This window comes from Argiope bruennichi, chromosome 1, assembly GCF_947563725.1.
Source record: "Argiope bruennichi chromosome 1, qqArgBrue1.1, whole genome shotgun sequence".
Classification (NCBI taxonomy): Eukaryota; Metazoa; Arthropoda; class Arachnida; order Araneae; family Araneidae; genus Argiope; species Argiope bruennichi.
The window spans coordinates 37,830,672-38,119,029 of record NC_079151.1 but is presented as its reverse complement, the minus strand read 5'-3'; the positions used below and the strand labels follow the sequence as shown (position 1 = coordinate 38,119,029).

The window sequence follows — 288,358 nt, the reverse complement described above, 5'->3', positions numbered from 1 at the left end:
TCTTCACATTCCTTGTTATGAGAGGCAAACAACATTTGCCATTTTATTCGTGTTCAGTGAGCAATGCAAAAACTCATCGATATCATAATTTCCTGTATTGCAAGTTCTCAGACACAATTTTAAACGAGGTGACCTTAAAATGTATGAGAAATCCGATAATAGTTTAGTAATTGTGAATGTCCTGTTTGAACGAATTCAGACGTCAATTGATTGTATCCAATTGTTCGTTATTAAGGATAACTAACCAAAGGACGAATCGACGTGGACGTTTTTCTGGCCTTTCTTGAGCAATTTTATCAATTTTCTTACTTCATTCGCATTTGTTGCGTTATATTTCAAATCCTTTACTATTATTATAGTCTAATGGAATTGTACTTTGACATGGTATATAACAATTTTATTGCTTTATATTATCGAGTTGGCTACATACATTTTAGCTAAGGTTTTTTTTTCATGTTTAATTTTTTTCTAAATTTTTTTTTGAAAATCGACCATTATAATGCCACTTGAAATTTTGGAATTACATTTTAGGATATTTTTCTTTTCTTATTTCTATCTGTAAATTCAGACAAATAAAAAAGTACTTACAGGCATTTTTCAGCGATTTTTTTTTTCTTTTTTGAATTATTTAATTTTTAAAATGAAATAACTCGAATATCAATATGAAATTTTTACCTGTCTTTCCTTCAATGTAACTCAAATTGTAATTGAATTTCAAAAATTTTGATAAAATTACAAATCAAAAGTAGAAAATACTATTTGCAAATATTCACTTTATTTCCAAGTATATTCTTGATTTATTTAAGTTGTGACAACGTTTGACAACTCATTTTATAGGAGCTTCAATGCCTACAATATTTCATTTGAAAAACATTTTCATGTTAATAAATAACTTTATTTAAATATGAAAAAACTATTGTTTTCAATTCTTCTCTCTTCCATCCTAAATCCGATAATACAACCAGATTTAAACTTAAAGGCTCGTTTTGGATAACCAATTCATTAATTTAAAAGAATAAAATTGTGGTTTTTTTCTAGGATTTCATAACCATTCGATTAGACTAGGAAAAATGTACTTGTGTCAGTGGAGCATGCATATTTATTAAAATAAAGAAAGGGGAAAAAGATATTTTTGCGGTAAGGAAAGATTTATGATAATGATTAAGATTCATAGAAATCTTCATTTTTCTGTATTCAATTTAAATCTTATTTATATATATGAAGTATTCTCACGAATAATTACAGTCACTTGATGAAAGGAAGTATTCAAAAAAAGAATGACTAACATCAAATCATCAAGAACAAATTGCTCTGTAGAGGAATGATATATACTTATATATTTAAACTTGATCATTATTGAGAAGAGATGCATTAAAAATTATAAATTTATTTATCAAAAACATTATAGAATAAAAAATTATTTATAGAAAAACTATCAGAATATTTAATTATTCTATATCATGGTGGACAAAACAAAATAATGACAGAATGGAATTATAAATTTAAAAAAAAGCTTTCTTCTGTTCTAGATCTGATCAAGGATCATGTGGAACAATATCTTCGCACTGAATACATGTTCCAAAAGTTTTTAATGATATACCAATGGAAATTTAATAAACTCTTAAATAACGAAATAAAGTTAATGACTTGAATAAGTAATCGGTAAAAATGATAAGTTTTTTAGAATTTTTTGCATTAATGGTGCTCTTTCTTGTATCTTATATAATAAGTGTGCAAAATTTGGTTGAATTCGAACTAATTGCTTAGGAAGAAACGTGAAGCATATACATAACCATAACGGCTTTTATTTATATCAAGATAATTACCCCTAAGAGGGTTGCTTTTCCCATTATCATTTCCTATTTATTTATTTATTTGAGTGGGGGGGAGTTTACTTATAAAACATTTTACGTTTTAATTATGGATTTTAAAAATCTATAATTTTTAAAAATCCATGTTCAATTCATCTAGGTGAAGTTAAGACATTTTCGATTGGACTATGCTATATGGCATGTATATGCATGCGTTGAATACTACATCTAAATAATTATAAATATATTGTTCCAAACAAAACGCAAATAAAAGCATACCTTAAATTTTGAAGTATAATAAATTAACTTGTTTTTTTAATCACAAGTAGCTCTTTCAGATTAGCTACAGCATTTTCTGAACCTTAGTCTACAGCGAGTTTGCAAATTGTACTGACTAAGTCTATGGCAAAGGACACCGACGTGCTCTGATTGGTTTAAACTTTGGCATCTTTTTGGCAATGTTTTTGCACTCATAATAGTGTAGTTTTCGCTTATTTGGCTCAAACCTTGTACCTTTCATTAGTTTTATGGAAGAAACGAGTGAATATTAACACGATCTAATTTTTATTACTATAATTATTTTCTCTAAATATTACTTGTAATACTACTAATACTAATTATTATTAATAATAATAAATATTACTAATAATACTAGTAATACAAGTAACTAATGTTGTTTATGCACAGAAGTATAAAAACTATATGAAAGTAATTACTCAACATATGATGCAGCAATTAAATAATAATTATTTTTCTATGATTTTCGTGCCTTTATTAGATAATTTATGCAGTCATTGAAACTTGTTGCTGAACGTTTGTTACTTTCCCCGTCAACTGCAAATGGGGAGATGATTACTGAATGTCCAAAATGTATAAATATGTAAGAATTAACGGAATATGTGATTTCGTAGCTAATTTTTTTAGTTATATCATAATAATATTAAGAAGAAACACACAAAAAAATATTTTTAATGAAATTTTTATATTTCCTGAATTTAGGTTTCAGGATTTGATCTTTTCTGCTGTATATGAGTGCCAGATTAATATTACATGTAAACCGTAAAAAATAGAGAGGGGGGGGGATAAATTTACATATTTCATTTATTTTTATAAAAATCTATTTCTGTATGGCATCTTTTTGGCAAAACAATGCCAAAAAGATGCCAGGCTTAAACCAATCAGAGCACGTCGGTATCCTTTGCCATAGACTTAGTCTGTACAATTTGCGAACTCGCTAGTCTACAGTGCACGTAATTATTGTTTATCAATTTGAAACTACCTATTTGGATTATTCATCCATCGATATAAATTCGACATGCACGATAGAGACTCATGGCGAAAAATGATCTTCGATATTATAATTCTTGCTATCTCTACAATGCGCCGTAAACAAAACTATTCAACCTTATATGAACTAAAACTTGGATTAATTTGCATTAAATCCATCTGGCCAAATACCAGGCAACTTCGGCATACTATCTTTAGACCTTGGCGAGAACTGAGAATTCGCTAACCAGTATCCTCTTAATTGTCTGCATTCCATAGTGGGCGAATAGCTGGCGAAAGATAGCTACGTTGGCACGAATGGCAGGGATTTACTGTAATAGGTTATCTTGTCCGACATTAAACAGGATCGAAGCTTCATTATACAGCGGAAATTATGCGGGCGTCGGTAGTTATATTGCAGAGAAATCTCATTTCAATTTGACCGGCATTTTCGGTGCTTAATTGGGCCGTGCCGGAGACACGCCAATAAAAACTATTCGTTTCATCGCATCATGGGAAGTTAGGAATGGAGCCAAAGGGCCAATTGGTTAATTAAGGAGGATGGTGTGATTTAAACACCGGCGATGGCAACGCGGTATTTAGCGTCCGATGTTGTTGCCATAGCGACGAAATGCGTTATCTTGCCAGAAGTGGATGATGCTGTGCGTTAAGTCTGAGATTGAAAATGGAATTAGAGATAGCTGATATATCACTTCTTTATTAGCTCGTTAATGTCCACTTTTAAATTTAATTGAAAACTTTCATTTAAGTAATAAATTTGAATTTACAGTGAAATTAAAATTTTAAAAAGACTATTGATAATTAATATTCCGAATTTCAAATTATCATCATTATCATAAATTTACTTATCAAATCCATTCTGATTTTTGAAATTGTGGCAATTAATTATAAAAATCCAGCACAACTTGAAGTTTTTGATAACATCATGAAAACCGGAATCATTAATTCGAAATGTATCATTTCAACCATTCCATCTTTTGATTTATATCAAATCATCTTAACTTCAATTATGTGTAATGTCATCTTAGTTTTGATCTGGAACGAATATTTTATTTTAAAACATTATAAAATTATATAGTTAGAAAACAACATTAGTCAAAATTAACTCCTGAAAACTCAAAACTTTCAAGTCATATTTTTAATCGATTATATTTAATCCATTATTTTTAATCTATTAAAAATTGCATTGCCAAATTTTAAGAAGGAGTTGAAAAAACAGAGCGAATTATAGTCGTAAAATTGTTATGCACTTGTAATTGAATGATCATGCAATTTAAGACCAGTGCGCCACCTGGCGGCAAAATTATGTATTCGTACTCAGATCTAATTAGATGAGAACTTTAGAAAATAATATGTTTATATGATAAAGTTCAAATATGATATAGTTATTTCAGTAATACCAATTATAAAGAAAATTGAAAAATTTCAATATTTTTAGAATTATTTTAATTTTAAAAAAAGCAGTTAAAAGTAAAGCAGGTCGTAACCAGCGCATTGTGAATTGCACTACAAAAATTTGTTTTCATTGAAAAAATATATAAAATTATACTGCAATTAATAAATATGATGTTCGAAATTCAATATTTTCGGAAATTAAATTAAGTACAGATGTAATAGGGAATGAAATTGCGGCGTAAAATGTTTTCTTTACTTAATCAGACAAACTCCTTTATTGTAAAGTTCTAGAAAGTTCGTCAATGCAATAAAAATACTTTTTCACGAACGATTCTTTTTTTTTTTTTAACCACCTGGGAGAATCACCATTTGTCTGAAAAAAGACATCGTTTTATTAAAAAACAGCATTTAAATCCTATAATAAACAAAACAAGAATATTTTATTTAATTCAATAGTAGTTTTAAAAAGATGTATAGGGCTATTTTTTGGACAAAAAAGTTCTTATATATGGTTTTTCATACGATTTTATTACTTTATATTATTACATGTATTGCATCTATCACTCTCTTTTTTGACAATATAATTATATAATATCAAAGATAAAACATGGAAAAAGTAATATCTATAATGTAATAAAATAAAATGATAAATTATATCCATATATAACCTAGCTATATGGATTATTCTAAATTCTTGATGTCTATTTTAAAAAACGTAAAGCCGTAATTTGTAATAGAAAAGAAAATATTATTTATTCAATGATACTTTATAATACTTTTGAAACAACAAAGAAAATTAAATTAGAAACAAACAAAAAAATGAACTACGATAAGGCAATTCATTTATTTTCTTTTTAAAGTATCTATTGAAATAATATTTTGTGAACAATAATATTTTAAATAGTTATTTTTTTAATCATTATTCTTCCTATAGTAAGCTTCTGGAGCGCATCTCTATCTTGTTGTAATTTATATGAAAAATTAGATTTATAAAGAAAATTTGTATAAGCACAGACTAAGAAAAATATCATACCCATATATTTAAGCTGCATATTCTTCATAGTAGGATTTTCGAAATTTTAACCATCAATTTGTTGTCCTGCTAACAAAGAATAATTTTAGTTTGACTTTAGTATTAATACGAAACAGAGGAATCTTTGTATCTCCCCTCCTTTTAATAATTGATTATTTTTAATTATGATTCACTACGCTATAAATTGATCATTATTTAACACTGAGCAGATCCTTGCTCCGAGAGAATCTAATTAACTAACAAAGGCTTTTCATAAATATCATTTTAATTATTTCGTGGTAAGAAAGGCACAAAAATAATTTCACTGACAACAGCAAAAATATGGAATATTAACTTCTTGTATAGGTAAGATAAGTACAACAGTAAAAATATGAGTAAATTCTCATTTCTTGTAATCAATATTTAGACGTGTTTTTGAAGTGGAATAGATAAAAATTTGCTGATTCTCTTCATGTTTCAAAAATATTTGTTCAGTTACCATTTTGATTTAAGCCATTATATGCAATTTGAATCTGAATGAATGTATATGAAATATAGGAAGGAAAAGTATGATAGTCATTAAAAAAAATTGAACTCGAAATTTTGACATATCTTAAGATTTGACATAATCGGATATAATGAATTAGTTGTTTTTTCCCATGCTATATGCTTATTTTCATAAATAAATGGATATAAAAATTTAAAAAAATAATCTGCTGTTTACAGAATATTTCATGATAAGCTAAAAGTCTTAATATCTTTTTTTTGAAGTTTATAGGGCACAAAAAAAATTGAAAACGATCTAACAATTCTCTGAGTAAATGAGTAGGAAAAATTAAGGTTTTCAAAGCTAAGAAAACTTTGAAATGACATCCCTTTTTTTATTTCCTTTATATTAAATGTAATCAAAGTTTTATTCGTTCTAACTATTAAATAATCTTGAATAAATGAATTTCAAATCAATTTCAATTTTTTTTTTCTGTAAACAGAGATGACCAATTTGATTTGAAATTTTCAAGTGATCTCTACAATTTTAGTAATGAAGCCATATGACAATTTTATCCTTGTACTCTGTCGAACGTGGATTTATAGAGAAGCAGATTTCCGTGAACGAGAATCTATAGACAAGCAAATTTCCGTGAATGAGTATCTACAGAGAAGCAGATTTCCTTGAACGAGTATCTATAGAGAAGCAGATTTCCGTGAACGAGTATCTATAGAGAAGCAGATTTCTGTGAACGAGTATCTACAGAGAAGCAGATTTCTGTGAACGAGTATCTACAGAGAAGCAGATTTCCGTGAACGAGTATCTATAGAGAAGCAGATTTCCGTGAACGAGTATCTATAGAGAAGCAGATTTCCGTGAATGAGTATCTACAGAGAAGCAGATTTCCTTGAACGAGTATCTATAGAGAAGCAGATTTCCGTGAACGAGTATCTATAGAGAAGCAGATTTCCGTGAACGAGTATCTATAGAGAAGCAGATTTCCGTGAATGAGTATCTACAGAGAAGCAGATTTCCTTGAACGAGTATCTATAGAGAAGCAGATTTCCGTGAACGAGTATCTATAGAGAAGCAGATTTCTGTGAACGAGTATCTACAGAGAAGCAGATTTCCGTGAACGAATATCTTCCTAAATTTGATGCATACCTTCAACTTTTGATATAAAAATAGATAATTTATATGTATTTCTAGTTTGATTTGTGTGTGTGTGTGTGTGTGTGTGTGTGTGTGTGTGTGTGTGTGTGTGTGTGTGTGTGTGTGTGTGTGTGTGTGTGTGTGTGTGTGTGTGTGTGTGTGTGTGTGTGCGTGTTCAATTTATCATGTTCACAGACATATAGAAAAAGTCTAAAAAGAATTCTAAGAGGTCAAAAATGCGAAATTATCAAAATCTTGTGATCAAAATTTTTTAAGTAAAAATTAATCAACCTCATAACAATTCAAAATGAATATCAATTTCTTTTTAATTAGTGGATGAATCATTTCTTCATCATATTCTTTGTTGCCACTTAAAATATTTGTTTTGTTAAAAGTGACATTTTAAAATTGCATATAACTGCAACACATTTTACGGCTTTCACCCAAATCTTTTCCCTTTTCAAAAGGAAACCATTTCTTTCAAAACCTGCCATACGATAGCAGCACATCCGTATCCGAGCGAATTTAATAATGTTAAACTACCACATCAATCTTCGTAGCTCCCATATTTTTGGTGGGGATTATTCGCGTTTCCCTCATGCTCTGTCGCTTCATGTGCGCGCCTAACCTTTAAACCTCGAATCTTTTACCAGAACAGAAGCTCTCTCTCTTCATGCAGAAAGTTCTTCTCTTTCCCTCGTTTAGTTATAATAATGATAATAGAACACTTGCGGCGAAAATTGAAGGGGGACCCCGAATTGACGAAACGGTGGGGGACTAAGATTAATTAATATTACGTTTTAAACTCGGAGCCCTAATTAGGGCACGATTAATGCGGGGGAGAAGCCACTTGTAATTATGGTCCTCATTAGGGTCCCGGGCCTATCCACTAATGACCGGAGTAATTACGGATGTAATTAACATAGTCGGCGAGAGGAAGGGGGTTGAGCCTCAGAGTTTTGCGGCCCATGGCGGAAACTGCTCTTCCCACAATCTTCAGGTGCTTCGGTGTCTGTTCCAGAAGGGGTCGGAGGAGTGGAGTTACCTGTTTCCTATCGTCAGGAAGCACTCAACCACGACCTCCAGGACAGATAGAGGTGTGAGTAATTGCGGTGATCCGTGGGTTTGCCTGCCACGGAAATGTCAGGTGGTTTCGGTCACTCTCAATGAGGACTGGATATCGAGATGAAAGTAAGAAGAGACAAGGGTGGGGTAAGGGTGTTAAGACAGGCTTCATTCGAGTGTATTTGCCTTTGAGAATAATAGCAGTTGTAATGAGGATTTTATGATGTAAAGACCAAATTTGGCCGTGTTATAAAGAGAAATTTTGAAGAAATAATGACAGTTTTTTGCATTCTATAGAAATTGTAGAAAATTTTTTATCCTTGACATTTAGTAAAAGGTTCTTAATTTTATTTCTCATTTACTTATCATACACCTTTATTGTGGGCGCAGATTTCTTTGATAAAATAATAAAAATAGAATTAAAATTTTATAAAGTATACCTAATTGACAAAATTTGGAATTCACTTTTCTATCAACGAAAAAATTGTAAGTCTAATAAAATGTGTTATAACAAATACATCTACGTTATAATTAATCGATATACTCCTAAAATATACCATGTATACTCCTAGTGGTACCTATAAATCGATTAGAAGTCATCTAAATATTTAAAATTTTTCATAAGAAACCAAATAACTAATCCCCAGACCAAAATCATTAGTCCGATTTCGCGAATCTTTATTTTATATGAAAGTTCAATATATGTCTTAAATATAGCTTCTCAGCTACAACAACTGTATTAATTTCTCCAGTTTTTAATATACGAAATTGTCGCGCTTACAAGATAGCGCCAACTTTTGGCGCTATCTTGTAAGCGCGAATATTCATCACTAAGATTTAGTCATGAAAGTTCAATATCAGGTTCTTGCTTGGGACTCGGCTAACGAAAAATACTTTAAATAAAGAGAGAAAAAACTGAATGGAAAGGATTTATTTTTATGTTATGCAAGAATACGTAGTGCTTTAATAGAGCATTTTAAACATGTAATTTACAGAACAGATATTACGATTGTAATCATCTTATAGTTCACTTTCCAATTTAAGTAAATTTTCTTTATTAGTTCTTTATTCATTATGCAGAAATTAATATAAAAGAAAAACTGTATTTTATGCCATTATATATTTCTAAACATGTTTTTGCCTGAAATAGTGCGCAATAGTTTAACATTTTCAGAAATCTATTTCAGTTTAAAAATTTAGCATTCTTTTTTCTGAAGTCAAATAATTGATACAAATTTAATAAAAAAAAATCTTAAAATATGGAATAATAATTCATATATACACTCTTATTCAGAAATTATTTTCATTTATTAAAATTAATCAAATTATAAAAGAAATTAAAACTATATTACATTAATCTAAAATTGTGAAATCAGCATGACAGAAATGAGGAGAATCATAAGGTGTTTTGGGATATTTTCAAACTCTTCAAAGAATTTATTTTTCAGTAACATTAATTGTCCATTTTGGAAATTATGGTATAAACTAATAACAATAAACTGATATATGTTTAAATCATATTAAAAAGCAGAATATTTCGATTGAAATATAAAAGTCAACATGAACAAACATCAATTGATTTTCTTGTTGATAACTTTACATTTTAATTTGCATTTGCAACAACATTAAAATATAGATAATCATAAGGTGATTAAAAACCTCTTCGGAAATATTAGGCTCAAATCTAGTTTAAGGTTCTAGTTTTCAGATCTAGCTTTTATCCCTTCACTTTGCCAAGGATATAAACAATACCAAGTAGCCAAAGACAAAAATTAAGATGCTGGCAATAGCTATTTTAAATTATTGTTTATCTGGTCAGCCATGTTGATTGGCGATTGACATTGTTAGCATCCTTGGCGAGGTGAAAGGAACACTAAACTAGATTTCAACCAAACATCGATTGTTCATAATGGATGATGTAAATCAGAGCAAAATTGCTTCTACTTTTTTCTATTCAATTCTCCATTCTGTGAAGCGTATTGCTAGAGATCAAATAATTTTATCGGGAATCCATGTTTGTATGAAGTTTCAAGTAAAAATTTGAGTTTGATCCTTTAAAAAAATGTTATTAAATTATGACTATTCTTTGAAAATTATATTTACATTTAAAAGCTAAGATTTGATTCACTTCTCCTTGGACTCGGCAATGTATCTCTTAAAGGAATAAAATACTGATTCCACGTTTCAAGTGCTGTCTCCTTCACTGGCATGTTTGACAGATACAATAAAGCTGTTCTTGCAGTTTCCCATATACTCAAGCAAGCATCAGTCACAATATATATCAACATACAACAAACGACCACTGTAGATGCATATAGTAGGGATGAAAATATTGCTGTATTGAAGTATTTCGTGTATGCAAACATTATTTGTACTGCTTTTTGATTAATATCTTTACCAACTTTCTCTTTAAAAATTGTGTGCATAAGTCTTGGATAGCAGTATAGACACACGGGTGTTTTGCATTCCTTCAGTAGATCAGAAGGCGATGTTGTACAGAAGCAGACTATGCTAGACGCTGCAAGAAATCCGAAAACCAAACACAAGAAAGATTTGAGTTTGCTTCTTCGTAATCCGGCTCTTGTGGACAAATGCTGCAAACCTTGCCCTGCTCGTCTCCATAATCCTTCGTACCCAAGATACCCAAGTATTTTTCTCACAAACGCCATCTGCAGCATTGCGGCAAACACAGGGAGCAGAAAAAAAGTTAGTTGGATTATTATAGGAGCTAGAAATTTGAAAGTTCTCACAATTATAAGGTAATGCCATTTTGAGAATTTTGATAAATTTACAGCAGAGAAGTAAACATTTTTATCATCCTTGAGAAAAATCGAGTTAATACATTGTTGCTTGGTGAATATACGGAACAAAGAGTCACAGTCTTGCATCTCTTTGTGAAAAAAGGACATCCACTTTCGCCCAGGTCTATTTGGCATGAGGAATCTGTCACAGGTGTCATAAAATGTTCCATTCCACAGGCTTGCAGCAAAATAAAGTACAAACACGAACTTCTGTAAGGCAGTGACTGCTGTGCCGATTAAAAGGAAGTCTATATGTCTCAGAAATAAAAAATCTGGAAGTGGAAACATTTTCTCATAACTTCGATTTCATTTTTACACACGATTGCTCATTGTTACTCAAATGTTCAAATAATTATAAAAAATTGAAATCAAAATAGGTGTTTTTCTATTGATCTTATTTCTCTAATTTCTTCAAAACAACAAAGTGTTTAAAAGTTTAAGGAAACACGTGTTTTTATTTAATCTCGTGAAACTTTTGCTGAATTATATCTACTGTATTTTATTTTTTAATCAAACATTTTTCATTAAAAATACTTTTCGCTAAGTTGGAGGCATTTAGTATTTCAAGCAATTTAAATTTTTAGAATCAGAATTTTAATTTTTTTCCACATTTCTTAAATTATGTGTACTTTATGTAGTATACAAAAAGATAATTCTTCATTGCACAATGTTATCTCTTCAATCATAAATGCATTGAGAGAAAAAATACTCCCCTTTCTTCTATAATTTTTTTACTAAAATCTCAGGGGAAAACCGGAAATGATTATGTGCACAAGTCACATAATGATTGAAATTTTTGTCAGTGTTCTTCAATAACATATTTATTCAATTATTTTGGCACAAAATTTGGATAAAAGCCTTTGTCGCTATATCCCTCACTGTTTATATTCAAGTTCAAAATTTTAACTTGAATATACAAGCCCACAATTGAAACGTTCGCTAAAAGCACAGCTTAGTATCGTTGCTAGGGCTATAAAGCGAAAACAAGGTTACATATTCATTAGAAAATATTGGATCATCTCATGGTGTTTCGCAATTGCATGTACATAAAATTGAAAGGAAAAAGAATAAACTATCTGTATCAACTTGCTATAAAAGCGCCAAGAAAAATTTCGCCAAATTATAAAAATATACTCACATGCATTATTATCTATTATGAAAAAGTTTGAGTGTGTGAATCACACGCAATATAATTTGAAGATTGAAATTACCAAATTGGAGTAATTTTTTTCTTGGCGCTTTTTGTCCGCCGTTACAGCCGACAGGTACAGAAAAGTTTGAAGATTACAATTTTGATGTTAAATTTCTTTTTTATTTTAATAGAAATGACAACCCTTCTAAGGAAAAGTGACCACTCGCCAAATTTATATTTTAAGAACGGTTTCTCGCCAAATGCGGTAATCCTAATAATTTTTGAAGCCCTTCAAAATCGTGATAATCAGTCACGTTTTGGGATAGTTGGCACGATTTTATGCGTGTTGTGGGTAATCGGATATTTCCGAAGTCTTACCGACAAAGGAACATATTCGCCATATGATTAAATAAAAGCAACAATTTTAACAGAAAGGTTGAAAGAATATCAATGTAATATATGCTAATAAAGTGAAGCTACAAAAATAGAGTTTTCAGAAAATTTGAGTCGAAATATGAGTCTCGTTCTGAATGATTTTTAGACATCAATGAGAACATCCTTTAATAATTGGTAGAACAAAATCATATCATAGATGATGAAGAACTAACTAAGAAGCTTGAAATGCAATTTGGAAAAGATCAATTAATTCTTCAGAATTAATTTAATTCATTCTTCCTTATCTAATATGCAGAAAATAAATGTATTTTCTTTTTAGAAATTAAATTTTAGAATTTTTTTAGCCGAACATAGACTGGTGATGAGATACGGTTTTCTACAACAATGTCAAGCAAGTAGACAATTGGTCAGGAAATGTGAAACATTGGTTAGTACTATTAACACTACCAAAGTATAGTTCTAGTTAGACTATAAAAAAAAACCTATAAAAGATATATCGCCAAGTTAACGATACTTTAGTTAAACTTAAGGTAGCTGGCACCATCGAATCTTTACATGTTGAATTTGGTATTTAACTTGATGAATTATCGTTTTTAAAAAAGATAACGTTTAGCATGTTTGTGTTTAAGACTAACAATAGTTTTTAAAAGACTAATTCTGAACATGAGATTAATTTTCGGTTTTAAAATTTATTTATTGCTTCAAAGTCCCTGATATCGCCAAAGGAAGCCGAGAACCAAAAAGACTGTTAATATCCAAGACGTAAGTTCATGTGCAGCTTCCGATAAAGGTAAACAGATTTTCGAGGATAAATAAATGCACATTGTACTGGACAGTGTGCACTTATTTATTTACAAACATGAACTGCTTCCACATTTGACAACCATTACAGTGGTCGTCATCGCATTGTTTAAGAAAATTTAAGCTGAAAGAAAATCTGGCTACGGTACTACGAATTTACAAAAATAAACAATTAGCTATCCTATGAAACTATAGAGAGAGCATATGTATCATAATTTGAAATATAATTAAAGATAGTTTCAAAAGGAATTAGAGTTAATTTGATTAATGGTATCAAATGATCATGTGATTTTTAAAGTAGCACAAACAAAAAGAATTTAGAAAACATTAAGGATTAAAATCTGCAGTAGTTTTTATGAAAACAGAACGAAATAAATTTGATGAAGATTTGTGAGTAGTATTTTCTTGCAAATTGGTAATACCTTTTTGCTTATGGTAGGGTTGTATCACATACAAGATCTTGAAGAAGTTCCCTGGGAATCTGAGATAAAAGTCCAAGCGATTTGGCTCAAATATTTATCATTCAGTAAAAAAAAGGTTTTAATTTTTATATGTCTTATAAAAATTTAGGTTTTGTTTGCAATGAAGCATTTGTTAGGTTGTATATTTTTAAACCCCCTAGCCCCCCTTTTTTCCTATCCTTTATCCTCAAAACACAATAAACCTCAGATATATAATTGTCTACCACTGTCTGTAAAGCTGGGCGAAAAATATCCTTCGCCCATTTGGTCGGCGGCATTATTGAAAGCATAAATCTCAATTTTTGTTTAGGCATCAAGAAATTAAACCAGTTTTTTAAAATACATTATTTGACTGATCTTTTAATGTGCGAATAAAGTTAAGCATGAATAAAAATTAGTTAAAGTATCACGAATTCTGAATTCCATTTACATTTTTATGATGGATTTTTTCAAAGATCTGCAAGTTTATACTGATTTATTATATTTTCCATTTTACGCTAGGCAGAAATTACTGCAAATATTTTTTCAACATTTATTTTTATTTCATATGTGACAATGCATCTTTTTCTGTTGGTGGATCACTATTGATTTTAATTCGATTTTAGTGATTACTTTTGATTTGAATGTTCTTGCATGTTATACATAAGATACCACTGCACGGTAACAAAAGTAGTAAGAGAAAGAGCTATACGATGAAGAACAAGATAAAGCCAAATAACATTTAATCAAATCTTCGATACTGTTATTAGAATAACAATTACGGGGTAAGACGGGCGCATCTTCATAAAAGAGGCAGAGTTTATATTTGAGATTTTTATTGTAAAGCAGTAACAGTTTGTGTACTTTGACAAACAACAAATGATTAAGACGAATATTTGGTAAAGGTCACTGTGTCTGATCATCGGCAAAAATCCTGTGTTCTTGTAGTCAGGAACACAATGAAAACCTTGATAAAATATCATGGTGGGTTTCACTGCTGACTAATGGTCATCCTGATGTACTGGATGTCCATAATTTGAATTATTTTCCTAAATTTGGCAACATGAGGTTCCCGTATAGCGACATCAGACTACTTTGTGCCTTATGGCTGCTCCACTTTTAGTGGCCTGTCATTTTTTGTGAAACTTTTAGCACCCAGCTATGACATTGAAGAAGTGCAATACTGACGTAACAGTGCTAGTTTAGTTTAGTTATATTGACGTCCCGTTTTAAAGCAACACTAGGGCAATTTTGGGACGGACCTCGTCATTTTGAACCGTGGTCAGATGACGAGGACGACACCTGAGCTGGCACCCCTCTCTCCACACCACACCACACTAACTGGAGGATGTTTGGCCCTTACGGATTTATCGTTCAATAGATCCCCTTACACGGCGGTTCTTTGGTGGAATGGGGTCTTGAACCTGAAACCCTATGACTCACATGCCGACCGAGACCTTACCACCAGGCCACCACGGCCCATAACAATGCTAAGCTAAATGAAGAATTGAGGACTGTAGCCATCTACTAAGAAGTCGGAAACAAAACAGATTTTCTTATAAATTTAATAAAGTATTTTTGAAATTATTTATGGCTTTATGGTAGAGTTTCGAGTTCAGACTGGGAAAAACATCTATCCAGAGCCAACTTTATCACTGACATTAAAAATATATTCTTATCTCTTATCAAACAACTTTGTATTTTTGTGATATAGATGGTAAAAAAAGAAATAGTAAATATGCATACGACGCCCTCAAAACATAACTTTGTTGCAGAATTATCAAAATCAGCCTATAATAGTAACTTCAAAATGGCCTTATATCTAACCTAGCAACTAATAAATTTTATTTTCGATTTTATTTACAAATTTTATGGTATTCATTAAGATTAAATCCTAACATTTTAATAATTCCTATATTTTAAGGTATTGCAAAAAATAGAAATAACATGTATTTAAAATTAATTTAGAATACATTATTCTTATCTTATTAATTATTCTTGCCAGCACGCTCTGAAACTTAAGCACTTTTCCTGGAAAGCAACCGACAACGAAATAAGCTAAGAAACAAATTATTTCCCCTTTATAAAATAAAAGTGGATTCAAAAAGTAAGAAAGAAGTGCTCAGCGAATGGCAAGAGACGTGTAAAGAACGCTTCAAAGGGTTGGTGGAATGCAAAACCCAAAGGTGGAGAACAGAATGGGCAAAAAAATATATAGACGTCCCCAAAAACAGAAAGAATTTCAAAAAAGTCGCACGCAGTTTGGAAAGAAAGAAAAAAAAATTATGAAGACAAAGAAAATTCTTTAATTCGGTATTGAAGGAAAAGAGGGTTTAACGAAACTCTCTCACACGATCTAAAAGACGAGGCATAAAAAAAAGAGAGGATCTCGCAAAAATAAAACCATCCTGCGCCGTTCTGTTTAATTAGAAAATTAATTAACTTATTTGAATGTGCGGCAGCAAATAAAAGTTTTTAAATGAGCAAAAGTACAAGCAATCTCTTTTGTGGAGGAACCTAATTAAGATCTTACTTCTTTACAACATATTAGCGCCGGCCAAATTACTCATTAATATTAAAACCCGTTTGTTTTGCTGATATAATTAAAAGAGATTTAAGAAACACAAAACAATGGGAAGGGTAAAAATATATTTTTTCGAAGCCTCAGGAGATCTTTGGTAAATTGGGGGGTGCTTACATCGTAATTGGGTTAGGCCCTGCTAATTAAATAGATAAGCAAATACCCCAAATGGATATTTTCGCTCCGAGTAACGATTGTGAGATGCGAAAGCTTTTAAAGAAATGGATTCCCATGGGCGAGCCCAACATTAAGCGTCTGCTTTATTGTTTGTTAAGCCTTTTTACTAGTTTCGGCTACCCTATTATGAGAAGTGTGCCCTATAGCTCCTTCTTCGCGTTCTTTTTCGAGAAGTCCATCTCCCCCCCCCTCTTTTTTTGCCTCTTCTTAGAAAACATTTCTCTTGTGTTCGCTTCAAAATTAATTTGAAAAGAGTAAGTTTTTAACTTCATACCTTTTTATTATTCTCCCCCTCTCACTTCAACCCCCTCCTTTTACCTCAAGCCTGAAAAAAAGTGTTTTATTTCATCTGAATTTCACAAGAAACGGAGATTATTTGTAAAAGGATTTGGTTTTAAAAATCAACCTCAATAATGAATTTTTGTTTGTGCGATATCATTACGTTTTTTGATTATTCTTTTTCTCTTTCGCTTATTATATTTTATGCATCGGTAGATACAATGTTTCATTCTTTTTGCTCAATAAAAAATTCGTAAGAATTTTAATTTTTCAAATTAATTCAGATTTTATTAAACTGAGTCCTTTAAAATGAAGCAAACAAGCTTAATGTAAGTATAATTCTAATCTGTTCACTAAACTGTTATTTCCTTCTAGGCATTTTACGTTGGACAAAATAATCATTTTATACTAATAATTATCATCTGTCTAGTAAACTATATATTCATTCTAAATCCTTTACTATGAATAAAATGAGTTTGAGTTTGTTTGTCTTTTATGGTACAAAAGCCATCTTTGGCTAAGCTGCACCGCATTGATGGAATTAAAATATTTGTATAAATTTATAATAAAATCGGAAAATGGAATATCTACAAAATTCAGATGTCTAAAAGCGTAAAAATATCAGGCACGAAAAAACGCAACAATGATGTAAGGTAAGGCCCGATACTAAAAAACGTGGCTAATGTTTATAAATGATTTTAGAAACCAATATTTTTTTTAAAAACTAAACAAATTTACATGCTACGTTTTTGAAAACAATTCTTCCAAACAAGGTGAGATTTCTGAAAAAATGTAAGAGTTGTAAAAAAAAAACATGTGGACATTCTACAAGAATTGTAAAACAGACATAGGACTGTTACAAATTGAGCAAATTGGTGTTGGCTACCCCATCAACAAATATGGTGGGTGAATCGAATGTGACCAATCCTCTATTGCTGTTACACATCCCCCTGGTGAAGGAAAGCCTAGACTAGGTCCAGGAGGCCCCGTCACGTCAGTTCCCCATAAATCTGCAGAAAGTCTCGTTCAACCAGCACCTCTATGTCGGGATACATGGCAATGATGCGGCTGATGTGTTTACCAAGAATGACTGTGATCTTCCAATGGGAAAATATCGTTTGCTTTCAGCGTGGCGCCGTACTCCATCTCATCAGTGGTATGCTGCCAACCGCCGTGGCCTATTAATAACATGTTGTGGCCCTCGGCCTTTCCAATCGGCCATGGCTAGATTTCCTAGTGACCATCTTAAGTGTTTAAGGTTTCAGAATGGGGATATCGATCCTCTACCTAGTTAAAATGGTGTCTAGTTTTCTGCTGTGTAAAATAGGCCTGAAGAAACTAAGCACATCATAAGAATAACTTTCTAATAAAATGTTCAAGCATTCTAGGGCTTTTTCAATAGAAAAAAATGAGCATTTCATAAGGATAAGTATAATCTATCAAATAAACTGTTTATTTCCTCTATGTTTTTACAATGGGGGGATAAATTTATTATAAAGATAAGAATAATCTCTCAACCACATTTGTTAATTCATTAACGAAAATCCTTTTCGGATAATTTCGAAGTGAAGAGAATGTGGTATGTACCTTGAACCGCTTGCCTTGATTGGTTGAATACAACTACATTTTCCATAACTGTAACACAAATTTACAGTTTTAATGAAAAAATCAAATACCAAATTTCATTTATTGCTTCTTAGATCTAATTATTATTATGTTCTCTGGCACTCGAAAAAAAACAACAGTCTATTTTGTACAAAATTAAAAATTATTATTATTGTAAAGATAGTCTATATACAGGGTGATTCAAAACTTATCATTCAAATTTCGTGGGGAGGTAAGGAATACATCAGGAGACCGATTTCACATTGGAAAGTATGTCCGCAAACGTCATCTGCATGCACAAAATGGACAAATGAATGGTGATTTTTATTCCAACAAAGTAAAGTACAAGATCACAGTAGGTGCTCAAAATTGCGACCAGTTACACGAACACAGGATTCACATCGCCTTTCCATTGACTGCCGGACATTTTCAAAAACGCCTGGCATAGCATGGACAATGCCTGTGGAGCCACTATTCGTACAACAAGGACCATTTCACTGTCGACAAAGGTCTCGTACACATGGTCATTTTTGGCCTAGAACAAAAAGAAAGCCATGGGCGATAAATGAAGTGACCTTGGTGGCCAGACGATAGGTCCATTTCTGTCGATTCATTGAGCTCCAAATGTTCGGTTCAAGTAATCACGCGCAATAATTGTTTTATATTCTGGAGATCCGTCATGTTGATATTACATATATCGGTGGATATGCCGTAGGCATTGTCCATGATATACCAGGAGTTTTTGGCATATAATGGCCAGTTCAACGGCTATATGAATCATGTGTTCGTGTAACTGGTCGTAATTTTGTGCACCTTCTATGAACTTTACCTTGTTGGAATAAAAGTCACATCCGTGTCCACTTAACTGTACTGTTTCCGTATATTCACTTCATTTGTCTATTTTGTCCATACAAATGAAGTTTGCGGACATACTTTCGTATGTGAAATCAATTTCCTGCGTTATTTTCTATTCCCTACGAAATTTGTGCGATAAGTTTTGAATCACCCTGTATATAAAACGCTAATGTACATCACATTGAAATTGCGCTTTTTCCATATTGTAGAATAGCAACAGTCAAAAATAAATAAATCCCCATACGAATTTCAGACTACTCATTTTTACAGTTGCATTGAATCCAACACTGCTCTTAGCTAATAAATGGAGCTGCAAAATATTATAGAAAAATTCTGGGGAGATTCGAGGAGTCACCAAAAATTATATTCAGTTAGAGGAAAGTACATATAAAATAAATCAAGAAACTTGCTTCAAACTGAAAATTTTATTCAGTGAAGAGAAAAAAATAGACTTAACCGTTCCCAGATGGGTAAAAATCGTGACTTGCTTATCGTGACTTATGGAAGCAGTCTTCTTGTCTTTAATTAAAATGATCGCACAAAATAAGTCTCTATATTAATTTAAGATTTAAAAAATTGCCCTTTTAATGATGTCAGTTTCATTTTCATACAATTTTCTCTTAATTTTAATAATATTTTTCATTCTTTTTATATATAAAAATGATTTTAAATGTTATGATGGAACTAAATTCATCCGTCAAAATATTCAGTTGCGTGTTTTTTAACAATCATTAACTCCGTAGTAGAATTTTCACTTCCACTTTAATTTGTAGTAAAACGTTTCAATTAAATTCATGTTTTATTTGTTACATCGAACATCAAGGTGAAATGTTTTTAATACATTCCATATTAAACATTTAGTAACCTGATTTGAAAAAACAAACTGGTCTTTATCCTGTGTTTTATACTAAAATTCACAAATCTAGTTTATTGTATTTTTTAGCTCTTGCATTAATATCTGTAGAAAAAGACGGATCGATAGACAATTAACCCATTGACGGATTTGGCTGAAAATTTTATTCAAATCTATAAATCTACTAATAAAATTGTATACTAAATCTTATAATTCTACTTTGTCCATATTTGTATTATCGTATTTATGTGCGCACAGACAGACTAATTATAAAAGAAGAATTTTTGACTATAGCTTGATAAAAGTATAAAAATTAAAACTACTAATCACTGTTAGTGCTTAAGTTTTGGGAAAGTGCAAAAGACTAATCGAGTACTCCGCAGAGACTCTTAGAGAGAATAACACATCAGAGATTTCTTTATGCATTCTTTTGGACTACTAAAGCGAGCTGCCGGGTATTTTCCACATTTATCCCTTTTCATAGAGAGGCTTATTTCCAAACAAATCTTTCTCAAATTCAGAGAGATCTAAAATATGTAGACACATAAAAAGCTCGTTCACGATTTGTTTTTAAACATTTACTATTGTTTTCTTCAGACCCTGCTTACGAGAATATAAAAAGTAATAGATGCGTCAAAGCTTCTTAAGTTATTTTTTTCTTTTTGTCGCAAATACTTAACACTAGGTTTACCAAGGAGTCATTTTGACCCCACTGAGAAAACTTTTCTTTAATTTTCTTCAAGAAAATTATTCTGTATTTTATACGAATATTTTAATTAATATTTACTTACATTTATAAGACGTAAAATCGCAAATCTTATCTTTTTCTTTTTTTTTTAAATTTCGGCATGGAATGGTATGGTATAGTTTAGGTTTTGTGGCACAAGGTCCAATTTAGGAAAAGCTTTTTTTAATTTCGGAGGAATGTATATAGTGTACCTACTTTTCCCGAAGGGGTCATTTTGAACCTTCGAATAAATATTGTTCATAATACATGATTTATACTTAAATACGTAACGGCCTGATAGGGGCGCGCATAGATACAGGCATAAATCTAGAAACAAGTATGTGTTTTTAAAATGTGTGTATATAAGAAGCAAGAAGACGAAGCCGAAAGTCAGTCAAATAGAAGTTATTATAGGTTGTTAGAAGACAAGTGAATCAATTTTTTGGGAGAAGAAAATGGTCGAAGAATAGATGGTTTTGAAGACCTAGATTAGAAAATAAACACTTTTTAATAAATAAACACAGAGGAACTGGCTTTTCATCATAACACACCTCAACAAATAATATATTGAAAATATAAAAGTTGTTTTTCTACTTTAACTTCATAATAGATAGGTCAATTTATATTTTTTCTAATTAAGTACCGAAAAGTATCATTTTGACCCCTTTGGTATAAATAGTGTTACAAAATTTTTCTTCTACAAATACCGCTAATCAATCGCAACACATTTAATCGCTAGTTCAGCAGCTTGCTTGCTTGCTGTCTAATCTTCTCCAAATCTGTTACTTGTCGATGACTCCGACTACTCTCACACACCACCTCCGACGATACACACGACTTCTTTTTCGCAGCTTCAGAGTTCCCGCCTTTTATAGTTCCGGGAGGCGGGGCTAGAATCTTCAGACCAATCAGGACGTCTCTGGGTGCATCTCGGTTCCTACTAGATGGATCGTGAAACTTCTCGAACTTTCCAGTATGATCCATTTTGTCCCCAAAGGCGTCAAATTCATCGCCAAGTCGCCAAATGATCGCCAAGTTTGTCGCCAAGCTCTGAGGTCATTAAACGCAGCACCCGCTCAGCATGCACAGGACAGATCGTACATCCAGTCTTTTTTTTTACGATGTCACTAGTCGTACTGGGAAGCAAAATTACAGATTTGTAACAATAGGTATATGTCAACTCATGGTAAACCTAGTGTTAAATATGGCACATAAAAGTGCGGGATGATTTTTTTAAAAAATGTATATAAAATTCTTTTGAATTTTTACACGAAGTGAAGAAATACTGAGGAAACAAAAATATACCTGACAAATCAAAAGTTTTTTTTTAACTTGATTTTTTAATGCTGAAAAGAAGAATAGAGGAAAAACTTTTTAGTTTAAAAAATTATCAGATGATATTCAAAATTTTATCAATAGCGTAAGTAATGTATTACCTAATCTTGGTTTAAGACACATGCTGTATTTCAATCGTATCTTAAAATAATGAGAGTCAACTGATATATTACAAGAAATTTTGAAATTTATTTCCCGCATTTTGAAGGATTAAAACAGTTGTAACTTAATAGATAGGCAAATACTTAAATAAAACACATAAATACGCTGGATGATTTTTTTAAAATTTATATAAAACACTTAGATTTTTGAATTTTTGCACATAGTGAAGAAATACTAAAGAGACAAACCAAAAGAGTTTTTTTTTAATTCGTTTTTTTAAATCCTGTAAAGAAGTATTAATCAAATCCCCTTTAGTGTAAAAATTTATCAGATAATTTTCAAAATTTTGTCAATAGCTTAAGAAATGTATTACCTAATCCTGGTTTAAGATATATACTGTATTTCAATCGAATCTTTAAATATTGGGGTCAACTGATAAAAAGCATGAAATTGTGACATTTTTCTCCTTACATTTTCAAGGATTAAAACAGATGTAAAATTTTTCTAACTGAATAGTTTGCTTATTTTGTTTTTCAAGAATTTTGTGACATACTGAGAGATTATTAGATTTTAATTTATACGATTTTTCTCAAAATTTAGAATTTGTGATAATAACTTTCAACATATCAAATACAAATATAAGCAGAGGATGTGATTTCTCTTTCCCTATGCGAAGAAAATAATGGATATTAGACAAGACTGCGAAAACACCATGATTGCTCAGATTTTTATTTCCACAGTCCCATACGTTAAGAGCTTTGTGTTTCGTAGTAAAAAAGATTGATAATTGTATATTAATCATATGACACTGGTGAACAACAGTTTAGAAATATTGATCTTTAACGTGAATCTAGAGTGCATTCTTTAGCATTTTTTTCGGCAGTTAATCACTGGTATACGATTAATATACCAGCACCAGAAAATCAAACATACATCTTGGACGTTTTTTTGACTGACTGACTGAAGCGAAAAGGTTACACTGACACAACAATTTTATTAATGAGATCACATACTAAATTTCTACAGACAGAACTACAGACTACAGACAGACGTTATTCTCTTGACAAATTTAACACAAAATATAATTAGAATCTACGAATTAGGTATTAAAACTGTGAACCAAATTTATTTTACATAAATTATTACGTTTTTGAATTATCGACTTCAGACCGACAGACGGTCAACTTTTCAACAGGTTGGTCTCCAAATTTGATGCAATACACACTTTGGATACTAAACCTATTTACCAAATTTAATCTACTTAACTCGGGTTTTTTTTGTAGTTGTTATTATTGTTTATTTCACTTCTACTTGGACAGTCAAGCAGGCAGACTTTTTTTGAATGTATTTCCTTCCAAATTAGATAGAAATCTACACATTTATTGTTATGGCCATATACTAAATTTTAACCATCTAGATAGACAAAAATATCAAAGTGATTTTAAGTTATCGTGTTCACAGACAGACAGATAGACATACATAATTCCAAAAATCTATTTTTCAAATTCGAGAAAGTCTGAAATTTGGAGATTCAATAAATTCTCGATTTCGAATTTTTTGACGGTTTTCAATACAATTCCTCCTTACACTTGACCAACTAAAAAGTAACTATCAATGTCATTTCCTAAATGTTGAACTTAAAAACAAAATTCAAACAATTTTACAAAGAAAAGTACAAGGCGATTATAATTAAAGTTCGACTTTGAAATGGTCATAAAAGGAAAATTATTGTACGAAATATTATCAAACTTGATAATTTAAAGGAGGCCATGGGAATTTCTTTAACGCATGGAAAATAAAATAAAGTTTGAATACTCACCACAGGGGGGGGGGGGGATGGCGCTGTATGTATGTTAAACAAAACAAGACATGAAGAATGTGGTTAATCGTTTCTGAAACGAAACTGTTTGTGGGATTGTGTAAAACCGCAATGTTTTGTAATTGGCTTACGGCAGGAAGAAGCAAATGATTTATGCAAATGCACGTTACACGCTATTTGGTTTTCCAGATAAAAGTGAGCGTGTTTGTCAGAGTTCTCATTGTTACGAATCGACAATGTCTCTAACCATGCAAGACCATTATTTTCTCGTTAAATGTTATTATGAATGCGACAGCATTGAACGGAGAGACTTGTAAAGATATCGTTCAGTAAGAGGAATATGCCAAGGGATATGCTAAGAGCTGTTTTTGAGAATGCAATCATGCGATTTAGCTTGCTTTCAGAAAATGATGGATGCCACATTGAACATGCTTTGTAACACATTTCAGAAACGATTAAACACATTTTAAAACAATGTCTTCATGCCTTATTTTGTTTAACAATATTGCTTACATCGCCATTTCCCCTCTGGTGGTGAGTTTTTGAACTTTTTCTTTTTTTGTGCGTGAAAGAAATTCCCATGACCTCTTTTAAACTTACCAAATTTGATAATATATGGTCCAGTAGTTTTCATTTGATGACCATTTCAAAGTGAAACTTTAATTATCACCACCTTGTATTTAGAATTTAAGAATATATTGAATTATAAATGTCTGATATTTTCGCCAAATATCGACATGCGATGTTTTTTTACAACCTGTATAAATATTTTTCTTACAAATATTTCATCGAGAACGAAAGCACACTAGAACCAAGAACACACCAAGAAACGAGCAGCACAAGTTCGGTATTGATCAAAAACCGTCCGCACGGATTGGGAGCTCGGTTGTAAGTAATCAAAATGCGTGTTTTCTCAGTCGTTTGACGGCCGCTTAATCGAAGTAGACAGGTAATCCATCAACTAGGCCACAAACGATGTTTCAGAGCGGACAGGTAGGGAAGGAAAACCTGTCCACGCACTCATAATCTGAGGGATCTACGGGGCTAGGGGGCGACTTCGCAGATAAGCAGCTAACGATTTCTTAATGGGTGTTTGATGGTATCTTTTCAGCTCCTCTGCATGCCGGCCTCCTAAGTCCTCGTAGGTTTCAACAACTCTTGGGCTAGGCTAACTTTTATGATTTTTTTAAATGCCTCGGCAAGGGTGTAAAAAAATATTTCTTTAAAAAATGAGTGGCATTTAAAATATGTTTAAGATTTTAATGACGTCTTGAGTCATTAGCGGGCAAGTTGTCGTTTAGAGTTTCGCGCCCCTGAAATTCAGGCCGTTGAGACAGTAATTAGAGCACTTTCGCCCTCCTCCCCCTTCCCATCTCATAGTAGCTTTTTGCTTGACTTGCAGAAGCAAGAGGCGACTCGATTTGTGACGGCTTTAACTTTGAGGTAATTTTGAAAATTTTGAGTTCATTCTAAAGTAGAAATCATTTATAATATATTAGGTAAGCTAATGATCGAATATAAATATCTCAAGATGAATCACATTATGACTATGGATACGCTATTACATTAAGCATATATCTATATTCTAAAGTTTATATATTTGAATTCATTTAGCTTCCCATGATATAAATTTCGCTTAAGTGAACATGAGGACCAAAATACTTAAAGGTATATTGATGGAGTATAAAATTTACGCTTAACGTTTCGTCTCTAAAATATATGCTTATATGTGGCCAAAATTGAATTATAAAGTATATTGTTAAATGAAATGTATATTTTTAATGATTCTGTGTCAAACCGATGTCCTTTTCAAAGTTAAAAGCCTTTGAAATATTCCAGATGCTATAATTTTCTAGGAAATTATATAAAATTTATTATAAAGTTTCCTGTCAAACATTACAAAAATGGACATGCATTTTATGTTTTAGATAGCTAAAAGTTAATTTTAATTCAGATAAACACAAAATCATTACTAAAATTCAGTTTGTGAATAAAAATATTTCGGACAATCATTTTTCAATGTGTATATAAATTGTAATTTATATTATTCGTAATATGTTTTACATGATAATAAGAAAGAAAATTTTAAAAATTGTCTGTAATATTCATATTTATCATAGAATTATTTTTTAAGTAATAAATGTTTAATTTTTTTTGTAAGGATATTTTGCTTTAAAGTGCTCTTTTTTGTATTTGATGTATTTATATCCTAATATATATGTATGAAAATTGATAACTCTTAAGTCAATACTTTTCAAAAATAGATAATAAAGTCCAATGTCATCTTAAAGTTTTATTTTTTAGAATGCTTAATAATAATAATGGTGCAACAAACGATTCATTAAATAGTGATGATTTGTTTATACTTTTAAATAGAATTGCAACAGTTCGGTGGTAAATCATATCACTGAATCTCCGACCCACCCAAAGGCACAAGGATGAATAAATACTGAATGACCGGACCGCCGCAACAGCAACACAGGCCTGGAAAGTCCTAAGGGTTATCACCGGCCACGGTACAACCCTTCCCTAACAAAGTACGTACCATGATCGATGGGAGGAGCCAGACCTCCACCTTTTCGCGTACCCTCCTGGGTGGCGAGATCCAACCACCATGCTGGGAGCATCTCATCCTCATTTCGAGGTGCCCCCCAGGGGGGATAAGCTAGGCGGTAAGATTTTGGGTTCGAAACGAAAAAGTTAGCTAAATCAAGCTAGGTTTCAAGCAGAAATTCAATCCCCCTCCAAGACAAAAATTGTTCCTATTGAAGTTTTAATGAGTGTCTGTGATATAATAGTTTTAGACATTTTAAATGCAGCAAACTTCCGCTGTTGTGAGCTTAAAATTGTAGGATTTATACTGTGAGTTTCTTCTACATTCTCTCCATACTCCCGATTTGGTTCTTTCAAATTACTACTCGTTCAACAAACATTAAAAAAATGAAATTTGGCTGGCACGGCAGAAATTTTTATCGAAAAGTTAAGGTAACAGAAACAAGTGCCTTTTTTTTTAACCGTACACAAATCGTAATACATGAAAGGAACTAAATGACTCAAATATTGTTGAACTAAGTATATAAAGAGCAAAGGAGATAATGTTGAAAATAAGCGTTACTTATTACGAAAAAAATACTGTCTTTGCATTTTTTGCATAGGCGTAACTAATAATACAACTATGCTGATACAATATTTCTACTTTATACCAAAAAATCTTCTTGAAAATGAACGTTATAAAAAAATCTAATATTACCTGAAACAAAGTATGATAGATATTTTAATCATGATTATTGTAAAATTATCAAAGAATACATATTATGAAAAAGATAACATTGATGTAAGGCGACGTACTTTGATGACAAAAATGTAGTTTATATTTAAAGCAAACATTTTAAAGCTATCTCTATCAAGAGCCGATATCTGAAGATATTTCTAGAAAATTTTATGCTTTGTTTGAAAACTATATAAGCGAAGGAGCTCACAGAAGCATCATTTCTCTCACTGAAATGTGAATCGCGGAGCAAACACTCTAGTTGTATTCTGTGCGGTATAGAGTTATTGTTACTTATTAATTGGAGATTTTGTATCTTCTAGTGTGTTGTTGATTTATGTAAGTGCTGTCTTTGTCCACGCTGCGACTGTGTTCTGTTACCTGCATTTTGTGCCTTTTGAGGGAATAAAGCAATGCAATCGGTTATACAGCATGTTTGATTTTTCAATATTCACACACATAAAGATTTCCGTGTTATACATCTGTATATTTGATTTAAAAATCTGAATGAATTTGAAGATAATAAAGAAATTGAATGAATAAGAAAATCACTTTGTTTGAGAAATCAACTATTTTATATGGTAGAAATAAAAAATATCTGTCTTTTGACATTTCAGTTGCTGTTATCTAAACAACTTGGTTTCTCCTTATTACAGAATAAAATGATAAAAAAGCCACAATTTTTAAAAATATATCAAAAATTAAATTAATACATTCCATTATCATCATTAATTATTTTAATTTTTAATAATTGAAATTAAAACGATTATTTTTGTAAGTATGTGCCATATTATGTTTTTTCAACTTCTAGCAATCATACATTTCATTGGCTACTGTCATAAAAAAGTGCAAAAATTCATTAAAATGTATTTAGATACAAGTAAAAACATTTTAAGTCTTATATTTTTTTCCAGAACCATGCAAATAGAAAAGAGTTTTTTCCTTTAAATAAAAATTGAAGGTTCCAAAGCCGTATTAACCTGATAATTTAATTACGATTTCCTTTATGTGGTTCACCTAAACGACATTTTAGATTTAATTAGTCGAAATCCCTAATTGCAAAATCATTGTTTCAGACAAAAATTTTTTCCTCGCTTTTACGTCCGAAAATTTAACAACGGAAGTAAAGTTTTTCATATCCTTTCACCTTCCTCTACGAAACGAAATTACCAGCGCGAAAAAGAAGAAAAAAATACAAAAAAATTGAAAAAAAAAAAGAGGGTACGAATTCTGAAACTCCATTAAATGTTCTCTTTTTGTTGCATCCACTAATTAAAAGACAAGAAAGCTGTAAAAAGAATTCAAAGATTTGGGGGAAAAGGAAAGCTTTTCTTCTTCTGCTGTCCAAAGAATTTTGGTGCTGCAGGAAAATCCACCTCTTCATAACAAAACACTGGTCCCGTGGTTCGACGCGAGCTGAGTTGTTCCAATTCTTCTAATTACTAAAACTTTAGATACAAGCCCGCACATAAGACACAAAAGGGGGGAGCATGTTGGGGAGAGGAGGGGAGGGAAGACAATGCAAGAGATAAATTGATTTTCTATAATTATGACGAGTTAATTAAGGAAGAATTCGTTAATTTCTTGCATAGGTCATTTATTCAGCGAGGAGGTATGGCATTGTGTGGTCCCTCGCTCGCGAAGGTACTCCAAGAAAGTGGTAAAATTTTGGCGGTTTAGAAGAAGAAAACTTTTGTATCTGTACCAATTAAGTAATTGCTCGCGAATGTTCCTTCGTTAGCGCCGTAAAGAGAACGAATTGGGAATTATTTATTAAGGATTGGATAGGAAATGGCAGCAAGACGTTACGGTTTGTTAAAAATGATAATAATGAAAATCGTTTCGCTGTTTGTTCGTAATTTATGGTTGTTTCGTTCCAAAGGGTGGGCAAGGAAAGAAGAACTCTTTTGTTGGAGGGATTTCTAAAGAATTCATTTTGTTTCGATGAGTTTGACAAGTTGTTATTTGTTGGAGGGCGACTTTGGGAAAGTTCTTATGAGCCAGCATCTTGATTGTGAGGTTATCCGAGCGGATGTGGAATCATTTATTAGAATGGATTTGAATGAAATGGCGAAAATTGAAATTAATTAGTCGTCTGCTTCTCAAAGAGGGGAAATTTCTACAGTAAAATTATTTCGAGAAATCTTTTCATTGTGTAAAATGTTTTTGTTTTAATTTCGTAGCAAATATATAAATTAGATGTCTGATTAAATAAAATATTTCGTCTCTCAAGTAATTAATAATACTGTTGAAAAAATAAGCAAAAGATGAATTAAATTAGTTTCATGTTAGATTTCTTAAAATTTGTAATAGCTTTGAGAACAGCAAAACCAATTTTGGTAATATTTTTGCTGTGAAAAATGTTAATTTTTTCCCAAAGTGTAAATATTTTTATACCGCACCTTAAATTGTCCATTTTTTTCTTTGATGAAACAGAAATAAATAGCTTTGTGAACAACTATAATTGGAACTATAAGCGTTTTTTTATATTTAGAAATCCTTTAAAAAAATCTCTATAACTGTCCGATCCAATATTGTGAATATTGGCCAATAACCAGAAAAAATGCAAATAATGGCATGGACATTAATAATCAGGAAAATAGACTCCATTACACATCTAACGTATAGAACACTTAAGCCTCGTTCCAACAGCCTGTGGCCTTTAAGGATATGATCGTAAATCTTCCAACTGACCCATTGTATGATCATCCTCGCCTGTGGACCTAGGAAAGGAGCTTCCGCAAATTGTCGGTAAAATGAACAGACATCAAAGATCCCCGGAAAACCACAAGAGAGGGAAAAGAGGGGAAAGTGTGCCTGTCTCCAGACGCACACAGGTCGTTGGAACGAGGCTTTACAAGTTGTATGCTCCGTCACCTGCGGTAGGTTTGTTTAACTAATTAACTTCAACGATTGTTCGTCGTTATCGTTTTCAGCAATACTCTGGCAGAGAGACAAACAGTACAAATCTGTCGATACTGCTTCGTTTAGTGTTGTGGCGGTGTGGTCGTCTACACGCAAGAAAAAGACAGATAGACAGACTTCCTGTGAACGGATTTCGTACAAAAGTTTGTAGAAATGTACAAATTTGGAAATAAGGCCATGTATTAAATGGCATACGCACATTTCTTCTTTGCACATTTCTTATACAAGAAAGTAGAAATAGGTAGTAGAATTTTTTGTATATTTATCTTCAAAATAATTTGATGAACTTTTTCATGAAGTATACTTCAGAATAGAGAAAAATGTAGCCTAAAGAATTTTATTATCAGCTAAGTAGGAAATTAGTCTCTCAAATTGGACTGCTGGCTTATCACATTAAACCAGTAATATTTTAAAGCACTCTTAAAGGAAAAATATTTTTTAAACCACGTATCTACACCAATACATATAACATTTTATGCACTGCATTAATTTTTTTTTCTTTCGTTTTTCTTATATACTATCAAAATTAAACAACTAATTTTTTTTTAACGAAGAGGATTTCAATGTCCCTCCACTCCGTCGCACCATTTTTTGTTTGTTGTTCCATTTCCATTTTTTAGGGTTACCAGGATTTGTAACTGCTTTCTGGATTATTCTTCTAGTTTTAGACAATGCTTTTTTTCATTTAAACAGCTTAATTTCAGCAATTGTTTGTGGTCCAACCATAGCAAATTTTAGACAACAAAAAGAAGAAAAACTCCCTAGCCTTATTTTAAAACTATTTTGATAAAATTACCATAGAAAATGAAGTCAAATAAGCATCTTATTTGAGGATATTATAATGTGCTTGGTTTAAGGATTGTCAGTCTTTTATTAAAATATTAAACTGATGATTTCTATTGTTAATATTTGTTCTCTCAATTCATCCATGCTTCGTCTTCTTTGAAGAGATATTCTATAAATCCCCTTAAACATCTTTGCAATATAATGTGCCCATTTTTTCCAAAAAATGATTCTCTATATCACATTTATATCTTTACAATAGGATTTGTCTATTTAATAACGAACTTTTACAATGGTAATTACTTATTTATATTACAATTTACCTAAAAAAAAGCCACATTTACATTGTTATATTTGATGGCCAAAGCATCTAATAGAAAAGAAGCTACGATGTTGGCCATAAACAAGGAACATGTCCAAATTCGCCAATTCCCTTTTTATTCAAGATTCTTACGATTTAACTATCATATGAATTGGGAGAACTGTGAGAGAAGAGTAATGATTGTTAGTTGGATCAATCAACGGGTCTCTTTCAGAGATCTTCACATATTCCAAGTCATTTTATTTAAATCTATATTATATTTTAATTTAAACAACATTTATTAAAATTATTGAGCATTAATTTAATAATAAAATGTTTTTTTTTCAGGTATATAGAGATTGTAGAGCATAGAAAATTCTTATATTTTTTAGTTGAGTATCGTTTATTAAATGTTCTAATTTTTTCTAATGCTTATGATGTTAGATTAGAAAAACATCTTTAAAAATTGCACTAGAAACATTTAGGGAAGGATCAGTTTTGAGCCATTACCAAACGATAATAAGGACATCTGAGCTAGCATGATCCTCTCCAAATCCCAGTTCCCTTTCTTGTTTTCATTTGTATGGTTACTTATAACTAAGCACCACACAAATATAAATGATCAAGAATGGTTAAAAGTACTAATCATAGAAATTTAGCACTTAACTTTGCATAATTGTGAAGAAATGCTCCGACAATCGTTTGAATTTAAGCTCGACATAAGTGCATTTAAATAATACACTAAGTTAAAATATTCATAAGATAAAGAATCGTGTCTACTGTTGATATAAAAGGAGAAGTAAAATGAATTTAAGAAATCATATTACTGTTTGAATTTTAATTGGCAAGCAATTTTGAATTAGAATAACTATAATCATTTTCCGTTAAAAATCATTAAAAAGGTTATTAATAGATATTTTCCAAATCGAGATCTTACAAAGTTAAAACAGTGATCCAATTTATTCAAAAATCTGATAAATGCATATCCAAATGCTTCGTTTCTTTAGACCTTTAATAATGATCTGATATTTTAAGGCTAAAATAATTTTAAGTTCGAGTCTTTAGGGCTATAGTTCTAAACTTCGTTTCTTTCTTTCTTTCTTTTTCTTTCTTTCTTTCTTTTTTTTTTTTTAGATAACGAAATCTTATGAATAAATAATTTGGTGAAAGTAATGTATCATAGCAATTTGCATATTAACTGAAGATAATTTTCAAAGTCTCTGTATTAAAATTCCCTTTTATAGATATCAACTTAATCTTTACATGGAAAGTTTTAAGCTACAAATACTGTGAGAAACGAAAATAATAAATTATTTGATTGCGGACATTTTCATAAGATTTGATTTTAAAATGTCCATATAAAAAATTAAATTCAAAAGTAATTCTGATCAAAATAGTAAAAAAAAAATATTTAACAGTTTTTAATATGGACTGAATATTTTCAAGCAAAATTTATCAGGACGAAGAACTGCTAGTCCATCAGCAAATTACCAAAAAGAGAGAGAGAGAGAGAGAGAGAAGAAAAGAAGAAAAAAGATTTATTGAAATGCAAGCATAAAAAAGCATGTAAAAAAAAAGATCGTAAAAATTATTTTTTTGAAATTTAAACACTTCTTGATTTTATTTCAATTAAGTTTGAATACACGACACTAGCAAAACAAATTCAAGTAGAAAGTAAAACCATCCTCGAATTATAGAAAAAGCCTTTCACCCCCCCATCCCCCCCAAAAAAAAACGTTGTGATTCTCTGAACAATTCCTTGTTTTGTCTCTTTTATAGTCCAGTTTTGACTGTTATGTTTATAAACTGTGAGTGTTATAAGAAAAGTTCCCACTTCTTGAATTAAGTTTCCGCAATTGGCTATCTTTCTCCCAACTTACCAAGAATCCCAGTTAGGCTCGCCGTGCCATCTATCGGTAGAAGATTCATTCTTCTTTAAATGATGCTTTATTCTCTGCACAACAGAAACTTCGTTACTTTAAGACAAACATTTTGCACTGTACTTCCTACAACTTTTTGATTAACTATAACATAAATATAGTCAGTAGTAAAGAATAGAAAATGAGGAAGATCTCCTCTCGACTTCTCAAACACTTGTTACTGTTAATTGATTAATCGTTTATTATTAATAACTAGAAAATATCTCCATCTTGGCAGGCTGTTATATTTCAACAATATCTCAAACCTGATTGTTGAGATTAATCAACGAAAGTTGTACACTGGAAAAGTGTATATATATATATATATATATATATATATATATATATATATATATATATATATATATATATATATATATATATATATATATATATATATATATATATATATATATATATATATATATGAATTTATAACAGGGAGCGCATTTTAGATGTAAATATACAATAAATTAAAAGTAACAAACAGTAAAAGCCCGAAATTTTATGAACTAAAAACTTCATAAACACTCAAATCCTTTATGATCACTAAAAATGGATATCGATGAATGGTAAAAAATCCATTAACACAAAAAAAATGCAATACCAAATATAGTTTAAAAAAAAGCCAAAAGAAAATATTAACAATAATTCTAACTGCTCCATGTAAAGAAAATAAAATGAATCAGTGTAAAGATAATTTAAGATAAACTGTAGACTTCTACGCATTCACCTTTGTTCACATTTATCACAAAATAATGTAAATGAAGTTTTCGTTCCTATTACAAATTTTTATTCATGCTTAGTTTTATTCATATATCGATAAATCATTCACTTTAAATATTTTTAAAAATATCTTTCTGCGGGGGGTCGGGTTTGGACGTTCGATGATGGCGCAAGTAAAAAAAGCGGGGATATTTTACAACTGCTCCCAATTTTATAGACATCCTTGGATTATTCTGTTATAGATTATCGATAAAGGTGATTAATTGATTTGTCACACTGATCAATTATTATTAATAATTATTGAATTTTATTAATAATTACTGATTAATCTTATTAAACTCAACATAATAACGAATTATGCCGAGTTTTTCCTTCATAGTACATTTTTAAAAAGTTTAATGAAATTTCAAATTTATATTTTAACATCCCATATTATTAGTTTAAAAGTCAGAAAAGGAATAGTCCGAATAGCAAGCTGGACAGCAAATGTGATTGGTAAATAATAAACTATAATGTCTAATATAATTGTATATAAGAAAAATTATAAAATGCTTGCGCATTATATATTTTATATAAAAAGAATTAAATTAAAATTAATTTTAAAAAATGAACGATTTTTTAAAATTTAGGACGATAAATTGGCTACCCTTTGTAAACCCATAAATATACTTTATTCTTAAATCTAAAGCTATCAAATTTGAAATTTGACAGATAATTATTGCGCATTTTCACAATTTTTTATGATTTTTTTTCAATTAATTAAAAGCTATCTGAAATCGTAATGCATTATCAAAATAACTTCGAAGCATATTATCACTCAAAAACGTTTTCATAGAACTTTGAATTTTATAAAGTTGGGTTTTCTGTTGATATCATTTTTTCTTCCATTCAATCGTTTCGAAAAAATTATTTATTTTTTTACAGATACTATAAATATAATCTGGTTGATTTATATTTATACAACCTATTTACTACAAAACAGCACTATTATGAAAAACCTTTGTAAATAGTAGTCGTTCAACTAAGAAAAAAAAATGAATATTATTTACTTAGTTAGTTTTTGACTTTATTAATAATGCTTTAATAAATTTTGAAAATATAGTTTTTTTAAAAAAAACATAACATGTTCTAGATTGATGTTCTTTCTTGAAATTGTGTGGCATAAAAATTGCACATGATGCAATTAAATAAGTAGAAGACTATATTTAGGTTTACATGATGGAATCTTGTTTCCAACTTTAAAATGGTATTATCTTTTAACTATTTTTGACTACAAAAGCATCAAAATGTATAGTGAAAAGAAAGCCAAATGGAATTAGCCTTGCCTCAATCTGACCCTTTGAACTTTTTATCTGCGAGTGAAATCAAGTTTGCTTCATTTTTTTTATAACTATTGTGATATCATTTCATATATATTTTTAATTTCCCATACACGAATTATACAGAGGGAAAATATTGTTGATAAATTGACAAATAAATTTTAATTCAACATTTATATTCTAAATTTCTAAAAACTTTTCTTTATAAAATAGTTTGGATTGTGTTTTTCAGTTCATTCTTCGGGAAATTACATTTCGAACTCAAGATTTTATTGAATCACCATGTTTCAAACTTTTTATCGAATCTGTAAAAAAAAAAAAAAAAAAAAAAAAATATATATATATATATATATATATATATTTTTGAATTATTTCTGCCAGTCTATCAAGCACGATAATTCAAAAACACTTTGAACTTGGCGAATGAAATTTGGTATATAGACTTAAGACCCAATTTGTAGATTACAATCAATTTCGATGGAAATCCCTTCAAAAGAAGTCTGGCTATTAGAGTACAAATTAACTCGATAGCTTCAAGACATAAAAATATATATTCTCACAATAGATTCAATATAAAATTTAAGATTTATACCAAAGATCTATCTATATTTCATAATTATTGTTCGCCAAAGACATGCAAAAAATTCATCGAAGGTATACAACTTTAAACGAAAGCAAAGGTATTAGGATTTTATTCGAAATTATACAAGAAATTTTCGGGGAGACCATTGGTAATTATTAATTAACAAATTTCTGGAAATTTATAATTATATAGTTGGCATAGTTGTGTTTTTCCTATTTGTGTTATTTGCTACTATTACAAAAAAATATAGTATGAATATTAAAGTTAACAGTCAAAATTATTAGCATTCAAAAATAAGGAATAAAAAACAAAATTATTTTAATCTACAAAAAAATTAAATTATTTTAATCTATAAATTAATTAAATTATTAAAATCTACAAAAAAAATTAATTTCTTTTCCATTTAATAAAATGTAATTACCAATTCAGGGAAGCTATTGCCACTAGTTATTATAAATTAACAAATTTGGAGAAATCTATAATTGTATAGTGTTTTAACTAGTTATTTTATTAGCTACTCTTTCAAAAATATATAATATGAAAATTAAAGTTAACGGTAAAAATTATTAGCATTCAAAAATATGGAAAACCATTTCAAAATTGATTTTTTAATTGAACAAACTACTACAGGGAAGCAGTCTAAAGAAAAAAAGTAATTGCTTTTCCATTCAATAAAACCTAATTATTTAATCTGAAATTTAATAATATTAATGCCAGGAAACAGAACTCTGAAATTTTTCCAGATACTATCGATTTCCTATTGAAAGATAAATGGCATCATTTGAGTTTTAAAATTCTTTTTGGATGCTTTTATTTTATACTATATTTGTCACAAATATATCACTAATAATCAGAATAAAGAATGTTAATGCCCTTGAGATAATTTTTTACATGGGTTAAAAAACTTTAATCCAACTAATTGAATTCGTGAATTTCATAATTCATCAAATGAATCATAAAAGCTGTAGAAAATTCAAGAGACATGGTTTCACTAAAACCTCTTCCCAACATCCTTCGTAGTATTTGATTAAGAATTTCTACAGCTATATACCATACAATTTGGCGTTTTCTTTTAAATATAAAGATCCCAAAAGTTTTGAAATTCAGATAAAACATAAAATAAAACGCTTTTGATTTACATAAATATTTCCTTCTGTATTGTTTCCAACCTAAAAAAAATAAATAAAAGCAGAAATATTCGAAATTTCGCCTCCAAAACGGAACCCACAACTTTCTGTAGATGCTCATTTTTATTTTTAAAATTCACTTGACTCTTCCAAAATAAACTACTGGATGCGCAATGCAAACAAAAGAGACATTATAGAATCAAAACTCGAACGTCTAATGTCAGTAAGCTCTATTATGTCATAAATTTCTGGTGGCCGTTAGTTCTAATGTTCCAGGATAAAAGCCCTAAAAATGGCGACATTTGAAAGACACACACGTGACAGAGACTTTAAACAGGCTTCTTTGTCTCGGAGGCGCATGCGCATCGCTGAGTTACGGGAGCGGGCCGAAATTTATGGGTGGCGCGTATTGTAAATACTAAGTGACGTATGTGAAGCCTGAGAAAGGCCTTTTTTATAGTTGCCTATTCTTTTTCTCCAAAAAAGAAACAAGAGGGAATAAAATGAAGAGGAGAAACTCGCTTTGCCGTATTCGAATAAGTGCAGATGACAGATAAAATAAAGACACGTCCCAATCTGTTTTGAATCAATTATACGTGAAATTTGTTGTCTTTTGAGATCTCGAATATTTTGCTTTCTTTTCCGCGCTTTTATGCGCAGTGACAGTTTTGGATAGGGTGATATTTATTGCGAAAAGATGCAAGAAATATTTTTGGGCTTATGTTGTATGTTATATGTCAAATTATTCATGAAATAATGTTTTGAATTTGTAATATTCTGAAAATTAAATTAAAACACAGGTTTCTGTGTGAAAAATATAATTATAGTAGCGTCTGTTACCCCAAATTGGGAATTTTGGTGCGTTAAAAGAAATTTGTAAAATAACTGAAACATAAATTCTATTTTCTATGTCTTTTTTTTTAAATTTAATTTCATTATTTTGAAACCTTTCTTGATTTACCAAATAATTTTTTCTGATCCTTGTAATAATTGCATAATCTGAAAAATCTTAAATTATGTTTAATAGTATACATATAAAACATTTTTGATCCGATTTTCTTTTAAAGAAAGATTTATTTTAACAAACAAATGAACCTGAATAAAGTTTTGATAATTCCATAGAGATATAATTTATCTAGCTAAAATACGATGCTTAGGATTGCACATGTGGTCAGAATAATTTCAAAAATACATCTTAAGAAATTTTACAGCAATAAATTTTGATTTACCAATTAATAGAAATCTTAGAATTCTACGATGTAATTCCTTCAAACATCAGTTAGTTAACTATCTACTAATAAGAAGTGTATGTTTATGTATGCGAGTGTGTGTGTGTGTGTGTGTACGTGTGTGTGTGCGTATACATGCGTTCGTAAAACTGAATTTGAGTTGAAACTTTGAATTTTGTGAGTTTCCTTTGCATAGACCAGACCATTTGACTCAGATGACTGAATTTGACACAAATTTATCTTGGAAGGGGAAAATATAAAAAAATTTTGGAGCCTATTTCTGTCTTTTTTTTTTAATTTGAAATTCTATTTATTTAAATATAAGAGGGAGAAATTATCATTATTGGGAGAAATTATCATTATTTGGGCTGTAAAGATTATAACACAAAACAAATTTTTAAAAGATTTTAAAATTAAAAAAAAACATCTTTTTTATTATTATATTTTAATTGCATGTCATTTTTTCCTGATTTTTGATATTTGAAAAAAATATTTTTTTTTGTATAATTTCTAACAATAGATATTGCGGGTATTTGCCATGAAATTTAAATCGTTTTTAATGTTTTCATCAAATATTTAATCGCCTAATTATCCTTCTTTAAATGGAAGCTAGAATTATGTTTTAAAACCTTAGTTACAAATGAATATGAGAAATATGAAAGTTAAACAACAGTACCGTGAAGGTTAGAATATCAATTATTCTGAAAGTTAATAGCAGTATGATGTCATGGGACTTGATTCCATTAGGTTGGCTCGTATACACAATGTATAGAACATGTTTAAGACAACGAACAGAAGGTTGTAATATCTATCACAAATAGATGCTCAAGAATACAGTGTTGAGCAAATCATGAGCATTAATTTACACATAGTAGATTTAATTAAATTGAAACATAACCATTATTCCTATAGAATTAACTGGTCGTCATAGGCGGCTAGTAATAGATAAATAAAATAAAATGGTTGAAATTATTCTAAAATGATATCTTACCTCATTTTTCGTTCTTTTTTATTTTCGTAAACGAGCCGTATAAGAGTGTCATTTCCAAATAGGTCTGTCATATTTTTTTTGTCTAACTATAACATATCTAACCTTTGGAACATTAAGTTAACATTTTCATACAGAGTTAGAATTTCACTCTAAAGAAACCAATTTTATGCGTTGCCAAATTTTATTCATATGTTGAATCTTTAATTTACCGCGTTATCACACTGATGGACAAGCAAGTACGTATACTCGTATTGCTAAAAATGAATTTTAGTCACATATGGAGATATGAAATATAATTAAATCAATATCTTGAGATCAGATTTTATCTTTTCTGGCAATTATAATATTTTGTCGTCACTTACAAAGAAATAAAAACTAAACATTCAGTTTTCGATCTTAAGTTTCATCCATCATTTGAAAATAAATTTTACGACCCTCTGTGTTTGCATGTATTTAATCTTAACTGATAAAAGACGTAAAAACAGCAATCCAGTCTCAATAAGAAGATGAGAAATCCGATGATCCGATTTCAAACCACGCCGTATGTTCAAGTAATAAAATATTTTTTTTCCGTCCTTATGTCATTTTTTGAGATTCTTCCTTGAACTAGTCGCCTTAAAATCAGTTTAGATAGAATGATTGTGGAATTTATTTTCTTCATCAGAGATTTAGAATAAGATCTTGACAGACGAGACATCCGGACAGAATATAAGCAGATGTCAGACGGATTATCCTAAAAGCAATAAACATGTCTCCCATGACGTTGCTTGGCCAGCAAGTAATTAAATCCAGAGACATATTTTTATTCGTTGTCGGCGTAATTTCTTCAACGTTTCGTCATTTGGGAATTCGTGTATATGGGACATACAATTAAGAGTGATAATAGCCAGACATAAAATGTGACCGTAATTGCATGGCAAAACATTCCATTGAATGCAATTATATTTCGAGAGAAGAACAATGCCGGTGCAACTTGGGTAAAATCAGACGATTTTTTTTCCTGCTGGATATCGTTTAATGCAAAAGCGCTGAAAAGTCACGCATAGTTTTCTACCGAAATGTTGCCACTTCTATCAAATAATCTGTAAAAGAACTGACTATGAATTTGCGACTAAACGAGTATTTTTTTTCATTCTTACTATTTGCATGCAAGAAATTATTGTGTATTAATATTAGAAATAGTAATATGTAGTACTTTATGTACGACTATCAACGTGATTTGAATGTCATGGCAGAAATGCTTTTATTTCAGCAATACTCCTGCCAAAAAATGAATTTTATTCCTGACTTTTCATCACTTCATGGTTTCTTTTTTTTTCAGCTCTCAGTAAGCAATGCATTTTCAGACAGACGATAATTCTTAGCTACCACCCAATGAAATCTAATAAACAAATTCAAATTCCTTTTCATTGAAGACAAATAAGCAGACGATATTTTCTAATATCATTTATTCTAGTAAAAAAAATAATTTTTATTAAAATCTTATATAAATATATTTTTTTCCTTTATTAAGGCTAGAAATGAAAAAAAAAATTTTATAACAGATGTTCTTTTTCTAAAATAACAATTTATTCATTTTATTGCTGCATTCATTATTACAAACACTTTTATACAAAGCAATAATTATTTCTATTTTATTGGCAACCAAGTGGGTTTATTAACTAGCTAACTTCTCAGGAATGCTGGTTTTATTTTCATATGAATTTAATCTACTATCTATTTCATCCTTTTTGACGGAATAACGGCCACTGTAATTGCTAAAGTGCATGCTAAGGTATAAAAGTATTGAAAAATTGCAAATCCTATTCTAAATTTTAAAGTAGATTAAAAATTTTTTTGTTTAATCATATACTTCGAAATCATTGCTGAGATACGTAACTATAATACTTATTTTTTAATAAATTAAAATGATGAAACGCTCATTTCAAGACACATAGAAATGAGCAACTTAAAAAATATGAATGTAGTGCAAATGTGTGTACTATTATCGGAAAAAGATTATGCATTTTGCAAAAGTATCTTTTATGACTTAAAGAATTGATTTCAAATATAAAACACACCTTATGGTTTTGACAACATGAAAATTTTTATCTATTTAGATTGTTATATAGGGCTTTGATTGTATTCATAAATAAGTAGAAATTGTTATTATGGTTGTTTCCTTCAGGTCAGAGACTTCGAAATTCTGCAAAATTTCGAAGTCTCCTTGTTTCCTTTTCTGCAAAATTTCGAAGTTAATTTTTTTTTAACAATTGAGGCAATTTATTTATATTTACTTATTTCAAGAAAAAACATTTAAAAAATAGTAAATATGAAGAATGTGAATTGCCATAAGGATAAACTACTAACAGAATATCAGTTCTATATTTCTGCATTTTATCGCAAAACAGATTATATTCAAAAATTGATTCTTCTCTTTTATAGAATAAAAAAATTCTAGGTTACTTATCTGAAATTTCGATGATAGTACTTATTCTTTTATGAATAATTCATAAAAAAATATTCAGGAATTCATCATTTGTTTATATATATATATATATATATATATATATATATATATATATATATAAGTAACCAATCTAAAGTAAGAAATAGTTTGAAAACGAAACTAAAATGAAAACGAAACAAAACAGTTTCGAAATCGCAACTAAAATTTATAACCTATTTAAACTAAAACCAAAAAAGAACTTCATAGTATTTAGAGAGCGCAATTGCAGCTACTTCTAAAACACAGATGAATTGATACAAAAGTATTAGAATCAAGTTAATAGGTAAATCAAAAATCAAATAAAAATCAAACCAAAAAAAAGAATACGGCGTGATAACTTTTTCAAGGGTGAGACCTGAGGGTGACCCTTGAAAAAGTCTTCAGGCCGTATTCTTTTTTTATATTTTTTATAATTTTTTTGGTTTAATTTTTATTTGATTTTTGATTTTCCTATTAACTTGATTCTAATACTTTTGTATATATATATATATATATATATATATATATATATATATATATATATATATATATATATATATAAGAAAAGGAAATAATTAAGTCTGCATAATACTAAAAAATATGACCAGAATATTATTTCTTTGGCATTTTGATGTAAATGAGATGATTTCGAAAGTTCCTTTTAAAATTTAGAAATTTTAAAAATATCTTAGATTTATCTATCTAGAATTTATCTTCTTTAATCAGAATAATATTTCTTTGGCATTTTGATATAAATAAGATGATGAAAGTCGAATTCTTTCCTTTCAGATTTTACCCATGAATATGAGTTATCTATCTAGAATTTAGACTGTGATATGTATTCTTTATCAACAGTATTCATTAAAAATAAATTACCTTTAATGGACCCAACTGACGTATTTCTCACCAAACGACTTTTTGACTTTCAGAAATACCATGAATTTATGGGGGGAAAGAAAAAAACGTCTCATTATTTCGATTTGAAATCTCTCTTTTCCAGATTGCCGGTTGCCATCGCACTCCAGCATATTATACCAAAACAAAGCACACGGAAGCGCATCTTGTTACCCTACCTGATTTACGATTTACTTCCAACGGTGGAGAATCAGCAAGCTCAGCAGAACAGAAATATAAAAATAAACTGAAATTCTAACTACTCGCACTCGGGCCTATCGAATTCGGGGATCAGATTAAGAAGGGGGGGGGGAGTGATATCTGCTTCAGGGTCTTCAGGAACGTCATCATCAATCTCGGTGCATGGCAGCACCTCTCTCCGGTTTCCAAGCAGCCTGCTATCGCCACCATCTCCAACAGGCAGGTTGTATAAAACAAAACAATCTGAGAGTTTGTTGTGTTATCTGAATTGCCAAATCAACGCCGTTGTTCATTAATTTAGAGATGTGATACGCGTCCAAGTTGAAGAAAAAGTGGTCGCAATTTATGCTGTCTTCACGATGAAAAGTCTTTTCGTTTATTTAATTTTAGTGGTATTTTTTTATTCGTCAGCGTCTGTGTGAGTGTTTTCGGATAGACAATTGCATAAGCGTGTATAAAAATGAAGGAGAAAAATGTTGAAGATTGGAAAATCAAAGTGTTTTATAGTGAAAATGAAGGAGAAAAATGTTAGAAGATTAGAAAATCGAGGAGTTTTATCGTAATTATTTAAAAACTTCCTAGTTAATACGAGATTGCTTGTTTGAAAATATTATCGAATAGCGTTTTTACTTAGGGTTGATGATAAGATTATCATATTATGGTTCTTGTAACTTGAAACTAGATAATTGTTTGTTTTGTTTTAAAAAGAAGCATTGAGAAAGGTAATTTATTGCTATAATCTGATAAATTCGTTAAATTTTAAAAATAGTTTCGAAAAACAGTAGTTAATCTTATTATGCTGTCTTTAGTTTCAACTCGCATGAAAAATTTTATTATGGATTTTCGTATCCAAGAAAAGTGAAATTTATACTTTAATCTCTTCCACTGCATATAAAAATTGCCTTTAAAAAGTTCAATTAGTAAATAATATTCATTTCAAAATAATTCATAACAAAACATTTCCAAATAATAATCCGCTTTGTACTTGAATTTGTTATACTAAATATGAAAACTGATATCTAAAAAAAAAGGTTCCAATAATAAATATTATTCATTCCAAAATAATTCATAACAAAATATTTCCAAAAAATATCGTCCGTTTCCTTAATTTCATCATATGGCAAAAGTTTCTAAAGCACTTAAAAATACATAATTTTGGAGGAATTTAATATATTTTTATCAAAGAAATTAGTACACAAAATATATAAAAAAAATGTTTTAACTGCATTTGCTGTTTCTGAAAAAATAAAATGCAAATTTTTTGCAATTTTTTTTTAAATTTTTAATAGTTTTTACTTATGTAATTTCGATTTTAATGAAAATTCAAATCAGACTGACATTTTTCTCCTGTAATCATTGGCAAGACTTCAACTCATATTGTAATATTTAGATTAATATGTTAATTAAAAGCATTTTTAATTAAATAGTTCCCACTAAGTTCATATAATTATAAATTCATCAGAAATATTGTAAAATTTGCTGAATTCACTAACACAGAAAAATAGGTTAACTCAGCTAAATGAAATTATGTTTCTGAATATATTTAAAAATGTATTGATAGCTGTTTAATAATTTGTATATAAGACAGTGTTTCTACTTTTTAAAGTTGTAATTAAACTTTTAACCTATCTGGAAATTTGAATAAAGAAAAAAATATTAAGGCAAATAAAGTAATTTCAGCTAGAAAGTAAATGACAATTATTATCAATTTAAAAAAATATCATTATAAAGAATAATTTCAATCAAAATTATTGAATAATTATTTTAATATTAATTGTGATAATAATAATAAGCACATTGACTGGATAAAAAATAATAACTGATATTTAAAATAAATATCAGTTATTATTACTTAAATAAAATTTCTGCAAAGAAACTTTTTTTAAATTTTGCTATATTTTTCAAAAAATGCAAAATTAATTTTTGTTTTATAATTTATTTACTTTTGTATTTTATATTTTAAATTATATTTCTATTTAACTAATTCATACTTCCTTTAAAAAAAATTTCTTTTAAAACAGTTAACTTTTGTTTTATGCTTACATTTATATTCTAATTAATACCCAACTTTTCTTGGAAACTGTAACTATAAATATGAAACTTTTAAGTGAATAAATTAATTAGGAATTCATCCATAATAAATTATCGTTAAAACAAAAGAAATCCCACTTTCATCACTCAACTCGCCACCGAAATAGTTTTGAATACAAACTTCAACTATTTAAAAATTTAATAAATCCACTCGTGTTTACTAGAAAGATTTATTTATTCTTTTTCCATCCAAATTCCTCTCTTGTTAAAGAAACTGACATTACAAGACAAGGATAATGAATTTATTTCCAAAAAGACGGAATAAAAAAAAAGAATTTCTTAAAAAGATTACACCCCATCCTTGAATTAATTTCTAAATAATTCTTCTTTTATAATGCAGCAGCAACAACGCATACTTTATTTGTCGTTCTTTCTTTTTCGATCTGATTTAATGGGCAGCCCCTTTATTTTTTTTACCAACTTTCCCAGCCCTCAAAGTAATTTTTTCGTTTAATGCTCATAACAAATGACGCAGAACTCTGATTTTCTTAAAGACAAAACTTTACAAAAAAGCGATAAAAAATTTATTTACTACCATGTTAGCAACGCCGATGTCTTCCTGTGTTTCCCAGATAAGCAAAAGCCTCAGCTTAAAAAGAATCGTTAAAGTCTTTTCCATCCTCTTCTATATACATAGTGTTGAGTAAGAAGAAGAGGGAAAAATAAAACAGCTCGAAAAAAAAGTAATTAATTAAATTTGTTTAGATTGAGCTCTTTTTGCGAGCCTGAAGAGAGCCCGGGGAGGGTAATTCTTGTTTGACTAGTGGAGCGTAAGATTTTTGAGCATAAGTGTAATCAACCAAGGTTGTCAGCAAAAGAGATTTGGCGAGAAAACAAAGAGAGAAATTTTGAGAGTTGGCGACGGACGAAGTTGTGAGAAGGAAAACTGTTAATTGAATTGTCTGCGTGAAATGTTTGACTTCGATAAGTTTCTGATAATACAAATATTTTAAATAAAATTGAGTTTTCCATACGCTAGTGTCTAGGGTTTATACAAAAACCGACTTTTTGAAAAACCGTTTTTCGAATCCCATATTTCAAAAAATACCGGTTTCAGCCGGTTTTCGAATTTTTGTCAAAAAAATAGAATAGGGAAAAATATTTTCTCTAAGTTATATAAAATAACAAAAAACGAAATCAATATCAAATTCAATAAAATTAAATATTACATATACATATTAGTTACACATAAAATAAAGAAAACTTAAACAAAAATTTTGAATAATATTTATATTGTTTTCACTAATTTTAATTACTCCTAAGAAAATATAATTTAAAAAAACATAAAATATCCGCTGAACGGTATTTTTGTTCTTATTTTGGGCACAATATTGCCTGAAATTGAAAATACTCGTTCATTGACTACTGAGCTTGGTTTTATAGTTTTCATGACATCAAATAACAAATCTAAGATTTTTGTTCTTTTATTCGTTGTCTCAAATAATGAAAATTCAGCTTTCAGTGTCTTTGGATTTGTAAGTCTTTCTTCAGGGTCTGCAAGAAACTTATGAATTGATTTTTCCATGGCTTCTTTTAAAAAAGCATTACTCTGAGCGAGTAGTTTCTTCGATTTGTTCTTCATCAGAATCGGTTTCCACATAAGAATTGGAAATAATCTAGACTTCCAGATAACTTAATAATTTCGATTTTTGAAACTAAAGAAATTACACTAGATTTCTTCGCGAATACAGCAAAAGAGTCGCTAATTCTAATTCTACTTTCTTAAATTCGTTCTTCTAAAGCATATAATAATTTCAAACTTATTTCAGTGTTCAAATTTTTTAGTTCATTTAACAGAAATTCAAATACATTACATTTGTTAATAAATTCGCATCTTGTCGCCTTCAGCCCCCAGCAGCTAGACAATTTTTTTTTTCGAAGAATTGGAATATCCAGGCGTTCCGGAAAACCGGTTTTCTTACTTTAAAAAACGGTTTTCAAATGTGACAAATTTACTTAAAAAAACCGCTTTTTAAAACCGGGTTTGAAAACCGTTAAACCCTAATTGTGTCGGATAATTACATAAAGTGAAAACATAAGCATTAAGTTAAAATACATTATTGTGATTGTATTTTAATAACGTTGAAAGAAAAATCTTAATTATTAAGCAGCAGAATCACAGACCATATTTGCCTTATATTACAATCTGTAATACTACAGATGACATATTTTTTTAAAGAATTAATAAACCTATATTTAAAAAATTCGAAATTTTTACATTGCCGTATGTATAAGAATACCAAGTTTAATTAAATTAGCTTTACACTCTGGGAAATTTTGTAGCTCAAAATTGTGCTCATTACGAGACCCCATTTCTAACATTAGGTCATTATATCGAATGATATAATGACCTAATTATATCATTGATTGGATATCATATATGATTATGGAATTTTTCTTGAAATATCCTAGGAGAAAAGATTAATATTTGAAGACTTAATCATAATTATTAGTTAAAAATTTCTTAACCTACAAATAAAAACTTTTAATTATTGTAATAAATTAGAATAATAAAATTCTAAAATTCAAATAATGATACGATGAAAAATTATTCTTTTGCAATATATATGAAGTAAAAAAAATAGCGTTAATAATTAAACGAATGATAAATATTTCATTATATTGTAATTATATAGTTAATTATATTTTAATTTATTTAAAAATAATTATAATGATCAAATGTATAGTAATCCGAATATTTTATCATGCACTGAATTTTTTACAAATTTATTTATTTGTTATCAATGCAAATCATTCAACTTCCTTGAGGCCTTGCTCCAATGGATCAAGTTACGTGACTAGTTACTAGTCGGAAATTCGCAATTGAACATGTATTAGAAAAATAAAAAAGCTTTTTTATACATATGAATCAAAAGTATTTAATTTTCCAACAAGATAACTTTCATTAACTGTTATTCAATTTTGCATTTATTTTCTTTATTAACTTGATATTCGTCCTCTAAATAATGTTTCGGTGGTTTAACTAAATCAAGCAGTTCTAACCTTTCGCCAATGTTGGCCAAATCGGGTCAAATATTAGAAAAATCGCCAAACTTAAAACTAAAGAATATAAATGCTTTACTACAATTGGTGAATTATTGCCTTTAAGAAATTATAAATTTGATGTAGATACTCTATGTTTTAGTCAAACTCTATAAAATAAGTTTCCCTCAATTCGGGCGATATCGCCAGATGCTTGTATTAAATTAATCAATTATCTTATCTCTTACAATTTTTCTTTGTTGACTTCAAGTCCATGATCAACTTAACCCATTGTTAAAATCTTCTGAAAATTTTAATATTTCCCAGTAGCAAAATTCTAGTGGCAATAGATGCATAAAGATATGACTCGTTGAACTCCAAACGTTAGACGATCCATATTTTCGTTGTTCATTCTCTAAGATGAATTTATATTCATATTTTGGCAGTATTCTCTGACAATCTGACAGTACAAATCTTGTTCTTACGTACATGACTACTCTTTCACATCTGACTTGAATTTTATAATGGCTTGGAAGTTCGATTTCAAAGCAAGAATAGAAATCAAGGTTATAAATGAATTAATGAAACATACCATTGGATTTTGTATCATCCAAAGCCACTCCCTAACCTTACCAAGCAGATGTTTTTAATGTCCTTTGATTTTTTCTGCTTTCACTTTTTATATTTTTTCCCATCACCCAAATTAATAAAACTCATCATTGGACTCGTGCATCATCCAAAGCCACTCCCTGACCTTAACAAGTAAATTTTTTAATGTGCTTTAAATTTTCTGCCTTATCTTTTTATATTTTCTATCAGCACCCTAAACCCCGAATCAAAAAGGATATTTAATGATTCATAAACATATAAATGGTGCCATATGTTCTTTGTATATCAAATATACCAATTTATATACTAAATATTAACACTGCAACCATATGCTTTAAACGAGCAGCTGGTGTTTTGGAAAGCAGCAGAACTTCGAAACTTCCGGAGTTGACGCAGCAGAATTTTATTTTCTCTGGTATAGTTAGAATTGCATATTCAATTGTTTTAGATCATTCATATCTAAAAAAAAATATACCAGGGGAAGGGGAACTTGATAGGAATGAAACCACTCTTTTATAATAAATTATCCCGTCTGAAACTGTCTCATTTTTATGTAAGTGGATCAATTTAAAACATTTAGAAAAAGTAATGCAAATAACATTTATATCTCAATTTTTATTAGCGAGGAACATAACCTTAAATTACAGAGTAATCCATATTCTATTGTTTTCAATATCAGATATGATAGCAGGTGTGATCTCATGCTATCACTGTTAGAAAGGACTTCTCCTGTTTAAATTTATGCATTCCAAGTTAACATTTTTTTATAAAAAATTGTTCTATTAATATAAGCAGGGAATATTAAAGAATATAAAAACTTTTGAAAGAAATACGATTTCAAAAATCACCTAAAAATGTGCATGAGAAAATGTTTAAGACTACAAATAACAACAGCGTTTCTTTACAAATTCTGTCCTTTTCATACACAGACATTTATTAAGTTCTTCAGCCGGGAAAATATTTTTTATTGCAATTTATGTTATACAAGATGATTTATTTTCATTATTTTCAGAACAAAATTGTTGGCATAATTCACTTCGAATAATCCTTCATTTAGTGATTACTCAGGGCTATTTCAAGGCAGAGTGAGTATGTAATTTTGAACCGTGATCATATGAACTCGACAATCCCTTTCCAAATTAACATTACACACCAACAAAAGTACATTCCTCCATTTATGGACTTATGTACTCGGAAACCAGTGATTGATTTTGACATTTTGTAATGAGCCCCCTCTTTGAATGATTGGTCAATTTAATTTCATATTTTTAACGCAATCAACATTTGTTTTAGTTTATTAGTTACTAGCCGCCTTTGGCGACCAGCCGGTTCACCAATCTTAATGCTCGTTAAAATTTTAATAGTTAAATATTTTATGTGATTCCTACTTTAATAGCTTCTTCATTAAAATATTTCAAAATTTCAAATTTCAATTACCTCATAATATTATAAAGACATTCAGTCATAACGTAATCTATATCTCTCTAATTTTCTGTTAGCTCCCGTAGAATTTATGCTTTACATTAAATTAAAGTGTAAATAATTAATCTGCAATTAATATAATAATATTTTTTACTGAAACAAAGCCTTTTTTTTAATAATATGATTACTGATAATAGAGTCACTGAGCGTTTAAACTTTATGGGCACTAAAGAATATCTTTCTTAATTTATGTATTATCTCAAGAATTTGTCAACAAAATTTTCTCAGATTCATCATGAACAGATCGATTCATTAACAATGTTTAATTTTAAATGCATCAAACACTAAGAAAATAAAATGAATCGTTTAAAATAATCGGTCGAAAACAGGTTTAAAAAAACTACTTAAAACTGTAAGCATATACAAAAAATATATATAACTAACATAAATACAATTTAATTACAAAAGCATGCAACTAACCTAAAAATAATTTAAATCGTCCGTTGATAATGGTTGTCGTGGCAACAGTCGGAACAGAATGCGCATGCGTGAATTTTCTTCGCCAATTACGGTAACGCAAATGCGTGAATTTTTCTACGCCAGTTGGGGTAACGCTATGCAGATTATACATTTTTAATTTCTTTTATTCTGTGTTATTTTAATTCAAAAGTACTTCAGAATGAATCTGAAACATGGATTAATTAACAGCGTTTAATTTTAAATGCATGAAACATTAAGAAAATAAACAGAATCGTTTGAAATAATCGGCCGAAAAATATTAACCCTAGCCTCATTACTATTGGGAGAAAAAAAAACGGAAGCCTTACTCATTTGGCGGTGGGGGAAATGGAAGATTTTTTTGGCGGGAAAGTTAGTTTTTAATTAATAATTAAAATTCTAATTAAAATTTCAAAAAAAGGGACCCCAGGTGCACATTCCCGACCTCTAAGGTATACATATACCAAATTTGATAGCTGTATGTCAAATGACCTTGCCTGTAGAGCGCCAACACACACACACACACACACACACACACACATTGAGCTTTATTATAAGTATAGATTATTATTTATGTTAGAAACCTTGTGAAAATATATGTTTATTTATTTATTTTCATATGTATGCCATGAAAAAAAATGACTAGAATTCTTGAAAAAATGAACCGTAATTATTAGTTAAAGTTATCATTAAACATAAAAACAATAAATTATAATGAAATATTATAAAGTAATAATTAATTTAAATAAATATAGCATTAAAAATTATTGTTTTACAAGTTCTGTTTAAAGAAATATCACATAATCAGTTAATAAATAACTAATATTCTCATTTTTTATAATAATAATTACTTGTACTTTAATTAATGATTTAAATAATTCAATGTGTACATACACTGCAATGTGTACAAATACTGCACTGTTTTGCTAGTATTTTACAAATCCAAAAATTGGTATTATTTGACAACAAGACTAATTTTTTTAATCTACTTGCTTTCACCCTTCCCTTCTGTCCAACAGCCCTCGGTAGCTGTTTATTATGGATCATTTAAAAGAAAAGCTTACAAATTTGAATTTCAGATAGATGATGAAAAGATGTTAGAACCATTATTTCCGTTATTTTCCACTTTTCTCTAATAACATAAAAGAAAAGTTCGATCAGAATAGATTCATCTTACATCATCCAAGCATACCTGTATTTTGCCCAATCTGATTGATAAATTTAATGATGTTATTTCTCTATTTGAAATCTATAGCATTTGTCCGTAACCTAATCTTTGTAATACTTCTTTGTTTCATATAGCAAGTGTTCGAGAACATGGCATTATTTTGGAACCTAATAATCGTGTTACGCGGAGATTACTTGCATAACAAACTTTTCCTTTGATTTTTTTTAATTCTTTTTTTATCAACCCAGAGGCAATTGTGTTCGTTTTGCTAACAGCTCATCAGTAGAATTCGAAAATAATTTTTATTAAAACTAACTTCATTGGTTAATTCAATAAAACTAATATGAAGCTTGTAACAAAATTTTTAAATCCTGATATGATAAAATGTTGAAGGATAACCAAGTTTTAAATTTATGACATTTTAGGATTCTTCCACCATCAAATTTAAAAACATGTGAACAAAGTGCTACGAAGTAGCATTTTGAAACTTCTGCTACATACAGAAGCTTTTTTGAAATGATTGGTTTAAATCAGAAATTCTCAAGTATTCTCAGATCAGCTACCTAAAATTCAAAATTAATTTTCTCTCAGAATCAAAATAATGCTTAATATCTTAATAAGGCGCATTTTACTAACTTAGACAAACTTTTATATTTAACATCCCCCCCCCCTCCCAGCTATAAATAAATTTGCCTTTTTTCTTCAGTTCAAAAAAATAACAGCTAATTTGTATATGGCAAGAGAAGTCATGGGCTGACTACTCCAACTCCCCCGAAAGCACACGGAATGACCGGATCGCCGAGACAGCAACACTGGCTTGAACTGTGGTTGAGTCCTTAAGGCCATCACCGGCCACGGTACCCTTTTCTAAGGAAGTACGTCCCGTTATCGATGGAAGGAGTCAGACCCCACCTTTTCGTATAACCACAGGATGGCGAGAACCAACCACCATGTCGGAAGCTTCTCGTTCTCAATTGCGAAGTGCTCCCTCCAGTGGGATTATATGTCAAGAGAAATAACATTCCGTATAATTTAATGTAGTTGTATAGATAACTGACTTTTTTTTCCGGAATAATATAATTTTTGCTAATGAAGATATTACAAATAATTTATTGCTTTCATTAAATTCTTACCCTTAATTTAGTTTTTTTTTCATACTACTGTTCACATCTACATAAAAAATAAATAGAATCATAACAAAACCATGGAGGTGAAAATAATGCTTTAGTGTAATGAATTATTAATCATATAATAAACGGAAATATTTTTAAAACGGATAAATTAGTTATGAAGTTGAGCTAAGAAAGTTATTTTCATTCTAAATAACTATTTTGTTTATTTTCAATAATAGATCAGTTAATTTTACTGTAAACCATAACCACATAATGTAGTATTGAAAAACCTATAGCGATTTTATTCGCTTGGAGTTTAAAGAGAAAGGAATGTTATTCATGTTGGATAAAAACCAAATAAATAAATAAAAATAAATATTTTCGAAATTTTCCTGTATTTAAAGCTACAATGCTAAGCATTTTTCAATTAAATATATCGTTGCCATTTTAAAATTAAAATGTTGAATATGAGCAAGTTTGTCTATTTGTCAAAAGTTGAATAATGAATAATGATAAGATCACAGGTCAATTTTGAAATTCTGTTTTAAATAAATTTTCTTTTTGTGTATTCTGCATTGTTATTTGAGTCAATAACATATCCAAACATGTCTTTACAATGAAAATAGATAAATCCATGCAGTAAATTCAGTAATTTTTTTGTATATTCTTTAGAATTCATTAAATATATAGATTTTTTCATGTTTGTACAACTAAGCAAACTCTGTACGTATAAAAAAATTTAATCACCATTATTTCAGCTATATGTGTATTTTAGGAATGCATCTTTAAGATAAAAGGGTCTCTACATGATCCCACTTTTCTAGCAATCTAATGCTTTTAGATGGGTGAAAAAATAATCGCTACATATTAATGTCTGTAGTAGGTTGCTGCTTAGGTTTTGAAATATTTATCATATAGAATATAACGTTCAATATAATTTTATACCGTATACATATTTGTGTAAAATGTATTTTTAATATATCAAAATATGTTTTTTTCAAATGAACCATCACTTATCCGTCGCTTTCATGATCCGGCGACATTTTTATAACTAAATGGCAATAAAGGCTTCTACTATTACATTTGTATTTAAAATCCTTATTTAAGATAAAATCATACTAAGCAATTTATTCATAATGCCTTTGTTACTTAATTTTAATATAATAAATAAATGTAGATATAAAGATACCTATTTTTTCACTTTATAAAATAATTGAAAATGTTGTTAATCCACAGTATAATTACTATACTGCTGTGTTTTGTCGTATTATTTATCGTTACTCATGATAAAACTACTATGTGAAAAACAGTATTATAATGATTTTACAAATATTTTAGGCGGGAATTTAAAATTGTTTTAAATTAATATGTAAATGTTTTACAAAATATGTTGTCCTTAATCTGCTAAATGATTTTGTGCTTCATTTTCAGAACTTAGTGAAATAAATCTACACCAAAAAATCATGATTTTAGGAACATTTTTCAGTCATATTTTATTACACATGACCATCAAATATATATACATGTCCACTTCCAAGAGATCTACTTTACAGCATTATTACTTTTTTTTATTTTTCAATATAGCTTTGTACAAATAGACAGAAGTAGCAGAACATTAGAAACATAGTTTAAACAATCATATTCACAAGAATTTTATTAAATACTGTATATAAACCAATGAAAAAACTAATACTGAAAAATGCATAACGTTATTATTTTTAAACATTAAACTGATAATTTTTTGCAGTTTTAAATTTTCACAAAAATATCAATATAATTGGCATAAAAGATCGCAAAGCCACAGGTTTCGAAAGTTATGATAAAATAGGATTAAAGTAACTAAAAATTTTAATTATATTAATTATTTAAGTTTCATAAAAGCCATTTCGTACCTTTTTTTCTGATTTATAATATTTACTGGGAAAACTATTAATGATTCTGCAAGCATTAAAACAATAATCGATCTCTTATCCTGTGTTTAATATTATTTTAAAAGTTAGTAAATTATTGCTGAGCAATTTAACTCAATGAAATCTCATAGAAACATTTTTTAGATCTCGGAGGTCAGGAAAGTAACTTCCAAAAATATCTTTTTTTTTTTTTTTTTTTTTTTTTTAATAAATAATAAAAACAAAGACAGAATCCCTTAAAGCATTCTCCTTTTGTAAAGAGCAAATATATTTTAAATCAATACAAGCCTTCACTTCCCGCATTTTTTGACAGGAAACGTTATATTTTTGTGAATATTTTAATTATTATTCAATTAAATTATAAATTCCTATCCTCACTAAAAAATTTAAGTCATCAAAAGATTTCAATCAGTTGATTAAGAAATATCTTTAATAAATGTTTTCCAATTATCGATACATTTCTATTGGCTTTATTATAAATTAACAACTTATACCAGTAAATTTTCAGTACATTACTAAAAGAAACTTATAATGTAAAAATATAACATACATTTAAAAGCTTAGTATTAACACAAACTTTACTTTAATCCGAACTATGATTTTAATGTCAGCCACTACCACTGTCTTAAAGGCATTAACAACATTACACGAATGCAGTGTCCATTATTTAAAACATTCTTCTCCGTAAATAAATGCACTGATACTGACTAATATATCAGTGTGAAGCTTTCTCCAGCAAGCATTCACAGAAAAAGCAGACTCTAAATGACATAACAGCACTTAATCAGAAAATATCTAACTTAATTATAAGTTTTCGACAACATCATTAAATAAAAAAATATGTATATTGCACAATTTTATTACATTTTCTTACATCTATTGAATTAGTGGAATAAATAAATAAATTCTTCGAGGAAAAAATATCCTTTGAGGTGCAAAAATAAGCTACGTATTTCAAATAACGTAAATCAATTAATAAAATTTTGTAAAAACGAACTGGTTAAACAGGACGATCGTAAACATTTTTCACATTTTAAATCAAGTGAAAAAATAACTTGTATTGACAAAAACGTGGCAATTTTTTAATCATTCAAATGACACAATTATTACAATTGATTCGCAATTCAAACCAACCGATAGTGTGCTTATACTATAAGGAAGGAAAAATTAAAAAAACATATAGTAGACTTATAATTAGCATCCACATCAGTGCCTAACTCCATTGATCATTATTCTGAGATAGATACAAAACGCAGGAATTCAAGAATCAGGTGAAAGACTGAGTGCCAAATGATGCCATGTTTTTATTTGATTTATGCCCATTTTGAAGGCAATTTTGAGACGAAATATGATCAGATTATAAGAAAGGCATATAAATTGGTATTCAGTATTCTAACTTTAAAATTATGCCCACTTTTGAATGTTTGGTTCCCGATAACAGGTACTGTGTGAACCAAACTTATATACACAGGAGACTTTCGGTAAAAATAGGTCGCAAATTCAGGATTTAAAATGTCGCAAATGCCCAGCTTTTGAATGTTTGGTTCTCGAAAACAGGTACACCAAACTTATATAGACAAGGGATTTTCGGTGGAAATAGATCTCAAACTCACGATTCAAAATGTTGCCAAACGCCTATCATTATAAAATGGCATATGGGCATATAGGACATTCCATCATTAAGTGCTGTATGCTGTGGCGTAGAATATTTGATTTTAAATTCCTTGTGGCACTGCAAAGATTATGAAGTGCCACTCCATTTTTTTTAATTCTTAAAATTACAATAATATAATTAAATTCTTTTCTCACACATGACATAGATTTGAAACAAAGAAAGCTGATCTTAATAAAATAATGAATTGTGTCACATATAAACGCTGAGAAGTAAATAATTATAATTATTGCAGCAATAAAATCAATAAATTTATACAAATTTCTTGAAATATTAAAAAAAAAATAGTGCGGAATTATTATATAAAAGAATTTTAATCGATCCCAAGAATGATAAAATTCGATTCCGAAAAAGCTGAATCCGTGTTTCTGCGAAAATACGCCAGGCCTATTTTTTAGTTTTTTCAATCGAATGTAATCTTATTGTTAGATTATCAATAATTTTCATCTTCACTTGTAAATGCACTCATTTACTTTATCGCTATTTTGTCAAACTTAGTTTAAAAGTTTACGATCGCCAATACATTATTATATTATGGAAAACAGCACAAATATAAACTTCATGTTGAAGCGGCCGATACCTTACACTTTTAATAAATATAGTGATACCGAAGGCTTTTCTAGCTAAAAAAAAAATGCCTATGCTTGTGCTAATCCTTATGATAAACCAATTGTGTGGTAATTAAAATAGAAGAACTAAGAATTTTGAAAGAAAATCCACAGCACTATTTCGAAAAAATAATTATTTGTCATCAATATAAGTCAGTGAAATGTTGTAAATAAACAATACTGATAGCAATTAATTTCTTATTAATTTCTAATTAATTAACAATATAATTTCAATACACAAGTTTCTACTTCTTTATATAAAATAGAATGTAAATAGATGATGGTAATTTAGCGAGACTATTTCTATTATTTCGTGGAAATTTTGATCAAGTTGAAAAAAATTTCAATTGTAATAAAATCATCGAATTTTTAATCGATTTTTTATCGATTTTTTTAATCAATTGATTTTAATCAATCTATCAATCAAATTTTTAATCTTTCTCTCGATGACATTAATTTTTAGTCAATAAAATTATTAATCATTAGTGCATTATAAATAGAAATAATAATTTGATTTTATATATAAAAAACAATTAATGACTTTAAAATGTATCTCAAATTAACTCTAAATAAATATAACAAACATTTTACAACCAATTAATATCATCATGAATTAATACAAATAATTATTTTAAATAAACTACGTCGTGATATCTGTCCTTCAAGTAGCCATATCAGAAAGTTCTGTCATTGGTCGAAGCAATGCTTCACATATTTTTTACCAAAGTTTGCACAGTTGAAATTTCTTTTTAGAAATCTGGAAAACAAATTCTTGATGATGAAAGCGGAATTTTATCAAATGATCCTGTATGACTTCTTGAAGGACTTTTTTAACAAAAATATTTTAACAAATATAAATAAATTACAAATAAAGCCACTGCCATCAAAATACTTGAATATGTTATGATTACAGCTTCAATGTAACTTTTAATTGCACGATGTACACGTCATTGCAATTCTACGATTTCTTGCAACTCGTAAATCAACAAATATATAATTGATTTTGAAATTTGCACCATAATCTTCATTTCCACAGTTTTTATTGTCTGTTCATCTCTAAAAAGTAGTTTATGAAATTCAGAGCAGGAACTGACTGTCAGTGAATATTACCTATGTCATCTTTTTTCATCTAAGAAATGCTCTAGGCTTCATCATAGTCCTTCGGGACCGAAGAGTTGAAAATATAAAATGTTCAGTTTTCAAACGATGCTTTGCAGATATATTCTCTATTATTTATTCATCTGTCTATCATTTTATTTATATGATTTTTAAAAAATTAGTTCATGGGAGCATCTTTACGTTGAGACATACTGCCTATACCAAAAGATCTAGAATTCATACATTAAATTTCTGAATCGTTAACTATCACTTTTCAGCTTCCATTAGAACTACATATACTTTTTATGCAGCAAAAGCAAGAATGATTAATGGAAAATTAAAAATACTCTGATGCAACTCCTTTTAGCAATTGGATTACTCACAAATTTTTGACTAGCTACAACTGATTGCTCTAAGGAGTAGTTTAAATGACTTCAAATTCGAAAGACTATTGTATAAAAGGATTGCGCAATTTACTTACTTCGATTTCAAGTCTTAACTCAAAGATTCTTTAATATGGTTGCTAGCTATGAATTAATAGAAAGACGATAAAATAAATATAAAGGAAAGATATTAATAAAAGATGAATTTATTTAATATATTACGAGGATAGAAAGTACAGATTTTGAACTTCAGTGTACTGATATAATTTTTTGATTGTAGTCAATGGCAACCCAAGAAGACAGTATGAAATACATCCTCCAAAGAGTGTATCATTACATTTAGTTCAATAAGTAAGAATTTTGACTTAATATATTTAAAAGTAACTGATATTTTGAGCTAATTTAGTAATTCTTGGTGTTCTATTCAATAAAACTTTTATATTTAGCATAAAAATTTTTAAATAAAGTAACTCTATATTCAAGAGAAATATTCGTCAAATGTACCATAAGTGCGGTTTGATTTAGGAATATAACAGAGAGAAAATAAAGGGCAACGTAAAAATAGATATTAGACGAAATGCTCAATTATTTGTTTCCATGTCACTGTATTTAATAAAGTCTCTTAGATCTTTATATAAATTATAAAAGCCCAAGACAGATAGAAACTAATGTTGCGCCATTCAAAGATTTACGTAATACTGAATCTTCATTGATTCTAACCAATAATCATTGATGGATTTTGTCGTTTATTACTATTCATCAAAAATTTATTATGAAAAATTCTATCGTAGATTATTTATCGTCGTAATCTATGAAAATTTTTTCACTAGTTTTATTCAATAATCTAAAAAACTTTCATCATAGTGAATATTCTATGAAAAAACTATTACACCAAGGGAATGACTCTGTTTTGAAAGAACTGTTTCTTATCATCCTAAGATATGATCTTGTCATTTATTAGTGGTTTCAACATATTATCGACTTGCCATTGATTACAATCAATCATCTATGAAAACTTTGAAATTGATTTTCCAATATTTCTCTTCATAAAGATGCTCCAACGATGCACTTATTTGAAAAATTTAACACAAACAGAGAAAAGTAAAAACTTCGTCTCCTGAAGCATGCCTCAAAGTGGTGCCAAAGAACAAATAGTTTCTCGCCAGTTACTGAACATGTCCATTGTTTTTTTTCAAGTCCGGACATGAAAAGTTTTAACTGACCACCGACTAGTGACCGTCACTGATGAGGGAGCTAGGGCTTCCATAGCCACTGGATGCATCGTCGACGGCAGGTGATAAAGGAATGAGACTGTCCGTCTGTCTTTGTATTTGGTCAAGACTGTTATAGGAGCCGTAAGGTAAAGAGGCGAGTAACACTCGTTCTTCATAGTCTAGTTCACACAAAACTTTGTTTTCGAACAAGTAGAAGCGATCACCGACGCAAAACCTAAAAGAGGGAAAGAGAGATTAATCGATCTGATTAATCAATTTTTAAAACAAGATCTTAAATTATGAGTATTTCTATATATTGAAACAAATAATATTAGTAATATGTGTAAATGAGAAAAAAATGTTTGTGACATTATGATGAAGAGATCTGGATTAAATTCTATAGAGAACCTTAGACAATAAAAATTTCATGTCTAACTTGTCCCTGCTAACTTCTAAAATCAAATTTTTTTTTAATGATTTTCATTTAAAATTTCAATAAGCAGATTTTGAGAAGCAAATGTCAAAGTAAACCGATATAACTAAAACAAATTCACTGGAAATAACCTTCAAGTGTGCTGATTTCAAAATCTCGAGTACAGAAGAAAAAAATATATATAATTTTAAAGAAGTGGTTAAAAAAAAGTGCAATCAATTTTTTTAATTTATTCTAGATACTCAAAAATAATCTGCTCAGTTTCGAAAATCTGGTCTACACTGATGTGTAAATGAACTGGAAACTTGAAAAGAAAATATTCCGAAATTTTAACAAAATTCAAATCCTTTTAAAATTGGGAGAATGTTTGAGAACGTGGCACTTGCAAATAAAATGAAAGTTCAAATTAGACTACCCCTAAAAATACTAAACAGATTACTTCGCCCCCCCCTAAAAAAATGTGCAGTTCCTAGGAAGGTGCCTACGTTGCATATTTGATAACCCGCCTCTGATTATGATTATTTCCCTGTTTGAAGTGTCATGAAAATCTTGGAAGTTCCTATTTTTTATTTTTAATATTAGTTTGGGTTTGAAGGATAACTAATACTAAATTAGATCCTTTTAGAATAATGCTAATTCTTGTGAAAACATACATTGCATTATTTTTATATTTCTTGCGATATTACTATATATATATATATATATATATATATATATTGTTACGAATCTGTGATGCGGCTTCCCAGCATAGTTGGTTCCATGGGAGGTTTCAGAGTTTGGCGACAAACTTGGCGACCATTTGGCGACTTGGAGACGGATTTGGCAACTTTGGCGCCAAAATAGATTATACCCGAAACATCGAGATTTTTCCCGATCCGTCCAGTAGGAACGGAGATACGCCTCGAACGTTCCTGATTGGTTGAGAGGCTTCTAGTCCCGCCTCCTAAAACCTATAAAAGGAGCTGCAGCTGCCGGGGAGTAGTGGTGAATTGAGTCGTAGTCGGAAGCGACAGAGAAGAGAGTCGTGAACCAGATCGGAGAGAGTAGTCGGAAGCGACGGTGAAGAACTGGTCTTCCAGGGATTAGCGGAGCAGTGACTGAGTCAAGCTAGTGCTGAACTAAGCTGTGCGCTACTGTCTGCAGTAGAGTCTGTTGTATGCTGCACGTCTCGGCTGAAGATAATCGTCTTCTGTGCTGTATATAGTTGTCGCCTTTGTGCTGTCCTGTGTGTCTTCGTGTAAATAAACGTCGTGGTTTTATTTTCTACTGCCGCCTGCTGATTGAGCGTTCTCCACACCATATCCAAACGAGCCCCCGGAAATTTCGTAACAATATATTATATGCTATTTAAACAGATTTAGTATCAAAAGGTTTAGTCAAATCTAAATATGTCTAAATTGGACATATCCTTTATCATTTTCAAGAATAAAAATTCTTACCCTTGTACATTCAAATGCCAAAAAAAAAAAAAAAAAAAAAAAATCTAGATAATATTACAGAATTTTCTTCCATCTATGGAGAAAAATAAGTATTAATATTAACTTATTAATTATATAAGCCTACTAACAGCTTTATTAAATACATATTTGTGTTATAATAAACTATTTGTAGTTTTCAGCAACAAAATAATCAGTTAAAATGAAATTAACACTGTAGGTAGTTTATGTAGCTTGAATTAAATTCCAATTTACCTGTGATAGCACTGTTGGCAAGCAAAGCACTCTAAATGGTACACGTTGCCTCTAGCTCGCATCACCATCTCGAAGGCAGGGATGGTTTTGTTACAGGCCGAACACAGTCCTGTCGTACCGAAGAGCCTAAAATAAATAAATAAATAAATATTCATTACTATGTACATATACATGCATATTATGATTTTAAATTCATAAAGTTCAATAGGTGAAATTTTTTTCGAGAAGCTAATAATTTTCAAGCGAACAATATAGTAAAAAGAAAAATTCTGGGGCTATCATTTAAAAAGTTCTTGAATTTTTTCACTAACTTCTAAATTTGAATGAGTTGCGTCATTTTCCTCAAAACAAACAACAGCTATCTTGTGACCGGCTTACAAGGAACAGAATTTATCCAATTAAAAGGCCTACGGAATATGCGTGCAAATCTTGATTATAAGTATTTAAAACTTCCCAAAGTAGGACAGAATCAAGCGATTGCTCACAGATATGTCCTGTTGTCAAAGCATTTATAAAATCCTCCCATTACGATACTTCTTTAATCAGCTTATTATCTTAATCCTGTCAAATTTAATTTCTCTCTTGATGGAAAGAATGCTTTAAAAGCCAACAATTTTTAAGTTCCAATAAAGTATAATAAGGGTGAGGAGTCAATGATAAAAGGAAGGTTGTAATCCAAATTTACTTAATAATTAAACAATAACAAGCATGTTGCCATCACAGTCGTAATGAAAGTACCAAACAGGCGCCATTTCTGAATTCATTCGTCTTTAATAAAATAAATTAAGTTATTGATGGGCTCAATAAAGTCTTGGAATTTTTTTTTCTTGAGATATAAATAATATCGTATCATTTATATTAATATTTTTTGTATTGCCTGTTACAAATTTGAAGTATCTGTTTATAATCATTTGTTGTATCTGTTTATAACAATATAAGAGTTACAAAACTTTATAAAGTTATCAGTATAAGTAAAAATAATTAAAGAAATTTTGATTGACCATTTCAGAATTTATTTTTCTAAATTTTGCCTCTTTAAAATTTACCTTCTGCAGTATTCTGAACATTAGTCAAGAAAAAAACAATCTGTACAATTCTTGCTACAAACAATTGTAGCGTATAAAGATTATGGAAAATAATTGCAAGACAAAAAAAATATATATATATAAATATCATTTATGTCATAAGAAAAAAAAATCCAAACGTCATTGACTTCATTAATACTTGAAAAATATCCACTATGAAACATGAAGAAAATAAAATCTCTAAATTTAACAACAACAAAAAGAAATCCTCAATTACACTTAATATTTCATAATATTTTAGGTATGCCTCAAACGCCCAATGTTGTCTTTGTTCAGGATTTCGGAACAGAATTAAAATTACAAAATTATTTTAATTAGATAATTCCGATATAGTAATAGTATCAGGAAATATATGCCATGGAAGGATCCAAACAGTTATCCTGAATTCTCATCAATAACATTAAGAGTCAGCGAATAGAACTATAAGGTAATGCATCTCCAACTATTTTTTTATCCGAATTTCTGTGATGGAAGCAAAGCAAGATATAAATTTCATTGAAGAATCAGATTTCAAATAAGGTTTACAGAAACTCTATGTTATATCAAAAACGAGCTACTTACCTAAGATAATCTCTTTTGCAGAGTATAAGATTGGCCTTGGTGAAGAGTGTGGACCCCACTTCCCCCAGACGGCAGTCACAGCAGGCACATTTCAAGCAGTCCTCGTGCCAGAACTGGTCCAGAGCTTTCAGGAGATACCTCTCCCTGATGGGTTTCTGGCAAGCGGCACAGTCCACCAGGGTGTCCCTAGTGACAGCGGAAGTGCCCACTATCGATGTCAATGGTCGCTTCCTCTGGTTGACCACTTCCGTTTTTATTTCCATGATCTGTGAAATAAAAATAATAACAATGTCAGGAATAAGAGGTGCTGTAAAAATTTAGTGAAACAAAAAATGTAACTGAATTTTTTTTTATCAAGCAATAAGGATGTTTCTAGCAATATTGAACATATATTATAGATATCTGCATGTGCTCAGAGCCTGACTAACACAGGGGCATACGGGGCAGTTTCCCTGGGCCCCCACATCAGAGGGGGCCCCAAATCAAATAAAAAGTTTGTTTTACGTTCTCTTCTTCTTCAGTAATGAAGTTCGGTTCTTCATTATTAAAGTAGTAAGACAGAGGGGGCCCCCAAAGAGGTTTTTGAACCAGGCCCCAATTAGGCTAAGTCGGGCCCTGTATGTGTTTAGTATTACAACGGAATCTTCTGGGATTAGAACAGATAGAAAATTTAATAGCATATTTTGGCTTTAAAAAATCATATGAAATTAATCCTTAATTCTTTCTTTTATAGAAAGTATTTCTTGCGGTACCGTTTCCGCAAAAATATATGTCAGATATCAAATGTAACCAACATTTAGAAGGGGGGGGGGACACAAAAATTTTATACAGAAAAAACATCAATTAAGCGGTGGACTTTTTAAAAAATGACACAAGTCAATAACTTTTCTGAATCATTTTTGTTTATAAATGCTAAAAAAATAGAATGGTTTGAATAAATGCCTGTAAGAAAAATAACGGGAAGAAAATAATTTCAATACAATCCCGTTTCACCAAGTTTTGAATATTTTAATAAGTGATTTATATAAACATATTTTTTGAAAAAAATGTTGATTACAAAACAACCGATGGACTGAAATTTTTCATGATTCCAGAAATTATGAGTACTCTACGATTCAGGATCCAGATCTTGATTTAAAAACCACTGAACGTGGGTCAGTCAGAAAGATTTGTTCACTCCTTCATAAAAGTTTTCGATAGTAGTTTATTTTGATGAAACTTGTGACAATAATTCTGATTTTATCAAAATCGTGTGAGGATAATAGGCATGACAATTTTGGTTTGTCAACAGTCTTGACAGCTATGAATGACATCCAAACTGAAAACGCTTGCAGTGATTCGAATTTTCGTGGGCAAAAAGGTATAATTGTAAAATTTATCGGTAATTGCATGAAGTGTAGATCAAACAATGCAGTGTTACATCAAATTATCACGAAATGGGGCAACTTGTTTGAGAATGAACGTATATATAATTTCTAAGATCTTTGCAAGAGTCAAAGACATTGGACAGGATTTCTTTCCAAAAAGTATTGAAAAACTTGTGCAAGGCTTCGACAAATACTTAAAAAATAACAAAGATAATTTTGTCAAAAAGTAAATTTTGCATATAAATTTAGCATACAAATAAAGTTATTGTAAAATTTAGTTCCTTTTTATTTTCTTGAGCAGTTTAATGAACTTTTTGCCCTTCAAATATTAAAGAATCATATAGCAAATTTATTAAAATATAAATTGAAATAAAAGTGCAACAAAATAAAATATTTGCCCTTCAAATATTAAAGAATCATATAGCAAATTTATTAAAATATAAATTGAAATAAAAGTGCAACAAAATAAAATATTTGCCCTATAAATATTAAAGAATCATATAGCAAATTTATTAAAATATAAATTGAAATAAAAGTGCAACAAAATAAAATATTTGCCCTTCAAATATTAAAGAATCATATAGCAAATTTATTAAAATATAAATTGAAATAAAAGTGCAACAAAATAAAATAAAGTAAAATAAAGGCATTATTTCCTGAAATAGTATACAATATACCATCCGTCAGTTATCCGTCTATTTTTCAAAGTACTAAAACATTTGTTCTGAAATGTATACAATAATAAAAAAATTATGGAAACAAAAACAAATCTCACTCTCAATAAAAATATCTCCGCGAACACATTTAAATGCTTTTTTCTTTCCTTCCTAACATTCGTTTGCACACAGTCGGAAAACACATCAGTTAAGATTTTTATGCCTTCGCATTCTTGAACGAGGCACACAGCATTAAGAGCGAAAGCTTTTCAAAGAAAAAGAAAGGAAAAGCATATGACAAACAGAAACTATCCACGGACATGAAAGGCTCTTAACGTAATATCTATCTGCCTTCCTCAATATCAATAAAGACCGAATCTTTCCGTCCAAACATCCATTGAAATTAGGAAAAATTGCTGGGACCGATTACTGGGCCCAGCGTTAAAACGTCATTATCTCTTAAAACAGAAACCACGTCAAACGGAAGTGACATATTAGAAGGAATAATTTCGGACGGAAAAAGTTCTTTTTGCTCCCTTTTCCTTCCCTTTTTTTCCCCTTGGCACTTAAGTTTGCTTTCAACAAAAACTCTTTTCTTAATCAAGTATAAAAGTACAGCTCAAAGTTCGAGAAATATTTTAAAGAATGGTTTTGTTGGTCTGTACATTTTGAGATACAGGCGGATACAAAAAGAAATGAGAGATAAAAAAAATAAATTGATATCTGCCACAGTAAATTTTTATTTATCACGGACAAAGACCGAGTTTCTATTTTCAAGAATCGGGCAGATTTGAGATAGAGATTTTAAAATGTCTCGTCCTGGGTTCCTTATATTGATATTTCAGGAATACATGCCGTAACTCAAATATTCGAAAAGTAAACTACTGAAAAATAAAATTACTGCTAAAAACAATGAAATAATAAACGATTTCTTATGTATAAGTGAAATAAGTTATGAAAAATTCATTATTCCATTGTCAATACATATAATAATAATCCAAAAACAATCTGATACAAAATGCATTTTGCATAAAGCTTATCATTTTGAATTTCCATCAGTATAAACCTCTACTTTTTTTAAGATTTAAAAACGTTCGCCACATGAAACTATTAGAAAATGATACATTCAGCAATATTTTAAATTAATCTATTAGACTAGTTAGAATATGAAAATCGGAATTAAGTAATAAAAACACTATAAGAATTAAAACCAAGAAGCATTTCACAAAATGGTGAGGCAGTAAAAAGTAATTGTTATGAATTCAGTGTATTTAGAACCATAGAATTTGGGTATGTTTATATTATCAAAAAGTAGCCATCAAAAATAGCAATAAGTAGTGGATAACACATTTTAAAATTATCTACTTACGAATAAATTCAAAAATACATAATCTAAAGGAAAATACTTTTCACACAACACTTTGATATAAAAAAAAATTACATGATAATAAATCGATGGCATAATTTTATGGTAATTTAATTAAATTTGTAATTTTACTCTAAGAAGTTAAAACAAGCAACGTTGATTGCAAACATTATTACCATCTATCATATAAAAAAATAATTACAAAATATTTTTTTAAAAAATTACGAAACCTGCCTTGAAAGCACTTGGCGACTTCAGAATCCGGCCAAACCTCGTTAACTTTTTATCTCCAAGAATAACAATCAGCATCAATAGAATTACCTTTTTCTAGGATTGCTACGTTTCCACCAATGGCAATCTCAAAATCGCCAAACCACCCAACCAATCCACACTCATAAAAATCCCTCCGATGCCCCGCCTGCCCGAAAAGCGGTCTGCAGCCAAAGTCGGAGAGTGCATTTAGGAAAATTGCTTAATTCCATTGATTGACTAAACCAATTTACTACTTTGGGACATAAAATTATGATGAATGGCTTCGCTAAATTAATAACTGGAAGGAAAGGGAAGAGATAGGAAGAGGGAAGATGGAAATATGCAACGCGGATATATATATCGCCAGGCGTTTTCACCGTCGCCCGTTCGACTAATTGGCGAGAGAGAGGGAGAGCGATCTTTTTTAATCTTGAGTAATTATTATGAGATGAGGTAGTGGCCGAAAGCGGAAGGTTTCAGTTTTTGGAGATACGGAAACAGCCTTCTCCGGGATGATTTGTGATTGAGGAGATGTTGTTTGCAGGTCTGGGACAAGGACGCCTGCCATTAGCTGTGCCAAGATAATGCCTGCCGGAGAGTAATTGCTGTTGAGGCAGGAGGTTTTGAATAATTTAAGACAGCCAACGTGGATAGGAAATGGCACTACTTTTTCGAAAAGTTTGGCTTTATTGTGTGATATTTTCTGGGAAGACAAATCCCGAGCGAATAGACGGAAAGCAATTTCAATAGGCATCTGACCACATTTTTAGGATCTTATTCATCAAAGTTTAAAAGTGGATCATGTAGGATATCTAACAATTTAAATAATTGGTATGGACAGTAGTCGTTTTTTAAAAAGTTTGAATAGGCGTGAGTAGACTGTTTGTTTGATCTAGCCGAAGAAAGAACTGACACTTGTAGCAAATCTGATTAATTAGTCGTTTTAAAAGCGTGAATAGGCGTGAGTAACTATTAGTTTGATCTAGCCGATGAAAAACGGTGGTTGTAGCAAGTCTTATTAGTTAGTCTGCATCGAGAAGTTAAGCTTTGTTTGTGATTTGTTATTGAAGATATGTTTTGTCTGAATTACAGAAAGACTTCGAATTTGTTTGGTCATTGAAAAAAATTTGCAATTCAACTTTTAAAAATGCAAAATAATACTGATGCGATGATAAATGTGTTCTGACCGTACTAAAATATTGAGGAAAATAGTATTTACCCATAATGACCGAGATTAATGAAGCCGTATTTCTGGAGTTCTTGATACCATAAAAGCAAGATGTACAAGTCGATCACCTCAAGAAAGAGACTTCCTTACGCAGGGTTCAAACATGATGCGTTTTGATACATTATGTATAGTGAAATTTAGACTCATGCAAAAGTCGGAATTTGTCACTTTCTAAATATCAATAATAAAAATTAACAAAAGAATTTTAATGATTTATACTTGACAAAGAACAAAAAGAAATTATTCGCCGTAAATATGATTAAATATTTAATTTAATCATATAACAAATATTAAAACTATGGAATATCACATTTGAATCGGTTACGCAATATGCAAGTTATCACAACAATTTTATTAAATTATTTTAAAAAATTGGTAAAAAAAATATAGTATATTTTTTCGATAATCGATCAACTATCTCATGTGTAAATATAATACTATTCTCATCTATATATAAGAGACATTAACCTCAAATAAAATACTTTGCAAATAAAAATATGCTATAAAAATAATACTAACTAATTTATAATTATCATATTAAAAAATATGTCATACTGTAGCGTAAATCTTGCCATAACATTTTTAGTTTATTTATTTATTCTATTACATGTGTAATAGTCTTCAAAGAAATGTACAATCACATGAAAGTAATAACTTCTAAGAATTCTAATTAATTTTATAAATATGTTTTTATATATTTCTTTTATCTTTTAGCAAATGAGTATCTAAGGAAAAAAATTATGTATGTTTCAGAAACTTCACATCATCAGTAACAAGTGCTTTTAAAAGGTCTTATTGGTCGCCATTTTCAGTATCCAAGGCATTAAAAATAAGTCCATAAAAAATGAGAGCAAAAAACTAACTGAGATGCTAGCGAATATTATATGTATCAAAACATTCAGAAGTTTTATCAGTAGAGTCAGTTATAATTTAAATTTTAAAAAAATCAACACTTCAGTAAACTTGTTGAAAAATTCTTTTATTTTCTTAAAGGTATGAGCGATTTCTATTTCTTGTTTGTAATCCAATCTCATTCATAGCTTACAGTAGTTAATTTTTATATTAATTTATAACGTATTATCAAGGACAAAAATATTGATATGTAATTAAAGATTAAAAAGCAATGAGATTATAATTCATTAAAAAATTGATAATGTACTTTTATTTCATAGTAACAAATATTTATCGAATTTACATATTTATCTTAAATAATTATTACATTAGAATGTTACATAATTATTATATTACTTAATATATTAGAATGTTACATAAGCATTTATTCCAGAGAATTTTTTTAATAATGGTTTTTACTGAAAAATAATACGTTTTTAAACTTACAATAATCTTATACACTCTTTTATATATTTAAAAAATACTTAATTTCTAAAAAATATATATATTTGATTTTTCGAAAGGCAATTTTCTTAAAATATTTTGGAAAAATAGAATTTTTTATTAGATTCCATTTATTTTTCCCATCAAATTTTTCTCTAGATATTGTAACTCTTTCAAAATATGTTTGTTCTCAGCAGAAGCAGTTAATCGTTTAAATTACTCTTCAGTCCTTGATAAAAATGAATAAAAGTATTTCAAATTAAAAGTATTTTCAATTAAAGTATTTGCAACTATAATACCACATTTATTTTTATCAACCATCAGTTGATAAATTATTTATTCGCTACAGAAATCTTTCTCGGCTAATTGCTTCTACAAAACACGAAAACTGTTCAAATAATGGATCATAAAATAAATCAATTTCCTTCATTACGAATTAATAATAAATACCCTTTCACTTAACGAAAGTGGCGTAGGAATGAAAGTAGTTACCTGCTGCCATCTAGTGAAAAGAAAAGACACTTTTAATTCCTACGCATGATTTTGCTGAAGAGATAGCAGTTACCGTTAATAAATTTGTGACAGTAAATTGAACAACAAAAGTGTTAGAAAACTAATGTTGACTGAAATAATAATGAATAATGAACATGATTGAAACATGTTTGAGTTTACACAGGGTAAAATTGCAAATGGAAAACATGAAAAGTTAATTTTTAAAGTAAAATTATATATTCCTATTTGACTTCTTAACTGTAATTTTTAGCAATGTGAACTTTCATAAAATAATCTGGAATTCACAATCAAATCATATTTTATATTCGATTTTTAAAGATACTAAAAATAAATTAATTAAATTTCCATAAATTCTATTTATTTCAAATGCTAACTTACATTCTAAGGAAATTGGTAATTTAGATTTTATTCTGTTAAAATTTAGAATAAGTATATCTTTATCATACATTTGTGTTCTGAAGTATATTCTATACATTTGTGGTGATTTAGCTAATAACCTACAATTTCAAAATTAGTGATGGTAAAATAAATCCAAAAGGTCAAAAATATTTAGCTCCATTTTTAAATTGTTCTTGGTTGAATATGCAACGCTTAATCGGTATTCTGATTGTGTTTTGTCATCACCAGTATATTAATGCTTAAAAAAAGCATAATAAGTATTTTATTTGTATTTTTTAAACATGGTTTTAAAACATTACTTTCAAGCATTTTAGATTTACAGCTCTTTTTTTCCCGCTCCCTATTACGAAAACGAATTTTACGCTATGCACTTTTTATGCGAAATTAGATAAAATAGCAATTCAAAAACAAACCACAAATCTGTAAAACTTAGGAGCCAGAATTCTAGTAAACAAAATTTCCAACTGGAAGACGTAAAAATTAAAAATTACTATATTAAACAAATAAACAAAAAGACACGGAATTATTTCTAGCATAGTATGAAAAATATCGCTTGAAATTTCAAAATATGAAATAATTATATAACAATTCGCTTTGAGCAGTGTTTAAATATTTATTATTCGATGCAATTCTAGTAATTATTTTGTTATATGCAAAATATTATGTCCATCAATTAAATAATTCTCGAGAAAAATTTGAAATATATATGTGCACCCACCAATTTCCGCAATATTATTTTAGAGCTAGAAATTACAGGTTTTTTGCTATGACTAAGAATTATAGAAGTCGGTTTAACACGAATTACTAGAATAAATTCCTTTTTCTTGTGAGAATTTTTAAGATGAAAGAAAATTTAAAATCACCCTTTGACCATACGGACATCCTTTTACATAATGAAGCCATTCATAACATGTAATCATAAGAGATTCGTCCATACAAAATGAAAGCAGACTGAAAAAAAAGTTATCTTTACACTTCAAAATTAGTTTTCTATTTCCTGCCGACATTATTAATTCTCTGTTTCCTAAGTTCGCTGTTTACTAAAAATAATAATTTTGAGAATTCTTGTTCAGAAATATAAATTAAATAACCATACAAAAAAAATAAGTTTAGTGACGTGAATTTGTATATCAAACTATTCTACTCTGCTTTCCACAATACTGTAAAAATTACAACTTTAATTACAGCCATTAAGTTTGTTAATAGACAAATTTAAAGCAATAATAATAAATTTAGCGAGCTTAAATTTCTTTCCAAGAATTGATAACAGAGCGAGTGAATTAATAAAATAAATACAGTAGGCTCCCGATTATCCGCGGGCGGGTTATCCGCGCCGGCCGCACTAAGTTTTTTTTTTGCTTCCAAGCAAAGAGAAAATGCTTCCAAAGCAAGAAGCAAACACAAATGACTGATTTCTTCAAAAAGGTGTAGTTTTACAGTTATGCTTTTGTAATTACATAATACATTACAGTATTAAAACAGTACATATGTATTAATTTTTCTGTGCATCCTTGACGCCTCTCGTAAGTACAAAGCACTTTTCTGTTTTCACTAACAAAATGCATTTTAAGTTAGTTTTGAGTGATATACTAAAATATTAAGCGTTAGTTAAACATTTCTTGCTGTTTATTTTACGTTTTATTGTACATAATACGATTTTTCAAAGTTGGAATGACTGTTTTCTCTTTTGCTATACCCGTTTTTAGCTTTTTTCGGATTATCCGCGATTTTTGTTATCCGCGGCGGCCGCGCCACCCAATTCGGGATAATCGGGAGTGTACTGTATGTATACATTTTTCCTTGCACCAGTGGCAACGAGTGTGTTGAAAACCTTTTTGTGAATGTAGCACTTTCGTTGTTTCAGTTTGTAATGCAATAAAAATAATTCAGCGTTTCTTTTCTATCTTGATTTTTATTTAATTTTACTTAATTATTTTTAAAAGGTCCTTCTTCTTGTTGACCGTCCACAGTTTTTATGTAAAAGCAACAGTTTTCAATAATCTACCTCCTTAAGTGTATAATTCCTTGTATTCATATATACAAGGGCAAAGAATCAAACATACGTACACAATTTGAATTAAATCATATAAATAAGTTTAAAAACTTCATGAACATAAAGATAAGGCACGTTTTATTAAGACATTTTTAAAAGACCAACAAACTATCTTTAAACTCCTAAAAATCAATCAATAAAAAAAAGAGATAAAATAAAGTAGAAAAACCTGGTACTATAAAGAACTTATAAACGATAGACGGGAGGATCAACGCTTTCTTTTTCTATAAAATACGTGATATAGATATCATTATGTACAAAATACCACGATAATATCAAGATACAAAAATCGAACATCATTATCATGCCACGATGTTTCGGACTAGAGGTTCAAAATACCCCCGCCCCTTCCTGCAGACACATTTCTTCTTCAACTAGATTGTTATATCAAATCAATTGTTATATCAAATGTTTATTAAATCATGCATTATTAGGTTTTCAACACACATTATCGTTATGCATTCAAGTTATTAAAACATGCATTCAAGTTTATTACATCATTTCTTCCTACAAATAAACTCATTTGAAATTTTAAAAAGAAATCTTTTGCTTTACACATTATATTTGATTTTAATTCAATAATTATAAAAAAAAATTAGCAAAAAAACTTGGTTATTATATATTATGTAAAAGATCTTATTCCAATTTCGATTCGTCAGATTAATTAGAATGAAATTTTTTAAAAAATTGTTTTCCTTTTCAGCGTCTAACTTAAAGCTTTTGAAATTTAAGATAATGTATGAAATTCTCTATCTTTTTATTGCAGAACATTTTGTAGATAATTGAAAATTCTGATATATATTAAAAAGCATTTCATAAAGTCATTCTTTCGTGTTGTTTCTAGGTGTTCAATAAATTATTCATATTTGATCATGTCCCTCCCTTATTATAGCATATATTAATTATTTAAAAACAAATATACCACTTACCTACCGAAAAAGAATATAATACTTCATTACTTCCATAAAACGAATTATAAGTTAAGCACTCTGAATTCTAAAAGGAAATGTATATTTTTTTTTCCTAATATTTTGAAATGAGGAAGAACTTAAATCTATAATTTTAATTAAATAAAGGCCCGTTTGAACTTTTTAATTATAAAATTTTCAAATTTTCGAAAAGTTTCTTATTAAGTAAGAAAAGTTTCTTAAAGTTAAGTATATGCGGAATGAGATATACTTATGCCCAAAGAAATTCGACACCACAATTATTTTAAGACGTTGATACTAAGATACTGTTACGTTTTTTTCCAGTTTAAAAATAATTATCTATTCTGCCTTTGTTATATTAGGTGACAAGAGATCCTTACCGAAATTTACATTTCAGACCTAAGTTCTTACTCTATACTAATAATGCAATGTATTGCGGGCTATGACCAACTGTCTTCAATTTGGACTCGGACCCTCGAGCAAACGCTAACTACCGCACGCAGTGCTTCCTTCAACATTCAAATTAAGTCTTCCCTTCTCTTCCCCCACCTCATCACCGCATCGGAGTAAGCGGGGCGTAAAAATGAAGAAGTGAATGAAAATAAAAGCCCTTCAAATCAGATGGCACAATGACGTTTTAACGCAATGATAGTTTCTCCTCGGCGCCTTTACAGTTTTTTTCTCCTTTCTTCTTTACCCCTTAACTTCGTCTTCTCCTAACAGCCCGAACGATTCACGGGTTTGTTTCCGTGTGCTAATTAAGGGCTTCGCTGCTGTTTAAAAAAATAACTCGAGAAAAGAAATTAGGGAGGGTAAAGCGGTAAAAAAATGTTTTTTAGCATGTTCTTAATGGGCAGGGAGGGTTAATCAACCGCAGGCGTTTTAAGGGGTGGGTAAAGGTGTATTTTTTTTTCCAGCGCTCCCTTCTGACTACCTGCTTCAAATACATTTTGGTTATTTTGTAACTGAAGATCAGGAGCTCATTTTGATACGCCATAATTATCATTATGAATCACAGACAATGCCGGGAAGATGGTCAAAAAGAAAAAGAAGAAAAAAAATGGTAACTAGGAGGATGAAGAAGGGTCCGGGGGAGGGGGGGGGGGTTGAGCAGAAAAAGGGCTGGGTAAGCTTTTGAATTTCATTACAATCGATAATTTGTGAAGATATCGAATGGAGGGCTCCAGGAGTTTTGTATTTTGGTTAATACTTCAGTTTTTGCCTCTGGAGTTATTGATCGTTTCGTTATTAAATGGAATTATTAACTGTGATTGCTGCTTTAAAATTCGAATGAACTCACTGTTCCCATTCAAAAAGAAACTCTATTTTTTTTTTTAAATTTTATATAGACGCAAAGATTTTTTTGCTTGTATATGGATGGTATTGAAGTAGATTATATATTTTTAATTTTAACTTAGAAAAAAGAAGTAAAATTTTTAAAAATTAAATAATAATTGATAATGTACCATACAATAGCAATTTTTTATATTAAATATTACACAAATTTTTCAAGCGTAATGCCAATTGTTCATCAATTTTTTTTAATGCTTCCACTTTTTTTAGTTTTTTCAATAAACAATTCAATTTAAAATTTCCCATTAAAAAAACAACGAAACACATTTATTTTAAACATATCTGTTTAAGACCGTAGACAAACAAAAAACATTTAGAACATCTTTTAAAAAAATTAACCATTGATTATACTGAAGCTCTAATTTAAAAAAAGACAACAGGAAAGAAAGTTCTATTTATTAATATATTAACAGGAATTTAAAGTAAAAACATTTTTTTCCCCTTAAAAGATTAAACACATAGCAAAATCTAAACATTTTCCAGAAAAAAGTAAACAAATGAAAGTCGATCGCTTCAAATATTTGAATTTAACATTGGAAAATACCGTCCCATCTGCCCCTAATGGTAACTATTTCCCTCTTCTCTTAATGGTTATTTGAGCCGCGGACAAATACCATTTCTCGTATCCCCAGGGCAAGATTTCGTAATTTGGAACCAAAAAGCAAGCGGGAAAAGATAAACAGAAAATATCTGGACGCTGGGCAACAGCGCGGAAGAGACAGCAGGAAATTCCATTTTATTATTTATTTATTTAATCTGGAAGCGATCGGAACGGCAGCAACTCGAAACCAACGTCAATTTTCTGTATGGAAAATAGCCCGAGAGCTCTTACTGTCTTTCTATTATTTTAAATGTTTCCCCATGATTTGGTAGCATGACATTTTATTGGAGTGGCCCGAAATGGCCCTGTCCCTTATGTATGCGTGTGTTCCATCAAGAGATGAAGTTTCGCCCTAACGTACGTGGGAAAAAAACAGATGCCTCGAGAGCGCTCCCTGACCACTCGAAAATAGCGGAGGAGGGGAAAAATTCGCCAGATATTGCTATTTGACAGTGGACAGAGGAAGGGGTACCAGAATTGGCGGACTATCGCTCTGCCAGCAATGATTTGTTTCTAGAGTCGATGGATTATTATATTTGCTAAATTCGCAAATGTATAATGATATAAAAATTCATTTCAAAATTGTTTCAATATCTCCAGATAATGGATTATTAAAAGAAGTTTTATTTTTTTTTAAATGCTAATAGAAATGTTATATCAAAGAATAAAATGTTTCTTCCCAAGAAATTTAAAGGAGACGAAAGTCAATTTCTGTTTTTAAAATATGTAATATCTTTAATTACGTAATTAAGTAAGTATACTAAGTTAGTAATTAGAGCATATTATGTTATACTAAGTTATAAATTAGATACACATAAAAAACTTTTAAAGAAATATTTCTTAACAATATTGCCAATTAATTATTGTCTTTAATAATATTGTCAAAAACTTTATAACTGAGCATTGCTGTTTAACAATATAACATTCAGAAAATTAAAACATAAACTCAACTTTTTACAAGTTTTTATATTTATTTTTCAGTTATTAAAATAATGTTATATAAAGTAAATAAATATCAAATCAGAATTTTGACTTAAGAAAGTTAATATGCCAAGCCACAGAAATAGAAAACAATGAAAAAAATTTTAAAAGAAAGTTTACAAATAATTTTTGAAATACCATCAAAAAGAATTCCCATAAGCTGCTTTGCAATTTTTTTTTTTGTTGCTTTTTTAAAGTTGGAAATTATCAAAATAATTATAAATTATTTAAATATTAATTTTTCACTATTTATTATTTGTGTTACGTTTTGAAAAAAAATATATATATATGATAAATGAACACAGAAATATTTTAATTTGTTGCGCTAAAATATGCAGATTCTATAAAATTAAAACTTAAACAAGTAAATTTAATCAAATGTTTCAAAAATTTTCTCAGTAAATCCGAGATTATATTTCAAAATGAAAAATATTATAGAGCACTGCAGAAATTATAATTATTTTACGAATGTTATTAAATGTATCTGCTGAAATATTTCAAATATTCATCAAGTATATATTGATATTTCCATAATGATAAAAAAAAATAGCGGTATTCAAATTTTTTAAAGATAGCAACGAATATTTTTCTGTATTTATTACATCTTATTCAGTTGCAGTTTTGATCACAGAAACTTTTTATTTCCTTTCTATATATATACGAAAAACTGTTCATTCTACGGAAGTTAAATATACTGCCATCTAAAAGAAAACTTTTTTTTTTACTAATTGTTTTTTCCGTTGTATCACAAAAACACAGGCAAAAAAAAAAAAAAAAAAAAACCCTATTCCCTGCCTTTAATTTATCTCCTGACTAATGCAAAATATATAGCGTGGAATTGTTTACGTTTGGAGAGTGAGACTTCCTGATGAAAAGAACTTTACTGCACCCAAGAATGTGCAATATTACTTTCAAATATCTCTGTTTCTTAAACAGTGATGTCTTGGACGAGAGAAAGTTTACATGCAAAATTTTTTAGTCTTTATTTAATGTGTGTTCTTTCCTCAAACTTAAGTGATATTGCAGACATTTGTCTGATGCAAAAGCTCTAGAAAAGAATGTTTCCTATATTTTAAAGTCCGGTATTTCGCAATATAGCAATGCAATCCTGATTCAAGAAGGAATTCTGACTCCTCTCACAGAAACGACTATTCATTCTTTTCGAAATTAGTGTAAATTTTTATGCTTTCATAAGGAAACATTGGATTTAATTTATGCTTCTTTGATGCCACAGCAATCATTGAGTTTAATTTATGCTTCTTTGATGCCACAGCAATCATTGAGTTTAATTTATGCTTCTTTGATGCCACAGCAATCATTGAGTTTAATTTATGCTTCTTTGATGCCACAGCAATCATTGAGTTTAATTTATGCTTCTTTGATGCCACAGCAATCATTGAGTTTAATTTATGCTTCTTTGATGCCACAGCACTGTAGTAAATAATATTATTATGTGCAATGATTAATTCATTATATTCTATAAGAAATTTTCATTTGACACAGATGCAAAATATTTATATACGTTTTTAAAAAAATTTAACCTTAAAAAATTGACAGGCAGTGTTGAATATTAATTATTTAGGTTTATTCTTTAATAATTCATGTATAAATTCTTGTTTTTCTACACTAACAATAATTGCAATTTCTCTTTCCTTTTCGCTTTTTAAAATTACTTGATGACAAACAATTGCCACTTTTTTAACATTCTTTTGCTTCATTAAACAACGGCTGCCTCCTCTTTTTTTTTTATGAATCTTTTGCAGACGATTATAAAAGTTCTGATGCGTTGGTTGTTATTTTTTTTCTCTCTTCTTTTGCTTTTTAATAATTCATTTGCAAAATAATTTTATTTTTTATGTTTTTTTTTTTTTTTGAAATGTTGACTTTCTTTTCTATCTTTTATAATTACCCATTCACAAACTAGCTTACTTTTTTTTGTTGCTTCGCATTTCCTCTTTCTGATGATTCATTTACAAGAGACTGTTATTTCATAATGTCTTTTATGCTATTAAATGTCTTTCAGCTTCTTTTTTTTTAATCCATTTACTGACAACATTTTTTTTTTTCAGAAAATTTCTTTCAAATGTTGATTTATAAATATATATATTGCGACAAAAAATCATTTTATTTATATCAAACAGCATTTATTTTAATGACATTCTAGTCACTTTTTATAAGGCTTTGGTGTTTTTAAAATTTGGAAATATTTTAAGAATGGAAAAGATTACAGTGACAACTTTGCAGAGCAGGCATATTAAAAGAATAAAAATGATAGGTTAAATTTGTGGTAGAATTAGTGTTTCTTCTAATAAACAATTAAAGTAGTATAAAGACAATATTTCAATAAACCGTTATTACTAGCAAAAAATAATTAAAATCTGAAGTAATAACAATAATGAATTATTTTTATTTTAAGAAATTTTGTGTATAAAATTTAATTTTCTACATACAATAGTGTTGCATTTTTAAGGAAAATTTATTTCTCTAATAATTTTTTTTTGTCGTTGTGTTATTTTAATCATTTAAGTTTTTAAAAGGTAAATTGAATATAAAAATATTAAATTTAAAAAAAAACACCATCAATGTGTTGTATAATGTATTAGAAAAACTGACAATTATAAAAGCAAAAAATAAGTTTAAACCTGAAAACTATGAATACAGAAATCATCTATTGTGCTATCTAATTTGATATGCATACATAAAAAATTAAAATGGATAATTTAAATTTAAAATCATATAATCTACAAAAGGTACTAAATCAATTTTTTCACCTCTAAATTCAATTAAAAATACTCCTTTTAAATCACTAAGCGAATATTTTGTTAATATTTTAAATATTTTAAAATCGAAATATATTGAAATAATTTTTTTTTTTTAAAAAAGACAATAAAAAATTCAAAGCAGGGGAAAAAATATCAGGTTGGCGTATATTTTTCCAGGTTTCCAATCATTTGGCGTCCTCTTGGCAACCCTTTACTGGGGCCTGTACCACAATTTATTGCTCCACGTGACCGCTCTCCCGGAAATGAGGGTCGCTACTTCCGTCAGGTTGGTTTCCATCATGCCCACTGCGCCCACCTTCCATACACGAGGGGGAGGGGGGGGCTAAAAATATATCTATATGAAATAAATAAATGGAAAAAGGGTGAAAGTGCTTCTTTTTCACGATCTGAAAATATATGGGACATTTGAGAGTGAAAATGATTTAAGACGTTTCGCAATCGTTCAAGAAGCAAACAGTGTGTGCTTTTTCCATTATCCTGGTTTCAAATAACATATTTTTGCAATTTTCTGAAACATTAGTCTTAGTAATGCTTATGAAAATGCAATATTTTTTAAATCATCCGCTTTTATGTGTATATAAAAAAAGAATATTACATTTTTTTAAAAACATTTCTTTATGTAAAGGCACCACAATTTAGTTAGAAAAAAAGTCAGGTCGCCAAAAAGCTATCCTCTTTCAATATTTTTATCTGCTATTTTATATAGAAATTATTTTGCGGAATTAGAATTAATTTCTATGTAACTTTTCATAGATATTGGTTTTTTATTGCATTTGATAAGGAATGAAAGTAACTACTTTTTTTAACGCATGGATGCAGATATTCCGATAGAAAAAAATTCAAAATGATTTCATAGTTATTTTAAAACATAATAATTTTTAATAGCACAGGTTAAAAATAATAAACAGATTTGATTTCGCAAAAGTAAGTGAAATTTTTCTGTTTACTGTAATATTTTTATCTCCCATAACCTTTTTTTATAAATCAATAGCGCTATGGTAATGAACTCTAGAGTAACTAAGCATTATGGATGTTACATATTAATTTTGCCCATGAAGAGAAAAAAAAATTGAAGGTATTTTTCAGTAATCACAAAATTTAATATTTATGTATAAAAAACATAAGTGGAAAATTGTGAAATAAATAAAAAGATTATTTCCCAATACAGGAAATCATATTTCGGAATACAATACAGAGTAATAAAAGCCCCAGTCAAAATTTTAAATTCCCCCTAAATAACCCTCAAAGGCGCTGAAATTTTCCTGAAACGCCATGTGGTATAATCATGTAGAATGTGTGCTTTAATTCATAATGCAACTACAAAGTAGATAGTAAAGTAATTAAATTGAAGAAAAAAGTTGGAAAATATAAAGAATTTCCATGACAGATTCATTTCACGAATAATTTTACAGTTATTCATTAATGCTGTTAGTGAAGTTATTTACTAATGCTGTTAGTGAAGTTATTTACTAATGCTGTTAGTGAACAGTTATTCACTAATGATGTTAGTATCATTACTTTACTCAGAAAGGTTTAGGAAAATTGCATTAAGAGAAAACTTTTCAATATTTTGTGTAAGGAAATTCGATATATAGAATTAGAGTTATGTAATTTCTTGAAATTTTTTTTGTAGTCTAAAAATGCGTGCTTACATTCAATATATCCTGAATAATGATGCGTCTGCTCATTGTTTTTTCTGTACAATATACGCCAATTGACATTAATTATATTTATTATTTTAATAATTTACTACAAATAATGCTTGAATTTCAGAACATGGTCTATACATTAGATAACAAATCTAGTCACTATTAATAAAAAAAAGAAACTTTATTTAGGATTGCGATTTCTATATGATAAATATTTGGCAGATAGAAATAAAGCAATTAATTAAATTTCTCTTTTATAAACTTGTAATATTCGAATAATTGAACTAAAAATTTAATATTGTTTAAAATTATTTTTTGAATTATCCTCCTATTAAAAAAAAAACGAATATGCTTTAAAAAAATTCAAAGAAATAGTATATTACTTTCTTTTTTTCTGCCCCCCCCTTTTTTTATTTAAATATCTTCAAAATATGGCTCAAGAGTTCACTAATTCAAGCGAACTTCTAATAAAATATTTTAAAGTTAGACATTCTTCACTATAAACTATTCTAATTTTCACTGTTCTTCTCTATAAAATTCACATATTGGTTTTTTGAATAGTTTTAGAAAAGAAAATACTCCACACTTTCCACAGCAGAAATCAAACAAATAAAATTCAAAGGTGCAGCACTTTTAAATACTTAATACATATATAACTTGAATTATCCTCTCACGGAAAAACAAACAAGATTTTAAAAAATTCCAAAACATGGTATTTTACTTTATTTTTCTCCCTCAGCCCTTTCGTTAAAATATCAATCAAAAGTATGGCGTATAAGTTCTTTAATTAAAAAAAAAGTCCTTATAAAAAATTATAATTTAAAATTTAACATTCTTCACTCAAATTTAAAATTCACATATTCTTTTTTTTTTTTTAATAATTTTAAGAAAGAAAATAATCCACAATTTTCAAAACATAAACAACACGACAAAATTCCGAAGCGAAATTCTTTTAAATGCTTAATACATATACAACGTAGAGTACAATATATTGAGTCTAAATTGTGCTAAATGTTGAGGAGCTGACAACACAATTTGTTTTAACCGATACACATCAATATATATATATATATATATATATATATATATATATATATATATATATATATATATATATATATATATATATATATATATATATATATATATATATGAAAAATCTAATAAAAATACATATCAGTTGGCTAGATTACAATTCAATAGTTCATAGCCATGACGCTACTTAGCCTTATAAGCTGCTAATTATTAATATTAGCCAGTAAAATATTTGCACAATTTAAAGATTTATTGAGATGTCTAACTTCAAGAAACACAATTTCCCCTCATTCAATGGTACAATAGCTTGTTATTGGCAGAATCTCGCCTCATTCCATGGTTTTGCAGTTTTGTTGGTAACGCAAGTATTCAATATTGGAAAACAAGATGAGCATTACATACTCCAAGTTACCAAGTGTATGTTGAGTAACCCAATTCCAGCCTGACTTTTCTTCATATTTATCAAATTCTTGTATACTTCTACAGAAAAAAGCTCGTTCTCCACTGCACTTAAGAGGCGAATCCTCGTCGTTTCGCAACACAAATAACGTCAGGAAGGGGGACAATATGAGAAGATAGGGAAACTTTCTTCCCACAGCAGCAGTGAAATCCAAAATCCCCGACAACGCAACAAACAGACAGAGAACGTATTGGTCACGGTGTCTTCTGTCCTCCACGACGATATTGGTCGCATTTATTGGTTCTGGTAGGTGTCACCTTGCTGGAGTAGGGAAATAAGGCGGTATGAGAAGGGTGGGGGAAAAAAGGAAGGTAATATCTGCTGTTGGATGACCGGATTTTATTTTTTTGGGCCCCTCCTGTTTGTAGCGAAGTATATTGGAAAACGCCGGATAAGTCGACACGAAAAATTCAATGAATTTCGGCCCCCTTTTATTGAAATCCATGAAATACAAGGAGGGGGTAAGGTCCCTTACGTGTCCAATACGGAGGAGTATTGCGGAAGTTTTTATTCAATAACCTTGAAGGGGAACCAGATGGAACAGATTGATTCGGTTTCTACAAATTGCGTTGGGAATATTCGATTCATGTGATTTGTCATCCATTTCGTATGCATAACTCATTGGAACAGAGCAGTGTCTCTTAAATTCTAATATCCACACGCCCCGTTTAGTTTTATTTTCAGAACATGCTTTGGATTTAAAGTGACCAGAGGGGTCGCATTTTTCTTCTAAGCTTCGAATTGTAAAATATATGGCGGGTTTGTTTCATTCGGAATAAAATTTTCTGATTTATTAAGATTTTTTTTTCTTCAGAAAACCATTTACTTTAAAGAGAAAAAAATTAATAGAAATCATTCCAAATTAATTTTATTCTCTACATTATTTTTTGCATTCTGCATATAGTTAAAAATCCAATGTGAAAGTGGCAGTTTGTAAGATAGTAATTAATTTCTGTCTTATAAATTTCCGCTGTGAATAATCTCTGCTATTATTAATGTGAATAATAAACAAACAAGGGGTCTTGGATTAATGGGGACAATCAAGGTTTACAATCAGGCTTTCAGTTCTTTGAGTCGGCTCAATTCCTACCTTTCTGCAATGCCAAAAATATGACTAACAAAACTGAAATGCTAGTCTCTCTCTTTGCATATATATCAGAAAATAGTGTCATAAAAAAAAGTAAGGAAACCTGGCTTTTTAATATGTTGTTTTCTTATAAAGATCACATTACAAAAAGAAAATAATCTCATTATTTATATTAAAATTCCTTTATAATCTGTACAAGCGATTCTTTTTTTTTTTTTTTTTTTTTTGCAGAACTTTACTATTGAATTTTGGAGCAGGAGGTTTTTTTTTTTTTTTTTTTTTTTATTCTTAATATGTACATATAAAGGAAAATGATGGAAAAAATAGAGAGGAAAGAAAAAAGACCTGTAAAGCAATTAACGAGATATGAAAAAATAAGTAAAATTTAATTATTAAATTAAGTTAACATAAAATTTCGTTAATAATTTCATTTTTATCGAATTCAGTTATTCTTTTTTTCGTTAATAATTTAATTGTTATCGAATTCAGTTATTTTTTTGTTTCGGTAATAATTTAATTTTTACCGAATTTAGTTATTCGGTAAATTACTTACATTGTTTAAGGAAATTCCATATTCACATAAATGCTGCCGGCATAATTATTTTCATAACAAATATTAACGCCCTTCTTTTGCTTTATGAACTACTCCAATTGAAATAGTAAATGAAATAAAATCTGAATGAAATTTCAAAAAATACTATAGTTTTTATCAATAACACACACACGTACACGCATACACACACACACACGTACGCACACACACACACACACACACACACACACACACACACACACACACACACACACACACACACACACACACACACACACACACAAGAGAATGCAAAAGAAATCCCAACATTATTTGAGAGAAAAAAAATGTATGTATAGTTTCAGGCAGTTATCTACTGAGATAACTAAATAATAGATATTTTTTTGCAGAATTTAATTTTTAAAAAATTTACATTGTTTAAAAAGACTTCTTGAATTATTATTTTTTATTGAAATATTAATTATTTAATCAGTATTATAATAGTTTCTTTTTCTTCTCCTTTTTAATTTCATTTCAGCCGCAATTAACTATTAAATGTCACGAAAAGTTTAGAATAACAAAGAAATAGCTGAGATCTGACTGCTCCTAAAATAAGCACGATTTGAATATTTTAAAACCACCCGTTAATGGCTCCATTTTTTTTTTTTTTCTGAAATTCTTCCCATCAAGTAGAGATAGTCGATTCAGGTTCGCTCCCTCGAAATCCTCCAATCCGGCTAATCTAGATGAATTGCCACCATCCTTACGTTACTCCCATACAGAATCGAATACTTAGCTTCCCTATTAAAAGTTCAAACTTACCCATTTGCAAAGATTATCCGTGCACTTTTTTCCCCTTTTTCTACCCCTCCTTCTTTTCCATGTCAGCCATGACTTAAAGAAATAACGACCTCGCCATAAATATAACTACTCGAGCACAAGCCAGGTCGATGCTGACTTTTCCCCATGCTGTCCTCTGCTCTCTTGCTGTTAGGGCCCCGATCGAAAACTTTTTGACGCATCGAGGCAATAAAGCTTTAATATCTCACCAAATCCCCCATCACTCGATTTCTGAGGAACCAATCGCGTAAGACCTAAACGACTGGGTTACAATTTGCACTTTTCCGTGGCAAAACTTAGTTGCTGTTGTAACGAACAACTGGGTATAAATCCCCCCTGCCCGTGGTAGAAGATAGGCAGGGGGAGGGGAAAGAATCTGAAGATTTACTCAGCTAAAAGAGGAAGGGGGGGGCAAGGCAGTCAGCTATGTTTACATGCCGCAAATAACGAGCCTCATCAATTTCAGGCCCTTAAGCACGGGCCTTAAGGCCCTCGCACGTAACGGCCTGACCAGCGCCCCATGCTTGAAGCACAAAGGAAGAGAGGGGGTCTGCATGAAAATGGGCAGAGATTAAAGGGGGGAAGAGAGAAGCAAATAGTAGCTAGGGGGTCCTGAATTGGAGTGTAAAGGTTTTGGGGTGTTCTTGATAAGAATGATGTATGCAAACTGCCGCTATGCGCCGAATGGCTGTCATCCTTAATACATGGGATTTTGTAAAGACTCCTACGCTTCCGATCTTGCCTGCCGTTTCCACTTAGAGGTCTTCGTCGGAATACCAGAAAGGGGGGTCATCCAGAAAATTATAGGGTCGTTTTCTTAAGCCCTCGCAGTGCCTGATTGGAGCCACCTGGATGGTGGGTTTAGCGGAGTATGGTGATGATAACTTCAGGGAATGGCATCAGTGGATGTAGAAAACAGTTAAGGATAGAAACGACCATTAAAACTCCAGTCGAATGAATTGTAGGGGAGGTTTCAAATGCATTAATGAATTGCGAGAAGAATTCGAGTAACCATTATGAAAGCTGTCCCGTGTTAAGACCTGGAGATACTTGAATATATAGTTGAAAATATATTGTCATAGTGAACATTTTTTAATTTATTTGATATATTCAGTATCCAAGTGAAGTTAATCAAATCTGCCAAGTTGTGTTTACCGCGAAGAAAAAAGTTAATATACTTTTTATTTTTGATTGAATATAATTACAATAGATAACTTAATTTTGCAATCCTTCTAATTAAACAGAAATATAACAAAGAAGTTTAAAAATAAGTTGATTTTATGAATTATTTTCTTAAAAATATGGTTATCTCGTCTTTCAAAATGTCAGTCATGGTATTTATAATTTAAAAGAAATTAAATAGAGAGCAAAAGGTGTTTTTAATAGGAAAGAAAAAAATTTATATTTTAAAATATATATATGCATATTTGGAACTTGTATATATATTAAATATATATATACATTTAAATATATTTGATGAACACAAGTGAGTACTGAAAATGAAATATATTTTACTGTAAATTGTTAGTATTGTCTGATAAGGCTTCCTGCAAAATATACATTTCTCATCGCTTTTGAAGTCTTTCATTAGGTTTTAGAAAAATCGTTGGTTACAGTAAAAAGAAAAAAAAAGTAAGCATTAGAAGCTTAATTGTTTAATTCAATACCGGAATTAATCAATTTTAGCCAATCAAATGATTTGGATTCATTTGGTTTGAGGTTTTATGGCACAAGAACTAATATGAAGGTCACACTGCGCCAAACACGATTACTTCCAGCTCAAAGTTTATCAAAAACAGCCTCTATTAAAATGATACAAAAATAACCATTGATCATATGACATCCACAAAAAAATCATAACAAAACAATGATAGCGAGTTCAAATTTAAAAATAAAACACAAACATTTTAAAAAGACAAAAAGATTCTCAGCTGGGCCCCTGCAACCATCAATCTTTTCCTAGAACTGAAATGACTTAGAAAAGATTAGAAAATACTCAAATGATTTAGAAAAAATACCATTCATATCTTCAAAAGCGTAACATGTTCACTGCTCCGATTTAAGCCCATGATACGGAGGATCATCTATTAACTGATCTCTTCTTCACTATCCTTTAATCATAATCTAGAGAAAAGGTAATCGAAATAGTAAATCACAGGCGAATCAGGGAGCAAATAAGCATTAATACATCAAAGTTAGAATGCAATGCATTTCTTCTGATACAATGCCTTTTTGCCTCAAAGTACAACAGAACTTGACCCTGAATAGTATCGATATTGAATCAAACCATCAAAATGAAAATGTTACCAATTCCATAAGTAAAGCGAGGCGTGGTGACCAAAACTCCCGATTGCGAGGGTGTGGCTCAACAACTCGAACATTCTTGACCTCTTTATTCCTCGGAGTTAACGTATTTGATTATACTCTTTCCAAAAGTTTACCATTTGTTTTGGAAAGTGTCATTCGGGGAGTCAAGATCTAGAAGAATGCAATCGAAACAATTCGTAACTTCTTGATTCACCAAAATTCGTTAGGAGGCCAAAGCAATCGTTTACCGCTAAGAGAGACTTTCTATGAATTTGCAAATCGTTTACCGCTTAGACTTTCTATGAATTTGCAAATCGTTTACCGCTTAGACTTTCTATGAATTTGCAAATGCAATTTGATAAAATGGCACGTTTTAATCATGCATTATTTTATGATGACTGATGATTTCAGGTTGTAAACAATGAAGATAATAAAGATTAAGTTAATAATCAGACTATAATTCAAATAAATAAATTAATTAAATATTTAATATAATTCTTTTTTTTTTTCAGAATTAATTAATTCCTCAGTGCAGAAATGTCACAGCAATCTTCCACTTAAATGTTTTAGCCAAATAAAATGTTTACAAAAAACATTCGACATTCAAATAAAGATCTTACATTCTTTAATCTCTAAAGAAAACGATATTGTTTATTAATAAGCAGCAAATAATGTAATCAATTTACTTTTTGAAATAATCTAGATATTTGACATTAGAATTATGAGCTTAAGAATTAGCAAACTCGCAACTTATCTGATGACAAGTAAGAGTGCATAAATCTATTTATATCGAAAGTAATACAGTTGCGAATATATATACACAAGATACAAGAGCAAAGTGCCAGACATTTTCCTTTTCAATGAATTTTTTAGTGAGATTCTGATAGGGATTTCTTTGCCACGTCTAGACTTAGGAGAGGGAATCTTAGGTATATATAAAAGAATGTTACAAGCATTAGGGATTTTTATCCCTCCGCTCGGAATGAGAAAATGTGCTGAAGTCATCAATACTTTAGACACAAGTTGAAAATAATTAAAGAAAAAATGGAAACTGAATCAAGAAATAAGGAATCATTTTAGAATGAAAATGTTGGGTAGTAAAATGAATATGCTCACAAGAAAAAGAACTATGTTAAGACATAATTATCCGACCAAAGCAATTCTTCTATGTCTACAGCATATAACAATAAGCAAAACCATAGAACAACTCATTCTCCGATCTCCTTCTTGAAAAGAATTTCAAATGAATAAGACTTTGTAACCCTTTTTAAGAAAATTTTGTAAATATACATATAAATATTACATTTTCCATCTATACTTATAAAATGAATATTATGTGTGCTAGCACTTTACAGGATAAACAATTGTACCCTAAGTCACCAAATTTGGCATAGATATAGCTTAAAAGATAGAAATGTGCATTTTGAAGAGTCAATTAATCAAAAATTAAACAAAATTTTGAAGTGTTTGTAACAATAACATCCAAAATTTGCATAGCTTAAAAATAACTTTTATACTTTCTTAATATATATATATATATATATATATATATATATATATATATATATATATATATATATATATATATATATATATATATATATATATATATATATATATATATATATATATATATATATATATATATATAAATTTAGCTGCAATGCAATTTTTTCTTAAATTTTGACATTTTTTAAAAAAATATTTTACATGACTTTCAACAATTCTCATTAATGGAATGAAATTCAAATCATTTTCATTATTTCATAATATATTAAATGTCAGTTTCTGCTATTTATTTGTGTAGTGTTTATAAAGAATCGGAAACAGAAATTACATTATGGGGAAAAATATCGCATAATTTTAATTACACAACCCAGACACTTAAATTTTTTAAAGGCACTATGATGTCAGGAGACTCGACTCCATTAGAAAACTCGTGTACGAAATAGGCAGAACAGGTGTAAGGCTGTTTCTGATACAATTTAATGCTAAAAAATATTTTATTGAAGAAAGAATTATTACTATATATAAGATATATATAATATTATATGCGAGAGAATTAATTGAAATTTAACTCAAATGTTCCCAACAAATCAAATAGTCGACAGAAGCAACTAAGGTTAAATATTTTGATGTCCCCTTTAAATTTTGCAGTGATCTGACTATTTTCTGTTAAACATTTTTCAAATTATCGGTCTTGTGATTATTTTGTCTCACCAGCACGAAACAAATTAAAACAAGGGCCTCCCTTATTCATCCATTAATGCTTTCCTCCCACACAAAGAAACCCCTGATCCGATCTTGGCACGAGCCCGTTAGACGAGTTTTGTTTCAAAAACACAGGCACGCAGTATTTTCTCAGCGGGGACGTTACGCCCTGGCAGCCAACGTCCAATATCGACAGGCGTAACTAGACAATAAATGGACAACATTGACAGCAATATATACCCCGTTGGGATGCAATGCATCAGGACCGCCAAACGCTAAGTGCATTTTGCCGACGTGGATCGAATGCAGCAGGCACAAGAAAAGAGGCAGAGAGGAAAAAAGTATAATAATGGGAGGATAAATAGATTGGATATGCCTGCTAAAGCGGGCATAAGCAGAATTTCAGCCGATCTGGAATTTGGGGAGAGGAATGGGTGGACGAACCGCAGAGGGAAAAAAATAAAAGGGACAAGGCTTTGGCAGCTGTACTGCAGTAGGGAAATCTCATTTGACGCATTATGGCCAGGGCGAAGGGGGATTTAAGGAGATTAAATTAATTATTGGGCAGTTTCAAACTGCGTACGGGCGGGATAATGGAAGTGAGTCCCATTTTGACAATCCAGGAAAACTGAATGAAGAATAATTGCAGGAGATTATTCTGTTTTTATTGTTCGAGGACGAATGTGGAACAGTCACGGATTGGTAACCTTCTTCGGCGGACCTCACAGTAATTACCAAACAGATAAATGCACAACAATGGAACAAGAAAAAGGGGCATTTTATGAATAAAATTTTTTGAATTGCTGATTAGAAATGACTTTATTTTGAATTTCTTAAATTAGGGTACCTATTTTCATGATCAAAAAGAAAAAAAGTTGTTTTGGCAATAATATCTAATTAATGATTTGCTAATGATCATCAAGAAAAATGCTTTTTTATATTTAACACATTCCTTCATCAGCATTTATTACAAGTTGTTTAGAAAATAAATGTAATAAACTAAATAATATAATAGCAAATTAGCTTTTCTAATCGTATCAACACACACACACGTGTGTGCGTGTGAGCGTGCGTGTGTGTGTGTGTGTGTGTGTGTGTAAGCATAATAATTTTTTAAGCAGAAGGCAGTTTCGAAGAGAGAGAGAGAGAGAAATACTTCAAATTTTTAACTTCGTTTTATTTCTATCCCGGGAGGCATGATTTATGAACAAGCAGAAGCGACGAGCACAACACAGAACGACACAAAACGATATGAGGAAAAACTGATGATAATTTTATCCCTGTGAATATATACTATGAGGTTTTAATGGGGATTTCTTACACGCGTCGACCACAGGTAAGGAAATCATAGGAATCTTTCAGAAGAATTTGCTTAAGTCAGCAATGTTTTATTCCTTCACTCGGAGTGTGAGAACGTGTCGGCTTTTAGCCGATTCAGCAACTTTAGAATACGTGCTGAACTAATTAAATATAAAAGGTCTAATGAAATCAGGAAATAAGAGAATATTTTAGAATGAAAATATTTGCTGAATTGCGCTAAAAATTAGGAAATTAAGTTTAAATTAGATTATAAAATATCATTACATATGTATATAATGTGAAACATTTTCAACGCGCTCCTTTCCCCTTTGTACTAATGAATGAGTACAAATTAAGGTAAACAATTGAAAATAAATAAAATCTTAAAAGAGAATAAATAATAAGAATATTTACCTTCATTTATATAGTTTTACGAAATTTTCTGTATGTACATCTTAATTATTTTTCAATGCAGAAAGTAAGCATTTATAGTGGTATAAAAATTATTATGAAACAAAATTCTTATCATCAAATTATGATTAAAACTATTGTCATCTATTGAATGAAAAATTCTGAAACGTAGAATTGCAAAATAATTAGTACTGAATGACAATTACAAGTTCATAATAATTTTAATTCTATTATCCTTCACTGTGTAAATTCCCCATTTTCTTGTTTATATAAAAATTTCACACAAAAGAATATTTCTTCTTATATTTAACCCGTTATAGCATTCTTAACATTTTATATTAGTTTTTATAAGAAGCTAATAATATTATTTGTTAAGTTAAGAAGTTTTTAGAAGTTAATAAGTTTTTATAATATTGTTTATTTAATACTTAAATCTTAGAACAAAATCATTGTATTTTTAGTAAAATAATCCAAATTAAGATTTAAAAGTATTTTTGAGAAACTTGTCGAAGAAATAGATATTCTTTCAGTCGGACAGTTTCTGTAAAAGCTCATGCAAACTATTTGAAATCTATAACTTTCTCAAGAAATTTCAAGAAGGCGCTGAAATACAAAATTCCTGAAAAGACAAAAGATATGGAACACTCTACATAGATCATACAAAATTAAGCAGTGCATCATACTTTCAAATATTTTATTTTATTTTATTAATTTATTTATTGCTAATATTTGTCTCAGATTTCAGTTTCGATTTCTTACAACGTGCTCTGTGAATAATAATCAAATGTAAGCGTTTCCGCAAAATCTAAATATTAATATTATCACCTGCTTCAGAATATCACAGCATAAGTATAGCTTTATCAACAACAGTTAAAACCAACAAGACTTAAATCATTAAAATATAAGAGTTAAAATTTTTAGATTTTACATTATTTTATTTTGGTTTTTTACAATTTCTATTGAAGTTTTCTAGTTTTCATTAGAAAGGGGGGGGGCGAATCAAATTTCAACTCAATGCAGAATTCCAATATTAATAAAAACTAGATTCATGTTTTAATCGCTTAATGTTGACTTAAATTTATTAAGTAAATTTATTTGAAAAATCACTTTTATAAAAACTTTACTGTTTGTAACTTTAACGAATGAAAAAGTAAAAATAAAACATAAATAAACAGTGAAATTATAATATTAACAATTAACAATAAGAATTTAATGCCATAGATTCTTATAATATTAGAAATTTTGAAATGAAGAAGCAAATAATAAATAGCTAAATAATGTGTTAATACAATAAGTTTGAATCTAATCCAAATCTTAGTAATATTACAACTGAAAAATAAATCATTTGATCTATAGCATTTTTATCGATATTATTGAAAAAGAACCATGTAACTATAGTACGCATTCAGTTTGTATACTTTATAAAAATTCAGCTTTTGAAAGTTTTAATTATTCAAAAGTAATATTATCTATTAACTGATCGTTATAATGATTAATATTTCCAGAAATATTATCTACATTAATTTCCATTAATATTTCCAGAAATATTATCTACATTAATTTCCATTAATATTTCCAGAAATATTATCTACTATAACGATTTACATTCATTAATAATTATTAAATAATGCATAATTCAATAAATATTAACAAAATATGATCATTATTAAAAATAACCAGAACTAATGTTACAATAGTTCTGGCTTTTAAACGGGATTAAACATAGAGTTTTTTCTTCCAATTTTTAAAAAATTAAAACAAGTCAAACATACAGGCAGGACATTTTTCGAAACCATGTGACTTAAGCCTTTTCCCTTTTTAATATGTACGCGCGCCCTTTAACGGATTCGTCTCATAAGGGACTTGGACCCGTCATAAACCGCTGCCGCTTTCCTAAATGTGCGTAAAGCACCGCAAATGGGGCAAACGTAATTTGTACCCGTTACGCTTTGCGTCATTAGAAACGACGCCGCATCACGGCCCGTTACCTCGAGTGCAATAAAAACGTTAAGGCGAGAAACGTTAAAAAAAAGTAAATAAAAAAAACGCCCTCTCCCGTTTCTTTTTTACTTTTTGGACTTCTTTTCTTTTACCACAGCATGTTGATACTTCACATAAATGCATAGAATGCATGCGGACTGAGAAAACTCATATTGGAGATAGTAGTTTCTCAGATACCTTGCTTTGTGATAATCATTGCGGATATGAAGAGTAAGTTTTGCTACAAAAAAAGTTGTTAATTTATTTATGAATGGTTTTTTCAGTTTTTACTTTAAAATGAGAAGAATGAAACAGATCATTGAGGAAGGCTTCAGATGGAAACTAAAATAAATTCTGTTGATAGCATATTTTTAATACTTTAAGAAAGACTAGTTTAAGAAAAAGAGATGGTTCACGGTAAACGATTCTTACATGACATCCCTCTATAAAAATTGAAAACTGACAGATCTGGTAGATAGTTATTATATTTTAGTTTTGAAGTGTCAAATTCTTATCCATCCTGCCTAGCAGTGAATTTGTGATTTCTTTGAAAAATTTATATACAATTATTCAATTCTATGTTTGTGAAATACTAAAAAACAATATTGTGATGCTGACATTTTTTTGGTATTTTGTGATAATGAAATGAAAAGATGATATGGAATTATGTTAATAGTTCTACTTTTTATATTGTTAAATATATCCAGCTACGCCCGATTTTATTTTCCAGAAAAAACACTTAATAACAGTTTTCTCATTAAAACTATTATATATATTTTACATAATTAATTTTTATTGTGGACATAATAACAACAATTTTTCTTGGTTTCTTGATCAAATGTATCTTTAATAATGAACTTCAAGGTTGAATTACGTTATACGAAAACTTAAATGTTGTATTACGTGATTTTTTTATGATGAGTAAGTAGTCTTTTATCCTATTTTTCAAAAAAAAAAAATTATTAAAATCTCAACACGAAATAGTTTGAATTCGGTTATCCTGTTCAAAGTATTGTAAAAGACAAAGGAATTGCCATAAGGACACTAAATTTCGATGATATTCACTTGAGAACAAGAGATAACGACTGACAAATGCACGAACACATAAAAACGGAAAAGAAAATATAGTAAAAAAAAAAAAAAGGTTCTATTCCACATGCAAAAACTCTATATTAAACCCATCTGATATTATGGCAAATTGCAAAGTTTTAAGTACACCTATCCCTTAAAATTCATAAGCAATACACAATACAACTGTAAATGAATTTTTATACGAAAACAATTGAATAAAGTTTATACTATGGCACTCATAGCCTACTTTCCTTATCTTTCATTTTGCTGTCATGTCATTCATTAGTCATATATTGAAATATACAAAACCGAAATTTCACAACATATATTAGTCAAACTTTTTTTCTGCAAATCAGCCAAGAAAAGTTATTTAATCATACCCATTCAGAAAACATTCTCTAAAACAGGTATTCCAAACTGAGGGTCACGACCTGCTGGTGGACATGGAGACAATTTATCAGGAGTTTCGACAAGTTAATGAAAGCTTGAGTATATTTCAACAAACAGAAAAAGTTGGGCTTGAAATCTTCACAAGGCCGTGTGGTGTCGTCAACACGACAAAAAATTCTTTTTCTTCATAAAAATTGTTTTAAAGTTGATGAAACTTCTTTAAAAAGAACATGTGCTGTTCATCTCTGAAAAAATTAAGATGAAGTGAGGTCCTGAGGATGAAAAGGATCGCAATGGTTATAATTTCGGAAAATACTGCTCAAAATAAAATTTTCTTTGTAATTCAATAAAATATAAAATACCAGGCATTAAATTACCAACAAAAGATACATTTTAAAGCCCTATTTATTAAATGTGGTTCTCTTATTTATTACAAAGTATTCGCAATTTGTATCTGCTCATTTATTACAAAAAATGTTCTTAAAATTGAATAGGTAAAATAAAATAATTATATTGGAAACAAACTACATTACGTATGGAAATATGTAGCATTTGCGACAATTGCGTACAGTTAATTTAAATTTTGGAATCCTCTGCGCATTTTATAAGAAAAAAAAACATAATACATTTACCGAGTATAATACAACACTTCGATACTAATACGATAATTGTAACGATTGTACGATTGTAATACGATACGTATTACGAAATTAAACTTGTCTTGTGAACCGGGACTTCATTTACATTTACAAAAACGCATGTATTCGTAAATTTGGAAAGGATACAAAAGTCAACTCACCATGAATGCCCAAAATATTTCAAAACTATATCTGCAGGCGGGTCAAAAATTCCTAAATTTTGAAACCACATTAACGAAAGAAAAAAAAAATCTGAAAGACATCTTTCTAATTGAAAGATACACACAAACCCAACCAAAAGGCGGATACACTAGTTCGTCAATCTTAAAATAACACAGTGTAATGGCTGTACTGGAGTCCGACTTGAGGAACACCCATAGTCAATCCGGATACCACACCCAATGTTTAATTAACTAAAGGAAAAGGAAAAAAGCTCTTTTAACTCCTCCACTCCACCCTTGCGGAGGCAGGATAAATATCTATATCGTAATTGTCTCGTTTGATTCTAGGATGATTTCGCTAAATGAACACGAGACAAGAGATGTACAAATTGTAGAGACAGGAGTCGAATGGCTATTTAGTCATTATGTGGAAGATGTGATTGTCGGTGATTTTGGAAGTAATTTCGATTGACTGGCCATTGTCCGAAGGTCTTCGGGAGGAAGGAACAGGAGAAAATTTGTTCTTTCTAAACTATGGAATCTTTATATTCCATGGCACTTAAAGGAGGGGAGTTGTACTTGTTTTGATGAGAATGAGGACTTCAAATTCGGATAAAATAATTTAGTGATTAATTAATGACTATGCTTTCATCATTACGGCTATTGCGTTTACTTTATTATTTGTATTTTTTTTAGATTTTGGTAATGTAAATGGAACAGTAAAAATATGAATAAAAAAACAATTTATTCAAGAGTAGGAAAGAATGAAATAATACATTTTTCGGTACGTTTTTTTAAAAAAATATGTTTGTTGTTTGCTATTACTTTTGCCTTACCACTTTTAAGAATAACAGGTAATGGCATAATATGAAAGAAATGTTTCCTTTTTAGAAAAATATATTTATTAAATTAATATAATATTATTACCTTTTATTAATTTCCTGAAAATTCACTCTTAATACAATTTTCTTTTAATGTTTTATTATAAATATATTATATCAAAGTTTAGATTTAGTGTGATATCATTGTTTTTATTTTAATTTTCTAAAATATAGAGGCAGAACTTGCCTAACACTAAACTGCATAATTATTCATATTTTAATCATAACCATTTTTCGTTAATTAAAAATCGGTATTTAAAATCAATTTTTGTCGATTTAATGATTGATAAATAAAATTATTACAGTTTTTAGATTATGGAAAATAGTTTTTAGTAAAGGGATTTTAATAAGCAATTAATGTATTAGCTAGTAAATTTGAATGTTATATATATTAAAAAAGAATAAAAACTGCTGAAAAAATAACATTTTAATTTCGAATTCAATGCTCCTAATCCAATTTACTAGCTAATACATTAATTATTTATTAAAATTCCTTTATTAATAATAATAATAATAATAATAATAATAATATATATATATATATATATATATATATATATATATATATATATATATATAAACTTGCTTTAAAATAATTTTTTTAAAGTGCATGCGGGGAAAAAAATAGTAGAGTAGTGCCCAATTAATTATTTCACAAATCTTCAAAGTACCCAATACTTATAAACATATTCCTTATGTAATAAATAAATTATTTCCAATCATAGAATAACACAAAAATGAATGATATAATTCCGCTTCATTAATTACTAAGTAAAAAAACAGTGATGAAAACTCGTAGTATATATCCAAGATGACTGCTCTCTAAAACTACTTTCCTTGCAATGGTCTCTATGATGTAAGGAAAGCAGTACCCGATGCCTGTGCAGTAATCGGAGCATGAAATAGCATGATAAACGGTTTTTCTCTCCGCTCTTCTTATTAATCTTGAAAATAAATGTCCTTTATAACAGATTCATTAATCTATCTGACAGCAATAAAAGCAAAAAGGGGCCATGAGCAGGTAAATCAAGATCTTATTTTTTGTTTCACTGTAATAGAATTTTGCTTTAAACTTTTACATTTGTATTCGAATTCACAATAGGAAGGCACTGTACTTTGCAAAGTTAATTGGTTTAAATGAGCAATAGTCTCTCCTTTCGAATTTTATTTTTGTATAAGTATTATGAATTTTATTTTTTATTGTTTTTTTTCAGAGCTTATAAGCAGACTTTATGAATGATAGATTGTTTTTCTCATATTAGCATTTCGTTTTCTCTCTTGTTGTATACAAAACTTTCTCTTAAGTATGATCTCGTAAAAAAGCACGAGTTATTTTTTTTAATATTCATTTATTGCTTATTATTCATTGTTTTTAAATGAAAATATTTATACTAAATTTATGAATCAAACTACAGCCTATATTAGACATTTCTTCCCTTATTTCATAGTTTTTATAATTATGGAATATGTGTTCGGATGCAAATCTTAATGGGATTATATTTGTATTGAAACTCTTTCTACAATTATGTTTATTACGTTTCCTTTGAATTATAATGAGGAGTAGCTATCTACCTTATATGAAAAATTACTAGTACTCAGATTCATAAACTTTAGTTAGATTATATTATCGTCTTTCTAGAGAATTGCACCATGAACGTATGGGAATTTTGTTTTCCAAACATGATCAGATAGTGAAGACGATCGCTGAAGCAGATTTCTTATATTCAGACTTCCATACCATCCAATCAGAAATGTGCTACCCCCCCCCCCCAATTTACGGTGTACTAAATCCTAAAAATCTACAAACTACTCTACGGCTCTGAAGTTTAGATCTTACCTGTAGGCGTTTCTCAGTCATGGAAAAGAAATCTGTTCTACTACTAATAAAGACGAATGCGTATGCGTTATGTGTCTTGGCCCGACTGTTTGATTTCAAGCTACTAAATTTGACCCATATAAATATTGGAAGGTGAGAATATACACCTCGGAGCGAGTTTTTAAAAAAACGTAATTAGAATTTTAATTACTTAAAAATTAAGCTGAGTTTTAGCATTTCTTCACGATAGCCTCAGAAAATATTATAGTACAAAAATGATTTTTACTCCATTCCAAAATTTAAGAAACTATTTTTTAACGATACCAATTAAATAGTCATTAATTTTTTTTTCTGCCGGCGTCCTGGCATAGAGGTAGCGCTTCTTCCCTTGATCTGGTTGTCTCGGGTTCGAGTCCCGGTTCTGGTTTGGTTGTTCTTCTTCTGTGTTTTATCTATGAGGTGTGTAAAAAGGGGTTGTGCATGCGATTGTGACGCATGAAGCAACTAAGTCGTACTCTTAGCCCTAGTTGGCGCTACAGAAAAAATTAGAAACGCTCATTCGGCTTAAATCGCTGACAGATAAATGTCAGCGGGCTTATAAAAAGTGCCATAAGTCACGACAACAATTTTTTTCTTCTGAATTTTGGCAGTTTTTAAAACTATTTTTTACTTGCAACAATAGATTACATTGTTACCATGAAATTCAAAAAAATTCGAAATTCATGAAATCTTCACTATTTTGTCAAATTTTTAAACGCTTGAATTTCTTCCATGGTTGAAAGCTAAAAAATTAAGATCATATTTACAATCTGTGTAATTTGCTATACGAATAAAAATATGAAGTTACAATGCCACGAAATCTAGAAAATAGATTAATCGGATATTTTCATTTTAATAGGGCTCTGATGTTATGGAACTGGTCTCTATAAGAAATGTTCATATATACAATAAATAGAATTTAAGTAAGACAATTAAAATAACAAGATTTTAGTACCTGTCAGTTTGATGGAATCATGGATATGAAGTTACATCCAAACGATTTATCTTAAATTAAATATAACCAATATTTGTAGTAAACAAGCTGAGATGATTAATAAAAAAATAAAGGCGCTCATTAATAAAAATTACACAATCACATATTATGGAATAATACACTTTACAAAGCTTTTCCAATGTTTCCATAAGAAAAATTCATATAATTTTAGAAGATTGAGTAGAGAAACATTTTATTGAATTAGAATATCAAATATTTTCAAAGTTCAATAAAATTAATTGCTTCGAAAAAATAAAAGATATTAAAAATTAGGAGACTTAGTTTCAATCTGGTTTGAATTTGTTAACAATGAATATTTGGGGTTATGGCATATCGCAGCTTTATACCGTGGTTAGATGACAAAGCTGATATTTTTACTTGGTATCCTTCTACCACGTGGCGTTGATGGGTTTGATGTGCACCTATAAATTGAATTTTGACCTTAATATATCCCTGCAAGTTACCAAATTAATATTATGAACAGACATTTAAATGTAATTATAAATGTGTCCGGATATTATAACAATGCCTGATAAAAGTTTCTTAAATTTTCAAACAAATATATGATTGTTAAAAGAACAGTTTTAATTTTGAGTGGATTTCAAGATATGCAAATGAAAACTCTGTAATCAAATAAATGTTGTTACAGATCTTCCATTTGAATATATGTATGACGTGTAATTAGGAAAGCGCTCATCCAAACACTGTTAAAAAGGGCAAACAAGTTTTTTCAGCTCGTTACCATTCTCTCGAATCTTAATAAACTAAATTTTTATTGGCATCGCTATGGATAAATATCCATTAAACAAGTGGCGTCCATAAACAACCCTTAACTTCCACACATGAGACAATGCGAGCGTGGCAGGCAAATCCTTCAAGGGCTTACATCCCTGGAAAAAAATGGTCCTCCCAATGTTTAAACAGCTATCCCTAAGATTTATCATTGCAATTACATTTAGGAAATAACATCTCAGGAAAGTAAGAGTAACTGCCCTGGGCGGCAGGAAAAGCATTAAGGAAAAGCTCTTAGCGGACCCGGGATTAGGAGAAAACGGGAAAGATTTAGGCTTCTGCGACCCTTACATATACGAGCCGATCTTTCTTACTCTGAATGAATTGCCTCATAACGTAGGCGCTGCGATCTTTAAGCCGGAGATACCAGATCCACTGATCTATCGCCCAAATTGGCAACTTGTGGTGGCGTCATTTTCCTCCTGTGGATTTTTGTTGTCGGAGAAGGGGCTTCAAAGGCAAAACGGCGGCAAGTAAATTGCCAATTTTCAAGGAGAAAAAGCTAAACCAGGAAGGGTGTAATTTCCGTCTCCATAAATTTCGTTATGCACCGCTAGTAGTGTAGGAGAATAAAATATTTTAGCACACGGTGTTGCAAGAGCTTGGAGATGGTTTTTAACCGGGGAACATAGGTGGGAGGGGGCTTGAAATTCAGCTGAACTGGAAGTTGGATCATATATTTTTTGGCTAGGTTATTGCACATTTTTTTAAAATCAAGTAATGATATAACTCTCTGCTGCTTTTTCTTGATAGATTTGTGATCTAAGTCGAATATTAAATCAAGAAAAATAGAATATTTAAAAAAAAATTCAAATATGTTCGGAAAATGTAATAGTGAAACTTCATGTATTAAGTGAATAAATTAAATGAATGTTAAGAAAACATCTGGCAAAATTTTACACATAAAGGAAGAAGCCTCCTTCGTAAATTCAGCAGAGTATTATTCTAAATTTAATAAATAAATACAATTTCTTTAAATTTACTGAAATTAAATTGGAAAAATTAATTTTGAAAACTTGCATTTTTATAATAACAAAATGATGTTGTGTTAAATCAAATTATTTTAATTCCTTGTTTATTGAGTTAAACTCTACTATTAATTTTTAAAACAGTAAATATGTAGATGCATATCAAAGCATAAAAACAATTCATTTTAATTTGGTAACTGATAGGCAAAATGATGACATAACGAAATTCTTTTGCCTTGTAACATACACAGAAAAATAAATACTTGAGTGAAACATCAAAAATGTACATTAGCCTTTTATCTATTGAAAATTAATCATTAGACGTTTTTATTTGATTTGAAAATTTCTTGGACACCACATATACTTCACATTTTTTATGGATTCTCAACGGTATTAATAACACATTTCTAAAATTAAAAGTATCATCTCATTAGATAATAAAGTAAGCAAAACATTATTAATGATGATTATGAAAAAAACTCTATTTTCCCGATTTTTGCTACTGGATAAAAAATAAAAAAATTAGTGGCGTAGCACCTCTTTTTCCCCTTGAACAGAGAGCGCCCCCTTGTGGCATTTTGTACAAGACAATCAGTTGAACGGGAGACCTGCATCCTGAGGTCGACTTTTTCCCCTATGAGCAACCCTTGCGCTAACGCCGAATGCTTTCGGTTGGAAACGATGGAATCCCTCCACCATACTGTTTACTTTAACCTAATTGTCTATGTGTGTTGTAAATTTAGTAGTGTAGCTGTGTTTGTGTAGATTAAAAATATTATATTTAAAGCCAAGCAGTTCATTAGAAAATCGCAACACACTCACTATAGTAGAATAAAAATAAAATTTCATCAGAAGGCAGATAATTCTTATGAAACAAAAAATCTAAAATTCCATTATCATTTCTCACTAATAACTTTAAATTGCAACGTCTTTTCTTTTTATTAATATCCATAATTCTTTCCTATCTGTTTTAATAAAAGAAGGATCTTGGTATTTTGAATTCTCTAATTAATTTATCATTCAGATTTAACAGGTAATAAATATGGTTTATCAGATATTAAGTGTGTGTGTATCCGAGCGCGTGTGCCTGTGAGAAAAAAAAGATAATTGTAAAAGTAATATTTACAATTGCTTTTTTGTTCTCGCAAAAATAAAAATTAGAAATTTTGTTCCTAAGTTACACATATTTTCTACAAAATAAATAAATAAAAATGAAATTTGGATTTAAAAAAATATGAAATGTTTAATTTAATATGCATAATTAAAACATTTCACTGCACATTAAAAAAAATCCTTCATTTTCAATTCAATGTCATATTCTCAATAATAAATGTACACTAGTATATATAATAAATTTTAAAATCTTTTTCATCAAATTAATGATCACCCGGTTTACACCTATTAGAAAATAGCAGAAAAAAATAAAATAAAGCCCATTCGAAGCCCATTATGTCGAAGTTTTTCAAATATAAAATATTACAATAAGGAAATGATTCTTTCTTCATATCTGAAAAATATTTTTCTGTCCTCAAGGTAAAAAAACAAAAAAAGTCAATTCACATAATACATGAACTTGATTCACAATTAATTCACATTTACAGCAGAAATGCGTATCAACTACTCGACCTCTGTGACCTGTTTGAACCGGATGTCGTGAAAGCGTATAAATTAAGGGTACGAGGGAAGTATTTAATCCGAGCTCGTTAGCAGCAGAAAAATGAATCACGAGCTAACGAATCACGTGATTTTGTTAGAAAGCGTTTTATTACTCAATTATAGGAAGAAATTAGTTTCGTTGACCCACTTCCCTTTGCCAGTTATAAATATACATCGCACCTGGGAATAAACAAGAAAATATCTCGCGTCTCAGAAAATAATATGCATCTAAATTATAAAATATTCAAAATAAACTATTAAGAAATGATAGTTTGTACCGTTTATTTCTATGAGGATAGATAACTGGCACCAAATTGTTATTTAGTGGTTAAATATTAAATAAATGTTTTTAATCTAAAGAAATTATTAACTGAAAAAAGTTAATAAATTTTCCAATCATAATTTGATTAGATAGATAACTGGCCCGTTTTTAATTTAAAATGATAATGAGTTGAAAAAGGTGAATAAATTTTATAATAATGAAATGAATAATTATGTACAATAATATAATAATTTGATGAAATTTTTTTGAAAATGCTTTAATTAATGTTTTAAAAAGTAAAAAATAAATTTTAAAAAAATGTGGAAATGAAAACAACGCTCGGGTAAAAACATTCGAAGCAAATTTTAATTACTTTTAATATGCATATCATTTCTTAATATATACGCTGCAAAATATAAATTCTTAATATATATGCTATATATACAAAAGCTAATAAGCTAATAAATAAAGCTACGCTTTTCTGAAAAATTTTAATGCATTTAATTATATTTTTAGTTCTTTAATATATATCATGATTTTTATTATAAATATTATGGAATTTTGCAATTATTTTTTGTTCAAATTGAGCTCTAAAAATTGCCATGCATATGGACTATACGGAATCAAAATATAATTAAAATTAATTAATTAATTAATAATTTCTTAAAGTATTAAATTATTATATATAACTTGGAAACGAACGACTACTCAAATTTCGGAATTATACTGCACGAAAATGAGAGAAAAACAATTAAAAAATCCTATCTTTGCAATCATGGAACAAATCAGATTAAATAATAAAAAAAAAATATGTAAACAAAATATATTTTATTAAATAATATTTCTTTTTTAAAGAAAAAGTTGTCAGTCTTCTAAACTTACAAAATTCCATCGTTACAAATATAAAATAAATATATCGTTGAATAGAAATATATAAAAAAAATATACTACACTATACTTATATGAAAATAAAATTCATCCATATCTAAACCAACGGATATTTAAAAACCTCTAAACTTTTTATATCAATTAAAGTCTTTTAAATGCATTTTAAAACAACTACAAACCAAACAATCTCCCCAAAAATATAAAGAGTCTAAATAAACATCTAAAAACTCTGTTCCTTGAAATGATTTAAAAACTTTTCAAAAACTATATCGTAAGTGGAAAATTTTTTTTCTTTTAAAACCAGACTTTCAGAAACCTGCATCCATGCACATCACTACCACTTTAGTGGATGCAACCGACAAACAAGGAAGAAGGGATAGAGTAGTGAGAAAGGGGGACGATGTTGAAAAAAAATGGGAAATCAGATAAATCCTAGCGATTTATTCGAAATAAAAGAGAAACGGAGACTTATTTGACTGTACCTCCGTCCTAAGATGGATTCGGTGTCCTTTTCCGATGGCGAAATAATGATGGTCTCAAAGGCAGAAGTTCTGTGGGAAAAAAATCGAAGGGTCTATTTGCGATTTAGGATAAGGCCTAGGGCAAGTTTAAAATGAAATGAAAAGAAAAGTAAATCACATGGAGCAAAACTTTTTAGTTTTATACCGACTGTTAGCTGAAATCTTTCTGGGATGTTAGTAGAGTCGGATATATAAATTTAGTTCGGATTGTTGCAATAATATTCAATATAAAAGTGAATCTGTAATAAATTATCTGATGTTATTTAATGAAAATAAAAAATAACTGAACAAAATTCTTTTTTTAAACTATTTATTTAAAAAAAATTAAGGAAATTTTTTAAATTGTACTATTAAGAAGAATTAACGGAAAAGATTTAACGAAAAGAAGTAGAAAAAAAAGAAGATAATGGAATGATTTTTTTTAAACTTTTGATCTATTGCTTCCAAACAATTTAATGACATTTTATATGTTTTTGACTTCATATTTAACTCTTATTCTTAACAAATGGACGAGTTAAAATACAGTAATGTAAGTTATTGCTTAAAAAAGGTTTAAAACAATAATCAATATTCAAAATAATTCAGTTCAACATCTATATTAAATTCGAACAACAGAGATGTCTAAAAGGATAACTTTACACCATTCTTGTTCCTGAATGATGCATTTGCCGAACATTAATTTTTGGAGAGCAAAAATAATATGACTTAAACCTCTGTAACTTTAGCCCGTTCAGATATACAAAAAACAATGTAGGAAGCAATAAAGTATCACAGAAATAAAATTCGTGGGTCATTGACAATTGCGGAAAAAAAAACCTTATCGTCGTACCTTCAATAGAAGGCATAGGGCTGCTAATCAGCTCATATTGTTTATATGCAATTAAAGTGACCTAGAACTTGATTACTTATACATCGAATTCTCAATATCGTATATGAAATACACTCCCTCAAAGAAAGAACAATAGAAAAAATAAAAATAGCACCTATATCAGTAAACCAAAAACCTTGGTTCAGCATTGCATTAAAAAAATACACAGAAAAATTACAGAATTTTAATCGCACTTTTTTATTATGTCAGAAGTTCATTTTCTTTAACAGCTCAATTGGATTTATTTTCATAAAACTTTTCTGTTTCTAAAGTAGATCATGGACATTTTGGTATATGATGCAACCAGAGTGATATATATGTGATCCAAAGATTTTTCCGATATAAGTCAACGAATGTTAGTATGATTTTATGGCATGGAAAATCTGACCTAGAGTAATAGAGATACTATGACATTTGATGACAATACTTGACTTCTACTTTAAATCATCATGCATAATTGGAGAATGAACGTTTAATACATAATAGGTGGCACAGCAGATCTGACCTAGGGTAACAGCCAAGCTTGACATCAGATATCATAACAGTACTATTACTCTAGGTCCTTGATTATGATCAGACAACGGACATCAATACGTTTAGGTGGAATGACAGATTTAAATTAATATCGAGACTGTGACATCAGATATTATAGCATGATAAGTATTCAAGGTCATTAAATATGATAGGAGAATGACCTAGAGGATTTAACCTAAGGAAATAGCCAAATTATGACATCAGAAATCAGAGTTATAATTATGATTATGAGGCCCATCTCTAGTGAGTGTAGGTTGTTTTTCCAAAATTAAACATTATGCAAATAAATCAATTACAGCTTAAAAGTTCAACGGCAAAAAAAAAAAAAAAAAAAAAAAAAAATGAAGAAGAAAAGAAAAGTCGTCGAGTTTTTAAATCAGAACAATAAAATTCTGAGCTATACGGTATAAAGAAGACATTTTTGGAATTTTTATATCAGACAGATATGTCTTCATACCATAGAAATGCAAATTTCTATTGATTAATAATTAATTACAACTATACTTGGAGGAAATTTGATTCCTAAATAACATAAATTAAAACCTTCATCAAAACTGCATATTTCAATTAGCACGAAATCAATATAATAATAGAGAAAGTTGTTTTTTTGACCAAATTTAATCTTCATTTGATAATAAAGCGAATGATGCTTCCATTACTTTTATATCACTAATACCCTATCTGTGGTTGTACCTCTCAAATATTATCCTCGACAAGTCATAAAAAATGCTCCCTGCCTCTCATTTTTAATAACCCAGGCCAATAATGGGCATCTGCCCCCAGGCCCAGTCAGCAGGGGTTTATTTAATTACAGTCCCTCACTTCAATATCGGATGTACATCAAGTCGACAGGACCAGGCGCATAAGTCCGCCAGTAATAAGCTAAAGCCAATCTTAAACAGGAAATGCCTGGACCCTGGCATGCCAATATAACCCTTACACGTCAAACGCTGCTCCAACCTATGTGGGACGGAAAGAGGGTATTCAGGTAATAATGTCCTCCCCATATGTCAGAGCGGGTCACAGCCCGATGGCGCAATGCCCGGGTACGTAACAAATCTGTGGCGGAGTGATTGAGCACATATTCTATCCGCTATCCATTGATCCCTTCTACACTACTTCCACGATGATGGAGAACGAATGAAGGTTGCCATATCTGGCGAAGAATCGCATCTTTGGCGTAAAACAATTCTTTATAAGTGAAGTAATTTTTTTATTTTTTTAAAGGGATGGAATAAAAAAAATAAGGGATTTCCTAAAAATGATATAACAAAAATAATAAGACGAAATTATCAAATTTTTCCAGTTAGTTAGATTGATTCAATAGAATTAGCTTTATTGAAGTTTTTTTTAAAAAAATAAAGTATTTTAAGTAATTATTTTTATAATTTTTTATAAAGAATTAAATAAGAGATGTAAGCCGTTTTTTAAATATTATATCATAGTTCAAATTAGTTAATTATCAAATCTTATGATTTCATTAGAAATTGGAAATAAAATTTTGAAAATATCGTGTTTGAACTGATAAAAATTTTACCGCTGTCCATTTTTTATTTTGTTTTATTATTTCAAAGCAATTTCGCAGAATTAATATCAGTCTTGAAATGCAGCTCTAAGAATATATAACACGGGGAAAAAATGCTCTTCTTAGATTGCTCGGTAATTATAAGATTTTCATCAGATTTACTGCTTTGTATTGGTGCCATTTGGTGGTGGTTTCAATCAAGAAATAGAATGACACTTGATTTAATGGAACAAATTTAAAATTTTCGAAATTGTTTAATTAAACAGTTTGCTCATACTTTTGAAAAAAAAATAAAAAAAATCAAAATTCATTATGCCTGGAAAATTAATTTTTGAAAAACATAACTCTCGATACCTACTGTCTTCAATGCTGATTTCAATTTAAATTCTGATATATAAAAAATATAATCCTTTTCCTTAAATTTTTCATATACTAAAAAAATGACAAAGAAGATCAAAAAGTTAAGAAATTTTGTAACTTATCATTTTTTTCCCACACAGTTCGTTAAGAAATGACAAACTTAAATATAAAGTCAACTAGTAAAAAAAAATATCAATTTTAATCAATTAAAAATATTTATAAATAATAAAAAGAATATGTATCTCGAGAATTTGCGCTATAGAATACAGAACAAATGATCTAGAACTACTAAATTTAACTCACATTTACTTTAGAGCGGCACCAAAAAGAGATTCTTTTGAAAAATTTAAGTAGAATTTTAATTCGTTGAAATAATTAAAATTGATTTGAAAAATTTTTAATATTTAAAAAAATTGTCTTTTAAATTGTATCAATTTATTTTCCAGCGAATTTTCACTAAATTTTAAAAATGTTTGAAAAAAATGTTTTTCATAATTTTATTTTACAGACAAATTTAAATAATTTTTAATATTCCATGAAATATTTAATTTAAATTCTTCTAATAAGGCTTCCACGAATAACATTTGTACTATTTATATACGGAATTAGAAATGTAAATCTGTGCACCACGAAAGACAGTGTGCAGTTAGAATAGCCCTGTGAGGGACTTGATTCCATCAGAAAATTTGCGTACACAATAAACAAAACACACAAAAGGCTATTAGAACAATACGTGTTTAATATCTTTACAATTTAATGCCCGAAAATCCTTTCTAGAAAAAAATCATGAGTATCTACTCTTGCGAAAACAATTTAATTGGAATTAAATACAACCAACATTCTCAATAAACCAGTCGTTCGCCAAAGGCGGCTAGACCAGAATAAACCGAAAATAACTATTACATCATAGTCAAAACTAAAGAAAAAGAATATGAAAATACAATACAAAATAATGCATTTCTAATGCAAAGTAGCGGATTACATAAAACATGTCAGGTGTAAACAGAATTCTTAGTCAAGCAATAGATCATGATCGTTAATAAATAGCGCGATTTAATGTAATCTTGATTTCTACACTACACATTTTTTTCGGGATTAGTATTTATCACGAGAAACAGATTACCGTGAGAATAAACATGCATTTGACATGTAGGAAATTGGGAGATTACGCTCTTAATTTATTAAGCTGAAAAGACGCATCAATAAAATATGGGAATCACTGAATTTCCTTGTAGCATATCAAATCAGCAATAATGCGTATCAAGGATTAACCTCCCAACTATCAAACAATTACTCATGCGTGTGTATGTGTACGCATACATGAGGAACAACTCTTAAGTAAGAGTTCGATTAAATTTTTTCTACTTGTAGTGTGTTTATTATTCAGCCCTAAAATAACTAGCGAAACTATCCAAGCCGCATTAATGGTTTCAGTTATTAAAATATTTTAAGAGGATTGCAAAATGTCATTAAGCGAACTCTGTACTGACAAGTAATTGCAAGAGATTAGAATATGTTTTATAAGAGATTAAATCATACGTTCAAGTCTCGGTTTAAAAATCAGCCAGGAAAAATCATTAGGTTTCAAATGCTCTACTAAGTTATAGTTCATTATCAACGCTTCGTTTGCACTAAAGTTAACATTTTATATCAATCAGGTAAAAGCTGCAAATACGTCTTTTTTTTTCAATTTCGAAAATTTTGTTTTCAATTATTTAGATACTAGATTTTCATCAGCCTGAAGGAAAAAGTACGTAATACAAGTAAAAGCATTCAATAAACACAAAGCGTAAAGGAGTATATTTGGAAAAGTTGCAAACATTTTGCGTAGTTTCTTCTCTTTGATATGTAACAACCTGAAAAACAGCTGGAAGGTAACGAAATCAGACAGTATGGTATGAAAGTATCACATGAGTACAAATGAAAAGTGGCCGAATTTAGCAACTAGAATGTTATTTTTAAGTGTCCTTTCATATTTGCTCAGAATTCTGCCACGACCAGCATATACGAAGGCTATTCCGACTCCAAAAAATCTCAAATTAAAAGTAATATTTTATTTTGAAGCTACCAGAGAGCTAGTTTGGGAAGAATCTGGACTTTAATTGTAATAAAATATAGTTCATTATCAACGTTCCACTAGCGCCAAATGGAACATTTTATACCAATCAGGTAAGACCTCCAAATGCGCCATTTTCCCGAATTTGAAGTTTTTGCCTCCTCTTATTTGGTTACTACATCTTCATCTGAAGGAAAGGATCTCTGAAGGAAAATATAAGGAATGTAAATAAAAGAATTAAATGAATTAAAGAAATAAAATTTAAGAGCTATATAAATTTATAACACAGTTTCTATTCTTTGATGAAAAATTCATAACAACCAGAAAAAATAGCTGAAAGGCAATGAATCAGAAAGTATTTATCACATAGTTAGTTAGCAATGAAAAGTGGCCGGATTTTGAAACTAGAATTCTATTTTGATATGTCTTTTCATATTTACCCATAATTCTATTACAATCAACATATTAAAAGGCAATTACGACTCCAAATAATAATAAGAACCGTTGTGTAAGGGGGTCTGGTGAACGCCAAACGCCCTCCGGCTAGTGTGGCGGGGAAGCCCGGAGAGAGAGGCACCAGTCAAGGCGCTGTCCTCGTCATCTGACCGCGTCTCAAAATTACAAGGTATATCCCAAAATATCCCTAGAGTTGCTTTAAAAAACGGGACGATAATATAATTAACTGAACGAAGCCTTTTTGTTGACTGAATGAAACCAAAATTAAACAAAGAGCTACAGTAATCACAAGATAACATACTGATTTCCACAGATTTAAGTCATTGCACTTACGTGTTACTTATATATGCATGTGAAAGAAAGTACAGATAGACAGACAGTCAACCATTTGACAGATTTGCTTCAAAATTCTAAGATAAGAATCTGTATTTTAAACATTCTACATGTGCACCAAATTTTATCCACGTAACTCTTTGCGTTTCGTAGTTACCGAGATCATTTGGACTCGTATACTCGATATGTACTCGAATTCACTTGTACTCGAATAGCCGTACAGACAGACTTCCTTTATTGGATTTCGTTCGAAATTTAAAAGATCTCTACAGATTTGGTCATAATTCTATGTAGTGAATTTCAGCCATACAGCTCAAAATGTTTTCTAGTTATCTTTTTAATAGACAGGCATGCAGACATAGTGCTAAAATTAGTTTTTCGGGCACGGGATGGTCTGAAACATAGAAATTCGTCAAAATCTCGAGTTGGAATTTTTTTAAGATTATAATACTCCCTACATATTTCGTATTCTAGGACGTAAAATATTTGAATTCAAAGAGATCTGAAAGAAAGTAATCTTGATCAAAATCTCGAGAGCAATTTCTTTTTTGAATGATTTCAGTACTTTCTCTAAGTATACTATATAAAAGAGGAAGTAAAATATAATAAGATGAAAAATATATCATGTAGAAACAAACAAAAACATCACTGTGGGAAAAAATCTGTCCACACTTCACAAGTGAATGCGCTTCAGTTTCTTTCAGAAGCAGGTAGATAGATAACAGAAAGCATGTGGTTACAGCTAAGAATCTACCGAAGGCGATTCATTATCATTCAAGACTGCAGCTTGTATCAATTCCCATGCAAATATAATTCTGCAGAATGAATATTTAAAACACGAGCTCGTAATTACGTGCTAAATATTTCAAATACGAGAGCAAAACGTCCTGTCACAATCACAGAGCAGTAATTTCACGGCGTAACAATTTTCCAAAAGTACTTTAGAACCATTAAAAGACTGCACATGTTACGGAGAACATTAAGATTCTAAGAACAGCGTCTCACGTGCAGGAATTAAGTCTTCGAATGGGGAATTGGCCAACACCATTAATAATAATTAGGAAACTCAACCTTAAAAATGATTGCCACAAATGATGACGTGGTTCCTTACTTCATCATTCACACCTTCCCCTTCTTTCATGCGGGTGACTCAAGCTGCTCCCGCGTGGGTGATTATGAAAATTGTAATCTCTCTTTAAATGCATAAATGAACATTTCATTAAGAAAGATGTAATCTAAAGCAAATTTAGGGAGGATGATTCATTCAAAATTTTAAGCGCTACTCACACCGAATGCGTAGGAAATAACACAGAGACATAATTCCTCGCACATCTGACTAGTCACTTAAATAAAGTGGCTTAACTTTTACTATCTCGAAAGTGAAGTATTATAAGTTGAACTTATTCGAACAAAAAATTAGAACTTATTTCAGCAATTGTCTGTGCTTAAAACTTCCCTTTTAGAAAAAACATTTTTGGCATTATTTCTATCAGTCTGTGAACACGATAACTCAATAAAGCTTTTATCTAGATAAATGAAATTTGGCATGTAGTATTTACAACAAATTTGCATATCTCTATTGATTTTTGAATGAAATCCATTTATAGGATTCAATGACATAGAAAATGGAATCTGATATGTGACTTTGTTATAAACATTTTAGCTTTATGTCAAATTTTGATTTCAATCGTTGAAAAAAAAAGACACTCAAATGCACATTTGGTTTCCCTTTTTATATTATGATTCACAAAACTTTTATATCAGGGACTCTGAAAATAAAGATCTGAGTACTCGTGGCGTTCACGGCCATGCCCAATGACGAGGATTTTTATGCAGAGGAGGGAGAATAATACATTTATCAAAGATTATGCGGTAAAGTTTTGGAAAGATCACTTTCGCTTGTTTTATTTTTAAAAAATATAAGAAAAGTTTAAAATTATGAGATGATTACTAAAGTGGTCAAATACCACTTTAGATCACTTTTCGCTTTATGGTACATTAAAAGTATGGAGGTAGAGTATTATTATGGTTTAAAAATTGCAGTTCGAAATTTGGATGAATCTACAAAGTTTAATTTTTAACTCCGGGAAGAATAATCCTTCGAAAAACTTTCCTCTTAGGAAAAGTTCTGTCTATAATATAAACAATCTTTGCAGGTAGGAATACCAATGCATTTGTATATGAACAACTATGCAATTACTTAATATAACATACACAAATAAAACGAATTACGTGCGATTACCAAGTTGTGTGCATAATCCTCTAATGACCTAAATTACTCTTATTGTTTACGTCTGGAATGTAGTCGAAGTTCAACAAATAACCACAAATGCCTCTAACGTCTACTTAACCCTGTGAAGTACTACACTAAGGTGTTATCTTTTTTGTAGTCACACAGCGAGTGTTGCAATTTTCGAAGGTGAGGGGCACAGAGGAAAGATGTTTTAGAAACACATACATGTTTACGTAAATTCATCGACTGCCATAATAAACTCTGGGTCTAGTCAACAGTCATGTTTTTATTTTGAGAGCCGCAACACAAACAAATACCTGCGGAAAATAAAATCCTGCCTTTTTTATTTATGTACTTTAGGCAACCAGCATTCTAGAGCAAAATTTCGAAATATCTTTCCTAAAATAGAATGGAAGTTAAAGTTAATTTAATATGATAAACCGTGGTATGCAATCCTAATAAAAATAGTAACTGAATTGGCGATAAGGAAAATAGTAACAATCCGAAATCTTCAATTGGATAAAATTACGCTTTAAGTCAAAGTAAGTAATGTTTTTCTATACTTATACAAATTAAAGGCAAACTCAGAACCAATGACAGCAAGTTTCAGTATTACTCATGCACTTAATGTTTATATTTACATTTATCGCCTCGATTGTTAAAATAAGAGAAAAAAATAGAATGCGGACTTGCACAGATCTTTTCTTCATTTGTTCCATTCCATCATCCGGAGGATAAAAATGTAATTATCACTATAATACTATTGAATTTAGTTCAATTAGATATTTAAAATTTTAAAATAAACACTGCCAGTCATTTAATAAAATTCGTCACAAAATTGAGTTAATGTAAAAATGTTATAAATATTATCATTATTGCAAATAGTAATAAAATTGAATCTTGTGAACTAAACTAATCTAAAGTTAAACATAATATAATAAAAATAGTACAATTCTATGAAGCATTGCAATGAAAATAAGTATTTTTACATAAACACAATTTAAGGCTATTTTCCTCCAACAATTGTGAAGAGAGTTGAATACGTTTCTTGTTTATTATTATTATCGTATTCAGATTTATTGTCTACATTCTTAGGCTTTAGTAGCGCATCTGAAAAAAATATTTTTTCAATTACATTAATAAGCAGATAAAAATTTATATTATATCGTCGAAACATCAGCATAATAAATAGAGCGGTGAAAGTAATTACCATTAAATGCACTTAAAAATATATTTTTAAATTTTCCTTTATATAAAATAGAAAAAAAAATTGTATGAAATAAAATTATTATTAGTGAACAGATATATATATATTAACTATCAAAGTGTGTAAAAGTAGTTATTGTGAGAAAATGCGCTCCATATTTCGATTAATTTTTAACTAAAACTCTAACCTATTCAAATCTACTCAAGAATTAATTAGTGCCGTACTTGGTAAGTCTAGAACCAATGGTTTACTCTGTAGAATATTTTGTGCAATATTTTCACTATGCATTCCACAATTTAAACATGATAATAAACTTATCAATATTATCATATAACCGGCATTAATCGGATTTAAAATTTTTCATGTACAAGAAGAATTTCTGAGACTTTATTTTTCAATGTAAAAAATATTACAATAAATAAAAATTACTTTTAAGACTTACATATTGGAATAAAAGAGAATTTTTAGCAAAAACAGTAGTAAAGTAGTCAAATTCATAGCCAATCTTCTAGGTAAACCCCCCGCAAAATAGTACCTATAAATTTTCTTATATCAAAATCATCTGCTTTTAATTTTCGAAAGAAATAATAAAAACAGAAAGAAAAATTACGCACAAATAAAATTGGCATCATTGAAAAAATATATAATTTTAATTTCATCTTTTGTAATGTAATGTATATTTAATTAGATGTAATTCTTTTCAGGATAATTTCCACCTAAGTTTCTGTGGAAAAAAAGTGATATATTTATTAATTTCTTATATACAGAAGACGCCGCTGACATCGGAACATTTCTGTTTCATTTGCATGCAAAGGTTTTACATTTCTTGCGTAAACTGGAACGGTAAACATATATTAATTTTTAAATCACTACTTTTGAAACAAATGAAAACCATATAGAAAAGATATTTATAAAAGTAAAACAGAAATTTTAAGAAACAGTAATAGAGTAGTTCAAAGTTAACAATAATTATAATATATTACTTTAAAAAACATTAATAACAATTTAAAGAAATATTGTGCAGAAATGAAATTTATATTATTGAAATGAAAAGTTTTTTGTTATTTAAGATTTTTTAAAAATGGGATAATCTTTTGGGATAACTTTCCTTAAGGTTATTGTGGAAAAAAAAATTGCTTTATTTTCATTTTATTAAAAATTTAATTAATCTGATAAGTTGAACTGTATACTTTCTCTTATCTTACATAAAAAGCGCACAAAATCTAATCGAATTCGGCCTACTTAATGAGAAGATGTGGAAAATATACAGCCACATTGGCTTTGATTTATAATAAGATTTAAAAACTTAAAAGCATCGATAGAATTTTTTCTCACGAAATTTATTTTTAAAAAAAGCAAAACCTTTCATCCGTAAATAGGAAGTAAACCCGAAATTTCTCACCATATATACGACCCCTCAAACTTTCGAAATCAAATTTCCGAGTTTGGCGCATCTTGCTCCTCCGTCTTGGCGAGCGAAAAACTTATTTTCTCTGCGGCAACCCTTTCGCGCTTCCCAATGAATATGATTACTCTGGCAAGTTTTCTCTCGGCTTCGCTCCGGCTGCGCCTCTCCGCTTTTAAAAGCGGGGACCGCTCTTATCTGTCACTACCACCCGCTTGCTGGAGAGGGTGCGCGCTGGCGTTATTGACGCACACCACCCTCATTAAGGGGCTATTTATTTATTTATGAAATTCGCGATCGCGTTTTAATGTCCGCCATGGGCTTTTCAACGGCCGCCTATCCAGTCCTATTTTGATTAAGCCTCGAATTAAGGTTAAATAATGCGCCGTAAGGAGCAGTGAAGGCATGGCGTGAAATTTTTGGACGATGGTTTTCTTTCAAAGTTGTCCGGTAATTAAATGATATTTTTGGTGAACTTTCACCCGCTTTTGGCGAAACGTTTTAATTAAAGCGATTCATCATAACTTGTTGAATTTTGTTTCAGATAAAGTTAAAACAATTTCACAGTGAATATAAATCTTATTTAATTAACTGATCCCGATTATTCAATTTATGAAAATATGAAAGAGAATCTCGCTCTTGCATTTCGTTAAAATCTCGGCATCAAAAGATTCAAGTTTAGTAGCTAAAATAAAGAAGGCTGAAATATATGAAAATCAAAAACAATATGTAAAATTTTAATTGAAAATAATCTGAAATCTGATTAATAATCTGGAACCTAATTTGATATGTACAAACCCTGCATATTAATTTAATTAAGATCGTAATTTTTTTAAATAAAAAGACTTGTGCTATAACAGTAAGATTACTACAATCATTTGATAAAATCAATGATATGAATTTTATTTCTGCAAATAATTCGTTCAAACGTTATTATTCTTATTATTTTAATTATATAAATTTTTTCCTTCAGTGATGGTAATTCAAATTTCTTTCAATTTTCTATTAATTTACAGAAAAATTATTCAAATAAAAATAATTAATAATATGCTCAATAACAATTGAGAAAAGTTTAATCTTAAAATATTACGCAAAGAATATGTTTAAAATGTATAAATAAAATGACTCTTAAATGCAGACGATTTTATAGACAATAAAATGCCGACAAAATTATAAATCCACGTATACTTAAACATGTATACTGCATTAATAATTTTCTTCATTAATAAGAAATTCAGAAGAATGATAATTTAAAAGATGATGAGTATTAAATTTATAAATTAAGATTTAATAAAAACTAATATAATTTTAGAAATTGGTGTTATGTTTTTAAAAAATATTTTTCTAAAGTTTCGATCGACTGGTCAGAAATATTGTAATATGATCATGTTTAGGTTTGAGTCATTATAATTAATTATTACATTTTCTACAGAAAAACGTTTATAAGTTGATATTATAAAAATAATGTTAATCTTAAAACAATGTCATATTAAGAAAAATGAAAGTGATAATTCTGTCTTGGAATTAATCAACGAAGAAAGTATGTTTTTAACATAATGTAAATAAATAAAAGAGCAGATGAAACAATAAAATTAGCTTGAATTTTATTTCAAGGAGAAATATATATATATACTTATTAATTGTTTCAAATTGATTAAAATAAAAGTAAAAAAATTAACAATAAAAATTGATATCACAGAAAAGTTTATTTTTTCTTTAATTTTAAAAAGGTGTAAAAATGGTTTTTGAGTGATAATATACACCGAAATTATTGAAATAACACAATAAAATGTTACGTTTTTTTTTAATTATTTAAAAATCTATTTAAAATTTTGCAAAGAAAACCTGTTTCAGATAGCGTCATACCAAATTTTGAAATTATATTTCCAATGAAATGGTACATTTTATTTTATTCGTAACGATTTTCTTATCACAGAATTTACAGATAATACGTTAACCAAAAATCATAATCATATTAATCATATTCAATTTTAGAAAGCTGAAAAAAAATGATAGATTCAATGCACTATAATTATGTTAAACACTGAAAGAAGAAATTTCTATTAATATAATAAACATAGAATAAATGTCACGTGTACTTCTTTTTGATTCGATTACTAGATTATCATCAAAATCGGTTTCAGCAATGACAAAGACATCGATTTTATAATATTATCTGAATTAACCAACTTAATTTGTTTAATTAAGAAGTTAAGTAAACAAATCAGAATTTATCGAAAATGGAATAGCAATTTGAACAAAAATTTGTTGAACCTCATGTACAAATCTACCTAATAGAAAAATTTAAAAAAATAAAATTTTAATCAGAATATTGTTTATTGGAACAAAAAGTCGCAATTTTAAAACAATTCCAAACAGCAAACTTTAAGGACTACTATGCCATTCCTTTTAGCAGAGTGCCAATATGCTAAATGGACTTTAAATGTGCAAATCACAAAAGGCCCAACACCCAGATCCAATCACTTTCCTATGCGACAGAAAGACATAGTTAGCAACTCCCCCCACCCCTTCCTCTCTTCCAGAACCAACTTCACCATGCCTGTTCCATCGAGATAGGGCCTGCGTCAACCATCATAGAAATGCGCGGGGCGAACAACGCTTAATCTCTCACACTGCTCACTGTGGCGTCTCCAGGGCTTAATATAACATCATACCGTGCTATTCGATTGCATATGACAGAATACCCACTATCTGTGCATGTCATGCCAGCACTAACTCACAATACACAACGCATCATACACATACGCACGCACATATAACTCCACCTATACTATCATAACCAGAATCTACATATCCCAATCAGTGAGGGTGGGGTGCAGGGCTGGCATAGAATAGATCTTCCTCTCATCATCAGCCCCTGCCTACCCCCCACCCCTAGGCCCTCAGGCCCAGTGTGTGCCGTAGCTGATAATGGAGATATGACAAATGTAACGTTAAAGGCAACTGTAAAACGTCATTAATATTGGACACCAACCCATCCTCCCATTTCTGGATTTAGTTTAAATGCATCGTCATTATGTAGAATATTCCAGCAGGGTAATGGAGAGGTCCTAAGCTAACGATTTACACATAGACTATTGACATAGGACTCAGCGCTAACTAAATGGGACGTTTTAGGGTTGCTGCAATTTGATTAGGGGCTTAGTTTTAGAACACGGGAAAGACTTAAATTGGCTGGGCTCTGCAACGCGCGCAGGAGAGGGATCAGTTGATGGCGGCCTCGACGTAATTAACCGCAGGAAGAACTTTTAATTAAAATTAATTACTAAATGTCTCATTGGGTGATGGGATGGCGTAATTAGGTAGCACTATCGAATTCGCATCTCTAATAATATCCAACGTTTGCTTGGTGAAGTTTATTTTTTTTTTATCCGTGCTTCCTTGAATATTTATAGACGCCGTTATTTTTCACCACGCTGGTGATGTAGACGTTTCATTAAAGGGATTGTTTCGTAACTTGATTGGCGAGAAATTGTTCGTGGATTGCTTTCTTGTTTCGTCGCTTCGTTTCTGAGTCCATCAACAAAGAGAATAAAAAAATATATAGATAAAAATATATCAAGCAAAATTTAAAGTTGTAATATCTAATAGGAGAGTGGCAGTTTTCAAAATAAAGTTCAGATAATCTCAAAATGCCTATTGCCAGTTGCATTTTCTGTGGCTTTATTTGTCCCTTGTCTTTTTATACTTAACCTTTATTGTTGCTAGTAATAAATGCAAAGTTTTTTTTTTCATACAACTATATATATAATAAAAAATATAAAGTAACAGAAATTAAATTTATGAGGAGGAATATCTTGTATATGATTATTAAATACATATCTCATCTTCCTTTTTTTAGGTAAAAAATTAATTTTATAAAAAATTTTAATAAATTTTTCAAAAATTTATAATTTTTATAATTTTTTTCAAAATTTATATTTTTTATAATTTTTTCAAAAATTTATATTTTTTATAAATTTTTTTAATAAAACAAGATTAAACAAAATTTTCAAGAACCAATAATATTACGTTTTTTATCTTATTATTGTAATTTAAGATTCAAAAGATTATAGTGATAAAATTCTTTATTATGCATCAGAATATAAAGTAAAACAAAGTACATAATTTATACCATGGAAAGGTTAAACTGATTATGTATTGTTGCGTAGGAACTTCTTTTAAAGTAGAAGATAAAAAGAAATAGTAAAGAAGAGAAATAAAGAATTTTGTTATTAATAATTTATACGAGGTTTCTCTTTCAAAAAAAGGGTTTTACAATTTATTTTATTAGCTCTAAAACAAAATGTCTCACTTCCAGTTTATTCAGTATACGCATTGTTTAAATAGACAGAATAAGAAGATAGAATGACGCAATAAAATGTCACTCATTAAATTAGCGCTATTTTTGTTTAAATTTTGGTCTGAAAAATCATCAGTGGACTGGAAAATAAATGTTTTTTTTTCTGTACAATACACACGATGAAAATGACTTTATTATGTTTAAAATTTAAAGTATACATGATAATTTGGTAATTTTAAACTAAAAGAAAAATTCTGAGCTTTCTTCAAATAATAATAATTTTTAGTTTGAAACAGTGTTGAATGGTTATATTACATAAGGTAACCGACTACGTTCGAAGGAATATTTTTGAAAAATTGGATTTTTTAAAAAAACTATTTATGGTTTTTAGATGTATTGTCAATTATAAACACTATAAATACAAAAAAAAATATTTGAAAATATAATATATTTTGAGAAATAGGAAAATTTGTAGTAAATTTTAATGAAATTTAACCAAAACGGTTAACACTCAACACAAAATCGCAATGCAGCAATCCTATTTTTCTTTGTACACAAGTTATAGAATATAATGATGAATGAAATGAACCAAAATCTAAGAAACATTTTGAGATGCAAAGAAATTATGGGTAAAAATATACGTATATACACATTTTTTCCATAAATTAATTTACAACTTAATTTTTCTAAAAACACCTATAAATGAAAAAGTATTTCACCAACAATAAAACTTTTGGTTCATTTCATTGCCCACAGTATACAAAACACACGCTGAAATTTTTAAGTAAATAGCTCTATTAGTTTTTGAGATAGCTAAAGAAATTGCTAAAAAATTGTTTAAAATAGCTGTTTAAAATAGTTTAATTTAGCTAAAAAATTGTTTTAAATTCTCCCGGATGATAGGTCAGGCCTTCCTTTTCCTAGAAAATACTATTTTGGAAAGAGGAAAGCCTCAACTACAAGAAATGGTAATAAAAAAAAGAATTCGCCAAAGTGGTCGATAACCAGTGTTTTTAACGTATTCGGAACTAAAATACGGATCAAATATAAATTATTCTTTTCCATGACTCATTGTTGATAAGATTCAATAAACGCTATAACTGAAATAGAAATAACGAAATTTTAAAGGCAATTTCAACAAGAATTATTAAAATTATATATATTATTCCTTTGTAACCTTCAGAAAATTAAATATAGTGCTACAACTAAATGGAATAAACTGAGTTCTCTTCCTGTGCTATTCCTTACTCAACGATTTAGCAAAAGTAATAACCCAGTAGATCTAACAGTTATCTACAAATGAACCATCATTGACATCTCTGTAAAACAGAGCTCTGACGGACGGTACGAGTAATATGCCAAACTGAAAGGGGGGGGGGGGATCACACAAACATAAAAAAAACCCTCTCTTTTTTTAATCATAAAGCTGCTTTTATGCGCCAACATCCGACATGAATGGCTTCATCAGGAGCTAGAAGGGTGGGTGCCTCTAATACCTCGGCACAGCAAAGAATGAGAGGCAGATATTCGCAAAACGAGGTTTGTCAATCAAATCCCCAATCCAATTTAACGCTGCCGCCCATTTTTCCGGGCCCCAAAAGAAAGGATTGAAACCTTCCCCAATCAGCCGCGTCAGCTCGACTTCTATTGCCAATTACCTTCGATTCGATTAGGAATCAAAGGCCCTAAATTCCTCCATTGATTGGATACTAGTTGGCAGGGCAACTAGCATTCACCTCTTTTCTATCGCCTCAGGACACGGCTTGGCTTTCCTAGTTAGGGGGTTCATTGTAGACGGAGATATTCGCAGTCGATGTCTCATCAGGAGCGTTATTCTGGAACTAGTCGACAGCAGTTCCCCTGGAACGATCTCAGCTATTTCATGATGATTTCCCCCTTCACTTCCGTTGCTAGGATGCGTGATTAGCGATCAGCCGATTCCAGTTCCCTAATCATCGATTATTAGGTTGCAATCGATAAGATGTCTGCTATTGTGATGATCTGTTCCAGCTTAACGAACCATTTTCGTGTGTGTCAAACTTGGGGAAAAGGGTTGATGAAGACTTCTCTTCTTGATGCGGGGGGTTTGGGACTGTTTTGGGAAAGATGTTCTGATTTAGAACAATTTTCTGTGACAGATCTTTCCTTAAAATTATAATTATAGGAACTTTTTAAAAATATGAATAAAGCAAATCAAAATTGAAAAGAGAAATTCTTAAACTTCATCTCCAATCCGAATCCTCCCTTGCAGTAGATGGGCCCATATTCCTAACCACAAAATTTGATAATACGAAAAAAAAAAAATAGAAGTATAGCTTAATGTTAGTATTAGAAGATAATTTAAACTGAAATGAATATGAGGTACCTTTATCAAAAAAAAATAATAATAATAACTTTCTGAAAGAATAAGGATCTGTAAACATTTCAAAATCTTTACAATTATTTTGTGCAATCACACCTAACATTCTAATCTATATTTTAAATAACCAGTTAGTAGAATATTGGTTCTGAAATTTGCAAACACATCTTAAGTATGAATTGCAGAAGCATACCACAAAATATTTAGTTGAACTAAATTTTATGATAAATTGTATACGAGTTGGAAAAGCTTTTCAGCATAGCTTAGTAATTTCAAACAAGTCAGTAATAAACACAAAATTTTATAGATGAGTATGTTGCGTATAATTATGAAAGAAATAAAATCATTTTCAGTTTTCATAGTTAAGTTTAAATGAAGTTTAGAATCGTTTCTTAAAATCCCCCTCCAGTGATATTTTTTTATTCAGAAAAAAATTAAGTTATCTTATTTTAATACAAAACTTTTTTCGTGACTGCATATCTAAAAAAAAAAAAAAAAAAAAAAAAAACACGAAAACGCCGGTAAATGTATTCATTTGCATATCTGTTAATAATAAGGAGAAAGTATGCATATGTTGGCGCTCTTCATGACAGACCATTTGCTTCGAGCTGCCAAATTTAGCACAAATATGATTTGCAAAATTGGAATGTGCATCCTAGAATGATTTTTAAAAATTTATTTTGGAATTTTAGTCGATTCAAAATTAAGCGAGATTTTGAGGTAAACGCCCGAAAATACCTATGCACAAAAGCTATTTTTACATAATTTTAAAACTTAAATTTATGATTTAAATGTCTTGTTAATGATACCAATTTATTTATCATATTTTTTTTCTTGCATTTGCACAATCTTTTTAAAAATATTTTATAAAAAGCTATTGCGGTTTTTTTTAAAAATATATGACAACAATAACTTTGAATGCTACGTTGCTGAAAAATTTCTTTTGTTTTAACATTAATATAATGGTTCCTAGCTTCTGAACTTAAATTCTAATATTTGAAAAAATTTTAATTCGGAAAACCTGTTAGAGAAATTGATATATTTTCATTGTCCATCAAATGAGTAAATTTATAATTTAAGATCAAATGTTTGCTTTCATTGAATTAAAATTAATAAGCAACTGTGTAAATCTATCAAATTCCAAATACATGCACCTCTTCCATTCTTAATCATATATAAAAATGTAATTAAAAAAATCAAATAAATTATCTGAGAAACAATTCAGATGAAATTACAAACAATCCTATAAAAATAACACGGGAATATGTCTTCGTAGTTATAAATTAGGGTACAGCCTTTATTTTTAATACTAAGACAAAAGGTACTGGTCCATTTTTGTACATGAAAAAAAGAAGAATCGAAAACAAAAAAAGTATGTACCAAATCAATAAGTCACATCTGAAAATACAATACCATCATAAATAATGATGCTGGAAGATGTAAGGCTAGAATCATTTGCTGTGTGACGTGTAGACATAGATTTATGTATTACATTTGATACTCAAAGGTTACATGCCAGCTGCAAAAATAATGCTTTATTCAAAATGTGGATCCGTCGTTGCGCCTATTATTGTTTTTTTGGTTAATCTTTCATGAAAGTATGATGATAAATAATGAAAATGATATCTTACTTTAGATGATGATGCAAATTTTCAAACGAATTAAATGCCTTTTTCAATAACGAAGGATTTGATAGTTCGTTTTGCACTACAATAGTTTAAACTGAATTCCATTTGGTATTTTATATTAAAGATCCTGCTTTATAAAGAATAGCTGATACATTAAATCAGTTGAAAAATAGGTTTTATAAATATTAGACTGTCTAATTAATTTTTTTCAACTATTAATCAAAAAGGCAGTTGATGTAATCCTGATACATATTACTTATAATATATTTATATTAATTTAATTGGTTAAATAATGTATTGAATAAAAGAATATTGTTAAATACTTTCATTTTATCAAACAGTTTTTTCTTACAAAATTCATCAAAGGAATTTTTGTAAAAAAAATTATTTTAAAATAAAATAAGAAAATTATTACTGTAATAAATAAAAAATAATAAATATTGTATCTATAGTAAATCATCAAATAAATTATTTGGGTATATTTGCCTTTTTTTTTTTTTTCATTGAGGTGAAACGAATATGAATGACTAATTCAGAGAAAAGGTTAACAGTGCTTTAAAAATGATAAAATAATGCTGAGAAATATATTAACTTAAAATATTGAGCCTTAATTGAAAAAATAATATTGAAAATATTTAATTAAAAAATAGCATTCATTGAATTAATCGAATTGAAATAAATCACTACTTGTACGTTCCAGTTCATGACTGAAAAATATGTCTAAAAATACTTAAAGAACCTTAGACAGTTCACAACTGAATCCATTCAACAACCAAGACAATAAACTACTTTTAATGCAATAGTTTTAGAAAGTATTAAAAATTTTCTGTAATATTTTGAGAAAACAGCTATATCTCAAAATGTACAATTTAGAAATAATTTTCAATTAAACATTTATATCAAAATGGTGCTTATCTTATTAAGAATTCCTTCATATGCACTTATATGTCATTCTTTATTATAATATATATATATATATATATATATATATGCACAAATAATCAAATATTCATTTCATTTCGGAATTTTAGACAAAAACAACAAACAATATAAATTCTCTAAACTGCATCAAAAGCAATTTAAATAATAAAATATAAGTTTTTATTCAATCCGATAAGTTAGGATATAAAGAAATAGATTCGGTCTAACATGGCCATGTCTTAAGTTCACAAAGCACACCGAAGTTCTGATTTCTTATTTAAAGCAAAAACCAATTAGCAAAAAAACACGTAATTAAGATCAACCACCTCCTGCATCAGAATTAACATTAATACCCACTGGACGACAAAAAACAACATTCTACAAAGGAAAGAAGATGTAATCAAGAGCAAAAATTAATGGAGTGAAAACCTTCTCATTTGCAATTCAGATGCGCGAAGTGCATGAAAAAACAAACCCCACATAATTAAGCGTTACTCATGGATTTATTTATCTAATGTAAATAGTAAAGAACAAAAAGACAGAAAGAAAAAATCGCCAATGCCGACACGGATTTGTACCCTTTCCTTTACGCACAGCCAGCCGGAAATTTTTTGCTTCAAATCATCTGACACACACACAAAGGTTAAGCAGTGTTTCCTCTTGAATAGAAAGAGAAAGGGTAAATACTCAAACGGATATCTTGTCTTCCATAACTAGAGTTTTGCGTGCCATCCATTTCACTGATGCGCTGCATAAACATCGATTACGATTAATTTGTTTAGTTTATCGATCTCAAAATATGTAAAATTATTCTAGTTTTATAAATTTGGTAAAATATAACTTGAATATATTTAAATACACACTGTGTGTGTGTTAAATAATTAATAAATTATTAATTATTTAAATAATTATTGTAATTATTACACACACACACCGACTGAGTCAACATTTTTTCACGCTCTGAATGAAGGTATAAAAATTTCTAATGCTTACAACATTATTTTAAAGATACCTAAGATTCTCTTTCCTAAATCGACATGTAGCAAAGAAATCCCTAACAAAATCTCATGTTAAAATCACTGAAGGGAAAAATTTCTGTCGCTTTTGCTTTTGTGTCGCGATGTAGACTAACGCATCGCTTATTCGTTATATGAAAATTATGCCTCCCGTGATGAAATAAATCGAAGTTAAAATTCCAAAAATTTCTTCTATTCGGCCACTCAATTGCAAAAACATGTTTACATATATATATATATAAGAATCTAAAATTATCATCATTCTAAAAATAATAATTTTTTAATCACCTGAATGCAGGCTTCATTTTAACCTTTGAGTTGCTACGGGCTGTTATTTTTCTACTCTACTCTTTACGTGCTGAAGATAAAAATGCTTTTTCTGCAAAGTTTCATTCTAAAGCTAAAAAAGTTTTTTCACGTGGCCTCTCTTTCTTTTGCTTTCATATTAGAATTGCATTTCCTGTTGATAACCGTTTTTACAAAGAAAATAATTACAATTTTTATACATTGTATAAAAATTGAACTCTTTCCATAATATCATGGAGAAAAAAATATTGTGCTAAATTACTCTACTCCTGCTTCTTCTTAAATCAAAAATTCTTTATATATATTAATATTTAAAATTATGAAATTCATTCTAACTTTCAAGAATCTTTAGATTCATGTTTAAAAACAGATATTTTGCCTATATTTTGCAAATCAATTATTGTGACAAGAGGAGCATCAGACTGTTGTCGAAGTATTAGTAAAAGGAAACCAACTAAGGTATCTTCCTCGTCATCTGAGCACGGAGATGATCGAAACGAAAAATATTAAACCAAATTTACTATTATCCTACAATAATTAAATTTTACAATTAATGTAATAACCATACTAAATATGTTCCTCGATGAGGAGAGCGAAAAATACACCTAAATTCTTTGAAATTGTAATAAACAAAAGATATAATTTTAGAAGTTTATATTCAGAATGCGGGTCCCCCCCCCTTAATAATGAGTTGACATGAAACTTGAAATGATAGAAAAGACCTGAAGTGATCGAAATAAAAAAATGAGAAATATGTGAGAATTTTACTTAAAAAGAAAGAATTCGGAGCATGCGGATTATACAAAAATTAGTTTTCTGCTCAATGCAACAGAAGAAATTCTTCAACAATTAAATATTAAAGATAAAAAAATAATATAAACCTTAAACCAACGATAAAAAGAAAAAAATGGCTAAAAAAAGACCGAGAAAAGGCTGATATTAAAAATCTTAAACGTTTCAACGATTGCTTTATTAAACATTTATTTAGAATTTTATTTAAAATACTATTCAGTTTATGCTAAACATACAACAAAAGTAAAATATAATAGTTAATAACAAAAAAGTAGAAATTTCATTTTAAATCTTTTTATTTTCTCAAAATTATAAGATTTTGATGCTTTTTAATAATTCAGTTATTTTCTAAAAAAAGCATCAAAGAGTTTACTTGATAAAAGGAATTCATTATTTGAAAAAACAAATGGCAGGCAATGTTCATATTTCTTTGTAATAATAATCTGTGTTTTCGATTCAAAATGCTTCCCAAAATTTCGAAAATGTCTTTCAGCGAGAATAATCAAAAACACTATAATGACAAAATTTCGTGCAGTATCTTTTTGAATTTTTTTTTTTTTTTTACTCATTTTTATTTTAAAGATTCAATTTGAATCGAAGCACACTTATTTGAAAAGAATAAACAAACAATTCCAGAATAAGCTTACCACTGAACGTCTTAGAAATATTAATAAACAAATAACGTAACTCCATTTGTCTCTTGTCAGTAAACATTCGTGCATGTTAGTGCACACACTCGCTCGAAAAAACGCAAATAGGCATCTATCTGCTTGTTCGAATTACACGTTTCAAAACTAAAAAGGAATTCCTTTTATGAGAGTATAAAACATTCCAGTCCCTAGTTATTCTCTTTGCATTATTCAGAAGGCTTCGAAAAATATGGAAAAGAAGTGGAAATAAAAAAGAATTATCTAACCCAGCATTGTCAATGCTACTTTTCTGAATGCTCGAAATAAATAAATGACTGAATGAAAAAGTCATAATCTATTGAATATTTCCTTTATTTTCGAGAGTTCGTTCTTTCTTTTTATTTTTTTATTTCAATTTCCTCTCCAAGCGTGTTCCGTGAAGCTATAACAATTTAGTCAATTCAAATAAGAACTCTTAAATATGACCAAAAACGAGAAAGAAAGAAAGAAAAAGAGAAAAAAAAAATACGAGGGAAATGGTATAAAAATGGAATTGCAGCAGCGTATGAGCAAAGCGAAGCATCTGAAATTGAGTTCCATACCGAACAATTCCCTTCTATGCGTGAGTCGGTTGCACAAAGAAGGAAAAAAAGGCGGGAAAGAGAGGCAGGTACACAAAAAGAACTCCATTTAATTCCTCTATTAGTCCATCGTGGGCGCGCCGCCGCTGTATTTCTGCGTGTGTTTTTGCTGTTCGAGCGGCGAAGCATGAACGGCTCACAAGCGATTCGAACGTCATCTTTTCCCGCCAATTCCATTTTTCCTTTGTTCGTCTGCGCGGCCACAGTTGCAGTTAGATGCGTCCATTGCTTGCTGATGGGACATTGAAAAATAAAGGTTGCTTTGGAACAAAAGACGATAAAAATATGAGAGAAAAAAAAGGAAGGCAAACTAGCAGCGTCACATCGTTTCGAGTGGAAAGTGGGCAGTATATAATTTTTGTTTCCTATATTTTCTTTTCCTTGTGAGTGAAACTATCACAAAAGATAATTTGTTGGAGACGAACTTGTCCACAATAAAATAATTTATGACGTGCACAGGTGAATAACGCATGCGATTTCATTTACCGAGTGGACAATGCGCTTTTGTATTTTTTCGATGGGAGGTATGGTATTCAAGCTGTAATTTTTGATCATAATAGGCAGTAAAAGAGATTCTCTCAAGCAATCTTAATAGACCTGATGAACAAAAAGTACATAATAATACTTTATATCTGCTTGTATTTGGTGACTATTTATTCCATAGGAAACAACGGCAAAAATTCTTTCATTTTATTCATTTATTTATGTTGGAATTTGCTTTATTACAATTTCTCAAGGAAATAGGTATAAAATATGTAAGAAAATAAACCGATACCTAGTTATCGTTAACTTTAACTAAATAATGGCATAACCAGTTAATAAGTTTTAAATTAATGCGACAAAAAAAAAAAAAGAAACTATGTTATGTATTTTAAGTAATCTTTCATTAAATGATTAATTCAAAGTTATAGATTAGAAATTTACCATCTGTTTATTTTTATTTCTTTTTTTTTTTCATAAAATTTCTTGATAATATCGAACATCGCCATTCAAAAGTGAGAAAAATGCTTTCCAGACAAATACTTCATGAAAAATAGTCGCACTTAAAAATTTTTTTTTTATTGGAAATTTTCAAAATAAAAAAAACTAACCAAATAATTTTTGACAAATAATTAAAACAAATTTTTACCTTATTTAATTGAAGCTTTATATTATACTAAAAATTATATTATATTATATTTTTAAAAAAACCATAAATTAGCTTTATATTACGATCTTCCTTTATAAGCCCAGATCTTTTCTGGTTCGTATTTTGATGTAACTAAAAATATGCCACGAGAGCAGAATAATACAAACTAGAATTTAAATTTTTAATTATATTTGAGTGAATGTGACATGAAACATTGGATAGCAGTTATCATCATTTGTATGATTACCGTTAATCGGACGAGGTGGTGGTGGTGTGTTGGGGGGGGGGGTAGATTTAAACCAAAAGTGGTGGTCTTTTAATGCTCCTTCGAAAAGAGAATCAAAAAACACATTTCAATATGGTTTTTTGTCAGACGCCCCTCTCCTCTTTATTACTTTAGACTATGTTTATGCTTTATTTAGCATGCCAAACATATCCTTAGCATTAGTAAACCATAATAAATATAAATCCTTCAGATTATATCTAAATGAAATTCAAAATTTCATCTTAAAACTGATATATTAATGGAGAAAACAAAAAAATTGCTTTTCACATTTTCAAGTTGCTGGAAGAAGACATTTGCAATTCCTTTAGATTACCCATGGCTTCATCTATTTATGTTTTCGCATATTAACAATAAACTTATATGTAAATTTGATAGAAAGGATACCATATGATGACAAGAGATTCAACATATTTAACCTACAAAGCAGCGACGTAGCAAAAATAAGTAGCGCCCGGGGCATAAAAAGATATTTTCTCCCTTTGCCGTCATTAATTATATAATGTGTGTAATTGGGGTACAACATGGTATCAATTTTTCGCCCTTTCATTATATTTGGCTTAAAAAAATGACATATTAGCATACTAATACGTGAGACTTGTAAGACTGGTACATGACGCTCCCCGCCTCAATCTTTACGCCACTGCCACGAAGTGAACGAGTTTTTGATGGTTTAACATAACAATGATTCAACATAAGTAAAATATTTGCTGATATTTCATAATTCTGTAGTAAGACAATTTAACAAATCGAATCAGCTCAGAAATATCTTCGCCTGCACGGTTTTTTAATATTTATAAGTGTGTGTAAAGTATCTACATGGAAAAACAATAGTGAATTTATTTTTTCAATACAAGACAAAATCCTTTAAGAGCTTCATCCAATCGATATCAATCCACACTTATAGTTTCTTCACAAGAAAAATTCAAAGCAGAAGGGGAAAAAAAGCAACTGAGTACTTTCACATTCTCCATGCTTCCTCTGAACTAACAGTGACTTCCATTTTGGCCTCCGCCGCGATAATTTAATATAAAAGGTAGCAGGAACTTTGTAACAGCTTTAAGTATTAAAGAAACACTCCGTCTGCAGAGTAAGAAAATTTTAAAGAACTTTTTGCTCCTGCAGCATCTTCTCCAGATGCTATTCGCCAGAAAGAAAATACAAGGGAAAAAAAAACAAGAATGGGGGGACCCTTTCAGGCGCCGTAGGGAGTGTCACTTCAAGTGTGAGGAAAACACATTATCCTACTTTCGGCATTGAAAAACACTTCAACAGCCAAACCAGAAGAACCCGTAAGATTTCTAGCGTCCATCTTAGAAGCCCTTTTTTATATACTTTCTTTTCTTTTCTGCTGCTTCTTTCCATCTACGTGAAGGGAAGAGGTACTCCAAGGCCTAAAACCTCGGACACATTTACTCAAGTGACGGCGGATACAGCCAGCCTAAAAGCATCCTTTCGGCTCTTCGCTATCCACTTGCTTCCAGGATATTTCGGGGTTGCAACATTTTGGCTGGTGATCGCCCTAAATATAAATCAAAAACGCACAATGGTGATGTGAACTTAACCTTCGAATTTTTCTCGCCTTCTGGTATGCCTTGAAAATGTAATTTATTTTGACCTTTTCTCCGATTTAACTAAAAAAAAATATATATTATTTATTTCGTAAAAGAAAAATTATATATTTTTTTATTAATTGATTATTAAATTATTTAAGATTTATTTTGTTTAACAGTTAGTTATTAAATTATTCTTTAAATTACATGACTCATCTCTTTGTAAGCCATACCAGAATTATTGAGCAGGTATAATTAAATTGAGTGAATTGAAAAATTTTCTGATGAGGGTGGAGCATGTACACATGTTTTCATGTACGCATTATTTAAACTGTATTTAAACGAAGGAGAAGGAAGAGAACTGAAACAGAATCAGGCTTTATTTAAATGCTGAGCAGCTCGGCTCGAAAAAGGATTTCTAATATAAAAATATAACTATAAAAAATAGTAATTACAAACTATTTGATGAATTTTATCGCAACTTTACTTTAGCTCGGAATAATAGGTTCAGTTTCACAGTCCAATTCTGGAACTATCCGCACAACAGGTATGTAGTAAGAAATAAGCAAAAATAGGTTGTGGATTTAAAGTAAAATTTATTATACTCATATTTTCTACCAGATTCATGAATAATCTTTAAATTAAAAGTAGAAAAAAAATATTTGAAGTTCAAAATATATAGTTAAATTATATTTCTATGCAGCAGGTATAAGCACATAAAGATAGAATATTCTAATCATTTCCCTCTAAATCATAAAAACAAATGTGAGCATTACTTGAATGTCAGTAAAAGAATTGAAATCCCTCTTTTCCCTTTTAGATCCTAAACGTCAGAAGATATTAAATTCTATTTTCCTAAATATTTCAAATTAAAGAGTTTTGGGATGAGTCCCGATTCCATCACAGATACCTCAAATATGTAAGACTGAGACGTGTTTAAAAATTTCATCAAGTCAGTGCAATATAGAAGAGAGTTTTACCTAATTAGGTGTCGTTCTGGTCATCTGATCGCGGTTCGAAAAAAAGATATTCATTCTGAAACAATGCTTTTAAACCTCAAAACTTGTTTCAAATTAAAAATGGAATCTAATTAAACTTAATCATCTCATAAATCTAAAATAAAAACCTATATTCTTTTTAAGATAAACAATAACAATTAGTAATGTTAATATGCTTTTACTAATATGCTTTTTTTCCACTCTTAAAACTGTATATTCTACACTACAGTTTTAAGAGTGGAAAAAAGAAGTAACAAACTATCCGAACTTTTGCCATCAGGAAGGAAAAGCTGTAACGAATTATCAATTCCAAATTAACGAAATTTTCTCTTCAATTTAGAAAACACTTTTCCAAAATTTATGAATCCAAAAATACACTTTTCTATGCATCCAAAATATTTTAAGTGACTAAAACCACTTTCCTAATTCTATATATAGATCAACCAATATCTACCACGAGGCAAGTATAAAGCAGATGGTCTCTTTTAGGTACCCGCCCAGTCTCTCTTTGGCGATAAGTACACCACTTAAATATTGCAACCCTAGCACCCGTCATTTTTAGTCACATATCCTCCGTCCCAGCATATAACAAGGGGGTAAATTGAATGAAAGAATTTCGTTAATGTGCTCTCTTTCAATGGACAATAATAAGATAAGGATTTGTGTTCCTTAAGAGCAGACGTGGCGCGGCGTCTATCTTGTTAAGATCAAAGAACTTCCAATTGTTTTTTTCTGAAAAATCTGTTCTCTCAAGACGAGCAGGAAATTGGGGCTTACAGAAATAAGATGTGATATATAAAATTAAATATAAAACATAGGATTTTTCGATAGACTTGTTAAAATAAACAGATCTGTTTTTTGTGGCTTGCTAGTTATTTTATGGTAAAAAAAATGAATACAAACAATTACTTTTCATAAATAAATAATTATTTTCATTAATAATATTGGTGAATTTGTTGAACAGAGCAATGCATCCTGAATGAAGAATTAAAGTTTGATTGTTTGTTCGTGTTTTTTGAAACAAAAGCCACTTTAGACTATGCTGTGCCAAATTCATTGGTTTAAAAATTTAAAGAATTTGAAAACAGTTAGAAAGAAGAAATCAAAAAGCTGATATTTTTCTTATATGAATTAAAAAGAAAAACCACCTTAAATATTGTAATAAATTTTTTTTAAAAAAGGAAGAAAGAGAAAGAAAAGAAAAAGAAACTGTCAACCTTCTCATGAATTTTACTTGGCACTTATTACGTTCTAAAAAAACTAAAATATCACATACATGAAATTCTAAAATAATATTAAACGAAATAAAATGATGTCACATTTTAAAAACATATGCTTTTTACATGTATCTCTATTTTTTGACGTATTAAATATGAAAATATATTTAATCTAAAATGTGTCAATTTTTGAACCTTAGCCTTAGAAAGGGCAGACTCTGAGAGCATTTCGGACACTACTAACATGGTAAATTACATAGCAACTTCTAATTCGAAACCCACAATAACTAAAATTCTTTTCATATCGATAAATGTATCGTATTATCTTGTGTTATAAAAAAATTTAGAAAAATAAAACACTGATTCGTAATTTAATTCATCAAATGGAACTAGATTTTAAGCCAGATCCGACAGGACAATAAAAAAAATATATACAGTCAAACTATTAAGATTAATCCGGAATTCTATTCATTATACTTAATCTGGATTTAAATTTTTCTCAATATTTTTCCAATATTTCCAAACTCTAATTAACGGGATTTCAATGAATTTTCACCATTTCAAAAGTCACATAGTTCTCAACTGATCCGTTCTTTTAAGAACTGATTCTGCTTGTTATTGTGAGTTCTTAAGCGTATTCACGCATCCGAGACCACATTTTAAAAAGGCTCAAATTCCTCGAAATCGTGTTTGTAAAACACCCATCGCAAGTCATTCGCAGCTGCCTCGACAATAATAATAATTCCACGGTGGATTTCAACCATTCTCATGGAACAGAAAGCAATTTATGCTGATTCATTACTCGGATCGCTTTTCGTGTAGCCATAACAATCAAAAGTGTGCAGCCAAGGGCGAAACATTGATGGTACTCTTTCAGAAGGGGAATTCATAATTAACAATACTTTATTGTGCTGCCGACCGCTAAGAATGCGAACAAAGTGCACTGGAATGTTACTTCATGATTGCTGCGCTGAATTACCGAAGCATTAACGAGCATGTTGGCGACTGCATGAATGGGGACTTTTAAATGCAATTTTAGGCTTAACAATTACTTTGTTTCTCGAAGCGAGTGCTGTTTTATAAAACGAAATGAAATCACTGAATTAACGTCTGATGGAATCCTCTGCACCGCAAACATTTCATTCGAGTATTTGTTTGTTTTGTCTTGGAGAATTCGTCTTGCGCTTTGATTTTCAATAAATACTTAAAGTAAATTCTGATTTTTCAGTTAGAGAATTAATTAGTTTTCTCTGAACGCTATTTTTATCGAAGCGTTTAAAACTGCAGATTAGATTAAATCAGGCAGAATTTTTCGGACGAATCGTAATAATTATTAAATACAATAAGATTGGTAAAAGTATGTTTTCAGCAATTAAACTTTTGCATATATTTATTTTTTGAAAGAAAAAAAATATCTTTACTAGTTACAACAAAGAGCATTTAATACGGGATTATCAATATTTTTTTTTTTTAATTTTCTAGAATTATTCTGAAAAATATGTTTTCGCAGAACAAATTTTAAACTTTTCCTCGAATCCCTTTAATATTTATTATGAATAAACATCTCCCTAAAGGTAGTACTTATAATAACGCAAATATTAAATAAACAGTACTTAATTACGAATTAAAAGAAGGAAAACAGAAGATAGCAATATGAGTAAACAATGCTTTGCTTTTGCAATGATTATTTTTTAACTTTAACGCATAGGATTTTAATATCTCTGAGATTGTGTGAAAACAAATATCAGAGTTCGTAGTAATTATTCTTGTGTAAAGTAAATATGTATTTAGGGTGTTTGTGTTAGAATAAAAAGTGGGCGCATCTTAACCGTTTGGTTGTTAGGGACTAGTTCTGATAAATTTTGTCCTGTGTTTTAAATAAGAAATGTTAATCTACAATGTTTTAATATCTGTTTAATATCTGTTATCATTTGTGAATAATTGTTATGCAAATTAAATGAAAGCTTGTATTTATCAAAATATTTAAATAGATGTAAGATTGAGTAAATCCTATTTTCCAAAAGCGATTTTTAAGAAAATATATGTAAAATATTTAATTAACAACAGGTTGTTAAAATTTTAATAAAATATTTTTTTATTTATTTATTTAAAGCAGATCTTTTTCAGATTATGATTCATTATGTTTCTGAGGTAGGTATATAGTTTAGGCGCTTATTTAATTGTGTTTTTAAGTAATATATATATATATATATATATATATATATATATATATATATATATATATATATATATATATATATATATATATATATATATATATATATATATATATATACAGGGTGTTTATAAAGTCCCGGACCCATTTTGATGTTTAATAACTCATAAAATAATAAAGATATAAACACACTTATGACATTTATTGATGGAATAACTCATATATTTTCCTTTTCAGGTTTGAATATTTTTACTTTTGTAAATATCGTCTGCGCGTGTGGTTAATTTCAGATAATTTCATTTTCCAGTCTAAATATCTGTACTTTTCTAAATATTGTCTGCTTATTAATTGCATTTTTCTCTCTTTTGTTTTTGTCAACTATTGCAATGTTATGTTTACTTTTGATGTGTTTGTTCTATGTAGTACTTTTGTATGTGATGTTTTATTCGAGAGGATATTAAGGAGAATGCATACACCACAAGAGAAAGCACAGATTTTATGGTGGTTCATAGAAATGAAATAGATAATGCAAGCACAGAGAAATTTCAGAAGAATTTACCAAAAAGATCCTCCATCCAAAAACAGCACCTTGCGGTGGAGAAAGAATTTTCTAGAAATTGGAAGTATCGAAGATAAGAAACGTTCCAGACGACCTTGCACAAGTGATTTTGATGTTGAGCGTGTCAGAGAGACATTTTTACACAATCCTCAGCGGCAACAGAATTGGATATGCCGATTTCGACGGTGTACAAGGTTATTAAGAAAAAATTAAGACTGCATGCATACAAAGTTCAAATTGTTCAAGTTTTGGAACCGAACGATAGACCTAGGAGGATGGCCTTTGCAACAGATATGCTAAGGAGGATAGAAGACGCTGCTGATTTTCTGAAGAGCATAATGTTCTCCGATGAAGCATCCTTTCATGTTTCTGGCATTGTTAATCGCCATAAAGTGCGCAAATGGCTCTGTGGATGCCGACATGCTTGTCGCTACCTGGCGTGAAATTGACTATCGACTTGATATTCTCCGTGCTACGAAGGGGGCACACGTGGAAGTTCATTGACAAGGGTCATGAAACTTTTTGAGTCTATTTAACCATTTATGTTATTAATTTAAATCTATCTTTATTATTTTATGAGTTATTAAACATCAAAATGGGTCCGGGACTTTATAAACACCCTGTATATCTGTGTGTGTGTGTAATGATATTTTAAAATTTAATTTTATCTTAATTAATTTCCTAATTTTTTAGCTTAATTTAGTCCATATCAAATTCACTCTAAAATATTCCCTTATTTCCTGATCCCGTTCCATTTTTTTTCTGTTTAATTAATTCAACACAAGCTTTGTAAAAATGCTTAGGTCGGCGGTTCATATGCTCCGGGTAAAGGGATAAAAAATTGATGACCGAAAAAAAAAACTCTTCTAAAAAAAATCCCCATAATTCCCTTGCCAAAATCGACATGTGTAAAGAAATTCCTATCAAAATCTCACAGCATATAATCACAGGACTTAATCTTTCATTAGCTTTTCCTCATTTCGCTTTTGTGTCGTTCTGTGTTGATGTGCTCGTCGCTTATGCTTGTACATAAATCCTGCCTCCCGGGATGAAATAAAAATTAAAAAGTGTCTTTTCTGTTTTCGGCCACGACTCTGCTTCAAAAATTATATATATATATATATATATATATAAAAGGAAGAAATAGAAATGAATACATTAAAAGACAGATGTTAAATAATTAATATAAAATATAGAATACCATAAAAAAAGGATATTTTAAACATTGATACCAGTTTGATTATTAATTAGAAAAAAAAGTTTTATTACTATCAATATCACTTCAATAACTTATTCTTAGGTAATTCGCATAAACTGAAATACAATCAAATATATATTCTTAAATATACATTTTAATATGAAATGGTCATTAATGAAAGTACATAAAATGAAAAACATTAGCAGATTTATACAATTAATTATCTATACCATCTAAACACTTATTTTTTTATTTACAAAAATTATTTTTAAAAGCGCAATTAAAAAATACTTTAAGGTTACTTTAAGCTCATGTGTGCATTTCATTTGAAAATAATTCTACAATTTTGCCTAATCGCGACCAATAACGCAATTCTATCTGAGGTTTTGTTTTTAATAAAAACCTATTCAAACAAACAAAAAGGAATCTATGAGAACCATTTCTTACCCAATGTTCATAACCGTAAATCTATTTCTTCTCTTTTTTTCCACCCTATAACTGGAAAACAAACACGCGAAACAAGCAGCACTTCTAACACAAAAGAACAAGTAGTAACAACCATCAAATCAACTCTAACGTGACAAACTTACAACTTACCAACAAACAATCGTAAACTTCCTAAGTTTTCAATCAAGTTTCGGATCTAAAAACTATGGTATAAGAACATAAAAGAAAAAGGGGGGGATTCCATTCTCTATGCCACTCTCTATATAACACAAGTGCGTGTCGCGCGTATCGCGCCAATATTCTACACTGCCATCTATTTACTCTCGTGACTTGGCGATTCCAAAAGTACTCTTTTTTTCGCCAAATAAGAGGCACTTCACTTCAAAAGAAAATATATAGATGAGAAATAGAAAGTTGAAATATTTTTTATGGATTCAAACCATCATTTTTCACCGAAAAACTTCTCTCTTTTTTTTTTTTTTTTTTTTTTTTTTTTCTCCCTCTTCCTTTCGCTTTCTTCGTCTAGATTCTCTATAAAAATGATTGGACGTAGCAGATCCAGGATTTTTTTCCCTCCCCTACCTAAAGTTGCTCTTCAAATTTTGTGATTGTGTACTGTTCTTTCGTGAAAGAAGAGTGGGGGAAGGAGGGGTATGGAAGAAGGTAGTGATCGTTGACTTTATTCCAAGCAGTTGCTCGCTTTCTATATAAAATTCATACGTAAGTACGTTCTTAAAGTGTGTGCATTGTAAAGAAGTCGGAAAGGTTTTAGGAATAGGAATATCATAAAAGTGCATAGAAAATAGCGTGCAGGTCATAGTTTATATTCACGATTTTTTTGAGACTTATATAATAGCAGAAAGTTAAAAAAAAATACAAAGGGAAAATATCCTTCAAACAGACGTATAGAAAAGAGGAAAGATGGATTGTAGTTCTCATTGTACATTTTTGCATAGATAAAAAATTTTTTAAAGTTTTATTTTAATAAATATTTTACAATACGAAATTTACAATCATTTTCGAATAGCTACCAAATGACTAAATATCTGCTCTAAAAATTTCCTCTTATTCATAATATCCTATAAATTTTGATTATTTATGATTTAAACTATGTTGAAGCTATGTATCTTCTAAGTGCTATCTATAATGTTATAATATGAATTGCTAAAAAGAAAACCATTTTACTATAATTATAAGTACAACCTACAAAAAAATAATAATACAAATAAATTAAATGTTACTAATTTTATACCTTTAATTATTATTTTTAATATCATTTAATGATCAATAAAAGTATAATATGCCAAATTTTCATTTATAATACGTTATTAAAATCAAATCATTTGGGAATTAAAATTATTAAAAAGAAATATCTTCCCTAGAAAGCTTAAAAATATTTTTAAAACCATGTTCATTTTTATTTCCATTTATATGCATGACTTTCATTTTGATTTTTTTATAAATGAAGAAAAACAAAATGAACATTAATTGTACGAAAAACGCAATGACTAACTCACAGATTATTATATTCAATTATCTTTGGTTTAAGTCGAAGAAAGAAAATTATAATTGATATATTTAAATTTTATTAAAATAAAGAAAGTTATAAAAATAATAATGTGAGGTATTTTTTTATCTATAAGATACAATAAATTAAAATGCTTTCGAGAAAAAAAATTATTCTTTAAATATATTTTAGTTAGTCTAATTATTTCTCCAGTTTTCCATTATTTCATTTACTTAATTAAAATAATGATTGATAAAAATGTTCTAATTAACTTGTCCACGGAGTTTTAAAGAATAAAAAAAAATGAAATGTAATATTTTCTTCGATATTTTCCAATCTAAAGGAACTACTAGAATTTCTTTTTTCAAATTTTTGGATTTGAAGGTCTAAAATTATATATCATCATAAATAATTTTTATGTTCTAAGGTAAAGTGCTGCATATCATAAATTAAAGAAATGTTAATTATATATTTTTACATCTATTTTTGGTTTTTTTAAAGTTTTTTTTTTAAATCTGTGAGCATAAAAAACTTAATTAATTTCTGGAATGAATTTCGTTTTGATTCATATGCAAAACGAATTTATAAGTCTCAAAAGCAAAAAGATAATGTTTAAAAACTCTATATTAAAGACAATAAAAACTTTTAAATCCCTTTTAGATTATTTTCAAAAAAAAATTATAAGAGCTTTTAAATGCATTGCAAACTATTACTTGATTCATTAATAAAGCTTTATGTACCCTTCTGGGTTTTTTTATTTTGTTAAAAAAAAATAACAGAATTCTAAAAAATACTTTTTGGTATTTGTTTTTATACAATCTATCACACAAATTTATTTTATCTAATATGGTCTGTTTAAACATTAAAAAAGGCTTATATCTTCATTGAACATTAAGTAATGTTACGTTAATTAAATTTACTTGCACAGAAGTTATTCTTTTGAATTAATAATATTTTTTGGTAACAGTATAGTATTTAATAGCATGATATTCAGGATATTTAGTCATTCGAGAAAATCGAAGAAATAACAAATTTGAATATCGTATAGCAACAGCGTTTGGAAGTTGATGGTAAAGAAAAAAAAAGAATATCTAAATAGTAAACCTTATTTAATTGATTAAATAAAGAACATTTACAGAAGGATTTTTTTAAGAATAAATAAATTACTAATAATAAACCTTTCGAATTAATTCCAAGACAATTTGCATATTTCAGGTTGAAAATTACATAAATCAGTAACAAATAGCAATACGATATTTAAGTAACATTATTCATTAACATATTATATATATAATGAATCTGCTATTAATAAATATTCTCTTAGACAATAATTAAATTGGAATATTACAAACAAAAATTAATAAAACAATTTTTATTAATTTTTGTTACAGAAATTTGAAATAAAAATGACACAAACTCGGTCTGTCTTACCAAAACCTGAAAAAATAGTAAAAAACAGTGAATATCTAAGAGATTTGGTCATTCTTTCTAACGGTGATGCTGATCATTGGTTAAAGTAAAATAAAACTATCATCTGCTAGCAGACGAGGAAATTATCGTATTGATAAATGAAGAAAATGATGATGGATGAAATGATGAGGAAACAAATGGTAATAATTACGTTGAAAGGATATTCTATGCGAAACTGAAAGCTACTGAGGAATTTTCGGGTTATTTTAAGAGTGTATGTAGCCAGCTATAAATAATACATTCTTCTTTCATTCCTTCAAATTTGTTTCCGAGTGAAATTTTATTTCATATAATTGTTTCTATTTTGACCGGTAATAAAGTCTCGACTAGTGCCTTGATTCTTGGTTCAAAACTTGCTTCGTGCGAAGAATCATCTGCTAAATGGTTTTCTGGTGCATGTTAAATCCGTCGAGCTTAAATATCTGGTTGATGTGAAGAGAACGGTGATTCTAGTGCCGCCCTCGTTATCTGACCAAAGCTAAATATTACTAGATCCGTCCTTACACATTCATGAGATAAAAATATAAAGATGAAAAGCTACTTTGGTCTCCTGCTCATTTTGAGACAAAGCATCGCAAACTATGCATTGTCTAAATAATTTTTAACCAATTCATATCTTTCAGCTCATATTGATTTGAAATATACAGATTATACCGGTATCCTGGCCTAGGGGTATCGCATCTGTCCCGTGATCTGAGTGTCCCGGATTCGTGTCCTGGTTCGGGCATGATTGTTCTTTACCCTGTGTTCTATCTGTGAGGTGTGTGAAAGAGTCCCCCCCCCGCCTCCAGTGAAAAGGGGCTGTGCATGCGAGTGTGTGAGTGCCATCTCCATATGAGCTAAAGTCAGACATTTGTCCTCGGGTGCTCCAGGGGTCCTTACCCTCAGAAGCTACTGCACCCCTTTTTGCGCGATCTCTTGGACCCGGATTGAATTGGAGTTCAATCCAAGGGGGGATAAGCAAATACATAAGTTATACCGTATGCAATAAGAATATGTAAATCTGTAATTTAAAAATGCTTATTATCATTTATAAGATTATAAAACAGTTATATAACATCACAGTATTGTTGGACTCTGTAAGTGTATGCAAATACGAAATCAGGGTACGCCCCCTTTCTTTTCTCCAAAAGATGTTTATAATAATCCTTTTTACTCTTGTTATATAGAATGCACATTCTGATAAATGTTTCAAAACCTGAAACGAAATAATACAAATACTCCTCATCCTTCAGAAAAACCTACAAACATTTTATAAGAGACGATAGGAGGTAGAAAAGAAAAAGAGAGAAAAAAAGACATTTTACAAATATTGCAAACGTAAAGACTAATACTAAGAAGTACTTCGGAAAACAGCTTTTATGGATATAACATTGCATCGGAAAAGAAAACATGAGTGCATTTGCTTTGCAGAAAAAAAGAAGAAAAAGATTTTTTTTTCTTTCTCTTGACCATGCTACATATTTCTGTTTCCGCGATTTGAAAATCTTCGAAAATCGTGTTTCTCAATGCCCGCACGTTTAGAGTCTATTTTCCAGAAGGTTTTATGAGAGTTGTTTCGCTTTTTCATATCTAGATACGCGTGCTTTTTTGGCAATATCGAAAATAGATTGAAAGTTATACGTACTTCCCAAAGAAATGTCTTAGACAGTTCAGAAAAGAGAGTAAAACAATTGTTCCTTTCTCCATAGTTCCAGCTTATTGAGTGGTATTGTTTTCCTGCTTTCAACAGTGGTGGCATTGTTTTGTTTTTTCATTTGAAAGAAGAAAAGGGGAGAAAGTGACTGCAGATGCCTGATGTCTTTTCAAGAAAATGATCCTTTCTAGATTGTTTTTATTGGTCTGTTGACGTTTAGAGAAAGAAACTTTGACTTCATCTCTCTTTATATTTGAAAGGAAATTTGCAGGATAAATTCTTCGTATTGGTAAGTAAAAATAAAAAAAAAGAAGAAGAAGAAAAGAACACCATAAAAATGCTCTGAATTCTATTAGGATGGGATTTCTTTTCTGAAAGAAATTCGTTTTTATTGCTCTCTGTTGAAGATTCGCCGTTGCTTATCGGTAATTAAAGAAAAACTTTCGTCTTTTCAAAATTGGTGAGCTCTATGAATCGATTTCTTTTTATTTGTAAATTGATATTAAGAAAATTTCTTTCAAGAGTTTAAATTATTTTTGCTAGAAAGTTTATAGGTATTAAAGTTAGATAAGACCATTTATGGTATATAGGTATTCTAGTTAGATAAGACCATTCATAATTTATAGGTATTCTAGTTAGATAAGACCCTTCATAATTTATAGGTATTCTAGTTAGATAAGACCATTTATGGTTTATAGGTACTCTAGTTAGATAAGATCATTTATGGTTTATAGGTACTCTAGTTAGATAAGACCATTTATGGTTTATAGGTATTCTAGTTAGATAAGACCATTTATGGTTTATAGGTACTCTAGTTAGATAAGACCATTTATGGTTTATAGGTACTCTAGTTAGATAAGATCATTTATGGTTTATAGGTACTCTAGTTAGATAAAATCATTTATAATTTTTAGTTCTATATGAGGTTTTTAATTTCAATCGAATTAATTTCTATCGGAATTTCCAAGATTACTGAAATATTTAATACTCAACCGATTTGCATCAAATTTTATATTCAGATAAGGTTTTGTTTTTTAAGTTTATTTATATAAATATCTTTCCTGGAAAAAAACGCGATTTTGCACAAAAAACGCACACATTTTTTTACAAATAATTATGGACATGCGGCTATACATAATCAGCGTAAGTTTACAGAGATGGAGTAGTGGTTAGGGCTTCGTACACCATGTTTTTTTCTCATGTTCGATTCCGCCTCTGCAATTCAATTAGATTTCGCTTATAGCTTTAAACGAGTCATAGAATAGGATTTTATTTACGATTTTACAACAAAAAAAATGCCGAGCGAACTTGGTCTCCCAGGTACTATTAATATAATCTAACTAAAGTTCATAAGCATAAGTTATGTCCTAAATTAGCCTTGGTGCCGCTTTGAAACGAAAAGTTAAAATAAATAAATTAAACTCAATGATTTTTTTTTTTCATTATTAAACCACTAGCGAATGCAGCGTCGGTCTGTGACGGCAAAAAAAGCATCACCATCAAAAAGAAAATTTTTTTATCAGAATTATTAAATATTTAGAGTGATAATAAAGTGAGAAGTGAACTTGAGCTTTACTCTTTTTGCTTAAATATGCAAGAATCAAATTTTCGCAAAGCATATCAACATCCCCCCCCCCTCTCCCGCCTTGGAAAACATTAAACTTTCGAGAGTTCAATCTAAACGGAAAGCGTATCTGAAAACATCTTTTAAGAAATTCTGCGAAGGAAACAAATTCAAGAAGATTTAATAAAGATATAACCTCCGATAAAAATGAGGATAATAAAAATATTTCCCCTCATTAAATCGAAGACTGTGAGACAAGTCCATGCATGTAAATAAGCAATTTCCACACTTTTACAGTAGAAGGAAGTAACTCTCTCTCTCTGATAGAAGCATGTCGTTGGCTTTTAAAGATCCTATTAGGAGGATCCTTTTTTAACGAAAATTAAATAACTTTACCTGCAGATTTTAACGTGCAGTTTATTCAGCTTAGTGAATGCTACTTTAGTGCCATTAAAACGACAACGCAGGGCGGCCATTTACATAAACAGGTAGAGGTGTAAGCATGAGCCATTTCGCAAACACCTGCGCATGCATTAAAAGAGAAGACACTCATAACATTTGCAGTGCCTCTTTATCCATTATTTGCTTGATGAATGATAGGGGCGTGAAAATACGGGTTTTCTGAGTAAAGTAGTTCTTTCACTAGACCATTATCAGCGGTGTAACGTAACAGAAAACAAACTACTCATTAATGTTATTTCGTTTACTTTAATGATGTGCCAGTTTCGCTGATACTATGTCACCAAAACGGAAGTGGCATAAAGAAAGAGAGATAATACGATAGAAAATTTCTTATTTAAATAAATCTTCATAGAATAAAGAATTCTTTTAATAAATTAAAGTTATTATATAAAAGGAAACTAAATATAAACTTTTATCCTTTTTCAGGGGCGTTTCTTTAATCGTTATTTTATTTAAAGAACAAAAAATTAATGAAGCAGAAAAAGTGAATAAATGGCAATAAATGAATAAATTATTTTGCACAAAAATTACCATTACTATCCGGTTCAGATTATAGATATCTACAAAGATTAATGACTTTTTAAATTTGTAAGTATTAAAAACACAATTATTTCTATATAATTATTCTATATATTATAACATCGTTAAAAATTTCAAAACACTTATTTTTTAGAAAAGTTTCATTAATTTTAATTTATTAAATGACAAAAATTAACTAAAAAGCGCGTTATCAATCAATTATGTATGCTTTAATTTAATTTAATTACATTAGTGACCCGTTTTAAAGGAACACTAGAGCTATTTTGGGATGGACCTCGTAATTTTGAACCACGGTCAGATGACGAGGACGAACCTGAGCTGGCACCCACTCACCAAATTTCCACCAGCAGGAGGACGTTTGACCCCGACAGATTTGACGAGCATCAGACCCGCTTACACGACGATTCTTCGATGGGATCGGGTCACGAACCTGAAATCCTCCGGTTAGCCGCCGAGAACCTTACCAACGCGTTAAAACAGCCTTCAAATACATGAATCGATTCAGAAAAAAAATTACCCTTAATTATAAACCCAGATTATAGAATATCAGCAGGTAATAAATAACGAATTTTAAATAAAAATTAGAATAATCCTTTCAAACATTCTGTTTTTGTTTAAATTACGGACGGACAAAATCTTAAGAGATATCTCTGAAAATGACCATTTTGGTGAGGAAAAAAAGAAATGCCTTTCTTTTTTCAGAGGAAAATAAGATTTATTGGATTCTTATTGTTATTTTTCCTTAATAAAAGTCAATATATCACAAACATATTTATACATTAGAGATAGGGAATAAATTTACCAATTACTTGATTAGATTTCCCTTCAAATTATTTTCCCTGGACAAAGAAATTAAGAGAATAACTCTACATTTGTGTCATCTCGCAGTTACGAATAAACAAATCTGCTGGTACAACAGCTATATCAAGCTTTAACAAAAGAAAGATTGAATCATTTGGGGTGAAATAAAAAATAAAATAAAAAGGAATTTCCATAGAAAATGAAATAGTAAAAAGGAACCAAGAATCCCAAAGTGCCAAGTGTCCATCCTTCCTTCTATCAGTGAATTAGAGATGGACTTTTGTAAGAACTTTTCAAGGAAACTGGTCAAAATTCGTGTACATTCAGAAGAAAATATCCATGGCTTCAGAGCTAAAAATAATTGCCACAATAATGGTCAAACTTTATATGAGTTATAAATGAAACTATTTAAATCAGCCTCCTGTTTCCTATTTCACATTTCCGTAAAAATTAACCAGCTAGGCAAAATTTACTCTTCCATAAACTCATAAATAATTGAGTTATCCTTTCAATTAAGCAATTAAATTAAACATAAAAGGTTGATTGAACATCAAAATAAAATTTCAATAATTTATTTTTGTACCTTGCTTTACAGTAAATAGCAAAAATTTTGTATCTTTTTCTTTACTTATAATAAAGATCTATAAATAAAAAGGAATGGTAAAGAGAGATACATAGTACAACGGTATAAGGCTTCTATAATAGAGTGAGCTATATAACTATCAAAATTTGGAGCTTTTTATTTAAAATATTTTTCTAGAGAAGCTATTAAGAGACGAACTTACATAAATATTGAATTGAAATTTTTAGCGAGCATTAATCCCGGGGAGCTAACTTCATGGTCGCCAAAGACGGAGAGTCAGAAATAAAAACCGATTTCTAATCAATCTAAAAAAGAAATTCTTGCTTCAAGCTGTTGGCAAATGTTTGAAAAACTTTTTCTTCATAAGTTTGTCTGAAAGATTCCGAAGCAACCAAAATATGTAATGACGCGTATGAAATTTCATTTTTTTTGGCATTATTTCTTTCGTTAACAAATTTATATAGAAAAAGTTTAAACATACATAAGTTTTATTTTCCTTTATTTTAAAAGGAAAATAAATGTAAAATTGATTTCAAAAAAAAAAAATGTATTTTTCCAACTTTTTTTTAAAAAAAGTTGTTGCTCTTTATTTCAGTGCTTCAAATCCATTACAGATTTTTTTTTTTTCGTTTTTAAAAAAATAAAGAATAGAATAAAAAACTATAATGCACTAGATGTGTTCAATTAGCTAATAAAATGATAACAAATCTCATGAATCATATTTATAAAAACCGCAATGTGTAGTTATTTAAAAAAAAACTACTTTATTTAATAGAAGCAATTCGATATTATTAAGCAAATGAAATAAAATTAATAATAGCAACAAAATGGTAAATGTGATTTATTTTTTTAAAAAAAGGTCTTGACTTAAAAAGCACGTGCATGAAAATTTCCAAGAATAAAGCGAATAAAAATCAGATAATCAATATATCATTTTATTATTCCTGATATTTCAAATTATAGAGATGTTAATTTGAGAAATTGGGAAATAAAACTGCAAGAAGCTTTTATTGTGCTTGATTCAACGAAACATAAATAATATATTACGTGGAATAATTTCCGACCCAATAGAATCTGCTGGCAAGATATACCCTGAATCCATTTCAAACATGCTCTAAATTCTAAATTTTGTGCATTGATTCCAGACAAAAAAAGCACACTTACTCGGAATAAACACGTCGGAATAGTTATAGGTCAGATAGACACTATTTCCCAGAAAGAAGTTACGGCATTAATCTGAATTCCGGTGACAAAAAAAAAAAAAAAAAAAAAAATCGTTTGCCTGTCGCAAAAGAATATTTTTTTTTTGAAGCTGTGTAATATTTTTTATTTATAGTTCTAATAATAAAATTTTAAAAAAATCTTAAAAAGAACTGATAGATTTGGGTATTAATACCTGATTTAATATGCATATATGAAACGAATTAAAATTTTTAAAACACTTTAATTATTGATTATTATATATGAAATAATGATTTTAAAAAATCAACTGTCAAAAATAAATTTGTACAAAATGGTTACCTGCAATAGGATCGCAAGTTTAAAATAAGACAAGTGAGCTTATTAAATATAACAAATACGAAAAAAATATTTAAGTCAAAACTTTGGGAAAAAAATATAAATATTTAATTAATAACTGTTAAATTGAAGAAAGTTCAGCAAAAAATTAAAGTAGGATAATTATTATTGATGATATTATTGTTAAATTGCATTAAAATGATATTGTTAAATCCTCGCTAAATTTAGCTCGAAATAATGTTCGACTGCCTAATACGGCGTAATTTTGACCCCATAAGCATTTATAATGCTATGGTCAGAAATTTGATCAAAAACTAAAATATTGATATTACAAATAACACTTATTATAATGAATAATATTATGAATAATTAAAATACCACTAAATAAAAATTTTAAAAAACAATTTTATAAGAATGCTGCTATTATAATAATATATTAGAATTTCATTTCTTCTCTTCATTGCTCTAACACTTAATATTAAAATAATACTAAAAATATGAATTATACAAATAAATTTACGGCACATCTTGCATTTTTGAGATTACTTCATGTCATTAGTTGATCTAGAATACCAAAACAAATATCTTATTTTAATGTATGTCTTTGCATTTAAAAAAAAAAATAGAATTGTGCAGAATTTACTAAATTAGTAAAATTATCAAAAGTTGCATAATAGATAGAACATTACAGAATATTTCCTATAAATTAATTTCAATATAAATTTTTTAAACGGAAAAAATTCATAAAATGTGCAGATGAGATAAATCTGACACCATTTTAGTACTCCAATGGTAATTAGCATTTTGAAAATAAAAACTCAGAGTTGTTTCAATAATTTTGTAATGTCATAAATTGAAAATTGCATTACAGATTATTCTACGAATTAGATATTGCTTATTTTGAAAAATGAGCAACAACTGCATAATAAAAATTAATTATCGTTTTAAAGAATACGTTTGAACATTTTTTTAGGTACATTTTATTTTTCGTACAAATATTAATACCTCCCTGTCATTTCTGCCTTAAGGAAAATATTAAAAATTCACTTTATTAATAATCAGTGCCCAATAACATTGATATTAGAATTCAGATTACGATTAATTATGCACTAAATGACGATATTAAAATTTTAAAATATGGAGTACAAAATGTAGAGTGGCTATAAAATACCATCCCCCCGTTTGAAGGCATCTGCAAATAAGACAAATTAATGGAATTGACCCAAATTTTATACATAAATCGTAGAGAGCACGTGGAAATAAATTCCGAAAAATAAAAATAGGAGAGATTTTGGAACCATCAGAACAAAATATGCCAACAGTTATAATGAAAGCACAGTAAAAATAAGATTATGCAAAATTTAATTAATGGTCGAATGATAGAACATGCAGAGATTATGAAAACCTACAGGAAATAATTTTTTATCAAAATTCTTTGGCCTATGTACAATATTTTTAACGTGTTGAATTGCCCCAATATACAAAATATTGCTTTGGAAATTACTGGTACTTTTTCTCGTAATAATTAATCACCCTATGCCTTCCATAGTATAGTTTTTATGTGAAATTTGTTTTTATTCTGCTTTCTTTAGTTCTAGATGAAGATGCCTTCAGATAGGGAATGTTATTTTATGATAGACTTTTACTTTAAGTCTAGGTATAATAATAAAGATAAAGTCTTGGATTTTTAGATTTATTAATGATATTATTCTAACTAAATAATATTACAATCTTTTTAAAAATATTAATGCCTCAAAATTAATATTCCGAAGATAAAAAGTTAGTCGTTCGGTTGTTTAATATTAGAGGACCAAATTTACTTTGCCGTACTTCATAGTTTTGCCCTAAGTTTTCCTTTACTGAGTTTTGATTTGATACCGAATACACATTCCGGTAACTTAATGCTAGCCCTTTTCTGAATAAATGATTTAAGACCAGACTGTAGTTATCCAATAGAGAATATACAACGTGTTTCGTGCTAGCATTATAAATTTTCCCCATTCTTACATTTAACTCATTTGAAGAGAAAAGCATTTGCTTTTTAACGACTGTTTCGAAGATGGTTCAGCGCTCTAGTGCAGAGAACTCAAAAGTATGAAATATTTATCTAAAATAAAAATCCACGATTGGCACATATCTCAGCAATTTTCCTTTGTTGGGGAAAAGAAAAAAAAAGCAAATAAAGCGTTCCCATGTCATTTCGAAAGCGCCATTCAATAAATGTTTTCCTGAACCCTCAGCGCCAGGCATGACGAGCGAAGGCAAATTTATCAAAATCAACGATTTGTAAGCCAAACAGAAACGAGTGTAAAAGCATTTGGCGCCGCCTGAGCGGACGAAATCACCTGCATAAATTCGCTTTAAATCGAGAAAATCACGAGAAGTTCAGCGATGCGACGGGGAATAACTTCGAATTTACAGTGGGGAGAAATAATAAAATAAAAAAAAGAACAGGCAGCAGCGGCAAGAACTGCAACTGTCACTGTACCCAAGTGAGTTTGTACTTGTGCTTCTTCGAACGTATTATCTGTAAACAGTGAGCGAGCTTGAGCTCTCTTTTGATCGCGTTCGCTCGGGTGTTTGGATTCGAAATATTTGTTTGAGAGGATGGCTCAGTTGAAAGCTCGCTCGAGCAGTTATGCTTCACAGACATAATGAGGATTTTCTCTCCCAACAAAAGAAGATATGCTTATCTAAAATTCGAACGGGAAATAACTCGCCATTTTGTTAACGAATAAATAGTTGAAACAGAACTATATTTGCTACGCGAGATGTCACACGAAGCATGCAATAACACATTCAAAGACTGGGTCGGAATATCTGATTTCAGTACATGCCGTTTTAGAAATAAAGATTAAGGGTTTTATTGTGAATAGGTAGTAAATATGTAGCATATTATCTGCAATCGTTTGAAATGTCGTCTGAAAAATGTATGCTTTGTGCGTTTCAAATAAATTATTTATTATCCAAATTTAGAACCGTATTAAAATTTTTTGAAAAAACACAGTGAAGGAAACAGCACCACTCATTTTGTTTTTGTTTCTCAACAATACCACTCCATGCGTTCTCGAATGTTCGAGCATTTAATACTCGAACAATAAATATTCCATGCGATGAAATATTAACTCAAAACAGTTAAGTGACCAAACTTAAATAGACAGCATTTTTAATTTTTTTAAATGACTAAAGGCTTTTTAAATTTTGTTACAATGCAATTAATAAAAATTTAGTTCGGTTTTATTGTATCATATGAACCTAATTAAATTCATAAAGAAAGAAATCAGATCAATTTGTCTCCACAAATTAATTTATAAGTGTGAATATAAAAATTAAGATTTTTCTATTATTATTATGGGTTTCAAAGACGGAAATTATTTTGTTTTAATTTACAAAGCTCTAATATTAAAAGAAAAAAAAATGCCGGTTCTTGTTAGTATCTTCCACGCTGTTTATTTTCGCATATAAAAGTCTAAGAAAATAAATTTAAATAAGCGAATATATATTTGTTAATATAAATGGGAATAATCTAATGTATATACTAGCATAACCATAAAATTACAGTATTTAATTTTTCTCACTATTATTTTTTATTACTCATAAATCTAGGAATATTTTGATGCCAAATTTATGAGTAAAATATTTTTAAAAATCTTAAACTTTATTTATTTATTTATTTTGCTTATAAAGCCTAGAAAATTTTACATTTCCCAGAAATTGAAAAAAAAACCCCACTAAACTTCGAAAATTTGGTTTATACTTCAGTATCCTGTATTCAAACAAGAGAAAAAAAAAACGAAAAAAAAAAATTCAATTTCAGGAATCTTCGATTTTTATTTTTATGATTCGTATCTCTATTTTCATGTTACTACGATAAGAATTTTCTTTTTTTATGTTGTAGAAGTAGTTTATATAGTATCAAATATATATGAATATGTATACGAATTGGGAATAAAATCTGATATAATACGATATACCAGACTTGGAATAAAGGATTATGCAGGTATTTTCAGTCGATTCAAGCAAATTCTATCATTCATAATACGATATACTAAAAAAAATAACAAAACTATCAAATGAATAACAATATGTCGAATATTTAAAAAATGATCGAACATTTTGAACAATATATGGAATATTTAAAAAATGATTGAACAACATATCGAACATTTTGAACAATATATGGAATATTTTAAAATCTTTCTGATCCAATATTATACAATGATATTGCTCAATTGTATCAATACTGAATGTATAACTACTTATAAATAAAATGGAGAAAAAGGAGAAGTCATTGCGAATTCACATTTTTATGAATTCATATAACCTTACAAATTATAATAAGAAAAATTCGTAAAATCAAAAATAAACGATCTGAAATGTCATTATGTTAGTCTAAAGCTTTTGAGATTATTAAAGTTCGTGACAAACTTAAGCCGACAGTAAGAGCAACGGTATCACAGGTTAATGATGTAATATTCGTTTTTAGCATCTCAGAATTATAAAGAAATTCATTGAAATGACAAAATTTTGTGCTTAAATTTAGAGTTACATTACACATAAAACTAGTTTATAAACCTAATATTAGTACTAGTTCTACTAGTATAAACTAAAACTAAACATAATACTAGTACTAGATCCCCTAGTATAAACTGAAATTAAACATAATACTATTTCTACTAATATTTAAAATTGAATATAATGAATTTTATCGATCAGATTTAATATATCAAGATAATCTTCTGGATATTTAAACAAAAAAATTATATCGCAACTTTTCTAATACTATGAATTAGTATTTTCATAGATAAGATTTATTATAAATCGATGAATTAAAAAAATTAGTATTTCAAAAAAATCATAAACAGATTATTTTAAGAGAGTTGTTAACAATAAAGTTAATACTGAGATTTTCAACATCCGAAACGGTAAAAATTAGCTTTTTTTTAATCTATAAATTGCAGAAATTTTTTGCGAAAGGCTTTCTTAAATTAGCTGAAGAATTGGGACAGTAATTAGAAATTGCATTAAAGCAAAAGCAATAAATCATCGAATAACATATTTAATGCACATTTATTGCTGTGTGCAAGGTCCAAGATAAAAGTTTCCAACGCTAAAAGAAAAAATATTAGTGTATTGTATCCAGAAATCAAAAAATTCCTGGAAAAATAATTTCTAAGGTTAACTGCAAAGTTCAAACAACTAATTTAGAAGATGCATTAAAGCAAAACAAACATCAACAAAAGCAAAACAAATTCATCGTGAATTTTGAAGTGGATAAAGACATTAACATTTTTTCTCTCTGTTTTTCCACTTGATTAAAGCATATCGACTTTCTCACCATAAGAACAATCGTTCATCCGTTCCAGCCTATTTTAAGTGGATTATATGTGAATCATCTTCAGATAAAACAATAAATCCCACCCAAATCCTACCTTGCATAGGAACCAGTGCGTTCTGCCGTCACAGTGTCTGTATGATAATTATTACAAATGAAGCAGTACACTTGTGAATGTTCAACTATCTTGGGCATTGAGGAAATAAAGCCTGTCTTCCCATGACTAAGTTTAGAGGGAAGTCTTTGTTTCGTCTCTATGCGCTTCGGTGGCATTTTCCACAGTTGGTCATGAGGATGGATGTTCAACAATAGCAAACATTTATTTATCCCTGGCTCGTATATTCCGCATGCTTTTGTTGTTAGAATTGATGAAATGCAAAATAAATCCCGAGTATTTATTGCAGGGTGGAAAATTACTTGATAGGACGGAAAGTAAGCTCAGGACGGCAGAAATTTTTATAGCTAAAAATAAAAGAAAGATGAGTTTTATCTGTTACGAAAGATAAATAAATCCATCCAAATGGCGTAATAGCTTCCGCTGAGAATTTCCAGTTGGTGGAGCTCGTTTCATTTTTATACGTCATGATTCGAATATATCAGAATATTTTAGGTAATCTGTGACTGTCAAATATAAGAATATGGGAAATAACCGACAAAGATGATTGATTTATTTTTTAGGATATATATAAATATAAAGTCACATTCAAAATAATATTATCTGATATTTAATTTTTTAGTAGATTATTAAATTTGAAGACAAGAGAGAAATTAGATTGATTTCTAGAAGTGAAGTAGAATAACTAGTGGGAGTGGTCTCTCCGAAATTTTCTCGCATACTCTCTAATAAACTTGTCATGCGCGAGAACTCTTTATATGTATTGGCGTACAATACTTACGAAATATTAAACTTTGGAATGAATTTGGCATTTTACCTGGATCTATCGTGTCATCTTGGTGAATTATTTGGCGATTAATATTTTGTCATGCCAGAGAATTCCTTACATGGCATTGGCATACAATAGTTACGAAATATTAATCTTTGGCATGAATTTGGCATTTTAACTGGATCTGTCATGTCACCCTTGGTGAATTATTTGGTGATTAATAATCTATCATGCCAGAGAATTCCTTACATGGCATTGGCATACAATAGTTATGAAATATTAATCTTTGGCGTGAATTTAGCATTTCTACTAGATTTGTTGTGTCATCCTTGGTAAATTATTTGACGATTAAACTTTGGCATGCGTTAAAAGTATCAAAAAAATCTAATTTATGTTTTAGAAATGTTTTTCGCAACCGACTGAAATAAATATTTGACACAAACCCGCACATGTAATCACAAAAATTCCATAGCGAATTTGATATATTTAAGTCATTGCGTTTTTAATTTATCGCGTTTACATTTTTCTGAAAGTAACCGACAGCCAGTCAACCCTTAGTTGGATTTGGCGCAAAATTTGATAGTGTCTACACTACATATGTTAAATCTGTGCACCCAATTTTATCTATATAGCTCTTTTCGTTTTGTAATTATCGAGTTGCCGGCGGGCTGGCCTAGGGGTAGCGCGTCTTCCCCGTGATCTAGGCGTTCCGGGTTCGAGTCCTGGTTCGGGCATGGTTGTTCTCTTCCCTGTGTTCTCTGTGAGATGCATGAATGAACCCCCCTGTAAAAAAGGGTTGTGCAAGCGAGTGTGTGTGTGTGTGCTATCTTCATTTGAACTAGAAGTCAGACTTCTGCCCTCGGGTGCTCAGGGGTCTTTACCTTCAGGAGCTACTGCGCAAAAATTTGGCTTAAAGTAGTCACAAGGCAAAAAAAAAAAAAATATCGAGTTAGTTTATATTTGAACAACCGGACAGACGAGCTTTTTCTGAATAGATTTGACACAAAATTTGATAGAAATCTGAAAGTTTGGCTTAAAGACCGTGTACCAAATTTCAACTATCTAACTCAAAGCGTTTTTGAGTTACCTTTGTCACGGACAGACACGCAAATTGATGGACATTTTCTACAAATGTGTTTTTCGAACTAAGGGAGGCCTAAAAAAATGAAGATTCGTCAAAATCTTGGGTTCGAATTATTTGACGGATAATATAATTCCTCTATACTACGTATATGGGAAAGTAAAAAAAAAAAATCGTGTTTTCTTATTTATAATCAATTATATTTTAATCTGCCGGCGTCCTGGCATAGGGGTAGCGCGTCTTCCCCGTGATCTGGGCGTCCCGGGTTCGAGTCCCGGTTTGGGCATGGTTGTTCTTCCTGTTCTATCTGTGAGATGAGTGAATGTGCCCTCCTGTAAAAAGGGGTTGTGCAAGCGAATGAGTGATGCGTGAGTAGCAAAGTCGTACTCTTGGCCCTAGTTCGCGCTGCTATAAAAAATAAGAGACACTCCCCTCAGGCTTAAATCGCTGTCTTCGTAACAGCGGGCTTGTCAGTGGCAAGTGCCATAAGAAACAACAACAACAATATTTTAATCTAAATATTTTAAATTGAATTATATTTTTCATAAGTAGAGTAACTCTACGAGCCATTTGCATTAAAATTATACCTTTATTAACTAATTAATTTCATGATGCTGAAAATAAAATCTTTGACTTTTTTTTTTTTGCTGTTTTTTCATTAACATTCTCTAAAGGAAAAAAAATTAAAAACTACTCAAGATCCTAAATAAGAAAGCATTGATCACATAGACTAAGGGTTCTTCTACAATACATTCCTACCATTGCAGATAAAATCACTAATCATTTTTGAGACTTACGAAAACATTAAAGCTTATTTGAATTGTATTAGTAAGCAAAGCAATAAAAAAATTCATATTCACTAACACCATTTCCTTGAAAAAATATTTTAAATGATCAAGTTTAATAATAAGGATTATCATAAAAATATACTTAATTTTCTTCTATAAATATATTTTTTAGAAAACAAAATTTTCGTTTACTGGTTGGAAAACAAAATCCTTTTTGTAGCAAAAATATGCATACCTGTAGCAAAAACCTAAAAGGCCCTCATATTTATGATATATTAACCTCTACACTGTTTTCACAATCAAATTAAATGACACCTCTGTCATATTAATGTTTTAATTTACTGATTCAAGTAATTGTCGAGTCCATAAAATATTTGAGGTTTTCTAGATTATGTGAAATATTTTAAAGGATTATAAAGTCTTTGAATGATTTAATTTCAACTTGTAACTTTGAGAGGCAATATTTAAATGCACGGGCACGACGATTAAGGGGTTAAAGTTTACATATCCCAGGTATCACTAATACATAATAAGAGAACAAATATACTTTCATTATTTCTAAATATACACTAAAGAAATTTTAATGACACTTAACAAGACAAATAAGAAGTTTAATTTGATATTATGATTCTCAATCAAATTACTTAACCAATTACATTTATTTTATCATAAAGGTCATTTCCAATCTTTAATTCAATGACAAACGGTGCTAATTCATTTAGGCAAATTTTGCTAGTGGAATTTAAGATTTATTCAGAGGTTTTCCTTCAATATCATCTGTGCTTTTCTAAGCTCCCCTAATTAACTTGTATTTGTCTAACCGTAAATTTAAGCTAAAATCAAACAGCTGATAAAAATTTGACACGCATGTGTTGAATATAAATTAATTGCTTCATCAACAGATGGGATTCAGCATTTTTCATTTACTAAGCCATTTCAGCATTTATCATTAATACTTCATATGTCTGATTCAGCGAATTTTTTTGAACTTTAGTCCATGATTAAAAGCAAATATTTGAATGAAGCTGACTTTTTATTTATTTAAAACTAATCAGGAAAACAATCTTAGTGTAATAAAAAATGAATGCAATTAATTTTCAAATAGCAATTTCATGCAGATTTTTCCAATTAATACCTGGCTGAATTTGAATTAAGGAAAATATTAAGTAGGTAAATATAAATGTTTTATCAAATTCTACGTCACTTTATAGGGCTGAAATAATTGACTCCGGCGCGTTTTATTGCACAAGAATATTTGTGCAAGAGAGCTATTATTTGTTTTGAATATCGATGCTGCTTTCATAATTTAATCAAAAATAGTGAAAAAAATTCAATGGAAATTTAGCTGCTAAGATTTTTAATAAGAGATAAAGATCATTTAAAGAAATCCAATCTTTCGGCAAATTTAAAGGATTTTCTATTAAAATTGTGCGCTAGCATTTATTGTACAAAATTTATGCATTTTAATAAAAACGAATTTGATAAGCAAATTAAAAATTAAAATAAATCCACAAGTTAATGTAATAATATTGCCATTTGTTTTACTAAAAAAATACTAATTAATATATTTCTTAATGATAAAAAAAAGTTGAAATATTTAAAATTAATGCATTAAAGATTCTTTTTTTGGCAGCAGTCCCTAAAATAAATTAATTATTCAATTTCAGCTACATCGCCAAACGCTATCACTGATCATTTGTCTTCCCTTTCGAGTTTAGAAAACGTTTTTGATTCATCAGATACAAAGTACGAATTTTTAAAAAAAGCTATTTTGGAAAATGTTAACTTTGTGAAAACCGACTTAAATGCAGACAATTAATAAATATCATTAATTTTTCAGCATAATCTTGAATGAAATGACACATTTTTATTTGAGATTATACGTTCTGCTTCCACAATTAAAAATAATTCTTTAATAAAAGAATTCTTAAATTTATTGCTATGTTTTGTCTTTCTGAATGTGTCATAACTTTGTTATGTAATACTGACACATAATGCATGTGAAATAAAGTATATTTTATATCTTTCATCTTATTTGAGGCAATTACAAAATTGATGTTATTTAAAATTAATATATTTAGCGCTTGAATGAGCATGCAAACATTACCTCACTTCATTTTTATGGAAAATATTATTCTGAGTATTGATGTCAACTGATTTGAGACTTAGAATATTTCAATGGTTTCTCTTTGCAAGCTATAGGAAAATAACTCGCAAAACAAATTATTACAAAATATTAGAATTGATAAAATAAGAAGAAACTGTAGAAAATAACAAAATAATTTCATTATCAAATTCAAACAGAAAGAGAACAAAAATATCGTCGTTTATTGCAATCAATTCTGTATAATTCATTTTAAAAATATTCTATCCTAATTTTCATTTCGATCTCACTTGAAAATTTGCCAGTATGGCATTCATATTGATAATAATAAGCTTAGAATAAAGAATAAAAGCACACCAATATTCCTAACAAAAGCTATGTAGAAATAAAAATCGATTAATTAAATTGCTAACCCATTCTGAAACTATTTTGGGGATATTTGAGAAGAGATAATATAATTATTTTGAGCCATGATCGGATGGCATTGCGGTGTCTTAGCTGGCAGAATCATTACTAACGCAACACTAAAAGAAGCACAGTTAGCACAGTTACATTAGACCTTCATAGAAATTGTAGTATAAAAAAATAAATTTATATACACTGAAAATTATATCAAAAGTTTACATATATGTAAAAAAATATATAAAACATTATCGTCTATTTTCACGACTACGTGGTTGAATCGCCTAGTGTTTAATCATGAGTAGTTAAAGAGGCCTCATCATACCTGCAGTAATCAAATTCCAACACCATGCTAACATCAGGTTATTTACCAGCTCATCAACAAACACTTTCTATTTCGATGCAATAAGGTTACGCAAACGTAACCCTCCACATCCCTAACCTCCAACCCTAATGCTCGCCTCAACCACCAAGCCATTCTATAAGCTTTTTCTGCTTCTTTTCAATAAAATGAGGAATTCCAACCAATTTAATCAACTCCAGTTCATCTATAAATTTATTTACCCATTTTCTCACAGAGATGACCCAAAGCGCATTTTGTGGGTGCTCCCCCAGTATCGCAATTACGCTCTCAATCTGTCCTCGGGCGCGGGGGCGGGGGAGTGTTCCCATAACTCAGACGAAGAGTGTGCTCACCTGTGAAAGCCACTCGCCGCCCATTTCCAACACCGATCCCGACTCCGGCGTCGATACTTGGCGACGGAATCCTATCGCCAGGAAAAAGCTCTTCGCTGAATTAGATTCCCGCGCTTTTTCGCGATTCATTTTATTCCACGAACACAAGTTGACGAAATAAATGGAAATGTTGCACTGAAAGAGTTGTGATTTTTCAAGCCACAGAGAAAGTTTTGTTTCTTCAAGAAAAGGGGAACTGAAAGAAGTTTGTAGTTGATTGAATTCGAAATGGAAACCCAGTTTCCTCAAATTGAAATGCGATTTCTGAACGATTAATTTTGCCAATTTAATTAATATTTATTTTTTTATCATCTTTTGACAACACAAACTAAATATGATTGGGAAATTGCCTAGAAATCTTAAGAAACGGTTAAATATTATTTAAAAAAAATAAAATGTAATATTTTTAGGCTTTTATTCAACATCGTTTTCAAAAATTTAAAAAAAAAAAAAAAATCAGCAGCAGATGTCAGTTTTTGAATTGAAGATTTGAAAATAATAAGATCAATAAAACATACAACAAAAAGAAACATAACAATAACTAAATTCTATTATAAAAACAAAGTAAATTTATAATTCTAAATACTTCTGACAGTTCTGTATGTATATTATATATATATATATATATATATATATATATATATATATATATATATATATATATATATATATATATATATATATTGTAACTGCTTTTTTATCCTTATTTGTTACACCCAAAAAATTAATGATATTTCAAGAGTTCAAAATATATTTTATGGTAAAAAAATTAAAATACAAATTTTAAAGATAACAAATGATATATTCGAATATAATTTGTCTCATTTCAGTATTTTATTTTTAAAATTAAATTGCATATTTTCACTAACAATATGTATGAATTTTATTTAAACATTATTATAATATAAAGAAAAAAAATATTCATTTATTATTACCATCGCTTTAATAACAAAAAAATCATTTTACAAATCCATTCATTCACTTTCTTCGCTGAGCAAAAAGTGAAATAGATCCATTATGATTTTTTCAAAATATGTTTAAATTAAAAAATTATTATTCTATAAAATTAAACTATTGATTATTTATTTATTTTTATATAGTATAGCATATTTAAGCTCATGACAAAAGCACGTCACCTTATCTCAAAACGTAAAAATAAAAACACTAAACGCAAAAATAAAAACGAAAGTAAAAATTCCCACTTCAGTTTATCTCTGATAATTAATATGACATTCATATCAGAAAAGATCTAACTGTAAAATTAAAAATCACATCTATTATTTTGTTAGACGTGAAAGTAGCATATTTTTAAAATTAAAAGAAAGCAACAAAATCTCAGATATTAACAAGTATGCCAAAATGTAAATTAAATCCTACATGATTTCAGAACTAAGCATCAAGAAATAATAAAAGAATTAAGATCGAAAGAGGAAAAGAACATGAAAGATAGCGAAATTTGGAATGTAAACAAATAATTCCAAATGTAAACTAAATGATATAGAACATAAAGGCTAAATATTACAAATTAGAATTTGAAACTAAGATATAAATTCTAGAGATAACGAAATTCAGAATATAAACAAATATGCCCAAGTGTAAACTAAACAATGTAAGATCTCAGAGGTCAATGTCACAAAATAAAAAATCTAAATAATAAAAACTCACTTCCGAATTTCAAAGAATCGTTTGGTAAACACGTAAAGAAATGCACAAAACACATCAAAACTTGACATCCAACATTGGAAATGAATCTATAGCAATGCCATACGGCGAACTGCAAGAAAGCAGCCTTACAACAACAGCCGCATCAGCTAGCTCGCCGTAGTGACCAGTGGGTAAGCGGTCAAACATGAAAGGAAACCTTACCTTGCACTCCTCTCTTTCTTTCTCCACAGAATTCTCCTGCTTCTAAATTCTTAGTGACGTCAATAATAATACTCGGGAACTCATGAGTTATTCAGTAGTGGTACAATGCAGTTTCTGAAGCTGTTGTATTGTGGTGTTAGTTAGCACGAAGTTGTGGAACTAATCGAGAGAGATATTAGTAGGTCGCCTGCTTTGGAAAAACAACATCCCAAGCAGTGTTCTTCCGTTCTCTGGTTGGCTGCGATCCGCGTGTTCCGTACAGCGCTACCAGCGGCGGAATACTGCGTTTTTGGAACAGGGTTGCCAAGGAGAAAACGCCACAACTCGCCAATTAGAAAAGCCAAATGTGCGCCAAATGGGAGAAGAGTTTTAGTTTCTCTAGCGAAGTTTATAGTTGGATTACGAATTATTCTGAATTATTGAAAGAGGCTTTTAATTTTTATTGTTGGCCCTATTTCTTCGTCATTTCCGATCCTATTTAGTTTCCGTTTATTTCTATAAGCTCGTTTGTATATTTATTTATTAATTTTTTCTACTAATATTTTGTACTCACTGACCAAATGGAAAATATTTTATAAAAATTGCTGTCCTATGAATTAAAAAGAAATTTATACTTTCTAAAATCATTTTTGTAAATATTTTACTTGGTCGATTATAGATATTTATTTGTATTTTGAAGTTATCTATAATTTTTCAAGAGTATTGCATTAACTGATTCAATAAATCTGATTCAATTTGTTTGATAGCTTTCATCGAAAAATAAACACCTAAATACAACTGTTTAAGTTTCAAATAATTTTTAGCAAGGTATTAGTAATTGTAAGCAATATTATTTTGATTTTGCATATTTAAAAATATTAAATGAAATTTTACAATATCTTTGACATTAATAGCTTATTAATAGTTTGATAAATGTTTATTATTTATATTACTGGAAACTGAAAAGAATAACTATAAGTATATTAAAACATATAATACAATACTATATATAAAATCTAAAAAAATGATTCTATAAATCGTACAATAAACGCACGAAAATAAACCTTAAAATTGAAATTCCAATGCAATTCCGAAGAAAACTCTATCTACATTATATTGTTCATATTTTTGAAAGATAACCTATGGGATTGTGGAGTTACTACATGGTTAACGCTTCAACCCTTTCCATATAGCACCCAACTGCATTTTTTTTTTCACGATGTGTTGAATTGTTACATCTCTTTCTTCCAACAGTAGACTCAAAAATCGAAATTAAACATCTTGATTGATTTATAATTTTCTAATGTAAACATTTTGAATAAAATGAAAGAAAATAAATAAAGTGGAAGAAAGTGAAAAAAGAAGTAAGAAAAGTGATTAACAAAAAATAAGTGATAAAATAAGGAAAGTTTCTAGTGATAATATTTTTAGGTTCAGCGAAAAAGAAAAAAAAATGATGTTTTCTAACTTTGATATTTCAATGTTTATTGCGTGAATTCGCCTTTAATGATATTGTGAAAACTTGCCATTTCAATTTATTCTTTTCGCATCAAATAGCAAGCAAAAGGTTCTTTATTTTTGACGAAATCACACATAATAATTTTAAATTACTAATTATTAAATTGATTATAATATGAATTTTAATTTCATAAACACAATTATAATTTGAATATATGCGAAAAATATATCATTTGCTAATATACTGTGCAAGATATTTAAAAATTCTAAAAACATGTTTCACTGAATTTGGTAACGATATATGATAACCTTTTTTTACCAATCGCAATATTCAAAAATTGTAACTGTTAATCTCATCAATTCTTCTATGCATAGAAGTAATATTTCATTGTTTTATTAAAATCTAATTATATGGGTACTTTCAAATATATGATGTTATAGATAGGTTTAAACGCGCTTGACATTTATGAAAAAATTCAAATATTTAATAATAGTTCGTCTTATTTTTTAAATCGTAACAATATAAATCGATCATTTAATATAATATAATAATTAGATATAGATATCTATAAAGATTTATCAAAAACACAATTACTTGATTATTATATAGCATGGACAAATAACAGTGAAATATTCCATTTATAATAACAAAAAAAATATATAAAATCTTAACAGTAATTCATCTTAATGTTTTACAACATAAAACAACCTTTTTAATTGAACAACTAAAAAGGGTGTCCCAAAATGAAGGTAAGATTTGAATTTGCCACTATTCGTGCAGTAAAGTGTTGACATCACTATTAAAACAACCATTTCACACCGGATAGTTTGTTAGTAAAGATGGAACGTTACAAGATTGAACAACGCGTTTTCATTATTGAATAATATTTCAAAAGTAATTAAAGTCTGGAGGCTATAGTTAGAAAATTTTAGCATTGTCCCTTTATATCTAGCGATTTCTTTTTATGCAGCTATTTGAAGTCAAATGTCTATGCCATGAAGCCCGCATGCATTGAAGGAGAAAATACAACGCTGCATCAATGAAATTCAGCCACATTTATCCAAAATGGCCATGGAAAATTTCGACAAAATAGTGAGTATGTGCCAGTTAAGCAGTGGAGGCCATTTGCCCTGTATGTTATTCCATACATAATTCCATGCTGTGTACTTTACAATTCAATAAAAATATAACAATCGAAAGAAAAAAATGTGGTTTTAATTTAATTTAAATCTTGCGTTAACATGTTGTCCTATTGTGTGACTCTCCATTTTTACTAACCCTAAAAGTATCAGCTGTCAAAGGGTTTTTTTAATAGGGTTGTCAACACTTTACTGCACGAATGGTGGCAAATTCAAACCTTGCGTTAATTTTGAGACGCCCTTTATATATGCACAAATATTTACTATATGCTCAAGTACTGTTTAACCTATGCAAAAAATATTGAAATAAACCCTTTATTAATATTTATCATAAGAATACAAATTTGACCAGTTTATAGAAGCAAGAATTATTGAACAAAATTATAGTCTTCAAAGTTTGAAGTAAAAATATCAAACAATAGAAACCAAAAGCAAGAAGCATAATCGATAACGAATAAAGCTTGAATACAAAAGAATCTAAGAAATCTAATGAAAGCAGGAAAATGTTTATGTAAAGTATAATAATTGCAGAATTAAATAAACATCATAATGAATAACAGAACAGAAAGAATAAAATACAGACTACTGCAAGATAAGCTATAAATATAGCTTATTCAATAATAGAATAACTGCTTCAGAAATTTCCCCCTTTCGGTCACTACTAATATATAGATATTGTATATTAAATCATGAATATATCAGATTAATAGATGGCATACCAATCACGAAAGGTATAAAAATAAAAGGGATGAAAATATTAGCAATGCAAGAAAATACTAAAGTAAATATATCTTCTACGTCTACATTTATGAATTATTCAATGAATTCTGTATTACTGTTATTACATTTAAGAGAGTAAAAAATATTTGCTCAGCGTTTAGAATTATACTGGATTAACACTAATTTACACTAGATCAGTACTCTCCCTGTCTTACGAAATAGGGTTTTAAGATGGCAGAATTTTACTTTGTATCCATATAACCTTGAAATAGGGTATGGAGATTTCCACTATACTTTCCTTTTCGTTATTTAAAAGCTCATTTTTATTAAAAAATGAATTTGAATAAATGATGCTAAATGGCTTCTTCAAGTTAATTTCATTGCTCGTATTCAATATGGCCATAATAATTCATGCAGTTTCAATGGTAAATTAGGCTTAGTTTTAAAAAAAAAACATGTTCTAATTTTCATATAGTAATATTTTTATACACATTAAGAAAATTAAGTGCTTGTTTTAACGTTTTATTTAGTAATAATTCACTTTAAAAAGTTTGAATTGATTTTTCAATAGGCAAAAATATAAAAAAATAGAATAATAGTTTTAATCAAAATTGTTTTTGGTTTCTTTACTTAATTATATGTTTTCAGTTCTAAACAATAATTTATTTCGAAAATTTATAACATCTTATCTCATTTTATTGAAAAATGCTCTTCCAAAATTTCAAAGTATTTATTTTTGAGCATTTATCGCTCGTTTTGTAGTTCCTTTGTCATGAAAAATGGAGAATTTATTTTGAATCAAAAAACGAAAATTAATTAAAGCAATTCAGTGAATGCTTCATTAACACTATTAATCTTTTTTTAAAAACATTCTGGATTACGTATTGATAAATGTGATTTTATTTTTCTGTATTGAATTTCAGATAATGCTGTGAGGTATATGCTAAATTTTTAGAAATTCAATTTAGAAAAATTCAGCTTAATATCTACGCCAATTAAATTATAATATAAATATATACCAATTTGTATTTGCAAAAATTCATCGCATTTTTAACTAAAGCGTCTCAAAATTATGCAACATTTTACAGTTTAAAAATAATTCGAAAATAATTGATACTCTTCTAATAAAGCGAAAATATTGAAATTTTCAGAAGAGATATATCTAAAGCCTCTAACAAAAAAGCAAACTGAACACTATTCTGTGTTTTCTTCAAAATAATGCATAACGGTTAACTGTGATCGTAAAATTAAACTAAGCATTACTTTTTTATTTCAATAATCGCAAGATCATTGTAATTGGTGAAGCTTAACGGTCATGTGTATTGATGATATAATGTAAAAGGAAAATGAACTTTCTCATCCCTATCATCCATGAATACTTTGTAACGTCCATTTCTACCATGGCATTGAACATCAATCTAAATGTTCATAAAGTGCCAAAATTCAAATTAAAAAATTCTCTATCTTTCCAGAAGTTAAAATACTAAAAATGTAATTCATGGCGCATTTAATTCTGAGAATTTAATTCAAATAAAGGATTTTTACTAAGAATTTAACTTGCCAAATGAGCTTCAGTATATATCGCTACATCTTCAACAAAAGCAATTCGAACTAAAGGATTATAATTAGTAAGTTATTTTGGCGGAATGAACTTCAAAACGTAATGCAAAATTTTGCTCTATGTCAGGTCATAATTTCTACTATTTGTCCACTATTGTTTTTTTATCCTCTGAATTTCCTGCATTCTGTTACAGTGTTATAAATGCAATATCTAACAAAACATCAGCAGATTTGTGCATAATCAAAAACGGCTTTTGTTTTCCGTTGTTTTCTAAAAAATGCACTGTTATGACACTCGTCATACAGAATGTGGTCTCTTATCATTGTCCAATAATTAAGTTACAAATAAATAGAAAAATACATATAATTCCAAATGGAAAATTCTGTTAAATGTTGAAAAAATTATACTATCAAATTTTTACGAATTCTAATTATTATATGGCCCCTCAGTCGTACCAGTCATATTCTGTTAAAAACTTATCGATATTCTAAAACATGCAATTATCAAATTACTGTCCTCGGGTGACTAAAATTATCGAATTTGAAATTGTTTAATCTAAATAAAAGTTGTATACTAATTTATTTTAAGGAACCATTTGAAATGTTGCACGATTTCAATTTGCAAAAGATCCCTTAATATCTGCTCTGAGACTCGGAATTTATCTTTAAAATTTTTCATCTAAAATAGTCATTTTCAAAGTTCATAGGTCGATTAGTTTTAGTTACAAAAGAATGAGTTATTTATTTATTGTTTTTGTTGTTTAAAATATCGCAGTATCAGGAATATTTTAATAAATATGTCTGAAAGAACTAAGTGATTGCAGATATTTAATATTTTGAGAAATATATTTATTGACTCAAACAATATAAAATATTATTGTTCCCGTCATTCAAAGCACTTTTCCAAATAGAAATATATGTCTATTCGTATTGATTTAGAAATTAATTGCTGAGAAACAATAAGAGTAGATGTTCTGTAGATTTAAGCATAAATAAATGATATGATTTGCTTTTTTAAGATTACATTCGGGTACTAAGTTGTTTATTTTAGATCAGAGAGATTAAAAAAAATTAAAAGTATGAAAGAAAGAATAATCGCATTATAAAATGAGGACACTGGGGATTTTCCCGTGAACGATAATCTTTGAAGTAAAGATTGAGATATCTCTAGTCAAATATTATGTTTCGGGATTTCTTACATTGTTCCTAGTTTTTGGTTGAAGTCTGATTTTTTATTTCATTATTATTATTATTATTATTATTATTTACAAATTATCAAAAAAAAGTGAGTAGCCACTTTATCAGAATTCTGGAGATGAATTATTTGTACATTTATATCAAAAACTTATTCAACGTATGTTAACAAATACCTCTGATTATAAAAACGGAAAAGATTACTTTATATTATTTCTGAAGAGTTAAGCTCAGTTTATTGAAAAAATTATTGTTCTGAAAAACTAACCCTTAAGTAATCTGGTTGTTATTAAAAACTACATTTCGAAGAATCCATACTGTTATATAACACAAAATATAATTTTTTTCATATCTATCGACAGGTTATTGTATTTAGGCACTTAGTGAAGTTCCGAGGCTGGGGATATTTTTAGAAACAATATGTAAATAAATGTGAAAAAACAGTTGTTGTTGTTTCTTATGGCACTTGCCACGGAAAAGCCCGCTGTTCGAAGACAGCCGATGAAAAAAAAAAACAGTAAATCATCATAATAAAGAAGTACAGATAAAAACCAGCAAGGTGCTATGTTTTAAAGAAAAAATCAGTAAAATTTAAAAAATTTACTACTGCCTGATTTATCGAAATTTTTCATAGTTTAGCCAATCAAATTAGTAAATATTCTTTCATTAATACGGCTTAGTGTTACATCGTACTGGATTGCAGTCGAAGTCCTCCCATTGGTCGCCTAGATACCCATCAAGTTTGTAAAGTAGAAAGCTGAACTGTAAAACAAATTTTCAGTGACATCATGAGCATCTGAAATTAGTTGAAAACTCATTCAATCAGGTATTCTATTTGTAGATGGATTCAATTAAAACTTCCAATAATCTTAATTTTTTATTGTTATATATTTTTATAACTATTTAAGTATACTTTTATCTTTCAGTGACATAAAGATAAATACTACGCACAAAAACTCTTAACAAAAATTTTAAACAAAGGTAATAGTAACAGGAAAGATAGTCATTCACAAATAAATTACAAAATTAAAAATAAATGCAATCTAGTTAATACTAAAGGATAGTAAAATATTAAAGGATATAAAATTTCAAATAAAATTTATATGCGTAAAAATTTTGAAGGGCATGGCTTTGACAGATGTGAAGAAATATTCAAAAATAACATTGTGAATATATACATTATTTATTTAACGACACTGAAGTCTATAAATTACAGGACAAACGCAAAATATCAATTTCCCTACACAAAAGCAAATAGTGAAAGACTGAAAGAAAAAAACTGACTTAATTGCCATGTATGCGAAAAAGGTATTACTCAGAATACTGACTTAGTTGTCATGTATGCGGAAAAGGTGTTACTGACTGATTAATGAATATTGACTTAGTTGCCATGTATGCGGAAAAGATGTTACTGATTGATTAATGGATACGCATCTGATATGAAATCAAAGAGCAAATGAAAATGACTTCATAAATGGAAGAATTGTAAATAAATTAGAAAAAGATATTCATTCAGAAATGTTTCCATTGAATTCGGAACCGTCCAAGACATCATTGGGCGGTCAAGTAAAGGACTTTATTAAACTGGTAATTAAATAATTATAGTTTAGATCAGTCAGCCCAAACTACTCTAAATAACGGACAGTTCAATAACAGCAAAAAAAAAAACATTATCGAACGCTGTCAAACTGGCATGCAATAACATACATGCATGATACTCAAGATTATCACACCAAATGGTGACTAAAATATTCAATCGTATTTGTTTGTTTACTTGTAAACCAGTCAGATGCATTCCGTTGAGAATTTCCTGCAAAAAGAAAAGATACCAGCCGTGTGGTGAACTGTCCAACTAGACTGATCGGCATTAAAAAAGTAGATTTTGTTTATTGTCCAGTTCATAGCATCAGTACATTCGGCTCGAATCTGAAAGAAACTATTCTTCCACAGAAATCTCGGAATTTGATCACTACAAAGGCAATGATGTATAGTCTGAGAATGACTTATATTAACCGGTCATAAACAATGTTTTATCAGAGAAATATTAATGTAAACGTATTTGTGGGATAATATAATATTTTATATACTTAATTTTCTTGGAACTAGGGAAAATTGTTTAAAGTTCATGGTTGATAACCCCCCCCGCAGCCCTTCCGCGCCCTGTGTAAACAATCTTTTCTCAAAATAAAGTGAATAAAGAGAATAAATCAAATAGAATTGGCAACTTTCTGACAGAGTTTTAATTCTATAGAATATATTTAGAATACATTTGGGAAATGCATGACAAAATGCAATCATCCCACCGCTCCAAAAAAATTCTTTACTGTGACACTGAAACAAAAAGAATCCTTTTAAGCATAGAAGATCCGCGAAGATTAAATGAAGAAAAATTATTAAAAAAATAACTCACATTATGGAACTTGCATTATTTCTGGTTAACATAAAAGTACTCATTTTCTCATAAATAATTTAGTAAAAGAAATCTGAAATAAAATTTTTGTGGAGACAAAATTTGATATTTCTTGAATTGTAAGAAACTTTGGACCTTGAAAGATCAACAGAATACAATATAATATTTTTTGATGGAATAAATTCAAGTACAGTAAAAAGAATAAAGCAGAAGACAAATTTTACTTTAATGAAAAGAGCGTGTTTTTTTACCTTACTTGTCTTCTTTTCATTATATTACTTATTCTATAAATATTATTTGTGTGTTTTATATAGATTACTTGTTTGTGCGTATAAATTTATCTTTCAGAAATATTTGAATTCATTCTTTTCATTTCTGAATCTTTATATTAATGTACCTGCGTATTCCTAATATCATCACATCTCCCCTTCCATGTCCTGATATGCTTCTACGACAGTACACATTTCATGTTTAAATTAACAGTATTGTAATAATTGGATTATATAATAACAGTATTATAATATGGATTTTCTTTCCTTATACTAATTTGGCATAAATTTCAAAATAGATATAAATTTTTTTTTATAATTTCAAGACTTTATTAAATATTTCATTTATATTTCTTATTGCATTTTTTATATATTAAGTTCATGCATACATGGGCTGGCAAATAAAGGGCTTATCTATTGAGAAATTTGACCCAAAATTAGATAGAAATATATAATCTTGAAACAAGAATATTATAACAATATCCCCGTCCAGCTCATTGCGTTTTTGAAGGATCGTGTTCACTTAAGCATAAATGTACTTATAGTTAATTTATTGAATTTAAGATAAACCTTGATTCAGATAGACAATTCTAAACACAAAATACTATGATAATTTAGTCTATGTAGATACTTAATTTACAAATTGTCATTTACACATCCATATAGTCGGATATATAAACGTAACTATTTTTTTAACAAGACAGTGTACCCAAATTCATATATCTAGTTTGTTCTTTTTTTCGAGATTTTGTATTATAAAGACAAACAAATACAATTTCAAAAATTATATTTTAGATTCAAACAGATAATTCCATCAACATGTCGAGATCAATTTTTTTGACTATCGCAATAGCGTTTCTTTTATACTTTCTATGATATAAGATAAAAGTGATTTTATAAATGTAATACCAAAAAGTTCGGACAATGGCTAATTTTAAATATCGATTAAAATTCCATTACAAATACCGAAATAATTGTAAAATTGGATTTCGAAATTTTAATAGTATTCTTTAAAAAAAACAATAAAATAGTTGCTATAAGTCTAAAATCCTCCATATGAACTCAAGTTGCCAGATTTTAAAGGACAATTGCAGATACGCAAAGCATCAGAATTCATAATCACGAAATTAAATTGATGAGAACGCGAAATACATCATTTCTCATACAAAATCTATGACCACCGAATCCCAATCAACGAATCCAATCTAATAAATACGTCATTTGACATTATATCTGCAAAATTAAATCATTTGTGTCTTGTTAAATTATTATTATCCTACATATCGGAAGGCAGAGGAAATCTAACGTCTAATTCCTCGAAATCACGATTCGGATCTAAATTGGAGCACTTTTCGAAGCAATAATAATGAGTGCGGTGGTTTAGGTCTATGTTTTAATGTATTCAAATATGAATGGAAGCATAGGAAATTCAAATCCCTTTCGAGATTTATAATCTGGATTTTAGTATGCAAAAGAGTCCTTTCGAATTGAAATGAATTTTAAAGGTAGGATGTTTATGTAAGAGCCGGTTAAATTAAAAGGATCGGAATTGTTCAAATGCCCACGATTAATCGGGAAACGAATATCTAATGCTTCAATATCTAGTCGGAGTTATTCTTAATTCTTGATTAGATGCCTATTTCTGATTTCGAATGCGCTGGTTTGTTTATTGAAATCATAATTATTTGATTAGGTTTGTTTCGATAGAGGACTTTTAAAAACGCTTCTTAGTCATAGACAATGCAAAATTGCTGGTAAATTTCCAAATATTCCTATTTTTCAAAGTGATGTTTCCTTTTATAAAACATTAGTTTGCAGCGAGCATGGATGCTTATACTTAATATAAGCGAGAGATTAATAATGTGCATTTAATTAATATCAAACTTCGAAATGAAATTTACAGTTCGAATTTTACAATTTGAAATTTACAGTTACAGTAACAGTTACCTGGAATTTATCTTTTTCAATAAAAAGAAAACACCCAGATAATAATTTTTAAATGAGAATCTATAGAAGTAACACCATAGGGAATTTAGCAAAAAAATATTACCATATAGTTCTATATCTATATTTCTAGTGATCTAAATTACCCCATTTTCAAATCAGTATATAAATGATACAAAATAAGGCACAAATATTTTCCTCTAGGATTTTTTTTTTTATTTCACTCAGATTCTGATAGTCTGAAGATGTTTTTACCAGTTTTTGTTTCATAACAGAGAGAATTGTTCTGTTTTCTAATTTCACATTCCTCCTCCTATCAGTGTATATTATTGTCCACCAACATCTGTCATGCCGGCTGAATAATATGACCACTTTTTCATTAAAAGTATATCATTAAATCACTTGTCATTAAAAATATCACCACCCTTTCTAATGCGTCATTATCGAACGCGCAAATACTAACTTCTGCTTTGGCATCAAGATTCTCAAAAAGCTTTTTTAATGTTTAAAATTACTTATTTATCTTTCTACAAATAAACCTAAGCATGATTCCAAATTGAAAGTGATTGCTAATAATTTTTCATTATATTTTTATTTGCTATCCGGTATTGCACTTTTTTGTTTGCGAAACATTATTTGTTTCAATCCAATTTCAATTACATTATTTATTAATTTTGATATGAATGTTCACAAACATTGTGGATAGGGAAAATCCCATTGTAAAAAAATAAAACTTTTTATATTACTATATATGTATGTCTAAAGTATGCTAAAAAATTTTAAAAATTTCTTAAGCACTCTGCTCATGCGCATGATATTTTCGATTCCAGCTTCATTAGTTAATTTGTAGATGTTGTTAATAGGATTGCAGCCCGTCTAGACAGGTACATCTGCCAGTTTATTCACAGTCAATCTGTTCATAGGATGTTTCACAAAGGAGGAAGAGCGTTTAATTAGGCTTCTATTGGAATTAAATAAGTATTGTAAATTGCAAAGTTTACAAGATAGACTAAGAAGTTATCTTAATTTATTAAAATAACCGTATTATTAATTTCCGGAAAGTTACATTTTAAAACTTTTATATTTTCCTTTTAGACAAAATCTGGTAGTTGGTAGATTCTGCCTTTGCTCTACTGGATCATCTAAAAACATCTACTTCTGCATTTTTAAATTTGACCGAGTTGTGTTTAATTGAAAAGGACAGCTATTTATATAATAAATTGGCTATAGAGAAACAAAAGTGACAAGATTAAACCTTGAGAATAATGTTTAGACGCATTAAGCATTAGAAAATTTTCTGCGTTGTTATATTGAGAGGAAAACATTTACCACTTTTTCTTATTATTGGGGCATACTCTTTCAAATAACACACTTCTTCTCTTTCCTTTATTTATTATTTTTAACAACTCATCTGAAACACGGTAAGTAGTTATCAGCATTTTTCTCACAGAAGCTTCGTTTCGTTATCAGAGATATGGAGTATCATTCTTACTCTGACAGTGATTGATTACCTTCCGGCGTGCATTGTCAAAGCCCCAAATCTTACATGCAAAGATAAAGGCTATAATGTGGCAACCTTTTTAAAGATTGAGCGCCAATGACACTATTTAATAAGTTAGTGAGCGCATCTGACACACAATCATTACATCTACCATGGCATGTTGCTCAATTAAATGATTCTCCACTTCTGTCAGTCACTGCTGTATGTATTGAGGTTGGATCGTTATATCTTATGCCAGCATTTCAATTATTTATCAGATAATTAAAAACTTCATTACGAATTTATTCGTCTGATTATTCATTACGAATTTATTCGTCCATATACTTATTCAAAAAGCTTCAAACAGTCACTGGTGAATAGATATTAAAAATACATATTCGATTTTTTTTCTCTATAGTACGAAGCGTGATATTCTTATGCTCAAAACACTGAAATCTAAGCACTCGTGGAATTTGCAGACTTGTGCAAAGTCTACAATAATTATACTGGGGTTTAGTTTAGTTTAGTTACATTAACGTCCCGTTTAAAGCAACACTAGGGCTATTTCGGGAAGAGCCTCCTAATTTTGAAATGCGGTCAGATGGCGAGGACGACACCTGAGCTAGCACCCCCCTCCGCACCACACCAGCGAGAGGACGTTTGGTCAGGACGGACGGATTTAACGTGCAACAGGCCCCCTTACACGACGGTTCTTCGGTGGAATCGGGTCTCGAACCTGCAACCCTCCGGTTCCGAAGCCGAGACCTTACCACCAGGCCACCGCGGCCCCAATTATACTGGGGAGAGGCGATTCAGCATATGTTAGTTGGGAGTGTGCGAGAAAGTTTTGAGGAAACAACTCTCATAAGTTTTAACCATCTTTTTTACCTTTAAATTCTGGATTTTTTAGATTATCTAAATTATAGTTTCACACTTTATTTTTCTATCATGTTTCTTTCATTTACCGTATATATATATATATATTACCGTATTACCGCATTTCATTTACCGTAATTTTCAAAAACAGCAATGTAAAACCAATTAAGATATTCACAAGATCTTTAGAAGTCTCAATACTACGTTGTTTTTTGTTAAATTGTTAAATCGTGAAAATTATTATTCTGTGAAGAGCATGCAGACATAAATTTGTATTTGCATCATTTCCTTTTACATCACTGCCGAAACCAACACCACTTAGCAAAATTTACCTTATCTCCGCCGCTGAAAGGCCATTGGTCGGCTGAGAGGCATAAAACACCCTAGAAGAAAGCTCCCGGAATTATTTGACGCACCCGCGCGTCCCCACCATTATAAAAAGTCCATTAAGCTCAAAATAAAGAGAGACATTTAGAAAAGAGAAGAAAAATAAGAAGTAAGAGGCGACTCCACTGGCCAGTTCTTATGCTCGATTTTTTTCCCCTTTGCTTTGAAGAGTGGTGGGCTGAAGTATGGGGGGAGGGTGCTATAATCACAACTTTGAATTCAGAAATCTCGGGGGAGTACTAAAGGTTGGCAGGCCTCTTCTTTAGACCCGGTTGGAACAGCGTCTAAGAAGTTAAGACAGTGCAGGTGGTGCTTAATGACCTAAAAAAGAAATCTCTGGCAGGGGATGCAACAAGATAGTGAGACCTTAACGGTCAAAGAATTCAAATACTAGTTCGCTGCCCATTACTTTTAACAGAAGAAACGGCTCTGACATGTAACTTTTTTACTTTCTCGCCTATGAAGTTTTATAGGAAGAAAGTTCTATAATCGCCAAGGTATTCTACCTTGACTTTCTGATGAATCTCTACATTTCCGAGTCTCTCTATGAATCGGAAGTAAAATAATTTTCGGAATTTCATCAGTATATCTCTGAGCTCAATTTCTCGAGAAAAAAACAAAAAGAAGAAGAAGGTTGAAATTTGATGTGTTCGTTTTTAATGAATAATTGCAGATTCCCATTAAATTTTGATTGAAATTTCATAAAGAGAAACCTGTTTAATATTCATTCGTGTGCAAATTAGCATTGCAATTCAAACCCCGTTGAGTTTGTTGAATGAAATGGGAAAAGAATTTCTTTTTTGTCACTAAGGTTATAGACATGTGCCAAATATTGACTCAAATTTTCATTGGGTTAACTGTTTATAGAAATGTCAGATAATGAGGCTTTAATGGCCAAAGAATTCAAATAATAATTCGCTGCCAATTATTTTAACACAAATAGCTCTAATGCGTTGCTTTTTACATTCAAATATACGCAGTTCAGCAGGAGAAAGTGTTCTTCGAGTTTTAGATGAATGTCTACATTTCAAACCTCCTTCATTAGAGTAAAATATTTTTGAGAATTATGCTGGTCTATCTTTAAGCATAATATCCTAAAAATGCAAATAATAACGCTGAAATTTGATAAGTTCAATTTACGCAAAAAAAAAAAAAAAAAAAAAAAATGAAAAAAAAAACTTTACATTTTTGTAAAATTTTTGGTCGAAATTTGTGGAAACTCTGTCTATATATTTGGATCCAGTTAAAAATTATTATTATTTTTTTTGTATCAGGTATAGTCTGGTACTGATAATCGATTATACCTGATACAATCGGTAATAAATCTTTTTCTCATGCATACTTATTAAACACTTATTAATAAATATCAGTTTGAAATATTGTATTCTCTATCGAAATTCATCATTATCAATGGCTTTGCTTGTTAATTTTAATTTTATAATGAATCAAATTTAAAAGATTTATAGAGGAATTTGATTTTTAAATACTTAATCATATTTTTATATTTAGATTTCAAAATATTGTAAGTGTATTTTTTAAATCGCCATATTTAAAAATTTTTTTTCGTGTTCAACTTTTAGTTTTAGTTTTTGCGCCATTTTTTTATTACTAATTATTCTGTTGCTTGAATTACTTATTTCTTAATAACAAAAAGTTTCAAAATAGGAATATTTATTCATAAAAAATCCCATTATTCTTGTATGCTTTAAAAACATTGCAAAGCAAGATAATAATAAAAAAGGCTTCAGATATTTTTTTATTTCAATTAATTGAGTGAAATAATATACATAAATAATAAAAGGAATATAATAGTTGCTAATAGTGTAGCAGAGGTAGAACAGTGATCAAGGTCAGGGAAATATTGTATATTGTTGTGATAGTTTGTATCAGATTGATACTGCATCACCCAACTGAAAATATTGACATCGAAAACTTATCAATGTTTTCATTTGGTTCAATGTTTCACCTAAAGAGATCGAAGGGATTCAGTGTTTCACCTAACTTAATTATACATTAATTCGTCTGCACAGGAACACTGCCATTCAAAAACGCACTGAACTAAATAGAAGAAATGAAGAAAATGTGTTTAATACTAGAATTGTAGAAGATAATTTAGTTAAAGTTGGTCCTGATCCCTCATTTGGTTATCTGCATCTCTATTAATGAGTATGCACACTTGATAACTCATAAATTCTCCAAGTTAAATGCATGAATTTGATCTTACTCCAAAACTGTTTAAGAATTTGAAACACAAAGGAAGTCAGACAATTCAAATCAAACAAATTGAATCAGACAATTCAAAGCAGACGGCGGTGGGGATGAATATTCAAAATATTCCAAAAGGAATATTCGTTTTTTTCCATAAGATAAATGAAAAAATAACAATAAAAGTAGAATATTTCACTGATTGTAATTGAATATTTTTAATAAATATATCTTGCAACATTTTTTACCGTATTGCAAGCTTTTATGATTAGTTGATTAATCGAAAAGAAGCACCAAAATTATTTTGATTATTTTTTTAATTAATTGAATATTTTTAAAAAAATTATACACGATTGATAAAATGCGTTTGCTTGAAATAAAAGAATATTGCTGAATGCAATAATCTATTCCAGAATCGTTCCAAGTTCAACACCCGATTTCATCAAAGAATGCCGTGTTGGTGGGCCCAATGCGTGTTAAAATTATCGAGATCAAATGTCCTTTCTCTGGCGTTGCGCCGGAGCTGAAGTTCTAAGTCCGATTAGTTGCTTCAAAACTGGAAGAAAATATTGCCGCATTGAAGAAAGGCAGTCGAATATCCGTGGCCGAATGGTCTTGACACTGGTCTCATTATCAAGAGACCTGGGTTCGAATGCTTCTAGAGACAAGGTGAATAATGGTATATGTAAATACTTAATTCCTCGATTTTATGTTTTCCTTTATTTCATGTTAAAGAAGATACTGGACATTTCTTTAATTTACCAGACAAGTGTTCTGGACTTTTCTTACTGTCTCCAGAAGAGTATTCTGGAACTTTCTCTTCTTGTATAAAAGCAGAAGATTTGTCAGTTACTGTATTCTCAGTTCAGAGTTCAGTTAATAAATTGGTTTAGCTCTACCTCTTGTGTGTGTCATTGAGTTCTATACTATAGTTCTACGTGACAATATAACTAATTTAATCCTGGTGCAAACCTTGGTATCGGAGTATGGTAGATTCGAGACTTGAATTCATCGAAACAAGATGAGTTTGTGGATGAGAAAAAAATCGTAATGGGCGTGGATGAATTTTGTTTATATACTTATCCTCTTCTATCATTCATTTACAAAATCTCTAGTATCTTTTTTTCCCTTGCTATCGATAATTGGAATTCTTATGAAGCGCAACGCATTCGCGGAAATTTCTCACTTCGAATTCTTTTATTGTAACTATCCAATTTTATTCTATTCTTGTGTATGTTTGGAAATTTTAGAAGTATTTTCTATAAAATAGATTATTTTTATGTAATAAAACGTAATGAAATGAATTTTTAGATGAAATGATTTAAAACATAAGCAATGATTTTTACATCCCACCTTCATCATTTATTTCATACTAGCCGCCCTTGGAGACCAGCCGGTTCGCCAATCTTAATGTTCGTTTAAATTTTAATAATTAAATAGGTTGAACCGGAATACTCCGGTCGTACCATTAAATATTTTACGCAATTCCAACTTTAATAGATTCTTCAGCAAAATATTTTAAAACTTCAAATTTTGATAGTCATATAATTCACTCATAATATTATAAAGGCCTTCAGTCATAGCGTGGTATGTATCTCTCTAATTTTCTGTTAACCCTCGTAGAAATTATGCTTTAAATTAAAGTGTAAATGATTAATCTGCAATGAATATAATAATATTTTTTACTGAAACAAAGCATTTTTTTTAATAATATGATTACTGATAATAGAGTCACTGAGCGTTTAAACTTTATGGTCACTAAAGAATATCTTTCTTAATTTATGTAATATCTCAAGAATTTGTCAACAAAATTCTCAGATTCATCATGAACAGATCGATTAATTAACAATGTTTCATTTTAAATGCATCAAACACTAAGAAAATAAAATGAATCGTTTAAAATAATCGGTCGAAAACAGGTTTAAAAAAACTACTTAAAAAACGATGTACTTAAAACTATAAGCATATACAAAAAAAATATATATAACTAACATAAATACAATTTAATTACAAAAGCATGCAATTAACCTAAAAATAATTTAAATCATTGAAAACAGGTTAAAAAAAACTACTTAAAAAACGATGTACTTAAAACTATAAGCATATACAAAAAATATATAACTAACATAAATACAATTTTCTTACAAAAGCATGCAACTAACCTAAAAATAATTTAAATCATCCGTTGGTTGCCATGTCAACAATCAGAACACAATGCGCATGCGTGAATTTTCTTCGCCAGTTACGTTAACGCAAATGCGTGAATTTTTCTACGCCAGTTGGGGTAACGCTATGCAGATTATACATTTTTAATTTCCTTTATTCTGTGTTATTTTAATTCAAAAGTACTTCAGAATGAATCTGAAACATGGATTAATTAACAATGTTTAATTTTAAATGCATAAAACATTAAGAAAATAAACAGAATCGTTTAAAATAATCCGCCGAAAAATGTTAACCCTAGCCTTATTACTGTTGGAAGAAAAAAAAACTGAAGCCTTACTCATTTGGCGTTGGGGAAAATGGAAGATTTTTTTGGCGGGAAAGTTAGTTTTTAATTAATAATTAAAATTTCAAAAAAAGGGACCCCAGGTGCACATTCCCGATCTCTAAGGTATACATGTACCAAATTTGATAGCTGTATGTCAAATGACCTGGCCTGTAGAGCGCCAACACACACACACACACATTGAGCTTTATTATAAGTATAGATAAATCTAAAATTCTCCCATTCTAAACTTTACATTGCGATGATTTGTACTGTTTCATTAATTTTGTTTCCGTGATCATCCTCACATAAAATAATTGTTTTATTGCGTAATAATGATTTTATGCTAAGAATGGAAAATAAAAGTAATTTATAACGTCGGGAAACAATGTTTGTTTCTCTCATTACTATTATTATGCACAAATATTGTCATCTTAAAAGTAAACAGCGCCAAAAATAAGTATTCACCACTCAAAGGACAAATGACTCATCCATTTGGTTTTTCTGGCTGATGTAGCTTGACAACCCGATCATTTCTGGATTCCGTTATCGGCTTGTGACGACTATATTTTCTATGGCGAGAACATGGTTATTACCCAAAGTGAAAAATATAACCAAATCCAACAATAATTTAGTTTACAAAAGGATCAACTACTTTCATTTAGAAAATCTTGGTATATCATAACGATATTTAATGCTAATATGTTATAGTGACCTGTTTTAAATACTTACGAAGAAATTTTTATTCACTAATTATATGGAAATGTTTCTCATAAAAAATTCATTTTTTGCAGATAATTTTAAAATTAGTTTTAGATTTATTTGTAATATTATTTGAAGTAAATATTATTGAATAAAAGTGATGATTCACATCAAGTTGAAGTCACACGATAAAACCATTTATGTCATTTGACATGTAATTATTCCTTGACTTATGCTGTGTTATGCAATCCTCTATTCTCTTTCAATTTGAAAAGAGTTCAAAATAAAGTTATATCTAAGTTACATCTTATGAGTAAAATTTGACACTATTAGTATCATTAAGAACTATCTATGAAAATAAAATTACTGCTTCTAAAACTTGGAAATTTGTCAAAAACTCGAATTCAATTTTAAAAAAAACTATTACAATATTTTCTTTTTATTAAAATATGCATGCAAAGAAACAAAAAAATAATAATTCTGAATATTTTTTTACTTGAATTAAAATTTTAATGATAATTTTTACAAAAAAAAATACATAATATGATTTATTTTCATTTATTCTAAGAATTCAGCTTCTAATTAGTGTATAATTATAATTGCGAAATAGGATTAATATATTTTTTTACAATAATCATCTTGACAATATTGTTTCCCTCAATTTCAAAATAGGATACGCGATCAGTGAATCTGTAATGAACGATATTTATACAAAATGACATGATATAAAAAATTTTAAATAATGACAATGAGTATTTACAAGATTTTTCATATTTTTCCTGTATACTATATTATATGTACAAGCGTTTTCTATAGAATAATAAGCCGTCATGCACTGAAGGATTAAAACTATTTTTCATATAATTTACAATGTATAAAGCTTATTCCACGAAAGAAATATTTAAATTTTCATACACGAATCATCTTTTGAATGAACGAGGAATTTCCAACAACGATAAAAAAAATGCTTATTTTCCGAAAACACGAATCGGATTACAAGCATAAATTTTACTACTACAAAAAAAAAAGAAAGATTCTCTTTCAAACTTTGATACATCAAACGATGAACAATGGTACTAGCAAGGGGAAAAAAGCCCATGCAAGCAAAGGATGACAATAGCAGGGAGAAAAAAAAAAGTATAACACAGACCCAAAACTGAAAAGCCCTAGACCACCAGGAAACAAGGCTTAAGGAAAATTACTCTTGCTTTTATATCTCTTCTTTCATACAGAGGGAAACCCTTTTTATATGCTTTCAAAGACAAATTGCGCCTACTTCCTCTGAGTAGGAAATGGTTGGTCATCAAAAACACTTCAAGCGTGTACAGTACTTCACTCAATGGATATTAAAAGAAATTCGAAGCTTTTTAGAGCTCCGATTTGGGCTCGGTTTCAACTACGTTACAGCGTTTGCTGATCGCTTCTTGCGTCAGAGCCTATTGCCTCTTGTGGTAGCTTTACCTTTTTCTTTTTTTTCTTTTTTTTCTTTTTTTTATTTCTTCTGTATTCTGATCTGAGTGAAGGGTTATTATTGTGAAAATGGTTTTACGTCCTTCTGGTTGGATCTGGGAAGATACTCTATACCACCGCTTCACTTTCGAATTAGTCTTGAGTGGATTGGACTAACCCACTTTTTGTCTTGGTCTGTAACAGGCGCTTTTAAGTTAATTGGAAAATTTTAGCTCTTTGCTGCTTTTGCTATCCGGCTGAGGTGGGGGGGGGGAGCATTAGATCCAAAATATGATCGTTAAGTATGGAAGTTATGAGATGAAGCGGAAAGAGGATGTTAAGGTTCATAAAAGATTTAAGGTTTTATTTCATTCAGGCAATGATGGCGTTTTGTGTAATTTCCAGATATCTTCTGTAAGTGTAATGGAAAACGGTATATACTGTTGAAGTATCGCAAACCAAGAACTACACATTGAAGATGGGAAATAAGTTGCATTTTTTTATTATTTTAATCTCTTTCTCATTAATTATAAAATGAATGCGTGTGTATTGATGCTGTACAGGACAAAACTACAAAGAGTTACCAAACTTTTTACATATGCACTTTGATGCATAATAATATTACCCACAGGAAGATTTGTTTGAAGTTTTAATTAGAGATTAAATTAATTAAAAAGTAAGACAAGCTTTGAATTTTTTCTTAAATAACTTCCGAATATTATAGTAAAAAATGAATTTTATGTCAAGTTCAGATTTAAAAAAATTACCTTTTCGACTATTCCAATTTTTTTGCCGAATATTTTTTTTTCTATTTTAAATAAATTTTTAAAAAATGTTTCAATCTTATTTTGCAACAAAAGATTTTATTGTTGAAATGCTATTTGAATAATATTCATTTCGATTTTATCCTGACTTTAATTTCCTTTGTTGATGATTGAAATGGGTAAATTCGGCTTATTTTTCTGTATTAAATAAGTTTCAATATTAGGTACGATTTAAAAAATATTTTTTTTAACTGGGATTGGACATAGAATTAGGGTTTTAACTTCAGAATCAAGTATGAAAAAGTCTTAAATTAGCGTCCATTTTTAAATATCATTGTTGTTTCTTGTGATACAAACGAATATGTAAAGTGTTGCTGGGTGAAAATGTACGTCTTGGGGCTATTTTTTAAAAATTTTAATTAAAAATTAATTAAAAATTAAGTATAATTTTGACCTTTTATCGCGATAACTTTTGGAAATATTATAGTACAAAAATGACTTTTAATTTATCTTTTAATTCAAAAAAAAATTTTTTTTTCAATGATACCAATTACACATAATTAATTTCACCTAATATTACTAAATTAAATTGTTATTTTTAATCAATTTTTCAAAAGAAATATTTTAAGCATATTTTACAGCATTTTAATTCACAAGCTATAAAAATAAAATTTAATCTGCTCTAGCATGAGTTCGCTTCTATCAACGTGTTCACATCATGATGGCAAAAACTCACATTAAATTAACTCTTATTGCAAACTAAATCTAAAAGGGAAAAATGAAATAGACATGAAATATGATACGAAAAAAAAAACTTTCTCCAACTTTTAAAATATCTATATTGTTGGTATAGTAGCAGGCCTGTAGCATTTAAGGCAAATATTGTGTGTGTGTACAAAATATGCACTCTAATCGGGTCCCAACACCTAATTTCTAAATAGTTAGTGTCACGCATGTACATCTGACCGGAAAAAAGGATCTATTTCAATTAGGGATTGCAATACCGATATACCGGGATACCGAATACCGGTATTTTGAGCCATTTGTACAATTTTGTAATACCGGTATTCACAAGTTTAAATACCGGTTTTTCGGTATTTACTAGAAATTTTAAAAATTTCTCCACTATATGTTCATGTATCGCGAACATAGCAAAATATTATGCGTTATTGTTTTTATGTCTCCATAAAAATTAAAATTAATTAACTAATTAACGGCTTAATTAATTGCTTAAATCTAAATTAGTAAAACATGGATTATCCATGAAAGAAAATATTGTATCATTAACGACTTATGGAGTAACAATTATGAAAAAAGTTGGAAAGTTGATTGGTGCAAATCAGCAGTTGTGCTATGCACATGGAATTCAATTAGGAGTAATAGATGTATTATACTAAAAAAATAAAGAACAGAAGAATCCAAATACTGTGGATATAGAAATTTTGGATTCCAAGTTTGAAAAGAGTAAGAGTGAGAGTGATATTGACAATGAAGATAATGACAATGTAATTGTTGAAGAAGATATTGCCAATGAGGATGAAATATTAACCTATCAAGAATTGCTTCCTATAATTTATAAAGTTCGAAAAATTGTTAAGATATTTAAACGTTCCCCTTTAAAAAGGATATTTTACTAAAATATATACTAACTGAAAATAAAGCAGAATATATGTTAATATTAGATTCTAAAACACGTTGGAATAGTTTACTCCTAATGATGGAACGATTTTTGAAACTGAGAAGTCCAATCCAAAAAGCAATAATCGACTTAAACCTGTAAATTAATTTTTCAGGTAGTGAATTCGACTTAATATCCAGAACTATATCAGCTCTACTTCCAATAAAACTGACTATTGAGGCATTGTGCCGGAGAGATTCTAATTTATTAACAGCTAATGCAGCAATAAACTTCATGTTGCAGTCACTGAAAGAACAGCACACATCACTATCCGAAGAATTATATATTACATTGAAAAATCGCACAGAAGAAAGGCATACCGAAATAGAAAATGTCTTACGGTATTTACATAATTATAATGATTTTAAAAATGAAAATGAAAAAGAAGAAAAGAAAAAGAACCAATTCAAATCTGATTAAGTTTAGAGTAAAGTTTCGTAAAAGTTTTTACCCACAGCCCTATCCACATTCAGAAGAATTCGGTTCAATTATCGAAGATTATGACGTCACTACTGTCGATAGTGAAAAGGAATTGTCTCTTGAACAAAAATTAGAATTAGCAATAAATAAATAAAATTTCAACGAACCAAAATACAATACAGAAATCAGCTATATCCAAAACCATCCGACGAGAAATCGATTTATTTGAAGATGAGGGATTTAGAGGTAAATACTTGGAAAAAGTATATTGCGCATTGCTAACGGTACCACCAACTAGCGTAGATGCCGAAAGAGCGTTTTCGACAACTGGTAATTTTTACACAAAATTACTTTTCAGGCTTAATGACAGTGCAATTGATGCATTATGTTTTTTAAGATCACATTTCAAAAAGTTGTAATATTACCCCAGACTGAATAGTGATATTTACACTTTTTTGTGATTTAAATAAATAAGATGTTTCTTTACTTTTTTATGATTATATACTGTTATAATTTATAAGTTATAAATTATTTTTTGTGACATTTGCACTCTCTAACAAAACTGGCAAATAAAACAAAGAAACACCTGTATTTTCTTTCTTTTTCTAAAATTTCTAATACCGGTATTAAAACCGTTATCCCGGTATTAAGATTTAAAAAATACCGAATACCGGTATTGAACTTTTGGTCCGGTATTGCAATCCCTAATTTCAATTAAAGAATTGTATTTTAGGTATTAAGTTATTCAATTTAATTTTCAATTCAGTTATTCAATTGCATTTTATTCAGATAATTTATTTATTTCAGTTAATAAATGTTCTGATGAATTACATATTTTATATTTTTATCCTATGCTTAATGTTTAGTAAAATATTCCTGGCTTGCTAAAATTTTAAATAAAGAGAAACATTCATTCTATTGCTACTAAAACTAAATTAATTGTGAAAATGTGATTTTTTAAAATTTTTCTTTGGCGCAAAAGCCATTTTTGGCCATGCTGCGACAAGCAAATGGTAAGAAGACAGGGCAGACAATAAAAGCACACATATTAAAATATAAATCGAAAAAAAAATTTAATTTAAAAATGTTTGGGTGGAATTTTTCTTCCGCCAGGTCTTGTAAAGTTAATGACGATGACTTAAAAGAAGTGTAAACGGTAGGAATTAAAAGATGGGCATTAAGTTAAAAGGTGATTTATTGTAAAATCTACACGACACGTGGGGCACTTTGACCCCGTCTCGCTAAAAATGAGGTGCCTGTGCGTGTAACGAGTATGTCCTATATGGAGACGAGTCAATTTGATATCAACCTCTCCTACAGTGTTAACTGGCCACAAATTAATTTTAGGTTTGATTAAATATAATTTACTGTGGATCTGTAGATCCCATGACTTTTGCCAGGTAGATAAAATGCGGTAGTTACGAGACAGTTTAAAGTCGCAAAATGGAAGTCCTTTGGTCATAAATGTCGAAGCAGATTTTGCAGCTGAATCTGCTTTCTCATTGCCTAAAATGCAAACGTGACTGGGAACCCAACAAAATAAAATGTTAACACCTGAAAATTTGAATATTACCGTCTTATAAAAACGGATTGTTTTAGATCATTCCATTGACCATCTCAAGAAAGTTAATCCAATGAGCACCCTGAGTTTCCCAAAGGCTGATTAACTTAAAATTATAAAATTGTTGATTGTTTTAAAAATAGTTATATTTATAAATTCATAACTCCGTCAGATTTGTTTCACAGAAGATAGAAACCTTTTCTTTATTTAAAAAGTTGGTGTGTCAAAAATATTTTACTGCATATGATTCCTTAAAATCAAAAGACTGTAAAAAATTTAGACTTCATAAATTTTTAAGAAGTACATTTATTGACTAAAACAAAATAAAGCATTATTATTTACCACATTTAAATCCTCTTGAGTGTAAAACTGAAAACTGATTTCCATGATGAATTAGAGAAATTTTTATTGAATTATTATATGCGATATTGCATAAATTATATAAAAAATATTCTATAATGCCCATAAGACTTGAATTCTATTGTGTCATAACACTTGAATTCTATAATACCATAAGACTTGAATGTTGAATGATTCTACTTTCTGTACTCACAATTTAAATATGTTTGGTTTTAGCAAAAGACGTTTAATATTAATTGAAGTTTAATCACTTCAACTTCAGTTTGATAATTAAAGGCAATTCGATTTAAATTTTACATGAGATAACCGAGAATTAAAGAGATATATAGTCCAACGAACAGATTGCCTTAGGTTTCAATTATATTGTAACTTTTATGACAGCCAAAATGTGAAGATTTAAAATATTTTTCTGAAGAAGCTATTAAGAGGCAAGTTACATAAACTAGTGAATTGAAAATTTTAGCAAACATTAATCCCTGGTTGAGAGCTGGTTGTCAAAGGTGGCTAGTACTATATAAAAGAAATTATTACAGCAAGAGAATAACTTCCTTCAAAAATTGTCAGGTTTTTGTGTTAATATTTAAGATAATTGGTGTTGCCAATTGATGCAATCATCACTATTACAATTGTTCTTATCATGTTTTCTTATTAATTCTTATAATTTTTGCACAATTTTTTTTAATCCTAAAGCTAACAAACACAGTGTTTATTACCAAAAAGAAAAAAATGAAAAGCAATCAAATTATTTGAAAGGAAAATCCTTGCCTTTATGATAAAAAAGGATTATTTTCTAGTTCAATCAACAAATTTAATTTTCTCCCAAATAATAATTGACTGTTTTTAATCTTGCGCCTATATAATGTGAGGGCAATTCCATTTCGCAGTAAATCGATTCAATCGATAAAGAATATATCTATATTCATTTTTGTAAAGTATTTTAATCAAAGAATGGAAATTAATCTTCATAAACTCGTCTGTTTAATATTTCGAGTAAGAAAATCTCTTCCCGTTTTTCCATCAATTCTTATAATTGGAATATGCTCTTTTACTATTACCATGCCTTTATTAATCAAATTCAGAAAAAAAAATCATAATCTTCCTTGCACATTACATTCAAATGAAAAACTCGCTTTTAAAATACTTTTTTAATTAAGATCTCAAAATAATTTATAGAAACTACGTTAGAAAATGAGCTGCACAGCTATTGGATTTCAATTAATTCTAGTTTCAGATTTAATAACTTCATATACTTAATTCGGCCGAAATAACCTCGAAATTATTTCGCTCCAGTGTTAAAATAAAAAAAAAAGAATTCCTTTATAACATCACACGCGTAGAGCGTAACAAAAGAAATAATAATTTGCTTTTAAAATTCCTTCTTACTGCCTAACGGAATTAAATAACTTAATGGTTTGCTCGCCTAAGATTAAATTAAACATTTGAGCGCAGCTGAAAAAAAGAATGTAGGGAAAAAAAGACTCAACAAAAGGGATTTTTTTTTTCTGTTCTTTATTTTGTGCTACTAACGACAGATATCTAACTTGGCATGCAGTTTTTAACGCCAAAAAAGACACAAAAATCGTTGGTTTTGTCGCCAGTGGCTTGTCGTGTCCCGCCTTAGGAGTAGATTTGTCTCTTTTTATCCTAATTCGCCATCATAAAATTTGGCTATATTTTTTCTCCCTAAATTTAGTTTTGATGTTTACTAAGCAAATCGACAGTAAGGGATTAAACTATTTTTGGGATTTTTTTAAGGGATTAAACTATTTTTGTTTCTTAACTATTTCTTCTAAAAATGTTTGTGTACACTTTGAATAATAACGATCTTATGATTTAACTTAAGTAAACTAATTATGTTTTATAGATTAACTAGCAGCAGTCACACCAAATCTTTCTCACATCCTCCCTAATAAACTCAAACCAGAGGACGCTTTGCATGATGTTGGCGTACAATAGTTACGAAATATTATCTTCTGGCGTGGATTTAGATTTTTATTGAATCTATCGTGCCATCTTTGGCGATTAAACCACGATATGTGGTTAAAACTATCCGAAAATCTAATATGTGCTTTAGACATCGATTCTAATCGATTCTCACTCCATTCTCAATCGATTGAAATAAAGAGTTTTGAAGTAAAGCTGCAATTATAGTAAAAAAAAATACCATACCAAATTTGGTATATTTAAATCCTCGCAGTTTTGAATTCACATATTTCTGAAAGTACAAACAGACAGACAGTCAACAAACACATAGTTGGTTTTAAATCAAACTTTGACCGGCATTCAACACTATGAATGTTAAATCTGTGTAACAAATCTTATCTATCTAGCTGTCTCCTTTTTTTAGTTATAGTGTTAACATATATTCGAACAGCCGAACAGACGGATTTCCTCTGAACAGATTTTACTCAAAATTTGATAGAAATCTTCAAATTTGGTGCAAAGACTGTATACTAAATTTCAACCGCTTACCTCAAAATGTTGTTTTAGTTATTTTTGTCACAGACAGACAGATATTTTCTAAAAATGTGTTTTTCGAACTCAAGGTGGTCTAAAACGCGGAAATTCATCAAAATCTCGAGTTCGAATTTTTTGACGATTATTATATTTTCTCTATACTAATTATGCTAGAAAGTAAAAATTCATGGTATTAAATTCTTAAATTTGATGTTCATTAAATTCATCATTCATTAAATCTATTAAACAAAAGTGAATGTTCTACAATAGTTTGCACAACGGATTATTTGCAATGTTTTTTGTTTGTTTGTTTGTTTCTTATGGCACTTGCCACTGACAAGCCCACTGTTACGAAGACAGCGATTTAAGCTTCAGGGGGAACGTCTCTTATTTTTTATAGCAGCGCCAACTAGGGCCAAGAGTACGACTTTGCCACTCACGCATCACTCATTCGCTTGCACAACCCCTTTTTACAGGAGGGCACATTCACACATCTCACAGATAGAACAACAGAAGAACAACCATGCCCAAACCGGGACTCGAACCCGGGACGCCCAGATCACGGGGAAGACGCGCTACCCCTATGCCAGGACGCCGGCATTTGCAATGTAATATATAGTTTCGAAAATATGGAATTAGAATTTTTCTGTTATATTTTACAATTATAGCTAATCTTAACTTATGTTAATTACAGCAATTAACTTATGTTAATTACAGCAATGTTTAATATATTATGGATTCTTCAAACTATATCTAAAATAATGTAATGTTTCTAATATAAAAAAAATATTTTTGTGGTATTGTTAAGATTATATACCGAAATCTAAATTCTTTGCAATTGCCTTAAACTGTAAAAGAATTTTTTAAATAATTTATATTCTGAAAAAAAAAGTTTAAAATTATCTTATAATTACCTAATTTTTAACATGATAATAATTATGGGTGATGAGATTCACATAATTGGCGCATAATTCTGGCGAGCCATTTAAACAATCTTTTAAAACGCTCACCAGAATAGGTCGTTGAACTTAAAGCTACGAAACTTGACCCGTTGTTACTTCTTAGATCGTAGGTACCCACTAATAATTTTAATTAGAGCTTTAATTAAAATTCAATCAAAATTCTAAATTCGTTTTCAGTTATTAGAAAATACTAACTAGAAAAACTCTTTTATACGATATTAAAAAATAATACATAAAAAAAAAACTTTCATTGGTACTATTTTTCTTTTTTTACATTTTATTTTATAATTTTTAATTTTTTAAAATTATTTTAAAACTTATTTTACAGCAATTCATTTGCTTCTCGAGCATGTTGAGACTCTATTAAATATAACTTTTGTTGGCCAACGTAACCACTTCCATATAGTTATGAACAAATTTTAAAAATAAAATAAAGACAGAAGAAAAAAGTCTAAAACATATTTATGCTATGATATTCTGCATTTAATATTCCAATAAATATCAGTTTTCCGGAAAAAAATTTGGCAGCTACTGTCGTCTTTGAAGTAGTGATGTTAGTAAATCAATCATAATTATATTCAAAATATAATTTGATTGTATAGATATATATTAAACATACAAAATGAAGTTTGTCTTGTTTGTCTTTTATTTATGAGTTACACGAAATATATTTGCTATCGTGTTCAGTTCTGTTTTTCACATGCGTTTGTTTTGAGCAACGCTCGATGTACATAACTGACTTTATATTTTTTATAAAGATTTCGAAATGTAGCAACTATTAAAATTATTTATTTATTTTTATTTGGAATTCTTGGAAACTATGAGCGAGCAATGTTCGTTTCTAAATTTATCTTTTTAAAACTCTAAATATAATGTAGATTTTTTTTTAGAATTTTAAAATTTAAAAATTTTGTATGTGAAGATTTCAAGTCATGGCAAATGAAAATAAGTATAGGTGTGGAATGACAGCGCAGAATGATATTTTCTGACATGATAATTCAAAAAACAAACTGGACATACTATCATTAGATTGACATATTATTTATAAATTATGTGATGCTATTTTATTAAGTGGAATAAAGATCAATAGGAAGCTAATATAAAAAGTTACTACAACTTAGATAGATGGACGATCAAACTATCTGGCAGACGTATGAATGAATGGAAGAACAGATGAACGAACTGATGAACAGAGAGACATTCTTTCTGTTAATTGCGCGATATAAAATCGTTACACATAGTATGGAATAATTGATGCAATCTAGCCAAATGAAGGCAAGATAGATGAGTCAAATCTAAATAAGCCGAATATTTCTATTGGTTCAAAAAGTAAAGTTGATGCTGGTTCAAAAAGTAAGATATTAAGTATGTCTCCAGAGAAAAAAAAATTATCCAAGAAACTAACGAGATTCCCAATTGGAGAAAGATATTGGTACATATTACTTTTTCACGATTTGCCATGATTGTTGAAACAATTGTGCTATCAGTAAATCTATCTTTTGATATCGGCAAAGAAGAAATCCATATCCAGATCGGGGAGCCGCACAACGACGGTTTCCTGGGATTCAGCATCGTTTTTGAAATAACCAGGAACGTCTGAATGTATCCAGGAATAATTTATACAGCCAGGTGCTTCGTCAATAGCTCGAAGAGAGGTAATTTCTTGATGCAAGATATGGGCTGTAGGAGGCGTGTCAATACATCCCGTCGTAAATGCTATACCATATTATTTGAAATCGAGACTGAGTGTTGCATGAATTAATAAGACACCTAGTACTGCAATAACAGGGAAACAGACCTAATAATTTTCCGCAAAATGCTTATTACATTTCGTACTTCAATCATTGGCCATGTATCCTTCAATGTCGCCATTTTCTAACAGAAATTTTGGAGTACTTCAACACAACTTTTTTTATTTACAAGTGGCATTTGAATGCTGAGATTGTCCCTTTCCATTTAGACATAGGATTTAATCTGCATGGAACATATGTGCATCCTCTAAAGTTTTTGTTACCTTATGGTTTGAATTGCAGATGAGAGATTTGATTTTTTTTAAGGATTTGGACTATAATTACAAAACTTAACAAATACAACAAATGGAATTTTATTTGTGGTCGTGATACCAAAGTTCCAGATTATTTCTCTTCACTAAATTGTGATGCCAAACACAAAACAAGCTTCATAATAAAATCAAGAACATAATATTTCCATTTATTCTGGATATCGCCATCCAATCTGTTCATCTGAACATATCAAAACTGAGAAATCAACAAGAAAAACGGATTGGCAATCAGAAAGAAGGAGAATCTTAGATTCTTTTAGAAAATCATATCACGAACGCCATTTATAAAGCATTTTTGAGCTGAGATTATAAATTGTATGCTAAAATGGTATAGTAAAAGAAAGTTGAAGAGGAAAATACACCCAAGTTCTTCCTCGACAAAAATCAAATTTTTGTAATAATTTAATTAAACTGAAAATGGATCGATAGTGTTTATAATGAAAATGCAACTGTTACAAATATTAATTGTAAATACGGCAATGGAGTAACTCCCCACATTGGAAGTCAAGTCAAAGAACTGCTTCGCGCTAACATCATGTAATATCCAGGGCAAGAGTCATGTAATAATCAGAGCTTTTTCGGATGTCTGGCATCCGCATTCATACAAAAAATCTCAGTGAATTCTAATTTTGAGGATTCCTAAAAGAACCTGTTTATGGAGGAGGAATTAGAACTTTATCTGAGGTGAAAGCCAGTATTACAGCAAGAGTTTCTTCGCGCTACCATTGAACTTGCTACAATGTGCTTTCAACACGTATTAATTGATACCAATGGAGTATACGTGGAGCATATTTTGTAATTGAATGTTTTAATGATTATCACAGATTTTTTGTCCTTCATCAGGCGCAACGACTCCTCCTAGTGGTCAAAATTTGAACTTTATTATTATTATTACAGAAATTTTTTCACCATGGTCCACGTATATTCCAAATTTTATCAAAATCCAAAAGGCAGAATGGGCTCTAGAGGGATCAGAATAGGGTCACTTTAATTATAACTACCCTGTATAATCTAACTACAGTTGTGATTTATTTTCTAAAGCAATGCCCAAATCACGAACGAATGGTAAGAATGATGTTAATGTCTCTTGAAAGTATCTGCAAAACTAATTTAGGCATCTCTACTATACTCAGGGTTAAATTTAATGACTAACAAGCTTTAATTCGATCTAATAAGCTCCCCTGCGACATCTTCATGTTATTATACAAATTTATAAAATCTACTTCGCCATCATTAAAGGGATTGTCAATATTTGAGAAAAGTGGCTGTAAGTGCACTTAAACAAATGCAGAAGCAATTTTCGTGTATTTGAAACGAAATTTTCTAAATGGCTCTCAAAAATTATTGGAACGCACTTTAATATATTGAATGTGCAGAAAGTAGCAGGAGTTTTAGATTGATTCAGCTGACTTTTATGGTGAAACTCGTGGGATAAAACAAAATTAAATATTAGATTTTTTTAAAAAAATTATTGTACAATATTTTTGAGGATAACATTTAATGATATTCTAGGTTTATTAATTTGTTTATCTTTATAAAAAATTTCTCTCCTCTTTCTTATTTTTAATTCACATCACTTCCTTGTTAAGTGAAACTGATAAAACTTGTTAATGAAATACTTTTACTTGATGATATTCTTATTACATATGAGTATATTTGTTACTTCTCTATCTCTGAATATATTGCTTCTAAATATTCCTTGCATACAATCTCTTCTATTTGTATATATAAGTTTGAGAGATCTTTTTAAAAATGTAACTTATTTTTTTTATATTCTTGTATAATAAGTATATAAATTACTGTAGTAGTAAAAAAGAATGAACCTTAGATTTTGTCAAACCTCTGCATTTCAGATATCTCTGAATCCGAAAAATGTATTTTTAGAGTTATATCTGTCTCTCTGTGAACACGATTACTTAAGAACCTTTCGGGTTAAACAAACGAAATTAAATATCCGATCTTTACATTAAGATTGGGTCGGCGTCTGGCATTCCCCGTGATCTGGGCGTCACGGGTCCGAGTCCCTGCTCAGGCATGGTTATTCTTCTTCTGTGTTCTATCTGTGTGATGTGTGAATGTGCCCTCATGTAAAAAGGGGTTGTGCAAGCGAATGTGACGCATGTAGTAGCTAAGTCGTACTCTTGGTCCTAGTTGGCGCTACTGTAAAAACAAAAGACGCTCAGTCGGCTTAAATCTTACAGATAACTGTCAGCGGGTTTGTAAAGTACCGTAAGTCACAACAACAACATTAAAATTGTAAATTTCTCTGAAATTTTCTACTGAATCCATATTTAGGAAGTTTATCTTTTTGTCGAAGTGTAAGTGATTTCGATCATTTCAAAACGCAAAGAGCTAAACAGATAAAATTTGGTACACAGTTCCAGCATCTAAAATGTAGATTTGTACTAAGTTTTGAATAAATCGATCAAAGGATTGATATTCTGTTATTCTGTACATCCGTAAACGCGATAACACAAAAATTAAATGAAATGAATAACTGAAATTTGAAATTTGATCTGATAATGAATGCTGTAGTTGTGTGAAAATTTTTCGTTTCAATCAATATTTCAATCAATAAAAAAGTGCGTCCAAAATACATATTTGATTTTCATCACTGTACTAGAAAAAAAATTGCTAAGTGCAGGGCTCAGAAAATAGAAATCTGAGCACTTGTGGCATTCACTGCCTTACCGAAGGTTCCACGGGGGGGGGGGGGGTAACACAATTGTTAGGAAGTTGTTGTTGTTACAATTGTTAGGGGTAATAACTTGCCATTCTTATTATTTCGCTTCTATTTAAGGAATCTGTACAATACGTTTTAATTGATTTAATGCTCAATCAGAAAATTGTGATAATAGAGAAAGACAATTCGTTACGATGTAACCAGACAGTAATTTCTTGGTTATATCACAAGAGAGTTATTTTAAAGCTTATTTTATGCTTTTGAGGTACAGTTAGACAAATGAGGTGAAACCACGCTTTCCGAGCTTTGACCCTAAACCATTTTTGGGACATTTAATTCACGACCACAGATTTAAAGAGAGAAATCACATCAAATCTTTGATTAAACCATGTCTCAAACTTTTGATTTTATGATATCAAAGCCAACTCCGCCACTAGGCCACAATCGTTTCAAAAAGACGATGTATAGAAAGCATAAGGAATATTTTTAAGAAAAAAGAATGTAGATAATGGGCATTAACTGTTATAATATCAGCTCGGCTCTGTTAGCACAGAATGGACGACATTCGAAACTCAACACAAAGAACAGAATGTGTGTATGTGTGTGTGTGTGTGTGTGTGTGTGTGTGTGTGTGTGTGTGTGTGTGTGTGTGTGTGTGTGTGTGTGTGTGTGTGTGAGTGTGAGTGTGTGTGTGTATGTGTGTGTGTGTGAGAGAGAGAGAGAGAGAGAGAGTGAGTGTGGGTGTGATAATACTTTTGTCAATGGTAATTAATTTTTAAAATATAAACTGAATTATGCGTTGTTTTAAATACGAAAACATTCCTACATTCATTTTAAGCTAATATTTTTGCCCCTCCTCTCAAAAGTATAAATTACATCTCTAGGACAAAATATCCAAATTAGCTAGTATTTAGAACCCTGTAAAGCTATTGACCCATCAGAAATACGGTGTTTTCCTGTTTCGAAAACAGGAAAGCTATGACCGGATTTCCCATTTCCTTTTTTTCTATTTTGGATAATTTTGTGAATCACGCGGCGAATTATTTATTATTGCTTATGAATATTTCAACAGTGGCAGTGATATGGATTTAGTTAAAATATCCTCTGATAAATGAAGACTCCAAATACAATCTGATTGTATTTAAACGGTCACTAATCCTTAAAAAGTGTCTACATCTTCAACCTTTATCTTTCACACATACTTGCTGATTCACCTCGCCATCTAAAGATTTAATGCTAAATTTTATTTCAAAATAATAATTTAGAAATTTCTGCTGGCATACACATTGCTAAAATATTCCAAAATAACGCAAATTATATAAAAATTGTTGTGAATCTTCTATAGATTCTTGCAGATTAAATTCAAAGTTCTTTTACAGGTCCAATTTGCATAACCAATAGATGGCCATATGTTGTGTTCAAATATCACTTATAAGTTACTTAGTTAATCATTTATGAGTTATTTGCTTTATCATTAATATTGCAGCTGTAACGAGAACTGGAGATGATGATGAGGCAGTTATTATGAAAGAATTATTGTTGAATAAGCCATCTAAATCTTTTTATTTAGCCTATACATTAACTTCTGCTTAAATTTAATCAAATAAAATTACTAAAATATTTGTATATAGACCTTCAAACTACTGTCAAAAAATTTGATATTGCCAATCTGTTAGCAGCTTAGATGTTGAGCAGTGGACATCAGTAAAACGGCACCAAACTGTTCGAATTATATTATTGATTATTTTTTGTTAGTCTGCATATTTCCATTTAAATTTAAGTCTACGTTGAATTTGATTTTATATAAAGAAAGTGAGTATTCTTTTATTGCATCTTCATATAACTTTTTTTTCTATAACTTGAACATTTTACCATTAAGAACTAATTTTTCTCTGAATAATAAAGTTTATTAATATAGCTTAGATGAAAATCAACTGATAAAATGAATTAAAATGCTTAAATCATATATTTTCTGAATTTCAAATCTAAATATACATAGCATCTTTCAAAAACGACTGTCAGCATATCTCTCATTCATTTGCATAGATATGCATCAAATAACATTTAAAGACACTAAATTATATATTCCAAATCGTTGTTTATGCTAGTTTGCTGTAATTAGAATTTCTAGATGGGTTTTTTCTCTCCATAATACGGTCCTTTGAAATTTCTAAATTATATATTAATTTGCAAATTCATAAATCTTCGATTGCTAGAACCAGTCTTTTTCATCTACGTATTGTGCATCTGAACGATGCGTGATTTATTCTTTACTATTTTTTTTTCCCATTGGACGTCTCGATCAGATCTCCAGATTTCCACCTGCATAATAATGTTATTCCGAATTACTATTGCAAAAGAAAATAATGTAGCCCTGACGGCAAATCTTACGTGTGCGTTTTATGGCTGAATAACAGCGGGACCAGACAATAAAAACGTCTTCTGCAGAGTCAACCCAGCTGCACTGCGCTGTAGGTTATTGATGCATAATTTTTGTATTTCTGAGTGTCCCAAATGGATTTTTTGGCAAGCTCTCCGCTTCGGATCGTGAGTCAATGCGAAGTCACCTGCTCAACAAATAAACTGAAGAAGGGAACAACCATAATTCGATCGCCGCTTTTGTATCACGATCTGACACCAGATGTCACGATGTTATGTTGGCAGTTTCACACTTGCGAGGGAAGCTGCGCAAACGATGGACAACTCGACGTTTGTTTGAGCACATCTTGAAGTGGGTGCAGTTCTGCTTGTTTGGACTGGTAAAAACACAGTGCAACAATCTGCAGGGAGAATTGTGGAATGTTTATTTATTTGGATGCTAATTGAATTTACTGCTTAAATCAGAAAAATACTGAACAATTCTTAAAATTTCCAAAAGAACCTTCCGATATTGCTAATAAAAATAAATAAAATTCAAGAAAACTTGCAAGATAAAATGAGTTAATTCTATAAATAAAAACAAATGCGACAAATATTGAGATTCAAAATTTGAAAACTAAAATAAGTTCTGGCCTGAGTTTACTTCATCATCTCCGATATAAATTAATAAGATATATAATATTAGGCCATCATCTCACATAATAAATTGATAAGGTATATATTACTAGTTCATCGTCTCAGATAATAAATTGATAAGGTATATAATACCAGTCCATCCTTTCAAATAATAAATAGATAGGATATATAATATTTGTTTATCACTTCATATAATAAATTAGTATTTCTCAAAGAATATTAAGATACTGAAGGAAACTTTAAAAAATCCGAGTAAATTTTCTTATGTCTTTAAATAAAATACAGTAGTTTCTCCGCATTCTGATGAATATTAAATTTAAAAACTTCCAGATTAACAAAAATACCAGATAAATGAAGGTTTATTGAAAAAAGAACACTTTTTTAATAGTAAAACACATACTTATTACATAACATTTGCAAAACATACAAAAGTATGTGAAAAATTAGACTTTAGAAATAAATACTGCAAAATATAATTCAAAATCTGAACAACTGTCTCCTCACTCCTTTGGCATTGAGATCTGCAAGTGAGATTTATTTAATAATGTTTTGATCCATCCTTTTGAAAATTCTAGACTATAAGAACTGCCAGGTTCACTGAAAATGTGCAATATTTTTGAATTTTCTCCAAAGAACATACATATTCCCTGCTTCCTCTTTCTGAGAAGTAATTTATTGAGAAGTGTGAGAACACAAGCAAGCACAGAAGTATTAAATAATTAACACTTCTAGTGCAAAAAATATACACAATTGCTACATCATTCGAATAATATATGCATTTCCATTTTCATAAACAAATCATTTTTTTAAATAAATTATATTCTGTATTTTCATTTCTCAAATGCAAAAAAAAAAAAAAAAAAAGACCCTTATTTCTGTGCCTTTGCGCATGCGCTAGCAGGTGACTATTTCATCAAAATAAGGGTTAGATGGAAGAAAACGCAATGAATACGTCCAGAAGTAAAGGACCAAATTTAACAAAGAATTCCGGAAATGTGATAATCTTACAGTATATAGCTCTTTTCAGAACAAACTCTTTCATAATTTCAATATCGGTATCGTGAAATTGTATCTGCATTTATAGCAATAGTATTTGAAAAGAAATTTGTAATTCTTTTGGTTTCAAATAGTAAATTAATGTTGTGCAAAATGGAGAATTTGCATATTATTTCTTACTTTACAAATAATTTGCATTGTTTAAGAATTGATTCATAAATTCGGGTAAAACGTAAATATTTTTTATAGATATAAATTACCATAAGTATGCTGAAAAGATGAAATAAAGATCCTTTTTTTAATATACCAAAGCATTATTTGCCTATACACGCATTCAATCCTATTACTTCTAATTGATATACAATCAGCTGCATCGAATTATTTAATCAAAATATGCAAAGTCTCCCATAATTGATGCTAACAAGTTTTATTATCAAAAATAATAATTATAAGTTAATTATTAATATTTAAACATAAACAAAAAGAAATACGACAAATCGCTTTGTTGAATAACCCAACATCTGTAGAATACAATAATGAAATGAAAAAATTCGTTATTTAAAATCTTCTTAGTTAGCATTGAATAAATAGCTCCTTAAAAGCAGAAATTTTACATGGGATATCTTATTTTTTTAAACTTTTATAACAAGAATGAATTAATTTATTTTTCTGTTAAAATTTGAAATAAAAATTCTGCTTCGAAACTTATGTCTAAAGAAATGCATTTTTTTTAAAATTTTAATTTTGGCATTGGTAAAATTAATTGTATTGATAGATGGGTGTGAATCAATTGGTCTATTAATGGAGTGCATATTTTGATAGATCGGTCTGGATTTCATAATGCTAAAAACTATTTGTTGTAAATTATGTATTGCCTTACAAATATTTATTAAAAATAAAGAAAATATTGTACAGAAATTGATATCATTGAAAAGGCATTTTATTTGTGTGTGTGTTTTATGATGATACAGCAGCCATTTTTGTGAGATAATAGTTTTGGATGATATGATTGTTGATATTAGGTTCCATAGGTAAGTCACAGCAATTATTCATCCAAAGGCCTATTTCCTCCCCCGATTAAACTTTGTTTCAAACCTATGTTTTCATTTCTTTTACACTTTCTTGCCTCTAAGTGAATAAAAGTTTGAGTGCATTCTATCTGGAGCATTTCTAACAATATTTTGTAGCTTCATTAATTAGTGAAGGGCTGAATTATGAGCAGTTGGAAAAACGTTCATTGAAGTGTCTTAAAATATTTATATGGTGATTTGTTTACATTTGATTGTTGCCATTCGAGAATATGTTATAAGATAGATTTCTATACTACTTACGTTGCGTTTTATATAGAGACGTTAAAATAAAATAGCATACAAAATACTGTAATATAAACCTATATATTTTATATTAAGATTTGAAATGAAGATTTTTGCATCAGTCAAATAATTTTAAAATCTGTAAAAAAATGCGTAGTGTTTATAAATGTTTTGTTATACTAATTTTATATATATATATATAAAAGTTTTTATGTTTAAAGATATATGGAACAGAAATTGAAAAGTACTTTTTATATAACGTAACCATTAAAATTTATCATGCATAAGAAAAGAATTGGTAAAAGCTAGGCTAGCAAAAGACATCAGTTTAAACAGACTTTAAAGTGTTAATAAAAAAAATTATAACTTTTTTTCCTTCATTATTTTTAGGCAAGGTTTTTCTTTTTCTATATTCTTAAACATTTATCTCAAATCTGTTAAAGCAGTCCTAGGTAATGAAACATGATTAAAGTGAACAAATTTGAGTATTAAGAAAATAAAATAATTTGCGTATAAGAAAATAACATATAAGAAAAAAAATCATTACCTCTGCTTATTGTTGCAGAAATAATTCCATTATTTTTTTAAATGATAACGATGGTTTAGTTATGAGACATAATTAATATATCATAGAGTGCACAATAGCAGACTCAGAACACGTTCCATTTCAGTTGAATAGATTTTGATAACGGAAAGAAGGTTGTAATGTATCAATCTGCTTCTGAGTAACGAGCATGAAACACTTTTTCCTCAAAAATGTCTACTTTCAATTGATAGTAGATTCTTTTCAGAATGGAGATTCGATCCATTTTCTTTCCTGCTGCTGTGACATTGATTCATGGTTTACAAACATTATTTTGAAACGTATATCATTATTTTTGTGAAATAATTACCTGACACCTGGAAAACTGCGCAAAAGAAAGAGAGAAGAAGACTGAAAAGCGTTATATTTCATAACACCTGTATCAAGATTAAATCGCAACAGAGATTATTTAGCTATTTCATGTTATAATCGTATGATTATTTTTATTAGATAGTTTTGAAACATCTATTAGAGTACTTTTTCAATAAAAACATGTTAAATAAATGAAATAAGCAAATTAAAACAATTCGTCTTTACGATTTTTCTTTCCTATTCAAATTCCTTTAAAGTAAAAAAAAAAAACCATAAAAATTTTTTTATTTGTGTTTACATCGCATTTCGAAGCGAAAAAGGGCTATTTTTTAAATTTATTTATTTGAGTTCCTATTCAGAGGGCTATTTTTTTAATTTATTTATTTCAGTTCCTATTCAGAGGGCTATTTTGTATTTAAATTTATTTGGTCAATCTCAGTTGTGGGCTTATTTGAGATAAGCCCAGTACAGAGACTATTTCTATTTACAGAGTGCATTAATCAAAAATACACAAGGAACATTAGCCACAAAACAAATTGAAACACACATAAGAAAAGGAACAGCAAAGAATAAAGAATTACAAAGTTCTAAACCATATGTAAATAAAAATGCAAACAGCTAGCAAGAGTCAAAAAGTAAAATTCTCCCAACACCAACACGGAAGCACGAGTGCATATAAATATCACAATATGTATAGTTAAAAATAATGTTCAGTTAAGAATTAAAAAAAATAATAAAGTCAATAAAAAAGAAGTAAGGTCAAGTAGATAAAAGTGGACAACAAGTAGTTTAAAAACGCTTCGAATCTATGATGAATTTCAAGTTTCCCAGAGATTCTGTTAAACGTCTTATAAAATTTATATAAAGATAATATTTAATATAATTAAATTTAGAATAAACATTTGGAATAGAATTTTACTAAAAAATTTTACAGGCACATTTAGGAAGGACTACGTAATTTCGAACTGTGCTAATATGATCATAGTCATGTTTTTCAAAAATCAAGGCTATTTTAATCCTTTCCATGTAATAATGCAAATGAATTTAATAAAGTTAAGAATATTGCATCAAATTCAACAATTTTTCTATCTTTTGTTTAATTCGTGTAATTAAAGCATGAAAGTTCTTTGATGAATAAAATTCGATTCAGTTGATCAAGTTTCTATCAAAAATTTAATACGAAATTGCTTGCAGATTTTTAAAACTACTCATAGTTTTATAAAATCCCATCAGTTATCGTTCTCATTTTGGGAAACTTAAAAAATAGGGGCAAATTATGATTACCCATGTATTTTGTCTCTTATAATACGTAAACAGTTATAAATCCATTTGCTAATTAAAATAAAGTTAACTGCCGGTGTCTGCCGTAGGTTAGCGCGTCTTCCTCGTGATCTGGGCATCCTGGGTTCGAGTTCCGGTTTGGGCATGGTTGTTCTTCCGATGTTCTATCTGTGAGATGCGTGAATGTGCCCCCTTGTAAAATGGGATTGTACAAGCGAATGAGTGATGCTGGAGTAGCAAAGTCGTACTCTTTGCCCTATTTGACGCTACTATAAAAACCACAGACACTCCCCCACCGGCTAAAAATCACCGTCTTCGTAACAGCGGGCTTGTCCATGGCAAGTGACATAAGAAACAACAACAATAAACTTTACTACATTTTATTCTTTTTTTCAAATAGTAGATATTTCTTTCTTTCTTTTTTTTTTTTTTTTACAAATATTTTTCCGAACAGAAAATGAAATCAAAGTGATTTTAATCTCCAGTTCTTTTTCTCCTGCTCTGAGCATAAGAATGTTACGAAGTATAACCTAATTATGGCTGTATCCATCTTCATCCTTTTTTTTTTTTTTTTTTTAACTTTCTAGTGTCCAAATTGCAGTAATTGTTAAAAAAAATCGAGATTTTAACGAATTTTTATATTTTAGATTTTCCTGAGTCCGAAAGGCACTTTTGGAATAATGTATGTCTGCCGATGAACACTATAACCCAAAAACATTTTGAGCTACACAGATGAAATTTGGTAAATGGCAATGACAATAATTGAAACTGCAATTCCGTTTAAACAAAATTTTAAACGAAATCCATTCAGAGGATTCTGTCTATCCGGCTGTCGGAATTTTAAGTGTTATAAAATATGAAGAGCTAGATAGATAAGATTTGGCAGTCAAGTAAAGCATCTAACATATAGATCTGTATCATATTTGGAACAAAATCGGTCACAGGGTTTACCTTCTGTCGCTAGGTACATTCGCCTGTATGTAAATGCGATGACATAAAAACGCGTTGAATTAAACGAATGAAATTTGATAAATGATCTTGTGATTACAATTGTAGTTTTAAGACAAATTTTGATTTCAATTAGCCAAAAAAGGCGTCTAAAATAATATTTTGTTTTCTGGTACTTGAGTATAAACTGCATGTCATCTATTGGGCTTTCTAATGAGCAATTTTTTAAATCTCATTCTTCAAATGTATAAAATAATATTTTGTTTTCTGGTACTTGAGTATAAACTGCATGCCATCTATTGGGCTTTCTAATGAGCAATTTTTTAAATCTCATTCTTCAAATGTATAAAATAAAATTTTGTTTTCTGGTACTTGAGTATAAACTGCATGCCATCTATTGGGCTTTCTAATGAGCAATTTTTTAAATCTCATTCTTCAAATGTATAAAATAATATTTTGTTTTCTGGTACTTGAGTATAAACTGCATGTCATCTATTGGGCTTTCTAATGAGCAATTTTTTAAATCTCATTCTTCAAATGTATAAAATAGTATTTTGTTTGCTGGTACTTGAGTATAAACTGCATGCCATCTATTGGGCTTTCTAATGAGCAATTTTTTAAATCCCATTCTTCAAATGTATGCAGTTAATGAACAAGCGCAGATTTTCTTTACTATTCTAAGAAGCATATAATTCTCATGTGCAATTTTCTGAAAATAAAAATCTGAGTCCGCGAAGCGTTCATGAACTTGCTTACGATCCACATTTTCATGAGAGAGAAGGGGAACAACACATTTATCAGACATTATACGAGAAAGTTTAGGGGAAACTACTCCAGCGCGTTGTTTAAATTATGTGTGTTTATGAACTTGGAAACTGTAAATCGCAAAGAGCTATACGGATGAAATTTAATTCATAGTTTTAATATAAAAACTTATAGATGTGTATTTGATTATGGATTGGAGCCATCAAAAGAGGACCATCTATTGGTATATATGTTTTAATGCAATACGCATGTGCAAAAGCACAATGAGTTAAATAAGTAAAATTTGATATAAAATTTTGAAAAAAAAATGCATATTTTTATTTTCTTCACAACGCTAGGAATCAAAAAGCGAACAATATTATGCATTATTCATATACGAGATAAGAGCAACCCTGCTTAAAGATTTAATCTTGAGAATACTTTAATTCATGCGGTCAAGTCAGTAACATATTCATGTAAAAATACTTTATGATCGGAAGAAAAACAAACACAGTCGAAATAAATTCCATTAATGTGAATAATGTGAATGCGTAATCAAAATAACTTATTCATGGATATTATGAACCCTTTAAAGGAAACATTTTTTTTTCAAGTAATGGCATATTAAAATATTTTTGGGATTGCATTTTTTTAAAAGAAACTATTCATCAAACTTATTAGTTATAATGAATATGAATATAATATAAATATATAATATATGTTTGAATATGAAAATAAATAATCTAGAATTTGGTTTCATCGAATCATTTTATAAGAACATAAAGCAATATGAATAATTACGTATAATAACTGATGAATTTAGTGGCAATGGAACTATTAAAATAAATATTATCAATAAAAATGCACAAAAGTACAAAATTCCTCAATTCCAGCATATCAGGCAATGAGTGAATAATATATTATGAAATTCCATCGTTATAAATATGAAATAATTCGAGATATAAAATGCAACTTTTTAAATACTTCGTATACTTTTTTGTACAAAACGATTTTGAATGATTTTACTTGAATAAAAAGAAAATTTTATTTGGGTCCTGAGATTGCTCTGATACAACCATATGGTATTCAAAAAGATTTCATCTTTTTTTTCCCTTGATATGGGAATTCAAAATTCCTTTTTCCCCAAAACGGAATAATTCCATACAGAGATCAGTATGAAAGTAAATAAGAAATATATGCTGACATTATAAAGTTTCTGTTTTCAGGGAATTCGCAGATAAATTTTTTCTTCAAGACAACTTTAATGTAGAAATAAAATAGATAGTGTAGTATAAAAACTAAAACAAAATTTTAAAAATTCTAATTTTTTTTTTAAAAAAGCATGCACATTACTTAATACAGTTGTGGATTCCATTTAATAATTCTGTTTTGCATATCAGCTTGTAAAAATCTTCATTACTTAATCATAAAAATCTTTTAGAGACTTTTGAATTCGAATCCATTTTATTTCCTGTAGAAAGAGTAAAAAACATTAAAAAATTGCAAAAAAAGCATTGCGTAATATTCTGACATTGCAGTGATGTCCCTTTAAAACAGCCACAGAAACTTTTCAAAACACGATTCATTTAGCAATAGCATGCAATTCAATGTGGATTTGTAGGAATAGGAATCATTTCTGATCATCTTTTGAAACGTTTCCTTTCAAGTCTTTCAAAAACAAACAACAAAGCTATTCATATGAATAAAATAATTAACATTCTAACTCTTTTCCTTGATATGTTACAGCTCAGCTATCAAAAGAAAATTATTGCTAGCAGAAACAAAAATAACTAATGAAAAAAAAAAACATTGTTGCGTAAAAGTTAATACTAAAGCATAAACTTTTGACCCTAATAGAAGAAAAATAAGAAAATGTCATCTGCGCACCGATATGTCCAACAACAAAGAAGTCGAATAAATAAATACTTTTCCCGAGACGCGCGTGTTCAAAAATTGCTAATTATGAAAAGATCATTAGTTTTCGATCACGATGGAAGGAAAAACTTAGTGACGCCTTCCAATCAATACATCAAGTAGAATTGAAATCAAATTAGGGAAACTATGTTGTAAAAAAACACGACTCAGTAATTACTTTTCAATCGAATGAGGCAAATTTGACGCATCTGTCATGACTCTATTTTTCTACAGCGTGCAGGAAATTTAGAAATAATTAATACTCGATACTCATTGCGGAAGCGGTCGGATAAAAAATAATAACAACAAGGCCAAGCGATAGATGGCGCAGAATGCGGGCGCCACAACATGTTGCCAGATTCGCCTACAGATATAAAAATTGAAATGAATAAAAATGGCGGACTTCGTTTCGATGCGCAGGACGCATTCATCCGAGTTTATCGTTTATGAACCGTGGCGTAACTAAATATTAATTAAGCCATAGCTATGTTACCATAAATTGATGACATAATTAAGCCAGAAGCGCTTCAGATGTTGATATATGGCTGCAGCTGAATAAAAGAAATACAGCGCCTCCTACCGGAAATGTGGGTTTAATGACTGGATATTAAAAAAAAAAACTCCCATGATGCATTTAAAATTGCCCATGATTGTTTCCTGCCGTTGCTGTAGTGTTTTTCTTCGCATAAAGTCTGCAGTAATTGATAAACAAGCACATTTTCACTGCAGCGTCTTTAAGTGTAAAAAAATTACAGCTCCCATACTGAATATTTACAGGGTTATAACTTTGAAGATTGTTTCAAGTTGATGAATAAATTATTTGGGAGTAACAGCTCTGCACAAAAAGGCGGCCTGATGTCGAGTAGTATAATTATTTTAAATTCCTCTTTAATATGAGTAAATCATTTTTAAAGCAGACAGAAAAATGGATCCCCGAAAGCGTGCACTTACTTTAATTGAAAGCAAAAAGGAAAAATCAATTGCCTTTTTTTTATCACGTTACTTCCATTCAGTTGAGCAGAAAAACTGCAGCTTTTATATCCGAACATCTTTCAGATGGGTATTAATTAGTTTATAACGCTCATGCTTTCCAAAAACTGCTTATATTTTCACGGTATTTAGATTTGCATTGACAGCTTCCATTAAAACGGAAACTTCACCGAATTAAGTATTTCGTCCAAAAATTTTTTGTCTTCAAAGCGCTGTATAAATTCTTATTAATACAGAGAGTGATTCTACAAAGAAAGAGAAAACTGTTTTTGAAAAAGGAGCATCTTTCCGAATTCTTATTACTTTGTAGTAGAAATATCTAAAGGTCTGAAGAGATGAAAATTGGATTTTTATTTCACGAATTAGATTTTTCCCTTGAGATTGCTATCGAAGGATCGCCTTAATAATCATTAATATATGTATGCAAAGGTTTTCTTTCATAAGCAGAAAATATTCAGGAGAATTTTTCATCCAAGAGTGCTATAAAGAGAATATTTAAATCAACTTTTAGATTGAATTTTTGCATTTACATATTATCAGTTTTAAATATGCATCATTTAATCATTTTATTGGAGACCCTTTTTTGGATGAAAGTCTTCAATTTCGACAATTAATTGAATTTTGTGATCAAAACATTGTTTATTCTCTGTGTGCATATGAAATTGACAAATAAATCATTTTTTCTAAACTAAAAAGCTTTGATAAGCCAGGATGGCACTACTCTATTCTGTAGTTTTTTAACAGGCATATCCAATATAGATTTTTTTATGATATGCTGTTTGTAGTTTCGTATCTACAGATTTAGATCCTTTGTGCCTACAAATTTAATTTGGATGATTTAGGCAAAATTGAAAAATAGGCCTGTCCCTCGATGATTTAAATGTAATAAATTTCTTTTAAAATATGTAATGGATACAAACAGCATACTAAATGCAATTCTTTAAAGTATTGATTTTTAAAAGCGTGTGCTTCATAAATGTCATCAAAAGATGGAAAAACTATATTAATAAGAAAAAATGAATATTATTTAATTACGACATATTATTATTTAATTATGAAAATATTTAAAAGAAAAATTAATTTAGTCAAGCAAAATTTGTTTCATTTTTTTTTATAAATAAAGCTTATAAATATAATCTGAGTATTGATATAATTTGAATATAAACATAATTGGAATTCAAAGGAATGTTAGATTTAATAGAAAATAACAAGAAACAAAAAATTATTATATATTTTTTTTATTTTAGAAGTGATATTTTTCTAGGAAAATTTATAACTCTCTGTTATAATAAGAAATATAATTAATTTGTGCTAAAAAATGATTGATAAACGTTTTTCAAAAAATTGAAATTGAATTAAAAAGCTCTTTTTACAAACAATATTCTTATGTAAATAAGAAAAATGTAAACAGATTAAGAAATTTAAAAGGCTTTTATGCCAAATTAAAATCCTATTGCACGATATTTTACATGCAAAACTAAAACTTATGGAAGTAAAATAAATAAATTTAATTTTTTTAAATGTAACATTTTTTAAAATTTTATGAACTGATATATCCAAATTATAACTAGACATGAGCTCTTATTTATTTTTTATTTTTCATTATTTTTTTTCTTCTTATCTCTAAAGTGTATTTCGCATACAAACAAGACAAAAAGTAGAATATTTGTCATTTCACAGATACTGACGATAAAAGATATAACAATCAAGAATAAAATAATTAATAGTTTAATTATGCATTGCATTTGATAAAATGTTGCCAAACACTGACTATTGCATCAATGAAATTCAAGTCAAACCAAATTTTAAAGTTTATACTTAAAGCTAAAGTTAAAAATAAGTATTGCATTATTTAAGGTTTTCTAACATCCTTTTTCAATTATATTTATTAATTTTTCTCGAATCGATAATAATTAATAGAAAATAGAAAGAAAAAATGATATGAAATTTTGAAATACACCTTATTCTCACGAACAAAAACTGGTTATTTTCTTGATTTAAAAACAACTTAGCAAGTGATTTAATTTTTCAACCTATACTAAATGCTATTATTTGTGAACTGAATTGGTTGGAAACAATAACGATAATTATGTTTATATTGATCTTGAAATACATATAGAATCTTAAAATAACTAATAGTGGCGTTCAAAGTAATGAATTATTTGAACGATGTGATGCATCAAATTGTGGAGACCCGGCAACTATAAAAACTTATAGTACTAAAGAATGGAAAATTTTATGTGATAGTTCAGATAAAGACAGAAGTAAAGAGGCGAAATATCGGGTGAAAATGAAAGATATTCATTCCTCTTTTAAACTTATTTTAAGGGTATTTTTATTTTAGATATTAAAATGAAATTAGTTATTAACAATAGCCTTAATAATAGAGGTTGTGATATTTCTTCTTCTTTATTAATCAACAATAAAATTAATGCAACATATGCAAAAAGAAAAAAAAATATCAATGAAACGAATTATTTTTAAAAAAATTCAATAATTAAGCAAATTATTTTCTATTCAACAGTAATAAATTCAGTAAAATTATTTAATTTTAATTTTTTTTAAGATGCATTGTCTATTTATTCAGTTTTTTTAAAAGAGCAAACCATTCTTTTGTCAGACTTAAGTATCATGAGGATATTATTTTGTTTTATTTATTGAAATAACGCTATCTAAACATAATAGCTTAAATTTTAAATGATCCATTGTTTATTATCGGAATAATTGACACATACATGCACACTTATATCAAAATAGTATGAATTTTCTTTTTTAAGTGACAAAAAAATATCTTTTCAGTAAAATCAAAAAAAAATTTTTAAATTTGTTTGTTAAAAAATATTCTGAGAAATGGTCAATATTTATACCCTACGATTAAAAAAATCTTTTTTTTCACATGACTTTATTATTTTTTCTTAAAATATTCGTTTATCATATAAATGCTGGTAAATTTAATTCTATTTATATTAATATTACATTTTTTACACCATCAGAGTGGAGTCAGTGGATTATTAGGCATAATTTAAAATATTATTATGAAAAAAATCACATTTAACAGAAAGAAATGGCAAATTTTTTACCTCATTTAGGAATGGGTGAGTATTTCGAAATTTCATTTTTTAAGCAAAATTTAAATTGCAACCATTGCTTAAAAATTCAACGTTGCATATTTTCAAGAATTAAATGTGAATATTCATTTGCATTAAATAAAATATTTCTTTTCGAAATATATTTAAATATATTTCAATTCAAAATAAATACTATGACGGGAATTTTTTTAAAAATCCTGTTATATGGTACTTTTAACATAATTCCGAGTAAAATATCATTTGGAAACTAATTGTTAAACAAACAAAATAATGAAAAAGCAACTACTTTTTTTAAATTAATGATTCTAAGCAGAATTCATCAGTTAAAAGTATTATTACCAACGAATGCATTATTTTCTAAGATATAAATAATTTAATTGCTCGCATTCCCGTATAAAAAGATAAAAGAATTCCGTCTCATGAAAATAAGTTCATCAAAACGTAATTGGCCAGAAAAAAAAATATCTTCCCTTCTAAAACGAGTTATGAAAAATGACCCTAATTGTGAGTAATCTTCTTATAAATTAAAAGCGCGCACCGGACAAAAAAAGTAACTAAGAAAAATATAAAAAAGATACAAAAAAGAAAAAAAAAGTTCAAAAGTGTTTTAAACCTACTTATACCTAAGTAGCAATTTTCTTACGAAATTAAACCGAGTAAAAATTTTCCCCCCATTAAAATCTCTTCTAAGACGGAACGCGCAACAACTCATGTTACTCACACAGAGAAAAAGAAAGAAAGAAAGAAAAAACATAATATACAAGACCGCAATTAATTTGCCAGGTAGAAAAATGATAAAAGTAGGAAATCTCCACAGCGAAGCGAAATAACTCTTCCTTTTGCATGCACAGTACAATTTCTGAAAATATGTGCAGGCTAATTCGGATTTCTTTCTTCAAGTGAGTTCCATACATATTTGCTCCATCTTCTTTCAAAAGAAGAAGGATATGAAGCAGGAAAAAAAAGAAGAAGAAGAAATAAGAAGAAAAACTATCTCGAGATAAAACAAAGTTTGAAAAAAAGAAAATTAATATGAAGCGAATGAAAAGAGGGACTCATAGAAAGAGAGCCGAAAAAGTACATTTCGTTTCTCTATTTTCTCTTCGGTATATTGAGAACAAGGGGAAGAGAGAAACGCCAACTTTAATTCATTCCTTTGAAAACGCGGTTCACCTTCTCCAAGCAGGAGAGGAAGGAAAAAAATATTCCGGAAGACCCCGCGCTTTGGCCGGAACCAACAAATGAAGGTGTCCTCAGGAATTTTCCATCAAACTAATCTCCGGGACTTCACAAATGAAGGGACATTCCAGGAGGAAAGGACACCCCCTTCTTACCCATGCAGGGGACCATTTTTCAGTCTCATCACGTGGACTTCTCTCTTTCCCTCTACTCTTTGGCGAGTTCTTGAGGTTTCCTACTGATCCCTGGGGATCGACTAGAAATTAAAATAGCGCACCAGCTGACAAAATGCGCGGTGCCGACATGAAAAGACGGAAATGAAAGGACGTTATCTTATAACTTTAAACGGGGAATTTTTGTGTGTGTATAGTAATAAAACCAAGTTAATAGGAAAAAAAGTAACAAAATTAAACCAATTTAATTTTAATTTTTAGTTTGACTCAGAAATAATTTTTTAGTTGCGATACCGAAATAATTTAGTTTCGTTTCCAAAATAATTTTAATTTTAGATTGTTTCAGTAATAGATTTTAATTACCTAATGCTTATAATTTTGGCTATATATATATTTATACATATTTCGTGTATCTCGGAAACAATTTTAACAATTTAGATCAAATGCGATTTTACACAAATGTTTTTTATAATTAACTATTTGAATAACCATATTTAACTTCCGCTTCGAAGTGTGGATAATGCAGTATAGTAGTCCTAACAACACGAATGACGCATGTGTTGCAAGTCCTCGCTTCAAGCCGCGCTATTTGCTTTGCGTTTTTTTTTTTTTTTTTTTTTTTACTTATGCATTTATATTGAAGATTTTGACTTTTTAAGTTTATACATATAGGTGTCTTCCTGAAAAAAAAGCGATTTTACAGACACACACAGAAAAAAAACCATTATTTTTATTACTAACTATTAGAGCTTTTTTCTATCTGCTCTCATGCTGACAGTGTCATACAAATCCATCTCGGATTCGATTTCACCATGGTAAAACCAATTTTAAGTTCATAAATATAAGTAATGATAGATAAACTGTAATTGAATACTGTAATATAAGCAGATTATTTCGAATAACATGTTAAACTAAATGCAGTCGTGATTTTTTTTTTATTTAAATGACCAGTTCATGCGTTGGTAAGATTGAAAAATATTCAAATGTAATCAGTATGTGATTTGAATCTAATTATTTTCCTCGAAAAAACACGATAAAAAAATGCCGAGAGAAGTTTGGTTTTCTGGATATTTTAATTACTCCTTAAAAGCAGAGTTTTGTTCTTAAACAAAATACTCAATTTTATCTTCTAAAATGGTTTGAGGATAAAACTTGAAGCTTTGACATCTGTTACTGTCATTACAATACATACTGAAAATTTTATTCAATAAGTTTACAATAAGTACATAATAGCACGAGTTCCGATGAAAAACAATAATCAATAGATATTTTTCTCTTGTGACGACAATTTGTTTTGTGTTATTTGTAAGAGTAAAAAATCAATATTTTATTGTTCGACGTTGAATAAAAAATTGATATTCGAAAAATAAGTTTTTTAAGTTTAAATTTAACATTATTAACTAATTTTTTTACTGACTTGAATCCCAGCTTTGCCGATTGGCAGAAAAGTTAGCCGTAAACCAAACTCACAACAATATATGATTTTCTAAAGCATTTTCCACAATGCCTCATTCGAGAAAAAAATAAAAAGAATTTTAAATCGATAAAAAGAATTTTAATCAACTTTTAAAAATCTAGTTTTTAAAGGTTCAATAAGAACTAAAATGCTTGATAAAAAAAAATTTAAAAAAAAAAACGTTCATTCGAAAGGAAAGCAAACAGAATTTTTCCATTCTACTATAGTTTATTATAATATAGGGCATATAACTTTTAACTTCTTACTGGTATTAGAAATGCATTTTATACCTCTTTCATCTATTCAATTAAATCCAGAATTTGATGGTGATTTCTAATCTTGATGCCATGACCTGATTCTAAATTTCATTGATTTAGTTCGCATATATTTACACCACTATACAAACTAAAAGCAATTAACTTAGTATACACAGCTAGCTGACTTATTTCAAAATTTGACGCAAATTTTTATTTTTAGTTATAAAAATGCAGCCTAATATTAACCTCCATTTAGCTCAATAAGTGTTTGAATCATCAAATTGAGAAGACTACGAATGGGTAGTCAATCAGATTACCTATAACGGATTGTTAAATCTTGGAGGTACATGCAATTTTTGTTGAGAGATTATTTAAGAAATTTCATTTCCTTTTCCTTTACATATTCATCAAAATGCCGAGTTTGAGTTTTTTTTATTATTGCGATACTTCATGCGCCAGAAGATAAGAATCTTAATTCATTTTTAAACAATTTTTTAAGTGATTTTCATGACAAGTTTTTTCTTTCAGTCTTTATCTCTGTGAAACCTTTAAAATTGAAAAAAGAAAATCGTACAAATGAATGAATCTCTAAAGCCACATAGGGTAGATTTGTCCCAAATACCTTGCATACATCTATAACAAAGTCATTTTCTGTAGCATCATGGCGTCTGTAGTTTTGATAGTCACCATTTCCTTTATTTTAAGTTCTTATTAAATCGTAATATACAAAATGCTATAATAGTTCATTTCTTGAATGTACATTTTAAACGTATGTGACAGTATAAACTTTGTTTTATATATATATATATATATATATATATATATATATATATATATATATATATATATATATATATATATATATATATATATATATATATATATATATATATATATATATATATATATATATATATAAACCCGCGAAGATGCGTTTTACTTGCACTTACTCGTGGCTGCAAATCAGATCTTGAATGCCCAAATAATTTTTTCTTAAGAAAATGCAAAGAGAATTACATTTATGCTATAGAAAATGTTAATTATATATACACAGAAAAAAAAATATTTTCAGATAAGCATCACTTTTAATATTCCAAATTTAAAACTTTTTTAAGTATGAAAAGCTTTAAAAACAAACTTGAAATGCACCCATCTGACTTAATATGTGTAATTTTTAATTTTTTAAAATCTTTAACAAGCTTTGTAATTCATAAAGTTACTTAGAAAAAAAGTTGCCCAATTTGTATCATCTAAAAATTGTTTAATATACAGCAATAGAAACATACCTTAAAAAAATTGTGTAGTTTATTTATTTTCAAAACATTATAATCATTACAGTTTTCGGTAATTCATTGTAGTTGACGCATTACTTAAATAGTTATAAGATGGTGTGAGAATAGAAAAAGGTACTAGTAATGAGAGATGCATCTTGTGCCTTGATATGTTTTTTATTAACTATACATTTTTTGGGGGGAAGGGGAGTGTATACATGAATGTTTCCAAAAGTATGGGTGATCATTCTCAAATAATTCTTTCCTATGCTACAATACCCCACTGAATCATCCATGTTTTCGATGAAAATCAAACATAAATGTGTTTTGTAATTCAAAACTTTGTAAATCATCGTCAAGACAGTTTAATCACTTTTTTTTCAAATTATAATTTCATCAGAATTTCCTAAATTTGAGGAGAAATAATCAGAAACACTAAACAATCTTTTCTAAGTCTCAGTAACTCATTTCTTACAATAACCGCATTACATAATTTTCGTTTCACTGCTTGTGAGCAAGCATTCCCATCAGAGTTCAAAATCCGTGTTTCGCCATATATGCTTCTATGCTAACAAGTCGGTAGGCGTTTATTTTTGCGGCCTGGCTTTACCTGGGATTTTCAGACTTTTCTAAGATTGCCAACCTCTGTTATACATAAGATGTCAAGATTTCACCAAGAAAATTTGGCGACAATTTGCATTTTTAAATGCAACCATAAAAATAAACAAGCATTTTTTTATACGGAAACCATAAAAATAAACAAGCATTTTTTTATACGGAAACCATAAAAATAAACAAGCATTGGCTTAAGCTTACAGACATACATCTAGATGTATAGAAAGTCACGGTAATCTAGTGCTACAGTCTCGAAATTGAAGCATTGGATTGGAAGTTCAAAATCCGTTTCCATTGAAGAATCGTCATTTATGGGAGAATGGTACACTTTATATATGGTAAATGGCTGAAAAGGATAAACATAGTTCCGTTGGTTTGTTGTAAAAATTTCGAAAGAAGGGTACCACCTCAAGTATCTGCCGCTATCTGATCATGATTCAAAATTATGAGGGCTCTAAAATCAATCTGTCGAGTAATTTAAAAACATGATTGAAAGAAATGGAATTACATAAATACATAGCGTGATCCATTTTGAAAGACCAAGTTCGTATTTTACTGCGATATGTCCGAATTAGGTCGAAGACTGTGTTAAATATTTTCATTTAAAATGTTCCTAAAAATTTTAATTTATGCTAGGGGTTTTTCAACAGTATTTCCTTATTTTCATCAAAAACGTAATAAATTATTTAACGCTACAAAAATTTAGCACAAGAAGAAATAATAAACGACAAATTGTTACAAGAAGAAATATAAGAACATGATCTGATGATATTTGTTTAATACCGCGGTAAAATATCATTACCATTTCGAGATAGTAGTGAAGAAATCTGTTATTTTTGATAATCAATCGCATTTTATTTATAGTTGTGTCCACCATCCACAATAATAATGAGCATTGCATTTCAGGGTGGATTCTTCCATAAGAAATCGAAACGAATAAGTCAAAAAGATGGAATTTTCTCTTTTGAGACTGTTCAGAAAAAAAATTAGTTTACGAATTGTAAAGCGTCGAATGAACTTCTTTACAATTTATTTTCCTTTTCTGCGTTTACATTCACATACAATTTTGAAATAACACGAGCTCTATTTGGGGGCGAACTTTTTTAATTTTGAATTGTAATCAAGCTGCAAAGACGGCTTCTGAGCTCCCAATCCTCTTTTTCAAAGCAACTAAACGGCACATGAGCGTGTATTCCCCTTTTCCAAATTCCTATGCCACACCAGCGGTAGGACAATTCGAAGGATTTAACACTTACCAAACTCATTAATAAGGCGGTTCTTTGGTAAAATAGAGTTTCGAATCCTGTGCCAGTACCTCCGTCGGGACCTTGCCAGCAGGAACACTTCGGTCCTTCCTACGTACAAATTGAATGTTTCAGAAGGATTTCTATTCTATAAAAAGAATAAAAATAGTGTTAAACATGCATTTTTATATTTTTAGAAAACTATTTTAGATTTAATTACTGACAATTATCTGGCAATATGCATTCGTATCTAATTCGTGTAATTAAATGAAACATATATACACAAATATTAGTATTTATAAATTTTTAATTAAAAAATATTTATCGCTCCCACTAATGTTATAATGCTATTCCATTTATGATTATTTGGAATATAATGATATAATGTTATTCCGATTTTAAAAAAAATATTTTTTTCTCATCATCCTTATCAATTGTAACAATTTTTCTAACATCATATTAAGCATGAAAATCGATTCGAACTTTCTTTGAAAGAGGATACTTTTTAATCATGTGGCAGAATGATTGTATAGTGAATTTATTTTCTATCAAAATTAAAGAAACTTTTGGATCAAGTAAAAAAAAAAAAAGAAGGGAGGGGGAACTAGAGAAACCTCCATTTCTCATATAATCAATGTGACTAATTATTTAAAGAAAAACTAAAGAACTAGCTGCTTATTAAAACAATCTGGGTCTATTTTATTTGATTATTTTTATATTATTAGTGCAGTTTTCAAAATAACATGAACAGAATAGACAGCATTTCATGGTATAGTGATTCCTCTGTAGTCCATTCTCTTCACCTTATGTTTCGAATGTCCACCTCCAATATGAAAAGTGGCTTTAATTAGTTATTCTGTTATTGTCCATGAACTTACAACGCTCTTGGACAGTAAAATTAAAAAAGAAAAAGCCAACCTCGAAAACTAAACAATATAAACGAAAACTAAACGGGAAAATAATGATCAATTCCAAAGCTATTGAATAATATTGATTCATCGAACATTCGGTATATACAATAGCAATGTGATATTATTAAATATTAAATAAATTATAAATTTATAAATTGCGAGAAACATATTAAAGAATTTTAATTTATCACAAATATTTTATTAGTTATTTATAATGAAGATGAAATTTGTCAACTGAGTTTGCTTTAAGTTATCTTCAAAATAATTTGTTTATGGCATAGGCTTGGTAATGTAACATAGAAAATTTGTATTAAGCATTTTTATCCATTTACATTTATTCATTTCCTCAGTTTTATGGCACATCCGAGAGAAAGTAGGAAAACGTACATGCGCAAAATTCGAATGATTTATTAATTTTTCGTATTATAAGTTTCATAACATTCAAAGCCATTCCATTTCTTTCAAGAAATCGAATTATTAATATTTAAAAGCAGAATTAGGACATTTTAATAGATTCTTTTCAAATAACACAGAAAGGGAAGAAAATAAGGGGGGGAATCTAATTGGATTCAAAATTTGTTCCCTTAACTAAACAAATAAAAAGATTTCAATCTCTTTATAATCTAGTGACTTATTGACTTTTTGAAATAAGACCTACTTTAAATGAATTTAAATTTCATTTATTTTTTCATCTCAAAAGGGTTCATAATTTTGATATTTATGACTTTTATAATAGAATTTGTTTCGTAGTTATATCTTGAAGGTAAATACGTACCATTATCTCATTTGGAATTAAATCCAGTAAATTAAAAGAGTTTTTGATTAAACCTTTATTACTCATTTATATTTTAAAGTCTGTCAATAAAGTTCCCGTCTGCAATCATTGTTTGAGGAGTAGATTGTATTGTAGATTTCATTGTAGATTTTTATTAAATTGCGTATGAAACTCATCTGCTAGAAGTATGCTCATCTGTATGTATGCGATTTTGATAGCGTTAACGCAACGGATCATGCCCATTTTATGAGTAGAATTGTATAGGGTGTACCAAAATTAACGCAAGATTTGAATTTGCCACCTTTCATGCATTAAAGTGTTGGCAACCTTATTAAAAATCCATTTGACAGCTGATAGTTTATGGTTAGTAAAACTGGAACGTTACAAAATAGAACAACATGTATAGCACAAGATTTGAATTAAATAAAAAACGCAGTTTTTTTCCTTTGAATTTTTATATTTTCATTTAATCGTAAAGTACACAGTATGGAATAACACATAGGGCAAATGGCTTCTACGCCTTTGGTGAAATATACGCACTCTTTTGTCGAAATTTTCCATAACCATTTTGCATAAATATGCTGAATTTCGTTGATAGAGGGTTGAATTCTTACCTTCCACGCACGCGTACTTGTGGGCTTGTTGGCAGAGACATTTGACTTCAAATAACCCCATAAAAAGAAATCCAATGAGATTAAAACACGATCTAGGAGACCAATTCTCAAATTTTCGGGTTATGGCCTCCAGACTTCCAGTATTTTTTAAATATTGTTCAACAATGAAAACACTTCGTTCTATCGTGTAACGCTTCATTTTTACTAACCATCATCTGCAAGATGTTTTTTTAATAAGGTTTCTGTACGAATGGTGACAAATTCAAATTTTGCGTTAATTTTGGGACAGCCTTTAGATTCGTAACGAATTCTGAAACATGTCGTTTAGGATATTGACTGCTGTCAATTTATATATTCAAGCATATGTGAAAACGATAACTTAAAAAGAACAGAAAATCAAATGACAGAATTTTAGCATATGATCTTTACAACAAATTGTAAATGCTTATAGAATTTTGTACTAGATCTTGTATGAAGGAGATATTTTATTTATTTGCCTATCGTCGTATATGAACATATTCGATGTTGCTTTGCTGAATTAGCGGCTGATCAGATGAGTGCATTTAGAGAGAGAGAAAAAAATATCAAATGGAAATAAAGTCAGGGAAAGTTCATAGGGATGTAGTAAATACCACTTTGTTAAACTTGAAGTATATTTAAAAGGAAATTGAAAATATCAAAATTTAAAACTTCAGAGTGTTGATGGCGAATCAATAGTTATGAAGGGATGAAACCTAGTAAGATGTGACAAACTTTGATTCACACCCTTCATCTAATTTTTAAAAAAAAATAGACTCGCTTGTTATCACACATTTTTTTACATTACATCCACCAACTCGTGAGAGGCAGGTATAATTAAAAGAAAAATCAGCAAAATGAATAAAATTTGGTACGTGTGAGAAATTGGGCTATATCCAACTTGACTTTAGAACATATTCTCCCCTCAAGCACCTGCTTTTTCATCAAGAATTTCGAGGCAATAAATGTGTAATAAATAACTTTTTAAATGAAAGCACCGATTATAATAAGTGAATTGACAGTATGCAAGATAAAAGTAAATGATCTTTCATATTGTATTTACTTCCTGAGGTATTTTATTACTAGAAAACAAAGTTCAAGAGCAATCTCCTGATACATGAGCCTCGTAGATTTGCAATAGTTAGATAAGAAAAAATAAATCCCCCTAAAAGTTTGAAATTTTAGTTGAAAACCAGGTCGGGACTGCATAATGGTTGCAATAGAGTGAAAACTCAACCAAATTTTATTTTTTCTCAGGCAAAATATGTACTGATAACCATAGAGGAAATTCTAAGAAAACTTTTCGAGAGAACAAACTGACAGAAAGAAACAAGCTGAAGCATAATGAAATTTGGTGTGCTTATACATTGAATTTAAGAACATCACCTTGAATTTGCTTCCAAAAATGTAATTCTATTCTAAATTTTGAAGATAATCCGTAAAAAAAAAAAGAAAAAAAAAGGGAGAGAGAGAGAGAAAGAGAGACCCGAAATGCGTTTCTCTTTACTATACTGTGAAACTTATCATAAAAATTACTTTACAAAACCTTCCATTACTGGAATTGGTGGTTTATCATCATGCCTAAAAAGGATTTAAACTTTTAATTCGAGCCTAGATAAAAAATTATTTGCATGATCCAACTTGCGTTTTCTAATGGCTAGTAGAATTATAGATTTATAGATGTTACAATATATATATATATATATATATATATATATATATATATATATATATATATATATATATATATATATATATATATATATATATATATACAAATGTTCATAAATTTCATAAAGGTTGCGACAACCTGATCAGATTTCGAGCTACTAGCAAACAATGAGTGGAAATTGAGGAAAAAAGCCATCCTGTATTAATACATTTTCCAGTGGCTAAACATGCATCATTTATGGTGATTTTACAATAGCGTATCCATTTGAAAAGACCTGGAGAAATCGGCACAAGAAGGGAATTTTGATTTTTAAAGAGAGTTACTTCACAACTTTTGTACTGCATTATTTTTTTACTTCAATACTTAAAAGAAATTTCACGATTTAGTTTATGAATATTTTTATAGTACTGATAAGAAAGAAAATTGCAATGCTTTAAAAAGACAATTTTTAAAGCAGTGTAATTTTTATTAGAATTTTTCCATTGTAGTGTTATTTTATAATTTAAAAAAAAATAGAAAAATATGAAACAATGAATATTTTAGAATATTCTTTATTGAATTTATTATTCAAAAATAAACCTCTTAAAATTTTAATTCAAAAAATCGTACTTTTTTTAAGAGAAGAAGAAAAAAAATTTTAAAGGACGATTTCCAACCTGGATTTCTTATGTTTCTTGGACATAAAAAATCTTTTTTTAGGAATACTTCACAAAAATTATAAATCTATGTATTTTTCTGCCTACTGTGAACGCAATGCTTTTTCTTAAATTTATTGTTAGTCATATAAATAAATGTTGCTAGTGAAAATAAAATTAATAAAAGTATGCTGTTGCTTGATATTTGATGCACATGCATATAGAGAATATCATTGAAATCATATCTGTAGTAGATTTCTCCATTCTAGTGTCGCAGCCATTTTAATATACCAGTTTCCTATTAAAATTATTGTAATTTTTTTCAGTACAAATTCATTTTTTGGTATCGTACTTCTTTAATAAAAAAAAAGAAAAATCTTTGATCGAATTTGCAAGCCTTCAATGGAATTAATTCAAGTATTGTCACTGACAAATATAAACCACATGTGACATCTAACATAAATTGTGTATGTTAGATGCGCATTGTCTAATTTTATGTTGTACGTAACTTCCTCGTTCCCCTCGCAAATGGTACAAGGGTATCCAAAATCCCACTGATAATGATCATTTGATTTGATCAATGAGCAACATTGATCAATTGATCCGTGATCAATTAGCAGTGATGACCAGAAGACATAAACAAAGTGACCAAAAGCCTCTCAAAATTAGCCATATTTGGAGATTTCTGATTTTGTTTGATGTCAAAAACATGATAGAACATAGAGGAAATGAATGATTATTTGTAGTATGACAGAGATCAACAAGTATTTGGAAAAGATAATTGATCTCTGCAACTTTTGTTGGAAAAGAACAATTTTCAAAAATGTTTTATAAGAATGGATAAAGTAAACTACATGGATCTTGTTTCTACGGGGATCTCGCTTTTCCTCAAAAATTATCCGACATCAATGCAAGCACATAGTTCAACTCATCTAAACGGTGAATGAAATTAAGGCAGTTTACATAACAAAAAATTTCGAAAATGTACAGAAGTATATATATTTATTTTGCAAGTAAGTTTGATTCTAAGACACTAAAGAATAAAACTCAGATGTATTTATACGTCGTTAATAAGACTAGTCTTTTGAAGTATCAACTTATGCATTTGATAAAAGTAAGAATCCGTTTTTGCCATATAGATAACACTTATTTTTTTAAAATTTCTTTTATGAACATCAGTACTTAGAGTGATTCCCAGGCATAATACGATTTTTCCCCTTTAGTCATCAGCAGCGGTTTAGCAAATGTAAATGATGCCTGGGATATGATTTTTCGCTCTTCACCAAACCTGGCTTAAAAAATGACATAAATGTATATTAAGGATTTGTCACCTTGATACCCTCTAAAGGCAGAGATAAGACCTATACCCCCTCACCTTTTTTATTTCCAGTTATACTAATGTCAAGGAGATGCAGAAATGTAGTGATAATGCTATTTGATATATAATGATACTGATATTTGATATATAATAATACTGATATTTCATATGTAGTGATACTGATATAGATATGCAATGATACTGATATAACGTACTGCAATCGCAGTAAACTTGCCCTTAAAAATAATTTGGTCAGTGAAATTTCTTTACACTTTTTGACTTATTTTTTAAATTTTACTTTCTTTACTTTTTTTTCACTTTCATTATCTAAACTATCTCAGAGCTTTCTTTAGTATTTGCTCAGGAATCTAATATATCAGCGATCTCGAATCGTCAGACAATATTGCTAGAAATTATTCCTAAAAGTGCTAGAGCACCACTGATATTTATTGTAGGCCAGTCCTGCATATCTATATGAGTAGCTATACCTCCACAATACACATACATGAGCCCTCATATTATCTAGAATGCATTATATGGTTTACAATATTACTGATAAGATATGAATGGCTCTATCACTAGCATCTGGCACAGTAATTGTCATTGATTATAATTATCACTCGAGCGAATTTACTTCGGCTAGAGCTTCAATCAATCTTTATCCTAGCTGTAACATCAGAATTCTAATGTCAACAAAACTGATGATTTTGCGAAGTCCAAAAATAGCATCAATAAATGTCATATTAATGTGCTTTATGTGCACTGATTTCCTTTCAGAAAAGTATTCCGAGAAATATATTATATTCTCTGTAGAGTCTCAACGGAGACGGCAACATCTCCATGCAGTGTTCCAAAGAAAAGGCTCTCTCAATTACTCCTGCAACTCCAGGCGATCCACCCAAATGACCATTCCCTAAAAGCAGACAAGCGATTCTGGCGTGGAAGGGGGTCTGCCGAACACAAAACGGCCCTCTCCGCTATTTGCGTGCGAACCCCTTCAGGAACGCTGGGAGGTCTTCAGCTCATTCCCCGTTTCCGCTGAAAGGAACGCTCACATCTCATCAATTCCAGCCTTCCTCCGTCCTTTAACAGATTGCATGCCAGGTAGGCAGCAGGCTCATAGAGAGAGAATCTCGTCCACTACCCCCTGCACCATCCCTTTTCTTCTGTGTGTGCGGCTGCTTCGGAAATTGCGGCCCGTTGTCCATTACAGCGTCCATGTCTGAGTTCTTGAAGCGAGAAATTGCCTTGTAGCTTTTAGTGGGCACCCTTGGGTGCCGCCCACACCCCCTTCCCTCCCACCTCCCCGGGGGCAGTAAGGGAGATTCGATGTAAGAGAAAAGGGGAGCGTGTGCAAACTAATTTGGAGAGGATTGGATGCCCCCTTTTTTTATTATTGCTTTTTTTTCCCTTTCTGTCGTTTTAATCCTTTGGTAACTGACTGGACGAGTCGCCTCGAATCAGTTCCCTTACGATGGGTCGGTTAGCTTTGAGTGAGGCAATTTCCAGAGAAGATTCTGGTATAAAGAAAGCGAATAAGATCACAGCAAAACAGAGTAATCTTTGTTAAATTAATTAATTTTAATCTCAGATAAATATAATTTATCAACTTACAGTAAATTACTTCCAAAATTGCTTTAATTTCGTTATGTACTGATTTTACAGTTCTAGACAGACGACAAGGAATAAACGGTAGATAGAAAAATTCCTTCGTTAATGAATCAAAAATATATAAATTACTGCTTCCTTTTCTAAATTTATGAAAATTAATCATAACTATATAAACAAACGCGCGCGCGCACACACACACACACAAACAAATAAACAACTAGGTAATTTTGAAATAATTTTTAAAAAGAATGTATAATTTTAATTTTAATATAGTTTTTTCTAATCTCTTCTTATTAGCCTTCATGCGTATGCAGAACTCGAAATCATATGTAAAAATTACTACCAACCGCATGCGCAAAGCATTTATATCAATTCGTCATAGCTTCCTGAATTAAAGCACGGGAAAGATGAAACATGAATACTTTTGCACTTTTGATGCACTTCATGATGCACTTTTGTTTTTTCGCTGTTTAAATACTTAAAAGCGAAAAATTTTATAAATTCTTGAACTTAACATCGCATGTTTCATATATGTAGGGTTGGAATTCTGAATCGATTTTTCATTAATATCCACATGTGCCAGAGTTCTGAAAATTTGTACAATTATTAATTCCCGATAACAACAGAATATTTTAATAGTATTAGAGTTTCTAATTATTTAATATATTAATTTAGTTAAAAAATTGAATTCACAGAGGTGGCGACATCTAGAATTGAATTTGGAAAATATTAATTCTCAGATTGTATAATATTTATATTCATAAATTATGAAATGTATCAAAAACTGAAAATTAGAGAATAATAAAAATAAAGATACTTTTAAACATTTTTAATGCATTTAAAAAGTAGAAAATAGTCAGATTTTTTTTTTAAATTTTTGCATAGAAAAACGATTTTATCTATGTAAAAAGTTAAAAAATTTCTTTAAAAATCTGGAGGTAAAAAAAAAACCTAAATTTACGAAGTGCAGAAAGAAATAGAAGAAATTACAAGCCACATCATCACATAAAATTTAAAATGTATTATAAGGATGACTGCAAATCCAAAGTACCCTTTATTTTACTCCCAGTGAACACTTAAGTCATTAGAAAACTGTATTGTTTAAAGACAAGAGAATATATCAAGGCTAAATGTTAAAACTGTAGCTTTAAAACTCGTTTTAAATCTTTAAATGTATTTTAATTCTAATGTCTTTGAAATAGAAGCAGATTCTTAGTTTTAAATCCTTTTAATCAATTTCTAACAAACTTCAGCCTTCTTTCTCTTTAAGAATAGATCTCGATAGTAATTCTATTTATTTTAAATCATTCGAATTAGGAAACTAGTCTTTGTTTCAAGACTTTTGAACTTGTTAATTTTCTGTTTAAACAGGTGGCTTTCAATTCAACCAATTAATAATGTTCAATTAAATTAGTTTGTGAACAAAAGCAAACAAAAAAGTCTAAATACAAGGGAATTAATTCACATTACTTTACAATTAAATGGTAAATGTGATAGAGTCAGTAACTTTAAAATCACGAGATAAAGGTAATTGTACGTTTTTGTTAATCTATTTCTCCTAGAAGATATGGCGTAAATTTTAGAATTAAATTAGTATATTCTTTTGGCATTTATCACGAGATCATCAGTTGCATCAACTAATTACGCCAATTGCATCAACAATTTACGATTTGTTGTGACTATATATTGTAACAAATCTAAAATGTATTATTTCTGCCATGTTAATCCTATGATTCACCAGATGATAGTGTGGGCACTCACCGGAGAATGTTAATATTTTCTAATTTCAGTCGTTCATAGTAACTTATATATTTTTAAAGGATGTCAACTCAATAACTTCTGAGTTTGGTGATAATTTAGTATTATATAATCACAAAAAAATTGTATTATTTGGAGAAGACGAATCAATACAAACAGAAAGCTGATTAACAAAGATTAGTGTACACGTTATTCAATAATTAGGGGCCTATGAAGGGTTACTTGCCCTTGTGAAACATGAGCAGCGCATAAAAATGCTATAGGGGATGAACATGAACTTAAACCCACTATATGTATAGCATGGTTGATGATCATTTATCGATAGGGAATTATTTTTCTCTAGCTTATGCGAAAACTTATAAACCGAATTGCTCGCAACAGTCGGATTGATTGTTAGAGGTTTTTTTTTTTCAAACCAAATATAGAAGTGTACAATTTGTCCCTTAAATTTTATAAGAAGGTGCTTTACATTTGTTTTGTACTTCGGAACCCTTTGGTCTACAGAAGGTGCTTCATTTTTCCTTTATCGTAATTATTTATTATTGATTCATGATCTTTGCAAGATTTTATAGACGATTCAGAATTAGAACAATTATAAGCACACTGAAAGTAGAAATTTTGTCGTAAGAGTTGAAAATCTGAGGCAGTAAAGTTCGAATATCGGTGACAAATAACTGATTAATCCAAGAATTGACTTGTTCCAAATTCTGTGATTACCAGTATCAAAATCAAGAATAAGAAGAAAAATTACGAAAAAAAATTTCATTACCTCCATTCAAACGTACAAATTGGACTGAAAGCGAAACACTTGGATCAGCTATTTAATATTAGAAGCAGCATAAAAGGGCTTTGAGAATATGGCTGCCAGGATGTAATTTGAGCATCTGCCCTCTTCTGAGCAAAGAGAGGAAAGAGCGTTAATTTAGATTCTCCCTAGATTGCCGCTTTGTATCCTTTTCGAGTACAACTGAGAACCGAAGTCCAGCCGTCTTTCATTAAACAAACTCCTTTTTATCGAGGGATAAGAGCACATATTGCCTCTCTGACAAGAGGCTGCGTTCTTATTGCACCAAGAGAGGTGGTGAATAATTAGTGGAAAACGGAGAACTGCCAGTATAATTTTAAATATCCAAATTTTTAAACATGTTTTAGTACCAAAATTTTAAGCAAAAGAAATATTAAAGGAGTTTTTTGCGTTTAAAAAATTAATTATCAATATTTAAAAGAATTTAATTACAGTTCATGATGATGTCGTGTCCGCGTTACCACGGAAAGGGGCTGCAGTAGCTTCTGAGGGTAAAGATCCCTGAGCACCCGAGGGCAGAAGTCTGACTTCTAGCTCATATGAAGATGAAACTCACACATTCGCTTGCACAACTCCTTTTTACAGGGGGGCACATTCATACACCTCACAGATAGAACACAGATGAAGAACAACCATGCCCGAACCGTGACTCGAACCCAGGAAGCCCAGGTCACGGGGAAGAAGCGCTGTCCCTATGCAAGGACACCGGCTTTAATTACAGTTATCAGTATCAATAAAGAAAACCAGTGGAAGTTGTCTCCCCAAAACTTTCTCGCATACTCTCTAATAAGCGTTATCCTAGAAAACGCCTTGTATGGCATTAACGTGCGACAGTTACGAAATATTAATATTAGGCGTGAATTTATTATTTTTACTGAGTCTATCGTGTCATCCTTGGCGAGTTATTTGGCGATTAATCCCTGGCATGAGATAAATAGAATGAGCAAATTAAATTTCTGTTTTAGACTCGTTTTCGCCAACAAAATAGACTCGTTTGAAACAAAATTTTGCATAAAACTACACTTATAGCAACAAAATCACATACCAGATTTGATATATTTAAATCATTGCATCTTTCAGCTATCGCATTTACCTGTTTCTAAAAGTACAGACCAACAGATGATCAATCCCTTGTTGAATTTGGCTCAAAATTTGATAGGTGTCTAGGCTATAGATGTTAATTCTGTGCATCGAATTTTATCTCTCTTTGTTTTGTAGTTCTCGTATTCGAAAAGCCGGGTAATCATACTTCATCTGAGCAGATTTTGCTCAAAATTTGATAGAAATTTACTATAAGATGTACACATTGGTATAAAGACCATATGCTAAATTTCATCCTTCTAGATCAAAGCATTTTTAGTTATGTTTGTCACAGAGAGACAAATAAACGGACATTTTCTAAAAATGTGTTTTCCTCCGCTGGTGTGGTGTGGAGAAGGGGGTGCCAGCTCAGGTGTCGTCCTCGTCATCTGACCGCGGTTCAAAATAACGAGGTCCGTCCTAAAATAGCCCTAGTGTTGCTTCAAAACGGGACGTTAATATAACTAAAACTAAACTAAACTAAAATCAGAACTCAGGAAGATCTAAAAGATTCGTCAAAATCTCGAGTTCGAATTTTTTGACGTTTTCTATGCTTTTTCTATACTATACGGGAAAGTAAAAAAAAAAATTGTACCAACAAATGAAAACCCACCAATGACATTTTGTCATATTATATAAGGATAGGTGGGATAAAAGGATCCTAAAATTGGTCATTTTCAATTTTGGCAATCTGCACTTGTTAAATTATATTATATATTTACATTCTTTTTGAAAAATATTTTACATAACACTACTTGAGAGTTGCCGCAATTTTTTATTTAAGTATTGAAACTGAATAATTACTGTTTTTTTTTGCTTCATGAGATTGGATAAAATGTACAATCTGTGTCAAAATGTACAATCAATAGAGTAAAATGATCATAGATGGGAAAAATGAAATGACATAAAAAAATCTTTTATATGGCAAAGATCAACTGGAAAATAGACATTACATCCTTTATTAGACATATTCATATAAAAATTTGAATTAAAAATTGAATTTATTATGATATATAGTATAGAATATTGGATCATGTAATATTTAGATAATCCTTCCGTCTACATATTATGGTAAAGTACATTTCTTTTAAAAAAAAGATTTAAGATTTTGCAAACAACCATTTTCTACTTAGAAAATTTGACCAACGAAATTTTTCATAAATTAAATAAGGTAATTTGTTATATAGAAACCAATTTCTTGTGTTTATAATTAGCTCTTTTCAAATAATCAATTATTTTTAAAGACCTTGTTTCGCTTTATTTAATAAAAATAATGATAGAACTACTATTTTTATCTTCACTACATTAAATTTCATTTATTTCAATTGCTATGCAATGTCAACAATAGTTAATACAGCAATAATAAAGGCACTGCGAAATAAATGCTATTGGAAAACAGAACTAACTTTTAACATTGAGTTATAAGCTAATATGGATGAAATTTATTGTAAATAAGTAAGTTAAAATGGTAAAGGTCTAAAAAAAGAATTCAATAATTTTCATAAATTAAATTCATCTTAGCAAAGCTTTATGACTGTTCAAGATAATAAATTATGCATCAAAGAAATTTAAGTTAAGTATTCATCAATGAAAATATTCTCTTAATAACATTTTCAAAGGGAATAATTAATTAAAAATCTAATTTTACATTTATTGATTATCTTAAAACACTCAATAAACTTTTAATTAGTGAAGATTACTGCTCAAACAAAAAAAAAACATCAAATATTAATTAAAAAAAATATAATTCAATAGAAGGATTAATTATTTAAAATAATAATTTAAAAAAGTAATTTATGAAAAGCCTCTTTTAAAAAGTGTTAATTGATTACCAAATAACTTTCTTCCATTTTAACACCCGTTGGAAAAAGTAGCTTGGCAATCTAGATAAATACATACATTTAATAGACAATACAAGATTAGTATTAATACTTTATAACTTCTGCAATATTTTTTTTATCGTGCATCAATGAAAAAAGCATGCTTTATTTGTATTTAAATGAAGAAGGAATATTAAATCAAGAAGTATTAAATTATATTTTCTGACATTTTAAGAACTATTTCAAAAGGAATTTATATTTTATGTATTAACTATATCATCAGAATGGCAATTAATTTACAGAGAGAAAGCTTACAAAGATTCTTTGAAATCAATTAAAAAGTAAAGGAAGAAATTAGCAGTTTGATTAATTTGTTCAATCAATAAAAGAATAATAAATATAGAAATTTTGTTACAAATAACACAATTGATATCTATATATTTTTTTTAAAAAACTGTTTTCTGAAAAAGTAAGGAAAAATTTATGGCTATTTTGTATCTGAATCTTTTCAAAATTTATGAATCTCCAAAAAAACTTTTCTCCATTAATTCGTCTTTCTTGAATATTTAAAATTTTTATATTTCTTTCTGCCAAAATATCTCGATCCAGTTAGGAACTCAAATATACGAATTTCCTTCCTTTCTTTCATTTACTGAGATTTATTACGAGAAACTTTCTATATATAATCATTTAATAATTACAAACATTATCAGATTTGAAACGATTAAAATTATTTTCCTTTTTATAAATTTTTTATTTCATATTTTTGATTGAAAAGGCAATATTTTTGAAGACTTATTTGTGGTGGAACTGGAAACTCTTTGCTAGATACACTAGTATTATAAATAAAAACCACCCGGTTTTTCTAATAAAACTTTATATATCTTTTTAAGATAATTAGATATTTTTGCAAGATTGGGGTTTTGGTATGAGCGAAATCTAAGCCTAGATTTATTTCACATAGTTTTATTTTCATCTCAAAAATGTGAACATTTGAATTCGAAATTAGTTGAGTATATGCCCATCGTAAAAAGTTTGGCAAAGGACTAATTTCCAATATAATGTTCATGCTTTATTAACAGCAAAAAAAGTGTATTAAAATATTGTATAAAAATGTATAAAGAATATTTCAAAAAAAAATTATTTTCTATTTAAAAAAAAAAAATAATTTGAAATTAAAAAAAAACTTCAAATGCTCAGTTCTGGACATGATAAAATAGAATATTTGTGTATTTTTTTTTACATATTTTTAAATAAAAAAATGTATAGAAGTTGTTTTTGGATCTTCAATTCATTTCTTTAACTCTTATATGAGACCACAAATCAAAATACAAAGAGAATTTGAAGATTCCTTGCAATTTCGAAAGATTTTATATCTTGCTAAATATTATTGTGGTGGGATGAATTGGGAACATAAACTAATTTCAACATTTCTGAGCAACAATTTTCTCATAATAAATGGAATTTCCAAATATACACCGCATTAACAAGAATATTTTTAGAATTTCTGAAAATTTATTTCAATTTGCATTTAATATTAAATTTTATTTATTTCTATAATTTCATTTTTAGCTTATAAAATTCTTTTATTGCATATCAAAATGGCTTCTCTGCACAAAAATAATTTTCAAATAATATGAAAACCTTTAACGGTTAGTTATAATCAGAAAGTTATGATAACTTCTATTGCTTTGCAGTACAAGAAAATTTAAAAAATTGAAGTTTTAAAAGTTTTGTGAAATTTTGTACTGTCGGTTTAAATCTGCAGTCACAGATGTTTAGAAAAAACCGAACTTTATAAAACGAAATGCACTATTTTGTAGTTACAAATTATGTTTCAAAATAACTCCAATTTTTTTGAAATAATGTATAAAAGTTGCAGTTTTGAAGTTCAGTCGATTCCTGATCAGCATTATAGCATACGTAGGAACTGTATATTAAAAGCCTACAACTCTCTCAACAAACGATATAGTGAATTTTATAGCTGTTATTTTGAATTCCTTCTGTATATTTCTTATGATCTAACATATTATTTTTGTACCATGCACATATTCCCAAAATGTTAGTTTGCATTATTCATAGTCATTTTTTAGAAACATTACCGAAAAGACAACGTAGTGGATAATTGTTCATAAGTTGTAGAATAATGTCATTTCGAAGCTAAAAAAGTCATTAAAGATAGAACTACCATATGAAAGCGCTTAAGAGACAGCGGAAAGGCCACTAAATCTCAAAAAGATTTATATGTATCCTTAATAGCAAAATGGAACGAAAATGTTATGCTTTGTCAAGTAGCTGTAGACCTTTCAACCATTACTGACAATCGAATATCGTTCATTGCTAATTAACTCATGTTGAACTATATTTTGTATTATCTGATATGTGCTTCCATTAAGAAGACTCCATCATTGAGTAATACTGCATTGGTCCACAGAGCATTTGGGGTCAGTTGTCAGTGATGAAGAGTACTCCAAAGGATCCCTATTCACCTTCATGAGTGATCTTGGGCATCGATTAGAATGCAAAGAGGAGGGAACTCCTTAATATAAACCGCAAATGCTTGAAGGGGGCTGTTTTGACTTTGGATTAATGGTTTGTTCGGACACACGCGATAGCAAGATAAAACTTCACATCTTTGAGTGACAGTGGTACCACACTGGCGTTGGTCCAAAATTAACCTGGGGCATGCTAACCTTTTTTTTTTAAATATAAAATTAAGAGTTCCAAAATTTCTACTTATTCATAAACCAACACTGGTAATTATAATTTTTGGAATTCTGAAAGATCGACAGAATACATGGCTTATTAAATAAAAAATGCTTTTAGTGAGCAGCTGCTTCTCCGAAAATATTGTTTTTGCTGTTTTAAATTTCAATTAAATATTATTGTCTAACTTAAAATTCATATTTATTTAAAAAAATGATTTAAAATTCAATTACGTTACTTAAATTATTGATTTAAACAATTACGCCGTCTTATTTTCGTAAATTACGCCTGTCCTGTACTTTACAGGGGCGCACCCTGGTATGGGTACGAGAAGCTTTCGGTATTGCAGCCCCGCTTCCCTTATGGGTATTTTACTAGGGTCCAGTTACCTCAATGTCGATTATGCGACGTATGTTCTATGAGTCTAGCTGTATCGTTGTAAGCAATGTCTATTAGGACATAAGAACTTAATTCCTATCTCAGTGCCGTCGTAACGACAGTCATTCAGTTAAAATCTGAATAACTTCGAATGAAACAGAAGTAATGTCATTGCAGTTCTATTTATTTTCCATAGAAAAAATTCATTAAATCAATATTTTTGTCCTATCCAACATGAGCCATTCCATAATCTTTAATAATAATCAGGATTTTTAATCTTTAACTCATTTTCAACATTTGACAAATGTTTCCACCGTGATTGTTTTCCGACAGTTTTTTTTTATATCATCGCAATCAATTTTTCAATTATTTACACATTTTTACTAAAGAGCACCATACCGATTCCCACGTTGGATGTGATCTTATTTTCCTTCAAGATAAATATTGTTATTCTTGCATACCTGGAGCTCTGTTTTAACATCAGAATTAATAGGCATAAGGCTTACCCTGAAAGAACTGTCAACCGTTTTTGAGCACGCTTTTTGCATTCATTCAAATATCATGATCATTCGAGAAATTGATCATCCTCAAAATCTAAGACATACTATTGCCTTGGATATTCTTTGTCTTTTACGTATATTTAGGACTAGAGATTATGTTATTTTATTATGTTGGATCCCTGGTCATGTAAGTATTCAAGGTAATACTGCTGCAAAATCCGTTTCTATCTCACTCAACCATCCTTTTCTCAATATAGACTTAAGACAATGTCTTCCTTTCTTATTTAGACATTATGGCAATAAGATAGGAATCTATAGGTCCAATCTTATTCCATCCAATTAGTAATAGAATTTTGGGCTGTTACTCTAATGCGTGTGCTTGTTGTTAAATTAAATCGACTTCGCATTGAACATACTCGTATCACAAATAAGTATCCTTTATTTGACAAGTGGGTACCTGCTTGCATAGCTGTCGTAAAGTTCTTACTGTTTATTACGTTTTTATTTAATGTACTATTTTTAAAAATCAATGTTTACATTTTTTTTAACTTAAGTGATCCGGTTAGAGAACATTTACATTCACATATTTCTGCAATACACATTGCAAGCTCTATGAGCTCAAGAGCCTGTTTGGTGTAAGGTACTGACCGCTTTTTCACACTACGTTAATCAACATGGAATTCGTTTTTATGAAGAAGGATCTTTCTTGCACATATTATTTAAAAGACGATATATAAAATGGGATTTGATTTTATTCCAGAAAAAAAATTCACATTAATTTTTATTACGTGCTTGTCATATTTAATTCTAATATCATAAATACTTACATTATAACTCATCCGTAATGACTGTAGAGTCATCTGAAGATATTTGAGTTTCATTTTACAATTAAAGAATTACTTACTTCGTAATGGGTTTTTTATGCGAAAATTATAAGGTACAGAAAAAAGCCATCAATAATTTAAAACATTCTATATTATTGTTATATGAAACTCTTCCTAATTAGTCCTCTATTTCAGTTCGAGATACATATTCTTCCGAAATATCACATCCAATAGACATGTCTTTAAATAATAATTTCTGTTTTGACCTCGATCTCGATGTTATGTTCATTCCCCGATACCCCAAATTCAACGTCCATATTTTTATACAAGTATATTTTATAGTTTGTTCTTTTTCTCTACTCAATGCACTTTGTTTCCCGATACAGAACATTCACTAACTATGTTTTGTCTTCGATCTCGATTCGATATACACTAGGAGCTAAAACTTGGGAACCTTTCGAAAAAAGGGCATTTAGAAGATTTAATGGCTCATAACAGCATTAAATTTTTGCAGTAATACCCTGAAGTTATATATCATTTTCAAGATAATTTAACCAAGAAAGTAATGCATTAAATAGTATTCATTTGTCTTGATTTTTCATATAGTTGTAGCTAAATAACCAGAATGAAGAAGCACCTTGCTTAAGATATAGATTTTTTTTCATTTCGATGTAGTAATTTAGAAGGGATTTTAGAAAAGCCAATAAAATGTTATGCATGGAATTCAGTAATTGATACTATATTTTGAAATTGAGAAGTCGTTTTCTTTTTTCAGTTTTGAGAATGCTAGAAATTGCACAAAAGATTGACTAGCCACTCGAAAAATTGTGTGCAATTTTACTTTTTTATAGCTATAATGTATAAGCAAGGCGCAAATAAGGAGCTTAGTTATAATGAAACAGAAAATTGGTGGGAATCTCACTAAAGGCCTATTTATAAATTTTTGAAGAAACATAAGGAAATTTAGCCACTAGAATACCAAATTGGTAAAGGAAGGAAAAGATGCACATTAGCGATTATAGATTAACTAAAATATTGTGTCTACGTGATAGAAGAAAATCATTTGGAAGTAGGCAAAATTAAAGGGCACGATTCGATGTGATGTTGTGTGCGTGGACCATCTAACTCCGATTGCAGAAATCTGGTCTAAATGCGAAAATTCGGCAAAAAAAGCCATTCATAAATTGGAAAAAAAATTGCATTAAACTGAGCAAAAACTATTGTTAACTGGGGATAAGAACAATGTGAAAATGTGATTTGGAAATGACTAGACCAAAACTTCTCAATTTCATAGCGATGCGATAAAATTCGTAAGGAAAATAATATAAGATGATTTCTATCCTGATTGCATTGCGCCTACCTTTATGATTTTAGGTATGACAACAAAATCCATGGTTTTCATTAGCTTGTTTAGTGAGAATATAAGTGTCCAAAATGACATAAATAAAATACTCATTTTAAACGGTTGCCTTCCGCAGTGATCTTTTACCATGCAATGAAGAAGCTGCAGTTCATCATGATTCAGCTGTATGCCAAGTTGTCACTACATATAAAAATTGGCTTCAAGACAATTGTATTTCACTATTGGAAAGACTTAGGAATAGCCCAACCTTAAGTCTATGGAGCAGGTTAAAGAAACTTGTTAAACAAAAGCAACCAAGAAATAAAAACCAATTTAATGAAGCTATAATTCAGTCAAGGTGTCATATTATGACAGATGAAGCACTGATGAACTCCATGAGGAGATTATATTAAAGGTTACTTAAATAAGAACTAACTACCATAAGTGAAAATTTTTAAATATTTCATTATTTCTATGTTTCCTTTTCCTTCTTTCATAACTAATGTTCCAATACAAATATCCAATATCAAAACTATTTTATTAAAATCATGCTTAAATTATTTTGAAAATGATATGTATGAGTTTATGGTATTTTAGTTAACAAGCTTGCTGTTATGAGCTTTTAAATCAAGAAGGGATTTTTTTTTCCATAAGGTTCCCACAATTTTAGTCCCTAGTTTCTGGTGCATTTCAACCAATGTCCACATTATGAACCAACTGTTTCCTTTATCAACTAGCATCCGTTGTTACTCCAATAAACTAATGACCCTTTCTTCCCCGTAATATGTGCTCGACCCCCACGGATGCCCGGATCTTTCTTCTGCCATACCCCACTTCCTTTTGGCGTCCATGAGAGAACGTGCGTGCGTGTGTGTTCATTACCCAACATTGTTCAATTACCGTCGGCTTGCCAATTTCCTTAATAACGCCTCTGTCAATAGATAAATTTCAATTTCTCTAATGGCGCTCACAAAGGATCTGTCTCCTCCCCCTTCTCCCCACTGCCATCCCTTGCGCCGTGGTGCAATGAAAGGTGAGCTCGGAATTTCGTAGCTTCTCCCCACCCTTTCTTGTAATTAAGGAGGGCGACAAATAAGGAGCCCCGTAGCAATTTAATTATTTGAGCGCCCGTGTGTTAGCAGCGAAAACAACTGCGGGAAAAGAGCGACCGGTAAAATGGTCCCGTTTTGTGTTAGGTGGGTTTAAGAGCTTTTTCGAAGCCGGATGCTGAGCCGTTTTGGCCCGAACGGCGCATTTTGGCGATTTATCTCGCGTTCGTAAAAATACTGCTGTCGTAAACGTTAAGTTCGTTACGAGCGATCTGGTGAGGAAGATTTGGGTCGTGAAATTTTGGAAGGAAGAAAAAAAAATAATAATAATAACAATGAAAAAAATGGGAAAGTCCTACTGCAGTGACGTGTAGTGGATTTTCTTCATATTTTCCACCGTCGCTTGTTTAATGACTTTACTCTAATTAAAGAAACTCATAATCTTTCAGAAGAAAAGTAATTCATTTTTTTTCTAGAAAAAATGAATTCATAGGTGAGTTGAAAGCTCTAAACATAATCGAATTTCTAACATCATTGTAAAAAGGAATGTTATTTCATTTGTAAAATGAAAGTTTTTATAAACAAAGAATTTTGTCCTCCAAATAAATACCATCCCTTCATAGAGAAATATCCGAGTTATTCCGACTTTATAGTATGAACAAATAAATAATTAAAAAATTATTTGAGCAATAAGCATTTACAGTAAATAATTTGTAGTTAAATACAGATAATATTACTCACATATAATATTTTTTACATTTAAATAAAGAATTTTTCCTTCCAAATGAATACCACCCCTTCATAGAAAGAATTTTTTTTTTAGTTATTCTCACTTTATCGTATGCACAAATAAAGCATTGAAAACTTATTTAAGCAATAAGTATTTATAGCATATTTATTATATTATTTACTAAATATAGCATCATATTTTTAACTTATTTATAATATTTATTTAAATATGTTTATTATTTATTAAACAAAGTGTTTAATTATAATTTAAATAAAATTTTCACATAAATAATCCATTCCAATTTTTTTTTCTATCTAAAACTAGAGTTAAGGCATTCACTTTATGATTTATACAAACATACCAAAAAAATAGTTTCTTCAACTATATGAAAGATTTTTGCAAAACAAATGTATGCGCCACATACAAAAACATGAATATATATATAAATACATGAATCATAAATAATAAATCTCATTAAAAAGCTAAATTTTAGGAAATTTTTTTTATAAATCTATTTTTTTATATATTAATTTTAATAATGAGTACAAATTTTTAAAAGTATTATGTTGTTGGAAGCCGTTAAAGAAATGATATTTAATTAAATTTTCTATATTTATTGATATTAAATATTTATTTCGATCTATATAAATCTATCTATTCTCTTAAAAATGTGTTTAAGACAGTGCTACTAATATGGGTCCAATTTTTCTCTTACAAGAAACCTATGATTTATAATATTTTATTTTATTATTATATAAATTTCATACAATTTTATGAAAAAAAAATTATTTTCTTTATTTGATCAGATAATTAATAATATATAGAGTGCATTGTAAAAATTAAAACAGTTATAATTTAATTAGCGTAATGCGTACAATACTGAAAATATACATATGATACTAGGCATGGTACTGAAATATTTTTTAGTTGCATAAAATGAATAAAAATGCTTGAAGCGCTGGAGAAAATTTGAATACCAGAAGAAAGCATATATTTACAGACATTTATAAGGATTTTAACTGAAATTCCAAATTTAAATGATTTATTCAGTGAACTTAATTGTAATGTATTTGAATTCATTATAAAAAATATGTTCCCATAGATTTTATTAAAAAGGATATCAAATATTTATATTAAATTACAGACACTTTAATTTATTAAAATGCAGGTATTCAATTTATTTAGTTCTTTAAATATACTAATTCTGAAATGTATTAAAGTATTTTCTATCTTTCTAATCCAGACTAAAATATATTGCAATAAAGAAACAATCAAAAAAAGAGAATGGTAATTTAGCTGAAATTTTTTTACAGAACCTTAATTATTTCGAATATTTAATACTTAGAATAGAACATTTAGACAAATGAAATTTTCTAACATAGAAAAAGAAACATAGATAAAAAAAACCCCTTCTGTTGAAGTGATTATATTTTTATATACTTGATATTAGCACACAGGAAATGTTGCATCAACTGAACATTTTTTTTTATGAAAACAGCAAATAATTAGATTTTATATGTTGTAAAATCGGCAAAGAAAATATATATTTATATTACTATAATAAATATTTATAATGTGAGAAGTTTATACGAAATAATTATTCTTATTTTTATTCTATAAATAAAACTCCAAAAAAGCTAAATATATTCTCTCCAGGTGTTATAAATGAATTCTAGAAATTGTTACATCGAAGCATAAAATTTTCTAAATCCATTAATGGATTTTTAAAAAATAATATTTGAAAAAAATTTAACACTATCCCTGGTTTAACGAAACTGATTAAACCTCTTATTATACAAAAAAGAATATTTCAACATTATTAGAGGTTTTGATTTCTTCATTGTTCATGTAGCAAAACAGATAAGCCAGTTAGTTATACAAGGATTGTCTTTAAAGAATTTCATGGGATTTGGTAAAATCCCACGGAATTTGATTTTTAGTTGACTTGATTTTTATGGAACTAGTAACAAGGCTAAAAAAAAAAAAAAAAAAATGAAATGCTCTCCAGCGCTGCCCTCATTTTTTCCTATAGATTTAAATACATTCTCCAAACATATATAGATATTCGGTAGAAATAGTCGAGTGTACAAAGTTTTGATGCAGATTGTTAAACAACTAAAACTGCTCTAAATACAAATAGGATCAATTCATGAGATGTAATAATCACATGGCAAATGTAACGCAAGCCATCTGACATCTAATTGCATCATTTTCAAAGACGATAATTTCTCTTTTCTTCTTGTTAAGCAATTAATTTAAAAAATTAAATCAACGTTCATAATTTTACTTGTATATGTGAGCTTAAGTGGACTCCATCTAGATCTTTCTGCCAGTACAGAATGGTGCGAATGAAATCGGTAAAAATCTTTTTTATTTATGTGGTGCTCAAGTTTGGTATGTAATTTTTCGTCTCAGATACCATCTTAGTCATTGCAACACGTTCCAATAATCCAAGAGGGCAAGCTTTAAATTACAACATCCGTAGACCTTCCCAGTTCAGGGTGATTGATGACAGAATTTACAAGTTGAAATGACCTATTTTTCAAATTTATAAGAGCTTTCTTAACTTTTTCTTATAAGAAACATAAGAAAAGAAAGTATTGCAACTGTAAAAAAACTCGAACTCGACATTTTGAGGTATCTCCACATTTCAAATCTTCCTGAGTTCGAGAAACACGTTTCTGGAATTATGTCTGTCTGTCTCTCTTTTTGTCTGTCTGTCTGTGAACATAATAACTCAGAAACGCTTTTAGTTAAACGGATGAAATTTGATATATGTTTTCTTTACATCAAGTCTGTAAATTTATAATAAATTTTGAACGATATCTTTTCTGAGAATGTCTGTCTATCTGATTAACATGGTGACTGCAAAGCGGAGAAAGCTCAATGAATAAAATTCGATACACAAATTTAACATTTTAAGTATAGATACTTATCAAATTTAGAACCAATCTGTTAAGCGGTTGACCGTTTGTAGGTCAAGCGATTCCAATAAATTTCAAGGTTGGTAGCTGAAATAGACAATAATAAAGACAATCATTTTAAATGTGTACACAAAATTCGATAATTTAATCTTAATATGAATAAAATTTATTTTTGTTATATTTATGTTCCTAGACCTTTCTCTAGGTCTTCTTGACGCATGCGCAAAGGTGCAAAGTCTTTCCGTTTCTTAGTAACGACAATTGTCTTGTTTATGAAAGCTTCACAAATGACATACCGAGACATGTCTTTCATATTCTTAACATCACATTTTGTTCTGTTCCTAAAGATCAGGTGGTTCTTTCCGCATTTAATTAGATGCAAATGAACGAAGATGAAAACAAAAGTTACGCTTTATGGAATGTAAATAAAAACTATTTGTCTTATCTTCATCTGTCTAGATTGCATCTAGTGGTATGTATAACTGCTTAAATTTACATAATGCTATTGATGTATTTTGAGGCTTAAATTTACATCATGTTATTGAAGGAGAAAGAAAATTATGGTTTTAAATTCACAGACACACACGCACACGCACTTAAGAGTGAAAGCTTAGTTGAAACAATAAAGTCGGTTTGAATTTCAATAAAAACAATTTTGTTGCAAACTGTTTTTAAAGCTCATTTTCAAAAATTCATTAAGATTAGAGGAAAAAATTATTGTAACAAAATTAATATCACTGAAAAATTAATTTTGTTAAAAAATTATAAGATAATATTAAAATGATTTTTGTGCAAAAGCAGTGCACATGTAATCAAAAGAAAATATTAAAATTTTGATTGATGATTAGTTAATAAAAAATTTATTTTTAATTTTGAAAAACTCTTATAGCGAGCGCTCATTACGAATCAAATTTGGTGGTTCAACATCTTTAATGTGGAGCACTGCAGTCTGAGTATAGCGATTTTAATATGAAGCATTTCATTGAAGATATACCATCCTGAAAATACTTTTAAACTAAACAAATATATATATTATGAAATAACCAGTGGAAGTGATCTCCTGAAACTTTCACGCGTATTCTTTAATAAATGTATTTGCGTTTTATTACTGTGTGCTACTGGCGAACAATAATTACGAAAAAGTTTAAGAGCGTGCGCTCTTCGGCAATTTTTTTGACGATTAATGCTAGGATGTGGTTAATACACAAGTACCAAAAAACTGCATATGCATTTTGGATGCCTTTTTTACAATCAATTGAAACCAAAATTTGAGACAGAACTACAAATGTGGTCACAAAATCACTTAAAAATTTCCTATTTTTAAGTCGTTTTGTTTTTGTGATATCGCGTTTATTTGCTTGTGAAAGTATAAACCAACAGACGGTGAACTTCAATATGGATTGGTTTCATAATAATACTGTAGATGCTAAAGGTCTGATAAAAATCTATACTTTAGATGCTAAAGGTCTGATAAATATCTATACTCTAGATGCTAAATATGCGAACCAAATTTTACTTATTTAAGTTGTTATGTGTTTGGATTAATGCAATAAAACAGATTATCAGATAGTCAATCTCTTGATAGATATGATTTTAGATTTGATACATATACACTTTAGATATTAAATTTGTGTACCAAATTTTATCTATCTAGCTCTCTTCGTTTTGTAGTAATTGCGCTAACTTATAATCAGATAGCCGATTAAACTGATACTGTCTGAATATATATCGTTCAAAATTAATCCACGAATTTGGTGTAAAAGCGTATGTCGTACTTCACCTGACTTACTCAAAGTGTTTTTGAGTTACTGTGTTTATATACAGACAGACGAACCGCCATGGCTGAACAAACAGGTGATATAGATTCAAAAAAGGGTTTTTCAAACTTACAAAGGTTTTGAAAATGGATATTCGAAAAAATTTCGAGTTCGAGTATTTTTTTTTATATAATTATAATATTTTCTCTTTCTAGGTGTTCTTTAAATGTAATGTTCTTTATTAATTTTTATTTCTGCATACTCTAATCTATTCATGTATGCAGAAATAAAAATTAATAAAGAACATTACATTTTATATAAAAAACAAAAACCACAAAATTTGATCAAAGAAAAAACGTGTTACGTTTAGCATGCAAGAATATGATCTAAAATTAATTTATGATGTGTTGTTGTATGAAATTGAAAAGAAAATATACGGATGTATATGTTATGATATGCAGATGTAAGGAAGAATGAAACATATAAGCTATTAAGATTTAAAATTACCCAATATCTGATATATAAGACTAGATCGAAACATTTTCTGCATATGATTTTCAGAAATAAAACGTAGTATTGCAATTTTTATTTACAATATTGTATAATATTGTAATAATATTAATATTTACAATATTATCGCCCAGGATCAACTTTAATACAGTATTTCTAAATTAGAAATAACGAAAAATTACACAATTCTGTCAGATCTGTTTTTATTAGTGTATCATCTAAATTTTTAAATTCTATCTACTAGAATGCATTTACTTCAAAATCTGCAACTTGGAAAAAAAAAACAGTTTTGAATACATTCATGATTATGACTGATTCTATTAAGCTTACAACACAAACGGAGTAAATTACGAACCTCATTCTGTTTACTTAATGAGTAACACTCCTGCTCTAGGAAAAGTAGAGAGAACAAACATTTCCCCCAAACCAAATCTTCTCGCCTAGAGCAACGCCTTGGCATTGTTTCATCACAAAGCAATTATAATTGGCTTGGCGCTGTCCACGGAGAGGAGGCTGGTAACCCTTTCCCTCTGGTTCGTGATAAGCATTGCTCCCTCATATCATTTACTCCTTTAATGAACAAAAAAGATTAAAGTTTTATTTTCGGCCGACGCTGCTCTATAAGCTATTAAGACCGGCCATACTATTTTCGCTAACCTTGTGGGCCTAGGGACTGTATATTAACGCTCTCCATTGTAAGTGGATGCGCAATTTTAGAAACGCTGAACTGCGTGGAGTGGAGTTTTATATTTGCTTAACGCGAGGCTGCTGTCTCCAGGAAAATTACGTTTAGATTAGAAATGTAATTTAATTTCGAAACACGGATGAGGTAGAAAAAAAATATTTCTAAGTATAAACTTGGAGGTTAATATTGTTTCGAAAGCGAATTTGTAAGAATTGTTTTTTCGAGAAGAAAAAAAAATTAAATAAGTGTAGCAGAAAAGTAAGAAGGTGGAAAAAAACAATCTGGATTATGTTTTAGATGGTAAGAATTATTTTTAAAGAAAAAAAAAGCAAACAAACAGTGACAATAAAATTGGATTAGTTTCTTGTGACCATGAAGTTTTTTTTAAAAGAATATTTTGTTTAGAAAATGTGTCGTGATTTCTTTCTATTGTTGATAGATTAAAAGAAAATATATTCTTTTTTTTAAAAAAAAGAAATTAATTTGATCAAAAGAACTCAACTGTATATGTAAAGTCTTGATGAGAAAAGAAAAAAAGAATTCTGAAGATTTTTATCTGCATGCCCTTTTTTGCATTTATTTATATGTCCTTTGCATGTTTTTTTTTTTTAACTCTGCCAAATATTTGAAATTTTTGAAATATCAAGGATGGAATTTTGTTTATCATAATTATTACTTTAATTGGAAGAATAGTATTATTTAAAATATAAAATTACTGAATAAATGAAGGCACCATGCAAAATTTTAGATGGACTAAAATAAAATGCAATCGAAATTTCGGACTCTAAGGAAGCAAAGATGTCATTCGTATATCTTCCTTGTTGATAAGCCAGTAAATTATATGAAACAGCTAGGAAAATTCGTAATATGCTGTGATTTGTACGAATCATTGATATTAGTATAGATATACAATTTACTAATGTTTTATTCAATTTATTAATATAATATACAATTTACAAATGACTTCCAAAAAATATTTGCAAAATTCGTTGAAAAACTCGACAGAATATAATAATATAACAATTAACACTATATTTGGTAAAAGGTGTCAAGTTGGAATTAAAACAATGGGGGTACACTTTAAAAGTAAGTAGGATGTGTGTGATATATTTACGTGTTCTTGGAGTTTTTTAATTAATTAATTCTTAGAATTTTATTTTAATTAATACCCAAAAATATGTGCATAAAGGCATACTTATAATATCGAATTTAGAGTTGTATGTCTCCAAAAAGAGCCAATGAAAACATATGTTGCTTCTGAGCAACCATGCTAGATAAAGGGTTAAAAAGCTGAAATTTATGATGCAATACACTTAAAAAATGATATTAAGCTAAGACGATTCATTTGCAATTAATCCAATAAAGGCTTGTTTTAACATCACTCAGCATGACTCTGTGAAACGAAGTTGCCTATAATTTTATAATAATGAAAATCAATGTGATTTTTTCATTTCATATTTTATAATCAATTTGATTGTCCACATATTGCATCCATTTACAATTTAAAGGACTTCCATTTTTGCTCTGAAGTTTTATTGCAATGCAATCTTTCTTAAATCAACTGTAATATCCAGAAGTTAAAAATCTTAAGAGTCAATAACTCCACAAATCTTCCCGCACATCAGCATATATAAAGTGTAAGCTAAAGTTCTTATATACCACATTAAATTGAGAACGGCGATAACTATTGCCACTAACTTGGTATATAATATATTAATGGGACCATGCCCTACGAGATAAGATCGGTTTCAGCGCCTTCTGTGGCAAAACAGAATAAACATTCCTATCTCGAAAACAGTACAATATACGGAGGCAGGGGGGGGGGAGTCAATCATAAAACAGCAGAGCATCGATTATGTAAGAAGACACATTAAGCCCAATTATGATCAGAACAAAATGTATGTTTGTCCGATCGCTCTGTTTTCCAAACTTGTGACATAACAACTCACAACAGCAGGAGAGAAGATAATCTTTTAAACAATAAATATCGACACATAAACAAAAACGAATAATAAATAGAGGACATTTCGGACACTGAAAATAAAGGTATCTGCTGTGAATTAACTGTATTTTATAAATGGCGTAAGAGTATTAGAAATATAACCAAACAAACGCTCGTTTGCCAGGTTTTATTTGAATTCTTGTGTTCGAGGTGTCTTTTCATATCAAATCAAAGAAGCTTAAAATTTTTGTATTTTTTCGGCGTGTCTTGAACCATTTCCGAAATAAGAACTCTAATTACGTTGTTTGTCACCAGATGATGCTCTAACCGATCACGTCATGGAGCGTATGGTAATTTTATAATATATAGATACCACATTTGTAGCGCATAGTATCTGCCACGTTTTTGTGTGCATAGTTATCACTATTCTCAAGTCAATGCGGAGTAGAAGGAATTTAGTGAGTATTATATGAAGAGTTTAAAAATATTTTGTGCAAACTTTACAACGTGTTTGTCCGTCAGACCATGTCGAACAAATCTTATAAAGCAGACTTTTTTTCTTTTAGAATTGTGACGATTAGAATGCAAGAACTACAAGTTTATTGGAAACAATGAAATAAAAAAAGTTCAGAACGAATTATTTGAATGGAGAGCTAAAGTAATTCGAAATTGCTGATAAACAACGAGAGAATATGAATGACTGATCCATCGCATTCATACATCAAAAATGATTCAATGACAGGCATAAAATCTCAACTTCCTGGATTTCTTACCGTAGAGATATTTCGAAGTTCTTTAAAAATTTAGCATTTGATGATAGTCAAGGCGATCTTGATGCAAATAGCTTTCATATGGAGTGAGAGGTGAATATTGCCTTCATGATGGGCTTATAAGGGAAATATTCCTCTTTTGTATTTTGTTTGAAAGAAAGTATTCAACAACAAATAATGCATTGTTAATGTGCCTTGTGCTTTAGATTCGGATAAAATGGTTCTTTATAAATTCGATTCCTAAGTTTTGGTTTTAATGTTTAACAGTCTGGACTAGAAAATAGATACATAGAACCTTTTCCCTCCATTTCATGTTTTTCATTCCTTAATCTAATAGATTACTGAGAAGAGGTGAAATTTTCAAAGAACAGGCAATAAAAGGTTCAGAATTTATGTTGCGCTTTAAAATATATTACTGTTCAGTAAAAAAAATATTCACTGACAAAAAAAGAGAGGAAACAAGCAATTTTCTTCATTTAATGTTTACTTTTACTTTTTCCGTTCACATTATGTTATGCTTTTTATTTTATTCACTTATAATTTATAATTAGTTTAAATTAGCCGAAGTTTTAATTTTTTATTACTGAGCATATACGTTCAAATTTAATGCGTTGCAGGAATAACATTTTTATTCCAAATAAAAAAAGGACTTTCCGAAATAACTTTTATTTTTTCATTCTAAAAAAATTTGCAGACTCATTTTACATAATTATTTTCTAATTAAATTTGGCATAATTAAAATGTAACATATTTTTCTGCACTTTCCTAGTAACGAAGAAAACCTTTTCATCCATAATTAATTGTTTAAAAAAGTAGATTCAAGCTTCTAATTTGTTTACTTTTAATTTAATCAGTTCGTTTTTTGTTGGTTATCACAGTAAACATTTTTTTTCAGCGATTGTTTTTACAGTAACTTCGTTTTACATTCTGTGTTTTAGCATATTTTAATTGAATGAAATCTGTAAACAAAATAAAAAAGTAGGTGTTTTTTTTATTTTTTTAAAAATAGAATTAAAATGCATTGTGAAAAATTAATTTCTATAAAGAATAATAAAAAAACCCTTTAAAATCAATTATTCAAACTTTAAACTTACATTTCTTGTGTTATGGAATAATTAATTATGTCTGTTTTCCATTAAGAAAATATAAATGAAATAAATTTAAATATAAATAATCTAATAAAAATTATAATAATAAATAACTTTTTATAGTATTATTCAGAAATAAATTAATTCTTTTCTTTCATTTTTTTAATTAGTATTATTTATTCGAATGTTAAGAATATAACATGTTCTGAAGTTATAATCCTGTTTTAATTTTATATTTATAATTTTTGGGAATTACTTCTTGGAATTGAAGTGCATATTCAACTCCATTATTTATTATTAAATGTAATTTGTATACTAATGAATATTATAATACATGATTAATTTTATTATTATATTGCATAACTAAATTTGTAGATTTTAAATAAAATACTGAAAATTAATATTTCGTCTTCCTCCGTACTAGCATTCATTGAAATCTCACTCCCAATGGAGAGGACCGATGAAACTCAGATGGGATGGATATCCCACGTTCTGCTCCACACCACATCGAAACCGATCAGTTTCCCGATTGATGAACAGTTGTGGTATGGAGTAGGCGGATATGTGTGGCGTGAAGTGATCGTGAATGACTACCTAACACATATAAAGAAACCCATGAATTAAGAATTGATGATAAAACTGAAAATTAGATCTTCAATAGGACCTGGATCACTCGGAAAAAATTATTAAAATTTTTAAAAAAAACTGTCTTTTCTTTAATACCAACGCAGAAAAATTCAAAATCTGTCCGGTATGTGTATGAAGAAAAATGTCAACAATCCTAATATCAGATGAAGACGCTTTATTCTAAACAATATAAGGATAATAAAGCACAGATGAAGCATACACAAAACTGTCTTGCAGTAAATAGCAGCACAAGCTTCTATGAGTAGAAAATAAACGTTAAAACATAAAATGCTCAGAAAGAAATCTCGAGTGATCAATGTCTCCAAGAAAGATATGTCTCTTCATTTGACTTCCTATTATTACTCCGTCATTCATGTTTTTATAACTTACGTGACAGCAAATCGAATGATCTAGAACAAACTCCAGAATTCGAATCCTAATGGAATTATTGCAAGATATTCTGGATTCTTCATTTTTGTCGCCAAATTCATCGTCAAGTAGTGAAGTGATTGCCAAGACCGGGTGTCAATGACTTAGCATTCATTCAACGTCCGTCAAAACTATCTGTAAAATTATCTTCCTTGCTAGAAGATTTATTACGCAGGGAAACAATATTCAAATTCGTAATAATATCTATCGAAGGTCATGAGTCAAGAAATATTGATAACGCGGATGGAATCAAAATTTAACTACTAATTAAATAAATCCTAAAAATTTTTCAGGAAAAATTGCTCATACTTCGCTTCAGTTGGCAGAAAAATAATAAAGCCAGCAATGGCTATTCCAATCACAACAACTATTGGCTGTTAATTGACCCGCTATTTTTGTTCATAATGTTGATTAAAAGAATAACCAAAGAACAAAGACCATGGTTTTCTTTCTGAGATCAATGTTCTAACGCCATACTTACTCTGATTTTAATCCAATTTATAAGGAACGGCGGGGGGGGGGGATACTAAAAATAGGAAAGAGAATTAAAGTTTTATTTTTCTCAGTTTCCAAATCAGCAAAATTAGAATCGTGTAGTTTCTAATTTTGCACACATTCTAATTCTTTACACAGTAGCTGTGCTATAATAGCAATATTACGCATGCGAGTTGATTCATTTGAACTCAATACAGCAATGGTAGGGATTTTGAAAGTATTACTTCATTTTCCTTAGAGTTCATATACCTCGCTCCCTTTAACTTTCACATATTTTTGGAATTTACCCCTTAGACAGACACAAATTACAAATTAAGCATCCTTAATCACTAAAATAAGCAACCTGAAATCCACCATTAAGCCCAAATTTGTAATAAGAGAAATTTTCAAACAGTTTACTTAAAATAACGCTGATAGAAATGTTTTTCAGATTTACTAGACGTATTGTAATGATAATTTGAATCTAAGTTTAACTGCAGGCAGAAAATAAAATTATTTTTTTCTTTTTTTAAAAAATCAGATCTTGGAGCATTTGAAGACCAAGGCAATTATAGTTGGCAATGTCCCGGTCACTACATACATTTCCAACCTTATGAACGCCTTATATGATAGATAGATAATTCCCCTTTTTATAGTTGTTAGTTATATATGATGTACTTCATAATTCTGCTCAATAGCAAGAAGATTAGAACAACAAAATTGTGTCAGAAGCAAAAAAAAAAAAAAAAGACATTCTTTCTTGTTTGTTTAAAAAAATAGAGCTTTTTTTTTTTTTTTTTTTTTTTTGCTTTGTCACAACTTTTTATTGAAGACACCCCCAACCACCACAGAAAAGCATTATCAAGATTAAGGATATTTTTTAAATAGAATAATTTTGAATAAAAAAATACAAATGGTCACAATTAATAGAAATTTTATTTCCTTTCTTAAAGATGAGAAATATCACATAATTTTTTTAAGTACGCTCGTATAAGTTTTTATTTCTTTAATGTCGGACAGAATTACCCTGCATACACTTCAGTATAAGTATACGGTGCCCATTTAAAATAATATTTAGTATACTTGCCAATATATTCCACATAATTTTACATAATTTCTTCGATGTTTTATAAAATTACAATATTGAACATTTTATATCAAAAGCTTGCATTTTCAATGCAGAAGAATTAAGTAAATATAAGCCAACTTAATTCTCCCCAAATGCTGATGCTAAAAGCATGAAAACAATATCGATTAAAACGGCAATTTACTTATAATGGTTGTCGATGAATTTTTATTGGAAAAAAACATGAATCAGGATCGATAGCTGCGCTTTTAGGAGCATCTTTTCCTTTATAGAATTTCATAAGTATTGAGGAAATCAACAGATGTTTTATTTGGAAACTGTTAATCACTCAATTTGTATTGATCTGTTAATATATTTTTCCAACAAACCCTCTCAGAAAAGGAGTCCTAAGCTAATTTGTACAAAGGCATAATTGGTAGCCACAACACATTACAATTGATTATATAGTCTTGCATTAAAGCACGAATGTAGTACTGAATCTATTTCTTTCGTGTGACTGAAAACAGATGATTGCTAAATATATAAAATAAATAACAAAATTCTGAGTTCCTTCTGGAAGATGTCCTTTTTGTGTCAAAATGGATTTAAATCTACATAAACTGAACGAAATGACGTGCTTTGAATTACTTGTTTAGTTGCCGCAAAATATATAACAAAAGTTATACGAGGAAGAGATTGGCCAAAGCAGGTAGTGAGAATGAAACAGCCTCTGACTCTTCGCTTACTTATCAAGAACTATACTCAAATGAAAGATCTAAACTCAGTTTAATATGGTGTATTCCACCTGCGCAACAATGATACACGGCAACATTCCCTGGCACTCTGCTGGAAATCAAATGTGACTGTGGCTCCCAGACTGCTCTGGCTAGACTAAAAAGTGGCCACCTTAAGTGTGTTTCCTTTGAAAGTGGTAGAAAAATCAATCCCACTTGTGAAAAAAACTGTGACCATTCAGTTTCACCGGATCACATTCTGGGTTGCATCGGACTTTCTAAGGGAGACTTAACAACTGATTATTATTATAGATTTTATAGATTTTAACTCCTTATTATTATAGATTTTTTAGTGTTCAACAACTTACTGGAGCTAATCTGACATATGTCAGATGTTTTGAGGATAAGCAACAACAAAATATAAAAATATGTAAAAGTAAATCGACATAATCAAAATATTTGCGAAAATGATAAACTAATGAAGATTCGTGTAGTATCTTAACTAAAAATCTTGTCAGAAATGTGAAGATATGCAAATTGTTGTTCCTGCCTAGTCGAAGCCAAGTCGGTGACAATTCAGGCTACCCCGAAACAGTCCTCTTCCAATATTAGGGTTCTATAGTACCCCACAGGTGATCAAAAAGATCATCCGGAGAACATAAATTAATTCCTTTGCTATAAAACCTTCTAATTCATTCCACAGTAGAAAAATCCCCCCCCCAGGAAGATCTATTTCTACTCCTCTAGGTCATCAACCTCATCGGCAATACCTTAAAAGTTAAAAGTTTATTATTTACAATAGTTAATGGAATGAAAATATATGGTTTAACAAGGGAAACAAAACTTCTTTATTATTGTCATTTTTGACTACCAAAATAAAAGACAAAAGCAAATATATACGCCCATTTTCTTCATAGGGAAGCCAGCTTCTGTCATTGAGAGAAATCCCCCCCCCCAAGGAAATATTTTATCATGGAACTCAGATTAGTCAAAAATAATAAAAATTGTAGGCTATATGATGATACTGTAGTCAATACAAATTAATAGTTAAATTTTCAAAATTCTTTTGAATCTATAGATGGTAGTTCGAGGAATTTTTTTTAGAAAATGGATCATTTTAAAGTTAGATCAGATCTGTTTTGAGTATGTCCAGATGAGAAGGCGATATTCTAATGAACCAGTTTTCTTAGGTGATCTTTTGATTACGGAGTCCAGAATATCAATATTAATAATAATCAATAAGTGGTGCATTCTTTTGCAACTCCGGGTCGAAAATGATATCTTTGGGTTTGAAACTACAGTTATCAATTTTCATTGGTGAGTTTGATTAGACCTTAAATAAATGCCTAATCTGGAAATTACTAGAAATCTATTTTGGGTATGGCATCATCATTTTGAACTATAGTTAAAGGACAAGTAAGAAATGAATTGGTGAAGGAAAGTATAATACCCAAAATACAAACGTGCATCAGTAACATGCATAGCGTATCAACTTGAATCCGTAAATCTCCATACCAAGATACGGTCACCAACAAACCACCATTCTTTTTCCGGGAATAATGGTTGTTGGTGGCTGTAGAATTTAGAAAATTTTTAAACTGGATTTTCTCTTTAGTAGATTTTTTTATGTCTGCGTAACTTCTTTACTCGTATATATCAAAAACGTGAACAAGTTATTTTCAAATGTTCTTCAGACAAGGTTTCACGTTTTTAACCGTATCAATAAATGAATTTCTGAAAATTTTAAATTTATGTGCAGTGTTACTACATTTTACTATTTCAATTATTCAAATTACTACAGAGTCAGATAACTAAAACTATATAGATTTAAAAAATAATTTTAGAATCTTGTTTTGAAAGTTCACACAAGTATAAATTAAACCATTTCTTTACATAAACTTCTGAAGATATCCCACGGAAAAAGTAATTCATCATTCTCAAGTACGAATGCCTGGCATTTCCTTTCTCCGAGAGCATCCTTGGAGATGGATGCATCCTGAACTCCTAATTTCAAACACAAACCTGCCCACTAGTATAGAACTTGCATGGCCTGGTTGGGCGGTTTGAAGTGAGAGGGGTTCAAAATTATATTTCAGAATTATTTTTATTAGAATTATCTTCTATGATGCATTTCTATGATCAGTGAGAACTATCCACCTTGCTACAAGATAATATTGACTATAATCATTGTACTGTCAGGATTATTGACTGTAGCATAATTTATAAATGAGATTACTAATGTGAAATTAGTAATGCTGTTTATTATTATATATCCAGCATTCGGTATTTTTTTCTACAGTGATGCTTAGATAATTTTATTCAATTCTCATATCATCAAATAGCTTGAAAAATTAAAACAAATAGGGAAGCATTAAATCTATTAGATGTAACTTATACCTCGACACCTTAAGAATATATAGTGACTTAGCCTATATATTTATAGCCTATATATAGCCTATAGCTACTTAAAGAATTCAGATAATGTTCGACAATTTCTGCAGGTTAAAATTGACCTTGAAGCATTTAGTTAACATCACCTTTTTCCAGACGATCTTCAAGGAAAACTGGTTCATATTGATATTTATAATGACGAAATTTAATAATAATAATTAAAAAAATCTTCAGCCTCTACTTCACCACATCGTTGCTAAAGTTCTCTCAATCTTGCTAGTCCCTCTCCACTCTCCTCTTCAGTAATTCTGGTTTAGAAACAGGGTCAGCTGATCTCAATTATCTTCATCTTTTTTTATTAAGATTTTTTTTTCTTTCATCTGGTTACTCTTCAACCGAGGAGGCCTGGTGGCTGACTAAAATCATTGGTTTTCTTTTGAAATCTGAATTTCAGACACCGGCAGCCGACTAAAATTACTGAGTTTTTTTGTTTTTTTTTTTAAATCGAAGTCCAAAACATTGGTGGACGACTAAAATTATTAGTTTTTCTTTTGCAATCGAAGGCCCAGAGGCTAAAATTTGGGTTTTTCTTTTGAAATTGAAACCGCAGAGACTGGTAACAAAGTTTTGGATGAGGAATTAGAAGATCTTAAATTCGAATCCAGCATCTCCTACTGAATGTCTTTTGATATGCTCTAAATCTATTGAAGATCAAACACCGCTGTTGTGTTCGAAATACTTGAAGAAGACTTGCATGTACGGTTATTTTTCTTAATCTATAACTAGGAAGTCTGTTATAAGCATAGTTTCAAATCGAAACTTTAAGTAAAATAAAGTAAATCTATCAGTCTCTATTTTATTAACTAAGATAGAAACTAATGAAAGATTAAAATAATATTTACTGAATTAATTTAATGCACGACCCCTCGTTATTGTTCTTCCCATCGTTAAAATAATTAATTGAAATGTTAAAAAAATAACCATTAATGAAGTTTTCTTCATTTAGTAGCTTATCAATTCTTGAAGTACTTCTTAAGCCTTTTTTTTTCATTCCCCTTTCGAAATTATTTTCATACCATAAATGAAACAGTCATTATTTTTAAGTAAAACTTCTAAAAAGGAAACATCTTTTTACATCGATAATTTTTTTTCCTACTCTCCTTCGTGAACAGTGATTGCTTAAGCCTTCGATTGGGTCTTACCACTAAAGAAATGGTAATTAATTTTCTCAAGACATGTAAAGAAAAAAAGGATAACTACGTCGAAAAAAAATTGAAGAATCGGTAACTAATTAATTCCGCTAAAATTATTTCGTCATAATAAACAGAATAATTAAACTAAATACTTTGCGTCCATTTTAATAATTATTGACTGCTACTGTTATGAAAAAAAAACTACAAAAAAGCTGTCTAAGGAAAAAGAGAGGGGGGGGTTCTTTAAAAGAAAAGCATTAAAAAATCTTTATTTGCAGTTTCTGAGTACTTAAATAAAGAAGAAAAGCACACTTCAAACCAATTCTCAAAGATAAAGAAGCAGGAAAAAAAATCTTCATATTGGTTTTTACTTCTTGGAGTCTTTATTATTCAAACACTTCAACATAAAATAAAAAAAAGAGGAATTTTCAAAAAAAAAATTTGGTACTTAAAAAAATGGTACTTGTGTGTAAATATCTTCGTTTTCGAAGATATAAATTAATAAACGAAAGAAGAGATTTCAAGAAATATCTGGCGAGAAGACAATCGGTCACGTGGTTCGAAAAACACTAATCAAAGATCTTTAGTGGTTTTTAAAGCCTTATGTACACAACACAGAACACGAGAGCACCCTTGAAGAAATATTTTCAAGTGACGATTCTAAAGAAAAGAACGAAATAAGGAGTTTTTTTAAAGAACATCTTAAGAACTTTTTTATCATCGTCTTTTAATCATAAAAAGAATTTGAGAAGCGAAATAAAAATACTCTAATTTTAGAAAAAAAAGGGATTTTTTTCCTCTTTTTCTTCTTTAATTCAAACCCAATTCGTCTTTTTTAATTTCAGAATTCTCACTTCTTAATGCCTGCTTTAACAAAGGAAATGAACTAATTTAATAACAGAAAAAAAGAAATATGAAACACTAATATATATCGGCTTATGTATTTTTCTCGGTAATTTTTTAATATGCTGATAAATCACGATTTCAATTCGGTTAAATAAGAAATACTCCGAGGAGATTTTTTTTTCTCCTTTTTCGGCAAAGTTAATTAAATATTTCTCGTTTGAGATTTAAAAAAGAAGAAAGAAAAAATCAGTAATTTTTTTCTCTTTCTTTTTAGTAATACTTTGAAACTATATGATATTTAATACTCAAGTTTTGATTATTGAAAGAAAAAAAAAACGCTTACTAATTTTAATATCATGCAGACCTTGTATTAGTGATTTCATGATTTTTTTTCAGTCTGTTTTTATTTCAATGTACTTAATTATGTAAAGCCTACATTAGAAATAATGTGATGCAATTTCTTCTTTTTTTTTAAACTTTTAATATAAACAAAAAATTAATCCAACATTTTAATTTAGAAGTAAAAACAATTAGATTAATTAACAGAATTAAAAAACGAACACCTATGGAGTTTACTTTAACTACATAATTCTTTTTCTATCAAATGTTATTAAATTTTGCTCAGCAAAAGCGAAAAATTAATTTCGCAATCCATTAATCAATTTTTTAATTAATAAATTTCAATACAATTTTCCTAAGTTATTGTGTGAAGTATTTAAATAAGTCATTTTAAGTTTCCATTAGGCTAGAGTATTTCCTTATTATATAACCATTTTTCGAAGGCACAAGAATTCAAATTGAATAATTCATACCTATATATACTGTAGACAATGAATGATTCACAATGAAACTATTTTTAGCATTTGTTAATAATATGAGTGAATATGCAATACATTTTTTCATGTCGGTCTTCTGGATGAGTCTAGAGAAAGCTTTATATTAATACACGAAATATCACAAAGTATGAATTATCCATCAATTATTAATGCAATTAAAAAAAATTAAGTAATTATTATAACTGTTTTATTATTTTTTCAAAATTATTCTAAAGATAATTATTAAATATTTTTTAGCATATGCAAAAAAAAAAAAAAAAAAAAAAATTCTAAACAGTTGACATTAAATTTTTAGAAAGAAAACTTTAAAAAATTATAACGAGATTATCGCACTTAAAAAAATAATTGCGTTTTCTCACATTCCAGACTAAACAAAATTTATATTTTTATTTGATATTAATGTACATTTTATAATAAAAAAAATCAATGTTTACCAATAGATTTTTCTTAATTACAGCCAGTCATCCCGTTGCCACAGTCCTAAGCCATTTAAACAGGGATTATTGTGACTGACAACTATATTCCTTAACTATCCAACTTCTGCATAGCAGGAAAACGAAAGGGACAAAAGTTCAAAGAATCTTCAAACTATTAATAAGAGGCAAGAAATATTTTCTCTCATTTTTTAATGTTTTTAAATTTTCAGGGTGTTATAATATTGTGTTAAAATTATCACTATACATAAGGAGTCTCCCTCTAACTTCATTTAGTTTAACACATTCTGTTATGTAGAGAAGAACCAAGCCTATACTATGAAGGGGTGGAAGAAAAAGATTTTTTTTCTCTACCGGATATTTTTTCTCTTTTGATCAGCTCTTATTATATTCCATTAATCAGTGTATGATATAAATTAACTTGTAAGTTAGTTTGCCTATAGAGTCTTAAAAAACAAGATTTCTGAATCAATATCCCGAGTAGATTTTTAAAAAAATTATTAATCAGAATCTCTCCGCTTTGAAGACGCACAAAACGCGATTATAATTAAATCATAACAAGGCAACACAAGCATCTCTTTGTCGATCACCCATCACCAGTTATGACAAGAATCCCCTGATGTTGTTTTTCGCGCACGAAACGCTTCTCACCACCGCGTGCTTCCTAATTAAGGCGCGGAACCAATACTTGGCGGGAAAGAAGGGAAAATGTCGGCCACAAAGGGAAACATCTGTGCCTGGACTGGCCTAATTGCGAGTGACAACAAAAACACTGATATTAGATTTCCCCTGCAATATCTCCCGGTCCACGTATGGCTTAATTAAGGGGCCCTTTTCCGCTACACGCGATGAATGGGGCCGATATCATATCGGATGCCTTGTAATTACTCTTGAAAATAACGCATTAATATCGCCCAGTCTTGTTTATGACGTCTGCTAAGAAAAGTCTGACATATTAGGTTGGCACAAAGATGCGCCCGTCTTTGGCCGATGACAATGAAAAAAAAAACAGTCCTCTCTCTTTCTCTCTGTGTGTATGTTGGAATTGCATTTTTCGTATTATTATTTTCTTTGTGAAGAATGAAATTAAGATTTCTTTTTTCTGGTGTTATAGATGATTAAATGTGGTCTTTGTTATCGATTAGATTAGAATAATGAGAGAAATGATTTGTTGTTAATTAATTGGTGCTGTTTTTGGTGATTCTTGTTCAGTAACTATAGCCAGACTATTCAAGCAGACAACAAAAAGAAATCTGCGCAATGTATCTTTACGCTCAATTAAATAGTTCCCGATATGTAGCTTCACAGCTATGCAAACGAGCATCAATTTTTATTTTTGGAAAAAACTTAATTCGAATAATGGATGTTCTGTGTAATTTAAGAATATATTTAAAATGGGAAGAGGTATAAATTCATGATGGATTCGCAATCATCTAGTTGTCATCATAAATGGGAGATCGTCAGTTCGGCGCCTTGCTCTTAAATAGCTCTATTGTATGATCCTTGGCGAGTTTTGGACTATTAATCTCTGATATGCGGTTAATAGTATCCGAAAATCGAATTTGTGTTTTGGACACGTTTTTCCCAACCAATTGAAACAAAAATTTGATATAAAGTTACTCTTGTAGTGAAAAAAATTATTTTAACCAAACCAAATTTAATATATTGAATTTAATATATTTAAACCAAATTTAATATATTGAAGTCTTTCCTTTTTGAATTATCGTTTTATATATTTCCGAAAGTACAGACTGACAGACAGTCGACACCTTTTTTAGATTTGACACAAAATTTGATAGATATCCACACATTCAGTGTTAAATCTACCGAATTTCATTTATCTAGCTCCCTCTGTTTTGTAGTTACCGACTTAACTTATACTGGAACAGCAGGATGCAGACTTCCTCTGGAAAAAGTTTGCAAAAATTTTGATAGAAATCCAAAAATTCGATGTAAAGACTGTATACTAAATTTCATCCATTTCGCTCAAAGAGTTTATGAGTTATCTTTGTCACAGACAGATGGACATTTTCCAAAAATGTGCTTTTCGTACTCAAGCGTGGTCTGAAACGCAGGTTCATCAAAATCTCGAGTTCGATTTTTTTGATGATTATCATATTTTCTCTATGCTACGTATACGAGAAAGTAAAAGTCATTAATAATAACTATCTTAATTAATTAAAATTAAACTCGTCCTACAGCCCTAAATAACAAGGGAACACGAATTATGTCCCGTGTAGTACAGGAGTCTATATCTTTCGACGTGTTCACACTTTCATATGTCATTGATGGTAGTTATGCTCAGTTCTTGAATTGTTTTATTGATCACAGTCATGCTTATGTTCATGTTGATGTTCATTGATGGCATACATATTCAAGGGTTAATTGCATATTTTTCGCTTCAAATCCATTCGCCATTCATAGGATAACGCGACATGTAATCCTTCCCTGAATGTGTGAAACAACTGTGAGACAATAAACCGAAGATAAACTATGCGAGAGAGTTCATTGTAAACGCCAAAGACGTGACCACGAGTATACAAATGTTGACCCAATAAAGACGTGAGTAAAGGTCAGACGAGATACAAGCTCTTATTGTTGATATTATCATTTCAAACTAATTGCTTACTGTATCCAAGACAATAAACTTTAAATGTTTGTCCTGTAAAATGCCAGTGTTTAGTCTTTTCAATCATCCTCAAAACTAATTTTGTATGTTGCATTTGAAATTTCTGGCTGTCATAGACTGTTTTATGTCTTTAGTATATAATATTTTCCCTCCATTTTCTTAATCACATTTCTAATTTTTCTTTTCCAAGCAGCTTTAATGACACATAAAACCACAAGAAAAATTATCAGGACAAATTATGGAAGAAAACTGGTTTAGACAAGATTTTGATAAATATTCAACATATTATCTAAGATTATTTGAAATACGGAAGAAAAACATCATTCATTCATCTTTTCTGAAACTCCAATGGTCCCTTGATTCTATAAATTAAGCCAAAACACATAAATGAAATGCGAATATGAAAACATGTGACATAATGAAGCAAAAAGTTTACCTTAGAATAACGAGCTGAAAAGGAATGTTCGAGTTATTCTCTAAGCATGCACAACTTTCCATCTTTAACACAGATACAAAAAAATTCTCATTTACGAGACAATTCAAGGAAGAAAACTATACTTCACTCCAATTGTGCATGGAATTTATTCTGTAACAAAACTGTAAGTATGAAAAAAAAATAAGTCACGAGTGTACCTCATACTTCAACAAAGATTCACTGCAAGTCACAAGACGAGTAAAGAGAGAGAAAAAAAGTCCTCACATTCTCCATTCCACCCCCAAAACAAACACATTTGCATGTTTCCTGAAATGCTCCTAATGATCGTAGCGAGCTTAACAAAACACGGGGGCGCCCTTTTTAATGGGGCCCTCCCAGTGACGCATTCCAAACCTGAATGGCCCGCCTATTAAACAAACACTTAAAACTCCCTTCTTCTCTGCATTCACGTCTTACTTAAAACATAGGTGCGGGTCTTGCGTTGCTATTTTTTTTTTCCTTCATTCGGTTTTATTATTTCGCCTCATGGTTTAGTTGGTGCTTGGTGGTGACCTCGTTGGTGTGGGTTGGATTTCGTGCAAAATGCTCCCAGAAATGGCTCTGGTGGAATAATTATCACGAGGGCCATTTGCGAGATTTCTAATTCCTGCCTTCCTGGGATTTGTATATTTGAGTGCCTATTTCTAGGGTCCAACGCAAGAGTGGCTTTTAGTGGAATGGGAAGAAGTGGAATTAGAATTAAGAAGGAAAAAAAATTAATGAAAGCTGTTGTTTTGGGTCCATTTCTCTTATTCCTTTTGAAGCAAAGGTTGTGTCTTCATTTGTTACAAATGTTTATGAGTGTTGAATTGTTGAATTAAATTTAATTCTAAGCAAATATTTAATACGATGAGATGTAGCACGTTTGATATCATTGATATGAGTTTTTTTGATAAACATCTTCTTTTGCAACAAAGTGAAGGTCATTAGGAAAAAGATGAGCCATTTTCAAACATACCTTGTTGATAAGGGCGATAAGACTCTTTCGACAATCCAAACTTTTAATCTAAGTCTGATGTCAGAATAAAACATTTAAACTTGCAAGAAACCCAGAAACTCGATAGAATTTTCATGATATATCGTCGTAGATTTTCAGTCCTTTTTAGTTGAAGGTTTTACCACGAACAAGAATGATAAATTTCATTAACTCCTTCCTCAGGAATTATTAAATTAATGTAATCAACCTCTGAATACTAATATTCAAATGTATCTTAAGAAATTTAATTTATTAATTTGTTTTTTTAAATTAATTTAATTTTGAAAATGCACTTCATTGAGGATCGGTACTATAATTTTGATCCCTTTTCTGGCGCTGAGGGTAAAATTTCAATGCATGACTCTTAACCTTAGTTCAAGTTTAAAGGTACTTGTTCCATACATATGTTACGATTGCTGAATTAGTAAATTATTCTGTGTCAGTGAGCATAAGATACACGATAATTAGTAACTACTAAAAGTTTTGCAGAGAATCTAAAGAATCCTTGTAACTAAAATCTGCACAACAGATATCAAGAAAAACAAATCATTACTTCAGAGAAATCGGTCGGAGATTGTAAAATAGGTAACTATATTCAATCAGACTCATGTTTTTCAGAAATTATAATCTAGTAAATTATAATGGTAACGTAGGGGTAGGGCCTCCAGTTTCGGATTTTACGTTAGCAGTTTCGAGAAAGCGATCCTACCAAACAATCACAGAATTTGTGGTTTTGATATTCGTTAAATTTGATATCAAAGACTGAGAGCCTTTTATTAGTATTGTGCGAAAGTTTTAGAAGTGGAGTACCAATCAGGCAGTCTCCTCTTCTCATGATCATTGTTCAAAATTATAACGCTCTTCTCAAAATATCTCTCAGGTTTCATTAAAACAGGCAGTTAAAATAACTAAATGAAACTGATCACACTAAGAAAAAGGCAATGATCTATCAGATTCGAGAAACTATGTGTGTGTGTGTGTGTGTGTGTGTGTGTGTGTGTGTGTGTGTGTGTGTGTGTGTGTGTGTGTGTGTGTGTGTGTGCTTGCGTGTGTGTGTGTGTGCACCAAAAATCTTTTACAGTTTTCTAGAAATTTGAAAAGAGGAAGTGTTGCAATCATTAAAAATTTCGTACTCAAGATTTTCAAAATCTCCACTCTTTAGACTTCCCTGAATCTGGAAACACATTTTAGGATTATATTTGTTTGTTTTTCTGTAAGCATGATAACTCAAAAACGTTTTGAGCTAGCTAAATGAAATTTTGGTGCATAGTTTTTACGTCAAATTTGGAGATTTTTATTAAATTTTGAATGAAATCTATTCAGAAGATGTCCAGCTATCCGAGTACATGTGAACACGATAACTTAAAAGCGTAAAGAGGTAGATAGATAAGATTAGATTTATAAAGTTTGATATCTAAAACGTAGATTCGTAAGAAATTCAGAAGCAAATCCATTAAGGGATTGGCCATCTGCTAATCTGCACTTTTGAGAGGATGTAAATGTTATAATTCAAAAATATAACAATTTAGGTAAATAAAATTTAGTTCACTGTTTTAGCATCTAAAATGTAGATTTTTATCAAATTTTCAACTAAATTTGTCAAAGAATGGCGGTTTGTACTTTCGAATATATGTAAATACAAATGGCTCAAAAACCCAAAGACCCTAATAAAAGAAATTTATTAGTCTATCAATTGTAGCTCTATGTCAAATTTTAATTTCAATCTGTCAGAAAAACGCCATCCACAATTAATTTCCAATTTTTTATTATTTGTCTATTTATTGTATGACAGCGATTAATCACCAAAGATCCCAATCTAGATTCAGTAAAAACTCTAGATTCATATTAAAGATCGATGTTTCGTACCTATTGTTCGTCAATGCCATTCATTAATACACAACATCGTTTTCTTTACTATAATACAAAACACAAAACTATCACATGTGAGACACTGAAAATGATAATCTGCACACAGTCGTCAGTTTTATGTGGGAGGTAGCACAACCGTCTGGGTCCATCACCAAATGATTGCGGAGGAGGGAGGTAACATCTTTACTAGAGGATATATGAGAGAGCTTTGGAGAGACCACTCACGTTGGCCTCTTTTCCGTTCTCTGAAATGAAAACTTCTTCCATGCTTCGTTTTCTTCTACCAGGTACGACGCTGAGAGTGTCGAAGCGTATATATATATATATATATATATATATTATTATTATTATTATATTATATATATATATATATATATATATATATATATATATATATATATATATATATATATATAATATTAAAATATCATTATATATATATATACAATGATATTTTAATTTTTAATTTAATCCAAATTAATTTCCTAGATTTTTTGTTAATTAGACCCATGTCGGGTCATTCAAAAGTGTTTTCTTGTTTCATGATTCCCATGCCACATATGAAGCTGTGTAAAAATTACTGCTCAATCAGTTCTACGTATCAAGTGAAAATGATCCATCTGTTGCCCTTGTCAAAGGTCAACACGTGTATTCAATCGCCACGTGGCCGGAAATCTCATGTTATATAAGACTAGAGATCATTTGTTTCGTCCCTTTTCTTTCTTCTGCTTTTGTTTCGCGCTGTTGTGGATGTGTCTAATCCGCGCCTGCTTGTAAATAAATTGCTTTCCCGGAATGGATATTAAAATTAATTTAAAAATGTAAATTATCTCTTCAGTGTCTTCGAACCTGCATTCGGCTTCAACCAAAATGAGCTTACATATTATTTCGTTGGCAGGATTCGAAATGTATATATATAAGCACCTTTATATATATGTATGTGTATGTGTAATTACATCTTAATCTAATTTAAATCCTAATAATTTCCTAATATTTATCTTAATTTAGCATATATTAACTTCATTCTAAAATGTTCCCTTATTTCCTAATCCAATTCCCACTTTTTTTTTTATTTAATTAATTCTACACTCGTTCTATAAGGCTGCTCACTTCAGAATTTTCTCACGCTCCGAGTAAGGAGGTGAAAATCCTAAATGTTTACAACATTCTTTTAAAGATACCTAACATTTCCTTATATATATATATTCAGCTTACTTCACTTTCATATTTTTTGTAATCTAAGTTATCAGCCAGTTACATTGGCGTATAAAGGAAGTCAATTTATAAGTGAAATCCTTATAATAGTGCTGCACGTAGTCGCGAAAGGATATTTTTGTCACTCCACAATGCTCACACTACAGAAACACCCTGTTAAATACTATCTAAAAACGAGATACAAAGTGCGAAAGCACTTTTCATCATTTCAGCAGAAAACAAAACACACACAATCGCATACGGAAGAGAGAGAGAGAGAGAAAGCATTAGACAAACTATCTCCCTCCCATCCCTTGACAAAGCACTGCCCACTCTTTCAACTAATACCGCAGTAATAACACGAAGAACAAAGAGAGCTCTGCTGACACAACAGGGGAGTGGGGGACACCCTCCATCTTTCTTCGGCATGTCACCGCACCTACTTTTGTAATGGATTGTATACAGAGGCTGGCGTGTGCCGAGCGGCATACCGCCTATGGAGCGAGACAATATAAGGTTTTGTGCGCACTTAATTGAAAATGGGATGACCTCAAGGGGCGGAGGAGGTCAGTTTTCGCTCGGTCAATGACTACTTTCCATTTCCATCGACGGAATGAGGCAAGTTCTTGGCTGCTAAATCCACATAAAGTTACTGGGGCTGAGGCATCCACTCCGTCATTGCTTGTGGGTGTTTATTCGTGGAATTTTATATTGATTGGGTTAGGTTTGGTTTTAGAATTTGTTGTGTTTCAACAGGTGGACGTGGGATGGGAGGAGATTGATCCATCTAGGCGGGGTTAGCGGTAGAATGATTCTAAAACTTTTATTTCCGTTATTTATTCATGACTCTGATTTTGTTACAATGCATTTCAAAGCAGTTTTATTTTGTTATGTTCTCAAGATTTTATTGTACTAAAGACAGATATTTCTAAATTCAATTCTCTTCATCATCTTTTATACAAAATGTACTTGGAGATTCTGAAGAGACACCACATTTCAGATCTCCTTAAGTTTGATAAAAGAAAAAAATTTAATCTATTGTATGTTAAAATAAAACGGCTCAGATGTTCAGAATGTATGAAATTTGAAATTTAATTTTTTCTTCAAAAAATTGTACATCTCCACTTAATTTTGTACCTGTTCGTTCTGTATGAAGAGATCAAATTATAAACTCAATTCTCTTCTACCAAGCAAAACATATATAAAAAAAAATTGTGTATATATAAATATAGTCGAGGAGAAAACATCATAGCTGATTTTTATTTTATCAATTTATCAATTTCAGTCCCTCATTAGTTAAATTCGCAAGAAAAATATTGATTAAATACCTGCCATTTTGATATTTCTTTAATAAATTTATAAAAGGATTCAAATAATCAAATATCTGGAATTTTATATTTTCTCTGAGTAACCATGGAAGTCTTCGAATAATTAATTGCGAGATTTTGAAATGCAGTGAAAAGAAAAGGAACAAAAAATACACATGATAATGAATACCTACAAGCTTTTCATATAAGTGAAATATTCAAAGTTTTAATTCAATAAAGAATTTTAAATGATGCAATTCTACCGATTTTGAACTGTCTCACGCTTCTTTATACTTTGCTATATTCATTTATCGGCTTTAAATGAAAAGCTCCATTGCGCTAGTGCTATGACAATGTATGACATTCGAACCCCCTTTTTGTGACTATATCAGATCGGCGGAGTATGTACGTGTCATGATTTTACATTAGATAGAGCTTATGCTTGCATATTATGTGCTGCTATGATGTGGACACTTCCAATAAATTTTTATCCCATCTCTATCTCTTGCTATGATAGCTATTAATAATTTCAGATAAAGCAACTGAATTAAGCATAAATTTAAAAGCTCCAAAATAAATCAATTCTTGATATGTGTCTTCTGAATGTTTGCTTTTAAAACTACAGTTTACTTTTTATTTTATTTTTTTCTTTTAGATTTCATACACTTTTTTAGAACATTGATGTACGTCATAAAATAATGTACCAATATTTTCTTAACATCAACTTCTTCCTTACTACACCATATATTTCCTATTTTACTGGCTGCATTTTATAAAGAGAAAATAGTTACAAAGCCTTACATTAATTTCAACTGATTCTTTATTTAAAGAGAAAATCAAAGTGGAATCAAATCTCAGCCTGTTACATGATGTAAATAACTGCACATGCTATCTATCATCTAATTGCGTTTTGAGTTACGCCTGCTTTGTGACGACACATCCTCTTTACCATTGATGATATGAATAGATTCTAAAATCAAATGGATTCAGAGCATTTTATGTTCATTTCTTAAGTATGAAATTATTCCATTCAAATAAATAAGAAGAAAATTAGAAAGTAATTCACGTGATTTTTTACCAGAAAGCTGAATTTTATCATTCTCATGTATATTTTTCGATTTTTTTTGACAAGTAAAGTGATTTTTTGGGGAAAAAACATTATACACTTATACGTTGCATTTATTATGATGAAAAAATTTAATTCCTATAGAATTTTGCTGCATGATTTGTAATTTTGAACCTTACCTGATATATTGAGTGTGAATAATTTGAAATTTACCTGATGTATTTTGTGTAAGTAATTGTAACTTTTAATATTTCTTGCACAACTAATGTTCACGAAATAAAATTACAAAATCTGCTTCTAAATCCTATCTAATCTCAAGAAGTATGATAACTAATATTTCTCAATTTTTAAAAATTCTTTTTGGGGGTTCTTATTTCCTTACTTTTCCCATATGATCTGATTCTAGAATTAAGCAAATTTATAGATGTAACCGCACAACTTTTCCAGCTTGCCACCTAGCGGCTGCTCGATAAAACTCTGTGCTCTGGAGTCATAGATGGAAGCATGATGTTTTCCCCCAAGAATTGTACTTTTCCTTAAATGTTTGTGCTAATTGTTAGTCCTATTATTGTTTTTCGTGTGTTATGTCTTTTAATGTTTCATTAAAAGATTTAAATAATTTAAGCTTCTTTCCTTAAGAGTTTTGTTTTTCCCTATCAGGAATAGTTTTTGGTGCCCAACGGTAACTAGTTTTGTTTACGGTTACATAGATACATTAAATAACACATTAAACTTAAGCTGTTAATTCATTCTCTGTTGAATAATAAAATCAGTTAGAGAGTTTTCTTCAACATGACGTATGCTGTCCCGTTTTCTGATGTAAAAATTTGATAAAAGAATTCATTGTTTATCTTGCAGAACATTTATCTTGATATAGTTAAGTTTTGTAAACTAATTCCAATTAATTTTTTGCACCAATAAATTAAATACTCGTAGAATATTGTCAAACAATACAATTAAACTTAAATAGCGTATGATATTTTAAATGTGTTTTTATAAAAATTTTAAATGTAATAACATAAAATTAAATCTTTTAAATTTTTATTTCTCATTTCAATTTTTAAAAAAATAAAATATTGTATTTATTTTTTGTAAAAAAAACTTGAATATTTCTGGATAACATGCGATAAAAAAAACTTTACTCCTATTGATCCATTCTGAAAAATAAAAATGTCCAGCATTTCAAAAACATAAAACTGAAGCTTGCCTCCAAATTAAGTACATGACAGATTCATACCACCCAAGACTATTTGTTTTATTATTGGAAGAAAATGCATCAACTTTGTTTGAAAGATATAGTGCCCTGTCTATTATACATTCGTTATTGGATACCCTTGAAACCATTGATCGCAGTGTCACATCTGACCTCCATATCAAAAGTTACTGAAAAGAAAAAACCTGCCCCCGTCCTAAATATCGAAAGGTCGTAACTTGGATGTTTTTGTAGCTCACTTAATTTCAAAGAAATTGAAATCATATTTGAATCGGTAATATATAGGAACATTAATATTTATAGAAAATCAATGAATATAAAACTGATTAATTAATGGTTACCTAATAGATTATGATTAGTTTTATTATTTTTAATTTATTATTAAATTTATTTCGTGATCATTAGTTGTACAAGAAATATTAAAAGTTACAATTATTTACACAAAATATATTAGGTAAATTTCAAATTATTCACACTAAATATATCAGGTAAGGTTCAATTACACTAATAATGGATGATTATGTATAATTTCCTGAAATATTAATAAGGCATGCGTCCTTTTCTTTTTTGCGAATCTTTTTTGTTTTGTCAGGTTTAAATTTTTTTTCTCTGTTCATTTTTACATTATTAATCAGAAATTGATTAACATTTTGAATTTTTTTCCAGTGTAACCTAAGGGGAGTTTATGTTAAAAAATATTTTTAAACAATTAATTAAATTGAAAATTTTTCTTCTTCAGTGATGCCAATTTCATGTACAATATTTTATTCAATTAACAAATTCTTAATTTTAAAAAGAAATTGGAACGCATTAAAATTAATGTTAACTTTGTGATATTTTACCAATATTTATATAAAAAAATTTCTACTTTATTTTCTTTCTTTTCTATGTTCTTTTTATCAGGTTTTAATTTGTTTCGAAATAGAGATTTATCAATACTTAAAATCAAGCATAAATTAATCACGTAAACGAAGGCAAGAAAAGTAAAATTATATTTCGGATCATATTATTCCGAAAATTTTTTTTCTTAATCTTTATTTTAAAGTTAAAAATTTTCAGAATTTCAACTACACCAATTCCGTTTTTGAGCAATTTTTGTTTCAGTTGTTATTTCTTAAGAAAATTTGATACAAATGATTTGGAAGTATAGAAGTTCATAAATACTCTTTTACTGACCAATGTTAAGACTTTGAACTATTGTGCCATTATATTTCTTATTTCTCATTAATTTTAATACATATGTCTTGAAAATGGTTTTATGTATTATAATACTTTGTACAAAAATAGTTTCTACATTAAAAATATTATACATGAAAATATTTGATTCCAAGCAACGCCGGGTATATCAACTAGAGTGCAATAAATAAATAAATAAAAATATAACAGCAGAACATTTGTACACAAACTCAAATTCACGAAAAATGTTCCAAATTATTTGTTTCATTATTTGTTAATTTAATGTTTGTTCCAATTTAATTCGTTGCAAACTATGAAAAATTTCACCTAAATTATTCACTGCTATACAATAAATATTTTGTGTACCTTTGTCTTAATGCTTTCTTATGACTCATCTTATGACTAATCTTAATGATAGACTTATGACTCATAGTGTTTTAGAAAACTTGAACCATTTTGTTTAGCGTGCTATTAATTTCATTAATTTTTTTCTGTATTTTTTACAGTCAATCATATTATATGAAAGAGAAGCAAAATTTAAAAATGAACACACCTTAAAAATTTCCACTCTTTCTTAATTCTAAAGTTTAAACTTAATTAAGTATAAAACAATTTTTTAAATTTTATTAAAAATTTTACTGAAATGTGACATGAAATGTACTGAATGTAACATGAAAAAGTAAACTGAATTTCCATATCTTGATCATCAACAATGGTAAAAAGTCGGTATGAAATATTAATAGCAACAATGAAAACTATTCGAGTTTCCTTTCAATAATGAAATTTATTATAGTAAAATAAGTTTAAAATATATATTTAAAAATTAATTAGAAATGGAATAAAATTATTCGGTGAAGAAATTAATATCCTTGAAAAGATCATTCTTTTTTGTTAAGTTTTAAAATAATGTTAAAATAATTGCTGTTATGTAATATCGTTGATAAAGCATTTATAAAAAAAATCTTAATTTTTAATAAATCAAAATTTTAATAAAAATTACAAAAAAAAAAATAGCTTCGAAGTGCACATTCTCATTCTCCAAAGCATATTAGTGTCATATTTGGTAGCTCTGGGCTGTGTAGAAAACACCAACACAGAAAATGTACACATTCATCTTTATTATTACTAGTTGAGACAGAGAAAGATATTATTGACCAACCGATGCTAAGAAAAATAAACTGATTGAATTGAAAAATATGCTAAGAATTTCATTTAGATTTGAGTGCATTCTGTTTAAAGGTGATTCTCTTACCTTGTTAATTGTAGTTAATTTTGAGGTTAAAAAAAAATTATTTTACATACATACATGTGAAAAAATGTATCATAACAAATTCATTTTGTGCTATCTTTTAGTTCTAAATTTCTCCAGAATTATTCATGCCACCATTGCAATTCAAAGATGTTGTATCCTGCTGGAAGTGTTTTTGCTAATTTCAAAATATCTTATGAATGCATTTACAAAAGCACAAGCATTCTTGTAGTCAAGCCGTTCTACATAGATAATTCATTATAAATTCATGTAGCAATACATTTAAAAAAATTGTATATTACTAGGTTATTGCAATTAAGGCGATTATTCCGACATTTAATTTTGTAAAGAATATTGTACAAATATATAAAAAAAACTGTAAATATAAAAAAAATTTAAAATTATATGCTAATTTGAATCATGAAATTTCTGATAATTGGCAGGATTCTATTAATTCATAAAAGTTTTTAAATTATAATGTGTATTAAAATATAACAGTATACTAATTTTCAATACCTTGTTTGTACCTTGTATGTTTTAATACCTTCAATAAATATTTTTCAATATCTTGTATTAAATAAAGAAAACATTTTATCATTGATATTTCAGTTAATGTGATGGATGTTATATAATTTAAAAGTGTTGCCAATTGCAACATTTTATTACTTATAAACAAACAGAATTATGGAACTACTTTCTTATTTCTTATATGAAGTGTATAACATTATCCGATTCTTTCATATTAGTTTTAGATTTCAATTTGGAATTCACATTGCATCAGCAAATTCTACAAAATGTAGTTCTTAATCTATGTTACAGTAAAAGAATCTCTCATTTATTTTTCTGAACATTTTTTTCTTTCTTTTCTTTTTTTTTTTTCTTTTTTTCTTTTCTTTCTTTCTTTATGGTTGCCATAGAGAGATGAATATCTGAGTTTCTTCATTAGAAAACGACAAATTTTCTTATAAATTCCCTCCAAAAAAAAAAAAAAAAAAAAAAAAGGGAGAAAAAAACTGAAAGGAAATACTGCTGAATGCGCCTTTCAGAAAAAAACCTCTTTATAGGCAAACCCTTTCTTGAAAGAAATCCTTCATTAAAAACTCCCTCTTCCAAAACTCTTACTATCAATCTATTTAATCCAGAAAAGAATCCCCTGTTAGTCGTTTTATCCTTACCTCTCTTCACAAAGAGAAAAAATTACCCCTTTAGGGTAAAAAATTTTCACCCTAATGCAGTTACAATCGTAGTTCCTACTCCTTTAACATAGTCTCCGTGAAACTTTATTGAAACACGATTCGAGCAAATCTGGGGTATTAAATTGGTAAGCGCGGTTTCCGTCCAATTTTGGCCGTATTTCCGTAGTAATTACCTGCCTAGTCGAGTTATCTATCAGCTGACTCGGCGCTATCTAATGTCAGGGTAAAGTCCCTTCCACCTTGAATCACTCCTCATTTCCGCTGTAATCATCGGATGGTCAGAAAAGACGTGGTGCTGCCATCTACGGAGTAAAGGTCAAATTAAAGAGACCACCACAGCAGTTCTAGAGCATCTTCCGCTATCCTTTCAAAATAGAGTTCGTAATGTTTAAAACCATTTCCTTTATGTAATGTAGCTCTCTGGGAGGAAATTCCTACTTACTTTTTAAAGATATTGCGGATGTTTGTGCAAAATTATAATTTGGTTCAGGAAATCGAAACTGAGAATTTGAGCGCATTTAAATTTATTTCTATCTTATACGACTTTATTTTTCCAGAACGCTTTAGAAAAATAACTAATCTTTCTACTTTAGTATTCATGCTATATGGAAAAAAATCATTTTTTATGTATATAGTTTCTTTCCCCAATGGTATTAACTGCATTTGAATTATATAAAGGTAGCTAATTTGTCTTTGTTTATGACTCTATTCTGGGATGAAATTCGTAACTTTGAGGTCGCGGTTAGATGAAAAGTATGGATAACTATCTATCACAAGCTTTTCACATCATTGCAAATAGATGATATTTGAACCCAATACATTTAAAATATACCAATCTTTGGTGAGACCGGTCTCGAATCTCAAACCTTCTATTTTAGGAAATTAGATTTTCCCATCATCCCACTTTAGTACTAAACTTAGCTGTAAAAATAATACGTCTAACTTAATATATTTGCAGTTATATCAGGAAAAAAAACACATTGTATTGAAAACTTGAAAATAATACACCATTCAAGCACCCGTCACATATTAATTGTTAGAAAGAATAAGAAATAATCCATCTTTCATTGTTAAAATACAAACTGAAACGATAAAGCTAATAAAGACTGTAACTGTCAAATCTTTGCTAGTTGCGATGTAATTATAAATGATATTTATGGATATCGAAACAGTAATTTTGATATTTGAAAGGTAATATTTATATAATCAAAGAATTATCTATTAAAGGAATAAGAATAAAAAAAATCTGTTATGTTTCATTTTGAATTGTTTGTTTGGGCTTTACTCATTCTTAAATGTAAATACTAGTTTCAAATTACATTAAAATTTTTCTTATGCAGCTTTATAAAATAAAAAAATATATATAAATTAATGGAAATTTGAAATTTATGAGAAAATGAATTACCGGCTTTGAAAAACTTTAATTCAAAATAAAAGATTAACTATAATCATTTAAATAGTTATAAACGAACAATTTAAATACTATAGCATAATATAAATCAGAAGGAAGAATGATCATATGAAGCTCTGAAAAACAAAATAAAATAATTTGATTTAATAAAGATGAATATTAAAATATATTCTTAAAAAAGAGATAATTAAATTAATAAATTTTGCGAATAAAAGTTTCTTAACAATATTCCTCAGGTATAATTATAAAAGAAAAAGAATTAAAATGTAATTCTGCGATATTAAAATGAAATTGAAATCCTATAATAGGGAAGAAAATAAAAAGCCCCTATTATTACATGAAAACTAAAAACTTGGAACTAAAGCGAAAAAGAATTTATCACAGTGCGAAAATTTATCAAAAGGAACTTTTAAAAATTCTTAATTTAATAAGTTTATGCTAATAACGTACTTTTAAAAACGTAAAATTCCAACTGCAAAGAAGGTGAATTCTGTTTGGAGCTAATTTATCAAAAAGACAAATTTTGTTAAGCATAACTTCAACAATAAAAAAAAAGATATGCTGCTTTTAATGCTGATGAATGTTTTAATGATATCATCTAAGTTATCAGTAATTGTTTATAATGGCACTTACCATGGACAAGCTCGCTGAGGAAGTCAGCGATTTTAAGTCAAGGAGCGTCTCTTGTCTTAGTAGCGCCAACTAGGTCTAACAGTACATCTTAGCTACTCACGTATCACATTCGATTGCACAACCCCTTTTTACAGAGGGGACACATTTACACATAGAACAGATGAAGAACAACCATGTCCGAACCGGGACTCGAACCCGGGACGCCCAGTTCACGGGGAAGACGCGCTACCCCTATGCCAGGACGCCGGCTCTAAGAAATTAGAATTTCATTACTTAGAGTTTCTTACAACGTTTTGTTTCAGATCGTGGAAAAAATATTTTCAAAAATATATTAAAAGCACTTGGAAAAATTTAATATCATATATACTAAATTCTAAATTGGTCTAAAAATCAATTTTGCTCGAAAATTTTTAATCAGTTATTGTTGAAACATTTCAAAACTTCTCTTTATTTTTATTAGTGCACATGTCATAGATACTGCTCCGAGTGGGTACAACCGAAATGCCTATTCTCAATCTTTCAAGTATATTTAGGCCAAATTTGATAACTCAAAGTCTCATGGTTCATATTGTGGACATTTAAATAGAAAAGCATGAACATGTCTCCTACGAAATAAGATATAAAAATAAGCGGCAGATAAAAATACAGCAGAAAAAGTATTATATTGCAAGTGAGTGCTTCTAAAATTTTTTACTTTCTATTTTAGAAAGAATGCAAAATATTGAAATCATCAAAAAATTTGAACTCGAGATTTTGATGAATTTCTACGCTTCAGACCACCTTGAGTCCGAAAATACGTTTTTGGAAAATGTCTAGCTGTCTGTCTGTCCATCTGTGACAAAGATAACTCAGAAATATATTCAGATAGATGGAGGAAATTCGATATATATATTCGATATTCGTTATAAAGAGTACATCTTTATAACGAATTTGCCGATTTCTATCAAAATTTGGATAAAATGCATCGCAGGTATATGGTATTTATGCCTGTTCCGAATGTCAGCAAGAACGATAATGGCATAATGCAAGCAATTAAATAAATAGATTTTGAAACAAAATTTTAATATCTAAAGTGTAGATTCATATCACATTCTGAACCAAATTTTTCTGTAGGTTTTCAAATTGTAGACCCATGCATTTGCTTGCATTTCAATATGATAACGCAAAAGCATATAATTCAAATAGCAATAATCACGCCTCGATTGAACCTCATTGGCCAAGACACTGCCTAATGCAAAAAACATAATGACTTGATAAAAATGAAATTTGATATGTGGTCTTCACGCTAAAATAGTAGTTTTGTGTCTAATTTTGATAAAAAAAAACCATTGATAAAATGTCATAAATGCATACTCGCTTTTTCCCCTATCCTATGATGCGCAAAACACTCAACTGCGGGGCTGAACACCAGGGGAGTTTGTGGCCTGGATAAAAGTCTACAATCGTCGTACTTGAGAAAGGGTGACAATATTATTATAAGGGAGTATAAGTAAGTTTCAGAGAAAACATTCCTGGCTAGTCCCTTTTTTCGTTACAATTAATATTAACTAAAACAATTTACTACAATGACAGAAAGTAAAATATATAAAAAAATTCGGTACTAAAAAGTGAATAGAATATAAATTTCCCCCTTAACTAAAAAATTTTTGAAAGGCTATTTATTAAATTTAAATCAAGCAAAGCAAAACGGAATTAGTTCAAAATGTTTTATTTATCAATATTGAAGAATCTAATACGAATATTCAATGTTAATTTTTGAAATGAGCCCATATTTGGAATTGTGATCAAAAGTTCAGTGTCAAAATGCTTTAATTTCTTCCAGGCATAAGTTTACAGAAAATATTGCAATTCTCAAAATCAATTGCATCTTAAAATTTTGCCCAATCTTATTTTAGATTTCTTTGAATTAATAATAACAAATGAATAAATAATAGAATGCTATATTTGTGCCTATCTAACCATTTCCAAATGTGAGAAAGTGGAAACTTAAATACTCAGCAGGATATATGTTTGGAATCTCAAGACTAGATTTTTAGTATTTTAGTCTTGAATCACATTTCACCAATTTTTGAACATGAATGAACCCGGGAATTAAAAAACGGAACAAATATGATCGATCTTTAATTAAAAAAACTGCTATTACTGGTATTTAAAACTCAACTTTTTTTTAAAATCCAAGAACAGAAGATGCCAGATTTGTAAATGCACCATTGATTTTCCCCCCGTTATATATAAAATTAAAAGAAAAATGAATATTTCATATTTTTGATAGCTAGGTCAAAAGTGGAATTTGAGCATTAATATATATATATATATATATATATATATATATATATATATATATGTAATAGGCAAATATTTCAGCAGCATTTTAATCCGAAAAATATTTTTTAATAATTACATTTATTTTATAAACATTTAATTTTTTTGTAAGAGAGTTGTGTAGTTGGGATATCTGCAAATCATTACTTGCCTGATTTTATTTTCCTCTTGATTTTTAATTACAAATGATTTACACAAATCATTTATAATGACTTGCGTTATTTGGATATATTGATAATTTAACTAATTTAAAGGACTGTATAATGCTATATACCAGACTATCGATGCAATAATATGCTGTATTTATAACATATTGTGAACAGAAACGTGTTGCAATCGCCAGTACTGCTTTGAGAATGAAACCAAGCAGAGCATGTCTGACTGGAAATCACATTGAACACATTTGCGAATTGAATTATAAAATAAATAAAGTAAAACCATACAATAATTAAATTATAATGTCAGAAAGGAACTATAAAGTAGAACAAGTTAATTGTAAATTTTTAATATTAAAAATGAAATTATAATTTCTCAGAATTATTTCTTTATTAAAATGACCATTAAATTTTAATTAATCCTATAAAATGTTTCTTAATCAAGTCTTTCTCATTTTTTTACTGTCCAACTTTTATTACAACATTTTAGCTCCTGCTGACGAAAAGAGGACTCATATGTTTATAATGTAAATATATTCCAGTCAATTTGATTAATTGTTTATTATTAAGAATTAATGTAGCTCGTTTAAACATCAGCCAATTAATCACATTGAAGGTAACAATATATGTAAGTAAACTCTTCATGACCTGTACACAAAGTGGCTTTGAATTTAGCTCAAAACCCATCTTTGTAATTAATCTCTAAAACCTATATTTCAATTATGAATATAAAAATATTATAAATGCGAATGTTATTTTCACGTACGAGGGAAGTATCAAAACATTTTTAAGTATTATATTTATTTGTTTGAAAGTCGACTATAATATCTAAAGAAATCTTGTATATTTTTTATTATTATATTAATTTATGTATAGTTTACCACACTTTCAAAGAGAATATTAAATGTATTTATTTGTATAGTTAGAATTTCAAAGGAAATGTGGAATTAAAAAAATGCCATGCAAACAATATGGTAAATTCAAATTATTTTTTCCAAATACCATATTAATAGCTATTTAAATACAAACTTCGCAATACCTCTCCTCGAGACGAATCTGAAATATTAAGGCTTCAATGCCCATACTGCAGCACCTCTATGCTTCCCCTGTGGCTTATAATTACGGAGAAATCAGATAAGAGTAGATTAATAATTTAAAACTCCAAAAACCAAGTAAGAGCAATCATTTTTGAGTGCACGTTACAAAACATTTTTAGGTCGAAACATGTTAGAATATCAGGAGAAAAAAAAAATACAAAACAATTTTTAAATATTTACAAAACGATTTTTTAATGAGCATTCAGCATTTCTTTTGTATATGTTTCCTCTCTCTGTAACCACTGTGGGATAATACGACTTGCCATATTCTTATAAGAATTTCACAAGGACAGAAAGATTGATAGATATGACAATTTAAATACATTCTTGACGATGAAAACAGAAAGCTAAAGTTTATTTTTCATTGATCGCACATAAATTTATTCTCATCATGATTATCATTTCTTTGAAACTTTGTCAACATTAGAAGATTTAATTACTACCAGCATTCTCCACTGTTATTATTACTATCACATGCGTCACTTAATGTGGTTATGCTGTTTTTTTTCTGTCTGCTTGATTTTCTTAACAATTTGAAGGCCATATGTAACAGACGATTAGACGACGCATGTACCAGCCTGCATAATAAATTAATTCTTTATTTTTCTGAGTAATATCTCAGGCACACACGTGCGGCCTCATTTAGCAGAAAACGACAAAGAATCACAGAAGACACGTGATAATCAACAGGTGTATAATCAAATTTCGAACAAAAGAATACTTTTATTTTATGTATAAGAAATTCATTAAAAAACTATTTTTATCACGAGAAAAATTTAACCTTGAGATACCTTAATGTATTTTTGGATACAACAACAAAAAAAGCTTTATGGAATTATGTCTGTTTATCAGCGAATATAATAATCTATACTTATAATAAAGCTCAATGTGTGTGTGTGTGTTGGCGCTCTACAGGCCAGACCGTTTGACATACAGCTACCAAATTTGGTACATGTATACCTTGGAGGTTGGGAATGTGCACCTGGGGTTTCTTTTTTCGAATTTTTAATTAGAATTTAAATTATTAATTAAAAACTCACTTTCCCGCCAAAAAAATCTTCCATTTTCCCCACCGCCAACTTTTCCGCCAAAAAAATCTTCCATTATCTCCAGCGCCAAACGAGAAAGGCTTCAGTTTTTTTTTCTCCCAACAGTAATGAGGCTAGGGTTAAAATTTTTCGGCGGATTATTTCAATCGGTTCTGTTTATTTTCTTAATGTTTGATGCATTTAAAATTAAACATTGTTAATGAATCAATCTTTCAGATTCATTCTGAAGTACTTTTGAATTAAAATAAAACAGAATAAAGGATATTAAAAATTTCTAATTCGCATAGCGTTACCCCAACTGGCGTAGAAAAATTCACGCATTTGCGTTACCGTAAAAGGCGAAGAAAATTCACGCAGGCGCATTCTGTTCTGATTGTTGCCATGACAACGTTATCAATGGAGGATTTAAATTATTTTTGGGTTAGTTGCATGCTTTTGTAAGTAAATTGTATTTATGTTAGTTATATATTTTTTGTATATGCTTATAGTTTTAAGTACATCGTTTTTTAAGTAGTTTTTTTAAAACCTGTTTTCAACCGTTTATTTTAATCGATTCGTTTTATTTTCTTAGTATTTGATGCATTTAAATTTAAACATTGTTAATGAATCGATCTGCTCATAATGAATCTAAGAAAATTTTGTTGACCAACTCTTGAGATATTACATAAATTTAAAAAGATATTCTTTAGTTCCCATAAAGTTTAAACGCTGAGTGACTCTATTTTCAGTAATCAGATTATAAAAAAAATGCTTTGTTTCAGTAAAAAATATTATTATATTAATTGAAGATAAATTCTTTCCACTTTAATTTAAAGCATAAATTCTACTGGTGCTAACAGAAAATGAGAGAGATACATATTACGTTATGACTGAAGGCCTTTATAATATTATGAATGAATTATATGATAATCAAAATTTGAAGTTTTAAAATATTTTGATGAAGAAGCTATTAAAGTAGAAATTGCATAAAATATTTAATTATTAAAATTTTAACGAACATTAAGATTGGCGAACCGGCTGGTCGCCAAAGGCGGCTAGTTTAAAAATAAACCTAGATGGGGGAAAAATATTATAAACTTTATATAGAGTTTTATATCTATATGTTATTGATAATTTTGAATTATTTGATAAAGGATTTTTACAACAAAATTTTAATAATGTTTCAAATTAATGAATCAAATCTATATGCGTAAAATCAGTCTATAAGTCCGTTCGCATTTATGTGAACTTAAAAAATCAAAGCACAGCGAAAAGTTATTAGATATTTTACATATAGTTTGATTTGAAAGAAGTCAGAAACTTTTTCACGAATTTTCATGAAAAATATGTACAAAGTACTTTATCTGCAACTCTCATTGTAGAGATCATTTAATTTTTTTTCCTGAAAAATAAATAAATTTTCACATTTTGTGATTGTTTTTATTTAACTTTCTGAATTTATTTAGAAGAATATTCACTAAATGGGGGGCGAGTGATGTTGTGGATTATTCATTTTACCTTTATAAATTAGAAAAAAAATGAATCTAAAAATTTCTTTTTCGTGTGTATTACAAAAAAAAATAATGAAATTAAAAATAGCCAATACTATCAAATGAGATTATCAACAAATTATTGGCAATATTAGAAAATGATGAGCAATAGAAACTCTCAATATTTTATTTTACCAGTCTTATATGCTTCATAATAAAGCAGAATACAAATAAGATTTCAGCTTAGAATTTTCCATTGTAAAATTTATTTTATTTTTAAAAAAATAATATCAATAAAATTTATGATTTTATATATTAATATCACAAGTTAAAATTAACATATTAAAAGATTAACGTGTCAAATGCAAGATATTTGATAAAATAACCTTTTTTTACTCTTTCATAATATTACCCTTATGCAGCTGTTGTGACATAATATCTGGATACCGGAGACGTAATTTTTTTAAAAAATTTCCATCCATATTTTGAAAGCTTATTTATGAGATATTCTATGCAGTGGTATTCTATATACTAAATTTTTTAAAAAATGTTAAAATACTTAGTAATCCCACCTGAAAAGGTTTTAATGTGATATTTGATTAACATTTTTAACAATTTTTTAATTTTTTTTGTTTAATTACATCCTAACAAGAAAATTAGATTTGTAGTGAAGTATTAACAGGATTTTGTTTATTTTACAAAAGTTTTATTAAAGTATAAACTTGCGTATGTTTGTTATTCTTCAACCAATTAAAACACTGCTTTTTATGCTTTAAAATAATTAGCATAACGTGGGACTTAAGGGACTTAACTACCTGCAAAGTTCAGTACCTTGAAATTAATTTTTTAAGCAGACTTTTTAGTACTTGCACTTTAAGAATTAGTAATATGTAATATATATATATATATATATATATATATATATATATATATATATAAACGCATAAAATATTAATGAATGTTCATCTGCGTGTTTATCCTTAGAAGCTCAAATCGAAGAGACTGTTTATTCTTTTAGAGTTTTCTAAAAAAAAATATATTTATTTTAGAATGGTTATCATTTATCAACATCTAATAAATTCTATTTAATCGAAAAGGAATGTTTTATACCTTCCCTCATACTTCTGTTACGAAAGTAAATAATAATCTTTATCTCGACACTATTTCATCTTTCTCTTTATTAATAAAGAGAATTATTAACACTTTTACGGTTCTCTTCCAAGTTATAATACCAAAATATCTTTCACTTACTTTCTAACGTTGAAAACACAAATTATCATCATAAATTTTATTTTGCTTGAAGACTATCTTTCATTACAAATTACTAGTCATATCACACTTATCCCAGATGTTTCAAAATAATCCCTGAATGTCACCTCTATTATTCATTACACGTTTTGTGTTTAAATAAACCCAAACACAAAACTTCAATGACGAGGCCCTTGAAACCCCCTCTTTACCTTTCAAAAAGGGAACGGATTGGGGGGGGGGGATTGAGTCAGCTACTCAAGCATGCATTTTTCGATAATTACAGTGGAAGATTGTGCTGACCAGAGACTGTGATCAATTGTGACCCAGAATCTAATCTTGGGAGAAAGGGAAGTTAATTTTTGATCATTCGATCCCTGATGTCCAAGGGCAGAAGCAGCTGCAGTGCCTCTCAACTTTTCTCCTCGGTGCCCCCTTCCAGAAACGCCCAAGATAGCGAGGGGTGATGGAGGGGTATGCCCAGGCAATTAGCCATCTCCTATACTTTATTCATAGCGCCGGTTAATTAGGCAAGCTATGCCTCTCTTCTCGATATCATATTTAGCAAAGAAGGAAAAGCAAAATCCTTAATTAGAACGCTGCCACAGCCAGCCACCAGGGGGGAAAAGGGGGACTGCTAATTAAAATTTCGGCTAATTACTATACTTGTGTCGACGGTGGAATACAGGTTGGTAATTAGCTCTTTTCTGCTGAGCCCTGGCCCCTTTTCATCCACTTATGGACCCTTTTTACTCTGATGTTGGAAATTACCCACCACTTCGGGCATATCGGATTTTTTTTTTCTTTTTTGCTCACCTTTTTCTTCCTCTCATCAACCTTTTTTTCTTTCAAGACCAATTTTTCAAAGATAGAGAAACATGTCCCTTAACTGTTTAATCAGTGCTTGTCTGGATATTTTTTTCTATCCCTCTTCTTGTAACACGATGATTCTCCAGTTTTTGAGAGAAGACAGAATAGCGTAATGAAAAAACATCCATCGATAATCTGCTGGTGGGCTTACTAAAAGTTGCCGTTTGGATCCAAGACAGTCCATGGTTTATGTTGCTATCCAGCAAGTTCATTTGTTACATTTATTTTAGAAGAAAATATTCAGAAAAAATGCTATAATTTTTTCAAGAAGGAGATTTTTTTTATTACAATATAAATTAAAAGACTCTTTATAAAATACTGACAGTCATTTTCACTTCCTTTCAGATTTATTACTTAATATTTTTAAAGAAGAAATAATTGTTTTTACCAAGCATTCTGAAAATATTATAGAACTATTTAAACCGAAAAAAAACACATTAATTTCCATAATAAAAAATTATAATTTTTGGAAAGAGGATAATAACATCTTTAATAATTAATTGAATTTTCAAAATAAAAATCTTACTTTTTGTTAGCTTTTCATCAGATTCTTTTGCTGAGTATAATAGAGAGTTGTTGCACTGACGAATGCAATGAATTAAAACTGTCTTTCTATAATTAGCAATTCATTTCATTCACTCTTCAAATATATAATCATTTAAATATTTATATCATTAAATAGGATGATAATTTTCTTAAATAGCATCTGCTAAATATTATTAAACGATGCGAATAGAAATAAATGCATTTTAATTTCAACACGCAGACGATAATTTTTCAAAAGAAGATAATGCTATTAATAACTAATTTAATTCTCCAAAATGTTATATAATATTTATATCATTGAATCGGTTGATAACTTTCTTAAATAAAGTCTGTTAAATATTATAGAATGATATGAAGAGAAATAAATGGATTTTAATTTCAACACGCAGACGATAATTTTTCAAAAGACGATAATTAATTCCATTGATTAATTATTATTCCATTTAACTAATTAAATGCACCAAAATATTATCTAATATTTATTTTTATAGTCACTTAAATTCTATTCTAATCTCCATATTAAGAATATTGCCATTTTATTCTATCTTCAATTCGTCATTTCTCAATTTACTCATTATTTAAAAAAAATATTCCATATTTAAGCTCCAATAAACAGTCACTCCCTTAAATGCAAAGATTATCATAATGTAAATGTTGTATTAGTATATAACTTTCAAATTTTTAAAACAAAATTAGATATTTCATGATTTTGATTCTATTTATTTTTTTAACCTGCTCTTCATTATTTCATTATGAAACCGTTTTAAAGGAATTCTAATAAAAAACAATGGACATTATTTATAGATAGTTATCAACTCTTCTAACACTAAAGAAAAGAAACTTCTACTTTTTTATTAAAATGTTTCAGTGAATGCGAGCACGTTTTTAGCGAGAATTATTATTATTAATTGAATAAATGATATTTTATAGCATTATAAATATTTAGTTTTTAAATTTAATTTTTTTTGGTGACGTTAGCTAAGAATTTTGTTTTAATTAGATTAACATCTCATTTTATAACATCATGAGTTAAAAATATGGATTCGGTTTCAGATAATGAAGATTGCACAAGAGTATATCCATAGTACTGCTACATAACAGCAGAAAAACATTTGAATCACGACTTATGTAAGATATATAAAGCACAGAAGTAGGTCTTGAGCTTTTGTACTTCCAATACCAAAAACAAGATTCTATAAAGAGACCACAGCTGTCTATTGCTGGAAAAGAGTAATATATTTAATTTAATCAGTAGATCAGTCTGACCAAATTCCTTATGTGTATATGTTATGATGAAAATTATTAAATAATAAATAAATTCTTTAAATAAAAAAAATTAAATAAATCTTTAAATGCATTTTATAGCCTTATTAAAATGAAAAGTAAATTTTGTAAAAAATGACCGTCCTAATTAGTTTCAATATCACATTATAATTTAACAACATTAGATACAGATCACGATTTCTTTTCATTAGATAGAGATATGTCATATGTTTGAATCGAATCATTCAGGAATACTAATTACTATATCCTGTAGAGTTCTGTCAAAACGAACATTTGATATTCATCATCGGTAGCATTACAGTAGAGAATGACCTTCCAGGAAAGCCACTTTGAACTGCTTCGAATTTATTGCTTTTATTTCAGATGGGGTTTCGCTCTAAAGTTTTCGAATATTTCGAGTTCAAATTGGGTCTAAATATAATCTTATGTATATCAACAATATATCAGCAATGAAATATCCAATCCTCTGTTAACAAGTTATTATTATTATTATTTTATTTTCTCATGTACGAAAATGTATAATTCATGCATGAGAAGATATATTGTATATATATATCTTCTTTGTATAAGAAACGAAATATTGTAGAATTCGAACTCGAGATTTTGGTGAATCTCAGAGTTCAAGACTTTCTTGAGTCCAAATAATATACCGGGTGTCCCATAAATTTGTAAATACTTTAAAAATTCATGAAAATTGAAGGAATGAGTATATTTTAATGCGTTTGCGAAACTGTTATTTTCATGAAGGCGGATTTTTTTTTTTCATACAAAAAAAAAAAAAAAAAAAAAAAGAAATAGTTCAAAAATTTGTTGATAGAGGGCGCTAAACACAAGCAAAACATACAATTCTACGGGAAAAATACTTTTATTTGCATGCAAGCAATTGTTTACATGCGTATCACACCAGTTCTACAGTACTTGTTCTATGTGTCCGCCATCACCACAAATAACAGTTTGGAAGCGGGAGACAACAGTGGTACCTGCGTCATACAGCATATCCGGATGAATGCATGAGATTTCGTGGCGAATGGCTTCCTTTAGCTGCACTAACGAAGTTGGCCTATGGCGGTACACCCGAGACTTAAGGTAACCCCATAGCCAAAAATCAAGGGGTGTTAAATCTGGTGAGCGTGGGGGCCATTCATGTGTAAAGGGACGGCTGATTATCCGTTCTTCAGTAGAAGTTCTTCTCAAAAATTCCTTCACTTCGGTGCCGATGTGAGGAGGTGCCCCGTCTTGCATGAATGTCACTGTGTCAAGGACATCGTGTTCCAATAAGGACGGTATCACTTCCTTCTGTAACATTTCCAAGTAACTTGTTCCATTAACTGAACATGTCTTCCATCCTGCTTTTTTACAGGGCGTTTCAAAGAAAAAAGGGCCTACAATAATGGATGCAGTGAAACCACACCAAACAGTAACCCGTGGTGAATGCAGGGGCTTCTCAGTGTAAGCATGTGGATTCTCATGTGCCCATATTCTACAGTTATGGGTATTAACTGCTCCATGCAAAGCAAAATGAGCCTCATCTGTCCAAAATATTTTCAGCAGCCATAGCGGATCATCTTCAATTTTCGCCAAAGCCCAATTTGAGAATTCCAATCTCTTAGCTATATCATTTGGTAAGAGCTGATGTAACGATTGCAATTTGTATGGGTACAATTGCAATACACCATGAAGGATACGGTACACCGAAGTCTTTGGTATACCAGTTATTCGTGCCACTTCTCGTGCACTACTGACTGCACTTGTAGACTGTTCCCTTAGCGTGTCCATTTGCGAAGAGACATCGGGGGTACGGACTGTTGTTAAACGAGGTGCACCATTGCGTGGCCGATGACACAAACTTCCAGTTTCTTCGAAACGGCGTACTAAGGAAACAAGTCCAACAGGAGTGATCGGACCTGAACCTTTCTTCAATCTTTTCTGATTCCTAAACTTTTGTAAGGCTTCAGCCGCCGATTCGTTGCTGACATAAAACAACTTTACCAATAGTGCTTTATCCACCAGTGTCAACATCTTAATACAAACCTTAAGAAATGATGTGTCAATCGCTCACTTTGCCTTTCATAAGACTTTAATTTGCATAATTCCACTGATTTACTTGTGTGCAGCGCCCTCTATTGACAAATGTTTGAATTTTTTTTTCTGTATCAAAAAAAAAATCCCTCTTCATGAGAATAATAGTTTCGCAAACCGCATTCAAATATACCCAGTCCTTCAATTTTTATGAATTTTTAAGGTATTTACAAATTTATGGGACACCCGGTATTTATGGAATAGTGTTTATCTGCCTGAGAAAACAATAACTCAAAAATACTTCGTGCTAGATAGATGAAATTAGGTGTACTGTCTTCACATGAAATTTGTAGATTTCAATCGAATTCGAACGAAATTTAAGCACAGGATTTTTGCCTATATGTTCATCTATTCGAAAATATCTTAATACGGTAACTTCAAAGTGAAAAGAGCTTAAATGGATAAAATCTGGTATTCAGATCTAACATCTAAAATGTTGATATATATTAGATTTAGAGCCAAATCTGTTAAGGTTTGATTGTTGGTCGGTTTTTCCCATTGCATGCATCCAAACCGAGTGCTTAAAAACTTATCAACTTAGGAAAAGAGAATATGATTCACAGCTTCAGCATCTAAAAGTATAGATTTTTATCAAATTTTGAACCACTTATGTCAAAGGGTTGACCGTCTGTCGGTTTACACGTTCACAACATTGTAAACGCAGTGACTAAAATAAATAAATATATGAAATTTAATGAGTGATTATGTCACTTAAATTGTAAGTCTGTGTCAAATTTCTGATTTCAGTTGATCAGTTAAAAAGTGTTAAAAATACATATTCGATTTTCTGAAACGTGTATTAAATGCATCACAGCGATTAATTTCCAAAGATCTCACTCTATTAAGCTCTTTTGTAACAAATGTTTACCAAAGTATGCATTCAATAACACGTTTATTAGTGATTATGCAAGAATGTTTAAAGAACATTATTATCGTTGATTTTCCCCCAAGTCTGCAGCAATCAGTTAAGTTTCTTGCTGATTTCCCATCTAATTTTGTAATCAAAGGATATTCAGTTTTAGTTAATAGGAAGTATATTAATTACTATTATAATATTTTGAATATTATTCAATGGAAATTGAAATGCTTTTTTTTTTTGATAATCAATAAGCATTACAAATCAAGAAATTACGTCTTTGAAGGGAACAATATTCCAACATTAAAAAAGTATAACTTCACTTATACTTTTTTACTGTTGGAAAAATGTTACAGCATCTTTTTATTTTTGATAGTATAAGGGTTTTTTGGCATTTCATTTGCAGTTGTCAAGGGTCGTCAATATCGTCATAGTAATATGCCCTTTTGCAATGTATATGCCCTTTTTATAATGTATTTATAATCAATTGATTCAAATATATTCTATGTTTAAAATGATCTTCTATATAATTTTTGCTTATTTTGCCGTGAAACCACATTCCTTTGGGTCCATGCAGTTAGTAACAACTGGGAAATGTGTTGCACTTAGTTTACCTGATGACAGAATCTTGGTTTGAGATCTTATTTTAAGGAAAAACTAATGTATATATATGGGTCTGCTGCATGCTAAATCTCTTAAATATCTCCCCACTAGTGTAAAACTTTGAAGAGAGGTGGTGACTCGTATGTCATTTTCGTAATTTCATGATTCAAAATTACGAGGTCTAACTATGACTCAAAATATATCACCTGTTGCTTCCAAAATGTAATGGAATCGAATTAAAATTAATCACAAAGTTAAAGTGTGTAACAATGGACGCTGAGAGACAAGTAAAATTCCAAAATCTGAGGAAGAAGAAAACGAATCTATTTAAAATATTTACCTCCAATTTAATTTCTTTGTCAGACAAAAATTTATAAACTACAAAGCAGCAGAATTAAGCTGAAGCATTTCTTCTAACTGCAGTTCTAAATTTTAAAATGAAATCTTAAATAGGGTTAAAAAAGGAGCCAGAGCTCGTTTATCATTTTCAAAAACTAAGTGCAAAATAAATAATAAAAGAAGCATCAATCTTAGTTGGCCACAGCTTTCTTGTAAATCATACCCACCCTTGGAGAGGAAAAAACGGATCTTAAAGCTCACAAAAAAGTTCCCCGAAAAAAAAAATCCCTCCAAGGAAAAAAGGTGCACAGGAAAAAAAAGCCTCTCACCTGCATTAAACGTCACAAAACTTTGCTGTCCCAAGTCCCACCTACACCACCATTCATCTACGTCAGAGATCCCTTTTCTCAGCTCTTGTGCCTCCAGCTATAATTACCTCGTCATACTCTGCGATAAGAAGACATTCATTTACATAGCCGGCTAATTAGACTTCTTTAATTAATGCAATTAATAAAAGGCCCCACTGTTGTCCCATGTCACTTCATGTCTTTTCCAATGGAGTCGCTTCATTAAATTCACTGTTGTTTCCTACCCTCCCCCTACATGTGCAGGCCTATGGGCCGTGGGGTGTTTAGGGGGGGGAGGTAGGCCTAGTCCTGCGATTCATTAGGAGAGTCTTATGACTGGGAGGCATAAGCATACACGCTCTGATTAGAATTAATCACAGAGCAAGGAAATTGAAAGGATGGCAGAAATGACGCTCCCCCCTTCTTTTTTTGGATCTAGTTACGATAATTAATTATAATAATTATACATAAATAAGCTATTAATTAAAAACATCGCACACTTTAGAAAATAGGGACGATAATGTTTATTGCTTTTTTTAAAAATGAAGAAGGAATTAGCTGACATTTTGCAGTAAAAAGGTGAAGTTTTCAGAGCTATCGTAGACTGAGAGGGCTATTGAAAATAAATATTTTTTATGAAGGCTTTTAAAATTAATTGTTAATTAGCACTTCATAAAGAATTTGATTTGTGTTCGAACGAGGCATGATATGAATTCTAAATAATCAAGTTTTTTCCGTTAGTTTCTTTTCTTTCTTCATAATCAGTGCTTTTACTCCCGATTTTAATTTAAAAAGAAATATTACTGTTTTATATGAATAGTACTACATGGAATAATTATCCAAATCTTTCTGGATATTTAACCCGTAAAATTATCAACATCAAAACTAGTTTTGGATATCGAGATGGTTTATGTTTAAGTGTGAATCAGCATTAGTTTTTTAATTACATTTTCGAAATAAGAAGGCTAGTCAGGATAGTCACATGTAAGATAAGTAATCAATATCAAAAAAATTATTGAAACAAAAAAGCTTACAACAAATCACGACATTCAGGGAGCCCCTAAACACAGGGATTTGACATTCGATTTCATCAAAGATTCGTCATGTGCAAAGTCTAACGCTCCAAATGACCAAACTTCCTGCCATTGGTGTGTTACGGAAGCCTGGAAAGTGGACTGCAAACTCAACTGTTGTTTTTATTATCTCATCACGACTGAAAAGTGCGTACCAAAATTGTTCTCGTCTAATTTCAAAAAGGAGCGTTGATTTAACTAAACTAAATTAAACTGACTAATTCGAATGCCATATTTAAAAACTCAAAAGATTCTTATTTGGAAAAGATTTAAATCGTGTAGAATTAAGTTGTTTTATGAGAAGCGAATAAAAAATAAATACCAGAAAATTCGGAACTAGAAAAAAAATGATAAAAAAAAAATCTTTTCATAACTCTACTAACAGTAAAACGGCGCCGAAAATAAAAAATCAATCTAAATTGCGAAGTTCAAGGTTGATGGTTTCCAGTCCACAAATATTATCACAGAAAAACGACTTTTACGCCATCATAAACTTTAAAAACATTTGGATTTATAATGAGATCAATTTTAGGTATCGTTTTTTCCCCTTAATTTACAAATTTTTAATAAAATATTTTAAAGCCCATTTTACAATAATTTTTTATTATTTTTGAAATAGAATTTAACCATTCACATGATTTCAATAAGTATGTTTAATCTCGTATTTTCTCCTATTATTGAAAGCTAAGAAATGAATATAGGATTTATTTTTATAAATAATTTGACAATATCGAAATGAATTGTTACTTTCTTCTCTATAATAGCGATTCTTTTTTGCTTTACATTCCAATTAAGCAAACGATAATTAACGATTTCCCATTATAATTTGCAAATTAATGAAAAGGAATGTTACTCTTCAAAACAATTTTTGTGCAATTCATGTTTAAGTTTAGCAATTAGGAAATCTAGCATTTCTTATTAATAACCCAGTAGCAAAAGGTGGTCAGTATTAATCAAATGAAAAAAAAAAAAAAACTTTGAAATACTATAATCATAAAAAAATAGATGTGAATTAAAATACATTAGTGATTTTAAAATTGGATTCCCAGAATTCTAAAGAAGTTTATTTCTCACATAAGGACATGTATAATTATTTTTTTTTGTTCGCTTCCATATTTGCAACCCAATATTAATTCAAGAGACACTTGAATTCTTCAAACATAAAGTGGATAAAGAAACCAAATTTACATACAGTATATAAAAGAACTTCAGAAATTAATAGCATTTACAATACGAAAATAAAATGGCAGATACAATGATATGGATTAGAAAAGTATGACTAATCTGCCATGCCGAAAGGAGTGATAAAGGAATACATGTGAAACATAAAACACCATAATTATTTTTCTTATTTTATATCGTTTACAGGTCATACTAGATAAAAGGAGAAAATACATCATTTTTAAAAAATCAAATTTACGAAATTTTCTGAAGTTTAAAAAAAATAACCACAGAAAAACCTCAGAAGCAGAAAAATAACCACAGAAGCAGAAAAATAAATAAATAAAGATGATTATTCCATTCATGCATCTGGATTAAAAGGCAAATTGCAAGTGTTGCAAAACTGGCAAAGTACAAAATCAAGACTATTATAACACTGAAAGCAAACAATAAATAATTTATTATAATATCTTTATATAAAATAAATTTAAATGTATTTTAGCAATAATTATAAAACTTTTAAGTTTCAAAAAGTTATAATTCATGATTCAATTTGATGACTTCTTGTTCTATATTTATTTAATAAGAAATTAATAGTTAAATTCCAAAAATAACTCCTTATAAAAAAAAGTTTGCAAATCTCTGTGTTGGGAAATAACTACAAAATATAAAAACTTATTGTTTTATTAACAGTGAAGTGCTTCAAAAGTAAGACATCTGAACTTTTATTTGTTTCTCATTTTGTTTGAGTGTGATTACATGAAAGTCATGGCAGACTTACAACTGATAAAAATATAGGAAAAACCCTGTGTATTCAATCCAGATATAACATGAAAAATCCAGTAAAACAGATTTTAAGCAGACCACAGTCAAAAAACATTCACAACTACTGAATATCAAATGAAACAACTAATTTCAAAAAGGCCCCAATATTCATTTTCTTTATTAATTCTAAGTATTTAACTAATATTTTTCATAAATCATAAAAAATTACCGCTTTTATTAAATAATGGTACAAAAGAAGCAAAAACAAGTTCGAGTCATGACCTTGTTTGTATATTTTCTATGGCATAAAAAGTGAAAATTAACAGTCATAAGAAACAGCTATTATTTTCATTCTGATTTTTATTTT

General features: G+C 29.4%; 1 protein-coding gene across 6 annotated transcripts; it reads right to left on the bottom strand.

Annotated features, from left to right (window-relative positions):
• Positions 1 to 54,211: 54,211 nt before the first annotated feature.
• On the bottom strand, positions 54,212 to 199,594 carry LOC129964282 (LIM domain only protein 3-like). 6 transcript variants are annotated; one of them, XM_056079069.1, is made up of 4 exons: positions 199,574 to 199,594; positions 63,383 to 63,648; positions 61,737 to 61,862; positions 54,212 to 59,847 (listed from the first exon to the last, which is right to left on the bottom strand). In XM_056079069.1, the coding sequence occupies exons 2-4, from the start codon at positions 63,643 to 63,645 to the stop codon at positions 59,628 to 59,630; spliced, it is 609 nt and encodes a 202-aa protein (XP_055935044.1). In that variant the 5' UTR covers positions 63,646 to 63,648; positions 199,574 to 199,594; the 3' UTR covers positions 54,212 to 59,627. The 6 variants fall into 6 exon arrangements, with proteins under 6 accessions (XP_055935044.1, XP_055935028.1, XP_055935035.1 ...); XM_056079053.1 differs by lacking the exon at positions 199,574 to 199,594 and adding an exon at positions 160,495 to 160,747; XM_056079060.1 differs by lacking the exon at positions 199,574 to 199,594 and adding an exon at positions 160,294 to 160,444.
• Between the last annotated feature and the right edge of the window lie 88,764 nt (positions 199,595 to 288,358).

What these genes read in the sequence shown, in the direction of transcription:
- LOC129964282 (XM_056079042.1), bottom strand. Translation starts at nt 67,080, where the DNA reads ATGCTGATTGTTATTCTTGGAGATAAAAAGTTAACGAGGTTTGGCCGG. An exon ending in AGTCGCCAAGTGCTTTCAAG is followed by an intron (nt 63,649 to 67,005) that starts GCAGGTTTCGTA and finishes TTTATTTCACAG; the next exon opens with ATCATGGAAATAAAAACGGA. An exon ending in TGCCAACAGTGCTATCACAG is followed by an intron (nt 59,848 to 61,736) that starts GTAAATTGGAAT and finishes TCCCTCTTTTAG; the next exon opens with GTTTTGCGTCGGTGATCGCT.